Source organism: Thrips palmi, unplaced genomic scaffold, assembly GCF_012932325.1.
Source record: "Thrips palmi isolate BJ-2018 unplaced genomic scaffold, TpBJ-2018v1 HiC_scaffold_3, whole genome shotgun sequence".
NCBI classification, from domain to species: domain Eukaryota; kingdom Metazoa; phylum Arthropoda; class Insecta; order Thysanoptera; family Thripidae; genus Thrips; species Thrips palmi.
This window is the reverse complement of record NW_023144630.1, coordinates 3,752,567-4,022,779: the sequence shown is the minus strand read 5'-3', so window position 1 is coordinate 4,022,779 and position 270,213 is coordinate 3,752,567. Positions and strand designations below refer to the sequence as shown.

At 53.5% G+C, this 270,213-nt stretch overlaps 30 protein-coding genes and 4 non-coding genes across 53 annotated transcripts; 17 read left to right on the top strand and 17 right to left on the bottom strand.

The window, feature by feature from the left end:
• Nucleotides 1-7,588: 7,588 nt before the first annotated feature.
• On the bottom strand, nt 7,589-9,093 carry LOC117648427 (repetitive proline-rich cell wall protein 1-like). Its single transcript, XM_034390931.1, has 3 exons — nt 9,061-9,093; nt 8,107-8,553; nt 7,589-8,026 (listed from the first exon to the last, which is right to left on the bottom strand). Exons 1-3 carry the CDS (start codon nt 9,091-9,093, stop codon nt 7,790-7,792), a joined length of 717 nt encoding a protein of 238 aa, XP_034246822.1. The 3' UTR covers nt 7,589-7,789.
• Nucleotides 8,905-9,710, top strand: LOC117648105. The gene is made up of 2 exons (XM_034390327.1): nt 8,905-9,124; nt 9,268-9,710. Exons 1-2 carry the CDS (start codon nt 9,092-9,094, stop codon nt 9,574-9,576), a joined length of 342 nt encoding a protein of 113 aa, XP_034246218.1. The 5' UTR covers nt 8,905-9,091; the 3' UTR covers nt 9,577-9,710.
• A 3,361-nt stretch (nt 9,711-13,071) lies between these two features.
• LOC117648426 (calcium-independent phospholipase A2-gamma-like) lies at nt 13,072-17,404 on the top strand. Its single transcript, XM_034390929.1, has 10 exons — nt 13,072-13,098; nt 13,950-13,978; nt 14,043-14,577; nt 14,662-14,799; nt 14,892-15,046; nt 15,148-15,266; nt 15,350-15,555; nt 15,651-15,842; nt 15,981-16,191; nt 16,984-17,404. The coding sequence occupies exons 1-10, from the start codon at nt 13,072-13,074 to the stop codon at nt 17,247-17,249; spliced, it is 1,878 nt and encodes a 625-aa protein (XP_034246820.1). The 3' UTR covers nt 17,250-17,404.
• Nucleotides 17,405-18,047: 643 nt separating this feature from the next.
• Nucleotides 18,048-20,700, top strand: LOC117648104 (7-methylguanosine phosphate-specific 5'-nucleotidase). 3 transcript variants are annotated; one of them, XM_034390326.1, is made up of 8 exons: nt 18,048-18,362; nt 18,705-18,769; nt 18,852-18,950; nt 19,034-19,103; nt 19,190-19,412; nt 19,485-19,728; nt 19,805-19,921; nt 20,002-20,700. In XM_034390326.1, exons 2-8 carry the CDS (start codon nt 18,749-18,751, stop codon nt 20,107-20,109), a joined length of 882 nt encoding a protein of 293 aa, XP_034246217.1. In that variant the 5' UTR covers nt 18,048-18,362; nt 18,705-18,748; the 3' UTR covers nt 20,110-20,700. The 3 variants fall into 3 exon arrangements, with proteins under 3 accessions (XP_034246217.1, XP_034246216.1, XP_034246215.1); XM_034390325.1 differs by having other exon boundaries at nt 18,051-18,251; XM_034390324.1 differs by having other exon boundaries at nt 18,357-18,387.
• Nucleotides 20,701-21,030: 330 nt separating this feature from the next.
• On the top strand, nt 21,031-28,670 carry LOC117648425. The gene is made up of 12 exons (XM_034390928.1): nt 21,031-21,483; nt 21,872-22,068; nt 22,150-22,276; nt 22,354-22,549; nt 22,632-22,764; nt 22,843-23,018; nt 23,102-23,258; nt 25,414-25,526; nt 25,605-25,673; nt 25,761-26,174; nt 26,449-27,926; nt 28,586-28,670. Exons 2-12 carry the CDS (start codon nt 21,918-21,920, stop codon nt 28,668-28,670), a joined length of 3,099 nt encoding a protein of 1,032 aa, XP_034246819.1. The 5' UTR covers nt 21,031-21,483; nt 21,872-21,917.
• Nucleotides 28,671-32,544: 3,874 nt separating this feature from the next.
• Nucleotides 32,545-36,328, bottom strand: LOC117647939 (kielin/chordin-like protein). The gene is made up of 9 exons (XM_034389939.1): nt 36,225-36,328; nt 35,184-35,300; nt 34,572-34,710; nt 33,780-33,895; nt 33,562-33,687; nt 33,312-33,440; nt 33,190-33,237; nt 32,800-33,059; nt 32,545-32,699 (listed from the first exon to the last, which is right to left on the bottom strand). The coding sequence occupies exons 1-9, from the start codon at nt 36,307-36,309 to the stop codon at nt 32,634-32,636; spliced, it is 1,086 nt and encodes a 361-aa protein (XP_034245830.1). The 5' UTR covers nt 36,310-36,328; the 3' UTR covers nt 32,545-32,633.
• Nucleotides 36,329-39,211: 2,883 nt separating this feature from the next.
• On the top strand, nt 39,212-39,283 carry Trnaw-cca. The gene has a single exon. It is a non-coding gene; the product is annotated as a tRNA-Trp (tRNA).
• Nucleotides 39,284-39,292: 9 nt separating this feature from the next.
• Nucleotides 39,293-40,907, top strand: LOC117648571. Its single transcript, XM_034391113.1, has 6 exons — nt 39,293-39,644; nt 39,877-39,967; nt 40,041-40,193; nt 40,267-40,377; nt 40,473-40,603; nt 40,685-40,907. Exons 1-6 carry the CDS (start codon nt 39,583-39,585, stop codon nt 40,869-40,871), a joined length of 735 nt encoding a protein of 244 aa, XP_034247004.1. The 5' UTR covers nt 39,293-39,582; the 3' UTR covers nt 40,872-40,907.
• An 890-nt stretch (nt 40,908-41,797) lies between these two features.
• On the bottom strand, nt 41,798-46,021 carry LOC117648424 (uncharacterized protein K02A2.6-like). Its single transcript, XM_034390927.1, has one exon. It carries the CDS (start codon nt 46,019-46,021, stop codon nt 41,798-41,800), a length of 4,224 nt encoding a protein of 1,407 aa, XP_034246818.1.
• A 380-nt stretch (nt 46,022-46,401) lies between these two features.
• LOC117648570 (sesquipedalian-1-like) lies at nt 46,402-48,912 on the bottom strand. Its single transcript, XM_034391112.1, has 5 exons — nt 48,552-48,912; nt 48,386-48,471; nt 48,130-48,299; nt 47,958-48,021; nt 46,402-47,873 (listed from the first exon to the last, which is right to left on the bottom strand). Exons 1-5 carry the CDS (start codon nt 48,655-48,657, stop codon nt 47,463-47,465), a joined length of 837 nt encoding a protein of 278 aa, XP_034247003.1. The 5' UTR covers nt 48,658-48,912; the 3' UTR covers nt 46,402-47,462.
• Nucleotides 48,913-53,566: 4,654 nt separating this feature from the next.
• LOC117648569 (CCR4-NOT transcription complex subunit 7) lies at nt 53,567-57,189 on the bottom strand. Of its 4 annotated transcripts, XR_004587911.1 has the most exons (9): nt 57,042-57,189; nt 56,222-56,315; nt 55,985-56,130; nt 55,706-55,902; nt 55,464-55,625; nt 55,239-55,353; nt 54,998-55,138; nt 54,732-54,915; nt 53,567-53,858 (listed from the first exon to the last, which is right to left on the bottom strand). XR_004587911.1 is itself a non-coding variant. In XM_034391108.1 (8 exons), exons 2-8 carry the CDS (start codon nt 56,235-56,237, stop codon nt 54,790-54,792), a joined length of 903 nt encoding a protein of 300 aa, XP_034246999.1. In that variant the 5' UTR covers nt 56,238-56,315; nt 57,042-57,189; the 3' UTR covers nt 53,990-54,789. The 4 variants fall into 4 exon arrangements, 3 of the variants coding, with proteins under 3 accessions (XP_034246999.1, XP_034247001.1, XP_034247000.1); XM_034391108.1 differs by lacking the exon at nt 53,567-53,858 and having other exon boundaries at nt 53,990-54,915; XM_034391110.1 differs by lacking the exons at nt 53,567-53,858; nt 57,042-57,189 and adding an exon at nt 56,955-56,974 and having other exon boundaries at nt 53,990-54,915.
• A 5,433-nt stretch (nt 57,190-62,622) lies between these two features.
• Trnaw-cca lies at nt 62,623-62,694 on the top strand. Its single transcript has one exon. It is a non-coding gene; the product is annotated as a tRNA-Trp (tRNA).
• Nucleotides 62,695-70,139: 7,445 nt separating this feature from the next.
• On the top strand, nt 70,140-77,388 carry LOC117648568 (eukaryotic translation initiation factor 4 gamma 2). Of its 4 annotated transcripts, none has more exons than XM_034391104.1 (12): nt 70,140-70,244; nt 71,804-71,920; nt 72,224-72,325; nt 72,539-72,647; nt 72,730-72,840; nt 72,929-73,192; nt 73,273-74,434; nt 74,517-74,830; nt 74,912-75,163; nt 75,261-75,447; nt 75,521-75,642; nt 75,734-77,388. In XM_034391104.1, coding segments are annotated over exons 3-12 (2,589 nt in total). In that variant the 5' UTR covers nt 70,140-70,244; nt 71,804-71,920; nt 72,224-72,323; the 3' UTR covers nt 75,800-77,388. The 4 variants fall into 4 exon arrangements, with proteins under 4 accessions (XP_034246995.1, XP_034246996.1, XP_034246997.1 ...); XM_034391105.1 differs by lacking the exon at nt 70,140-70,244 and adding an exon at nt 70,305-70,441; XM_034391106.1 differs by lacking the exon at nt 70,140-70,244 and adding an exon at nt 70,615-70,635.
• Nucleotides 77,389-77,599: 211 nt separating this feature from the next.
• On the top strand, nt 77,600-88,581 carry LOC117648421. The gene is made up of 9 exons (XM_034390926.1): nt 77,600-78,091; nt 78,165-78,355; nt 78,424-78,609; nt 78,709-78,831; nt 78,911-79,056; nt 87,141-87,282; nt 87,739-87,811; nt 87,891-88,251; nt 88,320-88,581. Exons 1-9 carry the CDS (start codon nt 78,013-78,015, stop codon nt 88,579-88,581), a joined length of 1,563 nt encoding a protein of 520 aa, XP_034246817.1. The 5' UTR covers nt 77,600-78,012.
• On the bottom strand, nt 79,079-84,590 carry LOC117648261 (carbohydrate sulfotransferase 11). Of its 2 annotated transcripts, XM_034390680.1 has the most exons (7): nt 84,545-84,590; nt 83,031-83,162; nt 81,998-82,036; nt 81,248-81,535; nt 80,941-81,156; nt 80,657-80,854; nt 79,079-80,582 (listed from the first exon to the last, which is right to left on the bottom strand). In XM_034390680.1, exons 1-7 carry the CDS (start codon nt 84,575-84,577, stop codon nt 80,289-80,291), a joined length of 1,200 nt encoding a protein of 399 aa, XP_034246571.1. In that variant the 5' UTR covers nt 84,578-84,590; the 3' UTR covers nt 79,079-80,288. The 2 variants fall into 2 exon arrangements, with proteins under 2 accessions (XP_034246571.1, XP_034246572.1); XM_034390681.1 differs by lacking the exon at nt 81,998-82,036.
• Nucleotides 88,582-89,115: 534 nt separating the features above from the next.
• LOC117647996 (feline leukemia virus subgroup C receptor-related protein 2) lies at nt 89,116-136,223 on the bottom strand. 4 transcript variants are annotated; one of them, XM_034390042.1, is made up of 10 exons: nt 136,053-136,223; nt 103,819-104,197; nt 100,272-100,496; nt 95,221-95,365; nt 94,879-95,081; nt 94,513-94,613; nt 94,333-94,443; nt 93,400-93,709; nt 89,453-89,541; nt 89,116-89,229 (listed from the first exon to the last, which is right to left on the bottom strand). In XM_034390042.1, the coding sequence occupies exons 2-10, from the start codon at nt 104,068-104,070 to the stop codon at nt 89,202-89,204; spliced, it is 1,464 nt and encodes a 487-aa protein (XP_034245933.1). In that variant the 5' UTR covers nt 104,071-104,197; nt 136,053-136,223; the 3' UTR covers nt 89,116-89,201. The 4 variants fall into 4 exon arrangements, with proteins under 4 accessions (XP_034245933.1, XP_034245935.1, XP_034245934.1 ...); XM_034390044.1 differs by lacking the exon at nt 136,053-136,223 and adding an exon at nt 108,321-108,483; XM_034390043.1 differs by lacking the exon at nt 136,053-136,223 and adding an exon at nt 107,082-107,309.
• Trnai-uau lies at nt 120,551-120,642 on the top strand. Its single transcript is given in 2 exon segments — nt 120,551-120,588; nt 120,607-120,642. It is a non-coding gene; the product is annotated as a tRNA-Ile (tRNA).
• Nucleotides 121,601-121,692, bottom strand: Trnai-uau. The gene is given in 2 exon segments: nt 121,601-121,636; nt 121,655-121,692. It is a non-coding gene; the product is annotated as a tRNA-Ile (tRNA).
• A 1,319-nt stretch (nt 136,224-137,542) lies between the features above and the next one.
• On the bottom strand, nt 137,543-146,976 carry LOC117648535 (pneumococcal serine-rich repeat protein-like). Of its 2 annotated transcripts, none has more exons than XM_034391050.1 (9): nt 146,587-146,976; nt 145,815-145,934; nt 145,576-145,711; nt 145,379-145,470; nt 145,178-145,275; nt 145,002-145,086; nt 144,781-144,905; nt 144,501-144,707; nt 137,543-144,419 (listed from the first exon to the last, which is right to left on the bottom strand). In XM_034391050.1, exons 1-9 carry the CDS (start codon nt 146,671-146,673, stop codon nt 139,616-139,618), a joined length of 5,754 nt encoding a protein of 1,917 aa, XP_034246941.1. In that variant the 5' UTR covers nt 146,674-146,976; the 3' UTR covers nt 137,543-139,615. The 2 variants fall into 2 exon arrangements, with proteins under 2 accessions (XP_034246941.1, XP_034246942.1); XM_034391051.1 differs by having other exon boundaries at nt 144,501-144,698.
• Nucleotides 146,977-149,009: 2,033 nt separating this feature from the next.
• Nucleotides 149,010-154,544, bottom strand: LOC117648536 (cytochrome P450 4g15). 2 transcript variants are annotated; one of them, XM_034391052.1, is made up of 5 exons: nt 154,514-154,544; nt 151,234-151,431; nt 150,035-151,156; nt 149,784-149,969; nt 149,010-149,443 (listed from the first exon to the last, which is right to left on the bottom strand). In XM_034391052.1, exons 1-5 carry the CDS (start codon nt 154,527-154,529, stop codon nt 149,235-149,237), a joined length of 1,731 nt encoding a protein of 576 aa, XP_034246943.1. In that variant the 5' UTR covers nt 154,530-154,544; the 3' UTR covers nt 149,010-149,234. The 2 variants fall into 2 exon arrangements, with proteins under 2 accessions (XP_034246943.1, XP_034246944.1); XM_034391053.1 differs by lacking the exon at nt 154,514-154,544 and adding an exon at nt 152,891-153,043.
• Nucleotides 154,545-155,819: 1,275 nt separating this feature from the next.
• On the bottom strand, nt 155,820-158,183 carry LOC117648538 (perilipin-1-like). The gene is made up of 4 exons (XM_034391054.1): nt 158,000-158,183; nt 157,112-157,232; nt 156,698-156,998; nt 155,820-156,172 (listed from the first exon to the last, which is right to left on the bottom strand). Exons 2-4 carry the CDS (start codon nt 157,229-157,231, stop codon nt 156,078-156,080), a joined length of 516 nt encoding a protein of 171 aa, XP_034246945.1. The 5' UTR covers nt 157,232; nt 158,000-158,183; the 3' UTR covers nt 155,820-156,077.
• A 1,139-nt stretch (nt 158,184-159,322) lies between these two features.
• LOC117648420 (zinc finger protein 394-like) lies at nt 159,323-162,261 on the bottom strand. Its single transcript, XM_034390925.1, has 6 exons — nt 162,093-162,261; nt 161,811-162,008; nt 161,448-161,701; nt 161,172-161,399; nt 160,891-161,096; nt 159,323-160,649 (listed from the first exon to the last, which is right to left on the bottom strand). Exons 1-6 carry the CDS (start codon nt 162,259-162,261, stop codon nt 160,445-160,447), a joined length of 1,260 nt encoding a protein of 419 aa, XP_034246816.1. The 3' UTR covers nt 159,323-160,444.
• A 1,068-nt stretch (nt 162,262-163,329) lies between these two features.
• On the top strand, nt 163,330-167,874 carry LOC117648240 (beta-alanine-activating enzyme). Its single transcript, XM_034390639.1, has 11 exons — nt 163,330-163,937; nt 164,021-164,338; nt 164,428-164,765; nt 164,849-165,073; nt 165,178-165,266; nt 165,343-165,637; nt 165,735-166,296; nt 166,376-166,524; nt 166,608-166,771; nt 166,853-167,134; nt 167,218-167,874. Exons 1-11 carry the CDS (start codon nt 163,669-163,671, stop codon nt 167,626-167,628), a joined length of 3,102 nt encoding a protein of 1,033 aa, XP_034246530.1. The 5' UTR covers nt 163,330-163,668; the 3' UTR covers nt 167,629-167,874.
• Nucleotides 167,625-171,549, bottom strand: LOC117648241 (rab GDP dissociation inhibitor alpha). 2 transcript variants are annotated; one of them, XM_034390641.1, is made up of 6 exons: nt 171,409-171,549; nt 171,038-171,152; nt 169,908-170,938; nt 169,722-169,826; nt 169,403-169,618; nt 167,625-169,320 (listed from the first exon to the last, which is right to left on the bottom strand). In XM_034390641.1, the coding sequence occupies exons 3-6, from the start codon at nt 170,772-170,774 to the stop codon at nt 169,180-169,182; spliced, it is 1,329 nt and encodes a 442-aa protein (XP_034246532.1). In that variant the 5' UTR covers nt 170,775-170,938; nt 171,038-171,152; nt 171,409-171,549; the 3' UTR covers nt 167,625-169,179. The 2 variants fall into 2 exon arrangements, with proteins under 2 accessions (XP_034246532.1, XP_034246531.1); XM_034390640.1 differs by having other exon boundaries at nt 169,908-170,880.
• Nucleotides 171,516-177,700, top strand: LOC117648245 (cysteine and histidine-rich protein 1 homolog). 3 transcript variants are annotated; one of them, XR_004587882.1, is made up of 6 exons: nt 171,516-171,853; nt 172,498-172,736; nt 172,817-173,028; nt 173,112-173,272; nt 173,640-173,778; nt 175,468-175,603. XR_004587882.1 is itself a non-coding variant. In XM_034390645.1 (6 exons), the coding sequence occupies exons 1-6, from the start codon at nt 171,653-171,655 to the stop codon at nt 175,768-175,770; spliced, it is 1,044 nt and encodes a 347-aa protein (XP_034246536.1). In that variant the 3' UTR covers nt 175,771-177,700. The 3 variants fall into 3 exon arrangements, 1 of the variants encoding a protein (XP_034246536.1); XR_004587881.1 differs by having other exon boundaries at nt 173,640-173,786; XM_034390645.1 differs by lacking the exon at nt 173,640-173,778 and adding an exon at nt 175,743-177,700 and having other exon boundaries at nt 171,653-171,853; nt 175,468-175,670.
• On the bottom strand, nt 177,701-180,237 carry LOC117648242 (WD repeat-containing protein 89). The gene is made up of 11 exons (XM_034390642.1): nt 180,077-180,237; nt 179,544-179,769; nt 179,346-179,462; nt 179,173-179,276; nt 178,912-179,093; nt 178,703-178,834; nt 178,484-178,627; nt 178,311-178,399; nt 178,133-178,235; nt 177,965-178,051; nt 177,701-177,869 (listed from the first exon to the last, which is right to left on the bottom strand). Coding segments are annotated over exons 1-11 (1,227 nt in total). The 5' UTR covers nt 180,078-180,237; the 3' UTR covers nt 177,701-177,827.
• LOC117648249 (40S ribosomal protein S11) lies at nt 180,199-182,285 on the top strand. The gene is made up of 4 exons (XM_034390651.1): nt 180,199-180,350; nt 180,836-180,958; nt 181,049-181,254; nt 182,141-182,285. Exons 1-4 carry the CDS (start codon nt 180,339-180,341, stop codon nt 182,262-182,264), a joined length of 465 nt encoding a protein of 154 aa, XP_034246542.1. The 5' UTR covers nt 180,199-180,338; the 3' UTR covers nt 182,265-182,285.
• LOC117648248 (ejaculatory bulb-specific protein 3-like) lies at nt 182,271-187,333 on the bottom strand. Of its 3 annotated transcripts, none has more exons than XM_034390650.1 (3): nt 187,188-187,333; nt 182,852-183,087; nt 182,271-182,510 (listed from the first exon to the last, which is right to left on the bottom strand). In XM_034390650.1, exons 2-3 carry the CDS (start codon nt 183,054-183,056, stop codon nt 182,320-182,322), a joined length of 396 nt encoding a protein of 131 aa, XP_034246541.1. In that variant the 5' UTR covers nt 183,057-183,087; nt 187,188-187,333; the 3' UTR covers nt 182,271-182,319. The 3 variants fall into 3 exon arrangements, with proteins under 3 accessions (XP_034246541.1, XP_034246539.1, XP_034246538.1); XM_034390648.1 differs by lacking the exon at nt 187,188-187,333 and adding an exon at nt 183,179-183,494; XM_034390647.1 differs by lacking the exon at nt 187,188-187,333 and having other exon boundaries at nt 182,852-183,488.
• LOC117648247 (39S ribosomal protein L30, mitochondrial) lies at nt 183,978-188,424 on the top strand. The gene is made up of 5 exons (XM_034390646.1): nt 183,978-184,198; nt 184,419-184,548; nt 184,665-185,639; nt 187,269-187,377; nt 188,152-188,424. The coding sequence occupies exons 1-3, from the start codon at nt 184,011-184,013 to the stop codon at nt 184,959-184,961; spliced, it is 615 nt and encodes a 204-aa protein (XP_034246537.1). The 5' UTR covers nt 183,978-184,010; the 3' UTR covers nt 184,962-185,639; nt 187,269-187,377; nt 188,152-188,424.
• On the bottom strand, nt 188,356-191,189 carry LOC117648243 (stomatin-like protein 2, mitochondrial). The gene is made up of 9 exons (XM_034390643.1): nt 190,878-191,189; nt 190,412-190,531; nt 190,177-190,324; nt 189,958-190,078; nt 189,737-189,867; nt 189,500-189,655; nt 189,305-189,420; nt 189,089-189,217; nt 188,356-189,007 (listed from the first exon to the last, which is right to left on the bottom strand). Exons 1-9 carry the CDS (start codon nt 190,923-190,925, stop codon nt 188,828-188,830), a joined length of 1,149 nt encoding a protein of 382 aa, XP_034246534.1. The 5' UTR covers nt 190,926-191,189; the 3' UTR covers nt 188,356-188,827.
• Nucleotides 191,190-191,455: 266 nt separating this feature from the next.
• LOC117648244 (melanocortin receptor 5-like) lies at nt 191,456-194,783 on the top strand. Its single transcript, XM_034390644.1, has 6 exons — nt 191,456-191,765; nt 192,731-193,104; nt 193,423-193,556; nt 193,668-193,809; nt 194,079-194,282; nt 194,459-194,783. The coding sequence occupies exons 2-6, from the start codon at nt 192,733-192,735 to the stop codon at nt 194,702-194,704; spliced, it is 1,098 nt and encodes a 365-aa protein (XP_034246535.1). The 5' UTR covers nt 191,456-191,765; nt 192,731-192,732; the 3' UTR covers nt 194,705-194,783.
• A 1,039-nt stretch (nt 194,784-195,822) lies between these two features.
• LOC117648419 lies at nt 195,823-197,483 on the top strand. Its single transcript, XM_034390924.1, has 4 exons — nt 195,823-196,032; nt 196,242-196,352; nt 196,650-196,781; nt 197,238-197,483. The coding sequence occupies exons 1-4, from the start codon at nt 195,940-195,942 to the stop codon at nt 197,481-197,483; spliced, it is 582 nt and encodes a 193-aa protein (XP_034246815.1). The 5' UTR covers nt 195,823-195,939.
• Nucleotides 197,484-197,714: 231 nt separating this feature from the next.
• On the top strand, nt 197,715-200,693 carry LOC117648320. Its single transcript, XM_034390785.1, has 7 exons — nt 197,715-197,848; nt 198,400-198,725; nt 198,817-199,522; nt 199,601-199,718; nt 199,799-199,908; nt 200,007-200,384; nt 200,475-200,693. Exons 2-7 carry the CDS (start codon nt 198,406-198,408, stop codon nt 200,562-200,564), a joined length of 1,722 nt encoding a protein of 573 aa, XP_034246676.1. The 5' UTR covers nt 197,715-197,848; nt 198,400-198,405; the 3' UTR covers nt 200,565-200,693.
• A 1,695-nt stretch (nt 200,694-202,388) lies between these two features.
• Nucleotides 202,389-241,732, bottom strand: LOC117648418. Its single transcript, XM_034390923.1, has 8 exons — nt 241,556-241,732; nt 219,968-220,040; nt 208,571-208,754; nt 206,015-206,154; nt 205,766-205,873; nt 204,969-205,070; nt 204,150-204,731; nt 202,389-204,067 (listed from the first exon to the last, which is right to left on the bottom strand). The coding sequence occupies exons 1-8, from the start codon at nt 241,730-241,732 to the stop codon at nt 203,949-203,951; spliced, it is 1,485 nt and encodes a 494-aa protein (XP_034246814.1). The 3' UTR covers nt 202,389-203,948.
• Nucleotides 241,733-270,213: the final 28,481 nt, after the last annotated feature.

The window sequence follows — 270,213 nt, the reverse complement described above, 5'->3', positions numbered from 1 at the left end:
ATCCAAAACGCACTAAAAAAGCAAATTTCTAAACCCGTGGGTGCGAGGGCCCGCCGCCGCACACTCGCAAGCCTTCCCAACTCTTTTCATGCTTATCTTTCCCTCGTCATGCCTAAACGCGCTCTCGCTGGACTCGCATCAACTTTTTGTCTTAGAATGAATAATTGTCTGCATATGTTGCTGCACGCCGCTGGGAAGGGAAACGCAGCCGCAGCGCGAGGGAGATAGCAGGCTGGCAGTTTGTTATTGTTATTGTTGTCCTATTTTTGTTTCTTCTTCTCCTCCTCCTCCTCCTCCTTCTGGCGATGCAAGACGGCGGCGATGACCCGATGCGTGCAAGAACTGGACGTTTTGCCCGCTGCTTACTGCTAATCTTGTACCGGCCACTAACACAATCTCGCCACCATTAGGACAATGGAGAGCAATCCATTGGTGGGGTCACACGTTCGGCTCGAGTCCCACTTAGCGACTCTGGAGCTCAGAACGCGTGCGGGACTTTGGCCGCCTCCTCCGGTCCTCTCGTCGTGCGACGGAGCGCCTGCGGTTCGCCGGGTAGGCAACCCGCGGCCTCCGCTGCGCGGCGGGCCGGGCCACCCGGCGAACCATTACCATTAAGGGCCAGACCACGGCGCGCCCTTCCGCGTTTCTCGCAGAGTCCTCTCTCGGCTCGGCCCCTGGGATCGCATCGCCCTGCGGACTGTGGGTGCGGGAGTAGTTTGCTCGTGCCCTGCCCGGCCGGAGTAAACCGAGTAAACCGCTTAGTGTTAATTGAGAGTGTTAGTTGCAGTGCAGTGTCATTGGCCGTGGGGCCTTCGGTCCTTCGCCAGGCAACACGTAGCCTGCAAATCACTGGCCGTTCCCGGGCACACAGTGGGCCAGAAGACCGGCGGAGGCGGCCAAAACTCGAGACGCGTTTTGAGCTCCAGCGTCGCTAAATGGGCCTCGAACCGAACGTGTGACCCCACCAATGGATTGCTCTCCGAACGAGGAGTCCATTGGTGGGGTCACACGTTCGGTTCGAGCCCTGATAAGTGACTCTGGAGCTCAAACCTCGTCTAGAGTTTCGGCCGCCTCCACCGGTCTTCCGGCCCACTGTGGGGCGGGCCCCCGCAGGCCAACTTTCACCTTTTGTGGGCCGGCCTCTTTCATGCCACGCGCGGAGCCAAGGAGCCGCGGACAAGGGCGGGTGCCGTCCGCACCGTCGCCGAAATTAGCGGTCGGTAACTCAACCTCCGGTCACGTCCCGTCCCGTCCGACCCAAAAATTGAAAGAGAAATCAGAAGTGGTTGTTCCCTTGCCGCCCCCGACCGGACGAGTCCCTCTGGGGGAGGGGGAGGGTGCAAGGGAGAGGCACAATGGAACGGCCGCGTCATTGGTCGGCCACAAAGGCCTCCATTTGTAACGCTACATCTTGGCGGGCATAAGCAGGGCGAGCAGGGCGAGCAGGGCGTGGGTGGAGCGCCGGATCGTCCCGTCACGCTTCCAGGAACCCGCCGGGGACCTCCCAGGAACCTCCCAGGAACCTCCCAGGGCCTGCGTGGAGCGCCAGTTAGCGCACTGATTACTCGAACCGAACGTGTGACCCCACCAATGGATTCCTCGTCCGGAGAGCAATCCATTGGTGGGGTCACACGTTCGGTTCGAGTCCCATTCAGCGACTCTGGAGCTCAAAACGCGCCCGGGGTTTTGACCGCCGCCGCCGGTCTTCTGGCCCACTGTGTTTGCTACAGTGACCCCAACGCCCGGCCGCACCGTCTGCTTGGGGCCGCCAGTGTGCGCTGCGACTTTGCCTCGGATTTGCAGATGGGGCTCCACGCCCTCGCAGCCTGCAGCCACACTGACTCCACTCGCTCTGTCTCTCTCGCACCTGTGCGGGACGCTCCATGAGTGCGAGAGAGACAGAGCGAGGCAGCAGCGCTGCGCTGGGAGGGCCAATCCTATCTCAACGCATGCCGGGTTTTCCACTGCACGCTCCAACAAGATCGCGAGGCCTCTCGAGCGTGAGGTTACGTTCCAATGGACTTTTTTTTACGAGTGGCGTGGCGAATTCGCAGTGGTAGACCGCGCTTCAAGTCTGCCTCTTCGTCGCTCTGTCTTTCTCACACGCAAGGGGCGCCCCGTACGGGTGCGAGAGAGACAGAGCGACGAGAACGACCTCTGTGTGCAGCCCTCGCCGTCTACAGGTGGAGGCGCACCGGATGTGAGGGGGCGGCCGGGGCGGCGCGCCGAACACGCGCTTCCGCCACATGACGGCCGCAGGCTTGTCCGCAGGCCCCGCAGGCCATCGGGGACGTCGCGGTGCCGCGGCCTGGGCGTGGCAACAATGCCGACCCAACTGTTCGCGCAGGATATTGTTTGTGTTTCTTTTTTTTCAGGAGGATTTTGAGCCTGAACTGTTGTTGTTGATGGGGGTGATGTTGGCAGGTGCGATGGCGCGCGCTGCGCTGCTGGTCGCGGCCTGCGTCCTGGTCCTCGCCATGTGCTTCAGCCCGGCAAGAACGACGCCCGCCTCCAGGAAGTCCCTCCGCTCCGTGGACTGCAGGTACGCTGCCAAACAGGCTCGGACTGGCCCCCAAAAGGCCCCAGCGGATAAGACCGCAAAAGGCCCCCGATCATCATTATGTTTTTACCCTTCATGACCAACTTTGTGAGGCTACCGCTCCCAAACTAGTTGCGGTCAATAGCCTTCCCGATACAGGGCATGAAAGAGTAGGGTCTTAAGAATACTAGGACGTCGAGGGAGGCCTTTTACGGCGACTAGATTAGACACAGTGGCCATCCAAAATCAGCAAATTTCCGAGATTCGACCACTTTTTGACCAACTTAGTCGGAAAATCGTTGCGGTCAAAGCCAAAATCGTTGTGGTCAACGTCTTCCCGATGCAGGGCATGAAAGAGTAGGGTCTTAAGAATACTAGAGCGTCGAGGGAGGCCGTTGACCGCAATTAGATCGGACGCAGTGGCCATCCAAAGTCAGCAAAATCAGCAAATTTCCGAGATTCGACCACTTTTTGACCAACTTAGTCGGAAAATCGTTGCGGTCAAAGCCAAAATCGTTGTGGTCAACGTCTTCCCGATGCAGGGCATGAAAGAGTAGGGTCTTAAGAATACTAGAGCGTCGAGGGAGGCCGTTGACCGCAATTAGATCGGACGCAGTGGCCATCCAAAGTCAGCAAAATCAGCAAATTTCCGAGATTCGACCACTTTTTGACCAACTTAGTCGGAAAATCGTTGCGGTCAAAGCCAAAATCGTTGTGGTCAACGTCTTCCCGATGCAGGGCATGAAAGAGTAGGGTCTTAAGAATACTAGAGCGTCGAGGGAGGCCGTTGACCGCAATTAGATCGGACGCAGTGGCCATCCAAAGTCAGCGAAAACGGCTACTTTCGTCCTATATATACTAGGACTCTTTGACCAACTTTGTGACGTTACTGGTCCCAAACCCGAAAGGCCCCGGCAGATTTTTCTGCCTGTCTGCCCTGGCCAGTCCGAGCCTGCTGCCAAAAAGGACTCTTTCAAGGACTCGAACCGAACGTGTGACCCCACCAATGGATTCCTCGTGCGGAGAGCAATCCATTGGTGGGGTCACACGTTCGGTTCGAGCCCCATTTAGCGACTCTGGAGCTCAAAACGCGTCCAGAGTTCTGACCTCCTCCGTCGGCAAATCCACCGTGCGGCGCCACAGGTTGCAGTGTGCGTTCGCTATCTCTGCGCGGTCGGCATGTCGACGACTTCCCCGCCAAATTATTCATTCCACGACACTGGGAACTAGAACGGTGCAGCATAAAGCACTTTATCGCCGTCTTTACGGTGCGATACGAGAGTGCGAGAGAGAGTGGGGCATTGCGAGGCGCGGCCTTGCGCGCTCCTTTTAACGTGCCGAGAGAGTTCGCAGGCAGTATATCGCAGCAGCGGCTGGCTGTGTGGGCGCACAGTGGGCCAGAAGACCGGTGGAGGCGGCCGAAACTCCAGACGCGTTTTGAGCTCCAGAGTCGCTAAATGGGACTCGAACCGAGCGTGTGACCCCACCAATGGATTCCTCGTTCGGAGAGCAATCCATTGTTGGGGTCACACGCTCGGTTCGAGTCTTATTTAGCGACTCTGCAGCTCAAAACGCGTCCAGAGTTTCGGGCGCCTCCACCGGTCTTCTTACCCACTGTGGGGCGGGGCGACGACGAGGATGTGGTTCCGCCACACTGTTCAAGCCGTTCCTGGGAATATTTGTCGTTTCGCGTGGCAGTGCTGGAACGTGTGTCGCCTTGCTCCCCCTTCCCGGCCCCTCCCAGGGACCCGCGCCAGCCCGTCCTCTGTTTTCTTCATTTTAAATGCTGTCTGGAGCGGCGCGCGGCCGAGCGTGGCGCGGCACCTCGTGGACGGCCTCGTGGAGTCGGAAGAATGTGCACGAGGGCACGTCCCGCGCTGCACGAGTCGCCACACAGTGGGCCAGAAGACCGGCGGGGCGGCCAAAGCCCGGACGCGTTTGGAGCTCAGAGTCGCTAAATGGGACTCGAACCGAACGTGTGACCCCACCAATGCGTTGCTCTCCGAACGAGGAATCCATTGGTGGGACCACACGGTCAGTTCGAGCCCTGCTAAGCGACTCTGGAGCTCAAAACGCGTCTAGGGTTTTGACCGCCTCCGCTGGTCTTCCGGCCCACTGTGAGGGTCACACTTCCGTGACCGCCGCCCCACTGTCGATGCTGGAGTCGACCCCTACTGCTGGCAATGGCCGGCGAGACTGCGCTAAGAACGCGGCAGACGTGGGCGAGCGCGTCTGGAGGCAATGCGGGCAATGGCAGGCTGCAAGAAACGATCCGCAAGAAGCCTGTCAACCGAATGAGGCGCCGGCACCGCCAGCAAGCACTCGTTCTTGCCAGTGTGTTTGTTTGCCGCCGCGGAATCGGCTTGGAGTCCCGGGGCCAAGGTCGTCGGGGCAGGACGCGTCAACGCAACAAAAAAATATGTATTAGCTAGTTCCATGTCAAACGTCTGTATCTCGCCGCGTCGCGCGCCACCAGACTCAAACTTGTTGTGCAATGTGAGTAATGTCTCTCTCTCTCTCTCTCTCTCTCCCTCTCCCTCTCTCTCCCCCCTACAGGCGGCTAGTGTTCCACCCGTACTGCCGCGGGGTGGCTGCCAAGCGGTCCATGCCCAGCGCGGAGTCCCGGTTCCTGGACGCGGTGGACCTGGACGCCGCGCCGCCACCGCCGCCACCGCCGTCCGCGCGCGGCTCGCTGGGTTCGCTGGCGTCCGAGCTCCGCGCCGACCCCCTGCTCGTCGGCATCCTGGGCCGGCTGGCGGAGGAGGGGCGCGAGCAGCAGCGCGAGCAGCGCGACCGGCCGAGGCTGGTGGTCGCCGACGTGGCCGCGGACAGCGCCGACAGCGCCGACAGCCAGGCCAGCGACGCCGACGCGCCGTGGAGCGGCGAGCCGGTGAGCAGAACGTTCACGTTGAAACCGCGGGTCCGGGGTTCGAATCCCCGTGTCAAAGTAACTTTTTTTTCTGTTTGAATTTTTTTTTAATTTTTCAATTACATTTGTAATTGAACGGATTGCTCTCTGTTGCAGAGCGGGGCGAAGGCCCCGGACTACGGCCGCTTCGAGTGGCAGTCGGCCCGCAAGCGCATGAAGGAGCAGGAAATCACGTACGACTACTGAACTCCGCGCGGCCCCGTCGACGAACGCAACCCTCCGTGAGACTTTCCGTCGTGTCGACTCCAACGGGTCTCCCTCGACGTTCCGTGCCCTAGTTCTCTTCTGTCGGGAAGCCGTGACGTAGATTCGTGTTTGTACTAGGTTTCAGAAATAATGCCGGTTCAAAACCGGCCAAAAATTGTGTAAAAAAAGGGAAAACACCACAAGAGACAGCAAAAGGGGGAAACGATTTTGTGCTGGCCGGGCCACGCCGGGCTGGGCCGTGGCTGCGTTGCCCTGCCGTTGGACTGCCAACCTGTGGCTGGGTTGTCATGCCGACGCCGCGATATTTAAAGGGCAGCAGAGCACGACGATTACATCCCGCATTATCCGCAGTAAGCCTGCCTCCGGGCCCTGGACCCCGTCGTTATTCGCAGGGCGCTCGGTGGCATTGGGGCCCGTCACTGTATTAAATGGCCCCCCAGTCGAGACGTTCTGGACACAGCTTAATTAATTATTTCGACCACCCGTCATCTCAAAAGTGGAACGCGCCCATAGTGCGTCTGTGTGCGTCGCTGTGTGCGTGTGGCTGTGTGGGTGGGTCGGTGTGGGGAAAGACTTAGATTGTTTGGACGCAATGCATGGCGTAAGAGGCTTTGCGCCACCCCGTTTCGACCCCAGAACGCGTTGTGTCTCCCCCCTCTCTCTTTCTCTCTCTGTCTGTCTCTCTCTATCTCTCTATGTCCGCGTGTGGGTTCCGGGTGGCTGTCGCAGCCAGGATGTCTCTAGGTTCTCTCTGGGCAAAAATAAAAGAAAGTCTTTTTTTGTGACGCCAACCTCGGACCTATCATCCCCATCCCACCGTTTGCCCTCAAAGTTTGCCTGTTTCCTTCTGAATTTATTGAAAATTTTGTGAAAACTTTGTAGCCTTGTGGGCAGTGACCTCTCCGGACGTCTTCTAGGACTGGGCCCCACAAGTAAGATTTTGGATGCCACCGCCTGCATGTGCAATGAGGTCTCACTGTTGTTATTATATTTCTGCTCCATCATGTAAACGCCTAGAAAAAAAAAAACATGCAAGCCAATCGGGCGGGTTTAAAATAAGAGAAACAGAATTCAATTTTACATGTTTACGGGGGCAAATTTTCAAACTGCATTATACCGTCAATGTTTCTGTTTCATTGTCTCATTTAATTACTGATTCATTTGATCAGTATAATTTTTGTAGTAGGGAAGGACTGATGACTAGACTGAGGCTTAAGTTTTTTGTTTTAGTGACCAGCCTTTAACTTCAATAACATCAAATTTTGAGCGTTTCTGGCTTTTTACCGGCATGATCCTTGCTCGAGAAACACTTTTCGATGCGTTTCTCACAGCCTTTGCATTAGGCCTGGGCGATTAATCGATTAATCGAAAATAATCGCGATTATTTTGTTAATCGTCCGATTATTTCAAATCCCCGATTGGTGGTTCGGTAATCGAAGTATTGACCGATTATTTAACGATGATCGATTATCGATTAATCGTCTCTTTATCGGATATTCTATCCATCACCTGATCAAATTCTGAGCGGAAACGTCTTAAAAAGTTTTCAGTTAAGGCACAAAAGCTGTCACAGACACTCGACGTTGCGCCAATGGTTTCCCTAACCTCTTATTACATGCTATTTTCACAATAGTACGAGTATTTACCTTTATTTGTCAATTTCCAAATAATCGATTTCTCCCGATTAATCGTTGATTTTCGATTAATCGTTGATTTTCGATTAATCGTGTACGTTTTCGATTACCGATTACCGAACTGCTAATCGACACCAATCGCGATTATTTTATTCATCGGCCGATTACGATTACAACCAATAATCGCCCAGGCCTACTTTGCATGAAATCAGTGACACCACCTGTCGTCGAGTGGGTAATAAAAGTAATAATGTTAATAATTATGAATATCGCAAACCGTAGCTTCTCTGTAACTTAAAATATCTGTATATTATAAGTAATAACACGCAATTACAAATTTTATTATTGTACTGATTGTGTCTGATTGCCCTGAAGATCCCTCCGCACTGCCATGCGGCCTCCCTGTCTCTCTGACGTGGTCGTGTCTCCGCCGGAAAAGCCCCGTCGCTGTCTTCGGGGCGCGGACTAGCAGACACGGCGCTAGGACTCCCTGTAGGCGCGGCCGCGCGGCACGGCCGGCACGGGCACGAACACGTAGTCCCCCGGGTGGTACAGGTGGTCGCCGCGGTCGAGGGCCGGCTCTCCGGCGGGCAGGTACGCTCCCCAGTCCCCCCTGTCGTAGCCGGGCGGGCCGGGAGGGGCCACCGCGCGCTCCAAGAGCATCCTGGGCTGCACCGGCAGCATCGGCTGCACCGGCTGCATGCGCTCGTACATCACCTGATTCGGATTCGCGTTCAAAATGCGGTTCACAGTGTGCCGGTCCTCTGGCTCACTGTTTGTCAGTGTGCGGAGCTCACCTGGCGCTCGGCGTGGACGTCATCCGGGATCACGCGCTCGAACAGCGTGGCGCGGCCGTCGCGAGACGTCACCAGCACCCTGTCGACGGCGTCCCTCACGACGGAGTCCCTCAGGACGGGGTCCCTGAAGCCGGGGTCCCTCAGGACGGGGTCCCTCAGGACGGGGTCCCTGAAGCCGGGGTCCCTGAAGCCGGGGTCCCTGAAGCCCGGGTCCCTGAAGCCGGGGTCCCTGATGACAGGGTCCCTGAAGCCGGGGTCCCTGATGACGGGTTCCCGGAGGCCGCCCCTGTCCCTCACGAGGGGGCCGTCGTAGTCGTCGAAGTCCCGCGCGAGGCCGGCGGGCGGGCCGGGCGGGGCCGGGTAGGCCCTCGCCACGGACACGGGCTGCAATGGCTCCCACACGCGCGGCTCGGCCAGGGCCTCAGCCAGGGCCGTCAGCAGCAGCACCTGGTATGAGAAATCGCGTTGCTACGACGAGAAGTCGAGCACAGTGGGCCAGAAGACCAGTGAAGGCGGCCAAAACTCTCGACGCGTTTTATGCCCGAACCGAACGTGTGACCCCTCTTCGAACGAGGAATCCATTGGTGGGGTCACACGCTCGGTTCGGGCAGGCTCACCGGCAGGGCGGCGTTAACGGCGTGGCCGAGGGGCGCCGCCGGCGTGGCCATGACGGGCCGCAGCAGCAGCACCACGCACACGGCCTCCACGTCGAGCGCCAGGCACTCTCGCCTCTCGCCGGGCCTGGCCATGGCGCGCACCGCGCACACACAGGGCGGGGCGGGGCGGGGCGGGGCCGGGGGCCGCGGTCCCGCAGCCGCCAGGCATTGCAGCAGTACAGCGAAAACGGTCGAGGCAATTGTTCGCGGTGTCAACGGGCCCGTTTCTTCTTCCTCGTCCTGACTCGGCGGCTGTCCGCTGGTGGTGAGGTGGCGATGGCGGCGCTGCAGGCAGGGCCTTCTCGGAGGCGGTGAGCGTCACGGCCAGCATGGAGGCACCAGTCTCGCTGCTGCTGCTGGCGGTGAGTCCTGGCTCTGCCTTTCGCAAAGGGCGCCAGAAATCAACCAGGACAATTCCGAGCGATCTAAGACGATCCCTGTTCTGATCGGGCGTTCGAGATCTCGAAGTGGGACCTCGTTGATGGGCGGCCCTGTGCTCCGTCAGGTCGGCGCGTCCCTGGCGGCGCCGCAGTTCTTCGAGGCGGCCACGCAGCCCTACATGCAGGACCTCCAGGACCTCCGGGACCTCGAGCCGGCCACGCCGCCGGCCTTGGGGGACGACGACGCCGACCTGGAGCTGGCGGTGGAGGCGGAGGACGCCGCCGAGTACGGCTGGGAGGAGCTCAAGGGCTCGGTGGACGTCGTGGACGTGCCGCTGGCCGACGTGCAGTGGTCGCTGGACCAGCTGCCACCCTCCATGAGGAAGGTGCTGAGGCTGGTGCTGTTCGACAAGTACAAGGTCAACTTCACGTAGCGCCCCGCCACGCCGCGCAGAGGCAAAGTAGCACTTTTTAGCCAAGGCACTCCCTTGGAGACCGATGGAACACTGTTCGTTCCTCTTTTGTTTATTTTCTGTACGGAAAACATTTTTTGTGAATGTTGCTGGAAGGGTTGCTGTTCAACTTACCGTGCCCCCCCCCCCTTCTCTCTCTCTCTCTGTCTCTCTCTCTGCGGCAATACCCCGCGTCCGTCGGGTTGCGCGCGCGATACTCCGCGCGGCAGCACAGGGTCCCTGCAGGCACGGAGTATTGCCGCCGCGATGCGATGCGGCACAGTGTACAGTACAGCTGCTCGGCTCGGCCTGGCGGTCAACTTGGACTTCCGTGCCGTGGGACCGAGGTCGTCTCACTTCTACTCTCACCCGAGAGCGTTGCGCCGACATCACTTGGCTTGCAGAGCGCCGTGACGACAGGCAGTCCCGGTGCACGCCCCTGCCTGCTGGTTGCCTACGCGCTGCACCGCAGGCGCTCCGAGCTCTCCTCCAGACATATTTCCTCTTTATCAAAAGCTGTCCGATTTGTTTATTTCGGTAGTCCAGCCTGGACAACAACTAAACCCACGTGGTTGTGAAGGCTGGACTTCAATGACTTCATTCACATCAGCCAAAGGAGAGGCAAACGGTGAAAGCTTGCAACGCGTCGACCAGGAGACCGGTGCAGGCGGTCAGAATTCTAGACGCGTGTTGAGCTCCAGAGTCGCTAAATGGGACTCGAACCGACCGTGTGACCCCACCAATGGATTGCTCTCCGAACAGAGTAGCACGGCCACGCGCCGACACCCGCCGACACGCGCAGGGACGCAAGACGAGGAGTACCTCGCAAACACTCGGGCCTAACATGAGCGGGGACTCTAGCGGGACATGTTTTGCAGCGCCAGCCGCCCGGCCGCGTCGCGTCGCGGAGTCTGCGTAGTTCCTGACTTGCCTCCGCCGACACACACACACACACACACACACACACACAGCGACTGTGTTTTGATAGGCGCGGCCCTACCGGCGCGTGGCGCTACGGACAGCGTAGTATTGGCACCCACGTGGCCGCGCTGGCCGCGCGACGCCGCGCGAAAACACTCCCCCCTCCACCGCCCGCCCCTGCCCCTCGTCCGGCCGGTGACGTCACGCCGTGGGCTCGGTCCGCGGCCGGGCCGCCATTGGTCCGCGCCCGGCGGCGGGATCGCTCCTCGCGCTGCGATTGGCCGCGCGGCGCCGCTCACGCCACCAGAAGTCCTGGCTCTGGCCGTCCTGCGACCGCAGGACCATTCTCGGCCTGCCTCTCTCGCACCCACACGGAGCCCGCCGCGCGCCTGTAGGGCCGCCGCGAGTGCGAGAGAGACAGCGCACCGTTCGGAATTCGTCTGCTGGCTGCTCGAGAATAGCCCGGGGTCGGCCCGACGGCTGCACGACGGCCCGTCAACGAAAGTAGCGTCGCGGAAGAGAGCGGCGTCTCGTGCGGGACGGGGCACCTCTCTCTCTGGGGCCGAACGTGTGACCCCACCAATGGACTCCTCGTTCGGAGAGCAATCCATTGGTGGGGTCACACGTTCGGTTCGAGTCCCATTTAGCGACTCTGGGGCTCAGGACGCAGGTCCTTTGGCTCTCTTTGACTCACACCGTCTCGTCAGAATAACATTGCGACAAAGCCAAAACCCGCACGCGCCGAACGCTCACGCCACTGGGGCCTTGGCAAACCCCCCTCCCGCCCTCCTCTGCGCCACTGCGTTGTCATAGGTAAGGAACGGCCGCGCCACAGAGAGGAGAGAGAGAGAGAGAGAGAGAGAGAGAGAGAGAGAGAGAGAGAGAGAGAGAGAGAGAGAGAGAGAGAGAGAGAGAGAGAGAGAGAGAGAGAGAGAGACGTCACTTTGGGACAGATAAAACGGCCCACGCGATGCAGCGCCTCCTCGACATTACTCAATCTGGGAACACGTTTCGTGCGTAATAAATAATCCGCGGACGAGAAGGGAGGTGGCGTTTGTCATCGACTTCTCAACTTTACAGTACACATTCGGTGTTCCTCCTCGTTTAACCGCCTCGGGGGCTTTGCCTGCCGTGTCGCCGCCAAGCGCGAGTTGCCACTTACAGTGCTGTTGAGCAGGCTCAGCGATCAGCTGGGCCTTGGTGACAGACGCCGAGCGTGCGCGCGCATGAAGTGCTGCATAGGCTGAGTCCCAGCACTGCTCTCATCGCTCTGTCTCTCTCGCACTCGTGGGGCGTGCCGTCAGGGAGCGAGAGAGACAGCGGACGCGGAGCGAAGCGAGCAAACCCAACCCCAGTTCGTTGAGCAAGCCCACCTGAACGCGTGCGATATGGGCGGCGCAGATCGCAGGCCGACTGTCGTTGAAAACAGGATGTCCCAGCGCAAGGCGCACTCTCACACGCGCGAGAGCGGCGAGAGCCCTCTGTTGTGTTGTTGTTGCATCTCGAGCCTCGCACGTGGAGTGCGGCCTGCGGTCTGCTCTAGCCGGCGGGAAATGTCAATGCAGGCAAACAAGCCGTTGGTTATTACCGGGCCGACGCCTCACTTTCCCTCGGCCTCGCCGGCCTCGCCGGCCTCGCCTGCTGGGCCTGGATAGCGGCCAAGGCCTCGCCAAGGCTGGCCAAGGCCCCGACGCGCTCGCACAAGGCCGCCGGACAGACAGGCAGGGCAGACAGACAGACAGGCAGACAGACAGGCAGGCAGACGGACAGACAGACGGGCTGGGAAGAGGAAACAACAACAACGAAAGACTACGCACGTGCCGGTCTGAGGCCAGTCAGTGACTCACAGCAATCCAAGAAGTGAAATGAAACGATATAGCGGAAAGTGTAACTTGTCAGCTGGCACTTTTTGAGAGGGTATTAGTGCAGGTTCCCCTTTTGTTACAGGATGTCCAATTAGATGGTAGGCAAGCTGGGTGCGAGCCTTGTATAAGTGCATAGAAAAAGAGTTTTCAACCCGAGAGCATTTCGCCTCACATTGACACGGGGTAGTTTGGGCGCGAAATCATTGGCTCCAATTTGTGCATGCGAATTTAAAGCAATTTGATATAGGCGGCGGAGGCGGCGCGAAGTCGTGACACAACGCTCGTGACACAACAAAAACAACAACAAGTGCATGGCGGTGCACCAACCCCCTTCCCCTGGACACCTGTACCGCCACACTTTGTAGCAGTAAACACTGCGCCACCGTAGAAACCGCCCCGCCCCGCCCCGCCTCACCGCGGCGAGGCGATAAAAAGAATGACGGTAAACAAGCGGGCAGTCAGTCGAGAGCCAGCCTCCGAGCAGTTCGCAGCGCCCAGAAGCCCCGCGACAAAGAGGATACAGTGATACAGTGTGGTGCAGTGAATCGACGTGAATCGGTGGAACAAGTGTCGCCCACTTTCTCTCTCTCCCTCTCTGAAGCCGGTCTGTGGACGCCCCCACCCCCACCCCCTCCGCCGGGCGGCCCAGCCCTGGCTGGAGCCATGTCGTTCAGCAAGAACAGTACCAGCGATGCGTCTGCTGCCTCACACCAAACAGGTAAAAGTTTGAAAACAATACCGCAGTCTCTCTCGCACTCATGAGCGAGGGAGGTGGGAGGTGTGATCGACGAAAACCTAGAGCGAAATCAACCAGCTGGAGTTGGCGGGGGAATGCCATTCAGTCACGGACCACCCAGCAGAGCAGGGAGGTGCACACGACGGAGACTGATAGTCTCTCGAGTCGTTTATAAAAAACTGATACGTCTGAGGTCGTTTTAAAAAGGGAAAAAAAGAGGGAACGAGATACGGAGAGTGACAGCTCCACCGTTTGGAAACTGTTGGCGCGTTGGCTGGGGTGAGTTGGCAAACGTAGGAGTCCGCTTTAGCCCACAGGCAGTGTGGCTAGACTGGCACGCGTGTCGGTCTGTTCTAGAACTCTGTTTGGACAGCCCGCGGACTAGCTTAGTTGGCCGAACGGCCACTGGCGCGCTAGAGTAGCCGACGCTCTTTTGTCGTTTGGACTAGCAAGCATTCGTCTGCTAGGCGTCGGACAATGTTTTCGTACATTTACTCCAAAACAGCAGCTTGGCATTTTCGTGACGTATGATCAAAGTGACCTACGGGTTTTCCCCCTGTTCTAAGCTGAAGCCAATAGTTGCATTGAATCTCGCTTTACGCCGAGCCCTGAACCAAGGTAACGGAGTGACAGTTGCTCGCTGCTACCCTTTGTGACATCAGAGGGTACGCAACAGCTGACCGAAAATGCCAGAATTTTCTTGCCTTCCCTCAATTTTAGCCCTTTTTGGGAAAAATTAATCTGTATGACTACATTAAAACACCTCACTTCAGTTTCCACCTTTCCTTACTGGTTTCAAAAATCTAAATTTTAATATCAAACTCAAGAATTAGGAGGAAGTAACAGACCTTTCTGATAATAGGTTAGGTGATCTCGTATATGACTTCCAATTTTCCTATTTTGATTTTTGTATTCTTTCCCCGCAGGCAGTTGAATATTCAAAGTGCAAATCCCTTGCCGCCCACACGAGCTCAAAGTGACAAAATGTCTGTGGCACAGCTACGTGCCCTTTCTGCTACGCAATGGAAAATATTATCTCATCTTCGTGATTACTTGACAAAACCCTCAGACAATGGATATATCTTTAACCTCACCAAAGAATGGATGGCTCTACTTCAAAAATTGCCATCACTGCAACCATTCAGAGCTGCAGAGAAGACACTAAAAAGCGAAAGCATCAACTCAATGTCGACAACTTCAACCTTGTCTGCGTCTGCAACTGTCGACCAAGTGGATGCTGCTGGGATGGCATCCAGTACGCTAAATGCCAACGCTAAGCCTCCTGCAGATTCTCCACCACCAGCCTCCTCAGCGGCAGCTGCAGACACTTCATCTTCAAAGTACTCTCAGGTCTTCGCCAATCTCAAACTCTTTGGAGGGAATGGTGACAACGGCAAAGGCAATGGAGAAGTGGTTCAAGAGAAATCCAAGTGGCGCACTCAGAAGGAGGTTATATCTAAGGTGAGTAGATAACCGAAAACTTGACATTCCATTCCAAACTTTTGAATTAGTTTTGAATAAATCAATGGGTTTTTTTCTTTGTAGCACACTGTGCATTCTCGCACTCAGCATGTGATCAGTGCAGTGGCTTCATCAACAAACACTGCATCGAGGCTGAGGCGTTTGGAAGATTTACTTCAGCATTTTTACCAATTTCCAGAGTCCAAAATGTATGCAGGAAAAGTAAGTACAATGCTAGCTTTTGGTTTGGTTTGTTCCTTTTAGTTATCTTTGAATCAAACCATTTAACTTTATGTTCATTGTTAACATGACAGGAAGGAGCTGTAAACGTTCTTTTAAGAGTGCGTAATGAGGCAAGTGATGAAACAACCATAGCTTTAACACGAGAAATACTGACCACCCTTGGCTACATAGATCCTGTACCTGGTCCAGGCATTCGTGTTCTGTCTATTGATGGAGGCGGTATTAGGTATGGCTTCTTTTTCATTTCCATTTTTGTGTTATCTGCTTTAAGAGTAATATTTTTATATTATTCTTGGAACATTAATTGGGATGTTTTGAACTTTACAGAGGAGTTCTTGTCATTGAAATGTTAAAGAAGCTCGAAGAGTTGACTGGGAAACGGGTTTATGAATTATTTGACTACATTTGTGGTGTCAGTACTGGAGCCATTTTGGCATGTGTCTTAGGTATGTTAAGTTACTACCAGTCTAACTACTTTCATGCAATTTTAAATGTTCTCTGCTTGACTGTTATATTTCTATTGTTTTAGCACCTCAAAGAATTTCACTTGATGAAGTTTCTCATCGTTACAAAGAACTGAGCACAAAAATCTTTACTCAAAATCCTATTTGGGGCACGAGTAATTTGGTCTGGAGCCATGCCTACTATGATACAACAATGTGGGAAGATATGCTCCGTACTTACGTAGGAGACACTAAACTTATCCACACCAGCCGAGACCCCGTTTGTCCAAAGGTATTATTTCTTGAAGTCATGCATGACCTCTTGACCATCTTGACTTTTCTCCGTGTAACAAATAAATTAAAAATCATGTACTTTGTGTGTTTCAGTTCAGTGCTGTGTCAACTGTAGTGAACCGTGAGCGAGTATCAGCTTTTGTGTTTAGAAATTATGAACTCCAGCACCGCATTCAGTCTCAGTACCTTGGAAGCAGCCAGCATGCAACATGGGAAGCAGTTAGAGCTTCATCCTCTGCACCTACTTATTTCGAAGAGTTTCAGCTCGGGGATCTTCTTCATCAGGTAAGGCATTTGTCAAGATATTATCTTTATGTAATGGCACCCATAATCTTTGATTTGGATAGGGTGCTGAATCTTGCAAATAACTGCAAATTCAAGAAAAAAAAAATTTCTTATAACTTTTCTGTTGTGCTCATTCAGGATGGTGGAATCATGGTAAATAACCCAACTGCAGTGGCCATTCATGAAGCTCGCCTTCTGTGGCCTGGCGTTCCCATTCAGTGTGTTGTGTCGTTTGGAACTGGGAGGTGTAACCCAGTGACTCAAAGAACTGAAGTTGCTGAAGTGGCAAAAGGGTCATCTTGGAGGAACAAATTCAACAAAATTCTTGACAGTGCGACTGATACAGAAGGTATGTATTGCTACTTTTTCTTTGATATAAATTTACTAAGCATTTTTCAATGGCATTTTAAGGTGAGGTGTGGGTGAAAATTTGCACCAAAATTGATTAAAATGATATATTTAATCTACTTGTTATTTTAATGTAAAATACTCTTCTATTACAAACAGCATGGCCTAAAGGTCTTTGTTATGAACCCCTAAGTGAGTGGTTCATCTAACATGGACTGATATATGCATGCGCCTTTTCTGGTCACCCAACTCTTACGACAAGTGTCGAAGAAATTTTTTTTCTACTCCGTCAATTAGCCACGCATACAGTTTTGTTTTATACTGACCATACTTCCTGGAGTAGTTCTTTGTGGTCCATGTGACAATGTAACAGAGAGATATTTCAAATGTCTATCCACTTTCTTAAATCGTTTACCTTAAAGTGGTAAAAAATGGAGAAAAAAACTTATTTTTTCAAATTAAAAAATTGTGAAGTTTGCTCAGTCAAAACCAAAAAATAAAATTCAAATATCTCTCTGTTACGTTGAAGTATTGGGGTTTAGGTAACGCCAAAACAAATTTCAGACCATTCCGTCAAAAAACTTTGCGTGGCTGATTTTTCTACTAAACGCTTAATTTCAATGAAAAAAGCCTACTGTGGCTAAATGGGTGGGTAGATTTGGATGAAATTTGGAGTGTAATAGTTTCCTACCTAGTACTTTAACGCCCTAAAGTTTCAACCAGCACAGCCAAGTGGTATAGAAATTTCCATTTTCACCCACACCTCACCTTAACACTTTGAATCTTTTTTCAGCTGTCCACACCCTTTTAAATGACCTTTTGCCGGGCAATGTGTACTACCGGTTCAATCCCTATCTTACTGAGATGGTATCCATGGTGGAAATTCGCCCAGAGAAGATTTCTCAGCTTGAAATGGATGCAGAAATGTACTACAGACGAAATGAAGAAAAATTCAAGGAGGCAGCTCAAGTTTTAGTCCAAAAGAAAAATGCTGCTCAGAGAACCATGGATTGGGTCAGCCTGCAAACTAAACTAATTGGACTGAAGTCGAACTTATAGGTCAGGGTAATGTTGTTGAGAGTTGTGTTTCATCTTTTTGTTCATGCTGATGAAGTGCGTTCAGGCAATCCTCTTCGAAGCCCTTTTCCATGGCTTGTTCGGATGGACAGTTTACTGTTGATCTGTCAGTCGTTCAGGAAGCTATTTGTCTTATACTAATGATTTGATAATATCTACCTGTACAAATGGAGCTGTACTGTGATAGCTGATATTTCAGTCACTCGCCCAGTCATAGGTTTAATTTGAGCAATACCAATGAAACATTTTAGAGCTTTATTTATCTGTAGACTCTGCTGAATTTTTCAGTCATTTAAAATTTTCACAAACTGCACACCTTAGCATATGTTATTTCAAAACTACCATTGTTGACAAAGATTTGTTCCAAACATACATACATATAGGTGGAAATTTCCTGTTTGTTCCCCAAACCACATGTATTCTGTGTGCAAGGTGTAATATAATTAAGTTGAATTGTAATGTAAGGAAAAATCAATATGTGACTCTTCATGTACTTTACCTGTGATATTTAATTGTTCAACTATAGATTCAATGTATGGTGTTTGTACAAATGTGTTTTAAATAAATTATTTAAAAAAAAACTTCTCTTTATAAAACCCTTATTCATACCAATTAAAATTTGTCAGAGAATTATACATCAAAGGCTGCGGATATTCAATCCCTTACCCGTTCGGGGGCTAAAACAAGAGATCATTCGTGGCTGGTTCAAAAATTGCCGCCAAAGGTGTGACCAACTTAATCTCATTGAACAACAAAGTCAGGAGAGTTAAACAGCCGTTGGCTCATGGGCATCCACACTAATGAAACAATGTATTCGTCACATTTGTAATCTGTCACTATCCCTTGATCCCTCATTTGACGATCGTTTCTAGGTGTCAAGAGTCGTCCAGCATGAACAGTACCAACCTTTGTTTGTTTGACGTTTGTTGTGCTTTGTTGCAAAGACGACCAAAATAAGTTCCAGGACAGAACCCGGCTTAAGCTGTAAGTCTTCACATAATCTCAGTTGTGTTCTTGATGAAACCCTTCCTCAAACTCTCTTCTGCCTGCTATCTTTATTTCGGTCTCCCAGAAGTTGACATAGCTTCGTTGAGGGTGAGAGATATGTTATATGTGAGAGGTTAGGTTTATTTAGTTAGTGTGTTGCATATGCATTTTGTTCTGTTTTATGTAACAACAATAGTTTACGTGATGACTATAGCGGTCTGCGCCTCCCTGTTGCCTAATTTGTTTAACTTTTCAGTGGAACACCTGTATGCAACTGATATATTAGCTTTGAAGAGTTTGGCTATGACTGTTGACCATCTTTCTGGTTGTGTAGCAAGAATTTTAAATAAACATGAGTCATGTTACTCGATGATCTAGATCCGTGCTCATTAAAGGGATGTCCTACAAACTAGCTGTTTTATGAATTAATCCAATTTGTTTTGATTTCAGTTCCTTGTTTTGGTTCTTCAAATTCTGAAAAGAAGACCGCTAGTATGGATACCTTGATAAAGCTTGTAAGTTGCTTAAGGATTTTCTTTAACTACACTGCATTTTTCCTACAGATTTAATTACTTTCTGTGTTTCATTTTGTTCCAGATTCCTGAATTAGGGCGGGAGTATGTTCACATAAAGTGTCCAAGCAAAGTTGTGTCAATTTTGGGCAAATTTGCAGCAGGTGGTGTAAATGCCTTACAGGTGAATATAAATACAGTATATCTCAGTTTTGATAATTATCTTCCCGCTGCCAGCTTTAACTATTACCATGTTCTATTTCTTAGGTGATCGCTGACTTTGACCATACTGTAACGAAACAACATATTCATGGTGAACGACATGTGTCAAGTTTTTGTGGGTGCCTTTTTGATCTAGATACTCTTTCAATTATTGATCCATGTCTATTTTTCACAATTTATTAACTTAATTTGTTCAATCAGGTGTAGTTAACAAGTGCACTGTTCTGCCAGAAGATTTTCGGGACAAAGATCGCAAGTTGTTGGAGAAATATTTACCTATTGAAAGGGATCCAAATTTATCCAAGGAAGAGAAGATACCCTATATGGTTGAGTGGTACACCACCACTAGTGAATTGTTAAATGGATTCCCTCTCGGATCCGATGAGATAGCAAGTGCTGTCAAAAAGTCTGACACTCAACTCAGGTAAATTTTTATCAATGTGTCAATAACTTAAGCTTATTCAATCCCCTGGCATGATCTGTTTTCATCCTTCAGAACAGGAACAGCTGAGCTAGTCAATGCTCTCGATGAAGAAGATGTACCTATGCTAATATTTTCTGCTGGTCTTGGTGATGTTGTAGATGCAATTTTAAAATGTCATGGTGTTGTTAACAAAAATATCCATGTGATTTCTAATTTTCTGAAGTATAAGGATGGACATGTTAATGGATTTACCAATGACATTGTGCATCCATTCAATAAGAATGGCAAAGCTGCAGAACACACAAAATACTTTGAGGTAGGAGTTGAATTTTGAATTTTGTAGCAGAAAGCCGTGTTGTCTTTTTTTTCTCATGATCTGGAAATTTTCTTAGTTAATGTCAAGTCGGCACAATGTGATTCTCATGGGTGACAATTTGGGTGATGCTGAAATGGCTGATGGTGTACCAAACACTGATGCTGTTTTGAAGATAGGATTCCTGTATGGTGCTGTGAGTGATGTCTCCTTTACTGGCAGACTTTCATCCTTCCTAAAAGTCTTGTATTGACTAGTTTTTATTTTTATTTTCAGGTTTCTACACTTCTGCCTTCATACATGGATCATTTTGATATCGTCCTTGTCGATGATCAGACAATGGTCATTCCAAACTCTATTTTCAATCATGTTAAGAAAAACTAGCTGAATCCAATGAGTAGACCATTATACCTGTGGCCCAGTGAAGAGACAGACATAAGCAATCAAAAGGACTAAAATATGGAAACCTTTAAATCCTTCAAAGGATTTTTCCTTTAAAACATAAAATCCTTTAACTTGCTTAAAGTTTACATTTTCCTGTTTTCTTTTAGTCAATCATAAATACACCAATGATTCCATCTTTTCCTATAATTCAAAACCACTTGATCTGTGTAGGGAATCTCTTGTTGGGGATCTCTTGGGAATACTGTTACAGACATAAATCAATGGCTTGTCTGATATTCTCCCTTGCTTTTGATTTCTCTTCTTCATTTGACTACAGCACAAATGGTTTCTGCTAAGCCAATCTAGGTGGGCACTCAGATTTATGATTTTCGGCTCCATGTATGCCTTCCTGGTTAAAGATTATTTATTTGATCTGGATATTGACACCGCTTTTGTTCCTGTGTTTTCAAAATAATTAATGTGTGGTGTGTGAACTTGTGTTGTGTATTCTCACCTTTTGTTCTTTGTTTGTTGAAGTGAGCAGTTACATTTTATTAAAACGTTCTCATTTAAATAAAAACCAGCTGTGTACATCGAAACGTTATTTGCACCTAACTTCCTTGCATGTAGAGGCAGAGATATGCACAGTGTGTTGTCTGTTGCAGAAGGCACCCAAGCCCCTGTCGGAGTTGACACATAACTATTTGAAATTTTCGTGAAGAGACTTTGCCTCACCAGACCGACCTCGCAAAGCGCAAAGCACTCTCTCGCGCACGCTTCGGCGGGCCCTAGTGACCGGGTCACTAGCAGTCACTACACTAGCGGGCCCTAGTGACCGGGTCACTAGCAGTCACTACACTAGCCGGCCCTTCCCTGGCGAGCACCGCCTCCTAGAGTCGCGTGCCCACGGAACAGGACTGCGACGCAGCGGCAGGACTTCAATTAATGCAACAAACCGAATACAACAGTTAAATAGTCGGTCGCAGAGGCGACCGACACTTCTCCACAACCTAAAGGGAGGCACATGACATTTCGTGTTTTTGAACACAGCCGGCTTGATCTTGATAGGGAAAAGGACGGGACGGCAACACCGCACGCAGACGCAGTTTCCTTCGAGTAAAACATGGTGGATGTTTGTATGAATTTTGTAAATTGTGTTCGGCGTCCCAAGTTCCATGAAACGTTGGCCGTTTGAATTATACTTGGAAGAGTGGTTTTTATGTGGTTTGAGTGGAGGCGTCCACGGTTGTGGCTTGTGCACTCTTTGAGTGAACTCTTTTCCGTGCACCACTTGATTTTCTTCATAAACCAGCTAGCGCCAATGAATATTTTCTGCAACTTTTCTATCACAAATGTGAACGCCCTATCTTCTGAGTAAGTCCTTCCTTGATGTTGCACATTACTCTACAGTTTTATCTGTTCTTTCCTCAGTTTTAAGAATGTTACTGAAAAAAGAGACACTGCTTGTTCGTGGGGGCCGGTTCCCAATGCTCTGTCCTCTCCTCGGACAATAACATTTCGCCGATCTAAAGTTATTGCAGACATTTGAACAATATACCTTTAACTATGATAATCAATGTTCCCAAGTTATACTTCTGTTTTACATGATATGTAATTTCTGTATTTCGGTTTGGTCAGAGAGTGTTGAGGTTATGGATGTCATCAGCTTGAACCTCATCTCTGTTACAGAGGCTTCAGTTGATTCTTTATCTGTTTTCGTCGATCAATTTTTACCAATACTTCAGCTCAATTTCTTTTTCAGGAACTTGTACCGAACTACACTTTTGTGATGATCTAGTAGCGGAATCATGTCCACCTTCAACGACCAGGGATTTGAGAAAAAGCTTCTAGGGCTGAAAGACTCACAAGAGAGTATATCTACCTTATCTGACTGGTGCCTTCAAAATAGACAACATCACAAAAAAATAGTTGCTACATGGTTAAGTGTTTTAAAAAAAGGTACAGGAGATAGAAGAGTAACCTTGCTCAACACTGTGTTATTGGTACTTCTGTATCTAATATTATTTTTTATGTTTTCAGTTCGAGTTGAAAATCGTCTCACTTTGTTTTACCTTGCTAATGATGTCGTCCAGTACAGCAAGAGAAAAAACTATGACTTTGTGGAGAGTTGGGGTACTGCATTACAAAAAGCTACAACCATGGTTCGGTGTGTATCTCTTTTGCTTTTTAATATTGTCTGTACTAAGCTTCTGATTTATCAATAATGTGTTTCTACTTTTGCAGGCATGATAAAGTTATTGACCGAATCATGCGCATCTTCAAAATTTGGGGTGAACGGAATGTATACAGTGAAGAGTTTCTTACTGATCTTCGTGGCCTACTAACTGCAAAGAAAGCGACTCCTGCTACTCCTCAAGCAGCAGCGAAGCAGCCTGAGCAGCAAACAGCTTCAACATCCACAACATCAGGAGAATTTCATGTAACTGTCTTTACAACTTTATTCTCATCACTCATATTTTGCCACAAGTTGTTGACCTATCCTATCCTCTTGTTTGTTCCAGCAATCCATTCTTTTTACAAGGATCAACAAATGCAAAGAGTTGGAGGATGACACTGATCTCAAACTTAAAGTAGTAAATGACTGCAAATTAATAAACTTAAATGATTTGGATGCCTTTCGGGCCATGCTTAAAGGTATAAATTTTGTTTACTCTCACCTCAATTTATGTTTATAATTTTTGTTTCTCAACCTTCCTACATCTGCTATTTCAGATCGAAAACATGCGGATGGGGTGGCTGGAGATCTAGACCAGGCAGTTAAGCAGGTGGAAAATTATACTAAAGCCTTGGAAGTTGAAATTCTAGAAAGGAAGGCTGTAATTGATCTTCTTCAGCAAGCCACAAAATTTTATGAAAATGAAAAAGCGGATGCCAAAACCGTATTTAATGTTAGTATATTTTAACTAAACATTGTACTTAGTATTGTGTCAATTATTGTGCTTACGAACCTTGTGACTGTTTTAATTTTCAGGCATATAGAAATTTTGGCAGCCGTGTTAAGTCTTTGAAAAGAAAACTAGATGAACTCATTCCAACTCTATCAAGTCCGGTTCCATCTCCTGATGTGAATGCTCCATCACCATCCCCAGATCTGGATCTTGATCTTCCCAACGATGAGGATCTATCAGGTATTGTCGAGCTTCTGGAGGATATTGAAGAAGCACCTGCCGAAAACGACTCTGACACTGATGATTTGATGAGTATCATATCGTATCATAGTTCAGATGAGGAAAACCCTAAATTTTCATACTTTGAGTTATTACGCATGCCAATTCATTTGCGAAGGCGCCAGCTTCCTTTGCCAAATCCTACGTTTTCCGACTCTGATCTAACAGAGCTTGATGATAGTTTTGAGGATGTTGATGATTCTAATAATTCATTTAGAGATTTCAAACGCACTTGTTCTCATGTTCAGACTCCCATTAGAGCCTCAGGAATTTCTATGCATCTTGGTCAGGATTTACAAGGTACCATTAAGCCATCAAACAGTGTAATTAGCAATCAGTCCTCATTAACACAGCCCTCAAAGTCAATGAAGCAAGTTATCAGTGAGTCTGGTATTACTGAAAGCTCCACAGCCAATGTCTTTAAAGAACCGGTGCTAAAGAAACTTCCTAATTCAGCAGACAAGCCTTTGAAAAATATTGCTGAAGCCAACTGTCCGCTTGTGAACGATGCATTAAGACTATCGCACGAGCAAAATTCTCTATTACCAGGAGATGTCTCAGAAAGCAGTTCAATGTCTCTTGTGTTATCCAATGATGAAATAAAATCAAATAGCAACTTAGAGAATTCCATCTCAAATGGAACATTTCTTGATTTGGATAGTGATTTTCTTCCCTCGGATGAAGACTTGACAGGTCTACTAGAGTGTTTAGTAGATGACCCAATAAACACTGATGCTCTCGGGCCAGCTGAATGTAGCAGCCCTGTATCTGAAGCAAATGAGGCTAATGACTAACTCTTCTTTTAATTGACTGAAGCTTGTTGTGAAAAATTCAAGGCTTTTGTCTAGATGTGGGACTTGTTAACGCTTTGAATCTCAACTAAGCGGTCACAAGAAAAACAAAACTTATGCATGCAATTTTTAGTTTTGACATGCACTTAAAAATGTACCTGATTTGATTTGATTTTTACTACTAGGGTGTTTGATATTCCTGTCTTTTCAATAATATTTGTTTTTCTCATTTCTTCTGCCTAAGAGACCAGAACAATTTTTTTTTATGTGATCTTCCTTAATTGGGGCTGTTAAATTGCTAAAAGTCAACCTCATCAAGAAGTGCCAATTTAACTTTACCTTTCTGTTACACTACTCCTCTTCAATAATCTTCCAACTGATATTAATCCATGTAGCACAACTCTCACTTTCTAAATGTAGTTTTTATATTGAATTATCTGTCAGGTTTTGTTTCCATCTAGAAGCTATTTCAACCAATTATGATTTGTGTATTGTGTGAAATATTAACCATTTGATCAAACTCTCTCATGAATCGAGAATCTTTTGCAAGTAACTTGATGTGATCATTATGCTAGAATTACTTTTCTAGCCTAATTCTAAAAAAAAAAAAAAAATAATTGTCCTCTTGTTGTTAACTTTTGCTTGTTATATGTTCCTTGAGGAGCAAAGGTAACAGGGTTACTCAAAGTACAAAATTATATTCTTTTTAAGTAGTTCCCAATGACCATGGGATTTTTGCTACATTATAGTCATTACGATTCGGTGTGTATTTGCATCGCGTTGACGCTCTAAGTGCCATTTATTTATTTGTTTCAAGGCATCTTTTAGACTCGTATTAGACTGATTAAGACTTCTTGGAGCACAGAATATAATCTTCTGGTTTCAATTGCTGTGTTCACTCAGTAAGAATGTACTTAATTAAATATGATTGTTTAGCCCATATGCTGTGGCTAATTTGTGACAGTGTTTTATTTTAATGATATTAGAGATAGTTACAATGTACCTTTTTAATAGATATTTCTATTGGTGAATAAATTTAATTAGTTAAGCACTAGTTTTGTCTTTTTTTTCTTCAGTTCCCTTGATAATCCTATGTCAATACTAAAGTGTCAAAACAGCACTTTTAAAACGCTGTCATAAGGAAATAACTATGTTTGTAGTTAAACAGTATCAGAACCGTTTTGATGAAGGGAATTGAAGAAATAAAGATCTAAACATCTCAATCTAATTTTTATCCATTTCTTCTTATCTATCTTGTGCATTATTTGCATTCATTGAAATTAGTTGGCATTCAAATTTATATCATTTTTACTCTATCTGTGCAGCAAAACCAGCTCCGAATACGAAAAGAGGACCCAGCTTTAATCAAAGTGCTGATATGGAGAATATGCCGTTTTCAAGCTTTATGGGAAGTGGTAGCCTTCCCTTTGACATTCAGGTACGTTTTTTTTATAAACACTTTGTTATAATTTGTGAGTGACAATATTTTGAAGTAATGTCTCTTTTTTTCTTGTAGAGTAATCTATTCAGTGATGATGGGGGCAACCGTGCTAACGTTTCTATTACTTCTGAAGGAGAACCTGAGGTAGGCCAAATTACTGTTAAATTAACATTCATTTTCTGCAAAACTGTCGGGCGGTAACATTTTGTACAGAAATCCCTTTATTCACAGGGCAAACCTATTGAAGTTATTGGCCGAAGGAAAGGGGAAGATAACTTTGACATAACAAATTTCTTAAAGACCTTGGCGCAAGGATCACCCAGCACTCAAAAGCCAAACGCCAATGCCCCTGCCTCTGCTTTGATTCCTGGACTTGGAGATCCCCTGCCTGTGCCCCCGCCAACCATTCCTAGCGACTATCCTTTGCCCTCGTCTTCTCCCTCTTCTGTACCTGTGCCTCCTCCGCCCATGCCACCAATGTTTGACACTTACTCGCAAGACAGTCGAGACAGAGAGGATGCATGGAATACATCGTTGCCTGCCAAGTTTCCAACATGGCGAGATGCCCAAAATGCTAACTGGGCCAGAGGTGATTCTGATGCCCAAGATGGTGGGGAGTGGATGCCTGCACTACCTGTACCCAAGGTACCACCGCCTCCCCTTCCTCAAAACCTTGAAACACCGGTAGGACTCGACTCTCCATTGAGGATTTTTCTGTTTTAGTTTTGGCTTGTGTGTGTTTGTGAAATTTTTAGATTTCATGTGTATTGTTTGAGTTGAATATTTGGGAATAACAATTGTAGGGTAGAAAAACCTGAAGCTAGTAGTAGTCCCTGTAGTGGCCAGCATTTAAACTGAATCATTCAAGTGTGGTCTAATGGTATTTTGTTTTAATTTTTTGTCTTTTGTATTTTTTCAGGAATCACCTCCTAATTTTGAAAAAGAATCATTCCGGGAACCTGTTGAATACGATGATACAGGTACTTCTAGAAAGTCCTCCGTTAGCTCCGATGTTGACCACCGATCGTATTTGAGCCATTCTACGTCACCCAAAGATGTCGATCATCGAGTTTTAAACAACCGCTTCAAAAAGGATGTGGATCATCGCAATCTCATCAGTCTGACTGGCTCTCCAAGAGAACTTCAACCTCCTCCCTTACCACCAAACTTGTGGGGTGATGTGGACCAGGACTACCGCTTGCCAAGGCAGCAGCCTCGGCCCGGGGACAACGTAGAAAGTGTTGACATGGAAATGAGTGATGAGGAGGAAATAGAGCGGCAACAAGAGAAGGGTAGATCAAGGGAGGAGTCTCCAACTAAACGGACAAGTGTGGAGTCTCCTTTGAAGGACAGAGAAGACACAGCAAAGCCCAAGAGCCCTCATCCTTTGGCTGGTTCCAAGATCATTTCTCAGCGTTTCAATGTGCCTCCTCCCATGTCAAGGCCGCCATTTCCACCGCCACCACGTCCTCTCTTTCCTGAAGGACAATTACCGCCCAACAGGTTTGACTCGCCTGGTTTGAGTTCTGATTTTGGTAACTTCAATAATGTAAACAGATTTTCTATGCCACCTATTCCTCCTCCCCCAGCCCTGCCTCTCACAGGCCCTCCTCCTGGGATGCCTATGAGAATGCGCCACCCCAGCATGAATTTGTTACCGAATATCCTTCCGCCTGCCCCTTTATTAGCAATTCAGACCAGGTCTCCAGGGCCAGTGTCCTTGGCACACAGGTCGCTGGAAATGTCTCCCCCTACAGCAATGCCCGCTTCAAACACTCAAGCTACTCCTGTTGGACTGCACTCCTCCGGACCAGAAGAATCTGACACTGATTCAATTGGTCAGTACCTCAACATGGGGCTGTCGGACGATGAAGAAATAAAAGAAATGGTTGAAAGTATGGACCCTCAACTGTTGCAAGAAGTGGTTGATGGAATCAACATTGGCAACGGCTCGGACAAGATAGATCTCAGTTCATTTATACCGAACAATGGTGACTCGGAAGACAATGAAAATGACTGGAATGGCCAGAGTGACTTTGAGCCGAGCATGCGGGGAGTCGCTATGCCGGCCGGCATCCGACCGTGGAAGCCGCGGCAGGTCGGCCAAGGCGTTCCCGGCCAAGGCGTTCCCGGCACCCCGCCCGGGCCGCCCGCCTTGGCGCTGGGCCTGGTGCACGCGGTGCACACCCCCCCTCCCATGTCCCCCGCAGCCGCAGCCGGTCGCTTGAGGGGCCACCCGGGCCATCCGGGCCATCCGGGCCACCCGCCCAACTGGCGGTCGCCCCCGATGCACGACAGGGCGCATGCAGGCGGCATGTCCAGAGGGAGAGTCTGGAACTACAGACAGCTCCGAGGCAGAGGGTCCCCTGGTCCCAGACAGCCATTTGGCGGCAACTGGTGAGGCTGCTGCTGCTGAGGCGTGCCCGTGCGCAGGTGTCTTAGCAACGTTGCCTTCCTTTGATGATGAACTGTTCCTCTATTTTGTAAATCAGGGTCCCAAATATGACCCTCCTGCACTACTGATAGTATTCTGTTTTCAAGGGTGCACTAGTGAGTAGATTTCCCCCTTGTGTTGAGTGATCAGTGTGATAATTTGTAAATTTCTTAAAGAAATGTTGCGTTGGAGGGGTTTATTCATTTTGAGGTGGAAGGAAACGTTGGTTTATTTCTGTTTCTGAAGTAACTGATGTGGGTTTCTACCATCCTGTCTGCTTTTCCTTTAAAAGCGCAGTACTAGTCTGAGGTCGAGTTCAACTCAACCTTTGAAGATGATAGTCCAATCATTCATTTGTTATTGTTGTTTGTGTGGATGTTGTTCCTGGGTGAGGGTTTGCCTTAAGCATGAATTATAAATACTGGGCCAGGGCCAGAAGCACTCATTTGTTGTATCTGATATATAAATGTTTTATGTTAATTTTCTCTACACTTTGGGGAATGTTTAGTGTGCTGTGCTTTCAGTCAGAAGTTAATTGAGGGCAAATAATATGTTTCTTAAAAATATATATCTACCTATATATATATATATATCTATATGCATAATTTATTTTTGTCACTAGGAAAAATTATATGGCAGGCTGCAATAGTGATTATTTTGATTTAGACACCAGCATCACAGCTTGCTTTAAGCAAGCTTTGTTATGATCATACCTGAACCAATGTGATGCCCCTTTCCTGCATTTAGGCGTGTCACATATTTACGTGATTCTGTGCATGCATTGCTAGTGATAATGTTATCACATATTAGCTCAAAAACAAAAGGATGGAAGGCTATCTGGTTTCTTAACAAGGGCAGCATTGTTTCCAATAGTTTTAAGATATAGAACTCGGAGATGCATTTTACCACCAATACTTTTTACTGTGTGCAATCTTGTCAATATGCTAAATGCCTCAATAGGATTTCTTTGCTTGGTTTTTCACCCAGCAGTCTATGATAAGTTATTTGCTGTCACTGCTTTTTCATGAATCTTAGATTTTTGTCTAGTATTAACTTTCTGGGTGGACACATTTTTCAGAAAGCAATCTCTTGAGTTGTACACAAATAACTTATCTTGAGTCCCTCCGTGCCATTCATGTCTTATATTTCCTTTGACTGAACTTGTGAGGTTTGTGTATGTTGTAAAGAAATTGCATATTATGTTGTAAATGTTCTTCGGTTCATGTAACCATCATGCACTACATCGCTTATAATTGTTTGTGATGTCCATCATGTGTCCAAACCTTCCGCTGTATGGTAATTGAAACATTCTGAAGTTTCAAAACGGTTGTGTAATTTTTGATTCAAGCTAATTTTTATGTTGGTTTATTGACAACATGGAGAAGGAAGACTGATCATAAATTTAACTTCTCATTGGACTGTTAATACATTAATCAACTTTCAAAAGAGTAATTCTCTGAATATGTGACTTACCTATGAGCCAAAGCCATCATTTTGTTCAAGTTAAACCATACTGTTAATCATTTGGTTAGATTTCATTGTAACATTTTGTGATGAGCCTTGTTTTGCCCTAATTCGTAGGGCACAAAATACAGTGAATGATGATGTAGTTGGCTTAGCAAACGGATAAAATCAAAGCTACAAACAGTAGAAGTTATACTGTCTAAATTTTTAAGTTGTTTTTTGTTTTTGTTTTTTTGTCCAAGTCTCCACCCTTAGTACAAATTGGAATATCTGATACTGATAAAACTTCTGGCCCTTTCAACAAGCGTCCAGTGAGTGTATGTCCTGTGGATTTTGTAACAACAATTGTTGTAAATAATGCTTTTGTTATCTTCTTCTTGTTTTCCCCCTCTTTTTTTAGATGTTTGCTCACATTCATTTAAGCTGTCCTTGAAAATTTTTAATCAGAAGTGTTTCTCTATTGTGACTGTTTTTACCATTTTATGGGAAGACTCTAATTGTCTTTGTAAACGTAGAGTTTGTTCCGAAATTCAATCATCTTCTAGGTTTTTTGGATCTGACAAATCGATTATCAGAGAGAAATATGTTGAAATTTTAATGGAGTCTTGTCTCAAAGTGCTCTAGTTTTCTTTTCCATTTGCTGAAAAACTGTGTACGTTCGCCATTCTCATCATCACCACCATCTATCCTTTCAACCCCTCCCTACATATGCGTGATTAATAGGGGACTTACAAGTTTCTCAGCATACATCCTTCCGCATGCTTCTTTTCATTTATTCCTTACATTGTCTTTTTCTACTCATCAATTTTTCTTTGACAGTTCTGTTTCTTGATTTGGACATAAATGAAGTTGTTCCCAATCAAATGATTATATGTTGATGCCAGCTTTTGCCAAACAGCAGTACAAATTAATTTCACTCTATTTTCCATGCCTGTGATTTGGACTATATCTTTTCACAGTAGCTCAAAGTTTTCTGCATTTCCTCTTTGTTTTATTATTATTTCTCTCATTTCCATTTCATGCCAAGCAAGCTCATCTGTTAAAAAAGCAGATTGAAATTTACCTCTCCATCTGTTGATGACATGAAGTCTTAGACAGTTGGGTGTTCTTCTTTTCTTGCAGATTTTAGAACCAAAGTACACAAAACTAGCCTCTTCAAACAAACGAGCCATACCAACAGAAATAAAAAAAAAACAATGTATCTTGATCACACACTTTTGACACTCTTGGAATCTGGATAAATTCTGCAGGATCAACACAATTATGTTCACATTTCTCTGGAAAGCAAATAAAAAAGCTTGGTGGGAAGACTATATTCCAAATTATGTGAGTTGATGTCACATAAATTTATACAACACTTTTATTTTTAACAGTTCTTTTTGTTTTTTGGTCAGTTTTAACTCCTTTTGACAATTGTGGTTTCAATGTGATCTGACTGGGAAGAGTGTGTTAAACAAGAGAAACCTTCCGATGGTTACGTCTCCCTATATTTTCACTTGCCACAGTACATGAACAGCTTGTTTATTGTAGGCGGTTATCATCAAATATATGCCAAAGAAAGAATCCTTTCCCAATACAAATTACATTTCCATGCTTACAATATCCTACCGGCCAACATGAATGACTTTAAACATCCATCACATCACCTCAAGGAAAAAATTACAATTTTCTTGTTTTTGAAAATTGGGTAGGTTTTTATCTGTTTGAAAACGTTGCGCGGCATCAGGAAGACCGTTGCCAGTATTGTATAAAAAATAGTGTTAGGTTTTATAATTTTAAAAGAAAATTCTGATTTGATAACCACAAATATTGACGAATAACACCTCCCTAGTCACTTCATATTAGAAAGTGTCAAAGTTTATGTTCTACATGGACAGGACACATACAATATCCAGAAAAAGCCATTTAGTTAAGTACTCTTTTAAGATTGATTTTCTCACTCTGTAAACTTGCAGCAGTGGCAGGGTGGATTTTCCATTTGTTTCTGTGACGCCATTTCATATACAAACCCAGGAGATTTTTCCTTAGCAAAATGGTAGGTTTGAATTTGACTTTTTATGACACTTTCTGGTTTTGTCTTATTTCACTGTAATCATGTTATAGAGGTCCCTCTTTTGACAAAAGTTTATCTGCAGTCCATCAACCCTTTCATCTCATCTTCCATTTATTTATTTATTTATGTGTTCATGTTGAAAAATGAACAATCCAGGATTCTCCATTCACTGTTACGCTTCCCTGTTTGAAATCACTTCACATTTTGTGTATCGTTTTCTATTATGTTGTGTTAGCTGTATGATCCATTGGTCATTCCCTGAATTGTTATTTTTCCTTTGTTGTAATTTTTCCTGTCATGACAACTTTTTTGTAGTTGTTGTTGATCATACTCATCTTTGTTTGTCGTTTGTTATGGTTTTCTCATTTTATTTTATTTCTCTAACTCTTTAGAGACCACTAATGATTGACTGAATAATGCACATTATGTACCTGTGATTCTGTTAGTGCCTTTACTGTATCTTGTAGATCGATTGTCAAGTGTAGGTATTGTACTGTGATATAAAATGCCGATCTAAATGTATTTCCAGGTTGCTGTATTTCAACCCTGCCCCCCTTTTTCTTGAATGCACGTGCACTTGTGCTCTTGTCAACATTTTGAGCAAGCAGTGTTCTGCGTGCTAGAGGAAACAAATATAAGTTACTAAATTGCGTTTTGGAGTTTATTTTGTGCTGGCGCTGGAGCAAAGCGGTCAGGAGCGCATGCTTTCAAAAAAAAAAAACACTCGCTCGACAATACTCCGTGCCCAAGTGACATTTGACTGTGGCCCCACGGACGATTTTTGTTCGTGGGGTATTGACGTTGGCAACTTCTTTTGCCACTGATGGCACAACTATACTATTTATAGTGTTTTTCCGACTCCCGGTGCGTTGTCATTTTGATTTTGCACGTGTTATGTGAAGCTCAAGTTTGTTTGTACTTTATCGTTGAATAAACGAGTATTTTGTTGACAAAGTGCGATGCTCTTTGTTACTTAAAGACCCAACATCCTTTTGCTTGGACATTCAGCGACAAAGCAGTTTCGGCCGTGGGTTTGGGAATTGGGAAAATCGTTGAAAACGATACTATGAAAACCTCGTATAATTTTTACAATGATGAAAAGGAATTTGTTTTTACAGTGTGATGCGATGGATGCGCGGCAGTTCTTCTCCAGTTACTCTTTGCCGACGCAGTGAGGGTGGCCGTCCTTCATGACGCACTTGGAGACGCAGCGCACGTTCTGGGGGCACAAAAGACACGGGTTCGAATACCGACAGCAGACTGGTTACGCGTCATTTGTCGCTGTTCTCTCGCACTCGTGGGTGCGACGGAGCACTCACAGCACAGGTGTAGCTGCGCGCGGTCCTGGTGCTGCCAGTGGCCGCGTCGACGGGGACCCCCTCGGAGGCGGCGGCGGCCTCGGGGGCGGCCACCTCGGGGGCGGCGCAGGGCTCGCCGCCGCGGTTGCAAGTGACGTGGGGCGGCACGTCGCAGCGGCACGTCTCGCAGGCGCCGCCGCTCTTCGGGGCGCTGAGCCCGTCGCCCCGCCGCAGCGTCAGGGAGCCCCACTTGCACGACGCGGCGTCGGCCTCGGCCGGGGCTGGAGAAGAGGCAAGGAGTGAGTCACGTGGTCACCGTGGGCAACGCCAAGTGCGCGGGAAAGAGAGTCGACGGCAAATGCGGTGAGGTTAGGTGAGGTTAGCCGGTCCGCGCTGACCCGAGAGACCTACCGGGGTTCTTGGTCGTGACCGCGGCCACTACGACGTCGTCCTCGGCGGCTGCAACGGGAGAAACAAAGTGAGTGGGCAGTTGTCCCGCTTTCGGCTCTCTCGCGCGACTGTACTGTACTCACGGCACCGCCACTCGATGGGGCAGCAGGTGGACTTCCAGAAGACGGGCGCGCAGCCCCTCGCCAGGTCCCTGGTGTGGTGCAGCTCCAGCCCGCACGTCGCCTCCTTGCACCAGGGACCGTTAAGCGTGCCTGGGGCAGAGGCAGGTTAGGTTAGGTTAGGTGGGGGTCCCGTGAAGCCAACCCAAGGCTGCGAGTTGGAACCCCTGACTCGAACCTTGCCCCCCACTGCATACGGCCAAAGCAAGCTCACCGTCAAAGCCTCGCTTGCAGATGCAGGTCTTGCAGGGCTCCTCGTCGGGGTAGAACTTCTGGCCCTCCAGGTACGTCTCGCCCTTCCACTCGCACTTGGCCGTCTCGGCGGTCGTGTTTTGCTGGCCTGGAGAAGCAGCGCGCCAAAATGAAAAAACGCCCATTCAGAAAACACAAAGTGGATGGGTATTTGAACCCCGGCCCCCCAGCAGATCTTACATAGGACGCCGTCAGAGCAGCATTTGTCCATGGAGTAGGTGGCGACGCAGCCCTCCGGGATGAGCGAGGGGTTGAACAGCGACGGGCACTCGATTTGGGCGCAAGTCAGGGACGCCCTGGGGAAGGACATGCAGGCAGTGAGCGTGGATGCAGCGCTCCGGCATCCTGGAAGGTGGGCAACAGGCCGCACTTTTGCCCTTGTGGTCGATGAAATGTGCCCCTTTGCCGCCCCCCTCAGCCGACTCTGGATCCACGGGCGTGCACAAGGGGGGGCGGAGGGGGCGATCGCCCCCCCCGAAGGACCCCAAAAGGTATACTTTTGAGGCAGGTTTTGGCGTCTAACTCCTGGAAGTTAGGCAAAGTTCCTCAAAAAAAGGTTCCACCGCCCCTCCCGAGGAGGCGAGCTGTGCACGCCCCTGTCTGGATCCGCCACTGCTCGCAGTACAGTTTACAGTGCACAAGCGCCTGCGAACGCCGGGCTGGGCCGCCCTGTCGAACTAGGCTGTCGGGCGGATTGCCTACCCCCAGCTATGCAGGCGCTCGCTCCGGCCTTGCAACAACAAAAATATCTCGTTTTTTTTTTTTCGAGAAAACTGGTTCCACTAATTACGGTAACAAACAACGAGATAAGAGACGACTGCCTGAATGTCTTCTCGAAGATCGATAGTGTCGACCGTCGCATCGGTTTGGCGTGGCAAGGTCGGGCTCGAGGTCGAGAGTGCAAAAAGAGATGACCTTTCTTGTCTCCAGACGGGCGGGCGGACAGTCAGACAGACAGTCAGACGAACTCACACTGCGTTGGCCTCCTTGGTCTGTCTGCAGAAGCAGCCGGCCAGACAGACGGATGGGTCCAGCAGCTCGAAGTCCGGCCTCACGTCCAAGGCGGCACCCTTGAAGTAGCAGCGAGACTTGTCCCGCGTCGCCATGTGTCCTGCCAAACACGTTGCGAAACACGCTGCAAAACTGCAGACCGTCGCTCTGTCTCTCTCGCACTCATGGGGCGTCCTCTATAGGGGTGAGAGGGACAGAGCGACGAAAACGGCTCTCGGAATCGGTTTGCTGCAAAACACTTCGGGTATCGTGTCCCCGTTTCGCGATAGCATCCACGGGTCCAATTGTACACTCCCACGCAGCCAGAACGTGGGCAAAAAAATTTCGGTTGTTATTGTTTTTATTTAAATGATTAGGTCTGAAGCGTACTTCTGAGCTCCAGAGTCGCTAAATGGGACTCGAACCGAACGTGTGACCACACCAATGGATTGCTCTCCGCACGAGGAATCCATGGGTGGGGTCATACGTTCGGTTCGGGTCCCATTTAGCGACTCTGGAGCTCAAAACGCGTCCAGAGTTTCGGCCGCCGGCATGATGCCGGTCTTCTGGCCCACCGCGTCGTCCCTGTCTTACCACAGTCGTAGCTGCTGGGGCAGCACTCGCCCTCCTTGGTGATGGGGGTGCAGCCCAGCTCCTCGTAGTAGTGGTGCAGGTGTCGCAGCCCGCTGCAGGCACCCTCGCCGCATTTCGCTGCAACGAAGCGTCTCAGTGAGAGAGATTTGGGGGGGGGGCCTGTGTGTGTCTGTTTTGTTTTGTTTTCGTGCCTATGCCGCACAGAGTGTGGTGCATCGTGGCCATCGCCTTGGCAAGCCGAGGCGACTTGGCTGGAAGTTGGAGCCGAGCCAGACTCCAGCCGCTCCAGGCCCAAGTCCAGGCCGGCGACCTGGAGCGTCTGGAGGCCCCACTGGAAGGCTGGCCGGCGCTGGAGCGCGCTGGAGTCGAGTCGCACCGTGTCAAGGCCTTGTCGCGCTTCTTGATTTTACACCGAGGTGTTGTTCCTGTTTTCGTGGCGGGCGCACAGTGGGCCAGAAGACCGGTGGAGGCGGCCAAGACGCGTTTTGAGCTCCAGCGTCGCTGAATGGGACTCGAATCGAACGTGTGACACCACCAATGGATTGCTTTCCGAACGAGGAATCCATTGGTGGGGTCACACGTTCGGTTCGAGTCCTGCTTAGCGACTCTGGAGCTCAAAACGCGTCTTTGGCCGCCTCCACCGGTCTTCTGGCCCACTGCGGGGCGTGCCGGCCTCGCCGTCGTTACACAACACGCTGTCTCTCTCGTACTGGAAGGGACGCCAGAAAGACGGGTGCGTTCCTTCTCTTTGTGCCTCGTATTTGTTCGTTGGGACAAAAGGCTGAGTCCAGTGCAGGCGACAGAGAGAGACAGACTGGGTGGGGAATCCCGACGGGAGTCTCTCTCTGGGTTGAGTGACGTCACATCTGCCAAGACCAGTTCGGACCTGGAAGCTTGCGCACTGGACTAATACAGCCGCACGGCAATCATGCATGATTCCCAAAGTGCATTTTATGAAACTTCTTCTGATCTGCCTCTTCAAGGAGTCGCCGCACCCCAGGGGATGCCCCGTGAGAGCGACAGAGATAGAGCGCTGCTTACCGGTGCTGGCGGCGCGCGCGCCGGTCGGGGCGCCGGTCAGGGCCAGGAGTGCCAGGGGCAGCAGGACCACCAACTTGCCGGCCATCCTGTCGCGTTGGCGTCGCGTCGCCGACTGCCGTGTCCTGCCCTGGCCTGCCGCGGGTGCTGCCGGTCCTACCCGGTGCCGTGTGTGTGTTGGTGTGTGTGTGTGTGTGTGTGTGTGCGTCCGGCCGGCCGCTGCTTCCGCGGCCTCGCTTGCGGCTTGCGGACCCCCAGCGAGCCAAGCTTGGCTGCTAGCAGTGCAGGCGCCGCTGCTCTGTCTCTCTCGCACGCGTGTGAGAGAGACAGCGCCGTAATGAGTCTGCTGTCGCGGTGCCATCACCCACGCGAATGAAATCGCATCGCATGGATGCTCGCAGTGTCGAATGCTTTCTCGTGTCTGGAAGGACAAAACTGCCCACCTTCCATATTCTGTGAGGGGGGACTGAGATGGGGGTTTTACGCATTGAAGGGTCCAAAGTAAAATGCGAACATGATATAGCGTTTTTAATGGTCAGCAAGAAATCAACATATCAAAAAAGTGAAAAAAAAAAGTAAAATGAGTCGAAGCTCAAATGAAGGTGATGTGGGTTGCCGTGGCAGCAAGCGAAACGCGGAGGGAAGGCCGAGCGCTCTGCAATACAGAAACAGAAACGTTCGTCAGTTTTGGAAATGGAAAAAGAAACCATCGCGAAACGAAAACTGGAACGTATGTATCCGTAAGGGAAACGAAACAAAATTCATCGTGGGGTACATCCACCGCACGATGGCTGTACCCCTAGGACTTAGGTTCATTATCGGCACCAAAAAAACGATTTTGTGGCTCTCACCGAGTCTAGAGACACTTGTACACTCCGGCCTCCTTGACGCAGGCAGTCACACACAGCTTGTCCTGTGAACGAGAAAAGGGCGTTAGAAGCGGTGCTCCTGAGAGTCTATAGACACTAAGACCGGCGCTGGCGACCGATATTCTAGACGTGTTTTGAGCTCCAGAGACACAGGACTCGAACCCCACCAACGGATTCCTCTTTCGGAGAGCAATCCATTGGTGGGGTCACACGTTCGGTTCGAGTCCCATTTAGCGACTCTGGAGCTCAAAATGAGTCCGGGGTTTTGGCCGTCCAAATCCACTGTGCAGGCATACTCACGCCACACTTCTTGGGGGCGTTGTCGGGGCTGCGGGCGGCGCGGCTCAGGGTGGACTCGCCGGGCAGGGGCAGGGTCAGGGGAGCGATTTTCATCATGTTGTCATACGGCGATGACTGTAAGGCAAAGGCACGCAGTAGTGGCCGCGCGTTCCAAAAGGCACTCAGTGGCGGCACTGCGTTCTCAAAGGCACGCAGTTTGCCGCCCGCGATCCAAAGAGGCGCTCAGTTTGTCCCACGCGATCCAAAAGACACGCAGTTTGCCGGCCGCCAGCCATAAACTGCGTGTCTTTTGTGTCGCACGAGGCGAACCCTTACAGGTCCAGTATCCTCGCCTGCACAAACAACAACATTGCGTTGGGGAACTTCTTGAACCAAGTACTTACACCGTGATCTTCCTGACCATTGGCAGGGACCAGGGCGCACAGCATGGCCAGGGCGAAGAAGGCAACCAGCATGCGAGCCATGTTGATGTTGAGGGTGTAGAGGGCGTCGAGCAAGGCGTCGAGGGCGTGTGGAGGGTTTGGCGTCCTGAAGCAGACTGTAGCCCCCAGTCCAGCCGGCGCAGCCAGCTCGTCTCGGTGCGCGGCGTCCGCAGCCCCGAGCCGCCCTTCGCGAGATAAGCCGCTAGGAAGTCGAGACAAAAAGGCGCTCCGGGGGTCGCGACCCGGCCGGGATTCGAACCCCCGCCCCGGCGCTGCTGTTGTTGACCACCGCGGGGCCGAAGTTCGCGCGGCCTCGCATTCGCGGCTCGGGAACGGACGACATCCGATACGGAGGGCGAGCGCCACCCGCACCACCCGCGCCGCCCGACGCAACGCAAAATGGGCGTATCTCTCACGCGGTCTGCGGCCACATACGCGGTTTCGAGCGCCTCTGGTGACCCGACCGGCCCGACCCAGTGCGTCTCCCCGATCTAGTTCTGGATCGCGGTCAAGGAGCAACTTGTTGTTGTATCGAAGTTAAGTTGGGGGAGACTGGCAGCCGCCACTTCCGAAAAAAGAGCCGTGTCGCCGCTCTGTCTTTGTCGCACTCATGGGGCTCTCCGTAACGGTGCGAGAGAGACAGAGCGATGGATTGCCCGTCTGGGGACGCGACGGGCGCGTGCACACACAAAGTACTCTCCGAAGAGAGCGCTATCCGCGAAGGCAAGGACTTGTCCTCAGCGAGATTGATGGCTCGTCTGTTTATCTACCGGAAGAACGACGAACCAAGTGCCAAACAAAGCAAAACAAACGTTTAAAAACAACAAAAACCGCTGAGATAGTATGAGGAGGGGCCGGCCAAGAGTGGACCGCGCGTGCAGCTTCCCGTTCGCACTTTCCTAACAGCGGGCTGCCTCCGAACGTCTCTGTCGCACTCACGCGGCGCCCCGTAGAGGTGCGAGAGAGAGAGAGCGACAGCCTGCAGGTGAGCAGCCCGCCGGGCAGCCGCGTCGTAGGGGTTGCCTACCCCTCGATCCGCAGGCGCTAGCTCCGAGTCCTGCCCCCACTCCCTGCCGCCCCAGCCGCTTTCGTCGCTCTGTCTCTCTCGCACCTAGACGGGGCGCCCCACGAGTGCGAGAGAGACAGAGCGAAGAGTCTGCTGGCGCGACAGCAGGGCCACGTCGACGGGGTCCGCGACTCGCCTCTCGCCTGTATTCCTGGCCGTTAGACAGAGACGGACTCTGCGCCAAGTGCCAAGTAGCCTAATTCTCGTCGTCCGCGGCGTCTGCGGCCAGCCGGTGGGGCGCGGACTAGGGCGGACCTATCGCAGAGCGGCACACCAGCGCGCGCTCACAGACACTTGAGTGTGAACAGCAATGAGTGCACCCAGTCACAAGTCGACTCCGTGGCGCAACGGTAGCGCGTCTGACTCCAGATCAGAAGGTTGCGTGTTCAAATCACGTCGGGGTCAGTGACGTCAACTTTTTTGTTCGGAATTTTCTAGTTCGTTTCTTTTTTAAAGCACAATTTTGAATGGCCGTGAAAGAAAATGAAACGCAACACTCAAAGTGCACAGGAACCACCAGTGAGCCACTTCAAAGTGGGCATTCACCATTGTTTCCCGAGCAACAATGGTGGGCGGGACTGATGGACTGATGTAGCGGTCTAGAAATATTTTCAGAAAAAGTAAAAAACAAAACAAAAAAATTCAAAAGTGAATTTAAAATCAGAGCAAAATTTTGTGTCCCGAAATATTCTTGTCTTAAAAATATGGCGGAGGAAGAGGAACTTGTGAACAAATTGAGCGGCCTGGTTCGGGAGCTGGACTACTGGTGAGCGCCAAATTCAATTGGCGCCAAAAATGGCTTTTCCCGTCCCGCTGGGGATGATGTTTACGATACGTGGCCCATTTGACCGGCGCGATGGCTTTTCCGCGACCCCAGTTGAGCTCTGATTGGCTCTGATGCCGCGACGAGGCTGCGTACGATGGGTTGCCCACCTCTCCGGCGCAGGCGCCAAGTTTTCCGGTTCTTCGTGAACGGGCTTTGGCTTTTTTCGTTGCAGCTGCCACTGCGACCAGAAGCAAGCGTGCCCGGACCATGCGGGGAAGACCAGGAGGCAGTGGCGCGACATACCCCCGCCCCGACAGAGGAAGGTACGGCCGACGGTGGAGGTTTTTTTAGTGCCACAACGCATCTTTTGAACCCGACCCAACCCAACCCACCCAGGTGCCGTTCGAGGTGGACTGGCAGACGTACCCGCTGGTGACGGGGCTGCCCGTCTTGGAGACGCGCTACAAGGCCAACATGCGCGAGGTGGCGTCCGAGCCGCCGAGGGTGTCGGTGCAGTACGAGCCGCGGACGTGGCTGCCCAAGCCGGTGGTCAGTGGACAAAATTTTAAAAAATTAATTAATATTCCATATTAAAATTAATGTTTGCATGTTTTTGCTTCAGGATCTCGGTGGAGATGGGACTCCGTGGGATTTAAGGCGTTACCGCAGCAGGGAGTTGATCGCAAGCCAGCTCCACTTCGGATGTGTGTGTCCAAAGCGAAACGGTCTACAGGTATGAGCTCAGTCCCTACAAGTTCCAGTAACTTTTCCCACAATAATACTTAACTTTTTTTTAAATATTTGTTGGTCTGATCTTAATGATTTTAGGATGAGTGCCGCAGACTGGATTGCAAGGGCAAAGATTGCTGCACATCTCAGCCTGTGGCCAAATGCAGGCCAAGCGGAGGACCTGGGGTGTGTGAGCTTCCCATCAGAAGGACCCACAAAAGCAACTGCTGGTTAGATTTTGATTTTCAGTTTCTGAGAAGTTTAAAATACTGATCCGACGGTAAACATTAATCAAAATTTTGGATGCACAGGTGTGACATGTGCCGGCCCCCCTGCTGCGCTACAGGTCGCATGACCCCACGGACGCCAAAGCCAGAGGGGGTGTGTCCGGAGTGTCTCTGTCTTCAGTCAGTCCAGTGCGGATCTACCTGTGCACACTACTGCGACAAGCACATGCTGGGAGCGACTGCCAAGCCCTGTCCTCCAATTCTGTACTAAGATGTTCTGGTTGCAAAATTAAATAAGGAAAAGCAAGATTATTGTCCTTTATTGTTTCCCAATACTCTTTTGCCACACAAAAGCACATATGAATATGACTATGTCATAGGTACAACGCCTCAAATTTAAGGCATAAAAGTAAAATTGATGCAAGTCAAATTGAAAATAAAACTAAAACTATGAGAAAAGGGGGAAAAAAGCTACCTGAAGAGCTACTTGTGACTTCCTTCTGTTTCAGTAAACACTATCCGTGTTTCTGTTTCCAACCTACTGGAACTTCAAAGTTTCTACCACAATAACAACAAACAAATGGAATGCCACAACGAATAGAACAGCCAATCACAGACATAGTGCCTAAGCAATAGGAAACTAGGCACAGCACTATAAAACAGAAATATTCACAATGTGAGTGATTGTGAATGACAAACTCAAATTAGTAGCTGAGGATAAAAGGCACATGTGACATAAACAATATGTAATGTAACCAATAAGAACATAACAGGGGTTTGGATTAATTGATTCTCATCCAATCGTGTTTCCAATCAAAATCATTCCATCCTTAAGATGTGTTCTATTCTTGAACAGAATAGTTGTTCTCGAATATTTGGGATCACAGGAACAAAGACTCAGACTCAATGACCAAAGGGAACACTCCAGAGAGAGATTTATTATTCATAGGTTAGTTGCATAGTATGGACACCAGGGTTACAAGGCAGTGACACGAATAGTTCTCATACCCGACTTCTGGGCGGTACTGCCAACGTAATCTCATACCACTACAACACCTCCCCCTTCGAGACACTAAAGTATTCAGTTGGCAACACTTTCTACGTTGAAAGTAAACAAACACATAGCAGAATACAAAAGTTGATTATATTTGATATAAAAATACAGAGTAATATATTTGATTACATGAATAATATTTATTAACAGCTCCCATCATAACGATGTGGTTTTAGGATCTTCCGACCAAATCTTGTTGTTTGTCGTGACTCAAATGTCATCAATCCTTGAGCTGCTGGAACAGAAACAGCACGAACAGTAGGGTTAGGGTTAATGGTCACTTTCTTTTCACCAGCTCTAATATTGGCGAGAATTGCATCAGCATCAATTTCTTTATTTTCTCTAGCATCAACTCTGTCCGGTTTGGTACTAGAATGTTTCAAATGCCATGTATTTCTGCGTAACTGACCTCCCCCTAATAGTTCAACTACGTAACTTCTGTTACCAGAAAGTTTACGAACTATATTCCCTTTCTGCCATTTCTTTCCTCGTCTGACAACCACACTGTCACCTTGTGAAAAGTTTACAGGTTTACGGTTAGCATGCAAGTCATGTTGAGATTTTACTTTATCTTGCAATCTTTCCAGCACTTGCTTAACCTTTACAACTTTTGGTTCGAGATTTTTGTTTAGTATTGGGAGTAAAGTACGACACTTTCTACTCATAAGTATTTCAGCTGGAGACACATTCATACCCGTTAAAGGTGTGTTATTATACTCCTTGAGAGCATCCAGAATATGCGTACCAGAATCACTGCATTTTTTAAGCATTTGTTTAGCAATATGAACTCCTTTTTCAGCCAGTCCATTGCTTCTAGCATATTCAGGTGAACTGGTTTTAATCACACTCCCCATGCTTTTTGCAAACTCATGACACTCATGTGAATTGAGTGGATTATTATCACCAAATATTATTTGTGGATTACCATGAGTAGAGAAAATAGATCTCAGTGCATCTATTACAGCTTTACTACTTTTACTTGACAGTGGTTTTATTTCTAACCATTTTGACAAGTAGTCCTCAACAACCAAAAAATCTTTGGAATTAAAATGTAATATATCAATTCCTATTTTCTGGAACCTCAATTGCGGAATGTCATGTGGAATTAGTGGCTCATGTTTATTTTTGGCACTATGTCTTTCACATGTCCGACATTCTTTTATAAATGTGGTTATGTCATTTGACATACCTGGCCAATACACAGATTGCCTGGCTCTACTTTTGGTTTTCTCAACACCCAAGTGAGCGGTATGTAAATTTTTCAAAACTTTTTTCCTGAGCGATACCGGAATGATTATTCTATCTTCCAGAATTACCAATTTATCTTCTACAAAGATATCCATTCTCAGTTTCCAATATGGTTTTACCTCATTAACAATAACTTTGTTATTTTTAGGCCAACCTTCCTGGTAATATCGCATCACAGCTGACAAACCTGGGTCGTTTGCTGTTTCTCTCACCAGATCAGCCTTGACATTGAGTGACATGTCAATATATTTTGTCACCTCATGTACAACCTCAACCATTTCTGGATCATCCTCTACAGGATCTTCCAGGCAATTTCTAGACAGTAAATCAGCTATATGCATATATTTACCCGGTAAATACTCAACTTTAGGTTGGAATCTGAGTAATTTGAGTCTCATTTTTTTCAACCTGTTGTTGGTTATTTTGTAAATAGGTTTTTTGAAAATATGAATCAAAGGTTGGTGATCAGTTTGGAACAATACATCAGGCATACCCCAAATGTATTTTTCAAACTTATGGGCAGCATAGCACAAAGCCAGCATTTCTTTCTCAATCTGAGCATAATTCTTTTCTGTTTCAGTGAGAATTCTGGAATCTAAAACTACAGGTTTTTTATCTTGCAAGAGACAGCAGCCCAGTCCATACTGGCTGGCATCCGCTTGAATTATAATTGGCTTTTTGCTATCAAATGTAGCCAAGACAGGGGCCTTTGAAATACTTTCTTTTAGAGTTTGAAGAGCTTTTGCATGTGTAGGCATCCATTTATAAAGAACAGCATTAGACAGCAATTCATAGAGTGGAGCAGCAATTGTAGCCATCTGAGGAATAAATTTTCTCAGATAGTTAAAAATACCCAAACATTTTTGGAGTTGTGTTTTTGTTTTTGGTTCTTTAATTGCTTCTATTGCTCGAACTCTTTCTGGATCCACTTTGGTTTTATTTTTTGACCACAAGTGTCCCAGGAATTTTACTTCTTTTTGTCTGTACTGAATTTTACCAGGATTAAACCTAACATTCTGCTCTTTGGCCTTCTCCATTACTTTTTGAAGTTTTAGATCATGATCCTCATAGTCTTTACCTGCTATAAGACAATCATCAAAATATACTATTGCGCCTGTACCCTGAAATGCTGTTTCAGTCATAAACTGGAATATTTCAGGTGCACACTTCAACCCAAATGGCATTTTTAAGAATCTGTAAATTCCATGAGGGGTAGCAAATGCACACAGAAGACTTGACTCATCATCCAATGTAGCATGCCAAAACCCTTCTTTCAGGTCTAACACTGTGAAAACCTCCATGTCTTTAACCTGACATGACAAGTTATCAACATCTGGAATTACATATTTTTGTCTGACTATTGCCTGATTCAGCAACTCCGGGTCAAGACAAATTCTTAAATCACCATCACTTTTTTCTCTAATTACCAAATTACTAACAAATTTTGGAATTTCATCAGTAACTTTGGCCACAATACCTCTTTGTACTAAACTTTCCAGTTTAGTTTTAAGTCTATCATTCACTGAAAAATGATACCTTCTAGGAGGGCACATTCCAGGTGTAACATTGGGATCAACAGTAATTTTTACTTTATTTTTGAACTCACCCAGACCTGTGAATAGTTCCTTATATTTTTCTAGGAACACAATTTTAGACTCTGGCAGTAACTGAGACATCACTTTGACAGTTTTCACATCTTTAGACTGATGTTCAACTCTTTTTACCAGATTTAAAATTTCACATGCTTCTATACCAAGAATTGGTCTAGGATCAATTGTAGAGAGTAGGAACTCACAAATCATTTTGCCACCATATTTTGTTTCAACACTCAACCTTACTGTACCTTTAGGTGAGCTTAAAACATTCCCATAAGCCTTCAGCACGGTGTTAGTGGGATTGACAGTATACCCTTTGTCAATTATTTGGAAAACATGAAATGGCAGAATATTTACTTCAGACCCAGGATCCAACTTAAATTTTACAAAGTGAACCCCCTGAAGTTTTAATACCTCAGTGTATTCTTTTCTAGGTCTTTTACTCTCCCCACTGACAATAATTTCATTTTTTCTTTTAACAGCAGTTAACATATGTACATACCTGGTACTCGCACCATCATCTGTCCACGAGCTAAGCAAGCAATCTTGAAGTTGATTAGTCACAGTAGCAAGACTGTCAACCTTACTTTGCTTTTTAAAATTGCCAGCATTTTGTTGTCCTTTGTTACGGCACACAACTTCCCAGTGATTTTTTCCATTACAAGCAGAGCAAATTTGGCCATAAGCCGGACAGTTGCCCGCCTCATGCACTCTATTACATTTTCTGCACTTGTATTTAAACAACTGTTTGTTGTCTCCCTGTTGTGAACCATTCCTCTTTGATTTATAGCCTGGACCGGGTCGGTTGTGGTACTGTGAATTTTTCATCTTTCCTCCACCTTTGTTCTTTTGGTAGGGTTGAGAGGGAATGCCATTCTTGCTACGGTTTTTGTTGAATGACTGGATAGCCTCGACATTTTGGGCATTATCGTTATCACCATTCAACTTCGGATATCGTGCCGTAGCTTCAACTGCCTTGCACAGATCAATAATATCAGATAAACTCTGATTTGACTTGGATCTCAGAGTGTCTCTTAACCTCTTGTCCCAGACACCCCATATAATTCTGTCCTTCAGCATACTATCAACAATAGTTGCGTACTCACAGTCTTTCACCAAGTTTCGCAAATCTGTTAGCCAGTTGGAAAACGTTTCCTCCTTTTTTTGATTTCGCGCATTAAACAGTTCTCGACAACCCGTAATGCATTTTTTCTCCGCCGCATAGAGGTCAAACTGCTCAACAACCTTGTCATAGTTGTTTGTATAGTCATGTTCAATGACCTCCTCTCCTTGATCGTTGGTTGTTTTGGATATCAGCTTATCTTTAAAGGCATTATAAACCTCCAAAGCTTCATCCCCGGCCTCTCCCATCAGGAGTGCGCATCGAACATCCGACGCCGCTTTAGCCTTTCCAATTGCGGTTAAGAAGAATCCAAACTTCTGCTTGAAAGTTTCCCATGACTTCTGAATATTACCTGACTTTAAATTGACAGGCCCAGGGCTTTTTAGATGATTATCACCCATTTTCAGCAGAATTCACCACCACCAAGCCACAAAGCAAGTAGCGAGACCAGACCACCGGTTTAACCAGACTGATTTTTTCACTTTTCTCAATCTCCCGATCAAGAATTTATTACTCACAATGACAGAGCACTTGTTAAGATTCGATTACGACTGCGCCATGTTCTATTCTTGAACAGAATAGTTGTTCTCGAATATTTGGGATCACAGGAACAAAGACTCAGACTCAATGACCAAAGGGAACACTCCAGAGAGAGATTTATTATTCATAGGTTAGTTGCATAGTATGGACACCAGGGTTACAAGGCAGTGACACGAATAGTTCTCATACCCGACTTCTGGGCGGTACTGCCAACGTAATCTCATACCACTACAACAAGATGTATAATAGAATTCAATCTTTTCAACACAACCCTGCTTTAACCTTAAGCCTAGGAGTCTTTATCACATACATTTGCAACATATCTAGAAAACATAGCATTCTTCTTGACTAATTCTGAAAATATACTTCATTCATTACAAAGGCAGGTAACTACTTGTTATTACAAAATACTATGGCAGAAGGTTCTTCAAGTGAGGAGACACAAAAAGTGGGTAATATTTCTCAAAATATTAAGAACAAATTCACACATGGTACACTTGGATGCAGTACTGATATGATAAAAACTACGTATATCCTGCTGTTGCCATTGCATACATTCACATTCAAGTCTAAGTAGAAACTCTTTTTCCTCAAACCTAGACATAAAAATTAATACAGCTCGCCGATCCTACTTAACTACACTTTAAGGGCATCCACTTAGACAAGCACAATGAGGAACTGAAATGAGGAGAACATTTGTTAAATCCACTCCTCTGTTGCCTATTACATTTTAAAAATACTGTATACCTAACAACAAATAATCAATTAAAAAAATAAATTTTTAAAAGCAGATCAACATTTACAACAAGTAACTAGTCACTAGTCAAAAGACCAATTATAATCATATGAGGCATGGCAAGGTGGACTTGAGGCCAGATTTAGAAAATTCACAGAGTGATTTTATCATAAATGAATAAAATGGTGCCATACCTCACTTCAGTCTTGGCTTAATAGTAATAATCAAACCCGAATCTTGATTATTTAACTGAGTATTTTCAGATTACTTAAAATAATGACTTCCAACACACAGCTCATGGACACACAGCTCAAGGATAGATAAACCAGGCTTGAAAATTTTAGATAGGTTTGAGATTCATATAGAAGTAAGGACCAATGACGAGCTTAGGCAAGCAAAGCAATAATTGTGAATACACTCTATAAGCTCACACTGGGAGGAAAACAGAGTTCGGGAATAATATAACAAAACAAACTGCAGATAGCTACAATGAACACAAACAATATATAGACAGAAATGATCAAAGAGATCCATTGAAAAAATTCTTCTTTCATGAATTGAAAAGATTACAGATCTATAAGATTTGGGCTATCATCTTCAAGACACCCATTGCTTGCTGGAGAGGGTTTTGTGGGAGGTAGTGCTTGGGCTAGAGGTGAAATAGGTCGATGAAATTGAGATCTTGACGGTCTTAACGGGGGTGAAAGTGATCTGTTTGCCTGGGAAGAGCTTGCACTTCTTGATAAAGCATTTGTACGAGGAGGGGGAACAATTGAGCGCAGCACTGCACTAGTGCTGCTGGCACTTCTTGCTAATGGGGTGGGCGTTGGAGCAGAGTTAATAGCAACTGCTGCGGTAGATGCAACAAGCACATGGCTCACAAAACTTGTCTCTCGTTGTCCAATATGCCCATTTTCAGTATTTTCTTGAAAATTGCGCACTGTGCCCATGTTGCGAGGATACAACAGCAAAGGATCCTGAAAGTGGAAAATAAATGGTCAAGGACAAATCTCAAATAATATTTCCCGTATCAAAGTTGATGCAGTCAATATTTCACATACCTTTCCAGTCATGAAGCAAATTTTGGATTGAAGAAGAATCATCTGTTGTCGCCAATACTCATACCTGCAAGCGGAAAAGAAAATATTATTCTCCAAAATTATGATTTCATTTCCACACAGTCTGGGTATACCATAAAAACCAACATACAGACAGGATTTGCAAGTCACTTACGATGACTGCTTCAATGCGTTGATCCATTGCTGAACATGATCCTCTGATCGACCGGCAAATATTATTTTCTTGTCTGGCTCATCTCCAAAAGAAAGAGAGAAAGCAAATGGAACACCAGAATTTCCTTCAGGCTGAACACTACAGTTTTCCAGAACTATTAACCCACTGGGCTGCCAAATCAAACAAGAAGAAATAAAAGTTACTCGCAGGACTTGTGGAGACACTACACCAATGTTGAAAAGCTGTTACACTGTACCTGCTTGGTTTCTACCCTTCCCATCTCGTTGATGCGGAAGTAGAAAAGAAGGTTGCCTTTCAGTTTGAACCAGCGCTCTTTGAAAGCTGCAAAAACAAAAGCAACAGTGATGTCACTCCGTGGCTAAAGTGGGACAGTTAACGACAAATAGTGGACCAAGCGTTACCTGGCTGGCTGTAGCTGCCAGGACACAGCTTCCGGAAATTAAGGCGTCCCTCTAAATCTATGGGTCCATTTAGCACCTCAGCTGCTTCTCTCTCATTGAACCTCATATTGAATAGTTTAGAGACTTGAGAGGCATAAAGGTTAGAATCTTACATAATTCTTCAGAACAGACCTCAGACAGTCACAACCAAGCATGAAGACCCCTTGAAATTACCAGGTCAGCGGATTAACCCAAACGAATCACCAATAACTGCCAATAGCGTGACACTTCGACAAATCTTGTGTCAAGGCTTCTTCGAGTCATCACAAAAACATCACTTGTTGTTGTTGCTACTTGTTGTTTTTTTCTCGATTATTTTTAGTGAGCGGTCACACCAACCTAACAGCAGAAGTCTATATCCAGCTCAAGCGAAGAAAACACGAATCAAAGAATAGTTTTAGAGAAAAAGTATGTAAATAAGGTTTATTGCCTCTTAAACTCGGGCAGAAGAAACGCGACGCCAGTGCTCTGTAGTCAGTGCAGTGTAGGCTAGTCTGTCACGTTGGTCCCCTGCTGGGAGCCGCGCGGCGGGATCGCGGTAAGATTTGGTTGCAGGCGGCGAAGTGTCCAAATTCCAAACCACGGCCCGGCGCTTCAGAGGTGGAGAAGTACCGACCACACGCCAGTTGCGTTCACAAACGCAATGCCTCGCGGTTGGGCCAAGTGCACAGAAAGTGCACAGAATGGACCCCTGGCTTTTACAGTGAGGCCACTCCTTGACGGTCCCGGCGGATGTTGGATCAATAAGAGGATCGCCCAGGCGACATAACCCCGTGCTTCCACACAAACAATGAGCCCAGCCCGGCGCGGCGCGGCGCGGCTGGCTGACGCGTCAGGTCGTGAGCAACGCGAGTCGAACATGGCATTCGCGTTCTCCTCGGCGAGGAGCCTCAGCGACGTGGACAGCTTCGGCGACCATGACCTCCTGGCGGACGGCGACGGCGACGGCCTCGAGGATGGCGACGTGGGGAGTGGCGACGGCGGCGACGGCGATGGCCTCCGACTGCGCAGAGACACCGCCGTCCGACTGGGCAATGGCCATTACATGGGTAGACACGACTACACTGTGATTCCCCGCGAGGTTGGTGGCTGCGTCGCTCTCTCTCTAAACCGCCTCTCCCTCCAGACACGTCCGCCCTCCTCAAGTGCCTCGGCGAACTGGACGACGAACTGCCCTCCAAGCCGCAGTGGCGGCCGCTGCAGGAAACGCCGCAGCTGGTGCGACCGCCACACTGCAGAGTAGGGCGTGTTCCACGAGTGTCGCGCTGTCTCTCTCGCACCCCGCGAGCCCTTCGTGGCGCCCCGGGGGTGCGACAGAGACAGAGATGGATGGTGTTCCGTGCAGCGCGAGGCGGTGGTGTGCGTGGTGTCCTTGAGGACGGCCTCCACGTTCTGCTACGCCGTCATCTCCCGCCTGGGCCGCGTGGGGGTGTACGACGCGGGGCTGGCGCTGCTGGACTCGTACACGCTGGAGCTGGGCTTCGCGCACCCGCACGCCAAGGTACGCAGTGGACTTGCCAGAAGGCCGGTGGAGGCGGACAAAACTCGAGACGCGTGCAGAGCTCCAGAGTCGCTAAACTGGACTCGAACCGAGCGTATGACCCCATCAATGGGTTCCTCGTTCGGAGAGCGATCCATTGGTGGGGGTCACACGTTCGGTTAGAGTCCTGGCTACGACTCTGGAGCTCTGGCCCACTGTGCAGCACCTTGCCACACTCCGGTTCACTCTGTCTCTCTCGCACCCCCACGAGTGCGACAGAGCGGCCTGCCTGACGGCCTCGTTCTAGCCAGATCGGCATCGGCCGGGAGGGCGACACGCGGGAGCCGCGGCAGCACACGACCTGGGTCAACGACGCCGTGTTCCTGCCCGACGTGCAGATGCTGGTGGTGGCCGCGTCGGACAGGTGAGCGTGGCGAGCGTGCCTCTGCCTCCGTCGCCCCCACAAGGCTGAAGGCGTGAGTGCGACAGGTCGCTGACGATGCTGGACGCGTCGCGGCTGCTGCACTGCCGTCGCTGCGAGGTGCGCAGCATGCCCGCGTCGCCGCGCTGCCTGGCCTACGCGCCCGGCTCGGCCTCGGCCCCCGAGTCGCGCCTCTTCATCGGCGACGACGTGGGCACCATCACGACGCTCACGTTCCGCAACCCGCGGCGCGCGCTGCTGCGGCCGCCCGACGCCGAGAACAAGAGCACGTCCTTCTTCTGGCCCGAGCTGCGCCTGCAGCAGGCCTGGGTGGCCGTGGCGCAGGACGTGCGCGTGCACGCGGACGCCGTGTGCAGGCTGCGCTTCGAGGCGCACAACGACACGCTGCTGTCCTGCAGCCGCGACCCGCGGCGCACCGTGCTCGTCAGGCACCTGGCGCGCCGCAGGGAGCCCTACGTCTTCAGCCTGCCGCGGGTAAGCGCCGCGAAGCGCGATGCTGTCTCTCTCGCACTCATGGAGTACGCCACCAGACTCTCTCTCCGTCTCCCTCTCCCAGGGCGCCGCCTGCTTCGTGCTGGACCGGCCCCTGCAGCTGCTGGTGACGGCCGGCCGCGACGCCGTGGTGCGCCTGTGGAACCCCCTGGTGCCCAGCCAGCCGCAGGCCGTGCTGCTCGGCCACAAGCACCCCGTCCTGGACGTGGCCGTGCTGTCGCGCAGCCAGCTCGTCGTCAGCATGGACCTGCGCGGCGTAAGTGCCTTCGGGGCGTACAGTGGGCTGGAGGCGGCCAAAATCCCGGACGCGTTTTGAGCTCCAGAGTCGCTAAATGGGACTCGAACCGAACGTGTGACCCCACCAATGGACTGCTCTCCGAACGAGCAATCCATTGGTGGGGTCATACGCTCGGTTCGAGCCCTGTTTAGCGACTCTGGAGCTCAAAACGCGTCTTGGCCGCCGAGACAGAGTGACAGCCTGGCTTTGCAGACGCTCAAGGTGTGGCACGCCACGGAGCACGTGCTGCTGCAGACGGTGGCGCTGCCCTTCTCGTGCCTGCAGGTGCCGGGGCGGCGCATCGAGCACGGCGCCAGGGCCTTGTACCCGGGGCCGCCCGTCAGGTCCAAGAGGTAAGCTCCAACTTGGCGCCGCGCGCCGCCTCCAAAAACACCTTCAAGCCCCCTTGGCGTTCCGCTCCTTGCAGCGATGACGGTGAGGTGCTGATAGCCGCCCTGTGCGGCGAGCTGGTCATCGTCAGGGTCGCCCCGCCTCCCCCGGGGGGCGTGGCCCCGGCCAGGAAGGCCTCCGCCAGCTCGGCCACCTCGTCGTCCACCGTGGCGCTGGCGCCGCCGCGCAGGGACCAGTCCCCCGCCGTCCCGGAATCGTGGTCGCCCTCGCTCTTGTCCGCCAGCAGCTCCACCGCGCCGTCGTGAGTCCGAGTCCGCGGGGTGCTCTGGTGCTGTTCTCGCTGGCCGTCTTCGCATACGCTTGCACTGTGTCGACAGGCCGCGCGGACAGCGACGAGGCTCGGTGGCACCCCATCACGACCTCCGCGAGGCGGAGGGGCTGCACTCCGACGAGGACGACGACGAGGAGGACGATGACAGCGACGCGGACGACGAGGACGTGCAGTGCGGCGTGCTCCCCAAGTCGTCGTCGCCGCTGCCGGACTCCATCGAAGACTGGCCGCTGCCCGACGACCGCCTGTTCAAGGACGAGGAGCCCCAGCTGCTGGCGGGCCGGCCCGCCGCGGCCGCCTTGGCCGCCACGCCCAGGACGCCGACGTCCGGCCCGCCGGGGTCGTCGGCGCCGCCGCAGCCGGTGTCGCACCGGCCGGTGCCCGACGAGGACGGCCTGTACCCGGAGGAGATCGCCTCCCTGCGCGCGCTGGGGCTGCGCCCGCTCGACCTGGAGGCCATCGGCATCAACCTGGGGTCCGCGTCCGCGCCCGGCGGCGGCGGCGGCGTGCTCGCGCTGCTGCCCACGGACGCCCTGGCCGCGGTGCGGCAGGCCCACGCCGCGCAGAAGAAGACCCACAAGCAGGTTAGCGCCGCGAGGGTAGGCAACCGGCCGGCTGCTCTAGACACAGCTGCGTGGCGGGCTTGCCTACGGGCGATTGCTAGGCGCTTGGCGCTTGGCGGCGCGGCGGCCATTCTCAGGCTGTGCTCTCCTGCCCGCAGATGCGGACGCTGGCGTGGCACTGCGCGCCGCACCTCGCCCTCAAGCTGCCCGAGGAGTCGCCCCTCACCTTCTCCAGGGCGCTGCCCGTGTCCTCCAGGATGCGGGCGAGGGGCCTGGACGTCTCGGACCCGGCCCGCCTGGTGCAGGCCAAGCTGGGCCGCCTGGGCGCCGCGGCGCGACGGAGAACGTCTCCGAGGACGTCGCCGCGGACGTCGCCGCACCCCACGGCGTCCACGTCGACGCACACGGCGGGGGCGGGCCGCGCGGGCAGCGCGTCTTCGGGGAGGTCCGGCAGGCGGAGCAGTGTCGGGGAGAAGGCGAGCGGGACAAGCGGCCCCCGCAGCCTTCTCAACACTTAGACCCGAGACGCTGGGAGGCAAATCTCACCTCACGCCTCTTCATTTTTATCAAAAGATATTTTTTTAAAAATGCCTTTGTACGACCTAACGGTTTTTCCTGTTTTCATTGCCTTTTTTGAAACTACTCTATGTCTTGATAGTTTGTTGTGTTTGACTGAATTGGTTAGCCCAAACAAAAATGTGTACTAATGTGACTAACACTTTTCTTTTAGCAGTGTGAGTAAGATCTTAGTGAGATGGTATGTGTGCAAGCTGGATATGAGTGGACACTTATACTTGTATCAGTTGCTGCAAGATCTGTATTCTCACAGAGACCAAATGGTAACAAAAAAAATTGAATACACAAAAGCTATAGTCACAAAGAGCTTACAAAATTCATTTCTTAGAGGAAAGTTTTATACAACAATTTTTTTCATGCCGGTTTATGTACAAAGTTACTTAATAAAATATAGAAAGATGCAAGTGATAACCAGCAATGTGTTTTTGACTGTTGCCGTGTCAATCAGAATGTAAGAGAAAATATTTTTTCTGTTACAGAGGCCTGCATTGCAAGCATACTTTTTTTATTTAATTTTTCAATTTTTTGTAAAAACTCTTGCATATTTTAAAATCACAGTCATAACATAACCAGTTTGGAATAAACTAGTTAAAAGGAGTTTTGTTTTAAAAGAAGAAAAGTTTACATTAGAGGATGAAATCTTGCAGTTTTCTGCCCACAGATGTTGATTGTTATGCCAAGTATATGATGGAGCCTCAGTACCGCTGCCTGCAACAGCACTGGTGTCACCATCTTCTTCAGTAACAAACTTTTCTCCTGTGAACAGTCCAGTCAGAGCCCAAGTGTTAGTCAAAGTTTGAGAAGTGCTTTCTTTTTAGTCCCGGTGAATCTAATTTTGAGAATAATGAATGCATTTTGAAAAGGGTTGATAAAGAAAGTGAGCAGTGTAAATATGAGGTGGTTTTAATGATAAAAATGACATGCTTACAGAGGTTAAGTTCTGCACATGTTCTATTGTACAACACAAAAATAGCAATCAACTTTTTTGTTCCTATTTGAAATCAAGGACAAAAAAAGAGGGTCCAAATCATATGAATGGTTGAGGTAATTAGCCATTTACAGCACCAGTGGCACAGTGCTGTACAATCTCTTTACACTTTCAGAAAATAGATGGCAAATCAGAACTTATGACAAAATGACAATGTACAATGATAATGTTCTCTCATGAATATTAAAATGAAAATTTGATAAAGAGATGGTATGAAAGAGAGAGAGAGAGAGATCTCTCGCAAAAAAAGTTCATGGAATGACAGCATTTGTGCCCATGCACAAATATAAAACTGGCTTATATACACTACAGTGAGAATCATAAAAAAATCTGTCCAAGAGGCAATTGCTAAAAAAACAAACAACTGGCCTTTTCACAGATCCCACATCATAGAAACTTCATTGAAAAATGGATGATGTTTACAGTCCTGTGACTAATCAACAGTTCATGACTTCAACAAAAGAAAAACAATGCTAAAACAAGTTAGAGACAATAACCATAAAGTTAATTCATTATAATGTTTGTCTCAATGGATCAAAGTCAGGTTTCTCATAAAATCTGACAAGATCTACAGGGTTGTTGCTTATCACTTGTAGCTTATTCTTTTTTGGTTCTTACACAATGATGAGGAGTTAAATCACCTTTTTGACTTCGTAATAGCCTTGGCTTGAAATCTCCGAAATAGTAACAGGGCTTTCATTACTGAGACCCATTGTGGTTGTCACCATTATCGATGAAACTGTTGCCATTAATGACAAACGTTGTACCAAGGCCATATAGGTGTCCGCAGTATTTGGCATCATCAATGTTGTCCTCGAAAAACATCTAGAAAATAAATAGCAAAGTAACAAAAATGCTAAGAGGGAGGCTCGAAGCTCCTTGCTAGAAGTGAGCTGAAGTAACAAACCTCTCTCATTTTGAAGAAGGCATTCCCCGTTAGCAACGAATCACTCCCCGCTTGGTGCTGAGGGCCCACCCTCATCAACTCCAGTTGGTCAGCCACTTCTTGCAGGCCACCCTTGAGGTTTTTACAGCTCTTCATCAGGTACTAAAATACCAAAAGAAACAAGTCATGCATGAGGCCATGAATTATCAGAGTTCACCTAAGAAAACAAGGACAATGGAAAAAGAGAGAGCAAACTACAAACCTTCACATCATAAATGATTGGGAAGTAAATCCTCAAAAGCTCAAAAAACTCACTTTCTGAATCAGGTAAATTCTGATCAGTGAGTAATTTTAAAAGGTAGCAGAAATCATAACCACTGAAAGATAAAATATAATTAGTAGTATAGTTCAGGATTTTTGTGGACAAGAACGAAAAGGGTTTAGACATCTACAAAAATTGAGGAAATAATAGCAGCACTGCAATTACCTGTGAAATGAAAGCCACTTGATATTGTCCATTAGAACAATACCGGATGTCATAAGAAGCTCTGCAAAATACAGTGGTTCTATACCATCTTCTTCATGTTTCTTGAATTGGATCCCTGAATTAGTGAGAAGTTCAATGCTGTCTTGCGCATACATGTCCTCCCTGCAACAAACCAGAGATCAATAATGACTCCTCCCTGTCTCTCAAATTTGTTGACTCAAGATGAAGGAAAGGACACTTACGATAGATTGAACTTGAAATTGAACTGCCAGGTGGTGTATGGCCCTCTGGGTGTTTTCCCTTGCTCATCCAGGAATGTTAACCCGAGCTGAATAATCCGCAGGAGGTCTACATTACACCGTAACAGTTGGTATTGATAGTCTGCCGTGCTTCTGAATTCTCCTATGGGCCGTGCGACCACCCCGGGGAATTCAGTATCCTAAGACATCAAAATGGGAATATATTGAAGTGCTGCATAAGGCATTCAGTGTATGGGTTCAATTTCCTTCCTATTCACTCACCATGGCTACATAGTTATACTTCTGGACAATTTGCCTTATTGTGCGGAACTCCTTGTCTAGGTTGTGTGCCCACACATCGCAAATGCCACATTCTTCATTGTTCATTGACATATTATTGTGGTGTACATTATTCACTGTAGTGTTGCCTATGAAAAAAAATTTGTGTAGTCAAGATACAACATTAGCTCACAGAAGAAAACAGTTTGTATCTGTCTAACATTCAAACATTCGCCATACCTGTGGCACTGGGCATCTTCGACGCCCACTATCTTGGTGGGAGGGACCCCAGGGCCAGCTGATGGATATCCACGGTAACAATGGTTCTACTGACCTTCATAAACAAACAGAAAGAAATCGGAAATGCATTACGGACGCGATGAATTTCATTTTGAAGAAGTTTTCATTGATAAACTGAACAACAAAGATTACTGGTGACAAAACATAGACTTTAGAGCGCTCCACAGAGGAGAGAAGGCTATGTCGAATACAAAGCAAAGGGATGTCTAGGTGTTGAATGAAACTAAGCAACTGACAGCTTCCTGCATCGATACAGTTCGTAAATCCAAATGTTTTGATTACACTTGCTACTCCACTTAACCTCAAACTCGACAGTGTATACAAGCTCATGACAAATCAGAACATCTGACATACTGGTAGCATTTACCAAATCAACAAGACACCGAGAGCCACGGCTGTAATTCCTGAGGTAAGCAGTTCTTCTGAAAGGAACGGGGGCAAAAAGGCAGACGTTTACAGCGATACACGCCTGAAAATGATATGTTCATCGTTCACCTTGTCTGCAACCTAACCTCCAAAGCAGGAGATGCCATGAGAACGTATCGCTATTCGACGGCCAAAGAATGGCAGGAGTGAAAGGGATTTGGAAATTTTTGGATTTATCAACAAAATTTAGCCGAAAACACTCAGCAATAGGGGTTAAAATGCCAAGGAGAGACGACTGAGAGTTTACCAATATCGACACACTTCTTACAAGTCTTCTGCTAGTTTTTCAGTTGAATAAGTTCAGCTCAACACGTTGGTTTGAAAATTAACTGACCTGTCCCAGGATTGCTGAAGCTTTAAACACAGTAGTTAATAAATCCCAGGGATTATTTAGGTGCCAAATTGTGTTGTGGTACTACGCTCGTACGAACGGCTGTCTTGATTTACCTTTACTACTCTCATTTGTTGGCCATGAGAGACATCCAGATGCGAATTCTATGCCCAGTGTTTCCTCGCGTTTCCGAGTGAAACAATCGGTGATTAAAGTCCTTTATCTCAAAAGGTTTTCAAGGGTTAAAAAAATATTTTCTGCAATAAATCCGTGATTGGATAAATGCATTTCTCAACTTAAATCGAAATTAGTACAGTCGCAAAAAAGGAGGTCCCTGCCCGCGAGTTTTTGAAACACTGCGCGTAACAGTTCAACGTTCAATACCAACCATACGTCCCTCTGAGGTTGACAGCAAACGGAAGGCTGGCCGCTGCCTGTGTGCCTGTACTCGACGACTTTGTCGATGACGTAACTTAGCGACAGTCCCTCGGAAGTAAGTTGGCACTGCTTGCTGCTGATGGCATGAGCTTATTCTCGGCTTGACGTCATGGCGTGGTCATGGCGGGCTCGCTGCCATGGTCATGGGCGTGCCATGGGCGTACCATGGTACCGTAACGACCAACGACATGCGATGCAAAGATTTGCTACAACGAAACGGACTTAGCGAGTACCAACGTGAAGGTGGTTGAGGTAACTATTCCGTTTAGTTTCGGTGGCGCGTCTTACTTGAGTTGCGCTCTTCCTGCGGCGGATCCCTGCGCATCCAAAACTCGAATCCATAAAAAACGTAACACGAGGGAAGTGGACAATCAGCGAAGGGGATTTGTTTGCTTGAGTCCTGCAGGACGTGCAGCAATGACGCAGGGACTTAGGCTCAGACTTTGGCGCGAAGGGGAAGCTCAGACTGCATGACGCGGGGAGGCTGTGACTCTGTCTCACTCACTCTCCGAGCGCTCCGCACTGGTGCGAGGGAGAAGAGCATTCCATCTTCCTCCCCCACCCTCCTCGAAACGTTGCCAAGCGCTGCTAGCTCTTGCCACCCGCCAACTGCAAAGCTAGCACAGAGCCATCCTCCCAGGCAGGCTGGACGGTGGTTGTTTCCCTCCCTCTCCGGCCCCCTTTCTCTCTCCATCTCTCTCGCTCATGACGCGGGGGGAGGAGAAGCGACCGGAGGAGGACCGCTGCATGTCTGTGGCCACGCCGAGCCACGCCGAGCCACGCCGCGAACGGTATGACGGGTATGACGCACGAGGATGCGGTGTGCCTCGGTATGGTGCTGCGGCTAAAGGGGCAACTACACTCCAAAATAAATGCACGCGGGGAGAAAAGGTGCCCGTTGCCACAGATGCGCAGTCCGCCCGCGCGCGGCGGGGTAGGCAGACCCGCAACGCGGCCCGGCCCGGGTGGCTTGCCTACCCCGTCGTCCGCAGGCGCTTCCCGCTCCCCGCCGACCCGGCTGGAGGCACACAGTGGGCCAGAAGTCCGGTGGAGGCGGCCAAAACCCCGGACGCGTTTTGAGCTCCAGAGTCGCTGAATGGGACTCGAACCGACCGTGTGACCCCACCAATGGATTGCTCTCCGAACGAGGAATCCATTGGTGGGGTCTCACGCTCTGGAGCTCAAAACCTTTAGACGCCGGCGCCGGTCTTCCGGAGCACTGTCTGCTGGAGGCTGGTAACTTCGGTCCGGCCGCCCGGCCGAGACCCCCGAGACCCCAAGATCAGGGTCTGCGGGGCGGCGCGCGGCGCGCGGCGCGGCAGAAATAGACGTGGAAATAGCAGCGACGCGCGCGGACCGCGATGACAACAAGCAGCGGACCCTTGCGTGCGCGCGAGAGAGACAGGCGACGAGGGTCAGCGAACGTCCTTGGCTAGAAGGAGCGCGCTGCGCCAAGAGCAGCCAAGAGCCAAAGGACTACTGCACGGCTCCATGCGTCCATACCCCGCGTCGGCTGCACGCCGGGGGTATCGACGCGGGCTGGAGGGACGTCGCCGTGGTTTGGAGCTGCCCCGAGCAGACGCGTTGCTTGGAGACGTCCTTCTTCCTCTTCTGGCCCTTCTTCTTGTTGAGGATGCAAATCCGAGGCGAAAGCGCGTAAGCCAAGCAGTCGGCCTTTATGTTGACATTCCCGCCAAGCGAAGCGACAAGCTGCGCGTCCGTCGTGTGTGTGTGTGTGCATGCGCGTTCTATTCTCGCGGCACCCACTCCACCCACGCAGAGTGTGTGTGCGTGTGCATGGGCGTGTGTTGTGTCACATGCGCCACTGCACTCGTCGGTGCATACGCAGCACGAAACGCGCAGCGCACAGCTCCCAGCTTCCGGGGCTAGGAATACCGATTTGCCAATGGTGGTGAACGACTGGTTTGTCGAGCGAGCCGTTTTCGCGAGGCAGCAGCCTCGTTCCCAGAGTCATTTTCGTCGCCCTAGGACGACGACAGCCTTCTTTTCGGCGTGTGACGTCGCGGCTTTGATCCCGGAGTGCCGCCAAATTGCTCGCCGAGGGGGGCAGTTCGCTGCGGGACATGGAGGCCCTTGTAGACGAGGCCCTTGATGGAGGGGAGGGGGAGCTCGGCTCGCAGGGCTGGCAGGGCTGCGCGGGGTTGGCGCCGCGGAGGTTCAGGTCAGAGCCGCCAGGGAGCGCTGGGGGGCGTCAGAGGGGTTCACGTTCACGGTTGTTGCAGCCGGAGCCGCCCGAGGGTGGCGGCTCAGGGCGCAGGGCGGCGAGGGCGGCGAGGGCGCAGCTAGGGCGCAAGGGCGGCGCGCCGCGGGAGGGGTGGCCGGGCACGAATTGAGGTCGCGCGGCGTGGCGGGGCGTGGCGGGGCGGGGCGGGGCGGGGCGGGGCGAGGGTTAGCCGAGATCACCTCGTCTGGCCGACCTCATCGAGGGCATGGGCTGCTTGCCCTGCTTGCCCTGCTTGCCTGGTGGCGGCCTGGACTGGTTCCGCGCACAGGGCGGTTGGTCTGTCTATGGAGCGGCCTATGAGTGCGAGAGAGAGAGACCTCCCACTGGGAGTCAGTCTACTAGTGGTGGCCTGGTGGTCCAATCCGGGGCCCTGACCTTGGCCAGACCTTGCTCTGCTTGGAGGAGCCCGGCGCTGTGCGCTGTGCAGCATCAGCGGCGCGACAAAGTCGACAAAGTGGCCAAGGACGCGTCGCGACGCGTCGGGAATCCGCCGTCCACGACTCTGGCACTCTGTCTCTTTCTCCGTCTCTCTCTGGTCCACGCGGTGGGGGCGTGGCGCGGGGCGCAAGCCTACAGTGCCTCCACAAAGGCCGGGGAGAAAAAGCCCCGCCATTCGTGGCAGCCTCCAACTGCTGCGGTACGGTAAAGTCAAGATAACCAAAAGTCTGGCTCTTTTTTCCGCCTGGGGGTTCCGAAAAGACGCTCCTGCTTCAATCATTTTTGACAGTGCAGTGCACCGCGTCTTTTCCCCGGCAGTGCCTCGCTGCTCCGTCCCTCTCGCACCCCTTCGGAACATTCCACGAGTGCGAGAGAGACAGACGACCACCTAGAGGGCGGTGTCATTGATTGATCCCGAGTGATTGGCTCTCACTCTCCCTGGCGCCGGCCAGGCGGCCGGCCCGGCGGCCAGCCACGCACCGCCATGGCTGCGTGCGCCAGCCGCTGCCCCAAAGTGACATCCAAGTGACATCCAAGTGACAGCGACGCGTCACTTGGCGAAGGGAAAAGCAAACGCCCGCGGCGTTGATAGCGCGGCTTTGAAGACGGACCAATTTCCGGCTCTGGGGATCGCACATCGCCCCGCGACGCCCCGCGAGCGTGCGAACGGCGTGCGAGTGAGAGCGAGCACTCCAGATTCCAGGCAGTGCAGTGCCTGGTTTCTCGCCGCCCGCGTCTCTCCGTTGCTGAGCGTCTGCTGTCTCTCGTTGGCCCGCTGTCCGTCTGCTCGTTGTCTGTTATGCCTACGCTGTATTCCCCCAGTGTGTCTGCCTGTCTGTCTGTCCGTGCCTGCTGCTCGTCGTGCGGTACCGTCACACGGGAAAGTGTCGCCCCATCTGCTCACCGGACCAAACCCAGCACGCAGTCCACGCGGTACACTGCATGTCGCGCCCCTGTTCGTGCAAGTCGTGTTCCCGCCGGTTCCCGCCCACTCGCGCCGAGTCTGTCCGGCCGGGGTCGGCGCACCGACCAGTTTTCCAGTGGCTCCACTTCCAGCGACTCCAGTCGGCCAACTCGAATCCAAGCTCAAGTTGACGGCCAAGGCCAGGGCCATGGCAGAGGGCGTTTTCTGTGGGATTCTACTTTCCACGTTTTTTGGGCTTTGGATTCGGGTCGCGCCGACAACAAGCCCCCTTAGCCCCTTTGGTACAGTGGCGTCGACGACCTCGCGGCAAGGACGCAGCGAGGCACTTCGGCAAGGTCATCTACCCCTCCTCCTATCTCCTGCCTCGCTCTCCCCGCAAGGTCACCTACCCCCGGCCTACCCGTCTCTCTTGCACTCGCACGGCGCCCCGCCCCGCCTTGAGGCCAGCGCCCCGCCAAGCCCCGGCCGGGGCCGCCAGGGCCTCGGCCGGCCGGGCCCCGAAGGGGGCACAAAGCACTCCGCGGCGGCGGGGCGGGGCGGGGCGGGGCGGGGCGTGGCGGCGGGAGGAACGAACTCGCGGAGTACCACAGCGCGTCGCGGCGTGCCCGCGCCATCGTACGGAAATCGCGGACCTTTATGGCGCTCTGTCTGTCTGCCCGTTCGTCCGTCCGTCCGTCCGAGCGCAAGGCGGCCATGACAGCAGTGAGCCGATTCCAAGCGTCGCTGTACGGCGCGCCGCACGGGTGCGAGAGAGACAGAGCGACGACAATGACTCTCTGCAGGGCGGTGCCAATCGCGCGGTGACGTCACAGACAGCCAACCAGCCAGCACTGCACCGCGGAAGAGTATTGACTGGGGCGTCGCCGGCGTCGCTGACTCCCCTGCTTTGCGTTCGTGCGTGCCGTCTGGCCTCATACACTGTCAGGGGCTCGCAGCACACCGGGAAAAAGGCTTTGTTGTGGAGATCGACTCTGACAAACGGACGCCGGCAGACGGACAGACACACAGACGGGCAAGCAGACGGACGGCCGGCCGGACGGACGCGCGGTGTGCAAGGCCAAGGCGCCAAGGCAGTGAGGTGGCCGCTCCTCCGCCGCCGCCGTGGCCTGCGCTACGCGGTGCTGCGCGGTCGTACTCGGCGCTACGTCGCGCTAGGCCCCGCTGAGGCCATTGCTCCCAAGGCCTCGCCGCGGCCCGGGTTCGAATCCCCCCGCGCGAACCTGCGCCGAAAAACAGTGAGCGGGGCGGTGCAGGGCCCCCGAGGGGTCGGCGACCGCGGGCAGCGCGGCAGCACGGCCGCAGCGCCGCCCAACAGGCTGACGGCACAGAGGGCCTTCCCCGCGTCGCGCCGCGCCGAGCCGCGCCGAGCCGCGCCGCGCTAATTCGAGAGCCCCAAGTGCTTCGGCTCGGCTCGGCTCGGCTCGGCTCGGCTCGGCTCGGTATCTAGGCCTAACGGCTGTGTGCTCGGCTCGGCCCCCCCATCGCCGACGTCATGCCCCTGACACTACAACGGTCACGGACGCGCCGCAGGACGGAGGGACTCCGTGGCGCAACGGTAGCGCGTCTGACTCCAGATCAGAAGGTTGCGTGTTCAAATCACGTCGGGGTCACGATCCGGTTTATTTTTTGTTTTACTGCCGTCTTTGAAGCGCGTCCTTGGCTGCGACTGTGACGCGAGTCACGTCGCCTGGCTTCGTTTCGCATTTTTTACCGGACTCGGAGTGAAGCTCACTCCAGCACAGCTATTTTAAAGCAGACGATTTGCGCTCGAAGGAGCATCCAAATGAGAAGGACTTTGTTGAGGGTTCATTTAAATCCCACTCTTGTGTCTGCAGTGTGCCGGCTGTGCCGGCTGCACCGCTGGCATGCGATGCCGTGCGATGCACATGCTCGCTGCAGCCGCTCTGCGTCGCTCTGCGCCAAGGTCTCTTCCGATGGGGCGTTAGTCTCTGCGGCAGTCGGCGCGTCGCGGCGCGTGCAGCAGCCAGCATTAGCCTGCGCTGCGTTTTGAGCGCGCCGCACGGTGGATTTGCCAGTGGAGGCGGACAAAATCCCAGACGCGTTTTGAGCTCCAGAGTCGCTGAATGGGACTCGAAACGAACGTGTGACCCCACCAATGGATTGCTCTCCGAAAGAGGAATCCATTGGTGGGGTCACACGTTCGGTTCTAGTCCCGTTCAGCGACTCTGGAGCTCAAAAGGCGTCCGGGATTTTGACCGCCTCGGTGGCACACCATAAAGTGGTGGACAGCCCGAACTGCCATACAGCGCACGGCCGCTGCAGCGGCGCCACCGACGCAGTTCAAGTAAACACGTTGCGTCCACTGGGAAAACAGGCAAAGGCGAAAACCATAACAAAAACAAGCCGCGCTGGGAACGTGCGTCTAGGGGGAGCCAGCCACCCTGCACTGTACAGCGTGAGCAGGGCCACGGGCGCCACGGGCGGGCGGACTCACGTGGAGGCTGCCCTTGCCGAGGGGGAGCCAGAGCACTGCAGGCAGTGGCGGAGCATGGCGGAGCGGCTTGACGAAAGCCACAGCGCCAGGTGTCCGCATCCCGCAGCCGCTCGCGACACGAGAGCAGTCCTCGAAATTAACCAAGTCCCGGAACTGAATTATGCCGAACCTGTTTGAACGCCGGCCGCCAACGAGACATCGGTTTCTGAAGGAGTATTTGTCGAGTTGGGAACGCTCTGTTCGCGGGGTGCGGGCGGGCCTGCTCGCCGTGCTGGGTAGGCAGGCCCGCCGCGCTCCACCGCGCCGCTCCCGCACTGGTTGCCTACCGGGCACGGCGTCCTGCCAGGCCCAGGCCCTGCCAGGACAGAGGCTGCTTCCCTTTGCGAAGGCCACGGTGTTAGCTTAGCGCCTGACAGCCGGGAAAGCGGCGCGCCGAGTGTCGCTCTGTCTCTGTCAGGCAGTCGGGCGTCGCATGCCGGTGCGAGAGAGACAGGGCGACCATTCGGTACCCTTCGGGCCTTCGGGCCTTTGGGCCTTCGGGCCTTTGGGCCTTCGGGCCTTCGGCACCGCTCGGCCGAGGCGGGCTTCCCTTCCCGGCCCTTTGCTATGGAAATGGCCGAAAGGCCGAAACCGCAGGCTGGGTCGCCATGGCAACCTGAAACTGGCGGGCTTGGCCTGGGCTTGGCGAGGCGGTGGCGGCGGTGGCGGCTTTTGGCGACGCGGCTGGAAGTCGCCTTCCCCCACCGGCCGGGCCGCCGGGCCGCCACCTTGACAGGGTCGACTTGGTCGACTAGGTACTGTATAGTACACGGCCTGTTGCCTGGCTGCCTGGCCCTGTCTAAGGACGCCGCACTGGCCGGGGCTATTTCGAGTGGCGGTTCAAGTCGGACCGACAGAGACGGGCAGAACCAACTGCCGTGCAGAGCAGTGCGGAGCGCAGCACTAGACAGGGAGAGAGCATGAGGGCAGGGCGGTGAGCGAGAAGGACACCACAGTGCGCCAGAAGACTGCTCGCGGCCAAAACCCAGGGCGCGTTTTGAGCTCCAGTGTCGCTAAATGGAACCAGAACCGAACGTGTGACCCCACCAATGTACTGCTCTCCGAACGAGGAATCCATTGGTAAGGTCACACGCTCGGTTCGAGTCCCATTTAGCGACTCTGGAGCTCGAAACGCGTCTCGAGTTTTGGCCGCCTCCACTGGCCTTCTGGCCCACTGTGCAGCGCGAGGCGGCCTTATCAGTGTGGTTTGACCCAAATCACGGCCAGGAACACCTGATGCGCCGCGCGGTGCGGCCGCGGCGCGGCGTGGCGAGGAGAAGGAGGGCAGGGCTCGCCAGTATTTACCCTGCGGACTGATTCCGGGAGTCGATTTCGTCGCTGTCTCTCTCGCACTCATGGCGCGTCCCCCAGCGTCCCCCTGAGGATACGAGGGGGACAGCGACGGCTCTCGGAGGCAGTCCACTGTCAGCAGGACGTCTTGTTGACGCTGTCCGACGCGCGGCCAGCGTGAGGGCCTCCACGGCGTCCACGATGACGTCCTCGCTGAACCTCGGCGGGTGACGTTTTTGTATGGCGGAAGAATAAAACATTATTTTATCAACATTCACAGTTTGCTCAGCCGTTCTCATTCAAGTTGAATGCGACAGACGCTCTTCGGAATCAGTGTGCCGGCAAGGCGCGGCAAGGCGGCGGCGGGAGATAAGGACCAGGAAAAGTTTCGCGCTGGGGCACCCCAAAAAGTAGGGTCAGGAGGCGTTTTGCTCGTTTTGAGAGAAACTGCTTTTCGGGGAGCTGTTCGTGAGAGACTGGGCCCTACAAACCCAACATTATTTCATGTGCAAATTTTGCAAGGAAAAGGACATGCCTCTGCGGTCGGCCTGCACCCCGGTTCCGAGAGTCATTTTCGCCGCACCTAGACGCCGCGTGAGTGCGAGAGAGACAGAGTGCCCACGTGGCCGCATCGCCGCATCCCGGCGCGCGCTCTGGCTGCCTCTGGCTGCTCTGACGCACGGAGCAGCCCCCCCCCTCCCTCCACGTGCGAACGCGGGCCCTTAGCGACACGTGGCACACTGTAGGGACGCGAAGCGCGAAACGCGACGCGCGAACTCCATCCATCATGCTCCTTTCACCCGCCACTTTCACCGCGCGGCGGCCTTCACCAGCTCCGTCTTCACCAGGTCGTCTGGTCAAACAGTGGCGCAGAGAGCAAGCTGCGCTTTTGCCGCCTTTGCCCCTTTGATCGATACGCCGCGTGTTTAACTAACACCCCCTCGCTTTCCTCAAAACATTCCTTCCCCCTCCCTCCCTCCTTCCCGTGTGCCGTCTAGCAGCTGGGGGTGTATCCCACTTGCCCCGATTTCCGGCTGCAGTGACGATCGATGCCGGGGCACCCCCCCCCCTCCACCCTCGGGGGTGGGGGCGGGATGGCTCGGTGACTCACAGCAGGCCTTCCTGGAAAAGAAGCCCGGCCGGCCGGCCGCCCGGCGCAGCGCAGCAAGGGTGCACGCCGGCCAGGGAAGCCCAGGGAAGCCCGCGCGACACACGCCAGCCAGCCAGCCAGCCAGCCCCCCACTGCGGAGTGGCAAGCAAGCGGCAGTGGATTTGCCAGAAGACCGGCGCAGGCGGCCGAAACACTAGACGCGTTTTGAGCTCCAGAGTCGCAGAACAGGACTCGAACCGAACGTGTGACCCCACCAATGGATTGCTCTCCGAACAGGGATTGGTGGGGCCACACGCACTCTGTCCAGCTTAGCTCTGCTCATGAACCCCCCGCCTCACGCGCGCAGCCACGGCACAGCCACGGCACAGCCCTGCCTCGCCCCTGCCTGAGTTCTCGCCTCTCGGTTTGTAGGTCACCTGCAGGGGTGGCTCTGGCCCCGCTGGCCCCGCTGGCCCCGCAGGCACGGTCGTCCGACCCATCACAGTCCGCATCGCCCGCTCCGCTCCGGGTGAGGTGAGCTCCATCTCTCTCTCCCTCTCTTTCCCCCGCGGCGGAAAACCGCCGGAGTGGAAAACCTCAGAATAAACCGCGGCGCGTTTGGAAGTTTGAAAACACGGACACACTTTGAGCGGAACAAGAGGACGCCGCCGTCGGGCGGGCCAGGCCGTCGGACCGTCTCGTTGGAGATGGGCGTCCCATTCCAGCGGAGGACTCTCGCGGCCCGCCCCGCCCCGCCCCGCCCCGCCACTCGCGGAATGTAGGTCACTGGCTGCACTAGGCCAGGAGGCTAGCCAGACCCACCAGCCCGTAGAGGAGCCGCGCGGAGGGGCCCTCGCCGGGGAAGGGGGAAGGGGGAGGGGCACTGCGGATCGGCGCGTCCTGTCCGCAGAACGAGCGAGACAGAGAGAGACGCTCGCCCGGCCCGGCCGGCCTAAAAGGCAGAGGGGGCGAGGACGGGCGAGGAGGTGTGACATGGCGTGCTGGAGCAGACCGATTCAGTCTCCCTCGCACCTGAACGGACCGCCACGTTCGCGAGAGGGAGAGAGCGAGACAGAGAAAGCGCCGTTCGGATTGGCTCTGCAGAGTGGAGACTGCCTCCTCGAGCGCTCTCGGCTGGACAGGCTGGACCAGAGATGCTCGAGACGGGGACTCATCGCTGGGATGAGAATGAGACCCCAAGTAAAACTTGCAAAATGGCGCTGCCGCCGCCCTGCCGCCCGCGAGGCCGCCTTCGGTGTGTCGGGGGCGGCACAGCAGTGCGGGGGCGGCGCGGGGGCGGGGTGGCGGCTGACCTATATTCCAGTAAGTACGCAGCGGGGGCGGCGTGGGGCGGCTCCAACCCTCCGCCCCTTGGTCTCCTTTGCTCTCTGCAGCGCTCAAACAACGCGCAACATTGCTTGGATCTGGGTCGCGGGGCGGCGCGCGGCGGGGCGGGGCGCTGGGGTTGAACCCGGCCAGATTACATTATGGCCAGCCCCTGCTAGGTAGGCAAGCCGAGGCAAGCGGACAGGCAGGCACCGGGGACGGGCTGTGTGTCCGATCACCCCACGGGGCTAGCGGACGAGACTCCGGTGCACTCCGGTGCGCCCCGGAGAGTTTGTCCGACACCCCCATTATATACACACACGGACACTGAGTGAGAGAACGGCGAGAGAGAGCGCGGCGGAGGGGGTAGCCGCCCCTACTGCCGCCAGTGCAGTAGTACAGGGCCCTATCGACCAGGCGGCCGCGGGGGGCTGTGGGGGCTGTGGGGGCTGGACCCGCTAGCGCTGCCGGCCCGGTGGGGGTGGGTGGAGCCCTCGGTGGAGCCGGCCGGTGCGGCGCGTACTCGCTCGCGCCATGCTCCTCACGTGCTCGCGCCCCTCGCGCCCCTCGCGGGGCCCGCAGGCCGGCAGGCCGTGGGGCCTACACCGCAAAACGACGGTGGCAGTGCAGGCGCTGCGCCACTGTTGCGCGCGGAGCAAGGTGCAGCGCATCCAGCACGGAAACGTGTGACCCCACCAATGGATTCCTCGTTCGGAGAGCAGTCCATTGGTGGGGTCACACGTTCGGTTCGAGTCCCATTCAGCGACTCTGGAGCTCAAAACGCGTCCAGAGTTTTGGCCTGGCCGCCTCCACCGGTCTTCTGGCCCAGTGCGTCCCCCTGTTTGCATTTTACAGTGAAGCCATCCCGCCTTATCGAGACACCTTTTATTTTGCCCGTGGCCGAGCCTGGCTGTGGCCGTGCCTGGCTGTGCCTGGCCGCGCCGCACCGCTGCGTCATGCGAGGCCCGTCTCCGCCAGATAAGCTCGCTGCATTGCCCAGCGTTGCCTCCGGACCGCCGCGCTGTCTCCCTCGCGCCTCAGCGGGAAGCCCCACGAGTGCGAGAGAGCCGGCGACCGACTGCAGCAGCGAATCGCCAGCGGCTCAGCAAAACTTTCTGACGAAAGCGTGCTTTCGTTTTCCTGCTGCGCGACCATTCCAATGCGGCCGTCATCGGGTGGGCCGAGAGTGCGGCAGAGACAGATTGCGACAAATTGGATACGTAGTCTCACCTGACCCAACCTAACCCAACCCACCCTTTGCAGTGTGGCGACTCTTTGTTTCTTGCGGACGCAGCGCGCGCGTGCCTGTAGCGTTTTGCACGGGCGGATAGGAACCCGACTCGATAGCGCAGTGTGTACACTTGGTATCTGCCAATCGGGAGGCCCCGGGTTCAATTCCGACCGAGGGGCCGTTCCTCTGGTGCTCCGATGTCGACCTCATTTAACTTCCGAATCCAGAATATGATGCTGCGAACGATGATGTTGAATAACCACGACTCGGCCAGTCGTTCCAATCGCCAAGGGTTTTCTTTTCGTTGTTTTCTGCTTCGTTTTCGCGCCGAGTGAGTACACGGAATTGCCGGTGACGTGTCCGCCAACTCATTTGCCTGGGGCTCCGTTTCTCTCGCACTGCCCGCACCCATGGGGCGTCCCTTGCGGGTGCGACAGAGACAGGCTCTGTGGCTGTACCGGTGGCCGCGTCGTCACCGCGTGGTCCGCGTGCCGCTGGAGGCGCAGATTCCGCTGCACAGTGGGCCGGAAGACCGGTGGAGGCGGCAAAAACTCGAGATCTCCAGAGTCGCTGAATGGGACTCGAACTGAACGTGTGACCCCACCAATGGACTGCTCTCCGAACGAGGAATCCATCGGTGGGGTCACACGTTCGGTTCGAGTCCCATTCAGCGACTCTGGAGCTCAAAACGCGTCTGGAGTTTTGGCCGCCTCCACCGGTCTTCTGGCCCACTGTGCAAAGTTCCTCACTGACAACGGGTCCGCACCGTTCTGTCTCTGTCGCACTCGGGGTGCGAGAGAGACAGAGAACGCCGCAGAGGCGCGAAACAGTCGCGGAACGCAACGCGGCGTTAACCTCACAATCAGAGAAAGCGAGACGAGGCGATTCGATGCATGAATGAACGCGGCGACGCGGCGACGCGGCGCGGGGAGAGAGAGACAGAGCGAGCCGCCATGCCGCCATTCACCGAGGCCGCCCCGCCGCCCCGCCGCACCCACATGGTGGACACGCGGAGCTACGCGGAGCGCGGCGCTCGGAGGAGAGGAGGGGCAGGATGGCGTCGGCAGGATGCAGCGATGCACCGGCAGCGGCGGCAGCAGACGCCCCCGAGCTGCAGGGACTGCACCGACTGCACCGCGGCGCGGGAGGGGAGGGGGAAGCAGTACTTGGCAGGGCTTGGCTCTAGGCTTGGCGGGGTCCCGCGGGATGACGGGGACCGGGATTCCAGGAGGGCCGCCGTGCACAGCGCTACGCCGCTACGCTCTCCCCTCCGTCGCCGCCCCTCCGCCCGCTCCGCCCCGCCCCGCCGGCGTCCGGGGAACGGATGCGACCTCTCCGACCTCTCCGTCGCACTCGTTGGGGGCGACAAGGACGCGGCGCGCTTCCGAGTCCATCCGCGGCCCGCCGCCGTCTGCCCGTCTACAGTGGCGTGGAGGGGGTGCACGTGCTGCCGCCGCCGCTTCGCTGGGTCCCCAGTGCGGTGTGGGGCTGGGGCAGGCTGGGGCAGGCTGGGGCCGCGGGGTTCACAAGGCCGCGTGCACGGGCTCACAGGCTGCTGCTGCTGCCGCCGCTGCTGCTGCGCCAGGGCGAGGGGGAGGGCGGGGCGGTGGAGGGGGGCGGAGACGCGGTGGAGGGGGCAACGGGCGGCGGCGGGGCGGCTGCCAGCAGGCCGTGGCCGTAGGCAACCCGTACGAGTCAGTGATCTGAGCTCCGCGAGCCAAGCTCCTCGGTACGTTCTGTTCTACGTTCGAGTGGCGTTGTGAGGCAGTGTACTATTTGCAGTTCTTCTAGTTTCCCTGAATGCGTTCCGTGTGATCGGTGCTGCCGGTGTGATCGTCCGTGTGTTGTGGTCGCTGTGCCGTCGGCGTCGTCCGGGATTAGCGGCGTCGCTCGAGACAGCCGCCGGACCCTCGGCCTGGAGGCTTGGTGCCGTACCGTTACCATTGTCTACGTGGTTTCCTCGTCGTGGACGTGGGTCCGGAGCGTTCCCGGCGTTCGGCGAGCGCCCTGGAGCCCTGGCCGACGAGCCGCGGGACGGCGAGGCACGCCCGGACGCCCGGCCTCGGCTTTCCTCACGTTTCGACACTTTTGTTCAAAGTCCGAAAGTGGCCCGGTGCGGTGTGAGTGTGAGGCTCTGCGCTGGAAAGCTGCATAATGGGACCAGAGCGTGGATTGCAGCCCCCAGATCTGGGTCGGGCCGACCGGGGCGACCTGGCTGAGCCGCGGGATGCACGCTGCATGTGTGACTGTGACGTGCCCCCCTGCCCTGACTCGGAGGACACCGTCGCGTCATGTGAAGCTTGGCATTTTCCTGGCCGACCTAACCCTAAAATTTTTGCCCGCGGCGCGGGGTATCGACTGCTATCGGGATAGCCAGAGATTCCCAGTGCGGTGCCTTGCCCGGCGGGGTGCGTGGTCCTGTCTGAAATTGCTGCGTCGTTTCGCCCCGCTGAATGGAAACCCTCGCGGCTTGAAGGAGCTCGCTCTGTTCATCCAAGATGGCGGCGGTCTGTTTCCAAAGCCCGATCCCCGCCTCGCCTTCGCGCTCGCAGCTATCTGTCTGGAAATGGGCTGGCTCCGTTGATGCGGCGTTCTGTCTGCGTTTTCTCCTTTGCCAGTGACTTTGTGAATCCCGCCAACAGCTGCCTCGCCTCGCGAAGTCCGCAGTCGAGGGGGTACCCATTTCACGACCAAGGCTTGGTACAGATTTTTGAGGGTATTGACCTTCGCGGTATCAGAGTGGTTTTAACGGTGCTTCTCCTCCGGGCCTGCCTCTCTGCGCTCCGGTCTGCCTTTGCTGTTCGCTCTTCTGTTTGCATCGGTCAATCTGAAGCTGAAATCCACGTTTGTCAGTGTGGGAGCTAGTTTTCCCCGGGGCTCGCATCCAGCCCGGCAACGGCCGAGGTGCATTGTGGAATGTCGGGGCCGTCGGGGCGTAGAGGTCCAAGGCTACAGTTTTCAGTGTCATTGTCGCGGCACTTCGCAGCCTGGCGCAGCCCGAGAGAGTCATTGTTGTCATCACTTTTGTTGTTGTTCTTTTGTCACACTTGCTCTTCAGTTGTTGGTTCATATTTACTTCTACTTAATTAATGTACCTAAATTTTTTGATATGGTGATAATTTCTATTAATGCATAAACTCATACATTGTCAGTTTTTCCCATGTATGTATGATTTGTACTCACTTGCTCGAAGGCTGATCTCTTCAGGCGCATGCCTTTCATCATAGTGCGTAATACTGCATGAGCTTTCCAATACTTTGTAGCACTTACAGTGAGTTTCTGTTTCAGCTCCCACACCCTTGAGTAGGAGAGGAGATAGCAGTTTATCGTGGTGGGGGCACACAAACTCTCAACAACGGACGGCCCCAGGGGACCGGGGGGCGCTTCACGTGTCTCAGGAGGAAGGTAGGTTGTCACAATCTTTCCTTTTGTTAGAAGCATGCTCATGTGCAAATCGCACTTGTCAAGTTTTTCTTTTTATTGTGTTGCCTGGGTATGCCCTCTGCTGTGAAATCCACTCCTGAACTGACTTTGGCCTTTAGTAGCCTATTGTCAATTGTAGTAATGTATGCTCCCTTTGTTTAAACTTGAATTAACACAACTTGAGCTTTGTAGTTTGGCTACAGAGAGCTTCTTCTTTGTTGCTCACTAGATAATGCTGAATGTCATTTCACTCTTTTGAATCCTTTGTTTGGCTGTTGTTGGCAGTATTGTTCAGAAAATCGCTGTGGAAGTAGGATTCGTTCTGCTGTGGGAGGCGTGAGTTTTAATCATTGATTTCAACAACTTGATCCTCAATAGAAGTTGGATGTAAGTTCTCTATTGGTGACAGCCTCAGGCTGTTAGGTCTCCCAATCTGACAGAACACCTTGCACAGGCTGTGAATGCTTTGTGTTGCTAGATTTATTTTTTAATATGCTATCATTGTAGTATCTTATGTTAGTGCATCTTCATTTTAAGTTACTATAAAACATTCTTTGTCAAATATGGCTGTGCTTAACTTGCTCCTTTGTATTGTTTCAGGGACGACACTCGCTCCCTGATCACAAAGCGACGCTGGATCCCCCCTTCTACAATCAGACGCGATGATGCACTCACCCAGGAAACAAAGAATGACCTCCTATTCAGGAAGGTTAGTTTGAAGGAAACGTTCGTCCTGACAGGCTAGTTAGTATTTTTTCTTTACTCTAACTGATCTCTATTTGAACTTCTAGGTCCGAGGAATACTCAACAAACTCACACCGGAAAAATTCCAGAAGTTGAGTGATGATCTCTTAGCGATACAGCTTGACACCAATACCATCTTAAAAGGTGTTATTCTGCTGGTGAGTGTTGGCTTTGTTCTCGTTCATTACCCTATTTCATTCAATTTGTTTCTTAATTCATTATTACCTGATTATCTCTATCTTACAGATCTTCGAGAAAGCACTCGATGAACCGAAGTACAGTTCTATGTATGCACAGCTGTGCAAGCGGCTAACAGAAGAAGCTCCAAACTTTGAACCTGTTGGCAAGCCTTGCACATTTAAACTACTTCTGCTAAACAAGTGTCGTACTGAGTTTGAAAATCGTGCCCAAGCTACCAAAGCCTTTGAGAAAAATGACGGGATACCACTTACCACAGATGAGGAGGAGAAGCGCCAGTTGGCGAAGCGCAAAATGCTGGGAAACATCAAAGTAAGTGTCTGGGTTACTTGTTGATCTAATGTTTGTCATTGGTTATGACTTTGTGCTTATTTTGTGTCCCTCTGTTTCAGTTCATTGGAGAATTGGGCAAACTTAATATCTTGGCGGAGAGGGTCCTCCACGAGTGCATTCAACAACTTTTACTGGACAGCAAGAAGAAAGTCGTCCATGAGGCGGCCGAGGATTTGGAATGCCTCAGTCAGATAATGTGCACTTGTGGGAGACTTCTGGATTCTGATATGGCTAGGGGGCTGATGGATCAGTACTTTAGCCGTATGAAAGTACTAGCTGAGAACCCGGACTTGCCGCGCCGAATTCGCTTCATGCTACGTGATGTGATTGAGCTGCGGGGCAACAACTGGGTACCCCGGAAGGCTGCTACTGTGGAGGGTCCAATGCCCATGCATCAAATCCGTGATGACTCAGACCCACCTTCGCGCAGCTACACTCCCCCAAGTCGCGGGGGTGACGGGGTTGGTCGCAGTGGTGGAGGCGGTGGCCTAGTGTCAAGTATGGGAATGATGGACCAGTTCCGTCCTCCCAATAAGATGCGCCAAGGTGGCTTTGACGACTTAGGCTATGGCTACCCGTCGGTCGGCGGGCCAAATCAACCCATGATCTCTTCAAGGTACGGAAACGGTTATTCTGGAAGAGATGGTGGGAGGGATGGACACCACAACAACAACCGCGGCAACTTCAGAGGGCAGAATTTCCAAAACCATGGGAAGAATTACAACCATCACAACAATCATAACAATTTCAACAACAACTCTGTGAAGGAACTTGGTCCTCGTTTGAAGAAGATGATGAATGAAACTGAAAACACCAACATTGAAGAGGTTCAACTTCGTCCAAGTGCCAACTCCATGTTTTTCAAACAGGCGGCTACCAAGCCGATGCTCAATCCCCGCTCTGGTCTGGGTCCACCACCAGGCCGAGGCATCAATTTGAGTGATCAGATCAATGCACCCAAACCCCATACTCCTTTGCAGTTGCAAAAAGAACAACCCATCCTCATCAAGCAAGCTTCTCAAGATAAGAACAAGAATGCCAAGAAAGACAAGGGTCCAAACAAGGAAGAAGTTCTGAAGAAAGTCAACACCATGGTGGAAGAATTCTTGAAAAACAACAATTTGGATGAGGCCCTCAGTGCCTACAGAGAGCATAAGATACCTGACAAATTTGTCGTTGCTGTTCTTCATACTATTCTTGCCCATGAAGTGGACAAATCTGGTGAGTTATCGTACTTATATTATCCTGTTTCAGTCAAGTGATAATTTTCTTGTTGATTTCTAATGGATTAATTTGATTTCAGACAAGGAAAGGGAGCAAGTGTTGAGTCTTGTTCAGTCCCTTCGGAAGGAGAGCTTAGTAACATTACATCAATTTAACGAGGCTTTCAAGGAGCTTGTTACTCAGATGTCTGAAAAGGAGCAAGAAATTCCTCGCATTTTCTCACACCTGGCTAACTATGCAGCAAGATCGGTTATCCTGGAGCTCATGACACTCTCAGATGTAGCAGAGGTGACTGAAGGAGGGTCAAATTACCCTCTCTTCATGCTTACCCTGCAAACATTAAACAAGGAAATGGGAAAGGCGGAACTCACTAAATTTTTCAATGACAGCAAGGTAAGGACTACTGATATGCATATTTTTTTTCACCTTTGTGTACCTTTTGGACGCTATTTTAATGGATAACATTGATTTCAGATCAACTTGATGTCTACATTGCCGGAAGTGGACCGTACTAAGGAGCGCATGTCTGAAATTTTGGAAGAAAGGGGTCTGACTTTCCTGTTCCCTCTGCTGCGCATTCAATCTGCACTTTGGAAACAAATTGAAGCTGATCCTAATCCAACACAGTTCTATAAGTGGATCAAAGAGACTCTGGACCCTTCCCATCAGTCCGATTCTGGTTTCATCAATGCACTCATGACTGTTCTCCTGAAATACATCTCTCAGGTTGGTGTAGGATTATTCCTTCAAGATATGTGGGAAGAGGCCATTTATTTTGGGCACTCGTATAGTTTATGTGACTTAAAAATTGTGTCTGTTTCAGGAGTCTACCCTTGCTGAGGGTTGTGATCCAAATGTAGTGCCGGACAAAGTCTTACAAGAGAAAGAGAAAGCTTTGTTGGAAAAGTACAAACTGGTCCTGAAAGCTTTCTTGCATGATCATTTGGACTTGCAGGTCACTGCTGTCTACTCCCTGCAAGTCTTCTGCTATTCCAACAACTTCCCTAAAGGTACGCAATTAATTTTTAACACTATGGAACAATTTATCATTTGGTTTTACAATGCATAATGTCCTTTGTGCAGGTATGCTGCTACGTTGGTTCGTGAATCTGTATGATCTGGAGGTCATTGAGGAGGAAGCATTTTTCAAGTGGAAGGAGAATGTTTCTGATGATTATCCTGGCAAGGGGAAGGCGCTCTTCCAGGTTTGTGTCTCTTAAGTTCTGTTATGTTATAATAAATTCTTTTTCCAATATTCTGATGCAATGGTAACATGTAATTGGTATCTGTTTTCAGGTCAACCAGTGGCTGATGTGGCTGGCGGAGGCGGAGTCTGAAGAGGAGGAGGAGGGCGATGCCTAGGCTGTGCAGTATTAAACGTGTTACTGGGTAACAAAAGTTCTAAAAAATAGTAAAATTTGCAGTTAAGTAAATGCTATCTGCATCAAAATTGAGTGGGGTGTGTGTTCCACTCCAGAAAAAAAGAGGAAAAGTGTTTAAAAATGTGGTTAGCGTTCATTTAGTACTCACATCATTTTATCTTTCTTTCAATGAAGCTACCTGCACATAGTTTCCGGACGCGGGCTTCTTCAACTGGTAGAGCAGCAAATTTTAAATTAGAATTGAATTCTTTTGAAGCATTTGCTCTGGAAGGGCAAAAGCAAATTATTGTATCTTAATTCTTAATTCTGCAGTTTTCCATTTGAGGGATTTCTTTATTTATTCAATGAATTTTTCTTATTGTAACAAATTTTATCTAAGGAACAGAGGAGACTTGTACTGTGTACAAACTTTTTCATACCAATAAATAGTGAGAAGTCATTGGTTTAATTCTTTATCCCTTTCCTCAGTGGGTTAATTAATTTTCAATTAATTTATTTCTGCCAGTTAAGAAGTGAGTGTCTTCTAGGGCAATAATAGAAAGAATGTAACGGTGTTAGCGGTCAGATGGAGTAATGCAAGGTTATTCTTGTTGTGTGCATCAATTTTATTTGTCATGTGATTGATTTGTGTCGTACAGTTTTAGTTCTAGGCAACTGTTCCTTTCTTTCATATTCAATTTTACGGCACGGGGTGCTGATAATTTTATGTTGCGTTGACTATTTGACATATTTTTGATTGTTTTTTTTAAACCTTTTATTGAGTGCAAATCTCTTTTGAAAAAAAAATTATTATTCTAGGTTAGGCGTAAACCCTTTACCTTTTTAGAACCATTTCCATTTATTTATCCTGTAGTGTTCTAGATTTTTATTACTCTCGATTCTGTCATAACATTGTTGAGTACATCTTGAATCGGATTGTGTGGTTGTTTTTAATGTAAGGGGACTTCAACATCTCAAACCCAGGTAGCTGTTCTTTTTTAATTAAATCTGCCTGATAGCTGGTTTTGTTCATGTTTTGTTCGTCCTCATGTTGATTTTGTGATTTGGTTGAAATGAAATGTGGAAATGGTTTGAAAGGAATATCCGTGGAACTGAGTAGTCTTCTCACAGTGAAATGAGTGAAGAAATGTTAGTGAGCCTCTATCTGGTTCTTGGAGGGAACACTAACTCGACTAGTCATTTAAGCAACTGTGTCAAGACCATTACTATTATTTATTGCCCATACAAAAAAATAATAATACTCACTTCCCTTACTCTCCTGAATGATATGTTAATTTAGTGGAAGTAAGGTATGGGACCAAGATGGAATATTCAGGATGTACATTTTGTCATTTTTGTTTTAATCCTGCCATCCTTTATATTATTCCACTTGCATTCTTTATATGAAGAGAGTGGATTTTGCTACTGTTATGAAATTTGTTAACTACCTCATGAGTCTATATGTTTTGTCCCTTAATATTGCTTGTCCACAGAAATCTGTACTTGTTTGCATTGCATTGTTCTTATCCCATCTAAAATTGTTGGATCTTTGTGTACCTAACACCAAATAAAGTATTACTGACCACATCATATCTGCCTTTCAATATTTTTCCATTATCAACATACACTCCATTTTTGGCTTCGCCAACTGAAATGGGATGACATTACATGGGAGTCATGACCCTCGCTAAACTGGCAGGTCAATATTTGGAAATAGTCGAAATTTAATCTTCCCGCCAGCTTGACTTCGCGGAATGAAATATTTTCATACATTCACTCATGCTCAGTTTCTCATATCCGGACGGTGTGTTTACCGGCGGGGCGGGGCGGGGTGTCAAATTTGAAACTCGAACCGCTGGTTGCTGCAGGTTGGGTCGGCGAGCGGCGAGCAGTCTTGATTGTTTTATGTTCATTTATTATGCTATTACCGTCACAAAGCACATGACATTGTTTGGATACTTCTGAAACACTGTTTCTGATAATTTCCGTTCGGAAAAGTTCGACGCCCATAAAAGTTGAGGTTAATGTCATTGTCGGTAACACTTATTTAGAACTTGCATAAGTAGAAAGACCAGTCATTCTCTATAGTTTGTATTTTCTTGAGACATATCGTCATTTGATCGTGACAAATCAGGCATTAAAGAGGTATCTATCTCACAGTGGTCGGTAATCATGTATGTAAACTGTCAATAGTCAATCAGTTTTCTATCTGTCATGAGTCGAGAACTCTCTGGGTCATTTATTCCTTCTGAATCTACTTGTCATGTAATAGATTATTCTTCCGAACATGCAGGTAAATTTATCTCTTTGTTATATCAGAAATTTATTTTTCCATCTCCTCTCTGTTGATTTTTGTTTGTTTTAAGATGTTGCAGCATGTGTGCAGGAAGAAGGGCTCATTATTTTACGAGAAGGTCGAGTCATTGGCTGGTGTGACATAGGTGAAGGGCTTGTTCATCGAATATCAATATTCTTTACATATCAACCATTTTGCAAGAATTATGTGCTTCAGTTGGAATCATGTGTTAAAGTTGTTTCACATGCATCTTGTTTGAAGGTGAGTATTCATTTATTCTCTACATGAAAACTTTATGAAGATTTAGTAATGTCAATCTTTTTGTTCAGGTGACACACACCTTCGACAATGTTACACGGTTTGAAATTGGAGACTTTAGCCAAAAAGGGTTCCCCCAGTTGGGTCTCTGGAGTGAAGACCATGAGGATATGCGTATAACCGACCTCACAGCGTCAAGCTCTTCTTCCTTGATCAATCCTAATCCTGTTGAGACTGTCCTTAGTGCCAAACTCAGGGTATGTTCATCTTTACATGGTACCAAAAATAAAGCATAAAGGTCCCCAAAAATCATCTTTAAATGTTTCATAGTCTTACATTATCATTCTTTCCCTAAGGGTTTAAAAGTGAGTGTTGAGAGGGTTCATAAGCAATTAGAAGAAAAGAGAAAGCTGCGCCGGCATTGTATGTTCCACATTGTTGGTGTTAATCACACTGAACATTCTCCATCACTAGACAAGGTATAGATCCAATATTTACTTCCCAAATGTACCTATTGTTGTGTGAGCTATATTAGACTTTCATTAATTTTTTTTTCAGTTGGTCCCTTTGATAGGAAGTTTTTCAAACTCAATTGAAGTTAAGAAGACAACATCTAGACGCCACCTTGTCATCAAGAACTCTTGGCAAAAACTACTTGACAGGAAATGGGTCCTTGGTTGCGACGTGCAGAATAACAGCTCTGGGTGAGTCTTTACAAACACACGATTGGAAAGAAAAAAACATTTATTTCAATTTTTGAGTTAAGGGTATGAACACAAGACTTTGCCCGATCAATTCTCAGAAGTGCTTAGTATCTATGTAGATGAAAATGGAAGAGGTGCAGCTGTACAACAAAGCTACAATTTTTTTATTTGTATTTACACAAGTTTTACAAAGATCTTGAACCTTGAATGGAATGACAACATGAATCCTCATTAAAAAACCATCGTCAAATGATTTTTTGATATGCATCTTAAGTTTTAACATTTCAAAAATAGGAAGTGTGTCTTATTCAAACGGACCCAGTGTTAAGAAAATTGTTGATGATTGAAAACGCATCACTCTTTCATTGAGTGGGACTAGTTCAAATTCCATAAACTGCATCCCACACTTTATATTTTCCTCCTTTTCCAGCACATGTGCAGTCATTCATTGCACTTTTATCACTCTTTTAAATCACCTTAAACCATTGAATAATGACATTTTATTCAGATTTGCAAATTTGGTCCCAATCTTTCGTCACCAATCAGTTAGTGTACATCAAATGGATACACTCTCCATGATCTTTTTTAAACCATTATCCCCTACTCTAAAAAAACGGGGGTACTCTAAATTACTGAAAAGAACAACTTAAGTTTTTCAAGACAACAAGAGTAAAAACATGCCAATCTGTCCATTCGCTTGAATAGTATACATGAAGATCAAAAGAAATTATTTTACTTGAGCTTGGAGTTTTTTGTTTTCATTATTTTCTGTTTTTGCAATATCTATTTGATTGTACAAACTACACACACTAAGATCAAATTTATTTATGGTCAAATTTGGAAGCCCTTCAGCACTGACGTTCCTTCTATTCACATCCACCAGTGGGAATATGAGAGGTGTCAAATTTAAGCACCATTGCATAATCACAATTTCATCAACTCGCTTTGTTTTATTTCCCTTTCTACTTAATTATCCTAGTAAAAATGTGGTTTTCTATCTCTATATTTTGTGGCTCCTTAACAGAATTATACTCTTCACTTGAAAGTTAGAACCCATAACTAATTTACAGTATGACTAAATTTCAAAGGGGAAGTAGTTTAATTGAACACATGTCCTTTGGAAATTTGACCTGTCGTTAATTTGACATTGAAGTTGCGTACACTCAACTGGCATTTGTTTTGAGCAAGGCATTCCCTGTAGAAGACAAATGAAAAATGAAAACTAACACACTTTAAGTTGGAGGGGACTTTGTTACTTGGTGTTTGTTGAAGTGATGCCTTGAGGCACTCGGTGGAGAGGTGGGGTCCTCCTCCCCTTGTTCTAAATAACCGTCTAATGTATATCCAAACAGCTCAAAGTCATATCTATAAATCTCATAGAGGCTTAAGATTTCTTTTTTTGTGAGCTGTGTGTAGTAGGAACTTATGAGGTTTGTAGTCGCTGTCCTGCCCTTTGCTGGGTTTTTCCACTCTGGATGTATATAGTCTTGAAGACGTGCTCTATATATTAAGTAGTTCTGGTCCTCCTGTAAAGAAGGTTTTGACCTGTTAAGTCTAACAATTTCCAAAATTTGAAAAATTCCAGTGAATTTTAACTTACCTCTAATGTTTCAAATTTAGCTATGACCTCAAAATGCAAATGACAGGGTGTGCAAAACTCGGCAATAGGTGCCCAGTGCATATCAAATTCTCTGCCTTCTCTGAATTCGTCCAGTAAGTACTGAACAAACTCCGAAAAGGTGGGCCACTTGGGGGATAGGCGCTTTCTTTTCGTGGGGTCACGGCTCCCGATTGTGCTCTGGAATCATAGTAAATCGAGTTCTTATTTCGGAGTTTTTGAACCACATTTATAAATCAAGAGAATTTAAAATGTTTGATGCTTACCCTGCTTTTTGTTCTATATTTTTGTATTATACGTATGCCTAGTCTTTGATGCAGAGTATGAGGGAGAGAATACTGAATTTTGTCTCTGTATGCTGACAAAAGTCGCTCTAAAGGATGCCTGACTATTAAAAATGAAATTGATGAATTCAAAGCATCTCTCAAGGTTTCCAATGATGGTCGAGGATATCTTTGTCTTGCAAGCTGAAGGGGGACCACCTACGGGGTAGAAGAAATACATTTTATCAGAACTTGAATTCACATTGATGTTGGTCCCTGGAAGCTGAAGGGGGCCTTTGACTCTCCTCACCTTACTCTGCTTCAAGAAATGAGGTGTGTAACCTGCTAAAATGTTGAAGTTGTACATCCAAGAAGTTGAAGCAGCCTTAAAAACATTACACCATACTAGATGATGCTGTGTATTGATTAGGTATTCCCAGGGATTGGGCTGGTGTAGGGAGTCATTGCTAGGTACGTCCAAGCCTGTTCGAATGCAGGCATCACGTAGCTCTGCTCTTCTGGCTGCCATTCTAATAGCCATTCTGGACATCCAACCCGGATCAGGGCCTGGGCCCCAAGTGCCGTAGAAGCCATCGATCTGAAACGAAGACCAAGACGAAAATAGACATATTAGTGACGTCAGAGTCAGAGTGCAGCACAACTCGATAAATTTCATCAACTGTTAATTGCATGCAAGAATCAAAAGAAAAATGATCTATCAAAATAATTTTATGTACATTAGATTTTGATCAATATTCACTACTTCTAACAGCTATCTTAATCTAATTTCAAAAATTAAAAGCAGAAAACCAAGCAACACATTGTTGTTACGCTCATTATTAGTAATTGCCAAATGCTTTTGATGAGATTTAGACCTGGCAACAAACACAGTGATTTTTGCTTCCATTCAGATTTAGTCAAACACGAGTCACAAGAAACCAGAAAACAGTCAAGCATAGAGCAGGGAAGCAATTTACTTTTGTGCCTTGGCATTCCAGTTGTGATTTCTTTGCCTTACTTCCCAGCTAAAAGCAAACACATAAATATAGCAGCCTCTTACCCCTTCCACTGCCACTTTTTGTCCTGTGAATTGTACATCCTGGAAGCAAAATCAAATTTCTTTTTTCTTTTGTAAAACAACTTAGCCTAAAATGTTAATTTTTTTGCTAACTTTCCAGTGCATTTATTTTATCACTATATTCATTTTTAAAAGAGCCATAAAACAAACTTACAAGTCCTCTGTGTTATTCTGTGATTTTGTACATTGCACTTTAAGTTCTAATTACTACCCTAGATTATGCCAAGATGAGAAAATCTGCCTTGTTTGCTGAGTCTAATCTACCTAAGCTAAAAACTCTAATGCACGCAATGAATTAATGAAAGCATGAATGACGATAAGTTAGTGATCACCGCCTCTGTCGACGTTGACAGTGGCAAAGTAGTTTGAGGGTGGGGGGCTTGCGTGGGGTCTGGGGGGCGAACCCCCGTGTGGGCGTCGGGAAGGCAACCCGCAAATGAGTCGCCATGGCCGAAAGTGGGCTAAAAGATGCCAAGCCCTTAAAGATGCCGTGCCCCTTTCCCGCCTTATCATCGGTGCTGACACTAGCATGGTCGAAACTGCTCAGAGCTTATTACAATGTCTGGTTCTAAGGTGAAATCTAACTCTAAGTTACTCAATGTAAGGAAAGATAAAACTGGTCTCTGTGCACTTCTCTACGGCCTGCCTGGCGAGCGACCCGGAAGAGCGGTCAGTCGCTCTGTCTCTCCCGCTCCCTGACGGAGGGCCCGTGAGTGCGACAGAGACAGAGCGACGAAGCGACTCTCCTGAGTCGCTCGCACGGTGGACTGGAAGACCGTTGGAGGGGTCCAAAGTTCAGGACGCGACAGAGTCGCTAAATGGGACTCGAACCGAACGTGTGACCCCAGTGGATTGCTCTCCGAACGAGGAATCCATTGGTGGGGTCACACGATCAGTTCGAGTCCCATTTAGCGACTCTAGGGCTCAAAACGCGACTAGAGTTCTGGCCGCCTCCACCGGTCTGCTGGCCCACTGTGGCTCGTCCCGGCGGTCCGGCCCGGCGGGCCCGGCCTACCTGGTAGCGGTGCCTAGTGACGCTGGAGCCGATGAGCAGCAGCACGGCGGGGATGAGCGCCACGGCCGAGACGAGCACCAGGACGCGCCTCACGGCCACGCGCAGGACGCCGCATCGCATGCTGGAGCATCGCTGGGGACAACGAAAAACGACTTCTTGGTCCGACCGGGGGAACTCGCGTCCTCAGGCCAATGGGCCAGAAGACCGGTGGGGGTGGCCAAGAATCAAGACGCGTTTTGAGCTCCAGAGTCGCTACACAGGACACGAACGGAGCGAGTGACCCCACCAACGGATTCCTCGTTCCGAGAGCAATGCATTGGTGGGGTCACACGTTCGGTTCGAGTCCCGTTTAGCGACTCTGGAGCTCAAAACGCGTCTAGTATTTTGTCCGCCCCCCATCGGTCTTCTGGCAAATACCACTGTGCCCTGGCAAGTACTAGTACTCCATGCAATCTACCCGGAGGTCAGAAGGCAGATTGCAAGCGAGTTTTCCGTTCCGGTCTGGCGGGCTTAGTGTTCTGTGCGCAGCCCCGCCGTGAGCGACGCGAGCACGACGTGAAGCACGACGTGAAGCGCCGCAAGGCAGGAAGCCGTCCAAGTCGGCTTGGCGGGTAGTAGGCCCTGTTGGTCCCTTTGCCCCACGCGAGCCACGCGACTAAGCCTTTTCATGCAGACGGGCACGGAAAAATGAATTAGTCTGCTTCAAGAAGACCTGAGTTTGGTTGGGTCGAGACTTGGGACAGAAAGTTGGTGCATTCGTCTGTGGCCAGCTGGGCCAGCTGCGCAGATGTGCATGGGTCCGTGCGTAGTTGACGCGACCCCAGCTTCCTGCTGGTGCACCTCCAGGGGCTGCAGAGCACCTTTTCAGCACTCCCCCGTGCGATGCCCCCGATACCACTAGAATTTACATGCAGCCATGCCACTTGCCCCCGTCAGCGCGCGACGGGAGAGCAATCCATTGGTGGGGTCACACGTTCGGTTCGAGTCCCATTTAGTGACTCTGGAGCTCTTAACTCGTCGAGAATTTTGTCTGCCTCCACCGGTCTTCTGGCCCACTGTGCAGTGAGTGCGAGAGAGACAGAGGGGCCCCTGGTGCGCGAGGTGCGGCTGCTGAATTTACTCCTCTGTTTGCCAAATGCCGGGAGCGCTCACCGATTAAAGCGAGCGCCAGAGCGAGTGCAACAACAGGAGTTGCCGACGTAAATGTTGGCTACACTGTGATGAATGACGGGCTCATTGAATTTGTGAGGCCAATGCTTGAGGGAAATTGACTTATCAATTGAGCAATTTGCATTGGGAGCACTGAGTGAAATAAACTGAACTCTAAGTCACACGTACAAGGGCTTGTGATTGTGAAAAAAAAAATTACAAACAAAAACAAAACACTGGAGACCAGATGGGGCACGATTGAAACCACACAGAACGATTTAGTGGTGAGGAGAGCAGGTTCGTGAACATCCCTGGGGCGGCGAGGCGAACCGTTCCCCGAAGGCCGAAAATGACAGTGGTCTTACAAGTCGCTGACGGTCTACAGACGTTTGCCCCATCTTGCGCTTCGTAAACACACTCGCTGAGGACTGGCGTGGCCTGGCCCGCTTTGCCTCACCTGGTGCTGCGACGCGCCGGCGGGGAGGTGGCGGCTTGTGTCCTGGCGGAGGCCCTGACGGAGGCCCTGACGGAGGCGGTGCTCGGCGTGATGAGCCCGACCGACCTGGCGGCAGTGGCGGCGGTGCAGTGGCAGGCAACCGCCCTGCGGCTTGGGCCTGCGCGAGCCGAGCCGGAGCGGTGCGGGGCCGAGCCGAGCCCAGCCGCTAGTGACTCGCAGTGGCGCGGCGCGGCCCGCAAGGACCGGTCCCGGTCGCCCTGGAGGGCGGGGGGCACCGGGGGGTGGTCTGGGGGCGGCAGGGGGGCCGGGGTACACGGGGAGCTATCGATTGAGCCGCCCTCCCCGGACCGGGCGTGGGAGGAGGAAGAGGGAAGGGTGGCGGCGCGTGGTCGGCAGGTGGAGCGGCGTGTGTCTCTCTCGCACCCGCGGCCGCCCCGTGAGTGAGAGAGACAGAGCCCTGTTTGGCATGAGCCGACTGGCCGGGCTGGGGCTGGCCCTCGGGCTGGCCCGCAGATGAATGGCGACCGGAATGCTTTGGAAATGATAAGTACAAAGTGGGGAATCGACCCGCGTCCTGCACACTGCACTCCGACTCCTTCACGACGAGGACGCCCCGTTTCCCGCCGCCGGCGCAAACATCTTCCTCCCCGTCATTTTGGATTCATGGAATTTTTATGCGGGGGCCGTTGCGTGTGCCAGCAGGCCGTCCTCGTCCAGGCCTCGTCCTCGTGGAAGGCGGCAGTTTGCACTCCACTGCCGTCGGGCGGGCGGGCTCCCCTCGGAGACCCTCGGCGTCCCCCGGCGTCCCTTCGACCCCCTCGACGGGCGATGAAGCGGGGCCATCAGACAAATTACCAACCGGCCAGGCGGACGCCCCGCCCCCGCCGCCCCGCCCCTGACCAGACGCCGGCCAGTCCTTGCTCTCCGAACGACCAATCCATTGGTGGGGTCACACGCTCGGTTCGAGTCCTGCTTAGCGACTCTGGAGCTCAAAACGCGTCTAGAGTTTCTGCCGCCTCCACCGGTCTTCTGGCGCACTGTGGGACGGAAGCTGATTCCTAGTCGTTCTCTCTCGCACACATGGGGCGTCCCGCGTGGGTGCGAGAGAGACAGAGCGACGACTCCGTCTGCTGGAGGCGCTCTCGCTTTCCTTCGGCGTGTCGCGTGCGCGTGGCGGTCACGCTGTGCTCAAACGGCGCACGCGTGCCGAGCGTGAGCGTGACACCGAGGCGCGACGCGGCGCGAGGCGGCACGGCACGGCACGGCCAGTGTGTTTAGAGTACATTAGTGCCCCTGTCCCCCCCCCCTCCCCGGCCGTTCCAAACACCTGCACGCCCGCATCGCAGCCATCTAGATGGACGGGACGGCACCGCGACGGCACCGCGCTGTCCATGGCGCTGTCGCCGACTGTCGGGTCGGGTCGCGGCGTCGCGGTATCGCGATGACTGTCTCGCCGGACTCGCTACTCGTTGTGTACCTGTCTCTCTCGCTCTCGTAGCACGTCAGGGGCAGAGAGAGAGAGAGAGAGAGAGAGAGAGAGAGAGAGAGAGAGAGAGAGAGAGAGCTGTCTCTCTCTCCCGCGGTCGCCCCGTCCGGCCCGGCCCCGTCGCTTCCAGATAGGAATGAATAGAGGAGGCGTGTCACTACACTGCACTGCTGCGCCAGGCTGCGCCATGGCGTCACTGCGCGGGGGTGGCGATGTCATCGGCGTGCGGACACGCTCGGCCGATTCTCTGTCTCTGTCGCACTCATGGGGCCCTCCATAAGGGTGCGAGCGAGACGGTGACAATCTACTGGGAGGCCTTCGCACCCTGGCCTTGATGCTTTGGCCTTGCGGCCCTGTCCCTGGCACCGGACAGGCTACTGCTGTCTAGTCAACACTGGCATGTTCGAAACGAATGTGTGCACTGCACTAACGGGGGCGTTTTGGCGTTTTTCGACGCTTTCTGTCTGTTTGCCCGTCTGTCTGTCTGTCTGTCTGTCTGTCTGTCTGTCTGTCTGTCTGTCTGCCTTTCCGTCCACCTGCCAGCTCCTCAACAGTCCCTCTGTTTGTCCATCGTCTCGACTTGCATCGACCGCGCGAGGTTAAGACACACACGCCATCCCCGCTCACGCCGTACTATTGTACTCCTCCGCTATTTTTAACCGCTTTGAGCTGCCGTCCCTTTGTGCCGAGCCGCCTCTCGGCCTCGCATTCAGCAGTGGAGGAGAGATCAGCCTGGCGGGTAGGCAACCCTGCGGCAGGGCTGCGTGGCGGGCCGGCATCCCTGCCGTTGACAGGGGCTCCGCCGGGCGCGCCGCCGATCTTCGAACCGCTTTACGCTTCCAATGCGTTTCGTAAACATTTAACTTTTTGTTTGTATGTCCTGCCTTGTAAAACGCCCGAGATTTTTTAAAACCTTTTTTTTTGACTGTTTGGTTATGTTGGTGCTCCGCGACGCGCTTCGTGCGCGGGCTTTTCATCCAGCCGGTCTTTAGCGCCGCCCGACTTTTCCCTGTCGCAGGCCGCTGCGCTCACTCTCGCTGTGCGTCTCGGGCGGCGTCCACGGCGTCGCCGACGTCGTCGAGTGGCGGGTCATGGTGCAGCAGCCCCGCCGGAGGGGGAGGGGGGCCGACAGTGTGTACGCCGCCGTGCCGCCCCGCCCCGAGCTGCAGCCCTGGCCGCCCTGGACCGTCCTGGCGGCCGACGGGGTCCTGGAAGTCGGCCAGCACGCCGTCATCGTAGGTCGGTAACCGCCAGCCAGCCAGCGCCCCGCAGTCTTACGACATCCGCAGTGCGCCATCCCGTGCTGCCGATCCAGAGACGGCCGTCACAGTGGGCCAGAAGACCGGTGGGGGCGGCCGAAACCCTAGACGCGTTTTGAGCTCCAGGGTCACTGAGCAGGACTCGAACCGAACGTGTGACCCCACCAATGGACTCCTCGTTCGGAGAGCAAATCCATTGGTGGGGTCACACGTTCGGTTCGAGTCACGCTCAGCGTCTCTGGAGCTCAAAACGCGTCCGGGCTTTCGACCGCCTCCACCGGTCTTCTGGCCCACCGTACGCTCGAAACGAAGTGAGTGAGCTCGTGTTGTTTGGGGTTGGCAGCCACGGTCCCGGAGCCCGCTTTCTCGGGCCGCAGCGCCGTCGTGGAGGTCCTCGGGCTGGTGAGCGCGGTGCTGCCGAACGGCCGAGGTGAGTGTCCGACTCAAAGACAAGACATCAGCTCCACGAGGGCGTCCTTTCGAACGCGGCTGGCTGTTCGCTGTTCCAGAGACGTGGACGGGGCTGCCGGCGTGGCGGCTGTCCGTCGACGAGGTGCTTCGCGGCGACCTGGTGCCGTTCGGCGTCCGGGAGGGCCTCCGCGACGCCGAGCACGAGGACGTCCTGGCCAGCGCGGCGTGCTGCCCCGTGCCGGTGGAGCTCCGCGTCGACGGCCGCGAGGGCCTGGCCGACCGCGTCGTCGGCCTGCTGCGCGACGCCAACCTGCGCGCCCCGGACGGCGGCCCGGACGGCCCGCTCGTCGACCACACCCTGCTGGTGGGGACCGGGCCCCCTGAGACGCCCCTGCACGGCGCGCTGGTGCTGCTGCACGTGCACGCCACCAACGCCTGCTCGCTCCACGTCCGCGCCAGGTCAGTCAGAAACATTTTTAATTTTTCAAAAACTTCGGAGTCGTGACTCGTCGCCTCTTGGTCCGCAGGGACGCTCGCCACGTGTTGCTGCTCGCGCACCGCCTGCTGGCCGGCCTGCCGCAGCACACCAGGCTGCGCGCGGTGGGCCGGCGGCGCCACGACGCCGACCTGGGCACGCCGGCGTTGGCGCGCGCCCTCATCAAGGCCCTGAGCGCGGAGCTGCGCGCCGTCACGGCCCGGGACCGGCGCCTCCCCCGCGACGCGCTGCACGCCCTGGAGGTGGCCACGGACCTGGCGGCGCAGGCGCTGTCGGCCAGGTCCTGCCGTTGAAGGTGGGTGTTTGTGTCGCCGGCTCCTCGCAGGAGAAGAATGCAATGAAACGGGTATGCCGGCCAACTTGCCCCTTTACTTTGTTTCTCCCTGGAGCATTCCGACCTAGTCGTCCGCGACGCCAAACTAGCTGTTGGGCCAACTCTATGGCCGTGTCGCCCCTTTCGCGTTTCGCGGGCCGTTGCGTCCGAGCCCCGCCTGGCCGCGCTGTCTCTCTCGCACCCTTACGGGACGCGCAAGGAGTGCGACAGAGACAGAAGGCCCTGGCCTTAACCTGGCCTAGAGCCTGGCCCTGCGGCGTGGAGTATGTCCCGCTGCTACCGCTGCCGCCCCTCGTGGCCGCACTGGTAACTAGAAGGCGCCAACTTTGAATCGCACAGTGCGCCAGTCGGCGATAGTGCGACGAGATGGCTAGTACCAACCTACCCGTTCTCGTTTATGCTCTGTCAGATGTTGAGGATTGAATAATATTTTTCCGTGTCACAAATTTTGTTTTCAACACATTTTATTAGGATCAGCCCAGCAAAAACGTTAAAGCAAAAAACAAATGCTGATTTTAATTTGAGGAAAAACGAATCACAACAGTAAAAAATATTTTTAATAGTATTCAAATGCTGCGTTTAATTCCTCGAGTAAACTGGCGGCACACTGAAACAAACGTAACATATGTTTTTGTTAATGAAAAAACTTGTACCTGACTTCCACAATGTATCTTATGAATATGAACTTTCCATTCTGTTGCCCAGTGAATTTATTTGTTTATTCCAACAACCCAACGTGCACCCTGTGCATGCTAAAAACCATGCAAAATAAGAGGGTTTACTCTAAAACATTGAAAAAACAGTTAAGGACCGATTCTTTTATACCATACCTTGACCGGAGACTTTGCTGTCTAGCTGTCTCACGCTGCCGCTCTAGTTGAGCTAAAATCTCAGCAACAACGTCGCCATCATCCAACATCTAAAACCAAAGAAGCTTTAAAGCAGGGTAGTCATTCGCCAAAGCGTCTCCCCACCTAGAGCCTTTGCAGTGCAGGGGCATATAGGCCATGGTCTGTGAGACTGTGAGTGTCATTGAGTGGACAGACTAAGAAATTCTTTCAAAAGGTGATAGTTTCAAAATAAAATCATATGGCCCTCCCAACCTAAAAGCATCACGTATCATGAAATTTTAGAACATATACAGTAGCAACATGTAATAATGCGTGCAGAAGCCAAGCGGATGGGTCCACAAAAACATTTTTCACTCGTCTCGTAGCCTGTTGAGTTGTTGTGTTGTGAGTCTAGTCTTGCTTTGAAAAAAACAATAAATGAATTTTAACAAGTAACATCTACCAATATTTATTCATCTCGAAATAACTCACAACTACGCTTTAACATTTTAAAATTAGTTCATCTAACTCTAACAATCTTTGAACCAGAAAATAAGCATATGTACAGACATGAAAATGTGCAACACCTGGAAAGTATATCCTTGGCACAGAACGTACAAGGCACAAATTATAACCAGTGAGGTTTGAAGGGTAAAGAACCCACCAGAAAGAAGATAAGGTCTTGGAGATCTTCTCATGCTGTGTAAAAAATTCACTGGAGGCAAAGGAACGGGACCGTTTTCATGCCAAGATAATTCTTTATGACATATTTTTTGTGCCTTTTTCTGCAAAGGATCAGACTGGTATTTGGAAGTGTACAAATATTTTGTCTTGATGATTTGTACTTCAGTATTTTCTTCCTTACATTTATGCCATACACACATAACATTGAACTCAAACAACACATTTTTCTCCCAGATAATATTTTATAGTATCCATACACCACTGTTTTTATTAATAAAATGGAATTTTAGATGTGAACTAAGGAATGAACTGCCTAAAATGTTGTCAATAGTACTCACTACAGCTCTAAACAACCCACTACAATTTTAAAGCATTGTCAAAAATTTCATCATAGCCTGTTGCTAACATAAGGCAAAATTTGCTGCACAATGCTTTTGTAAAACGATCATATATGTGTCTTTTCTGGACCAAAACAACCATGTTGGTTTAGAATCTTTCTTTAGATTCTTCAACAAGAAACAGAAAGGAACAAAAATACAGTGAACAACATTAATACTGCCTGTTAAGCATTTTCTCAGATCAGAAAAACAACAATGAAACACAAAATATCAGATTCGGATTTAGTAACTTTCTTGAGGGTATCACAACTTCAGGTACATGCTTCCTCATCAACAATGTGCCAGTGTTGTGCTGCCAGATTATCGTACAATGCTTATTAATTTCTCAAAAATAGTTTAAAAAATAGAAAAAGTGCAATGCAAAACCCACATTGTATTTCATAGTGTCTTTGGTAAAATCATACACTTTTATGGCACCAAGGAAATCTGTTTTTTTTTTTCTGTGTGAACTTGGCTTTAAAAAGCATATCTGAGAAAATGAATCTAAAATAAATATAAACACAGCCTTAAAGAATGGAATGTAATCCATGAGAGCGACTCAAAATCCATGGAAGGTCTCAAGCATGGCAAGTAAAGAAAAGGCATTAGTTTACTTGCACTCAGGTATTCAAGTAAACACAAAGAAAAGACTTCAAAGTTACAGTGGGAGTTTAAAATAAAGGAAGAAAAAGACCCACTCTGCTAAAAAAATCACTAGATACTATCACTGTTTGAAAATCTTCTATGAAGTAGTAGCAGAGAATATTTCATCAATGTATCAAACACTAAACGTCCTACACACACTTAGCATTAGCAGATATTGAAAGTAGCATTTCCAATCAGGTATATCATTAAATTTAGTGGGAATGCTATTCCCTCAGTAGAAGTTCTTTTAGATGAGGAAAATATGAAGCCAAAACAGTGTGGTAAAGTTTTCATTTTGAGCACTTGCTGTAACAAATCCATCATTATTATTGAAATTCATATACTTCCTAAAAATTTAGTATTGTCTATGTTCACGGATTTTGTTAAGAACTACACACAACAACAAATGAAAATATGTTTTTCTCTTTGCTTGTAACATCACATAGTAAAAATATTCACTCTTCGGACAAACCATTGCAGCACTTTTGGCTCATACTCAAATTTGGCTAACCTGCAACATTTCTCTTAAAACACAACTGACTATAAAAACTATGTTCTTAATAAAAATCTGAAATTTAAATATCACTAATCTATAATTGAATGAGCAAGCTGAAGATGCCCAAAAGTGGGTCAAACAGCAACTAAGTATATTGTCAAATGACTAAATTATTGTCAATATTATTGTCAATATAAGTTGAAATCTTATTGTCAAGAAAAAGACTACAAGATGAAGTTAATTTATGCATTTGAGACATCACTTTCCCATCAACTGGGAGCTCAAGATGCCTGTATCAAGCATAAAATCGTTTAATTTTGGCCACTGAAACATTTAATGAAATTATGAAAAATAAATAGAAGGAAACAATGAAAAAATCACATGTGGGAAAAAGGTAGTATGTGTGTGAGTCTTGTCTACCTGACCCAAAATTCAGCACTGAATCAGGCGCTGGCCGTTCCAAGTTTCAAGTATCAGACCTACTATGTCTTTTCCCATTCTGTCTCTTCAACAACGCAGACGCCTTTCAATCATCCTGGGGCACGCCAGTTTCCACCAGCACACGGGCATACCCTTCTAAGTAGTTACATATATTGTCAGCAAAATCACAGTCAGTCTACAGGTGCCCCAAGGCGCCCCATGGCGGCACGTTGCTTACTCCACTCGCGCGATGCGTGCCCAGCTCAACTTGCAACCCTCTTCGGCTGAAAAAGACTACTTGAGATTCGTCCCATCCCAAAACTGAAGGGCTTGTATTATTCACAGCACACTCAAAGAAAACTATCATAAAAGGGGAAGCATCAGGGGAGGACTCGCATGACTAGCCATTGACTGTTCTTGGTTTCTCTTCGTCCGCCGCCCCGATTCCCCCACTCCTTCATACGATTATCACACACGTTCGTATCCCCTAGCATGCACAATACGACAGTCTGACCAGTCTGAAATAAAAATAATTTCTGCAACTGAGCGTGTTGAAATGTCAGTAATATGGTTTAATTGAAGGACAGTTTTAAATATTTAAACCAAATAATTGACGATGTTGGAAATGAAATTCACACTGGTCAGGCTCGTCCAAGGCAGGGCGTGGAGGCACAAATACAACCCTCACAATGATGTTTCACAGTGTACGATACGACCCAGACGTCACAACGTGTAGTAGGAACCAAACAAAGACAGTTCGAGCATGGCACTGGACTGTGCACTTCCCTGCTGCGCAATGTAACAACACACTTGCCGCGACGGACGCCACACCGAAAACTGACGCACACACAGACAGACAGAGAGACAGTCCCCAAGCCCCGCGGGGCCCCGGGGCAGCAGCAAGCTGGACCAGCGAGGAGCGCTGCTGATTGGTCGGCCTACACACAGTGGATTAGCCAGAAGACCGGCGCCGACGGACGAAATTCTAGACGCGTTTTAAGCTCCAGGGTCGGTAAACAGGACTCGAACCGAACGTGTGACCCCACCAATGGATCCCTCGTTCGGAGAGCAATCCATTGGTGGGGTCACACGTTCGGTCCGAGTCCCATTTAGCGACTCTGGAGCTCAAAACGCGTCTAGAGTTTTGGCCGCCTCCACCGGTCTTTAGTGCGTCGCCTCCCGGACCAATGTGAGCGCGGCCCGCCGCTCCCTCTTGCCCGAGGCGGCCGAGGCGGTTGGCGGTTCCGGCTCGTTTCCACGACATGCGCTGCGCCATGGCTGCGCGCTGCTCGCGCTGCTCAAGCCTTGATGACGTCATCGCCCACCTGCTCGGCGCCGCCGATGGTGCTGACGGTGATGGCGCGCTCCATGGGGCACTTCTGCGCGGCCTGGCGCCGCAGGTCGTTCTTGATGAGGGCCGTCATGATGGTGCCCACGAGCAGCGCCAGGCACATGGCCACGTTGGCGTACAGGTGGCCGGAGCGCTCGAACACCCAGCCGTAGAACATGGTGAACAGGATGCCGAAGAGCTGCACGGCCGCGTTGAGCAGCCCCGCCGACGTGCCCTCCGGCTCGGGGTAGGTCAGCTCGGCCGCGAACTCGAAGCCCACCGGCAGGTAGCCCGTCATGAAGAACCTGGCAGGGCAAGACAGACACTTCTTAGAGCCGCCAACTTTGGGGAAAGTTCCCCCTGTAGGCCGATGCAGCGGCAGTGGGGCATTCCCCGGCCGGCACTACCCCACGCCACAGCGGGGGCCCTCTCGGCGGGGGGTATCGGCGCTCGGCGACGCGGACTTCCCTCCGCCGCCTTTCTCCTTTCTCTCTCCCTCGCCCCCGTCCTCGGCGCCGCGCTTCATCTGCCCCGCTCCAAGCATGCTCCAAGGGTCCGGGGCGGGGTTCTCGTCGCGGCGTCGCGGCGTCGCGGCGTCGCGCAGTTTGGCGGTCGGGGACCGTGGCCTAGCCGTGGCCTAGCCGTCAGCCGAAGGGATCCGATCTTATCGGAGTCACAAGTCAGCGGACTTGGAGGCCAAGAGCAGCCGAGACGAGCAGGCTAACAAGGTCAGCCCCTTTATTGGGTCCCCGGGCCCCGAAAAGTCCTGCGGCACGGCATGTCCATTTCTCCCCCCCCCCCCCACTCTCCCAGCGCCCCACCATCCTTTGATTGCAGATTAACATTGGTGCCGAACGGGGCCATCGCTTCTAATGGGTATGCGTGCGGGAAGGTCGCCGCAGAGAAATTCAATTGTGGCACTACTCACCCGAGGACGGCGCTCGCCAGGTACACCACCCAGATCAACCCCGTGAAGAAGGAGTACGTGTAGACCACCATGCCGATCAGCGACAGCGCGTACACGGCCAGGGTCGTCTCCCTGGAGCGCGAAATGAAAAGAATTAAAACCGAAATAAAGTGGAGATTTGACGACAAGATTTGTACTCACTTGAATTTTCCGGTCGAGTCCAGGACGACGCCGCACACGACGGAGCCCATCATGCCGGCCAGCACGATGACTAGCCCGATGTTGCCGGCGTCGTGGCTGCTCTGCGGGCCGAGAGGGAACCACTCAGCGACGACAACAACAAAACCCCGGACGCGTTTTGAGCTCCAGAGTCGCTAAATGGGACTCGAACAGAACGTGTGACCCCACCAATGGATTGCTCTCCGAACGAGGAATCCATTGGTGGGGTCACACAGTCGGTTCGAGTCCTGCTGAGCGACTCTGGAGCTCAAAACGCGTCTAGAGGTTTGGCGGCCTCCACCGGTCTTCTGGCCCACTGTGCGCGGCCACGCAAGGGGGTTTGCTTACCGGGAACACTTTGAGGACGACCTGGTTGAGCAGCGTGCTGATGGCGTAGAAGACGGCGATGTTGACGCCGTACGAGACGAGCAGCAAGATGTAGGCTGGGTTGGTGGATAGCCGCTTGACGGAGATGAAGAAGCCCTCGTTCTCGGTGGCCTTGATGGTGGCTTGCGCGGGGCTGGGTGGCAGCGGCGGGCCTGCCTGGAAGGCTGCGTCGGAAACAGTCGGAAAGTTGGCATCAAACGGGGGGACAGTCAAAACCACGGGCATCAAGACATTGTGCGTTTTACGCAGAGCGCATAGTGGGTCTTCTGGACCACTGGGTGGAGGCACTGGACGGCTACTCACTGACTAGGATGAGCACCAGCAAGACGGACGTGGTGATGGCCACGATGTAGAACAGGACGCGCAGCTGGTCGCCGATCAACTCGGGGTTCGTCGTGTTGTTCTGGACGAGCATGGGCGGCACCACGAAACCAAGCGCCACGCCGAGCTGCGGCAAACCCAAAGCAGTCTGTCACGCCACTGGAAAACACTATTTTCGTACGAGAATGTGGGATGGGGCCGAGCTCCAGAGTCACTAGGTGGGACTCGAACCGAACGTGTGACCCCACCAATGGACTGCTCTCCGAACGAGGAATCCGTTGTTGGGGTCACACGTTCGGTTCGAGTCCTATTTAGTGACTCTGGAGCTCAAAACGCATCTAGAGTTTTGGCCGCCTCCACCGGTCTTCTGGCCCTCTGTGGGGCGGGGGCGGTTTATTCTGGTCACCAACTGGCACACTGGCCGCGGCAGCCACGGCCAGGCACTTGGTGGGCGCGGCGTGGCCGAGGACATGGCAACATCATCTTCCTCTTCCCGGACGGCCAGCCCATCGCCCAGCTCATCCGTCCCCGTCAGATGCCAAGCAGGCGGCAGCCTCTGGCCGAGCTTAGCCACAGGCAGCCACAGGCTTAGCCGCAGCCACTGGACCGGCCGGGGCGGCGGGGCGGGCGGGCTGGGCCGGGCGGGGCGGGCGGGCGGGGCGGGGCCGGGCGGGGCGGGGCGGGGGGGCGGGGCGGGGCGGGGCGGGCGGGGGTCCCGAGGGTGGAGGCCGCGTCCCGGAGCGGGTGCGTCGCTGTCTCTCTCGCACCCAGGGGGTGTCCCGCGGGGGTGCGAGAGAGACGCGTACCGCCGCGGCCACCGAAGGCAAGCAAATTGGGCCAAATCATCGACGCCCCCGTTCCGCCCACGGAGAGGACTCTCTCTCTCTCTCCCTCTCATTAGGCCGGAGAGGAAGGGGAGGGGGCTATAAATATATCTTGTTGGCAACTCGAACGCGGAGCGGCCAACAACCGCCTCTCCAGTGCAGCTGTACGGAGAGAGAGAGAGAGAGCGCCGCAATCAGCCAATTGAGAGCCGCGGATCGCGCGAGGGGAGCCGCGGTCGCACGGCAGTCACGTCGTTTGAGAAGGAAAGGGGGGGGGGCAGTCACATCCAGACTCACAGAACCGAGAGAGAAAGACCGGATATTGCTGGGTAGTCAGGCTGTGGTTGGCAATCCTGCCGACACGGTTGGGCCTCTTTGTGTGGCAGCACTGCGCGCCGCGGCGCCGCGGCACACATGGAAATGGCGGGTCGGGGCGGCGCGATGCGAGATAGAGGTGGCGAGGAAATGAAGACACGGAATGGCTGTAGAGGGGCGGGGTAATAAAGACAAGATCGATTGGCGGAGAGACAGAGAGAGGGAGAGAGAGAGAGACGGGGACGAGAAAAAGGACGGAGTGAGTCGGACAAGAAGTAACCGAAGTCGTCGGGGCCGCCGATTTCATTTAGAAGATGGAGTCGCAGTCAAAGGACCGGAGGAGCGAAGGGCGGACGAGCCAAAGGCCTCCAAAGACCACCGAAGGCCGGGCAGGGCTCGGGGCGACAGCGCGGCGACGGAGACGGATCGCGGCGCGGAGGAAGCGGCGACAAGAGTGAGAAGGAAGAGGGCGAGAGTGGCGGCAGAGAGGAGGCAGGAGGGACCGCTTCTGGACCACGGCACCTGTGCACAGTGGATTTGCTAGAAGACCGGTGGAGGCGGTCAAAATCCCGGACGCGTTTTGAGCTCCAGAGTCGCTGAATGAGACTCGGACCGACCGTGTTACCCCACCTATAGATCGCTCTCCGAACGAGCAATCCATTGGTGGGGTCACACGTTCGGTTCGAGTCCTGTTTAGCGACTCTGGAGCTCAAAACGCGCCTAGAGTTTTGTCCGCCTCCACCGGTCTTGTGGCCCACTGCGCTGCGGAGCTGTGGACCCGGACGCAGGGAGCGCCTGGCGGGTAGGCTGTGCTGTTACACGGGCGTGCCGGGCGGGACTGCCTACCCTGCACTTCACAGGGGCTGAGGGGGAGACCACACCAGCCGCTCTGCCGACGTTTTTAACGGTGCGGCGGCGGAGAGAGAGAGGGGAGGACGAAAGAGCCACACTGGCCGGCGATACAGCGCGGATCGGGCCTGCGCCGTCAATCTTTACTGCCGGTTCACTGACTGTCTGACTGTTTACCTCCTCTTTGTGGTTCCTTTCCGTTATTTCCCCGGACCGGCGTTCCGGCGGGGATGAAAAAAGGGAGCGCGAAACGCAGTAAAGTGGGCTTTATTTTGCGCGAGTTATTGTCTCGGAAGAGTCCGGGAAGGACCAGTGGTGTCCCAATGGGTGTCCCCCAAGCCGGGCCGGACCAAGTTTTCCGCCGCCGGCTCCGAGAACGCCGCTGCGCCGCTGGCTGTTGTTTTTCTACAGTTTGTTCGGTTCAAAGGCGACTCCGGTCGGAGACGCAGTTGTAATGCTTCGATTGGGAACGAAATGTTGAGTCTCTCTTGCAGAGAACTTTTCCCGGGGCGGTAAGGAGAAACTCTCCCGCGCGTGCGGGCGTGCGCTCAAAAAGTGCGTGTAAAAGCAATATGAACTTCATTATGGTACTTGGGAGACTGGTTTTGTTCTTCGGAACAGATCCGTTCTGTCTTCGTAAACCAGATTTAAAAAAGATTTTATAAGTATTCCATAGTGAAGCAAAACCGCTGGCGAAAATGCAAGCGGTTCCAAAAGCACCCTTGGCAGTTTTTCAAGCGGATGACGGCTCCTCGGATGTTTCCGCGTTGGAAACGATCCATTTCTCTCCTCCCCGTAACGACGAAGACGCTTCGCCCCAAGGCGGGCCCCGAGGCGGGGCCAGCCGTGTTTATCAGTCTCTGTCTCTCTCGCACCGATGACGGGCCGCCCCTCGAGTGCGAGAGAGACGGAGCAAGGGGGGCTGACTCCTATAATACTTCGTACACAGCCCTATAATACTTGAATAATACTATAATCCATAATACCAAAAAATGCCGCACATTTTGTGCAGTTTTGGTTTTAAAATGAGAAAGTTGTGTAAAATTGTGGTGAACAAGCGTTCAGAGATTTCTAGACGGAACGTTAGAGTAAGAAAATGGCGCTGAGAGAAATGACTTGGTGCTGAGGCTCTTAAAGATGCGCTGTATAATAATTTGAGGCCCAGGAGCGCGAGCCGGAATCCTTGTTTTCAACTTGCTTGCGTATTTTGGAAACCTTTGGTATACGGAAAACCACTTACAACGACACAATTATCTGGATATAATATTTGGAATAATACCTGTAATACTCTATAATACCTATAATATATAATACTTCGTACACGGTTCGGGAGAGTCAGCCCCCCTTGAGACGGAGCGATGGGGCGGGCCCGCTCAGCCGCGCCGGGCTATCGGGATGGAGGATGAAGGCATTATCCTTAATGACACACCTTCACCTTGGCCCCGCCCCGCGCCGCCACTCCCTCCATACAATGCTCGGCCGCCATAAAGCCGAACACAGCTTGTCGCGCTGTCTCTCTCGCACCCCGCCGAGACACCGCAAGTGCGAGAGAGCGAGAGAGAGAGAGAGAGAGAGAGAGAGAGAGAGAGAGAGAGAGAGAGAGAGAGAGAGAGAGAAACGCGCCTGTTTCGGAGCGCAGTCACCACCGCGGTGCACCGGCCTCGCGCGCCGTCAGTGTCAACACGGGCGGTGAAGAGCGAAACGAGACGAGAGAGAGAGAGAGAGAGAGAGAGAGAGAGAGAGAGGGAGAGAGAGAGAGAGAGAGAGAGAGAGAGGGAGAGAGAGAAGGACGCTCTGTTGGTTCCGTAAACGTGCCGCGCCGTGCGCTCCAATAAGGCAGTGTAGTGGCGCCCCGACGTGAGCTGACCAGAAAGAGGCGCCAGCGGGGCAGCGGCGCGTGGTCGCCGAGAAGGTCGCGTCGCGTCACGTCGCGGTGACGGGGACGACCGCCGCGCCACGCCGGGGCCGTTCAACCCGCCCGGCCCAAACTAGCCGCCGCTTGTGTTGGCGCGCGGTCCTGCCCGTCTTTTTCCGCGGTCCTTGGCGAGGGAGGCCGGGCAGGACGTGGCCGACGTGAGGCTGACGTCGCGCAGTGGATTGGCCAGAAGACCGGTGGGGGCGGCCCAAACTCTAGACGCCACGGCCACGGGTTCGAACCCGGTCAAGTCCAGGTAACTCTTTTTTAAAACGCGCTCAGCTCGGGCAACTTTTAATAGCCGTCACGTGAACTGCTGACATCCATTTAGCCTACACACACCTTATGCCGAGAGGCAGACACACAGCCAGGACACACACACACACACAAAATAATTATTCGGCCGCGGTGGCCGCTCTGACGGCAACGGCAAGTTAGTAAAGGACCCTCGTTGGACGCAAATACCGCACTCAGTGAGCCGCGCCTCGCCTCGCCGCGCCACCGGCTGATGGAGGAAACTTTTGTGCATAATCAAGTCCTTCTCATTTTCCTGACAAAGCAAAGCCAAGCGGGAACGGCGCTGCCAGGGGCAGCCAGCCGAGCGCCAAATGCGCGCCGGGACACACACACACACACTCACACACAACACACACACACACACACACACACACACTAACACACACACACACACACACTCACACACTCACACACTCACACACTCACGCGCTCACACACTCACACGCTCACACACACACGAGCACGCCTCGGTGACATCGAGGCAGGCTGGATTCAGCCGGAGGCGGGCGTTTCCTAGAAGCAGTTCCGTTCCTTTCCTCACAGCAGCTGCGTCCTCGATGAGGCCCCTTGCAGCGCACAGTGTGCCGGAAGACCGGTGGAGGAGGCCAGAGCTCTAAACACGTTTGGGCCCCAGAGTCGCTAAATGGGACTCGAACCGAACGTGTGACCCCACCAATGGATTCCTCGTTCGGAGAGCAATCCATTGGTGGGGTCACACGTTCGGTTCGACTCCCATTTAGCGACTCTGCTGCTCAAAACGCGTGCGGGGTTTTGACCGCCTCCACGGGTCTTCCGGCCCGCTGTGCAGCCAGGGCGCCGTCGGCGGTGCTTACCTGGTTGCCGAAGACGCCGATGGAGCACGCCGACGACACCTGCCCGGGGCCGAACCACACGGCGGCCAGGCGGGCGGGCACGTTGAGGATGAAGACCTGGGACACGGCCACGACGGTCTGGCCTAGGAAGGTGACCCAGTAGCGGTCGCGCGCCACGGAGAACACCTTGATCCAGGAGCCGGCGCAAGTTCCCAGCGCCGCGAGCACCAGCGCCCAGCGCAGGCCCTGCGGGAAGGACAACAGAACCAGTGTTACAGTGCTGTGAGCGTCGGTGCGACCGGGATGTGGGCCGCCTCCACCGGTCTTCTGGCCCACGGTGCGCCGCGCCCCTTTGGGGTCGGTGGCCGCGGGGCGGGGCGGGGCGGGGCGGGGCGGGCGGGCGGGTGCCCCGAGTGCCCCCGAGGGAGCCGTGACCTAGGCCACGGCCGGGGCGCGCGCCTCCCCACCACCGCGCCCAGACCGGCGGCCTTGACCCAGTGACCTTGACCCCGTCCCGCGCCGCGCTCGCTGCCAGCGTGCCGCCAGTGTGCTGCCAGTGTGCCGCCAGAACCCCGTTCCTCGTTCCTTGTTTCGGAGCTGTCTGCCCGGTTATTAAAGCGGCCCCGAACTCTTCCTTAATCCGAGCACTGCGGGCCCTGCGGGGACGGGGCGGGGACGGGGTGGGGGAACCGTGGTCGTTTTGGCGGCACGAATGCACGAATGGCCGCCATGATTGAACCGGCGCCAAAACCGGGCCAAAGCGATGGTCCACTAGTAACTCATGCTGCTGGGCGCGCGGGGGCGGGGCGGGGTGGGGTGGGGCGGGGCGGGGCGGGGCGGGGCGGGGCGTGATGCATAGGGACCTGCGAGCCGGTTCATGGCTCATGGTTCGTAATGAAATCCAACTAGGGCGGCAGCGGGGGCTGCGAGATTGAACCGTCGGCTTGAACCTGATAATGAAAAACGGCTGCCATGTCCATGTGGAAACGGGAGGGGAGGGGAGGGGGAGGGCTAACCGCGCACGTGCGTAAATCAAACGGGGCCACTCAATGCAGGGGCTGCTGGCTGGTGGCATGCTGCCCCGTGCTGCCCCGCCACCTTGTCTGCCAGCCCCGTCCGTCCGGCCTGGCGCTGCACAGTGGGCCAGAAGACCGGTGGAGGCGGCCAAAATCCCGGACGCGTTTTGAGCTGCAGAGTCGCTAAATGAGGCTCGAACCGAACGTGTGACGCCACTAATGGATTGCTCTCTAAACGAGGAATCCATTGGTGGGGTCACACGTTCGGTTCGAGTCCCATTTAGCGACTCTGGAGCTCAAAACGCGTCTGGAGTTTTGGCCGCCTCCACCGGTCTTCTGGCCCACCGTACGGCAGTAAGCCCTGCCGTGCAGCGCTTCCACGGCACTGCCACGGCTTGCCATGCGTAAACCCCGCGCCGGCGGGCTAATTCCCTTTCATCCAGCCGGGCCGTGTCATCCCACTGTAAAAGCAGTAAAAGGACGACCCTCCCCCACCCCTTGCCCATTTCACAGTGCGGTTCTCCTCCGAGCGATTTGTCACGCGGTGCCGCACCGCCCCTGGCGGCCCCTGGACCTCGTGGACTCCCAGCAGACTGACTTCGCCGCTCTGTCTCTCTCGCGCTCATACAGGGCGCCGCGTGTGGGCGCGAGAGAGACAGAGGACTCTGGGAATGAGTCTGCTGGACCTCCACCAAGCGCGTGTCTTTGTCGGGAAGACCGCCGCCGCCGCCTCCGCACCCACAGCCGGCCCGACGGTGTATGCCAGGTTCAGGTTGAGGGGGAGGGGGGGGGGGGGGGGGGGATCGCGAAGGGGCGTGCCCTGGCTGCGCCGTGGCTCTGCCGTGGTTCTGCCGTGCCGCGGGACTGCAGGCTTAGCTCGGCCATCCATTCCGCGGCCCAGAGATATGGACCCCGCGGCGCTCTGTCTGCTGGCGGTCTGTCTGGCTGAAAATCCACCTGTCTGCCACACCCAAAAAAAGTCGTTTCATGAACCAAGAAAAAGAAATTGCACCTGCAGCAAGAGAGAGAGAGAGTACTTGGAACGTCTTGAAGCGACTTTTGGGGTCCTTGTGCTTTGCAGTGCCCCCACCCCTTCGATTGGGAACGGGGGGGGGGGGGTGCGGCCGCCACGCCGACCCCAAAGACGAGGGGTTCCGCCCCGCCCCGCCCCGCCCCGCTCGTTTGGGGTGCATACCCCTGCAAGGGCACTGGCGGGACATTAAGGGGCCAGCTCATTGAATTTCAAGCATTGAATGTGGGCGGGGCCGTGGGGCCCAACGACCGAAAGGGGGGGGGGGGGCACCGTGCAGATAGCGGAAACGATGAAAAAGAGTGTCGACGCGGTCCGAATGAGCCGCGAGGTGCACTCGTCGAGGACCTTTCGGGCTATCAGGCGGACACCGCGTGGCGAGCCTCTGTCTCTCTCGCACCCACGCGCCGCGCGCCGCGAATGCAGCCTGAGGGGACGGGGGCACTGTAAGGCGAGGCGATAGCAGACGACAAAGACGACCACCTGACGCACAGGCTGACGCTCTGTCTCTCTCGCACCCGTGCGGGACGCCCCGCCCCGCCCCGCCCCGCCCCGCCCCGCCCCGCCCCGCCCCGCCCCGCCCCGCCCCGCCCCGCCCCGCCCCGCCCGCCGCCCCCCCCGCCCCGCCCCGCCCGCCCCGCCCCGCCCCGCCCCACCCCGCCCCGCCCCGCCCCGCCCCGCCCCGCCCCGCCCCGCCCCGCCCCGCCCCGCCCCGCGCGTGTGACAGAGACAGAGCGACGCTGCAGCGCGCAGGGCGGCCGGGCAGCCGGATTCACCCTCGGGCGGCAACAAGGGTGGCGGCGTCCGAAGGGGGGGGGGGGGCAGGTGTGCAGGACGGAGACAATGGGCCGAGTAAATGGGCACATTCTCCGCGAGAACGTGTCCTGTCCTGTCCTGTCCTGTCACTAAAAGGGCACGTCTGTCTTCCCTTCAAGGGCGCAGGGCAGCGCAGGGTGGACGCAGCACAGTGGGCCAGAAGACCGGCGGAGGCGGCCAAAACCCTAGACGCGTTTTGAGCTCCAGAGTCGCTAAATGGGACTCGAACCGAACGTGTGACCCCACCAATGGATTGCTCTCTGAACGAGCAATCCATTGATGGGGTCACACGTTCGGTTCGAGTCCTGTACAGCGACTCTGGAGCTCAAAACGCGTCTAGGGTTTCGGCCGCCTCCACCGGTCTTCTGGCCCACTGTGCGGAGGGCGCGGGAGGCTTGGGGCAGGTGGCCCTCCCTGCCGGTCCGACGACAGGATTTTGTTTCCTCACAGTGCACGCCAGGATCCGCGGAGGAAATGCAGAGAAGCTCGCGGAGAAGGATTCAGGAAAGGAGCGGGCTTACGGAGCTGGAGCTCCGAGCAAGAGGAAGATTCGGGAAGCAGGGAAACAAATTTGTGAGTTTGCAGGAATTTGCAAGTCAGCTGTTCCGCGCTCCGCTGCACGCCGGCCAATCGTCGCGCACTCCGTCTCACAGTGGGCCAGAAAACCGGTGGCAAATTCTGGCAAATCCACTGGGCCGAGACCCACCTTTTTGTCCAGGAGCCAGGAGCCGGGCAGGATGAGCGGGATGTAGGTGACCATGTAGATCATGGACGTCCAGTCCACGGCGAAGGCCTCCACGTTGTAGTAGCCCATGATGGCGTCGGAGATGATGGAGTACATGATCCACTGGAAGGCGGAAGTCATGGAGAGGGTGACGAACATGGCCAGCATGAGCCACCGCCGGCCGTAGACCTTGGTCTCCGACCCGGGCAGCGGGGTCAGCGTGTCATCCACCATCTTGGGGTGCTTGGGCCGGGGCCTTTCAGCTAGTGTAGTGGTTGACGCGCTGCGGACTCCTCAGGACTCCTCAGCAGGACGACGCGGGCGGCCGGGCCATGGCGATGTCTTGGAGCTCGCCCGCCACCTGCAGAACACACAACACAAAGCGGTTCATGTCCAGGCTCTCCGAACGGGGAATCGATTCCTCGCTATTCACCTCCAGCGAGAGCTAAAAATAAACGCGCCAAGTCTTAGAAAGTACACTGATTTCGGTCTCGGGTTCTCCGAAAAAATTAAATTCTCCGACGCCTCAACGCCCTCCACCGCCATTTCCGTAGATTATCAATTTCGACTTGAGTTTGTTTTCCCGTCTGCTAAAAATGCCGATTTATTGGAGTTGTTGTTGTTGCCCGGGAGATCGCTGGAATCGGGGCGAGCGATCAGATTTCGCACACGATTAAAGCGATACGCGCAGTGCCCTATGCGGGCTGCTGGGGAGAGAGGGAGGGAGGGAGAGAGAGAGAGAGAGACGAGGGAAGCCCCTTGGCGAGGCTGCCGCTCAAAGAAGGAATCGGGATGCGGCATGGTAACCTTGGCAGGGAAGTTGGTGCCGCCGCTCCAGTCATGGCACAGTGGGCCAGAAGACCCAAAATCCCGGACGCGTTTTGAGCTCCCGAGTCGCTAAACAAGGATTTGGGAGCTGAAAATGCATCTCGAATTTTGGCGCCTCCACCGGCGCTCGCAGGCAGTGCCTTCCACCTCTCTGCCCCCGGAGTGACGTAATTTATGAACGGGCTCAAGACTGGGCTGGGCGCGGCGGACGTGAGGCCAACATCTCGTACACACTCGGGCTGACACGCCGGGGCGGGGCGGGGCGGGGCGGGGCGGGGCGGGGCGGGGCAGCGCATCCACCCCTAGTTAGGCCGGGCCCGCCCCTTCGCTTTAATGAAAGCGATTCCCGCAGCGTGGGGCTGCGTCTCAAGGTCTGAGCCGCGGCCTGGCCCGCCCCAGCCTCAGTGGGCCAGAGGACCGCCGACGGCGGCCAAAACTCTAGACGCGTTTTGAGCGCCAGCGTCGCTTAACATGACTCGAACCGAACGTGTGACCCCACCAATGGCTTCCTCGTTCGGAGAGCAATCCATTGGTGGGGTCACACGTCCGGCTCGAGTTCCATTTAGCGACTCTGGGGCTCAAAACTCGTCCGGGGCTGAGACCGCCTTCTGGTCCACTGTGCTTGCTCCTCGTCGCGCCACCGGAGTGCGAGCGAGTGCGACAGAGACATACTGCTCCAGCCGCGCCGCGCGCAATGAGCTAAAAGGGTTATTCGTTAGCTCCCTCGCGCGGCCGCTGGCCCACTGCGACTGCACTGCCGGATGCATGCTGCACTACTGACCGGTGATAGTCTCACCACTATTCTGCCCTGTGTGTGTATGTGTTGGTGTGTGTGGGTGGGTGGGGCTAACCGCTCTCTCGCTCTGCGGACGGACGGTTGGAAAAAGAGCGAAGGAAAAAAAGGGCGCCACTGTGGCGGGATTCGAACCCGGGTCAGCCGCATTTGGACACGTTCCAGCACACGCCTGCCAGCCGAGCGGGACGGCGGGACGACGCGGGACAGCGGTTCAGTAGCTCACAGGGTTGCGCATGCCGCGAGCCGAGCCACCCTGGACCACCATCGAGCTAATTCACTCAGATCACTGACGGTCTCGGGTTCGAATACCCGATCGCGACATGCGTTTTTCTTCTTTTTTTCTCTCGTCGTCAACTGAGGTAACTCGCTTCGGAGTCACGTGGCCCCGTCCGAAATTTGGAAAGATTGAGATTCCTTGGCCGTTCCGCCAGATGGCGCTGCTGGCCGCCACGCCACTGCCAAAGCGTGGCCCCGCCTCGCCCCGCCTCGCCTTGCCCTGGCTATGGCACTCATATATTATCCCAAACTTCCACGCTTCCGCCTTGCAGGGCCTTGCAGGGCCTTCCAGGGCCTTGCAGGGCCCTGCAGGGGCCACCAATTCTTTTCTGCTATTTTTGGGCCGCGGCGTGCAGCGGGGTAGAAATGCCCGGGCGGTGTCCGAAGGGGGGGGGGGAGGTACACTGTGGCTTGTTGATTAAGGGTGACACCGAGTCGGCCTGAATATTCATCTTAACGGGGCCGCGGTCGTTGGCGGACCACTGTATGCTCTGCTCCGAGTCAGGCGCGTCTCTCTCTCTCTCTCTCTCTCTCTCTCTCTCTCTCTCTCTCTCTCTCTCTCTCTCTCTCTCTCTCTCCCCACTAAGTGCTCGATCACGCGGCACAGACCATGCAGAGCAGGGAGAGCAGGGAGGTGCTTCCAATTAGGAGAGCTACACTGTGGGAGAGCACGACGAGGAGTTTCGGTGCAGAGGCTGCCGTGAGCAGGGGTGGAAAATTTAAAAAAGACTGTCAATTTTAAATATTTAAAAAAAATTGGATTTAAAAAAATGTGGCACTCTGGCACTCTCTCTCGCTAAACTCTCCCCACACTCCAGCACTCCCAGTCACACTCCAGCACTCCAGCCACACTCCAGCCACACTCCAGCCACACTCCAGCCACACTCCAGCGCCCCAGCCGCCAGACCGGCGCACCGAACCGTGAGTTACGGCTTGCTTTAAAATGCACGCGCTGTCTCTGTCTGGCACCCTCGCACAATGCGTGTGCAGCCACAATGGGGCAGGGCGAAGCAAGCGAAGCAAGCACCGCCATTGTCCCAAAACACACGCGGAAGGAGGGCGGCAAGGAGAGGTGAGAGAGAGAGAGAGAGAGAGAGAGAGAGAGAGAGGAAAGCGAGGGTGGTTGAGTAGTTTGGGCGCCCTCGGGGACTCGGTGCACAGGTGCTGCCGTGGGCTGATTCCAGACAGTCGCTCTCTCTCTCTCTCTCTCTCTCTCTCTCTCTCTCTCTCTCTCTCTCTCTCTCTCTCTCTCTCTCTCTCTCTCTCTCTCTCTCTCTCTCTCCCTCTCGCTACCCCCACGGGCTGCCCCACGAGTGCGAGAGAGACGGACGAATGTTATTACTACCTTTGTGGAGACATTCAAATTTATCGCATCGAGACGTATCGCCGTGCGAGCGAGAGAGATGGATGCGGCGATTCGGGGCGGCGTCTTGCGAGCGGGAAAGAGGGAGGAGACTAAAGTTGCGAGGAATTGCAACACGCCGGTTCGCCGTCAAAACTGTGCCGTTAAACGGAAAAACAAAAATACGTCAAGCAACCGACTTGTCGAAGAGTCAGACCAAAAGAAGTGGCAATACCAGCGCCGTGCAGCACACTGTGCGCCGATCGTCGAGACTCCCTGATTGGCGCATGTCATTGCACGTGTTGCACACGACGGCCGAAAAAAAAACGTGTCGCTATCTAGCCTCACACATGCCTAGATAACCCGACTTTGTCACCACGGCCTGTCTCTCTTGCACTGCGACGCCCCCTGCGAGTGCGACGAGGACAGAGACAGTCCGCTTCGCCAAGATGGATCGCCGGCCGGCTCCAGTTTCCGTGTGGCGAGGCAGGCGAAGGCGCGCTCTAATGGCAACACCAAATGACCACCCCCAACCCGCTCGGTCCCTGCAGCCTCATGATAAGCAACGTGCGAAATAAGGAACTACCAACTTACACTATCACACAACGGCAGGCGGAGCAGGCGACACCGGAGGAGAACTAATCCTCCCCGGGAAGGGGCGCTGCTCCCCGGACTCGGGAATTTCGATCGAAAGTTGCAAGGGCACTCCGCCGACATTGCATCGTCAACTCGACACACTTTCGGTCGACCGCTATAAAATCGTGGACGCGTTTCGAGCTCCAGAGTCGCTGAATGGGACTCGAACCGAACGTGTGACCCCACCAATGGATTGCTCTCCGAACGAGCAATCCATTGGTGGGGTCACACGCTCGGTTCTAGCCCTGTTTAGCGACTCTGGAGCTCAAAACGCGGCTAGAGTTTTGGCCGCCTCCACCGGTCTTCCCGCCCACTGTACCACTGGTACCACTGCCGCCATCGGCGCACTGACTCGGCACGTATATTGCGCCAACTTTGGCGGCACTGGGCTGCGCCGTGGCCGCGCGCTGCGGCTATATTGCTCCAACTCGGCGTGCCAACCCAACCCTCCGCGCTGTAACCGCTTCACACCCGACGGCATTGTCACCCACTTCGGATAGTTTGCGAATTAAAAGAAAAAAAAAGGAACTTGGAAGGGAAATGGCAACAGCACGACCACTCGGGGGTCTTCACAGAAGTGTGCCGACCGGAAGTCAGCTGACGTACCTTCGGGGATGCTTGGTGATGCGGTCAGCACAAAATATATATATATCTCTCTCACACGCGGAGTCGCACACACACCGGTTCACTCCGCGCTCGAACGCGAACCCTCGCGACGCGGCGCACACTTTGTCGCTGGAGTGGCTCTGGAGTCAGTTACTCTGGAGTCAGTCACTCTGCACTGACCGGGCCGTACCGGGCCGCCGACGGGCCTATCTCTCCTCCCGATTCCTCCCTCTGGGGACCCTCTGGGGAGGGAGGGTCCTCAGGGAGGGGGTCGGTCAAGGTGGCGGAGGGGAGGGGGACCTCCACACCACGTGTTCGCGATGACACAGTCGGCCCCGCACGCCCGCAGCCGGCGGCCTCTCTGTCTCTCTCGCACCTACACGGCACGCCGCGTGAGTGCGAGAGAGACAGAGCGACGAAAACGACCCTCGGAATCAGTCCGCAGCGGGCCGCGGGCGCATCCGGTGCCTCATTGGCTAGAGCCTCGGGCGGAGCGGACAGCGGATCGGAGAGAGGATCAAAGGGAGGGGAACGGTGGGCAATCAAAGGAGAGGATCGCAAATAGAAAGTTACTGCACCGTAAAAAAAAAAACTAAAGAAAAAAAGTGCCTCCAATCTGCCGAAAAATTCCGAGCCCTCCGATGTTTCTATTTTGTATACCGCTGGGCAATGATGCACCATTCCCGCAGTGCGTTTCATGGAAAAAATTGACGACAAAAAGTGGCAATACGAAAGTCTCAAGGAGACCCGCCGATCAGCTTCGGTGTTCTTATGGGAACCGGGCCTTCATCCGACGCTCCCTGCCGCGCAATTCGACAGATTAGTGGGTTCGTATTGGGCTGGCCCACCCGAAGTGCGCGCGGTTTCTGTGGTACAGTGAGAGTCCAGATTCAGAGGCCTTACCTCAGAGGGGTCACATTGGGTATTTGAACCCGCGACCCCGAGTGCCGACTCTAGTCAACTCCTCTACCCTGACCGCTCAGCCACCGAACCAGCTTGTCAGCGGCGATGTCGCAACTCCTCTTGAGCTGCCGGGCGAGAAATCTGGTCCCGAAAAAATGGTACTTAGAGCGGTCTCGAACCCGGGACCTGCCGCTTCCCACACCTTGCTCTTAACCACTGAGCCACCGGGACGGCATGGCACCTGCCCTGCCTGCGCTGGTACTCAATCTTCTCTGGATATACCTCCCCTAGCAATTGGTCGCCGAAAAAATTGTGGATACTACCGGTCCCGAACCCGGGATCTGCCGCTTCCCACATCTTGCTCTTAACCACTGAGCCACCGGGACGCCGTGGCACCCGCCTTGCCTGCGCTGGTACTCAATCTTCTCTGGATGTACCTCCCCAAGAAATTGGTCGCCGAAAAAATTGTGTATACTACCGGTCCCGAACCCGAGACCTGCCGCTTCCCACATCATGCTCTTGACCACTGAGCCACCGGGACGCCATGGCACCCGCCCTGCCTGCGCTGGTACCCAATCATCTCTGGATATACCTACCAGCCCACTGTGCGGCCAGTCGTCGCTCCGTCTCTCTCGCACTGGCGTGGCGCTCCGCAGGGCGCGGTGCGAGAGAGACAGAGCGAGTCCAGGCCAGCGACCCCAATCAAGGCTACGGAACAGAACCTCCATTTGACGGAAGTCCGCCGTTCTGACGGCGGAGCGACAGCGAAGCTAGCCGAGATGGGACGGCCGGACCAGGCGATGCTACTGTTGCCAAGTTGTTCCAAAGTGTCCTCGACCGGCCATCGACTCGACTAGACTCGCAGTGCAGTGCCGCCTGGAGTGTGGCTGGAGCGGGCTGGAGCGCGCTGGAGTGGGAGGCAGTCAACTGGACCTGGGATAGATACTGCTGGAAAGAAGGGCTGGCAAGGGTCGGTGCGGCCCGAGGTCGGTCCGGCCGGGTCGGGGGCGGTGTCATGGTATACTGCCCCAAGTTGGACGAGCGGCGGAGCCGGTCCCGAGCCAAGCGGGGCCAAGCGGGGCCAAGCGGGGCCAAGCGCTATCTGGGCGGTCAGCGTCCACAGTCCGGCACTCCGCAAACGGACTGTACGGCGCCACCCCGGCACGGGCGCACAGTGGGCCAGAAGACCGGCGGACGCGGTCGAAAACCCGGACGCGTTTCGAGCTCCAGACTCGCTAAATGGGACGCGAACCGAACGTGTGACCCCACCAATGGATTCCTCGTTCCGAGAGCAATCCATTGGTGGGGTCACACGTTCGGTGAGTCCCATCCAGCGACTGTGGAGCTCAAAACGCGTCCGGGGTTTTGGCCGCCTCCACCGGTCTTCTGGCCCACTGTGGGGCGGTACGTACGGGCGGTGCGCGGTACAGGCCGTACACTCGAGAAGTATATATCAGCGCGCGAAGAATGGAGCGCGCAGTCGCCTATCTCCGTTCCGGTCACCCTCCCCACCACTTCCAGCAGCGCCCCCGGCGCCGTCCTGGCCCGTGTGTGAGTGCGTGTGCATGTGTGTGTGTGTGCGTGCGTGTGTGGCAGCAGCCGGCCCATCTACATAGGGATGACTTTCATATGAGGAGGGCGTCGTCGGCGAGCGGCGCGCGCTGCCACTGGGAGGCGCCGTACGGTGCTGGGTCGCCGCTTCGCCGCCACACTGATGGATTCTTGCCTCCGAAACCCCGAAGCCCGAAGCCCGCAACCTATTTCACTCGCAATCCGCCACGTCCCTCGGCCCCCTCAATCTCGTGTCGCACGCCCGATCCAACCAATTTCCATTTCCACTCTTTTCTCCGCGTCTCTCCATTTTTTCCGTCTCTCCTTTTCCATTGCGAGACCTTGGAAAGGCAAAGGCGATGTAGCCAACGCCGGTGTTGTTCAACTGATCTCGTTGTTCGACGGACCGGTTTTAAAGCTTTTCAAAATCATTGGACTCGAAGCGAACGTGTGACCCCACCAATGGACTGCTCTCCGAACGAGGAATCCATTGGTGGGGTCACACGTTCGGTTCGAGTCCCATTCAGCGACACTGAAGCTCAAAACGCGTCTGGAGTTTTGGCCGCCCCCACCGGTCTTCTGGTCCACTGTGGCTGGGGTTGGCAGCCCTTCCGACAGTGGTGCGCCGCGGGAGTTTTCGCCTACTCGTGTGGCAGCACTGGCGCACCGCAGGGCGCGCGAGTCGCGTCAAGTTGGCAGCCCTGCGCGCCGCGCCCCTCGCCTACGCCAACGGCGACCAATGGCAACTTGACGACAAGCAGATGGGGCTTCGTTTGCTCCAGTTCGCAAAGTCCGGCGAGTCCGCAAAAAAAAAACAAAAACTGGAAAACCAAAAGCGCTTTTCCGTTCTCCGAGATCCCAATCGTCATCGTGCGCGTCGCGCCGCTTTCGCGTCCTCCGCCGCAGCACTGCCGGGCAGCCCCAGTAGGCTCAGCCGGCCAGCGCGGAGTTCAGCCCACTTAACCTAAGCCGAGTTAGCGGCTCGGGGCTTGCGAGCGAGACAGAGAGAGACGACACACTGCAGGGCCAGCCGGGCCCGGAGAGCGCCTGGAGGATAGGCAGTCCCGTTGAACGGGCGCGCCCCGCGCCGCATGTGTTGCCTACCTCGCAGGCTGTCTCGCTCTCCCCCGCCCGAAACACTACTCACTCAGGGGGAGAGAGAGAGAGAGAGAGAGAGAGAGAGAGAGAGAGAGAGAGAGAGAGAGAGAGAGAGAGAGAGAGAGAGAGAGATGGGGCTGGCATTGGAGCCGCCCCCTTCATCAACGTTTCCTGTCATAAATCCAGTATCTGTCTGTCCTTGTCCCTCTCCCCGGCCAGGCCGGCCAGGCCCCGCTTCTCACGCCGATTAGGGCGAGGGCCCCGACCCCCCCCCCCCCCCCCCCCACCGGGTCAGGTCGTCAGGTCAGTGTGTGAGCGGGGGAGGGGCGACCCAGGACCAAGGCCAGCTGATAAACCAAGACAGAGAGAGAAAAAGGAAAAAAGCGGCCCGGAAGGGACACGAACCCCGGGCCGGTACGCCGCGACAGATTCACCTGCATCTCGCAGGTCAGGCATCGTCGCTCCGTCTCTCTCGCACCCCGCGGGACGCCCCACGGGTGCGACAGAGACGGGGAGAGTGACGGGGCCACAAAAGGTGAGGAGGCACGCCTCCAGCAGCAGGAAGGCGACTTTCGGTTTTTATTATGGTAATAAACGGGTAGGGCCTGCACTGGGAAGGGAGGCATGGGGTAGTCTCGCTGGGGGTGGGGGGTGGCTGGAGCGAGGGCTGGAGGCTCCAGCTGGAGGGGGAGGGGCTGGCTGGAGCCTCCAGCCGGAGAGGAGGAGAAGGTGGTCCAACACACTGCGGCCGGAGTGGGTCAGGCACGGACAGGCACGGAGGGTAGGAAGAAGAAGGAGAAGAGGAAGAAGAAGCGGAAGATGAAGCAAGGGAGGGGGAAAAGTGCGTCTGAGGTCGGAGATCCAAAAACACTTTGAACCGTGGCCAGATTCCGCCGAGTTTGCGACCCCATTACTTGACGTGCCGAGTCCAGAGTCCACGAGCAGAACGGCTCGCGACACTGCGAACGAACGCACAGCGGATTTGCCAGTGGAGGCGGCCAAAGACGCTGAATGGGACTCGAACCGAACGTGTGACCCCACCAATGGACTGCTCTCCGAACGAGGAATCCATTGGTGGGGTCACACGCTCGGTTCGAGTCCTGCTTAGCGACTCTGGAGCTCAAAACGCGTCTAGAGTTTTGGCCGCCTCCACCGGTCTTCTGGCCCACTGAGCAACGCGGCGAACGGCGGAAAAAGAGTAGGTCCTGGTTTTCTTCCCCGAGAGAGTGTCGGTACATGTGTGCGGTGTGGTCGACCGAGCAGGAACACCGCGACGACGCCGCGAGGGATGGCGGGGCGGGGCGGGGCGGGGCGGGGTGGGGGGGGGGGGGGGGCAAGCGGCGCCGCCGGCCAGACTCAGGACGCGGTGTCTCGTGACAAAAAGGAGCGGGCGTCGCCGCCCTTGAGAAACGCCACACATGTGTGTACTGTTCACCAAATCTACAAAGTCCTTCCAGACAGGCGCGCGCAGACACAAACACACACAGACCGCCCCCAACACACACACACACACTTCAGAGGGCCTCGTCACGCGCGGGCGCGTCCGGTTCGAAGTCGCGTCTTTCATCAAGGAATGGGTCCGCCCCACTGTCGGAAACTGTCGCAAGAAAATGACAAGTTCACCGAACTAATCCGGATACCTGTTTCACCTGTTGCAGGATGGACCGATGCCCGCCTCGTAATCTCCGCGAGCAGATAACAGTGTGCTTTGTCACGATGAATCAACACCTTCAGCTTGAAGCACGGTTGCAGTTTGCCGCATCTTGCCGCTCATTTCCCTTCCGTGTTTTCGAGTTTCTTTTCCAGTTTTTTGTCACTCTTTTTTTTTTTTACGAGCTGGCCCTGTTTTCCCACAGCCGCGGCATGCACCAACTTTTACAGTGCGGACCTGTCGCGCCACACGCTGGGGCTACAGTGTAGCCGTCGCATAAAAGAGTCGTTTTGGCTTTCGAGTGTGAAGAGAGGGGGGGAAAGGGGTGGAAACCAGTGACGCTGCGCAGATGGCTGCCAAAGCCAACTGGAGGAGTAAAAATGTGTCCGATCGGACTCACCATCAATCTCTCATCACATCTCTTTCCCTTCTCTCTCTCTCTCTCTCTCTCTCTCTCTCTCTCTCTCTCTCTCTCTCTCTCTCTCTCTCTCTCTCTCTCTCTCTCTCTCACACAGCACCGCGATCCGCATTCCGATCGTAACTTTAATTTCCGTAATTCGAATTCGTTTTCAATGCGCGCGCGGCTTTGGATGCGATTTGCGAGTTTGGCCACGGAAGCGCAGCGCGCCTCGTCCTGCACCACCACACCGTATTTCGCGGGGTGGACAGCGGCGGACAGGACAGATGCTCTGCCGCCCCGCTGCAGCGCTGCCCATAAAGACAGGCCGGCAATAGCGGCGGTGGCGGTGACAGTGGCGCGACGTGGCACTAACGGTCAATCCACGCATCGGCCACACAGCCAGACCGGCCAAGCCAGCGCCCATTATCCCCGATTGTGTCGGATAGTGTGTGTGTGTATGTATGTGTGTGTGCTGTAAAACCAAAAGCGGGCAGTGCGAAAAGCATAAGCCGTAAACAACGGGCGACCCTCGTAAAACGAACAAATTAAAACTTGTATATTTTTTATAAGTTTTTTAGTAAGTTTTGTTATATTTTAAAAATTGAGTTAAAGTTGACTAAATACTGCGAAAGGAAATTCTGGAAGGCTTTGGGTTTTGGATGGGTGCCCGTATCATTCTAAAAAAAAATTACAATCATTTTTTTTTATGGCCTGTCGCTAGATGTTGCCTCAGGAGTGTTTCCTAAAGGGGTTGCTGAAAGGTTTTCCATTGGCATAAAATGGTCTTTACGTAAAACTTCAACAACACCCTTACCCTTTCACGAATTCTGGGACGCCGCTCTCAGCGCTTCTCTCTCTCTCTCTCTCTCTCTCTCTCTCTCTCTCTCTCTCTCTCTCTCTCTCTCTCTCTCTCCCTCTCCTCACGTCCTCGCTGCATCCCGAAGTGCCGAGCGCACCGAGGCGTGCTGGCACACCGTCACGGCCCAGCGACAACAAAAACAAAAACACGGCCGACTTGGAATCGAAGCAGGAGGGTCCTTCCTCCACGTGGCAGCGCGCGCGGCGCCTCGGTGAAGCCGAGCGCATCATGCAGTTGTTGCTCCGGGTTCAAATCCCGCCCTATTTTTTTTTTTTTTTGAAGGTGGTACGACGAGTCGAGGGGGTAAACGCTTCAAGAAATCGTGTACAGACTACTCGGTATTACGCTGTATTACGGTGTATTACACGTGTATTACGGCCTTAAAATGCCAAAATTTGGCACATTTGACCCAAAAATGGTATTACGATCACGTGTATTACGCGTAATACACGGTTTTGGTGTACAGGGTATTACGCGAGTGGTTACCCCCTCGCGACGAGTGGCACTGTGAAAATTTTGGAGGCTAACTTTCCTTTCAAGAGTGTCGTCAAATCAACCCATGCAGTAATCAGTGGAGATTTGATGAAAACGTCATCAGTTTGTGATGTGGTTTGTGACGACAAGCTTAGAATCCTGTCCGACCGGGGAGAAAAAGCGTGGCATTCAAACCGCGCACGGCTCTCCGACCGACGGCGCGGCTTTCTCGCTGTCGCCGGCAGACTTCGGACAAAGCGTTCTTCAATGAGTTGGCAGCCCCGAACAGACCGGAGCAGGCCGACGAGGCGGTAGGTGTGCCGAACAAACAGGCCACAATCAGGCCCGACCCACAGTGGGCCAGAAGACCGGTGGAGGCGGCCAAGACTCTAGACACGTTTTGAGCTCCAGAGTCGCTAAACGGGACTCGAACCGAACGTGTGACCCCACCAATGGATTCCTCGTTCGGAGAGCAATCCATTGGTGGGGGTCACACGTTCGGTTCGAGTGCCATTTAGCGACTCTGGAGCTCAAAACGCGTTTTGGACGCCCCCACCGGTTTGCTGGCCCACTGTGCGACCCTTTCTCGCACTCGTCCCGCTCCGGCCTTCGTTCCTCCTTCTTCGCCTCCCCCTCCGCACAGCATGGTTGCCTACCCACACAGTGTGCCTGCCCGACTACCATTGGCTCAAGTTCAAGGTTTACGGTTGGCGATAAGGATGCAACACAGCAAATAAATTCCACTGGCATTATATTTTGGCGAGCCCTCGGCTAGTTCGCGGCCAGCGGACTGTCTCTCTCGCACCCGTGCGGCACGCCCCGTGAGTGCGAGAGAGACGGAGCGCCCTTTGTACGGCCACTTCTTTCCCCTCATAACTCCTGCACTGCATGAAGGCCCCGAAGGCCGTGGACGTGAGGGGCCGCCCGTTCATGAGAACAACTGAGGCGAGAAATAGGCGGGCCCGATGGCCGGAACGCTGGACCGCTGGAGCGGGGCTCCCTGCACTGGAAGGGTCGTGAAGGTGGCCCCATGCTAATCCCTACAGTGGAGCGGCCCGATGGCCGCCTTCCAAGCTCTTTTCCACTAATTGCCGCCCTCGGTGCACTTATCACGTAACGCAGCCAAATATGCACCACAAAACGGTCACCCCACAGTGGGCCAGAAGACCGGTGGAGGCGGACAAAATTCTTGACTCGTTTTGAGCTCCAGAGTCGCTAAATGGGACTCGAACCGAACGTGTGACCCCACCAATGGATTGCTCTCCGAACGAGGAATCCATTGATGGGGCCACCCGAGTCCCGTTAGGCGACTCTCTGGCCCACTGTGCGACCGGCCGTGCTACTGGAAACATTCAAGAAAACCCACTTGTCCCGAGTAACGATCAAGGCCGAAATGAAGCGAGGGTTTGGAGGTGAGAGTGTTCCCTGGTTGGGCCCGAGGCGTTTCGGTCCGAATTGGAAGCGGAGGGGTGGCGGGTAGACCGGACTGGTTGGTGTGGCAGCGGGTCGGGTCGGGGAGGGAAGGCTCCGGCCGGTGGACGCCATGGGACGCCATGCGTTTTACACGGGGCTGACAGGCACGGCGACAAGCCCCAATCCCATTCCATGAAACTAAAGCGTCGTCCTCGGCCAGCGGGGCCCGCGGGGGGGGGGCTCGCTGGACACAATCCAAATCCAGCGGCACAAAGGTCTGCTCGTATTTATCGCCGCGATTCGAACAGCAGCATGACGGGCAGTTACTTCCAGTGTGGGGGGCGGGGCGGACGGACGGACTGGCAGGCAGTCAGGCAGACAGACAGACAAGAGGAGCGGCAGTTTCGCTGCCTGTTCGTGCCCTCACGTACCCGGCCCAAGCATGAGTGCGTCCCTTGCAGAAGCAGGCAGCAAAAGCCCAGCGGGCCGGAAAACCGGGAACCGGAAAACCGGAAAACCGGAAAAACGCTACATTCGGCATTCCGGCGGCCCTTCACTTTCGCCTGTCCCTTCCAGAGCGCCTCCACTGGAGGCTGTGGAGGCTGGAGCGGGCTGGAGGCTCCGGCCGATGCACGGCCAAAAGTTTTTCCTAGTTGTTGTTGTTGTTGTTTTTGTTGTTGTTTGTTGATGAAACATGCAGGCTGACGAGCGACAAGTCAGACCGAGGATGTACAAGCAGCACCGGAAACGAATAACAAGCAAACAAACAGCCGACAACGGCGACAGCAACAACAGCGGGACGGCCTCCAAATTGCTTTCGCGTTTAACTTTTTGGACTCATGCGTGAAATGACGCCGTCCAGTGACACGCGATCCGTTGTCTTGTTGTATCTTCATTCCACTTTTCCACCCGCTGTCATCTTCATTTTTCTTCTCTCCTTTTCTTTTGCCTCGCTCGTTCCCCTTCCTTTTTGTCTTCCTTTTGGACGTGAAAACGCCACGCGTCCTGGCCCGGGCAATTACAGTGGCCTTCCTTTAAGGGAAAACAAAACCATACTTTGCATTTTCGCGTCTCACATTTCATTTTAATGTGCTTTTTTTCTTTTATACGGAAAAAAGGGTTTATTCTTAATGGTCATCACTGTGTCAGATGGCGTGCGTGATGACAGCGCAGAAGAAACAGCGGCAGCACCGACCGCGGTATAATGGGGTAAATCAACAACAACAACAACAACAACATGGCTACGCACGTTATCGAAGCCACGTTTTGATTTCGCCCTCGTTATTTCCTTTGCGCTCGTACGGCCTCGCAGGGGGACAAAAAAGGGCAAGAGAAGAATAAAAACAAAAAAAGCCTTTTCCAGCGGACGATGCCCTTTTGTGGAAAAAGTTGGAGAGGCGGCAAAAGTCACGACGAAAACACGGTAAATCACTCGGGCACACCCACACAGACACACAGACACACACACACAGGGTCGTGGAGCCCGAGGCACACCTGTTAGGATTTCAATCTCGTAACAACACAAAGCGGGTTGTTTTAATTTCGCCAAAAGACCGCGCCTCTGGAGTCGTCATTGAAATCCGCAGGATCAACGCCTAGTTCGGGGACATCTAATCCTCTGGTTTCTTTGCGAACACGAGGGCCAAATAATCTGGCTCCAACCCGACGGGCGGGCAAACCCTAAAAAGAGTAAAACTCAAAGTGGGGTAGAACGTTGGGGACTCGAACGCCGGACCCTGGGTTTGTGCGAAGCAACGCCTTAGCGCTCTCGGCTACACGCCCCGCCAGTGGAACGTTGCGTACTTTCCGCACTAGTAGTCCAGGGTATCGACCACTTAGCCTATATTTAGCCGATTTTACTATATTTGGAATCCAGTCTGCGCAGCCCTACCACAGTAGTTGTGCAGAGAGGACTACAATTATATGGTTAAACCAGTCAAACATGCGGAAAATTCCCAATGCCCTGGACGAGATCGGGTTGGACAAACGGACTGGAACGTGGTTGCCAATGCAAAAGAGCCCCTCGCTGAGCGCTCGCGGCTCGGCCTGGCTCGGCCCACGTGGCGGGGAAGTCCCAGTCCCTCACGCTGAGCTACAGCGCAGCATCCCTCAGAGAAAAAAAAACATCGTTTTTATCGCAGCATTCGCACAGTCGCAGATTAAAATCTTAGCCAGATTTTTTTAAAAAAATCGTTTTTTTTTTTCAGATTTGGTTCTTTTTTGTCGTAAAAATTTTTGTTGTTCTTGCTTTGATTTTTTTTTAAATTCGGTTTTGACGCGGTGTAAAAGACAACAACGTGAAAAACAAACGGGAGGAGTAAAATGGGTGTCCGAGGGGCGGGAGGAGAGGGGGAGGGGGCTGCGTGCCGCAGGGGGCTGCTGCGCTACGTACCGAGATCGCAGCCAGGCCTGGGTCGGGCGCGCCTGGGTCGGGGTGGCGCCGGTGGCGCTTGTGCCTCAGCCGCTGGGGAGCTACTGGCGTCGCGACGCTCTGGGCGGCAGAGGCACGCCCCCTCCCTCTCGCGCCCACCCCCACCCCCACCCTCTCTCTCTCTCTCTCTCTCTCTCTCTCTCTCTCTCTCTCCCCCACCGATCACTCCACTCACTCACACCCTGAAGCCAGCGAGGCGGACAACATCTGTTGCTGGGAATCAGTCAAGAATCGCCCCCTGAGCGAGCGGGGCATGATTCCCTTGCAAGACACGTTCGCCGACGGCCCGAGGGCAGCCCGAAGGCAGCCCGAAGGCAGCCCGAAGGCAGCCCGAAGGCAGCCCGAAGGCAGCCCGAAGGCAGCCCAAGGGGAGGCTGCCCTGGCCGGCGTTGCCTTGGTGACCGCCGGCATCTGCGCCACCACCACCGACAGCAAGTCTAGACCGCACGAAACGACGGGGGAAATCCAGGTCGGAGCAGATGGACCACATGCACCGCTGCGTGATCCAATCGTTCGCCAGAAAAGAAAGAACGCCCGTGTCCGTCTCTGTCCAGCTCGTTGGTGGCGTCCTCCTTGGGGGCGGGCAGAGGGATGGCACCCTAACCCACCCGGACCGTGACTTACTGCGAGTGACAAGGACGGAGCGTGCCGACAGAGTCGTCTCCCTCGCAATGCGGGACGCCCCATGAGTGCGAGAGAGACAGAGCGGCTCGAGCATCACACGCTTCCACACTGTAACCCCTTTTCAAGGGAGTACACTACAAGCGTGTCAGCCAGAACAGACCTCCTGGCCCACCGAGCACTGCATCGCTAATTCACTTATTCGTGTCAAATCGCTTTTTTATCTTTTCCATTCTGGCGAAGCTCCAAATTGCGCTCACAGCGACATGGCGCGGGGAAAGAGTGCACGGTGTACCGAGAGCCGGGCACCCCGCCCACCCTTGGATTTGAAACGCCACCGCAAAAAAAGGCGCTCCAGTGTCACTGAGCAGGACTCGAACCAAGCGTGTGACCCCACCAATGGATTCCTCGTTCGGAGAGCAATCCATTGGTGGGGTCACACATTCGGCTCGAGTGCCATTCAGCGACTCTGGAGCTCAAAACGCGTCCGGGATTTGGGCCGCCTCGGCCCACTGGTCCACTGTGCGGCGTCGTTCTTGGGCGAAGCGTTCGGCATGCAAACAAGTGGGCTGGGCTAATCCCAGCTCGGCTCGGTACAAACCGTGTCCCGCGCCCAGCCGGCCCAGCCATTGGCGGCCATTGGGGGGATTTGGGGAGCATTCAGGCCGAAATGCCCTCCCCCCCTCCACCTGCGCCATCGCCGCGCAGAGAGCCCTGGGGGAGACTCTGTGGCACGCGATCGAACTAACGATGGGTATGGTTCACGGCCGAGGAATGCCGTTAGATCAGAAAGCCATGTACCACTTTTAGAGCAAGTGCAGTTACAACTGCCCCAGTGGCGCAATCGGTTAGCGCACGGTACTTATAGGACAGCCTCCGTGAGCGATGCCGGGGTTGTGAGTTCGAGCCTCACCTGGGGCACATTTTTTTTTCTATTTAAATTCTGTTCCCGAGTCCAGAAGTCCCAGCCGAGCCGGCGCCGCACGCGTCCGCCTCGGCAATCATGCGCAGCAGCCGACGTCGCTCCGTTTTTGTTTTGTTTTTGTTTCGCACGCACCCTCGACGTACGCCCTCAAGGCCTCGCGGACGTCCCCGCCGTCCTCGCCGTCCTTGGCCACGATTTAGGGCCGTCCATAAGAACAAACAGCACGCTGCAAGCACGGCGCGCGCATTCGCGATGCGGGGGGGGGGGGGGGGGGGGGGGGCTGCTACGCCTCGCGTTACAACGTTTACCTAGGCGTCGCCACGCCACCGCAAAGTCAAACCCCCAAGCGGACCGCACTCCGCAGGCGACTCGTCCCGAAGAGCGTCGCTCTGTCTCTGTCGCACTCGCGGGCCGCCCCATGGCGGTGCGAGAGAGACGGCGCGGCGAAAGCGGTCCAAGGCGAGAAAGAAGAGGGGGGGGGGGCGCACCGCAGATGCAGCGGGAAAAAAGCAGGGCGTGAAAGAACGCTAAGGAAGCGGGGGAAGTGAAGCGAGGCGGGGGGGGGGGGGGGGCAGACAGGGCGACAACAACTAATGCACCCCCTCCCTGCGCCCCTATTCCGCACCCCGTGACGTAAGATTCTGGCAAAATAAATTCCGCCCCACTCCTTTGCGGCGGCGCCCGGTTGAATCGACCGATGAATCAAAGAGAATTGCTCTAAGCAAGAACAATGAGATGGCGTGGGCCTTTGTAGAGGATATCCCCCTCGATTTGGGTCAAGTGGACTCAGTGGCCCGGGCGGCACGGAACCGCCAGACAGCCGCAAAGCCTCCGCCAAAAGCGCAGCCAGGTCCGTCAGATATTTTGGTCAGATATCCCGGACTATCGGTTCAGGAGATGAAAAGCTAGCCCCCGCAAGACAAGCGAGGCGGGACTGAGAAAAAAAAAAAAAGCTGCCCCAGGTGAGGCTCGAACTCACAACCCCGGCATCGCTCACGGGCACTGCCCTATAAGTACCGTGCGCTAACCGATTGCGCCACTGGGGCAGGTACGCTGAGCCGAGTGCGCACTAGAACTGCCGAAACAATCCCAAAACGAACAAAAAAAAAAAATTATCGCCGGAGGCGAGGCTCGAACCCAGAACCCGAGTGGACGAGAAGAACGAGGCGGTAGTCGAAGCGGCGCCGAAGTGCCTGGGGGACAAAAAAGGGGTCCGAATGGACCGACGGCCGTAACGTGGCGGCGCGGCTTACACTGTGTGAAACACGCTTTGTTGGTTCCCAGGAGAATTACCATCACCCTTCGCGAGATACGTACTCACCCCATTTTTTCCTCCAAACGCCGACACGGCGAATTTTCACGAGGGCATCCCCCCACCCCTTTGAAATCCAGCGGAACCAGTGTGTGAGCTTCCACTGCACTGCTGTCTGGCCGCGGGCTTAGTGGAGTGCAACAGAAATCCGCCCCCTCAGCATCACGGCCCACACGCCTCCACGTGCTGCCACCATGGTGCCACCCCACTGGGAACGCGTCCGCGTCATTTGGCAGTGGCGCAGCGGCGCGGCGGCGCGGCACGGCGGGGACGTCTGGCCGCGACGTGTCTGTCTGTTCGACGAGTGTGGCGGAGTATGCTCGCGGCGCGGCGCGGCGGAGTAGTCGTCAGGTGAATGGGCACTTACTTTCTACGGCGACTTTTCCGGGTCACTCGCAAAACGCGTACCACCACTCGGGTGCGCCCCTTCCCTTCATATCTCCTCTCTCTCTCTCTCTCTCTCTCTCTCTCTCTCTCTCTCTCTCTCTCTCTCTCTCTCTCTCCTACCCCCTGGTGAGAACACCTTCCCGATTCCAATCAGCCGCCCACGGCCCAGTCATTTCCCCCTCCCCCTCCGCCTGGACGCTTTGATAGAATGGCTGGACCGGGTTTCCGCTGCCGTCGCTGCGATTGTTGTTGTTGTCGGTGCGATACACTGACTGGCGTGCACGGCTCGCACCCCATTTGCTGCAGGACGCGGGCCGTCCAGGTGGCAGACCTGCAGTCGATGCGGTTGGCACAGCGGCGCCGCACACGGTCGACTTGACGCGGCGTGGCGCGGGTCGCGGGTTCGATCCCCGGCCGCTGCTTCGCTTCGCTGCGCGCTTTTTACGCCGTCTCTTTGCCCCCCGATTCTAATTCATGGCCTTGCGAGAGCTTCCACCTCCGCGCTCCGCCCCCGCGAATAATCGTAAAAAACAATCCGCAGTAAAAACGGACCGAGGGTCTTGCCCGCCGTCGCCGGCGTTCTGTTCGCAAGCCCGCCCCGTCCACACCGTCCCTGTCTCCGGCCTGTCTGGGAAGCCACCGCCCTCCAAGCGCCGCGCCGCCTTAAATTCCATTTTTCCGCTCATCAAATACGCCCGCTATAAATCAAAAGAGGGCCCTCGCCGCGGCATGGCGTGGCATGGCGGCGGGGCAGGCACTCACCCCAGGCACCAACGACGCGGCGAGCAGCGCGGCGCCGGCGCCCCGCCAGGGCTGGCAGGCAGGCGGCCGGCCGGCAGCCCCGCCAGGGCTGGCAGGCAGCGCAGCCAGCAGCGCTCCCAAGCGCTCCAGATCATGCGTCGCCGACGGACGCAGCCGCGCCGTGCCACGCCGAGCCGTGCCGCGCCGGCCCAGCAGCGCCCCCGTACTGCCGCCGCGCTCTCCTCCCCGGACCCCCGGACCCTCGGCCGCCACGCCGCGCCACGCCGCGCCACGCCGCGCCACCCCGTCCGCAGGCTCCGCAGGCCCTCCCCGCCGGATCGAACGTGCCGGTGGCACGCCGCGCCGCACCGGCCACCCCCAGCCACCCTCATCAAGTACCAGTCAAAGTACCCGCCGGCCCGCCGGCCTCCAGGACGCCGCCGTCGAGGGCCTCCTTGTAAGGGGCCGTTACGACCCGCCGACGGCATCCTGGAGGCCGGGAATCGCGCCAGGAAGCGCGCGGGAAACGGCCGGGGACGCACAGTGGATTTGCCAACACCGGCGGAGGCGGCCAAAACTCTGGACGCTTTTTGAGCTCTAGAGTCGCTAAACAGGACTCGAACCGAACGTGTGACCCTACCAATGGATAACTCGTTCGGAGAGCAGTCCATTGGTAGGGTCAGACGTTCGGTTCGAGTCCCATTTAGCGACTCTGGAGCTCAAAACGCGTCCGGGATTTTGGCCGCCTCCACCGGTCTTCTGGCCCACTGTGTGCGGTGTTTCTCGCGCACCTTCCACCTTCCGACACCTTCGACAACAGCCCCCCCTCCTCCCCGACCGCCATCATTAACAGACTGTCGCTCCGTCAACGCCAACGAGCACGGCACGCTCAAGTACGGGCGGCAGGGGGTGGGGGAGTTTGAACGGAACTTGCTGTGCGGTGAAGAAGTGAGAAGGAAACGCTTTCAGCAATGCGACGAATTCGCTGGTTCGGCGGCCTTGGCCCTGAAACACGGACACACACACACACACGCACACACACACGCACAGACAGACTCACACACACGCGCGCGCGCCCTCGCCCACACACAGACAAAGTACACACAAACACACACAGTCTCATCACGGGGGTTCTTCTCGTGGCAGTGTGCTCTCCCTCCCCCCTCCCCTTTTTTTCGCCCGGGCTGCACTGGGAGATGCAAGACTATATCCGCCCGCGCACGCCGCCCCGCCCCGCCCCGCCCCGGATACAGCCGGCTTCGTCTTTCGAAACAATCTGCGCGGGAAAATCAATGACGAAACCAACCCGAGTTCCCTCGGCGCAGCCCCGCTTCTGCTAGCCGTACCCACCACTGCGGGCTTGTCGCCCTCCCCCCCTCCTTGCCAGCCAGGGTGACAGATGTAAAAGCCAAGAGAACGTGTCTGACCACGTTCGGTCTCGCGTCTGGCTAAGAGGTCGCATGCATCACGCTGCAGAGAGGGTTCCATCGCCCCGACCGGCCCGACGCCCGAAACTTGATCCAAACTCCGCCCAAACTACTCGCGCCTATTTGTCTTCTCTCTTTTTTTTCGGGAGACGGCTGAATTGAAAGTTCCGCTTCTTCTCAAGGAGTTGGTATAACAGTGTGCAGGGCGGTGACCGCGACCGCGGCTGGGTTGGGTGAGGTTAGGTGAGGACCAAGTTTAGGTAGGAACCAAGGTTAGGTTAGGTCCGGCAGGGTTTCAACCATTCCCGAGAAGCAAGCGACCTAAGTGAGCGAGGCACAGAGCATCCCAGCCAATCCCAGCCCGGGGTGCGGGAGGAGGACCGAAGCGCCCGCAGACACCAGTGTAGGCCGCCCTGCCAGGCGAGGGGCGCGGCGTGTGGCCTACCCCGCGACCCGCAGGCGCTAAGGGAGGAAGCAGCCCTGCGCTGTCTTAAAGTCGTGTTTTGGGCCGACTTTAAGCAGCCACTGCGTCTGATCCGAGGCGGGCCTTCGTGCTTTCTCAACGGGCATTTGGTCTTTGGACCTTCCTTTAGCATGCCTTTGTTGCGGAGTGCGATTATCCGCCTTAGTTTGGGAGCAGTACTGGCTCAAAGTTGATGAAAACAGTCAAAACTGCCTTTGAAAAATCGTGTTTTGGGCCGACTTTAAGCAAACACTGCGTCTGATCCGAGGCGGTATCTCCTACTCCCTCAACGGGCAATTGGTCTTTGGACTTTCCTTTAGCATGCCTTTGTTGCGGAGTGCGATTATCCGCCTTAGTTTGGGAGCAGTACTGGCTCAAAGTTGATCAAAACGGTCAAAAAGCATTTTTCAAAGGTTTCAAAGGCCGTTTTGATCAACTTTGAGACAATACTGCTCCCAAACTAAGGAGGATAATCGCACTCCGTAACAAAGGCATGCTAAAAGAAGGTCCAAAGACCAATTGCCCGTTGAGGGAGGACGACATACCGCCTCGGATCAGACGCAGTGGATGCTTAAAGTCGGCTCAAAACACGATTCCGCGTTCAGAGAGCAATCCATTGGTGGGGTCACACGTTCGGTTCGAGTCCCATTTAACGACTCTGCGGAGCTGAAAACGCGTCCAGAGTTTTGGGCGCCCCCACTGTGGGGCTGGGGCATGCTGAGGCAGCCGAAGCGACGAAAACGGCTCTGGGAATGAGTCCGCCGGCTGATGAGGCTGTGTGACGGTGGCGCGATATGATCGAATCTACTTAAGCTGACGGCGTGGTGACGGCGCGGCGAGGCGCCAGGCACGGCCAGGCACGGCCAGGCACGGCCAGGCACGCTAATCAGCGTGGCTATTTCCCATCGCCTCCCTCGCTCCCTTGTTTCCCTTGTTCTCGAGGCTGCCGGGGCTGGCGAGTCATCGAAGGTCCGTGATTGGTCGGGAAGGAACGGGGATGGAAAAGAGGGGGGGGGGAGGCAGTAGATCCACTCTCCTTGCCGCGCGGGGCGCGGAGGTCTCCTCCATAAACCTTGAGCAGGATAATAGACCACGGGAGATTTCGCGCGCCGTAACCTGGAAGAATCCCGAGTCCCGCGGGATTGCGGGGCGCGGCGGGGCGCGGCAAGCGCCTTGACAATTTCTTTACAAACCAGAGGCCCCCGGGAATGCGGGGAATCCAACCCGGCCTGGGCCCACCCCATCAATGGACTGCTCTCCGAACGAGGAATCTATTGGTGGGGTCACACGCTCGTTTCGAGTCCCATTTAGCGACTCTGGAGCTCAAAACGCGTCTAGAGTTTTGGCCCACTGTGAGACCGACCCGGCGGCGTAGCAGCGAGTCAGCGAGGCAGGGCACACGCGCGCGCCGGAGTTGCTCAAAGTATTTCCCGCTGTCTTGTTTGGCCAACAGCTCCCATATTGGCCGCACAACGCGACCTAGACTATGAAGCAGCCCCTCCCCCTCCCCCTCGGTGTGATGCTGGCCCGGATGCAGTGACGGGGCGCCCCCCGGATGCAAGAAGGCGCTGTGCGGTCCGACAAAGCGGCAAGTCCGCCCGCCGGACTCCAGCGAGACTCCAGCTTGCTCTGGCTGGAGGGCGCACAGTGGGCCAGAAGACCGGCGGAGGCGGCCAAAATCACGAACGCGTTTTGAGCTCCAGAGTCGTTAAGTGGGATTCGAACCGAACGTGTGACCCCACCAATGGATTGCTCTCCGAACGAGGAGTCCATTGGTGGGGTCACACGTCCGGTTCGAGTCCCGTTTAGCGACTCTGGAGCTCGAAACGCGTCTGGAGGTTTTGGCCGCCCCCACCGGCCTTCTGGCCCACTGTGCGTAGGGCGGCGTAGAGGCGCGAGAGAGACAGAGCGACGAAGCTGTTCTGCCGGAGCGAGGCTCCGGAAAGGGGTGGCTCGAGTGTGTCGGAGAAACCGACACATTTCAGTTTTCATTTCTTCGCAGCTCGCCCTTCTCTCTCTCTTGGTCTTCGCCCGTCGCCTCGGCGCTGGCTAGCGTTCCACCGATTTCCCGCCCCTCTTCCTCGCCTCCCCGTTTTCCCCATTTTCTCCCCGCCGTATTTTCGGCTGGAAAAGTGGCCCGATGAGAGTAATGGAAAAAGGAGCTCTGGCCTTCCCCTCCTCGGCGCAGTCGGCCCAGTCGGGCCGGCCGGGCCTCTCTTCCTGGCGCTTCTGCCGGCCGCTCAAGGAGCTAGACGTGGGGAGAAGTCAGACGATTCGAGGAGAAGTAAGAAGAATTAAGAAAAAGTAAGGAGAAGTACGAAGAATTAAGAAAAAGTAAGGAGAATTAAGTCTGCTTTTCATTGCACTCTGTCCAAACTTACAGCGTCGTTTCCTCACTGGGGAAAGCGTGCCACCGGTCCTCTGCCGCGTGCTTCGGACACGTGCCGCGCATTTCAACGAGAGGGAAAGAAACAGGGATATTAATTGTAACGACGCGCGCTGGCGCGTGCGTCCAGCCTGGGCTTACCGCCCCACCTGCCGCTGCGTCGCTCTGTCTCTCTCGCACTCGTGGGCCTCGTGGGCCGTGCCGCAGAGGTGCGAGAGAGACGGAACGACGCAGGGCACTGGTTGCCGCACTGGTTGGCGCGCGTGCTGTCTATCGGCCATCTCGGCCACGTGGCAGCGCGGCGCCACAGTGGGCCAGAAGACCGGCGGAGGCGGCCGAAACTCCAGACGCGTTTTGAGCTCCGGAGTCGCTAAGCAGGACTCAAACCGAACGTGTGACCCCACCAATGGATTGCTCTCCGAACGAGGAATCCATTGGTGGGGTCACACGTTCGGTTCGAGTCCCGGTTAGAGACTCTGGAGCTCGAAACGCGTCTTGGCCGCCTCCGCCGGTCTTCTGGCCCACTGCGAGTCGCTCTGGCCCCTGGCCGGCCAGGCAATAAGCGGCCACTTCCAGGCCGGATACTCTCTGATCGCGGTCGACGCTGAGCCTGTGGCTTTGGCGGTCTTGGCGGGTTTGGCAGGGACCCCACTGCTTCCGAGGGGCCGGCCCGTCGCTCCGTCTTCGTCGCACTCGTGGGCCGAGCCGTGGGTGCGACAGAGACAGAGTGACTCGAGGTGGCGAAGTGGATGGATGGCACTGTGATCGGGTTGGCTGCGCCCTGCCCTTGCCCTGCCTGCGCCTTGGCCTCTCCGTTATGAAAATGCCCGCGCCCCGCGCCAAAGTTTTTCGTCGCGTCGCCGGGGCCGGGGATCGAACCACCGCCAGCGAGCCACGCGCAGGGCTCAGGATATCGGAGGGGATAAATTTGGGTCTCGAACCGCGTACCAGTGTAGCAGCGAAGCCAGCGGGGCGAAGCGGGAGAGGCGAGCGAAGCGGATTGGAGGTGAACGACTGTGTGCACAGGGCGGCACGGCACAGGGGGCTCTGGCTGTCGGCGCCTCCTCTCTCTCCGAGTCCCTCTCCCTCCAGGCCGTCCACGTCCACGTCGTCCACGCCGTCCACGGGGAGACCGTCTCTACATGTCGCTCTCGTTCAAGCTGCGTTTATCCGCTACTAAGCCCAAAAAACAACACCAAAAAACAAAAAAAAAAACAGTGTGACGAGGTGGCCCGCATGCAGCCCCCTGATTGCACTGGCTTGCCCCCCCCCCCTCGCCACTTGCAAATATTGGCTCGGCAAGGGAGGCTGACCGCTCGCCGTCCGCTGTGGACACTGTCAGGACGAGTCGGACGAACGGAAAAGCCACTGTTTAGTTGGGTGCAAAAAATCTCCTTGCTCTGGAAAAAAATGTGCAGACGGCATGAAGAATATAAAGCGTCACAGATTTCGATCGGCCTTGGCTTCCAGGCTCCCCGGCTGCTCTTCTCTATCACGCACAGTGGGCCGGACGACCGGTGAGGCGGCCAAAACTCTAGACGCGTTTTGAGCTCCAGAGTCGCTAAGTGGGACTCGAACCGCACGTGTGACCCCACCAATGGATTGCTCTCCGAACGAGGAATCCATTGGTGGGGTCACACGTTCGGTTCGAGTCCCATTCAGCGACTCTGGAGCTCAAAACGCGTCTGGAGTTTCGGCCGCCTCCACCGGTCTTCTGGCCCACTGTGGGGCCGGCTGCTCTGCGCTGCGCCCCGCGGCCCTGACGGACACTCGTACACCCCGAGCGAGCCGCGCCGCCTGATGGGGATTGATGAACCGGCATCCACAAACACTGGGCCCAGAATTTCCCGCCCGCGAACTTGATCGCAGCAATTAAACGCGACGAAAAGCCAATTCGGACGAGCCTGCGCCGCGCCGCGCCGGGCCGGCCGGACCTCTGGCTGCTTGTCAGCGCGTCGATCGTCCGCACCTGTGACTCTCTTGTTGGTTCCGAGGCGACACTGTTGGGTTGGGACTGGGTTGCCAGTGTGCCAGTGCTCTCGCTAAAACGGCCGCCACTTGCCGGGCGGTCCTCAGCAGCCTGTAAGTCTCCGGCAGGCCCTTGGCCGGGCCCTCCGGGTCCTTTGCGCCCTTTGCGCCTTGCCGGGAAGTGAATTGGCCGGTGGACCGCCCCGCCGCTCGTCCCTAAGCCCTTTGTCAGTACGCGGACAATATGCATAGTTTATCCAGGGGACCACGAGTGTCGTGCCGGTGCCCTTGGCTTCCTTGGCGGCCCTTCGGGTCCAGCCAGCAGCCCTGCGGCCCAGCGGCCCTTCTGCTTCGGCTTGGCACTGCTTGCCCCGCACAGTGGGCCAGAAGACCGGCCCAGCGGCCGAAACGCCAGACGCGTTTTGAGCTCCAGAGTCCCTGAACAGGACTCGAACCGAACGTGTGACCCCACCAATGGATTCCTCGTTCGGAGAGCAATCCATTGGTGGGGTCACACGTTCGGTTCGAGTCCAGTTTAGCGACTCTGGAGCTCAAAACGCGTCCGGGGTTTTGGCCGCCTCCGCCGGTCTTCTGGCCCACTGTGGGCCGCCCCGCCCTCTCGGAATTAACGCGATGAAGCTTTTACGGTGGGGGCGTGGGTGTGCATGTCGCGCTTATCGAAGCCAAGGTCGCGGTGGGGGCGGGCCGGGCGGAGAACTCCGTGGCGGGCTACGGCTGTTACGACCGGGTGGGGCGGAAAATCCAACTGACTTACACACACACAGGCCCAGAAATTGAAAAAAAAAATATGACATCCCTTTGTCACTACACTGCCCTATGCGGTTTGAACCGCAGAGCGTTTTCTGCCGTCCATTTGGCCGTCCTTGTCGCGGACCCGAAGCTACGCGAAGCTAAACCCCAAAATAAGAAAACTTCCGTAAAGTATCCGAAATATCGACAGGGCCCGCGCAGGCTCCAATGGCTGTCTCTCTCTCGTTCGCACTCCCAGCGCGCGCGATAGAGAGAGACAGCCTGCCGGCCCCCCGGCCATCAATCGGCGCACAAGTTTGCGGGGGCGAAAAGAAAAAATAAAGTAAAATAAAGAATGGAAGGGAAAAATGGGCTTTTGGGGTTGACTGTCTGGGCGCCATCCCGCTACGCGGGCTACGCGGCGCGGAGCGCGGCCAAGACAGGGTCGTCGCTCTGTCTCTCTCGCACTCGCGGGGCCGCCAGGCGACGCCAGGCCGCAGGGGTGCGAGAGAGACAGCGCTGGTCGGAAGCGGACTACAGGCCAAGGCCCTCGAGCCGGCGGCGGGGCGGGGCGTCGCCAAGTCTGGCCCCGAAGCCGAAGTCGCGGCGCCATCCACGCCGTGCCTCTGCCGCCATCCTGCAGGGACCCAGGGACCCTCTATCTCCGCGCTGTTCTCGTCCATGTAGGGATTATTCACCTCGAGTGCTATCGGGAGATACGCGGTGTCTCGAGCGGCCAAAGGCAAAGCGGCAAAGCCTCGCGGAATCCACTTGACGGCAGGACAGCGCCACTCCCTGCCCACAGTGGGCCAGACGACCGGCGGGGGCGGCCGAAATTCCGGACGCGTTTCGAGCTCCAGAGTCGCTAAGTGGGACTCGAATCGAGCGTGTGACCCCACCAATGGACTCCTCGTTCGGAGAGCAATCCATTGGTGGGGTCACACGTTCGGTTCGAGAAAGATTGGCGCCGTGAAGTTGGTCAAAACGCAGACGACGTGTTCGCTGATTACAACGTCTGGCAATAACTTGCTCTATCTCGCCCTTGCTTGCCCGCACCTTGCCCGCACATGCCGCCTAGGCCGTCTTACACTTGTTGAAGCCGCTCGCTCGCTCTGCTCGTCGAGGGAGCTTTGCGCTCTCCGATTTCGGCGCGGTTTCGCGACTTGGGGAGTCGAGGCTTGCTGGCTGCGCGCCCGATGGGTATCACTTGATGGGATTCCTGTTTCAGAGACAGAAACTACTGTCGCTCCGCTCTGGCGGCTCTGGCGGGGCTCCGCGCTAGTTGCTCTCGTTACTCCCCGTCCCGCGACTCCCAGCGCCTCCATGATCCCTTCTAAAATTCGCTCCTCTGTCTGTCTGTCTGTCTGTCTGTCTGTCTGTCTGTCTCCCCATGGCACCGCATCCTCTTCCTGCATTTCTCCTCCTCCCCCCCCCCCCCCACGACGTCTCCAGCCGCCAGGCAGAAGATCAGGGCTTGATGGCGCGCGCGAGACGCGAGTCGGTGGTTCGAGGACCCCGATTTGGGTGCAGGGCGGCACGGAGGGTGCAAAGGCGTGGGGAGGGGTGAGAAAAAAGGGGGAGAATACGTATACATATCTGTGGCGACAATGGCGCGCAGGGCACTGCCAGGCAGGCAATGCCAGGCAATGCCGCGCAAGCGCCGTTTCTTTGGGATATGGATTGCCGAGGCCACTTGGCACATATCGCCACATCGTCCCAGCTCTCCTTTTTGCTTCCTTCTCTCTCTCTCTCTCTCTCTCTCTCTCTCTCTCTCTCTCTCTCTCTCTCTCCCTCTCCTGGTCCTCTCTCCTCTGTCCTTCGCCCTTCCTTCCTGGTGACGCTAACCACCCGGGCGTTCCCCACCCCTTGCTGCACAGTGGGCCAAAACCCCGGACGCGTTTTGAGCTCCAGAGTCGCTAAATGGGACTCGAACCGAACGTGTGACCCCACCAATGGATTGCTCTCCGAACGAGGAATCCATTGGTGGGGTCACACGTTCGGTTCGCGTCCCATTTAGCGACTCTGGAGCTCAAAACGCGTCTAGAGGTTTGGGCCGCCCCACCGGTCGCTGGCCCACTGCGACGAGGGACTTAGCAACCAGGTCCGGGGTTGCTCCTCGCTGACACGGACGGACAGCACACGTCAGAGCGTCCCCCGGCGGGGCCGCGGCGGACGAGTAGAGTGAGGTGTCCCCCGCAAGGTCGTCGCGTGTTCCGATTGGCGGTCACGCGACGCCGTGACGTCACAGTTATGAATGGACGCTGATTTGCAAGACTCGTCTCATTTGGGTCCGGCCCTTTTCGGCCTTTCGGCGTCCAATCACAACGCGCCGCTGACGTCACTTCCACCACACTGGGCCTCTAATCAGGGCGCGCATTAACACGTTGGGAGAATCAAGCCTCGTTATGCCGCCGGTGCATCGAACGGTCTCTCTCGCACCTCTCCGGCACGACCCGTGAGTGCGAGAGAGGCAGCCTGCAGTGTGTCGATGCGACTGACGGCCTGTGAGAAATAGGCCAGACCAAACCAGGACGGCAACACTAGCCAAGTCTCGACAGCGAAGTCCGGCCGAAGTCCGGGGAAGTCCCTGCGTCTCTGCTCTGCCAGGCCTGGCCAGGTCCGGCAGGACGTCAATGCTGGCGGGGCTGCCAGGCTCGGCATCTGGAGCCAGCCCAGCTCGGCGCCGCCCCGGGCGGGAACCGTCCAATCCCCGCCAACTTCTTTCCCGCCTCCACCAGTCTTCTGGCCCACTGTGCGCCGCGCCACAACACTGTGTAGCGCCTTTCACGGTTTGACAGGCAATGCCGCGATTTTTCAACTCGCCGGTCCTCGGTCCTTGGCCTCGGTTCCTTCCGCCTGGACAGGCGTGGCCGCGCGAGCGTGGCGAACGTGGCGGGCCTGTCGTGCGTGGTGACGTCACGCACAGTGGGCCGGAAGACCGGCGGAGGCGGCCGAAATCCCGGACGCGTTTTGAGCTCCAGAGTCGCTAAGTGGGACTGGAACCGAACGTGTGACCCCACCAATGGATTCCTCGTTCGGCGAGCAATTCAACGGCGGGGTCACACGTTCGATCCGAGTCCCATTTAGCGACTCTGGAGCTCAAAACGCGTCCGGGATTTTGGCCGCCTCCGCCGGTCTTCCGGCCCCTGACGTGGCGATGGTGACGTTGACGTCGCGAGCTGAACCGAGGCCGAACCATGCACCTGCCACACGTGATGGCATGCTTTCGTTAACGAGATTCAACGTACGGCGCCTCTGCTTGTCTTGGCTGGCCGGCTCACGACACGCCGGGCTAGCCGGGCAAGCCGGGCACCACGCTAGCCAACACTGTACCACCACGACTCGACAGCGCAGCACAAGCGCAGCCAGTACGTCATTTTTGTTTTACGCGTCTAGTGGAAAATTCTCCCCTCGCGCGTCAAAACACACGTCCGCACTGTGGGCTAGAAGCCCGGTGGAGGCGGTCGAAATCCCGGACGCGTTTTGAGCTCCAGAGTCGCTAAATGGGACTCGAACCGAACGTGTGACCCCACCAACGGACTGCTCTCCGAACGAGGAATCCATTGGTGGGGTCACTCGCTCCATGGTGGACTGTGGACCACACACGCCCTACACCCTCTCGCTGCGCGGCGGCCAAGGGGCCGCAGGGCCACAAGGACCAGAAGGACGGCCCGGCAAAACGGAGAGGACGCGAAGAAATAGTGTTTCAAGCAACGCACACACACACACACAACCACACACGAAGCGCGGCCTCGGCGCCCCGCACAGCGGATTGCTTCCGAACGGAGCTTCTGTCGCTCTGTCTCTCTCGCTCTCGTCGGGGGCCCTGTAGTGGTGCGAGAGAGACAGAGCGACGCGAGGCAAGTAATTGGCTCCCTGGAGGAAAATGTGTCTCTTTTTTTTTTTAGCGAGTCCAGTCGGACAGCGAGGGCCGTGTATCATATGGTTGCTTGGTCGAGCGGGACGGGGCAGGGCGGGGCGGGGCAGGGCGGGGCGGGGCGGGGCGGGGCGGGGCTGCCTTGTTGAGAGTTCAATATTCCGAAGCACGGCGCCTCACTCAAGTCAGACCCACAGCGAGCCACCACAGAGTCTTCTTTCCACGCAAATGAAAGTCCCGGTCGCACGCAGAATGAGTGGCCAACCTTTCACCCCGGAATCCTCTTGTTTGTTGACGAGCGGAAAAATACACTGGTTTAGTTCCACCCCAGCAGCAAGGGTGCATGGCGACGAATGCAGTGGTGTACGTTTGCAGCGGAAGAGTGGAAAAAAATGCGTGATGTTAAAAATACAGTCGTTCTTGAATTGAGTCGGTCGGGGGCAACTAATAACGCCACGAATCGAGTGGAAAGTATTCACAATGGTTGCCAAAAGCGCGCGCAAAAAAAGCGCACACACAGACTGAAACAGGACAGTGCAGCAGCCAGCGCCGCCACCCTTCCGCAGCCAAAAAGCGAGGCGATCATTTTCCCGCCAAGGCAGGCCGCTATTCGGCCGCACAGTGGGCCAGAAGACCGGTGGGGGCGGCCGAAACTCCAGACGCGTTTCGAGCCCCAGAGTCGCTAAATGGGACTCGGACCGAACGTGTGACCCCACCAATGGACTCCTCGTTCGGAGAGCAATCCATTGGTGGGGTCACACGCTCGGTTCGAGTCCCGTTCATAGACTCTGGAGCTCAAAACGCGTCTAGAGTTTCTGCCGCCGACGCCGGTCTTGTGGCCCGCTGAGTCGGCAGTGGTTCGAAGTGGAGCCCCAAGCCTCGATGCATGATTAGTTTGAAGGATGGCGCTAAGTTGGAGAGGGGCGCCATTCGCCGCGTGGCCGCGTCGTGCCGCCGGGCCCTTGGCTGCCGGGCCACGCAGCGTAGCAGCGCGCGCGCCAAATTAGAATCGCTGAGTGAACAGATTCCACGCCGCGGCGGTCTAGCCAGTCTAGCCCTATGACTAGACTGCCCAGACGAGTCTAAACAACGACCGCGGACTGACTGGCTGACTGGCCGGGGTGACTGAACTGACTGAACCACTGCATGGCCACTGCCATCGGAGACGCGGAACCACGGCGTGGTATCGACGACTCGAGCGCCTGGCCGGCCAAGGTGCGCACTGCGTGGCACAGCGTGGCACAGCGTGGCACTGCGTAGCGAGTTCGATGGTTCGCCTCCACCCGGGTCCCAAGGACCTTTCGTCGCTCCTCTGTCTCTGTCACACTCGTGGGGCGTCCCGAGAGCCAGAACGACGAAACGAGCCTTCGGCAAGGGTCCGTTCATAATCCGGCCCCCGTTTCCAGCGGTCGGACTAACGACCCTCACCCAAGGCCCCTAAATCGGCAGCCTGCTAATGATTCGGTGAACGGCGGGGACGGCGGGGACGACCCGCACCGTGTGCAAACTAGATTGCGGACATGTTTGCCGGCCTTGGGTCCGCCCCTGCTTGCCCCTGGCCCGCCCTGCCCGTGCCGTCCTTCGCGCGAGCCCCACGGCTGTGCCCTTGCTTCCCCAGGTAGCCCCGCCGCAAAAGTACACCCGAAACGTGACCTGAACCAAGAGACTAGAGGTAGCTTAGGTTAGGTTGGGTTAAAATAGGTTAGGATAGGTTATGATAAACTGACAGCCTAGTGTGTACTCAGTACACTTCTATCGTAGTCTAAGGGGTGCACTCAGTACACAGTAAGTGCTCGGTACACACTCGAGTTTTCAGTGCGGGGAAATTGAAGGTTTGGCACCGTTAATTCTGAAATCACCCTGTTGCTCTCTCGCGATCGGTTCACAAGCTTTTCGTCCTGTGCCTTACACAGGCGCGTTTTAAGGGAGGGGGGGAGGGATTCTTAAAACGCCTGATAGTTGGCAACCAGCATCACATGCCCCAGTAGGTAGGCAAAATGTACACAATCCCCCCCCCCCCTGTCGGAGGCTCCTTGAACCGCGCCCGGCCTGACATGGAGGCGATGATGCGCTCTTAAATTTGACGTGCGCTTACCTCACTCTGCAACGGTATCCATCACGGTGGCCAGCTAACACACTGACAGCGCCACGGGCTGCACTTGCGGCGACACGCACTCACGTTATAAACAACAACAAACCACCCCGTTCGGGGCCGCGGCGGCAGTGGGGCGCCTTTGGGTCTTCCGCGGCCGAGCCGGGCCGAGCCGCGCGGGCCCCGAAAGAGGCGCGAACGGGCTGGCGGGGCGGGGCGGCGCGGCGCGGGGCGGCACTAGGACAGCGGCGACTCCTCGTGGCGACCGAGGCGACGGCCCTCGAGAGCCTGGCAGCCTGGCCCCGCGGCCCTAGAGGCCCGGCCCGATGCTGGCGATGCGATGCGACCGGCCCGCGGTCCCCGGTTCCCGATACCACGATACGACGGCCTAGGCACGGCGACGCGGGGGCGCGGGGCCGCCAGTCGATTGAGCAGGCGGAGCGCGCGGAGAGTGGCGCCGCGGCGCCCTGCGTCGCGACGACGCCGACCAACCTCGCCGACGACGGCACGACGGCGGCCTCTGGGGCCTCTTGCTGCCCGGGCGGGGCCCTTCGGTTCGGTCCCCTCGCTTCTGTCCCCACGGTCCGGCGATGGACGAACGAACACTAGGCTAGTGTGACAACCTCTCCTCAACTTCGCGCTGCTTCGCGCGCAATCGGGTTGACGCGGTGCTGTACAGGCGCCCCTCCCCCTCCTTGCCGGCACCCCCCCCCCCTTTCTCCGCAAGCGGTACTTCCCTCCGGCCGACTCACAATCGTCGCGTCGGCAGCGGCCATGCCATGGGCCATGCGGCAGCAGTGGCCAGCACGGCCAGCACGGCCAGCATGCAGTGCAGCGCGGAGATCAGCTGATTCGGAGGGGCGGCGTCAGTGTGAATGACGCGAGAGAGACAGAGCGACGAAAACGACTCTCGGGTTCAGTTCGCAGGCCAACTATCATCGCTGACCGTTTGCGACCTCTCGGCCCGCGGGCCAGTCACCCACGGCCACCCGCGGACGAAGCGAGACTTCGGACGGAATCGGTCCGCAGTGTCTCGAGCCACCAGCCACCCCGCCGTGCTCGCGTTGGTCGTTTGGTCACGCGGCACGGCTCTGTGACATCACTTGGCCAACTTTGTGCGGAAACGTGAGCGATGGCCGACAGGGACAGGCCGACGGCACACTCATTCCGAGTCGTTCTCGTCGCTCTGTCTCTCTCGCACCTATCCGGAACGCCCCGTGAGTGCGAGAGAGACAGAGCGACGAGAACGACTCTCGGAATCAGTCTGCAGGCCGATAGGGCGCTAATGGCGCGTGGCGCAGCCAGGAGGGGGGGGGGGGGGCGGCTTAGAAGGCGACTTTCGTTGGCCCGTCTCCCACATTTTTCTACCTTTCGTCTTTTGTGGTTTTTCTTCCCGTTTTTGCCGTGCCATCTGCAACTGCGTCCTCTGCATGCCAGCCCCAGCCCGAGAAGAGCGTTGCCGCCAAGGGGGATTCGCAAATAAAGGACATGTGTTAGTTTGGAAGATATACTTTTTATTTCAAAGCAAAGTGACTGACTGACAAACTCAACCACATCAAGATACATGTTGCAAGTAATATCACAGTTTTTAGTAGAAGCATGTCCAGGCTCAATGATTGAAGTATCAGCTAGGTTGGACAGAGAAAACGTAGGACTATTATCTGTGCCAAATCAATGATAGTTTTTTTTTTTTAAAAAGAAAAAAAAAAGACTGACTGCTTATGTTTGACAATTAAAATTACAGCTGATACTTATGGATTCCCACAACACAAAGAAGGAATTCCAACTGTCAAGGTGAAGCCCAAAACACCAGCTATAATGACATCTGTATAAGAAACACGCACTTCTGACACAATATGCTTCAACAAGACAATGGATTTATTGAAGCGACCTTGATGGAGTTCTAACATACAGTTAAATAATAAATAAAATAATATTGTAAACATTTTTTACACAGTAGCCTCAGTGCTATAGAAGAATTACTTAATTCGCCTGCTAATAAATCAAATAATTCCTTGCATTAAAGTACCTATACCTTAAATTTAATCAGTCTACACTAACACTGTACAAGGGAAGGTAGGGAAGCCTTTTAATCCAAATCAATCATGATTTGAATCCACATGACTTTCGGTCTTTTCTGCCACAATTTCAGATAAAGCAACTAGGTAAAGCAAGTGACAACAGATAAAAACTCCAATGAGAAAACACACAGAAGAGGGATTCAGAATGCAAGCAGGTTATACAAGACAGCACACTTCTGAAATTTTTAAATTTTATTTTGCATGCAATTGATAAACAAGGTGTGTGGTCTGTCGAGGTACTGCCTGTTGCAAAAGAATCTTACACTCCGGCCGGGATTTTCGACCCCATCGTCTTGGCCCATTCAATTTTGAGGGGTATTGTAAGTGAGCTGATTGTAGATGTCTATTCAAGGTAAAATCAACTCGCTTACTATACCCTTTTAAAATGAACGGTTTGGACGCTGGGGGCGAAAAACCAGGCTGGATTGTCAGAGTCTTTTCCACCCAGTTCAGTACAAAATTTATCACAAAGAGACAGGTATTTACCCTTGAATATTCAGACTATTATATCCAATCTACAACAGCTCCTGTCAGCTGAAGAGTTCCACATTACATACAGCCTTTCCAATTTTATAAATATGAATTCACAGAATGTGAAACAGTCAAAGTACCAAAAGTACATAAATAAGAACAAACAAATTAATAATCAAACTGCAGCATGTAAAGCTCAAGTCAAATAATTAGACAACTGTGAAAAACAAAGTTTCAACTAGCCAGATTTGTCTTTTCCTACAGATTAAAAAATGATAAGTTGCACACCTTTTCAAGACAAACATCTCACAAAACAAATAAATTACAATTGTTAAAACAGAACACTGAAAATCTGGCATCCTGGTCCACTGATATTGCAAGACAAGCCTATCTGAATGAACAATATGTAAAAAGTGAATTCCAGTTAATTTTACCTGACACACATATACACCTTTTGGAAAGGTGAATTAAAGTTTCTTTTGAGATAAGAAATAGAGTATAACTTCCAAAGGGAGGTACAACCAACCAATCAACCGTCTATCTACAAATAGAACAAATATTTACAGAGCAATCACAAAAGAGGTATTGCAATATGTTCAGTGAATAGAAGTTTTTCTCAGCACATTTTTAAGTACAGGACGATACTTCTAAAATATTTTTAACTCTTTCTTTTTTTTTGTTCTTAAGAACTTACCCAATAGGTAAACAATATGATTATTTATATTATACATGCAAATTCCAAGATCCACCATAATAAAAAAAAACAAAGGAAAGAAGAAAAATAGACATTAAACAACCATCTCTCACATTCTTGAAAGAATTGGTCAATGGTGCAGTCTTATGATAAAATGACCTAATGGTTTCTTTGATTTTTTTTTAAAGAAATGCAACTTGGAATAATGCAACAACAGATTACATTTAATTTAAAAGAAAAAGAACTTTTAACAATCACATTCTACAAAAATATTCCTTTGCAATTAACAAACTTGAAAGTGAATCATAACAATAGGTACCTTAAGAGCGACTTGAATTTGAGGTTTTGACTCTTCGGTCACTACGCAATTTCTGACGGGTCATGAGATGATCCAATGATCTGCGGACTGATACTCGATACCTTCTGTTGGCATTGTTCTTGCCAATATCAGACAAGCGATCAAGTTCATTGCACCTTGGTTTTTTAGTTTCAGGGGACTCTGATCCACTTGACGATGTATTCACTTTGTGCTTTTTCTCTTTGGGGTCATTAGAGGCGTTGGGTGCATTTAATTTCCTTTTTGATGTTGTTGGTTTCACTTTGGGTGGAGGAGGGGCTGCTGGTGACTGTGATTGCTTTGATGACCTTGGTCTTGAAGCAGAATTAGAGGAAGACGTGCTTTGAGATGATGTTCTTCTAGAGGGCAGAGATTTTCGTTCAGATTCTTTCTTTGACTTCTCATCATTATAGGCTATAATTTTCTTTTCGATTTCTTTCAAACAGCTTGCAGGCTTTTTCTTGGGTTCCTCTGTTTGTTTCGACTTCGGCACAGGTTTAAATGCTTTTGTCTGACTGGAAGTAGCAGCCTGTTTCTTAACTTGAGTCTGCTGTTGAGGGCGCTGAGAAGCAGCAGAAGAGGAAGCAGTGGCAGCAGCAGAAGAGGAAGCAGTGGCAGCAGCAGAAGAAGAAGCAGCGGCAGCAGCAGGTGCTTGTTTCACACTCTGAGTGGTTGGTTTGGCTGATGCTAGAGACAAGACACGGCGCACAGGCTGGGCAGTCTGAGGTGCCGGCTGCACCTCGGCGCTCTTAGAATTTTCAGAGGCAGACAGTGACTTAGTCCGCCTTTGTTTCAAGTCACTGAGGGTGGGTAGGATGTCTTCATAAGATTGGAAAAATTCATCTCTATCCTCAGGATCTTCAAAGCATGATTCAATCCAGCCCCTGCCCAAAGCTAGCATGGCACCAGACTCTTCAAAGTCTTCCGGACTGAGTGGAACTTCATACAAACAGTCTGCGTCCTCTTCAATCAGGTTCCTCATGGTGCCCATACAGGTTCCCTGACGCAACGCAGCTCCGCAAGTGCAGTGCACAGGACAGTGGGGGACTTTTTGCGGGTCCTCCTGGGTCTGGATATCGATTATAACATTATCACTAGTCTGCGTGCTGCTACGTTTCTCTTTCCAGACTGCTTGCGGAGGAGGCAAAATTTCAGACTTGGTTAATTGAGGCCACCTTGTTCTACCTTGAGCCGAAAATCTAGGACCAGGGGCCATCGGAAGAGAGTGTATTGTGGATTGAGTCCCACCAACCTCCGATTCAGGGGGATCTGATGCTAAGTCGATTACTTCTGGAGAAATAGTTACAGTGGGTGGAGAAGGTCCTTTCCTCGGAGCGACATCGACTTCATCACTATCTGGTATAATCTCAATACTGAGTGACTTGGGAATAGCATTTCTAATTGATAGCCCTCCAGAAGATGGATTTTGAGGCAGTTTCTGAGATTTGCTTGAAGCACCATCAACACGAGTGATTTGAACACCCCAGTCAGTAGAGTTTCTATCTTTGGGTGGACGAATGGAAACAGGCGCTTTGCTAGAAACTAGTTGGATACTAAGTGATGGAGAAACTCTCGTTGCCTCATCAAGCTTCTTAAAATTTTCAGCCATTGAGCATAAAATGTTGGCAGTTGAAGGTGCTTCTGAAGAAACTGGGCTATTCTTGAAGGCGTCTGCCATTAAACTGAGGATGTTGGGACTCTTCTGTGCAGTTTCCGTGCCTTTGCTCGACATCATTTTAGATTTTTCAGACAGTCTGTCTGAAAACCTAACAACAGGACTTCCTGCACTAGAACCTCCTGTGTTATCTAATGGTGATGTACCAGTTCTCTTTTGAGGAGGGTTGATTTCAGCTCTAGTACCCTTACTATTTGCTTTGGAGTTCTCCTGCTTAGAATTTTGTTTTGGCAAAGACTTTACAGGTCTGCTTGGAACTTGGAAGCAGTTCAAATCTTCTTTTGAAAGGCGTGAGCTTCTTCTCACTTCATTCAAAATGCCCACTTTAGAATCTTCTGAAGCTGAACTGTCATTAAGGGTACTTTGATGGCTTGATCGAGTCTGCCTTTGTTCTGTGGGAACAGAGGATGGCTGAGTAGATTCAGCTTGGGTAGCCCCTTCATGATCTGCCATGTACCCAGAATTCTCCCGTGTGTCTGAAATAGGCTGAGACAATTCGGTGCAGTCTTCCACATCACCCTGATATCCTTGAGAACTACCTAAATTCCGTCCACTTCTTAGAATGGATGCTAGAGTTCTTTTAGCATTTTCGCGAAGCTTGTTAGGCGACTTGAATCTGTAGCGTCTCTGAGGAGACTTCCGTAACCGTAATGAAATCTTCTTCTTCCAGTCTTGCACCTTGTCTTTGCTTTGCAATGCTGACTCCTGTCTTGGTGAATTTGAAAAATCTTTCCTCAGGAATGACAGTCTCGAGGGCAGTGAGAGTCGCTTCGGTCCTTTCCGAGACATAGCAAAATCCATTTTTAATTTCATGAGGTTAACATTGACCTCAGTTTGTCTCTTGTAATATGTCCTTCGGGGTTGTTTGAACTCCTTCTTGCTTGAGGACGATGCTGTTGCTAAAGTTTCATCAGTCAAGAACAATCCTTGGTTTAAGGTATCGTCCGACTCATTTGAAACAACAGCGCTCATATGAGGCTTCACAGGTGTAGTGCTGGATTGCTGCCTGATTGCCTCTACAGAGTCATTATTAACAAAACTTTCAGCTTTTGCTAATAAAACTGGTTCAGTACTGCCTACAAGAGAAATAGAACTTGGCAGGCCTTCACTATCAGCATTCTGTGAAACTACGACATCAGTATCAATGGTATCCTCAATCTTCACTACACTGCTGAGGTTAGTACTTTGACCTGCAGTAACTGATTCTGGATAAAGATGTGGTACTTTCCCTTTTGAAGGTCCTGGGCTTTTCTTGCTGCTTCCCATCTTCGCAGGGCTCCCAGCTTTTGCTTTCCTGGGAGATCGGGTCTCTTTATCAGGTAAAATGGGGCTGATTCCTTGCACACAGTGTGCTGGCTGACTTGGAGTGGTGGCTTCTTTTTCTTTTGTCGCAGGCTGCTGGCTGAAGGTGCTGGCCATAGAGCTTAAAATACTAGCAGTTCTCCGTCGCATCCCAGGAGATGCAGGTTTATTTGTAGCGGGCTTAGGAATATTATCTGCTGACAGTCTCCTTTGAGCAGCTGGGCCAGACCGGTTCCTCGTCTTAAATCCTTTCATTTGATTTAAACATTCAAGTGCCTTCAGAGCTTGTTCAGTTTCCTTTTTGACAATCTCTTGGGCAGCATCCCAATCACACGAAAGAGGAACCCTCTTGCGACCTGGGCTGTTGATATGAATGCCATTGAAATTACTCAGGAACAAATTTCCATTGACAGTCTTCTTGGATGCAGCAACTGTGACATTGCAATTCTCAGTAGAGCTGCCAGTTGGTATGGCAGATGCATTGCTTGATGTTCCAACAGCTTGAACTCCAGAAACCACATTACTGCTGCCTACAGGAACTGAATTGGTAGCTTCAACAATGCTCATGCTGGAGGAGTCATTCTGCACATGGTTTGCCTCCTCAACATTTATGGTTTCCAAAACAGGCACCCTCTTCACTTGGGGCACATTTTCGGTAGGAGATGGTATTCGTTCAGCTGTTTTACACGCATTGTTCCTGCTATCATTGGTAACTTTGGTGCCCTTCTTACTTGGGGAGCCTGGACTCAAGAAAATATCTGCATCTTTGACTTCTTTTGACGCTTTTTTCAGCTCTTTACTTGTGGATTTTGTTGGCAAGCTTTCTAAGCTGACTGATTTTCTACCCAAGCCATTCTTTGCTGATTTGGGGCTGACAGGCGAGAGGCCCTGAGCATTGGGACTATTTCTCAAACTCTTTCTAACCACCACCTGCGCTTTTCTTGGGGACTCATTATTTAAATGGCTATCTATATCAGAGCCATGAGAGAGACGCGTCCTGGGACGGCTGAAGACAGGTACCGATGTGACAGAAGCCTTGCTTCTCGTAGTCCGTTTGGATGAGGAAATGTCAGAGACAGAGTCCTTAGAATCATTGACACCCTTAGTTGGACTCTCACATTTAGATCTGTTTCTAGTCATCCGTACATTGCCAGTATCTTCAAAGAGATCTGTTATCACACTAGAGCATTCAGACTTACGGTCCTCGCAACCAACTCCATTCACAGACTCACTTGCAGAGAGGTTCAATTGTCGAATAAGTTCACTTGCTGAGCTAGGCATGTCATAATCATCATCTGACAAAGGCAATTCCACTAATACTCCGTCATTTTCAATCACTGAGTTTTCTTTCACACTAGGATCACAGGGAAGGTCACCCTTGTTACTCAAAGGTCCTAAAATGTCAGATGAGCTTTTATCCATTGCTTTAGCCACTAGAGGAGAGCCCTCAGGGTTCTTCTCTGGACTCTCAAATTTGACACCTTTGGAAGTTAACAGCTTTGGAGCCAGTCTTGTCCAAGATGCTTTGATGTGTTTCCTTGCTTTGTTGTTATTTGTTAGATGAGATCCTAGAGAATCGAAAGGCACAAAGTTCATGCCTTCGTCGATGTAGGTGACACTTGAGGATTTCTTCTCAACACTGACAGGCTTGGGAGTTGGGTGGTACTTGATTTGCAGCAGGGGTAAGTCAATTACAGGAGGCGCAGAAGGAGCACCATTCTCAGAGGCGGGACCACAAAGCTGCAATATTTCTTCAGGTACCACACAGTTGACAGCAGACATCCTATGCCATGGTCCTGGAACAGCAGTTCTGGAAGGAAGAAAAAAAAATTTCAACAAATTAAAGGTGTGATACATTAGTAAATAAAAAGGACTGAACTTAATTTCTTACCCTTTGGGAATTTTGGGTATTGAAATAGGATATAATTTCAAGGGGCGTAAATGATCCACAAATTCCTTAAGCTCATCATGACTGCTGTGATCACTGTAAGGTACAACATAAATATTGCCGCGTTGTTTCTCCACATTTCCACATTCGTACATAGAAGTCAACTTGATTGAAACAGTTTTAGTTGATTCCTGGCAGTGTCTGAAAAAACTAAAAATCAGCAAAAGTTAGAAAGAAAGAAGAAACAGAGTAGAAGATGAAAAATGTATTAAACCGAATCCACCTTTGAGTAATTGTGTGCAATTCAACAGCATGGATTCTGCTTTGAGTTGTATCAGTTGTAAAAACATCCTCATACTCAAGCTTTGATAAGATTTGAAATCTTTGATTCGAAACACAAACTTTTTCCTGTCAACAAAACAAAGCAAATCAAATCAATTTCATTAACATGTTTCAAAAGTTATTACTGTATCTAACATGTAAAGTAAGGTAGAGCTAACTTACATTAATGTGTAGAGCAATGGCTCTTAGAACTTCCTCTTTACCCAGTTGTCGCATTCCAATCAGAATATTTGCATCCGGGTTTTCACTAAAAATAATATCAAAATAACAAATGTAATAGCAGGGCCAGATTAAAACAATTATGATTTAAGCTAATTTTATTGCAGTAATGTACATACTCAATAATCTTCAGAACCTGTTGCAAAGCCTTCTCTCGGGAGGGAAATTTGCAGGTTGGGGCAGCATAAGTATTATCAAGATAGAGAACACTTAACTCCTGAAAGAATATCATCAAAGTAAAGAAACAGTTTAGCCATACATATACACATTTTTTTTTTCTCTCTTGAAATTTTAATGGTCAAGATGACAAAGTTGACTACCTTATTTCTGATAATTGGAGAAAGCACAGGATTCTCTAAAATTTTATGAGTGTACCTAAAATCACCAGTGTACAAGATATTTCCAAATTTGCCTGCAACCAAAAATTTGATTATCATCAGTAAAATGGAACAAAAATCTACCCTTATCACCAGGATGACAATTGTTGCCAGTGGGGAAGGAGTCAAGATGTGCCTACCTTGAAAGAGAAACATAACAGCACCAGGACAGTGATTTGCATCAATAAGTGTGACTTGGAAAGCAATGTCATTATTTGCTTTTCTTATGGTATGAGTGACATTTAGTTCCACTTCTTTTAATAAAATTTGTTTCACCTGCAGGTAGAAAAATGCATTAACAACTAGGAAACAAATTAAATGCACAATTGAAAAACACAACAGACAACCAGAAAAGTACTCGACTTTCTTCCACACTTACATTCCGTCGCATAGGAAGAAGCCAAGCATTGAAAGGTGATGTGTAAATAGTGCGGCTCCAAGTAGATGTTAATCCTGATATGTGATCAGCATGAAGATGAGTGAGGAAAAAGTAGTGTGGCTGAAAAAAATATTTCAAAAACTCAATCAATAAAAGTCAATGGGAGCAAATTTTTTGAGAGCACTCAGGATTGAATTTCAGTGAGGCACAAGGCAAGGGGGATCCTTTATTGTCTCTAGGAGACACAAAAGTAATAAATGAGTGAGAGCAGCCCAATACAAAAGTAAGAACAACTTTCCCCTGGCAACACAGGACTCTCAGGCCCACAAGGCTACTTCTTTCACACACATTAATTTCCTTGAAAGTCAACAAATGCCATAAAGTGACACACGGACGTTGGGACAAGAAACCCCTGGCGAAATGCACAGCCCGGAGCAAGTGGCAGCGACGCCAGATGCCCGATCGGTTCCGCGACCCAGTAAGGGGTGCTAGTCGCGACCGCGACAGCGCTGGGCCTGGCTGGGGCTGGGGTTGCCTTGGGGTTGACGCTGCGCGCAGCGGGTGGGTCTCCGGGGTGCAAATTTCAACGGCGTCAACCGGATCGCCCCGACAGCGCGGCGACGGCCTGCCTCGACAGCAGCATGCCCTTGTCGACCAGGAAAACGCAACGACACAGTCGCCCCTGGCGTCAGGGCCTGGACGATAACCAAGCCAAGCACAACATAACCTCTCCCTCTGGCCCTGGACGGGACGGTCTGGGCTCTCCGCTCACCTTGCAGCCAGGACGTCGCAGGAACGAACCGTCCCACTTGTCCACCACGATCACGAAGTCCTCACTCTCAATGCAGTGGCCGCCCATTTCGGGGCCGTTTGTTGGTGTAGGGCCAAGGGGCCAAACCACGTAGGCCTTAGGCGCTAGGCCTCTCGCTGCGGCACAGAGTCCCTCTCCCGCGACTCGGGCGATTTTTCATGATTTCCAGCGACGGCGGGCTGTCCTCTTCTTGCCTCAGCACTCGATGACCATGACAAGCGCCGTGGCCGTTATCACAGCATGAAAACAGCTTGGTCCGTGTCCGTGCCTTCGTCCCGTCGAGCAATGGCCTCAACTCCCCAGCGCCGAGCTCGCCCGCTGTAGAGCGCCGCGCCAAGCGGAGCCAAGCTTCGTCGCCCAGGCTCGGCCGCGGGGCGCGGGGCCGCGCGCCAAAGCCGCTGCTGCCGCCGCCACCGCTGCAGTGGTTGCGGGTTGCGGGGTTGCAGAGATGCAGAAGGATGCGCTGCGGCTGCAGCACTGTGCGGCCCGGTGCAGCCAGCGTCTCTGTGTGTGTGCGGGCAGCGCAAGTGAGTGCAACCCCCGCGGTACCGCGGTCTGCGGGCCACCCTAGGCCGCCCTCGTCTCGTCCCCTCGCGGTGTCGCGGTGCAAGGGCGGTTTCGGCCTTCGGCTCGCTGGGCCCCCCAGCCCTCTGGGTCCTCGCTGGTCCTTGCCGCCCTTGAAGGACCGCCCTGGCCCTGGCAGGGCCGCGGCGAGTATCTAGGTCTCCTCGCGCGTGACCGCCTTCGGCTCTCTCTCTCGCTGTCTCTCTCGCACTCCTACGGCACGCCCCGTGGGCGCGAGAGAGACATTGTTGCAATGTTCGGCCGGAGGTGGCGGCGTGGGCGGGCTTGGCACGCGGAGCGTTCCGGGTGAACTGGCGTGGGCCCGGGTACCGGAATGCGTACCGGAATGCGTACCGGAATGCATAAACCGAACCGGATCGTCTCGGGTTTCCGGTCCCAGAGGCCAGAGGGCCTGCGCAATAAATGACTTGCCGGGGAGCGGCGAGGCTGGTGCAGCGATTCCCCCCTCCCCCTTTCCTGCACACCTTAATTACGTCAGGTGGGTTTGGGGATTTGGCGCTCAAGTACATACATGATGTGCTTAATTAGCTTACGTCACACCGCAGCCCCCGGACGTACAAAGGTAGGCAAAAGGTCACGCTGTGCCACCAAGTGGCTAAAAAAGGGCTACTTTGCCCGTCTAAGGTCGGATCGGGACCCGCCACCTCGCACGGCTCTGGGTGCGTTAAACTCCAAGGCGTGGATCTAAGACAGCCGCGAGACAAGCGAGCTGGCCGGGGTGGAAATGTTGTCCCATTCGCACGCTGCATATCGATAAGCATCTCGGGGGCAAGGGGGAGGAGGGGCACAACATCGGGCTGGGGCTGCCCGCCAGTCCAGTCGGTGGCCGGCGGGGCGCACAGTGGGCCAGAAGACCGGTGGAGGCGGACAAAACTCAAGACGCGTTTTGAGCTCCAGAGTCGCTAAATGGGACTCGAACCCGCGGGAAGTAACGCCTTCGCACGACGTGGTCGCGGTGCCGCGGTCCGCGCCCGCCTGTCTGGCCATGCGAAACGGCTCTGCGGGCCCACGCCGCTCCGTCTCTCTCGCACTGGCGGAGCGTTCCGTAGGGTGCGAGAGAGACGGAGCAGACGCGACGCCCAGCGCCGCTCAAGCTCGACGTCGGCGTCCGCCTGGTTGCCTAACTCGGCCGTTGCAGGCGCTCCTCCTCCGTCGCGCTACACTCTCAGGCTTCAGAGTGAGAGGGAGAGAGAGAGAGAGAGAGAGAGAGAGAGAGAGAGAGAGACGCCAAAAGAACGCGAACCGAGGCGGGCGCAAACAGGATTACCCAGAGAAAGTGCGGAGATTTTTGGTTTCGTTTCTCGGTATAGGCAGAGGCGCGCTCTCTCTCTCTCTCTCCCTTTTGTACCTTCACCGGACAGGTCGTGACTTGTTCGTAGCAACCTTTCCGTCGCAAGGGTCTCTCCCTTCCCCGACACCCCCCCCCCCTTCCCCCTTCCTTTTTGTCTCCTCGAAAAGGGTTGGTGATGACCGTTCGTTGACGTCGCATGTCTGATGACTCATTCCACAATAAATTACGACCAATCATCTACATCCATAGAAAGATCATGTAGGACTAATTAAAATTCAATTACTGGTGGATAATGTGCTTCTTAAAATTTGCAAGTGTCGTCAAAATAACGGGGATGATCTGGACATTGTGTTGACTTGGAATGGTTTTTAGAGTCATTCGAAGGATTTCGTCACAGCAATGCTTGAGGCGTACTGCCTGCTGCCCAAGCTGATTGAGCTGCTTTACCAATATTTAGTTGGATGTGATGTTGGACAGGGGCTCCTGGCCGATGAACGTCGCCCACGACTTCCATTCTTTATCGTTTATTCGTTTCATTTGTTCCTCTGAATGTACATTGGTAGGTAAGTCTCGCCGTGCGACAGGGAAGACAAGAGGAGGAGGGGAGACGTAGCGAGAAAGACAGAGACAGACATAGGAGACGGACAGAAAGGCACAGACGGATAGTACAAAATATACATAAAGAGACTAATTAAAATAAATAGAAGCTAATTACAACGTTGACTACACCGCGTTAGACGCGCACGCCGGGGGCCACTGGGGAGGTGATGTTGAGGCCGGACTTCTTGCGGGGCTCCAGGGAGATCTTGAAGCCGTCCGCCCGCTTCAGGATGATGTCGGCGGTGAGCTTGAAGTCCTTCTCGGGGATGGTGGCCTTGATGCGGTAGTTGCGCAGGATGGTGGAGAGGAGGATCTTGAGCTTGAGCATGGCGTACTTGCGACCTGCGGGACAAAAAGAAGCGCGTCAGGCATTTTGAACGGGATTCTGCGCTGGCGCGGCTGGCGCCGCGGGTAGGCGGTAGGCGACCGCGCGTAGGCGATAGACGACCCCGGGTAGGCGTTGGGTTGCCTACCCCGCCGGGCGTGAGCCGAGCGGCAAGCCCGACGGGGCGGAGACCCAGGCGGAGACCCAGGCGACCCGGACAACAGAAAGGGGTGGGGATCGATCGAGCTACGGCGATACAGCTGTGTGCGAGCGAGAGGGAGAGAGCACGCGCTGGTCCGGGTCGTCCGGGTTGCCTGGGTCACGGGGGCAGCCCGGCAGGCGTGTGTTGGGACGTACCGACGCAGCTCCTGGGGCCGGCGCTGAAGGGCACGAAGGCGTAGTAGTGGCGGTTGGCGGACTTCTCGGGCAGGAAGTTGTCGGGGTTGAAGACGGTGGGGTTGGGGTAGATCTCCTCGTTGCGGTGCAGCTTGACGGTGGCCACGACCACGGTGCAGCCCGCGGGGATGGTGACGCCGGTGGAGGCTGCAAACACCGAGCAGGTCAGCGACGGCCAAAAGGAAAAGGGGAAATGAGCCGCGACTACTCACCCATCTTGACTTCCTCACGCAGCTGGCGGGCGATGATGGGCACGGGCGGGTACATGCGGAGAGTCTCCAGCATGCAGCGCTCGAGGTACTTCATCTCCAGGGTGTCCTGGAAGGTGGCGGGCCTGTCGGAGTCGCCGAAGATCTGGTCCAGCTCCTCCACGACCTTGTCCTGGATGTCCTGGTGCAGACCCATCATGCACAGGAAGAAGGAGCTTCCGGCGGCGGTGGTGTCGTGGCCCTCGAACATGATGGTGTCGACCTCCTCCTTGATGTCCTGGTCGGTGAGGACCACGCCGTTCTGGGCGGACTCGATGAGCAGGTCCAGGAAGGCCAGACGCTTCTTCTCGCCGACGTCGTTGTCGTCGACGTCCAAGTCGTCCTTGAGGCCGGCGCTCTGTCCGTAGGACATGCCGCTGTCCTCGACCTTGGTGGTCTTGGCGGTGGAGGTCTCGGCCTTGGCGGTCTCGGCCTTCATGCCGGGGTAGCTGGCGAGGGAGCCGCGGACGCCCTTGTTGAACTCGAGCTTCTTGTTCTTGATGACGCGCTTGGTGAGGCCGTGGATGATGCCCAGCAGCTTGGTCTGCTCGCTGAAGTAGCTGGTCATGCGGAAGATGGTCTCGGGGCGCAGCCAGAACTTGGTGTGGCGCAGATGCAGGATGTCGCACATCTTCATGACGGCCATGGCGTACTCGAAGCCGGACTGCTGCTCCTTCTTGCTCACGCCCATGGCGGTCTCCAGCAGGATCTCCACGGTGGCCTCGCTCATGTACTCGTGGGCGTCGAACTCGTGGCCGACCTCCTTGCGCAGCTTCTCGACGACGCCGCGGCTGTTGTGGTTGAACAGGTCGATGAAGGACTTGAGGACGTTCAAGTGGAAGGTGGGGGCGATGAGCTTGCGGTGGCTGCGCCAGTGGTCGCCGGTGGAGATGAGCAGGCCGTTGCCGAACCAGGGCTGGAAGTAGCGGTACTCGGTCGACTTGTCCAGGTGCACGTTGCTGCTGAGGATCACCTCCACGTCGCGGGGGTCCTGCAGGAACACCATCAGACGGGGGCCGATCCACACCTTGACGGGGGTCTCCGAGGAGTACTCCAGGGAGCGGTTCCACATGTTGATGTAGATGTCTGGAAGGAAGGCGGGGTGTCAGTGCCTCACAGTGCCGTTTCAGAAGGGCGACCAAGTCCTGCACCACTGCACTCACCGTTGGCGGAGCCCATGAATTCGAGGGCCGAACCGATGAGCGGCAGCCCCTCGGGTCCGGGGATCTTGGCGGCGAGCTCATAGAGGCGCCTGCGCTGGTACCGGAAGTAGGCGTACCACAGGATGACCGTGGGCACCAGGAGGTAGTAGAAGAGGCCCGTGGGCGTGAGCAGGTCTGTCACCGCCATTTTGTTGGGATCTGCAACAACAAGTGTGCCAGGTGAGCAGGTCTGTCGGCGCCATTTTGGCGGGATGTGCGAAAAACAAGTGTGCCAAGTGCGCGGCCGAGCCCCAGGCCGCCCCGGGCCGCCCAGGTCAACACGGGGACACCGTCCCGACAACTTGAGTTCGGCCCGGAATTGTTTTTCTAGCGCGACCCCGCGGTCACTTCCGGTCGGATCCCTTGTATGCAAAACCGAACGCGGCGCCGCGGCGCGGTGGCTCCCCGGGCCTCTTCATTACAATGGCGGGTCGATTCAAATGCAGCGCCGGGCAGCGCGGCGAACGAGGCCCGGGACGACCACCAACCCAACGAACACTTGTCCGTACTTATCTCCGCTCAACGACCGTTAGCATGCCTTCATTCTAAAATTCGATTTCCGAAATTTCTCGTCGCGCGCGTGCAGCTCTCGAGAGGCGCTGCATTGCCGTCCGGTTGCCGCGGGCTAATTCGATGTATCGAACTCGAGTTCGAGTTGGCGGCGGCTAATGGAATCGCCCCGTCGTAATTAATGCAGCCGGCTGTTTTGTTTTCACGAATTGCCGCCAACGAATTTCAAATCAGGCCTGTGTCTCTGTCCCTCTCCGCCGCCCGTCGCCGCCACTCGGACTGCACGAATCAACGCACGTGGAGTCACGTAAGGCTACGAAAAGCAATGTAACAGGGGGAAGTCCCCCCGGCCCTTTTCACCAAGTACTGTCCAGTTAGTAACTTCAAAGCATACAGTACTTTAGATTATCAGAACCTCTTCAAAATAGATTACGAGTTACGATAAAACAATATTGCGTCAATTGTAATTGTGCATGAAAACCGTCGGGCCCTTTGAGCTAATCCGGCCCTGATCTAACCTGACCAAATCTCGTCTACCCTAACTTTTACCAATTGGACTGACCAGAAAAAATTTTGCTCGTAACGGAGACTGTCCAGGGAAAGTGGAAGTTACTGAGGGAGTTAAAAGCGGCAACGAGCCAATCAATTTTGCAGGAAATTCTGAGCTACTTCGACGAAATTTAGTTTACAACAACACGTTTAGCGGAAACACTACAGACCGTGGCGTCTGAAACTCTGTTGAAGCGAGAGACACAAGCTTTCGGCCTGGTAGGGCTGAACGAGACGAGATAATTCACTCTGGAGAATGGCTCGCAACAAGCAAAAATGACATGTACCTGGTCTGGTTCCGCTCTGAATCTACCGAAACCAAACAAAACGTTTTCATTCGAAAATCCGGACACTGCTTTTAAGAATAGATCAACAAGTCACAGAACGTGTGACCAAAAAAATAAATAAATCAAATATGAATCAAAGAAGTTAAAACTAGAACTCGGCACTCCAGCGGGATTTGAACTCGCGGCCGTTGATTTGTTGAGCTCGGAGCACTTTCACGATCACACACACACACATACGCACACACGGCGGCACACTGCACAACGACAAGTACCTTATGTACTAGAGTGGATGTCTTGAGTTCTCGACGGGTTCCCTGTAAGCCCACAGGCTGAACTGACCCTCCGGAGGTGGAGCCCCACTTTTTAATGGTTCAGGTACCCCCGGCTCGGGGCGGGGTGGCGGGCAGGGAGGCGCGGGGCGGCGCGGGGCGACGCGAGGGTCACGGGGCTCGCTGAGGGGTACCGGGGCACCGAGGGGCTGGCCGAATGTTAAGGAGTAGCGTCACGGCTGTTCCCCGCCACGCCGCGCCACGCCGCCGGTTGGTTTGTTCGTTTCCACTCGATGTCACCTATTTACCGCAGGAACGCCATTAAAACAACAAAAAACGATTTAAAAACGGGAAGGCGTCTTAGATGACCGTCTTTTGCCAACCAGTCGTCCAAACACACCCGCCCCTTTCTAAAGTACGAGTGATTGGTGGGCAGCAGTAAACTCCCATAAAAAAATTGCCATTTAAAAACTTATTTTTAAACAAATAAGTGTTTTATCTGAGGCCAGAAGAATTTTTTTTCTGAGTTAGAATGTGTGCGTAAAGCGCCCGGCTGCGCTTGTTGTGCAGACGAGAGTGCACTCGTAGCACAAAATTGGTGAGAATGAAAGAGTTCTCCGACCCCATTTTCTGAAATCGGGCTGGGGGAACGAGAGCGTGGGGGACTGTGTCTCACTAACTACCTGCTTTCCGCGGCCCCGATCGAATCGATGCCGTGCCGTGCCGTGCCGTGCCGTGCCTGACGTCAAATGGATGTCCCCACAATTAGCTGACGTCCACGAGTGTCGCTTCAGACTTCAGAGCCACGCCGGCCGCGACGCGCGGTGCACGGTGCGTGCCACCTCCCTGCCCTGCCGGCCCTGCCGGCCGCAATGCTGCTTATCTTCCAGATTCTCAGATTCTCGGCCGCCTCGCCACCCTTCGTCCGCCGCAGCGGCTGTCTCTGTCGCACTTGTGGGGCGTGCGAGGGGTGCCAGAGAGACAGGGCGACGCGGCACCTGTGGGGAACCGGCCACCGGCCAGGTGCTCTCCATGGGCTTGGAGGGCGACTCGTGGCGCGCGGCCGACTAGACTGTGCGGCCCACAGTGGATTTGCCAGAAGACCGGTGGAGGCGGCCGAAACTCGAGACGCGTTTTGAGCTCCAGAGTCGCTAAATGGGACTCGAATCGAGCGTGTGACCCCACCAATGGATTGCACTCTGAACGCGGAATCCATTGTTCCACACGTTCGTTTCGAGTCCCATTTAGCGACTCTGGAGCTCAAAACGCGTCTGGAGTTTTGGCCGCCTCCACCGGTCCTCTGGCCCACTGTGCGGCCGCGGCCGGCGTAGCGCGTAGCCAGGCGGGCCGGGCCGGCGGCAGGGCCCCGCGGCAGTAGGCAACGCCGGCTCCACGACGCACAGGTGTGGAGCGGGCTGCCTGCCGCCCTCCTGCAGGGGCCCGGCTGGGCGGCTGGCAGACTCGGCAGGGAAGCACAGGACGTGAAACGGTCGGACTGAAGCACCCCAGAGTCTAAAATTCTACACGCGGTCTGAGCTCCAGAGTCGCTAAATGGGGCTCGAACCGAACGTGTGACCCCCACCAATGGATTGCTCTCCGGACGAGGAATGTGCGAACTCTACTTACTGACGAGGCTGTCCATCGCGGACTGTCGCGGACTGTCGCGGACTGTCGCGGACCTGGACCGGGACGCGAGTGTCGCCGCGGCGTGCCGGACAAGCCTTTATAATTTCGGATCGGCTTTTGTTGCTGCTCTTGTTGGATGCGGTGATTGGGGTCCGCGCGACACCGGCGACCACGGCTCCGCTGCGGCTGCGGCCGCCGCCAGATAGACCGATAGCTGGAGCGCTGGAGCGGAGCGCGGAGCCGGGAGGGGCACCACCCCGCACAGTACAGTGGGCCAGAAGACCGGTGGAGGCGGTCAAAATCCCGGACGCCTTTTGAGCTCCAGAGTCGCTAAATGGGACTCGAGCCGAACGTGTGACCCCACCAACGGATTGCTCTCCGAACGAGGAACCCATTGGTGGGGTCACACGCTCGGTTTGAGTCCTGGTTAGTGGCGGTGGCGGCCCGGTCGCTTGACGCCTTGCCGCCCCCGCAGGCCCCATAGGCCGCAGCCCGGCGGGTGGGCCACCCGTTCGACTGCGGTCACTGGCACACTGGCACTTGATCGGCGCGTCATTGCCTAGCGGTTCCAAGCCCGCCACTCGTGGTTGTGCAGTTTGGAACGGCCCCCGCCCCGACTCACGCAATGTCGGTGATGGCCAACGCCCTACGTGACGCCTCTGTCCGTGACTCAGTTTGGCCCAAAATTTCCCCTTTTGCCGTTCGGTGCCCTCGAAGGCTCTCGCCTCATCTGTCACCGCGGCCGCTCGCGAGCACAGCGTCCCTTCAACCGCAACGCCGCTCTGTGATAAAAATCCGTGAAACTTGAGTTGGAATTTCAGTAACATTTCTGCTGCATCACGGATCGTTCTGCGGTTACAACTATTCCACCGGATGGAGTGAAAACAATTCTTCCGCGGAAAAACCTCGCGCTAGACTTTTTCAGCCGCCCGTGGATTGACAAAGTTGTGTGTAAATTGACCCGACCGAAGCACTGTCTCGCCGGTCAGCCAATTAGTCATGTATTTTTTGTGACAGTGTAGGCAAGTTGATGAAGAGCGGCGCGGCCAGTGTGTCGCACATCAGCCAGCGTTCTAGCGTCGCTTCGCTTGCTATTGATAGAAGTTTCCGAAAGCATCCCAGACGATCTCAGCTCCGGAGCCGCGTCCGGAAGATGGCGTCAGAGCGTGGAACGTTTCCAAGCAAGTCTAAATAACCCGCCCTCCGTCAAGATTTCCAATCATGGTTCGCGACAAAAAGCAGCAGACACGGCGAATCGTTTTGGCTCATGTGAGTGTTCAGGTAAAGGCGAAAAAAAAACGAGGAATAGCATTAAAATTCATATATTTAAATAACTTACAAACATGGCACCTCTATCATAATCACTAACGACTGGGAAACATACAAGGGCTTCAGAAACTCAAGTAAAAAAATAATCCTTAAAATCTAGCAAAGTGGCCACTGCTGCAGCTCCACACAGTGGAGCCGCTCGTAATGATAAACCTTAACAATAAAATTATGTACAATCTCAGTGCGGGTGGCGGCGCGGCTTCGCCAAGGGCTTGGCCTCGACGTCCTGGGCGCTTCAGTCCACCTTGACGGGGACGATCCTCTTCTCGCGTTCGGCCTGCGCCTGCGCGCACTGGGGGCACTGCGCGCGCGCCGTGCCGTCACCGCCGGCTGCAACAAAAGCAAAACAAGTTCAAGCACCTTCAGGATTTAGGCATTCCGCAGCCGAAGTGGTTCACAATGCCGCAGCCAATGGGACGCGGGCATACGGGCGCACAGTGGCGGCCAACGGCCTCCGCGGCCGTCATGCGGGCACTCTGTCTCTGTCGCACTCGTGGGGCGTCCCGAGTCGGGGCGAGAGAGACAGAGCGACGAAAGCACTGTTCGGCATCAGGCCGCAGATGAAGTGATGTCCGAGTGTACCACCAACCGGCCGCACAGTGGATTTGCCAGAAGACCGGTGGAGGCGGCAAAAACTCTAGGAGCGTTTTGAGCTCCAGATTCGTCAAATGAGACTAACCGTACTTGTGACCCCACCAATGGGTTGCTCTCTGAACGAGGAATCCATTGGTGGGGTCACACGTTCGGTTCAAGTCCCATTTAGCGACTCTGCAGCTCAAAACGCGTCTGGAGTTTCGGCCGCCTCCACCGGTCTTCTGGCCCACTAGTCACCTCACAACAAAACAATCCACTTACTGGCTGCGGACGCGGTCTTGCCGATGAGCTGGCCGACCTCGTTGATCTTCTGCATGCCGTAGCCGCACACTGAGCACACGGCCCCCATGACGCGGTCGTACATCTCCTTGGGCGGCAGCTTGACGGCGGGCACCTTGCTCTCCACGAAGTCGATGCCGGTGCAGAGCGCCGAGTCCACGCGCTGGATAGGGCCCTGCAGGCGCGCCGCCACGGGCCGCCCCACTTCCACGGCCTTGTTCACCGCGCTCTGGGCAGTGCTCTCGGCCGCGCCGAGCGCCGCGGACACCACGGAGTTGGAGTCCTGCGAGCAGTTAGACAAAGTTAGCGATTTCAAACCCATACGCGTCGAGTGAATGACGTGGTTCAACATTCATTACCAAACCAAAACAACCCTCCAGCCTCGCAGACGCTCACCTTGACCTTCTTGTACATGTCCGAGGCCAGCCCGATGGTGCTCTCCACGACGGGCAGCTGCGTGATCTTGTTGACGGACTCCAGGCCCATGCCTCCGGCGGGTGCTGGTACGGCGGCCATTCTGCAACAACAACAAACAATTTAGCGCCTCTGGAGCCCAAAACAGTTCTTCTGGCCCACTGTGACGGGGGCTGAGGGCGGGATGGGCGGGTGGATCCATTCAATGACAACAGAGCCGGGCCGGCCGGCCGCGTGGCGTGCCCGGCGGGCCGACGCAGACCCTTGGACTCCATTCGACCGTTGCGGCGTTGCGTCATCGCCACCAGGACGAGAAGGCGGCCCGGCTAAAGGCCCGGCCGGCCGGGCGACATGCTAAGCGGCGGCCACACCGCCGTCACGTTGCCTTCCAACGAGGAAAACAAGCAGGGCGTCGAGCAGGCCGACAAGGCGGTCCCAGTGGACTGCGCGGCACTCTGGGCGATAGAGACGCGGTGCGGCGGGCCGGCGGGGCGGCGCCGCCGTGCCGTGCGTCCAAGTCCCGGGGGCGGCGGGTTATCGAGGACGTCGCCGTGCCCGGCCGGCGGGCCCACACGTGCACGGCGGCTGCGCGGTGCCGCCCCTCATCCAGCCGATAATACAATCAGGCAACGTCACATGACGGCGGCACCCTGGGCGCGGCACGACGGCACACTTTCGCCTCGAGGACGTACGAACCGGCACGACACCGCCGAGGTGCACGCGCCGCGACGCAAATGCGGCACCGGCCGGCCGGCGAGGCGGACAGGCGAAGCACTAATCAAACGACTCGCTAATCGGCCGCCCCATTATGCATTCCGCGGACGGGACAGGTCAGGGCGAGGCGCAGCGAGGCGTCGACGGCGTGCTCACCTGGTGTTGTTGGAGTCGAAGGGGTTGTCCGTCACGGAGTGCAGGGCAGCAAACAGGACGCCGGCACGGTGATGCTGGGGCTGTCAGGCTGTGAGACGCGACTGAACTGCAGTGGCGGTGGCGGTCGCTCGGATGCGTGCTGTGGCTGTGCTCTGGCTCTGCGTTGCGTGCCGTCGACACCGCCGTCCGCCGGCACCGCCAGGGCGCCGAGAGGGGGAACGGGCTGCGTGCGGGGCGCGCCGCGTCCTGGTCCCTCCTTGCCGCTCGGCAGGCCCGGCCCGGCAGCGCGACGGAGACGCGCGGCGTCGTCTCGGACGCGGCCGTCGATCAAGCAAAGGGTGGGGGGCCGGACGGCCGGACGGGGGGCGGAGGCTGGTGGAGGCGGCGGAGGGGAGGGGTCCCTCGTCGCCCTCTCCTCTCCCGGCGACGCGATTTCGGGTTCGGGTGCCGGCGTCGACGCGGCTCGCCACGGCGCGGCCGCGTCGTCGGCGTCGTCTGCTGCAGCGCAGGGGCGCGTCGCCAGCATCCGCGTCCGAGGCTTGGGTGTCAACAGGGTCCTGTACAGTGCACGTGCACAGGACACGTGGACTTTGGAATCCTCGCACGCCTTGACATTGCGCCATGCTGGGTGCTGGTACTTCCCTGTAGGGCCTAGCAGTGCCGCAGCGTTGACGAGACACACTGCCAGCGCTGGCCTGGTGGAACCTCGAGGTTGAGATGCACTAGAGAGGGGCCCTCGCGAACGCGCGGCCCGCGCAGGGGCCTGCCTGCCTTGGCGCACGTAGCGCCGCGACGACCCCCCCCCCCTCCCTTTTCTAGTGCAGCGTGCAGCGCGCTCGTCGCCGAGTGCATCCGCGTGTAGCCGTTGAATGATTTCATTGAGCGTGCTGGTGCCACTCGGCGAGTCCATTCCGCACAGCGTTTCGTCGCTCCGTCTCTCTCGGCGAGAGGGAGAGGGTGTCCGGAACCAGGTAGCGGTGGGTCCGCGACCCGCCGATCCACATCGCGGTCCGAAGTCCGACTTCGTACCCACCAAGACGGCGGCGTGACTCACCGGGGGCCTAAGGCAGCCCAGGCGGCCTTTGGACCCTGGAGCGCCGCGACGCCTCGTCACGTATGACGTGTCTGTGACGTGGCCGTCGTGTCCGCCGCGCTACCGCGCTGACGAAACGAGCGTCCTGGTTGCGGCACGGCCGGCACAGTCGAGCCGATGACAGGCGGTGCAAGTTGCAGGCGCAATGCCTCGGGTAAAAATGCAAAGACAAATTTTTGAAACTGTCTCACACCTGCTCGGAGAAAGGATCACCCCCACAAAATCATAGGTAAAAATCTTAATCGGCTTTTATTGAAAACAATTGACATACAAGGGCACCTAGGTGCAGTCTTACATGCGTGTAGGACGCCATAGGGGCGGGGCCAAATTTAACATTAAAAAAAAATCAACATGTCACAACACATGACTGCAACCAGTGCAGGGGGGATTGCTGGCGCGACAATTTGGGCGGCTCTGCAATTGCGATAAGCACTATCGCGAGGATGGCGAAAACATGCGTAGTTGCGCCGTTTGGCGGGAAAACCGCGAGTAAACCAGTGAAATAAAAAAAAGTAAAAAAAAAGTAAAATAAAAACAAACGACTTAAAAATACTAGCAACATGAATACTGAGGCGGCGTTTTAAAATGCACGTCAGTCGTGCGACCGTACACTATCAGTGGCGGCGCGTCACAGAGTGGCCGCGGCTCGGAGTGACCTGATCCTATTTTCTCGCCTTCGCCAATCCCACGCGAGCTTTGTTCCACACTGATAAACCAAGCGGGGGCTTTTAAACGCCGCGTCGGACTTTTTTTTTACAAACAAAAAAATTCGTGAAACATTTCAAAACAGTCAAAGCCCCAGCCTAACAGATATAAATTCAAGCTCTGTAAACTGGGTGCTTGTTGAGCACTCTAGTGGGGCAGGCAGGACAACTTCGCCCGACAGAAATGAAATTCTAGTTCGATAAATTGGGCGCTTTTTGAGCACTCTTGTGGGGTAGGCATTCGCTATCGGGAGCGGCCAGGTACGCCTCGCCGGCACAGGCCCGACTGACCTTTGGCCCTGCAGGCAGGCCGTTCCCTGTCCCTCTCGCGCTCGCGGGGGCAGCCCCAGGGCAGCCCCAGGGCAGCCCGGCAGCGAGCGAGGGAGACAGGACGACGAGTCACCGTGGGTGACACGCGGGGCCACGTGAACCACGCTGGCGAAATGACGGCACCGAGCGATTCAGTAGAGCAGTCGAGCCGTGCTCTGTCTCTGTCGCACTCGAGGGGCTCCGCGTGAAGGTGCGAGAGAGACAGAGCAACGGGCCGCGCTTCTGAATCGCTCGGCGGCCGGGCCGCTACCTGCCGCGCCGCCGCGCCCGAGTGCAGCTGATTAGGCGAGGACGCCGACGGTGGTGGACGCCTTGGAGCTACAGGTGGTCCTGCTGGTGTAGCAGCTCGTTGATGAGCGACGAGTGGCTGGCGCGGTTGAGCTGCTTGAGGCGGTGCTTGCTGCACGCGTCCGGGCCGTGGCGCTCCATGTAGCGCTGCTGCGAGAAGGCCTTGTAGCACTTGGGGCAGTGCCACGACCAGTCGTGGTGCGCTCGCGTGCGCTGGTGGGCGCGGAGGTTGGACCTGGGGCAGCACAAGGGCCGTGCAGGCGGTCAAAATCCCGGAACCGAGCGTGTGACCCCACCAATGGATTGCTCTCCGAACGAGGAATCCATTGGTGGGGCCACATGCTCGATTCGAGTCCTGTCTCGCGACTCTGGAGCTAAAAACGCGTCCGGGATTTTGGCCGCCTCCACCCGTCTTCTGGCCCACTGTACAGCGATAAAAACAGGGATCGGCGTGGGGATTCGAACCCGGGACTCACCTGTCCGCGAAGCGCTTCTGGCAGAAGGGGCAGGCGAAGGGCCGCTCGCCCGTGTGCAGTCGCAGGTGGCCCTTGAGCACCCAGGGCCGGTCGAACTCCTTGCCGCAGTGGCCGCACTTGTGCAGCTGCCTCGAGGACCCCGACGACGACGACACCACCGCGACGTCCGCCTCCAGCGCCTCCGCGCCGTGCGTCTCATCCACCGCCTGCAAGCAGAACGCGGTTGGAGGGCGCGGGGGTGGTGACAGACACGCGCCACTCCGCGCGAAATGGCACAGTACCTGGTTGCCCTGCTCTGCCTGGCCGTCGTACAAGCGCTCGCCCTTCGGCCCCTTGCCCAGGGCCAGTCTGGCGGCGCTCGGTGCCGCGAGGCCGAACATGGCGGCGGGGCCCTGCAGGCCGTGACCTTGCAGGCCGTGACCTTGGAGTCCTTGGAGCCCCTGCGCGGCCAAGGCCAGCGTACGCTCCTTCTCCATCCTGGCCGCGTTCCTGGTCGAGTTCCTGGTGGGCCTGGCGCGCGCCTCCATTGCCGCTGCCGCTGCCGCTGCCGCCGCTGCCCTGCACGTCCTGCGGTCCGCCCGGTCCGCACCGCCGCCGCCCAAACTCCGCAACAATGCGCCGTCCAACAAGGCCTTGTTGTTGTTGCTGCAGTCGTTGTTGTTGAGCTCCATCAGTGCCTGCTCCACGGCCTCGCTGACCGCTTGGGACAGCAGCGCGCTCTGGTGGGGGCGCCGCGGGGGCGGCGAGGGCCGCGAACTGCGAGCGTCCTTCGACGCGGTGCTCGTGCCGACCCTCACGACCAGGCAGCCGCCTGGGGAAGGGGAGGGGGGTTGTGTCTGAGCGATTCTGTCTCTCTCGCACTCGAGAGACTCCCCGTCGGCGGGAGAGAGACGGAGCAACGCTGTGACTGCTTCTCCTACCTGGAGGCTGTGTCGCTGCCTGGAGCGCTGGGGGCTGCACCTTCCCGACGACGCCCACCACACTGTCCACCGCCTCGACGAGGACGTCCGGGCAGTCTGAGCAGCAGTTCCGCACGGCGCACTCCTGGACAACATCCCGGTTAAGACCCTGGCAGAAAACAACCCCCAACGCGCGGTGTTCGAACCCCAGCCCCTCACCTGCGCGTTGGTTCCGGACCGGTGATGCTCGGCCTCGGCGCTCCGCTCCACGCCGTCCACGCCGTGCGCGTCGTCGCCCAGCACCGTGGTCGCCATGTGGCTGCCGGTGATGAACCTGCACGCGGAGAACACCATTAGGGGCGCCTGGCTGGCGGCGGCTGGCGGCCACCAAATCCGAACGGCATGCCCGCTCCAACCTGGTGACGATGGACAGGTTGGGGTCCAGGAGCCAGTCCTCCTGGTCGCCCTCCATGGCGGCGGGCGCGGTGGGCGCGGTGCCGAGCCGAGGACGCCGCCTGAGCTGCGACAGGTAGCCGCCGGCCGGCGGGCAGACTTGTCGGCAGCCTTGGCGGCTCACCGTCCAGGCCACCCCCGCGTCGTCCGAGTCCGAGTCCAGCGTCTTGCGGGGCGGCCGCACGAGGCGCACGGGCCGGGGCCGCGGTGGCGGCGGGGGGCGGGCTTGGCGGGGCCGGGGGCAGCGCGGCCTACAGCACCCTGAGGACAGCACGCCGATTTACACGCAATTATTTTCGCGGTTTTAGTACAAAGTTGGGGCGATTCTCTGGACAAGGGCATTCGATCAAAGTCCGAGCGCCCGCCTCACCCCTGTAGGCGAGGCAACCCGCACCGAGTGCCGGCAAGCTTGGTTGCCTACCCTGGCCGGCGCTTAAGACCCCTATCCCATAACGACGGGGCACGCATCTGTCAGTTTGTGACTCAATTTCACCTCGTGATCACACAGTCGTGCCCGACAAAATGAAAGTCCGAGTGGTGTGGGGGCCTACCCCACGACAGTGTTTCCGGTGGAGCGGGTGGACTGGCGTCCGGATCGTGACCAAATTGCCCACACGGGCTGGGCCCTTGGCAAAAGCCTTTACGAACGATGGCGCCACCGAGGAAACGGCTCCCGGTGTGCTGGAACGCCCTGGCGGCCAGGCACCCTCGAACAAGTAGAAGGAGAGGACGTACCTTGGTGTTGGTCGCCCGGCGCCGCGTCCTGGCTGCAGCTTGACTCCGATCGCTGGCCCAGGCCGACGGACCTCAAGAAACACTTGGGCATGACCCAACTCGACTTGGGTCGGAAGAACTGAGCGGAAAACACGAAAACACTGGACACCTGACGAGCAGCCGGCACCTTCTGCCTCCGGTACCTCCGCGAGGCATTGTTGCATCAGGCTGTGCCTGGGCACCGCCCACCTCACCTACGTCCGAACGACCCAAGCCGACCGAGCAAAAGAGCCTGGATAACCCTCTTGGCTTGTGGAAAATCAATTAAAGCCGCAGTTTTTGTCGCACACGCTGTGGTGCCTTAATTTCGACGAATCTGAATCTGGATTCTACTTTCAGTCTCGCCTCTCTCGCGCGCCGTGATCTTCGGCTCCGCTTCGGCTCTGCTTCGGGTTCGGGTCTCCTTCGGCTGTCTGTTTGTTTACATTGCTTACAAGTGGAAGCAGACGACGGACTGGCATGGAATGTTTCCTTGCAGTGTTGTTCCCGGTATCGTTCCTGCCGTGAAATGTTGAAGTCTGTGACTTTGTCGGTGAAGTGTCCTCTACATTCGGACTCATGTTGGCCTGAGTCGATACCGCTTGCCGCCATGGCCTAAAACCGAAAGCTTTGTCCAGATCCTGGGCTCTGCACTCTACCCTGGCTCACCACAATGACTTCTTGCTTGTTTTCCTTCACCGCGGGTGAAGAAACTTTGGATGAACTATTTAGTAAATCTTTGCACCTTCATCAAGACAGAATAGCGGTCATAGAAAACAATGGACTAACTAAATGCAGTTTGACGTACAAGGAGTTGTGGGATGCCAGTTGTATTGTATCCGAAGCCATCGCCAACTTTTTAAAAAGCTCTAGTCAACGACCATCTCAGTTTGTTGCTGTATGCATGGACCAGTGTCTTATTTACCCTGCAGTATTATTAGGGTATGTCTATCCTAACCTCTTTTTTTTCCTTTGCGCCGTTCCTTTGTCAAAGAAATAATCCTTTCACATCCATTTGGTTTCAGCATTCTTAACCAGGGCTTTGGTTTCGCTTGTTGCGATCCTTCCTGGACATCTGAAAAACAGATTCAATATCTTGGCAAGCTTGGAACTTCGTTGCTAGTCCATAAAAGTGAGGAGCGCTTCAGTAGTTCAGGAAATCAACAATGCCGAGTCCAAGTACGAGACACTTTTATGTATTTTGAAAGATTAAATTCTGGTAATGACTCAAGAAAATGCCCGCACCAAATGGCATATGCAGTTCTCACATCAGGAAGTACGGGTCAGCCTAAAATCGTTCGAGTACCCCATTCTAGTATAGTTCCAAATATTATGGACATCATGTAAGTGTGAAGGCATTTGTCATATTTATTTGTATTTTGAATGTGTATCTATTTTCCAAAGTAACAAGATGTTTTTTTCCGTATTTTAGGGATATGTGCAATGTTACATCTACAGATCTTGTCTTCCTTTCTTCACCTTCGACGTTTGATCCCAGTGTAGTTGATGTTTTTGTGGCATTTGCTGCTGGCGCATCATTGCTAGTCACATCAAAGTCCATAAAAGCCTCTGCGGGACGCCTCCTTGAAATTTTATTTCCATGTGATGCATCACAAGGTGTTTCTGTCTTACAAATGACTCCCTCAGTCTTCAATCGATGGTCAGAAAAAGAATTACAAGAAGTTGTTTTATCCTCAAAATCTTCTTTAAGAGTTCTTTTATTTGGAGGTGAACCATTCCCATCAGAATCAAAGCTTACTCGATGCAAAGGTTTGTTAATTAAACAAATATTCAATATCTCAATATTCCTTGGTGTATCAAATGTTGGCTCTTAACAAGTATTATTGTTGCAGGTATTGGGAATAATACTCACATCTACAACATTTATGGTATCACTGAAGTCTCAGCATGGGCCAGTATTCATCAGGTAATACCTTCCAAAGAAGCACATATTCTTGACCCCACTGAAGACAAAACTTCTGTACCTCTTGGCAAGCCATTGTCAGAAACACTGTTTGAAGTTAGAGATGTCTTAACTGGCCTTGCCATTGACAGCGGGTGCGGAGAAATGTTTATTGGTATGCATGAAAATCACAATTTCATGGTGGCTTTTTGACACTAATGGATTTTCTGGAGGAATGCAACCTGTATTCACCCTTTCATCTTGATTTTGAATTAACAGGCAGCTCTAAAAGGATCTGTGAAATTGACGATGAAAATTGTTTAGATTATTCCTATCCTGTGTACCGTGGTACAGGTGATATTGTGCAGGTATTCAAGCTTTCAAAAATAGAGTTTGTTTTAATTTTTGCTGAAGGTTTTTATTTATGATGATTTCTATGTGCAGGTTCATTCCAATAAAAAAATGTATTACCTAGGTAGAAAAGACAATCATATAAAGAGATGGGGACATCGTATTAATCTAGAAAATGTAGAGCATATTGCCCTAAACCACGCTTCCGTAAAGTATGCCTGCAGTGTGTGGGATGAGGAAAGACACAAACTCTTGCTAATGGTATGCTTAAGAGAACCTTTGCCAATTTTAACTTTGAGAAGGCACTTTTTGACTAGCGAGTTGTCTCAAAGTTTTCTGGTACCAGATGAAATAATCCCTGTTGAGGAAATGCCACTGACAGTACATGGTAATTACAAGCATGAAAAGCAGGATGGTTCCATGATACACATTTTTGTTGCAGTAATTTGATTCCTATAAATATAAAATATAACTGTTCCTTACAGGGAAAGTGAATCGTCAGTCTGCTGCTCTTGCATCAACCAACCAAAAACCACCTGCGTCTAAACTTCTAGTCAAAGAACTATTTACAAAGCTGTGGTGTGAAGTGCTGGGGCTGCAGTCTCTGGAAGGAGGTTCTTTCCTGTTAGCTGGAGGAAACTCACTTTTAGCTGTGATATTGATGACAGAGTTGGAGGAATACCTTGGAGAAATTCCAAAAGATCTTGGCGACTTACTCCTTTCTGGCAACAGTTTTTCCTTTATCTGTGAACATTTGTGCCAGTTTCACCATACGAATACCAAGACCTGCAACCAGCCATTTGAGAAGGAAGGAGATGAAACCACTCTCAAAGTGGACGAAATGGCTGAGCTTGAAGACACCAAACAAGAACCACAGTATGCTGATGAACTTGAATCATTCAGTCTTAGAGGAACATCATCCAGCGAGAGCATGTCAGTGTTTGACATACCCCAATCTGTCTTGCGGACAATACAATTAGATCTTGTGTGGAAAGTTGACCTCAACAAGTGCATAGACGCCTCACCTTTATGCTTAATTTATAGAAGGTGAGATCATATTTTCTGGTGATGATGCTTTCAATTTTTTTATTTGCATGTACTCATTACTATCTTAAATTTTACACAGCGGCCATATTGGTGTTGTGGTTGGGTCTCATTCTGGAAAGCTGACTTATGTGGATGGGAAAGAAGGGGATGTCCGATGGATGGTCACATTACCAGATCGTATTGAATCTTCAGCTTGCCCATCTGTCTGTGGCCAGTTCATTTTTGTGGGCAAGTTACTCTTGTATTCCCCTATGTTTGTGAGAAAGCCAACTATCTATGACATTTTGATAATTTAAATTTTTGTTTGGTAGGGTGCTATGATGGGGCCCTCTACTGCATCAATTCAGTGAGTGGGAAAATAAACTGGTCTTTCAAAACTGGGGGGGAAGTTAAATGCCCCCCCGCTCTTTGCAATGGAGGCAGCAGTGTACTATTTGGCTCATATGACAAACTTGTATACTGTGTTAATGCTCAAGTAAGTAAATCTTTTATTTTTCATCTTATGAAAAATGAACTCTTTTGTTCAATGAACATTTTATTTGTTTATCAACTGCAGCAAGGTTTATTGGAGTGGTATGCATCACTGGCCAGTTCTGCTGATTGCAAAGGAAACTGGTTGGCTGCCCCACTCATTCTTGGAAAAATAGCCATTCTGTGCAATTTAGGAAAGCTAGTATCTGCTGTACACACTATGGATGGAAAAGTAATATGGTCAACTAGTTTGAGCAATCCTGTATTTTCAACGCCATCACATTTTTCTACCTCTTTGGGAGATTATGTGGTTGCTGCAGAAGTGAAAGGGACCCTGCATTGCCTCAATGTCGCTACTGGGGAAGTGGTAAGTTCTTCTCAGTGAGTAACGCAGTAACCAAATGGCAACACTGACTGTAGGTTCTCAAATTGTTTTACTTTTCCTTACAGGTGTGGACTTGGAAAGCTGGTGGATTTATATTTGCTCCATTGGTAATTGTTCCTGACTTTTCATGTACTGATACCCACTACATTTTAGTGGGTTGTTATGATTTCTGTCTATACTGTTTATTTATTAACCCACAAAATGAAATTTCACTGAAATGGAAAATATCTTTAGGTGCCAGAATAGGTGCAGCGCCTTTCCCGTTTAATATTAGAACTTGTGATGGCGTCAATAATTTATGTGCAACAGTTTGCAACTCCGCAGGAGAAGTTTTTATTGTAAATCTTAATGACGGTGGTATACATTGCTACCACAATATTGATTCTGAAGTGTTTTCATCGCCTGTTGTATACAATGACAAAATTTATTTCGGATGTAGAGATAACTCAATGTATTGTTTGAGAATGCAAAGTTAAGATTCTGACGTAATTTAATGAGCCGTAATATAAGAGTTTACATGCAACAGACCCTTGATAGTCCTTTAAAATTAATTAAGAAAAAGAAACACAGCCAAGCATAAAGGTGAAGAGGGGAAAGATTTGTTTCCTTTAGAAAATAAGAGAAACAGTTGGAACTTCAATCAAAAACAGAGCTATTATAATAGAACAATTATCAATCTTCCTGCCACTGCATAAAATTATAAATATAAATTGTATGGACAATGTTTTTAACTTGCCTCATCCGCATTCTTGCCAAATGGATACAAAGCCTAAACAAGCACCATGAGTGACATTACATTTATATCACTGAAATTAGAAGATCTAAGGTATTTCATGTGGAAACCTTTCCCCTACCCAGTACTTGCACTTCAAGAGTACAACATATAAACAATGACAATAATTCACATCAATTTGAAATAAAATCACATTTTAGAAATGGCTCTAACAGTTCCACATTCATACATACATACACAAGTGAATCGGTAAATACAGCAGAGTACAAACAATCTACTACAAACTACATAAAAAGCAGACAAGATTGAGTAATTTAGAGTGAAAGGGTGATAATGCTCTTTATTTCATTTTCAAACATTTTTATTTTGTGCAATAGATGTCTTCTGGGGGATGGGTACTTCAGTACACAATCCCCAATAAAATGTCCAACCCAATTTAAAACATGACAATTATCAACATTGTCTGAAATATAATCCATACACCAATTTCACATGAAACCCTGAGAGCAAGTTTGAGTTACCACAAATCCAGTCAAAACTTCTTTACTTTTGAGTAAAAAAAATGAAATGAGGTAGTCATACTCTAAACTTGATCAGGAATGCCAATAGCCTCAAAGCACAACATACTATACACAGAATAAAATGAGCTTCCCACAAGAACCCTGAAATGACATACAAATTTCATTAGGTAGAGAATTCTTGATCGTACCTCATATAAAAATAATAAACAATTTTCAAATATTCTGGAAGCAAAATCTGCACTTAAAATTACTAGGATACCACTCCAGCATAGCTACTTGACTGGGAGAAACAATACTATAAATGAGGACTCGAATATTCACACACACGATTTAGGCAAGCTAGACAAATGGAAATAAAAATGATAGGAATGATTATCATTCAGAACAATTTCTTCACATCCATCTTGAACAACCTGTCTATCCAAGCTGTGCATTTCATCCTATATTTATTAAGCGAGTGAAATTTCAAAAAGCACATACCAGTTAATTCAATGCCAACTGCAAGAACTGCTGTCTCATGAGCCAAAACCATAGCCCTCCAGATTTCACATTTGAGCCAGGAATAACATTCCTTAAGAAATTGACAATAAAACTTGCTGCCAATTTTAACCATCAAAACTTGAAATTCCATTAGTTTGGAGGAGAGCACAATACATTTAGGGACCAAAACGACATAACAGTAGATTGTACTGGCAGCTATCAAGGTATATATTTCACATATTAAATGCACAACATTAAATCCAATCAGCTCAAGATAAAACTTGGCAAACTGTTTACTGGTCCTCCTCACCCAAATTCTGTTTTACAGCTGAGAAGTCGAAGTCTGTACCCGTTCCTCGTCTGAAGATGTCCAAGACATCCAGGCATGTAGTTTCAAAATGTGTTGTGGCATCATAAGACTTGGACACAAGCACCTGAAAACAATAAGGTGTAAAAAACCAACCAACCCTAGCAAAGAAAATTTGATCGCAAAAATAATAATCAAATACTTCATACCTGACTTTCTAGCCCGTCATCAGTAGGCTCATAATAGTCACTAACTGTGACAAACTTTTGCCTGATTGGGCCAAGAAGTTCAAGACCAGGCTTGATTTCAGCCTCAGGGTTGTCAGTTTCAACAGTGGTTGAGACCATACCAATGAACCAGCCCTTTGAGGCCACTTGGTGAGTGTAGCTTACAAGTGATACATAAATGTCAGATTTGCGATTCACCTAAAACAAAGAAAAACACAAAACATAAAATTTGGAAATATGACTAGAATTTCTATTTGCACAAATGATATCCAAACAGAAAAGAAAATAAACAAATATGTACCTGCTTCTGAGGAATGATAATCTGGGTGGAGAGAGCATCTCGAGTATTAGGAATGGTGTGATCCAAAAGGCAGATGCACCGAATCACCTGACCAGTCTTCTTGACCTACAACACAAATAAATCCAGACATGACAAAAACAGATCAAATATTTAGCACAACAAAATATGAAGCAGCATAACACATACCTTTTCAGGAACATAAGAAGGATCACAATAGACTTGCTTGCATCTGGCTATTTCACTTCCAGAACGAACTCCTACTGCCTTTCCATTCTCGTAAACAATCTCATCAATGGGCTTGTCTAACATGTAGGTACCTCCGTAGATGGCAGACAGACGAGCAAAACCTTGAGGTAGTTCTCCCAGTCCATACATTGGGTAAAGGTAAGGGGACTTGCCGTATCGAGCCAGAGAATCACTGTACAACTTTATCCGACGAACAGTCTGGATAGCACTTTGAGCTAGGTAATCATCATCTCGGTACAAGGCAAGAGCGTGGCCAGTGAAATCTTGAGTGTTCTTATCCAAACCGAACTTCTCATACAGCTGCTGCATGGTGCATACATTAGGATCCAGATCTTTCCAGGTTTTCGGGTCATCTTCCTGCAAATCTTGCACGTAGACCAGGAAATTGCGGAAGCGTCGCTTCTCAAACATTCCCATCAAGTCAGAAGCGAGGGCCTCCTTCTGATCCACAGGGACTTTGGAAATCTTGCCCTGCTTGTACACATAGCTACCCTCCACACACTTGAACTCCAGGTACTTGGTAACCCCAGTATGAATGAGCAGTTTCACCAGAGACCCATTGGCCATCAGGAACTTGGGGATGAGGTCCACGTTCCAGTCCCGGCCGCGGCCGTAGCTCTGGTCGGGGGCGGGGGCCCCATAGCGCGAGAATAACTCTTCCAAGGGAGTAATTGACGCGGACTCGCCCCCGTAGTACTTGTTGCGGTCGACGTGGAGCACCTTCTTGCCAGACACCGAGAGCATTCCACTCAGGATGCACTCCTTGAGGCCGGTGCCGAGCACAATCGCGTCGTACTCTTCATCCATGGCGGCGACTTGCAGTGGACTTTCGCAAAAACAGACGAGCCAAAAGAGCCTCTTCTCTTCAGGGTTCGAGAACCTCAAATTGCTCAGTACCTCCCGTTTCCTGTGCCTGTGCGGAACGCCAAACGTAGGTCAATTTTCAAGGCGCAATGCTGCCAACACAAAGCCTGGAAGCCAAAGTTGCAGGACAGGAGAGAGGTGGCCTCTCAACTATTCTGTCGCAAGTAATATGAAAGGACGAATCAAAAAACGTGTTAAGCACGCACCTTACAACCAGAGAGTCAGGAGAGGAGAAATGAAACTCGACTTGAAGACTGGGAAGTTGAAAGGGTTAAAACTATTTTGACGTTTCGCTGTCAGATGTCGTTGCCTGCGCTTTTCCTACATGAAAAACATACATGCAAAGAAAAGGATTAGACCATTGCCAATGAATTAATGGGAAACTGGAGCGGATGATCGGTCAACAAGAGTTGTTATTAAATTTAAAATAAATAAACAGGTTGGGATTGGATTTTGCGCGACCCGAACATGAAACAGCCCAACGGAGAGTTGTCAAAAAGTACGCTTCCGGCAAGGTGGGGACAGTTTACCAACAAAACTAGGCAGTCTGGGCATTGGAAAAGAATTGAAAGTTAACCTGTCGATGAAACCGGCTCAGGGAGAGCGTCCTCAGCAGAACAGCGGGTGAAAAGGCGAGTCACAGTTCCAGAAATCGCAGTACCACATTAACCCTTCTTCGGAAAAAGTGATGCCAACCTGCCGGCAGCTCTGTCCCTGTCCCGCCCCGCCTCCAGAGAGACTCTTCCCGTTTCGGTTGGCAACAATAGCGCTGGTTTTCTTGGTACCCGTGTTTTCGTTATTATGCAATCAAAACAAAGAAGATGGCGGACGTAGAAGTTGCCTCGTCCAGTGGAGATCACCAAGAAGTTGTAGAAAAGGCTGACGAATTCCCTGAGCAGGACAAGAAACGCAGGAAAATCTGCAAATCCTCCGATGGAAAGAGCATCAAGCTAGAGCAGCGGCTCGGGGGGATTCTGTGCTGCGCAGTGTGCCTGGACCTTCCTCGGTCAGCTGTCTACCAGGCAAGTCGCCCTCAGCCTTCACCTACATTTCGCCTATTTTGTCGCTTGCGTGACCCCAATCTTGCGCCCGCGCACCGTCCCTTTGCTCTTTATCGTACTTTATAACTGTTTCTGCTAAGCGCGCTTTGTATTTCTCCATGCAGACGCGAGAATGGTCCAAATTCTCTGTGGTCCCATTGTCTTTTGTCCTAGCAGAACACCATTGTTGTCGTAGTACACCTTTGTTTACGTCGACGCCCCTCCCCCATCCTTCACCGTTTCGATTCGATTACTGTATTAATTCAGCTGATTTCGTCTCGCGAATTCGTTTTTGCCTCCGAATCATTCTTGCTCGTGGTTTCTTTTGAAAGTGGTAAACAGCAGTAGCCTTGACAAGAAAATTTGGAATACAACAGCTGCTTGCCATCTTTGTGTCACACTTACTTCATTGGCCTCGGAACCTCAGAATCAGCTGATGACCAAACAAACTTATCCCAGTTTTGTTATATTTTTCATGAATCTTGTTTGATTGGAGATGAAATATTTTTTTAACTTTTTATGTTATTTAATGGATACATTTTTTATTGTTATTTTATTTTTTGGTGTTTTTGTCAGTTTTGCATTTGCCAGACTTCCCATTGCTATGTTACTTTTTTCTTTTTCAGTGCACCAATGGACATCTTATGTGCGCTGGGTGTTTCACCCATCTCCTGGCCGATGCTCGCCTTCGTGATGAAGTGGCCACGTGCCCCAATTGCCGCATTGAGATTAGCAAGGGTGTGGCTTCCCGGAACCTTGCTGTCGAAAAGGCAGTCAGTGAATTGCCTGCTGAGTGCCAATTTTGCAACAAAGAGTTTTCTAGAAATTCCCTTGATCGTCATGAGGAGCTTCTGTGTGAAGAACGGTAGGTTGCAATGTTCTTAAAGGGCAATCAACTTATTTCCAAGGTTGCCACTCAAAATGATTCCTGCACATCTTTTGTAGTTTGACCAGCTGCCGATTCAGTCGAATTGGTTGCCCCTGGCGTGGACCTTTCCATGAGGGGAAAGAACATGAGAATGTTTGCACCCATCCTCACAAGTCTGGTGCAGAGGTCATGGAAACTTTACTGTCTATGGATAACAAGCTTGAACAGGAAAAAAGACTTTATGACCATATTTTTGAAATGCTTAATTATGAGAAGGTCATCTTTAACGGTGAGACCCAAAAATCTGAAAGAGACTTCATAAAATCAACGTGGGGCTGCACACTATTTATTCATTTACTATTTTCTTAACAGACTTGCAAATGAAACCTTACCGCACTGATGAGTTTATGCATAAACTATTCTATGAGACAAGCCGCTTCTCAGCATTTAACCATCAGTGGGTGGTAAAGGCAAGAATCAACAACAGTCAGCGAGACCCCTCTCTGAGCTCAGAACGGGAGATGACATACCAGGTAAAGCTTGACATTGTTACTTTGGTAAGTTTCAGATGATGTGTTTTTCTGGTCCTGGATGTTTGCTGTTGTGCCTGTGAATGAGGGGTTTCTCTCTGTGCTCTATGTGTTGGTTGTTTGCTGGTTGTACTTCTTAAGGAAGGATTTGTCGTGCTGTTTTGCTCTGTTGTTTTTTTGTTTTTCCTCATTGTATCCTAGAACTTACTTGTAACAGTGTTATTTTCTCTTGATAAATACAACTTTGCAGCAAGGTCATCCTCAACTGATAAAACCTAACTTTTGGTTTAGTGTTAGTGCCAAATGTCTATTTAACTTTCAGAGTTTGATTTGTATTTTGTTTTTCTCATGTTATTTGATAATATCTAAGAGGTCTACAAAAGCAGCACTGATTCAACTTTGAAGATTCCAACATAAGAGTCATTATGAACAGGCTTTGAGGTAGTGTTCATTTTGAAAGCCATGGGGAATGCATCAAATTGGCCACCAGCTACTAAGCTGCACAGCAGGTATGAAGGTATAGTATTAAATCTTAACAATTTCTCAAGACTTGCTCATTTAAGTTCATAAGCTTCATAAAAAAAATAATCTGCCCACTTACAATTTTAAAACTTCATCCAAAGTCCAAGCATTTGTTTTTGTCTTGATTTAATGATTTAAATTAAGTAATTGTTTTGTCCTTTTCATTCATGCTGTCATGTGTTCAAGAGCCCCTCCATTCTCACTGGTAGACAGTAGGTGAACCTAAGGGTTAATAAATTCTGAGAGCTAATTCCTTTTCAACATACTTGTATTATGAGCAGTCTTGAAAAAGAAAGAAAAGAGTCCTTGAAAGGAAAGTCCTTTTTCTTCCGTGTCCTTATCACTGTGTTCTCTTCAGCCAGTTTAGTATGGCTGCTTTTGGTAACATTTAGGTAGTGTTAATGCTGTTGTACTTGAGCATACTAAAGTGTAGCTAATCTTTTCCCTGAACATTTTTGGGAAAAAATACAAAACAAAAAAAGATGTCAACAGAATAAGACAGATTTTCATGGGTGAAAGTCAAATAGATAGATCTGATGGAAACTATTTTTTACTTACACAATTCGTAATCACTATTGTAGTGTGTCCCTATGGGCTCACAGAATATCACTGGATTACTGATTACTGGATATTTACTCTTATAACACCTTGAAGTTGCACCTCTGTCTTGTCTGCACTACAGCATTGTATTCAATGAACAATTTGTTAGGGTTTTGAGTGATACTAGGAAGAGCACTGACATTGCACTGATTGAATCATGACTCTTCCTCATATTTTATCTTGTTTACAGGTGTATGTGTATGTGTGTGTGTGATTTGATTGTACTGCCCTGTTTTAAATTTGTAAGAGGAAGAGTCAAGATTTTCATCATGGCTTTGCGCTAGTGCACCCTTTACAAAATCTAATTGAATAGTTAGGCCTTTTTGTGCAAAAAAAGATTTTTGTTCAGTTTAAATAATTGCTGCAGTACAACTGCTTAAAGTTTGATTTTAAATGCAACACAAGGGACAAAATATTCGCAAGTTTCATAAAGCAATTTCAGATATCTTGCTGTGCAGAAGATTTGAAGACCCGCAAGAGGATTCATTTTTCATGAATTAATAAAAGTTTGCTTGTGCTTTTTAGGTTTAATAATGGAAGAAAAAGAGCTATCCCAGCTATCTTAAATTCATCATAATCTTAAATATTTTTAACACATTGTTTTTCCCCATATATTTTTTGCCTATTTTTGTGAAAGTCAAATTAGAGAAACCACTAGACTCTTACTCTTGGTAATTGTCTTATAATAATTAGCGCTTTTATGTTCTTATAATTATAAGAAACATAAGTTTCCAACAATAGGTGACAGGTTCATTGGCGTTTCATTGATGTAAAATGAAGCTTAAATTCTCTTTCGGGTTCAACTCAAATTCCAGGAATTCATGCATTATATTCTTTACGATCTTGTTGAGAATCATAGTATTTCCTTTTAAAAAAAAACTGTGTTTAAATTTTGATGCTACTCCTGGTATTTGATGTAACCCTTGTGTTTACATGTGATCAGCTCTCAAGAGGAATCAAATTTTCAGACTTGATTAAATTGAAATACTTATCACTTTTTTCTATTATTTTTTTCTATGAATGTTTCTTTTTTCTCACTCTGACCATGTGCTTCCATTGTGTTTGCTGCATCTTAGCTTATTCTGAAGACGAAGACAACATGCCCACTCTCCATGTCATTCCTTGTGATCCGTGGACCTTTTGGAGACATGAAGGCTACTCCCAAAGTGGACAAGTTTGACTTCACCGATCAAGAGAATGAAAGTCCCTATGTCCGCCTTGCTTTACAAGATACTGCTGAGTGCAATCGTTTACTCTCATGCAAGGCCATTAACTTCAGGTATGTCTAATGTTGTAGATAAATTAAATCTGAAAATATTAACATTATTCATTGAGTGTTTTCTACTTTCAGGCTCATCATGTTCCTTGTCAGTAAGTGAGGGTTGATATCTGAGGAGCGAGCGGAAAGCCGAGCGTCAAGTGTCGACTTTGAACCTGAAGCAGATGCAGGCTCTTCTGCTGCAGCCCCTCAAGGCAGTGCGCAGCCTGGCCAGCAATTACTCCAGGAAATGTTGGACGGCTAGTGTCGCTGCTCAAAGACTTGGAACATCTTACCAAATCATCATGTATCCTAACCCATATACATATACATTTTATACAAATAAATTATAAAGTTTTGTTTTTGCTTTTCTGGCAAGTTGGCCTTGTTTTATGTTCAAAGAGACAAAATGCTTATGTGTGTCATAAAATTAACCTTCATTCAGATAAATTTGTTGATGTGTGAGTTACAGGGATCTTTATTGTGTTCCATTTTCATTATTCAACTTACTATTAATTTTCTCTTTGAAAACTTTGTGTTTTTTTTAGAGTACGTTTAGTCAAGCACTTTTATCTCTGCAGAGTACCCAGATGATTTTACATATGCTGAGGCATTACTTGTTCTTTGTATAGCAAAATTTGTACCAAAAATATTCTTTGTAAACTTAATTTTTATTTTTAAGAAATTTCTTTATCAATACAGAGGTATAAAAATATAAAATAAATTATGTTATATGTAAAGCAAAGAGACATTCTGTTAGATGTTGAAAAGTTTTGGTATTCCTTAATTCTTTGAAACCACACGCAAGGTGTAAGTGTGTAGTGAGAGGGAATTGTACATTTTTTTCATTGTCAAAGCTTTATTTTTTATCAAACAAATATATTTCCTTTCTGTGATAATTTAACGCCATAGCTATGTGATCAGTACTGTTTGGGGATTCACTCTTTGAGCTTAAATATTTATACAATCATCACAAAGTGCTAAAACTGCAGCATCATTGAAAGAAAAATATAGCATTTGATTACATTCACTCCATTTATTTAAATACTGACTGTTGTGAATTTTCTTTTCAGTAATGTGATGCATATAATGGTGCACGGTGTACTTTGTGTTGAGATGAAGCAGGATATGTCCAATAATGTCACTAATGGGAACACTTTCCTGTTCATGGAGTATAGATGAGACTCGTGAACCAGAACTAATGTTGCTTGTTTTACTCTCCTTGTCTTAATAAGAACTTCCTGGACAAAATAACAGTTATCTTATCTCGTAAGATATTTGAAGATCGAGGTAATGTGTGTGATTGGAGATGAGCTCTCTCAAGAGTAGTGCTTGAAGTGTAGTTGCCACTGGGCCCATGGAGTACCCATGGTGACAGGTCTTCCTTTTATACTTGGGCTATGGTTCTACATTGTTTAACTCAGCTGTTGTTTTATTTTTTTTCTCCTTTTATAAGTATAATTATTAGTACTATTATTATCATTATTCACACCCAATAGTTGTTTTCATTTTATGGTTTGATGGAGGCTTTGTAATTGTGTTATATTTTTCCCTGTAGTGTAAAGCAATGCAGGTAGGGAACTTAACTTAGGTTTAGCTGGGTCATTTGCCCACAGCTCCTTTGAACTAATCTCTCACCGATTCAACCTTCCCAAAGCACTGTAGTGGAGTTACACAGACAATCAGTAGTTGGCTGAAGGCTGCACTAAAGTTTCCACAGAGAAATACTTCTGTGTCAGATTTCATGTGTCCATTGAGTGTTTCTTTAGTTTTCCTAATAATTGTTAAGAATTTTTAGTGGCATACCCACAGATAATTTGGCATGTTTTTAAAAATTTTACTTGGGTTATGTACGTAAAATTTGATCTAGTGAAGGGGAAAAAAGTGCTGTGCTGCCATATGTTACAGAAAACCAAGTCATTACTTTAACAGAAGAAAGAAAAATGTTTCCCCCCTCCTCATGGTGTGTTATGTGTATTCTCAAAACGTAAGCAAATATTATATTGTTAACTTCACAAATAAATGACTATAGGTTTTAAAATGTACAAGAATGTGTGCTATCTTCATTTATTAAATCCAGTATCACATCAGTGCAATAGCACTTTGCATTGCTACAGTAAATGGCTCCAGCAGGAATTCCTCCTGCAAAGGTGTTAGTTGGTATCTTCGCTAAAAACTTCAGTATGGTTTCAATCGTGTAGATGTTGTCTTTGCTAAAACCTGGAACAAAATGGAGCAAGATCAAAATACAAGTTGCTGAGCTGGGTAGATTTCCTCCAGTTAACATTAATGATTGGCTCGAGTCTAGTACTCACCTTTGGGGCCTTGTCGGTCACAGGTTCTGCTCCAGGTCGCCAATGAGATATTATTCCATTCTCCCCAGCAGTTACCAAACTTCCACTCTGAATGGAATATGATGTGAAGACAAAGTTAGAAGTACATACTCAAACAGTCGTAGAAAATGACAATTTTATGGCACCAACCTCTGGATGAAACCAACTGCATCGGACTCTCTGCTTATTCCCAGGCAACTCTGATTCCACAAGTAGGTCTTTATCTTTGACTTGCAAAAGAGCCAAGCGGTCACTGATAAATTAGGTAGAATTACTCATCGGCAAGGAAAGATCATTAATGAATGAATGGTGTGTAAGGGATACAAACCTTTCTTTTACGGAGCCTCCAGCCAGGAATAGTAAATCTTCTGACGAAGTTTGATGAATATTAATAATGTTACTCTTACTGGCTTTCCACTGAAATGTGACAATATCATTCATTAGAGTTAAACTTTTATTAAGATAAAAATAAATAAAAAGATAGTTGAGAAGTAGTTTTACCCCAGTGCTGTTTGCAACATGTTTTCTAGAAAATGTTGAAATGGGTGCTGCACCATCCTGTGTCCAAAGTTGAACATCCATAGTATCTAGAATGCATGCAATGCCTTTGTGGGTTCCGTTTAAGAGATACCAGGTAAGCTTGTCCTGTAACATGCATGAAAACAAGTTCAAATACAGGGTGTGTCTTTCAAGTTGAAATTGTGTTTGAACAATACATACAACAGTAGATTCTGTGTTGAGACTGTCGACCAATGCATCGTCTTCTGTGTCTTTTTTGAGGTCATAAATGTTAATCAACCCATCACTGGAGCCTGATGCTACATTATCAGGAATCAGCGGATGAAATGAAACCTACAAACAGAATCAACATTTTAAAATTTAATACAAGGATGATTGAATGGAAAATGAATTTTGAATATATACCGTACTTGAGTAATGTCGTCACTATGGGACTCCCAATATCCACCCAGGACTTTACACGAACGGGCATCACCAAAAACCAAGAATGCATCTCCATCGAAAACCTCAGTCCCAGCACAAAGAAAATGCCCAGATTTGGAAATGTCAAAGCTTAAAAATGGTTTCAGCTTCCCTGATCCTGCTGTGTCATCTGCAAACAGTTTTGGGAGGTATTGAATATTAAGTCACAAGAATTAAGTAGCAATCTAGAGGTGGCATTTTCCACCTACCTTTGAAAGTCAGTACACTTTTTCCTGATTTTCTTGTATCCCAAAATCTGATTGTTCCATCAGTAGATGATGATATTAGCTGATTTGGATCATTTGGATGAAATCTGGAGCAAAAGAAATGTTAAGTTGATCACACTTTGAGGGTCATAAGGATTTTCATATGAATGTCATACCTCAGGTTTGTGATTGGGCTGGTATGTTCCTCAAATACAGCAAGAGATTGAAGGCTCTCCAGATCATAGAGAGATGATGAAAAATTAGAAGACGCAGTAGCAATTCGGCCAGAAGAACTGGAAAATGAATGAATCCATGATTATAGCATCCTGTGTTAAGAGAGCAGACTCTGATGAAAATGAAATGGGAATCCTCACCTAGAACCGCACATATGGCAGATGTAATTCTTTTGCAATGAGACAGCCTTTTCATGAGTCAGGTGGTATGTAACTTTCAGTACGACATTTACATCTTCGTCAGAAGATTCACTGCTATCGCTTCCACTGCCACTGCCACTACTGTCACTACTGTCACTTTCATCGTCTTCACTGTCCGACACGGAAACGTCCATTTGGATTTTCTCTTTCTCTGGAGATTCTTTCACTGAAACAAAAATAGTAGAAGCTCTTGTAAACAAAATAGAAGTCAAATGCAGAAATTGCCAGTAAATTGTAGAACCATTAAGGTAACAATCAAACTTGGCCATCCACTTTTACTAAGAATGTAATGGGCAACTTCAGGTTTATTTACTTCACTCGGTACAATTTTCATTAAATCTACGAATAGTCGAAAATGACATCTCCTCCCCAACGTGAGAGTATAGGTTACCTCAAACAGTATACAATAATTAAATGCTCAAGGAAACAAAATAGCTCCATATTTACCACAAGCAAACCGATTGGACACTTACTTGTGCAACGAAATTCCAAACAATAACAGTCCGAGAGGGTTTCGAAAAACTGAAAAGAATGAATGTTTACTAGCACGCGAAGGAAAACTTATGGGAGGGAGCAGAACAGTTGGGTTCGTTCCAGATCTGCTAAGCAGCCCAGCACTGCCTGGTCTCACAAGGTCATTTTGAGTTATACTGCAGTAGAACACACCCATTGTACATAGATCCGTATCCGGTCCCACAGTTGGGGTTCTTTCGTTGCCTCCTCTCGTACAGCAAAATGGCGGATCAGGTTCGTTCTGAGTATTTTTTGTTGAAGTTTATGCTAATATTTGAGCAATTTCTCGTCAAAATCACATGAAAGTCATGGAGTTTCGTTTGAAGAACCGTTTGGGTTGATCGTAATGAACAACTTTTCTCTCCTTGGCTTCCACAACACGCAATATTTACTTCACACGTGGGATGCGTATGTTGCGATCATCCACGTTTTGTTTCTCCGCTGTACGGTTCCTGTAGATCTTTGCATTTGCCGTGTCGATCCGAAGGATTCGTTCTGGTCCGACTCTGTAGACATCGACCGTAAAGTTCGTGCGTTCCGTTCGGTTGTCACAAATTTGATTGAGCGAGTAGGAGTGATTACCGGTCGGACCATAACCTATCTCAGCCAATCGGCTTTGGTTAGGTGGTTTACCGAGGCGGCATACACGGTGACACGGCCTACGTGTATTTTTGATTTTTGTGGTATGTTTCCTGATTGTTGTCTTTTTGTGCTTGCAGACAGAGCGTGCTTTCCAAAAGCAGCCAACCATCTTCCTCAACAGGAAGAAGGGTGTTGGTGGCAAGAAGAAGAGTCTTCGCTACACCCGTGATGTCGGTCTAGGATTCAAAACTCCTCGTGAAGTAAGTTGGTTGCTCTCCTCATAGGGCTAAGTAAGGCCCTGACTGATTTTTTTTGCTAATTAATTTGCTCTATTCCATTGACTTTTTCAGGCCATTGAAGGAACTTACATTGACAAGAAGTGCCCCTTCACTGGCAACATCTCTATCCGAGGACGTATCTTGACTGGAGTTGTCCAAAAGATGAAGATGCAGAGGACCATTGTCATCCGGAGAGATTACCTGCACTATGTTCGCAAATATAACAGATTCGAGAAGAGGCACAAGAACATGTCAGTTCACCTATCGCCCTGCTTCAGGTGAGTTCATCTGGTGTTGCTTGATTATTTATGCTGTTAATTTTATGAGTAGAAATGCAATGGTTTCCTTAAGTTTAGTGAGTGTCAAGTGGTTCCTCTTGTGTTGTGGATTCATGAAGCCTCTTTTGTGTATTTTCTCCCCTTTGGCATAGATCCAACGTTTTGATGGTTGTATTTGTGATATTTGAACTGAAAAGCTTTTGTTAAACACTATGATTGACATGCTGTCAGTTAGTTCAAAGATGTGAGTCCCTTCTCCGCCACAGACTGCAGAATTATTTTTGATCAGTCTTTCAGGTCGAGGGCAGATTATTGCCCACTTAGGAACCAGCGGTGCATTTATTGCAACCCTTGGGCCGAAAAGATGGGTACACTGGATTTTTGTTTACCTCCTAGCTTGATTATGATCTTCTGTGCATGTCCCTTCTCCGCCACAGACTTCAGAATTGTTTCTGGTCAGTCTTTCAGGTCAAGGGCAGATTATTGTCCACTTAGGAACCAGTGGTGCATCCATTGCAACCCTTGGGCCGATAAGTTGGAAACACTTGATTACTCAAAACTCAAGTCACCAGAGTCATGACTGTCATGTGCAAAGGTCTGGTTCTAAGACCGTGCAAGGCCCTTCTCCGCCACAGACTGCAGAATTATTTTTGATCAGTCTTTCAGGTCTAGGGCAGATTATTGTCCGCTTAGGAACCAGCGGTGCACTTATTGCAACCCCTGGGCCGATAAGTTGGGTACACTGGATTACTCTTGATCTTTTATCTGATAATGCTTTGGAATTGTCAGTTTATTTGTCTTAAGAAGGCCAGCTGTTTGTTAAAACTGTCTAAATGGTGTAATTGTTTTGTGTTCCCTGGTTTCATATTGGTTTTTATTTTTCCAGGGACGTGTCGATTGGCGATGTTGTCACCGTTGGAGAGTGCCGTCCTCTCAGCAAGACCGTGCGTTTCAACGTCCTGAAGGTGTCCAAGGGTGCTGGTTCCAAGAAGAGTTTCCAGAAGTTCTAAAATAAATCTTTGATTATCAAACTGTTTTATTTTCCTTGACGTTGGAAGCCCCTGGTTATGCACTGGCTTTGATGAGGAAGTCGTCGAGATCTGCAGACTTTGAATGGTCGGGGTCGTACTTGTTGACCAGCTCTTCCCACTCCTTCGGGTAGTGCTCTTTCACATGCTTCACTGCTTGTGCCATCATCTTCTTCTGCCTGTCGGTGCACTTTGCACACCGCGTGTCGAGCACGTCGGGCAGGAGCTCTGAAATAGAATTGGAACTTAGCACAACATGGCTTCTGCAGAGGTCTCTGTGGGACATGGTCAGTGCAATCCGGGATTGGCAACCGCGCTGATGACACTCATTGTCTCCTTGATGGGGGCGGTGCGCGGCACGCACCTGTCCGTGCCTGTGCTCAGCACGCGAGCAGCGCCAGCCTGCGCCAGCCCGTCCGTGTAAACATGCCCACTCCCCCTCCCCCACTGTCCAGCCAGCGGAACGATTCACCGACGGCCGCAATGTGACCCCAACTAGCTGAAATACGACGCCCGGGACAATTGATTTCAGTTCCCCAGTCCAACCGGCGATGTGATTAAAAACTCACTTTTCATGTCCTTGGAGTCGGCCGTGCACGGGCCCTGGTCCAGGAAGCACTTGATGAAGGCGACGAGGATGCGCTGGTTGCCCAGGACCTCGTCCACGTTGATGTGCGCGAAGCGGCCCTCGTCGTAGGTCTCGGCCTCGGCGACGTACGCCAGGGAGAGGAGCGCCAGGCCCGCCAGCAGGCACGTCCTGACGGTCCTGTCCATGCTGAGACTGAGAGGGAAGTCCCGGTGTCTCCTGCGGCGCCAACAGAGAGGTTCAAGTGTGGATCGGAGAGGAGCGCCGAGCGGGGCGCTGGGATAGGAGGCTCTGCCCACGGGGTTCTCACTTGCTGGCCACAGGGCAGCAACTTGCATGCGCGCCAGCGAGCCGAGGCTTTATACCGCCGTGCTTCGGCGCGGCCTTCTCCGCCCGGTCCGCCTACTGCCCGGTCAGCGCACGTGACTCCCCTCGCACTTCGCTTCACTTCGTGACGCGAACACTGTCGTTCCCTGGAGACGAAATGACCGGCCTCAGCCTGGACCGAACCGAACCGCAAAACGAGGCGAGGGCACAGAACAGCCAGGCTCCTGATTGGCACAGTGCTAATTGAGTGTCACGCGTGGCCGCTTGCATGGCACCGCCTAGAAGAGAGATTCTTTTTCATGGCCTGAGGCACCACCAGGTGGAGGGAGACTGCAAGGGCGCCGGGTGTGGTAAAAGGGTAGAACAGGCAGAGATGCAAGACTGGATTCCATTCAAGAGGCACCTGTTGGATTCGAGCTCGAATGTCTCGCAACGCGTCCCGACCTATGTTCTCCATCAAGCGGGGGTTGTCACGGAGCAGAGGCAATAGAGGCGGAATTCTAAAAAAAAAAAAAAAAAAAAAAAAACGTTTCAGCAGTTACAAAAGACTGATGTCGGGCCTGCGGATGCAGTTGAGTTTTGGCGCCACGGTATCCCTGCCGCCAACGCGACAGAGTGACAAGACTGCAGGGTGTAGCAGCAACAAATGACTCTTCGCAGAGTAGAAAAGGACACCTTTACCATTCTAAGGCGCGTAAATAAAACTTTAAAACTGTTTCCGCTTTAGTGGTCACGGCATCCCCCCTAAAATTGCAGGGCAGTGGGTCATCTCGAGGGTGGCGCACCTGTCTAGCAGACGGAGGCAGACAACAAACATGGCGACGGTGCTCAGGATCTCCACTTCTGTGTTTTCAAAATTGCCGAAAGTTTCGTACCAGCCGGTGCGGGGTAAAAAAATAAAGAACCCCAACCAAAGGAAACACGAATACGAGTTTTTAACCAACAAGAATCCGTACCCTGACGCCCCGAGCGTGGCGACTGGCGCTCTCAGATACTACCCACGGTGAGCCTAACCTCGCTACCCGCCTCTGGTGCCTCCTAGTCTTGTGGTTGCCGCTTGGCTGGTGGTGAATCTGAGAGTTGGAACGGAGACCTCACCACCTCGCTGTCACGCGACACCCAAGAATCTTGTGCCGATCATTGAATTTGACAGCGCCATGCGACAGTTACTTGGTGTTTTCTGTCTATGCAACATTGTGATGTTTCATTGTCCTTGTGTGCAGGGACCCGGACACCTATCAAGATCCCCCTTATGAGCCAACTAAGTTGTTAATGGTGCAGAGAGTCAAGCCAATGAAGGGTCAGCCACATTGGGACAGGAAGGTGTTGACTCGATTGGGGCTGGACGCAATTGTAAGTAAACTCAACTTTGTGAAAATGTAGGAGAAAACGCACTTGCCACACTCATTCTTTGAAAGTTTTGTACATGTTAAATGAATGTGTCCAAATTAAATTTTTGCTTGTTACAGGATGATGATCACATTGTTATTCTGAAGAACACTGAGTATATTTGTGAAGATTTGTGGAAGGTTAAACATTTGGTTAAAGTAACTCCTATCACTTTTCCTAATGGGGAACCAACAGAAGAGGACATTGAAAGAACAGTGCTGACACCTCAGGGAGAGATGATTGTAGGAGACGCAGTGAGACCTGATCCTCAGCGAGTAGAAGCCCAAGAAAAATTCCTGAAGGACCCTCTCCGGCTAGATGGAAAAACCAAGAGGGAGCGTTTCCGGGATAGATGGAACTCTGGCTGGTTTATGTAGAGAAAGATTGTTTAATCAATTTAATATTTGTGGACTGTAAATAATTTGGATCTTAAAAGTTTGTAACATGTACATTTAGATCAGAAAGTTGTAGCTGTATTACAGATTTGTAAAATTTCTTGTTAAACCACAAAAATGATTTTTTTTTCAAAACTCTGTTAAGTTACTGCTCTCCCACACAATGGCAAGAACTTTGATGGAGGAAAGGGGAGACTTTCTAGCTAAAACAAAAATTTAATGACACTCAAAAGTGATTCATCCCCGGGGACAGTGAACCTCGGGGCGATGGGGGTGGGGCTGCCCCATCAGCAGACCACACGCATAATGTACACTAACAAACTTTTTGCTTTGGCCGGGCGCCTTGGGAGTGCGACAGAGACGGACGGACCGTCGTATTGTCCACCGGGCAGGTCTCTTCACTCGATTTATTTTGGTTGTGTGTGTGTGTGTGTGTGTGTGCGGCTGGCCTTGCCATCCTCGTCGCACTCGCGGGGCGCGCGGTCCAACAAGTGGCGGTGCCGCACTGAGCCGAAAAGGGAGGGGAGGGGGGGGGGATTAAAGTGTACCCTTGGTACCCCTACCCCCAGCAGCCCCCGGCGGAGTGGCGGGCTGGGCCGGCCTGCCTGGGCAGTTCTCTGCGCGCCGTCGCCCCAGCCACATCACCCCAACCGCATCAAGGTACGTTCCACAGACAGCCTGGGCTGTGCAGTGAGTGAGAGAGAGAGAGGAAGCCGGAACAACCGGGGTTCACCATGATCCAGTCCCTGTTGCTTCCTTGCGGCAGTTCGCGGAGAAGTTGCAGCCCTTTTCGAACGCGGCGTTCGCCAGCACTGTTCCGTGGTTTTGAAAAGCCCCGTGCACCTCGGTGGCGACGTGGCGAGGCGAGGCGACGCCGCGGAGCGGGAAGCGCACGCCTTGCGCAATGACTGCAAATCCTCGCCAGCCGGCTATAAAAGAAATGTACAGGGTTTCAAGTTGCCGCCGTTCCGCCAACGGGGACGGGGAGGGGCAGGTCGGGGTGGCTAGGTGGGGCCATGCGGCAGGTGGAGCACGGGGCCTTCAGGCGCCTCTAGGCCTGCCGGGCCTGCCGAGCGATGCAGAAGAGGAGTCTGCTCTGTCACTGCTGCACTCTGCGCTCCGTGAGGGCCCGAGAGAGACAGAGCGCCTGCGGGGTAGGCAGGCGGGCGGCATGCAAGGCACGGCGGTGCGGCGGGCTTGCCTATCCTCGGCTGGTTGGGCGTACACCGTGAAATGCATCATTTATTTTTTGTTGCTAAAAATGAGTGGTCGGTATTCGAACCCTGAGCCGCGGTGCGATACATTCGATACATCGACGAGGCATTGGCTCGACCGGCCCCGAGGCGACAGCACTTTGGCGCCGCTTCGGTCTGGCCCTCGTTTTATTGCTCTGGTCGTTTTAATTGCTGGCATCATGCGCTGTCTCCGTCACACTCGCACGGGGTGTCCCGCATGGGATGTCACCCTGTCTCTCTCCCACTCACTGCGGCAGCGGAGCGAAGTAAAGCATCCGAGAGGCATGCGGGTTTCTGAGCTGAGGACGACTTTTGGCCGGCTTTGACGCCCCGGCGTGTCGACCACTTGTCCCCGTCGCCACACTGAGCGACTTTGTCATCGTCCTCTCGTTAGCGCGAAATCCGATATCCGATTCGCGATAAAGTGGACTCGCTCTGGCTCTCTTGCACCCCTGCGGGCCCTGCGGGCAGGCCCGTGAGTGCGAGAGAGACGGCGGGTGCGCAGCGCGTTCGCACGCGGCCAGACGACGCGGCGGCCAGCCTGGGCCTAGAGGCCTGGGCAGCCCTTCTGGCGCCTTCTGGCCCGCCGCCCAGAGGCCCAGCCAGGCCGCCAGGCCCGGGCGTCTCCCTCGCACCCCGTGGCTGCCCTTGGGGACGCCTAGGGACGCCCGGGAGTGCGACAGGGACGCAGCGACCAAACGACTCTCCGCTCGGAACCAGCCTATGCAGAGGCCCAGCCGGGCCCAGCGGGGGTCACGTGGGAAAAGGGGTGCGGTCCCCGAAATAGCAGGTGTACGTCATTTGCGGACCGTCCCTCAAAAAAAGGAAAAGGAAGTGTCTCGATGAACGATGGCGGCCTCGGAGGCCCATGGGGTTGTTCACCCCAACGCCACAAACCCGCCTCCACAGTCTTCAAATAGGACTCGAAGCAAGCACGTGCCATTGGTACCACCATGCGTTAGATTCAAGTCACCTCCGGGTGTTCGCAGCGCTAAAACGTCTGTCTCGCTGCGTGGCTGCTGAGGCGCCAGCTCATGCTTGTTCCTTGCTCCAGATGAGGCCGTGGCTCGCCCTGCTGCTCGTGGTGCTGGTCGCCCTCAACATCGTCTGCATCCAGGCCGTGGACGTGGACCACGACGGCAAGGACGACGGCCCGGACAGCGGTAGGTTGCAACTGCCCTGGCTAGGGAGGGTGCCGCGAGCCAGAGCCGCTCGAATCGAGGAGGCGGTGGCAGTTAGCGGGGACGTTGGCCACGTTATTGTGTAAACCGGCCAGCAAGCCCCGCACCCTCTGCTTCACTCGAAGACAGCGAAACAAATTGACGATGGAGTAAGTGAGGTGGCCCAAAGGGCTCGGCCGGTCGGAAATAGAGCCAAAGGGTTCGGCCGCAGCACCAAGGCACTAGGAAATGGGAAACGGTCCACGCTCTCCTACATGACGCGCGCAAGCCAGCAAGCGGGGCAAGCACCGCGTCGCCGCAGGGCAGGGGTCCAACAGGCTCCCCCGCAAAAACGCACAAACAAAACTAAACGACAACCAGGCCGCGGCGCGCCACCCCCTATTTTCGAACGAGGATTCACTGTCCTAGACGCGGGCAAAGTGCTGGGCTGGGGGGCGTGGACCGTGTGAAGTGAAGGCAGCCTGGCCCGCAGCCCAGCGCGTTGGGTTGCTTCCGGCGCCACAGCACAGTGGGCCAGAAGACCGGCGGAGGCGGCCAAAACTCTAGACGCGTTTTGAGCTCCAGAGTCGCTAAACAGGTCTCGAACCGAACGTGTGACCCCACCAATGGATTGCTCTCCTTCGGATCCAATCCATTGGTGGGGTCACACGGTCGGTTCGAGTCCCATTTAGCGACTCTGGAGCTCAAAACGCGTCTAGAGTGTTGGCCGCCCACTGTGCAGAGGGGCGTCGCTACAGCGTTACGGTGGTGTTGCAGATGGAGACGGCATCCCCGACAGCGAGGAGAACGGCGCCGGCTTCGCGGTGCCCTCCCTCCCACTCCTGCTCCTCTCCGTGGTGCCCGTCTTCGCCCTCAGACTCTTCGGCTCATCATGAACACCGACAAGTTACCAACTTGTGACATGCTACCAAAAATTGTCATTTCCCCATGTGATACAATTGAAATAACATGAAAACAGTACTCTTTAAGCACAATTTATTCCGTTCACACTAAAAGAAAAAAAATAAAATCAGAATTCGAAATTGAAAATTGGTTTTCTCTTTTCTCCCCAAAGACCCTCCGGGTACATGATGACACCCAGTAAGAGTAAAAAACTTCCGTACCAGACGATGGTTAAGAAAGATTTGATGACAATGTATACAAAAACAATCCAGAAAAATTACTTTGGAGCAACTACAGGCATATTCAAAAAATTGTATATCTCTCTTTATATATCTACGGTAGCACAGTGGTATGGCTAAAAATATGGTTACAATGAAGGAATGGCGCCCAATCTGCTATAATTAATCAGATGTGATGGAGAAATACTCTGCTATAACAAGATCTTCAATGGATATGAAGTAAATCATTGAATTCATTGAAGGTATCAAGTTTTGGATGATGTCAGGCAACAACAAATTCACACAAGTGAAATTATTAAACATTCTTACAATCAGGTAGATGTTGTTGGTGGAGGCGGATGTGATGTAGATTTTGAATCACATCTGTCCTCAGTGTTTTCGTGATCACTGAAGTATTCTTCAATATCGGAACCTTTGTAAGGGAGACTCTGACTGATCTGGTTATCTTCAGAGAGTTGATTTCTAGTAATTGTGCTATAAATAGACATAGCCTGAAAAAGACAAGACAGATATGGTTACATGGAACAGACAATCACAAACATTTAATACAAGAGAACTACTACCCGTATTACCTGTCCTACAGCATTTGATATATCTCCAGCATTGCTTGGTAAAATAAGAGTATTATTGGTGCGGGCCAATTTTTCAAAGGCATTCACATACTGCTCAGCAACAACTAATGATGCTGCACTTTTTCCATTCTAAAAAATACAAAAACGAGAGAGAACATAATAAACTTCTGTCAAGCTGGAGGAATCCTTTGATAGCCAGGAATGAATGACACTTACAGATTTCCTTAGAGAGTCCGCAACAGCATCCAAACCTGTGGCTCTAGCCTTGGCTACTGTGAGAAGAGCTTCAGCTTCACCCTTTGCTCGGTTAATTTTCTCCAACTGAGCAGCCTCTAGAATAACAACGATATTTCAGAAATTAATGGAGAGATCCTATGGAGAAATACCTGGGTTGAAAGAACATAGCAGTACCTGAAGCTAAGATCCTTGCTTTCTTCTGTCCCTCCGCAACATTAATTGCAGCCTCTTTTTGCCCTTCTGACTCGAGAATTGCAGCTCGCTTTTTTCGTTCTGCCTCCACCTGCATCTGCATAGCTTCAGTGATTCGTGCAGGCAGCGTAATGTCACCTGCAAAATTTTGTTCAGCTCACTATCTCATTGTTTCAAACATAAGCAATAAAACATTAAGAAAGAAACTTAAGTACTTACGGATTTCATATCTTAAACAGGAGATGCCCCATGGCTCAAAACTAGCCTTGTTTATGGCTTCAACTATAGTCACATTTAATGATTCTCGTTCTTGGAAAATCTGCTCTAAACTCATTTTACCTAATTCAGCTCTGCAATGTAAAATAAAATAAAATAAAAGCATACAACAAACAAATACATAGTTGAAGAGTCTTATGGAGTGCATTTGAATCTGTACATACCTCATAGTAGTTTGTGCAAGTTGACTGATTGCAAATTCAGGGTCCTCTATACCATAACTAGTTTTTTTAGGGTCAGTTATTTTTAAATACAAGACGCCATCAATATTTAAATTCACATTGTCTAAAGAAACGAAAAAGAAGGAGGAATCATATTCACAGATTTATTTTTTAACTACATACTGTGCATTGATCACCTCAAATGGTTGCTCCCATTATTACCTGCAGTGATGGCACTTTGCTTTGGAATATCAATAGTTATTTCTTTGAGACTCTGTACATATTTCACTTTGTCTAAAAATGGGATAAGAAAATTAAGGCCAGGCTGCAAAAGTCTGTTAAATCTTCCCATTCGCTCGACAATCCATGCCTGCAAAGAAATCAAGAAACTCGTCAAGAAAAGATTGTGAATGTGAAGGAATGACAGTCAGATTTACTGTACACAGAAAACACCTACCTCTTGCTCAGGAACAAACATAACAATAGTGTTTATTGGAGTTGAAGCATTTCTGGAGGGCTGACTCCATAATACTCTATGGCTTGCAATTCCCAATCGCTCTGCGTCCATACATCCATTCTGGAAAACGAAAATTAGCAATTACCAGGTTAAAGTGAATGACACGAAAAATTATGATAGAAATACATGTCATAAAATTTCTATAATGACACTGGATGGACATTAAAGGATTAAAAATAAAACTGACAAAATATGCCACAATATTGTCAACAGCATGAACCCTTCGAACTGAGCTCAGGAAGAAACCAAAAATCAATGAGAAAATTGAAATTCTTTTAAGGGGACAGAAAGGCTAACCTTCTAGTGTTTGTCAACATTCTTCAAAGTTGACAAATGTTTCTAGAAAACTGTATGAATGGACTGTAACCTATACCGAAACTTGCGTCATGTCCAACTAAAAGCTTACCTTCAACGCGTGTAGCGTCCTCGCACTGCAAGCAGCTCTGGACAACATAATTAGTGGCTTGTTACGCGAATCCTGGCCGAATTTCAACACAGATCAACAATAAACAGAACACGTTGACCAGAATATTCAGAATACCGGCCGTGGTGGCGGTGGCGCCCCCAGTCCTCAGCGGCAGAAGGTGGAACTGTCCACACGGACCGCCGCACAGTGGCGGCCCCCAGCGGCGGTTTCGGGAACTCTCAGAGAAAGGGGCGGCGCGTTTGAACGGGAGCGCTGGGCAGACATCCCGGATGCACCTGCGGCCCTGCGCCTAGCCTGCGACACACACAATGCACCCCGAGTTTGGTCACCAGCCCACCCTCTGCCGAGACTCCTGGAACCTGGAACCTGGAACCTGGAACCTGGAGCCTCGTCCCGGCGACGTCAGAGCCTACGTCTACAGCGACCACCAAAGAAGCACAACCACCGGCGTATCTCGATCACAGCCCCCTCCCCCTCCCCCACCTGACGGCCACTATCTAAGTGACGGACGCCACAATCTGCTCCGCGTGCTGGTCATCTGAGCAGAGGCAGCTCGCCAGAGGCATGCCAGAGGCTGCCCGGCGCAGTGGCCATGGCCGTGCGCGGCTCTGTGAGCGAGTATCCTGATTACGGCCCTTAAGTGCCACCGCTACCCATCGCTACCCGTCGCCCGGCTGCCTGGCGGGCGGACAGTCCGGCAGTCAAACCTCGCGCGCCGGGGCAGTCTGCAGCAGCCTGCAGCAGCGCGACCACCCTCCCGACCACGCCACCGGAAATGCATCCACCCGCCCCGCGCCCGGAGCTGACTCGCTGGAACTGAAAGCACAGCCGGCACGGCCCCCGTGTGACTACGCCACGCTGTCTGTGGTACGTGTCAGTGGTGTCAGTGGGCGGCAGCGAAGAAACTGGAGTGAAACCAGCGAGAGTAGCCGCGACTCGTCCCGCACCGCGGCCATCGCCAGGCTGTCGGCTGTTTTACGGTGGATGGTGAAAGAGTTCGAGGACTGCTATCAGGGAATGTGGACTTATCGAAAGCCCCAACTTCAGGTGTCTGTATCTGTTAAACGGCGAGTGGCTCGGGCGCTTCGCGCATCGGCGTGTGACCCCACCAATGGAATGGATTCCTCGTTCGGAGAGCAATCCATTGGTGGGGTCACACGTTCGCTTCGAGTACCATTCAGCGACTCTGGAGCTCAAAACGCGTCTGGAGTTTTGGCCGCCTCCACCGGTCTTCTGTGCGGCGCCGCTCTCGCCGCTCGCCTCAGTGCATATTGTTTTGGCTGCTAATCTGGCGTCGAGTGGGCGCCTGACAGCGCCTGGCGTCGCCGTCTATCGTGCAATCACGTCGCGCTCACCGGCGCTGTCTCTCTCGCATCCCCGAGGGACGCCCCCGAGGGCGAGAGAGACAGAGTGTAGTCGAAAGCTTGCTCACCGCGGCGGGCTAGGCGCCGTCAGCGGGCGGTCAGCGGGCCGCCCCGTGAGTGCGAGAGAGACGGCACGTAGGCGCTCGCGTATCAGTGCGTCAGCCAGGATGACGCGCAAAGTTTACGTCGAAACGTCTGGTTCGTCCCGCGTTTTGAAGTTGTTTCGCGTCCAATTCGTTTCATTTCGACACGGGGTGAGCGGTCACGCACGGTCGCGGCCCAAGGCCAAAATCACTGAGTTATTCGATGATGAATTACGCAACTTGGGCATTGGTTAATACGAGACGTGTATCAAGCTCCTCCAGAATTGACTATGTGATTGGAGGCAGCAACACGCCTCGTTGGTACGGATCGATTGGAAAATGCCTGTCGGTTTGTGAGCCGCCCCTCCGGTTCCTCCGGTTGCAGCGATGCAGGTGGACACAATGGGCGGCCCGCGGGGCGGCCCGCGGGGCATGCTGCCGCCCATCGTGGTGCTGCACCGCAACTCGTCGACGTGGCCGACCGATTCCGTGTGCATCCTGGACGACCCGGCCTTCGCCACGTCCAGCGCGCTGCTGCGCGCCGTGCTGTCGGTGCAGGGCATCACGGCGCTCACCATCATGCTCGTGAACGCCTACACCATGGCCGCCATCTGGCCGCGCCGCCACCGCCGCTCCACCCAGTCCACGCTCTTCGTGCTGCACCTCGCCCTGGCCGACGCGCTCGTCGGCGTCTCCATGTTCGTCCACATCATCTTCTCCACGAGCTGCTTCATGGCCAACCTGGCCGCCACCCATGAGGTACCGTCGGTACCGCCCTCGGTACCGTCCGCTAGGTGCGTCGAGCGTGCGGGGCCACAACGCGCCAAAAGTCAGGGTCCGCGGTACACCAGTGTCGAAAGGGTTGCCAACCCCAGGCTGCCTCACAGGCAATGTCAGGGCTGTGGTCTCGAGAAGTTGTCCAGCTAGCAGGCTAGGGTTGGCAACCATTTCGACTAAGATGTCTTTTCCCCTGCGTCATGCACACCCCAAATCGTGTTTGCACATTCCCCTCGAGTGCGTCTTGTGGTTGATGACATCTCTTGCCTGTCGCGGCTGCGCGGTGGTTCCCCTCCCCAGTCGGCCTGCCTCATCCCCGTGGTCCTCGGCATGTTCACGTGGACGCTGTCGGCCACCACACTGGCAGCCATCGCCGTGGACCGCTACGTCTGCATCATGCACAGCCTGCGCTACTACGAGTTCATGAACACGAGGTGAGGCTATCTCCCTTGCGCACAGTGGCGGCCGGAAGACCGGTCTTCTGGCAAATCTACTGTGAAGCGCTAGGCTTTCACGTCCAACCAGTGCACTGACCTTTCCTCCAGGCGAGTGACGACCATCCTCTGCAGCCTGTGGGTCTTCTCCATCTTCTGCGCGTGCCTCTACCTGCCGACGTGGGAGTGGCAGGAGGGCCGCCTCTGCCAGGAGCAGAACATCGTCCCGGTCTGGCACCTGGTCGCCGTGCAGGTGGGTCAGGCTGCACTCCTAGCTGCCGACTCTGCGCTCATCTCACAGTGGGCCAGAAGACCGGTGGAGGCGGCCAAAACTCCAGACGCGTTGTGAGCTCCAGAGTCGCTAAACGGGACTCGAACCGAACGTGTGACCCCACCAATGGATTGCTCTCCGGACGAGGAATCCATTGGTGGGGTCGCACGTTCGTTTCGAGGCCTGGTTAGCGACTCTGGAGCTCAAAACGCGTCTTAGGGACAGAAGCTCACCCTGGCCGCTGCCTGCAGATGCCGCTGAGCGTGCTGGTGCTGGGCGTGGTGGCCGTGACGCACATCAGCATCAGGCAGGAGGCGAGACGCAGCCACGCCCGCGCCAAGGCGGCGCACGGCGCGCCCTGGCTGGTGCAGAGCCACTCCAGCGCCTCCATCCGCTCCGCCAGGATCGTCATCCTGGTGGTGGGCGGCTTCATCATGGGGGACTTGCCCATGAAGGTGAGCACGCCGTCCTGTCCGAGCCGCCAAGCCCACGGCGTCGTCCGGGTGGCGGGGAACCGCGTCCACTGCGCACAAGACACCCTGTTGAAAACAGTTTCATCGAACTGTCCTACCTTCGTGATGCCTGGCAAACATGTGTCCTCGGACGGGACTTTACGAGTGTGGTGCCCCAGGTGTTCCAGGTGCTGCTGATCGTGGAGGACGGCTCCGACAACTGCAGCTACTGGGCGTTCGTGGCGCTGCAGATCTTCTCCTCGCTGTGGTACCTGGTGAACCCCTTCATCTACGCGTGGAAGAACGCCTCCATCCGCGAGGACATGACGGTGCTGTGGACGCGGCTCACGGCCAGGTGCAAGTGCTCCACGGTGGACCAGTGCATGGCGGGGTCGCGGACGCCCGTCGGGGCGCGTCGCTTCTAGACGGACACTGTCTCTCTCTTTTCGACTTACTTTCGACAACGGGAATGAAAGAAAGCTTTTTAAACCTTTTTTTTTGAAACTCTGCAATTTGATTTTCGACACAAGACACCGAGCACTACACGCCCAGTCGGGCCAGAAAAGCAGACAATTTGCGATCCAGTCGTCAACAGCAGCAGGGAAGTGCAACACCGTAAGGGTGCATCCCCGTCTCTCTCGCACCTACACGGGACGCCCCATGAGTGCGAGAGAGACGGAGCGGCACTCTCCAGCCTGCTGCCCCGAGGAAGCGGCGCGGCGTGGGCGACTCGAAGGAGACCGTCGTGGCAGTGCGGCGCGAGTACCTCAGCGAGTACCTCGGCGAGACCCTCGGCCGCCTCCCTGGCGTGTGTACACTGTGCGACCGCCCCCATGAGTCTTGCATGCGTCTCCCCGCGCGGCGCTACGCGGCGCTCAAGCATTCATGAGACACGCGAGCTGATGGCGGGGCGGGGCGGGGCGGGCCGGAGGGTGCGGCGGCCAGACGCTGGCACTCCTCTTCCTGTTGGCGGTGGAGGCACCGGCGATGGTTGGTTCCGGTAGGTAGCGGGTAGCGGGTGAGCCGAGTCACACTGCGGGCAACGTGATGTAAACGCTGTTGAAGCCTCGCGGGGGCCGTCCCGGCCGTTCTCCGGGCTGCTGCTGCGGTGCGCGCAGGACCTCGGCGCCGACGTCCCCGGCCAGTCCCGGCGCCAGGCCCTGCAGAGGGCTTTCGTGTTCTGGGCCAGGAGCAGCAAGGTGAGGGGAAGAAACAAGCCCCGCTCATTCCGAGAGGCGTTGTCGTCGGTCTGTCTCTCTCGCACTCATGGAGCGTCCCGTTTGGGTGCGAGAGAGACAGAGCGACGAGAGCGGCTCTCGGTCTGCAGAGCAAGCAGCTCTCGAGCACTCTCGAGTCGCCGCCTGCGGCCCCAGGATAGGCACCCCGCCGGCCCGCCGCGCACGGATGTCGAGCGCGTGGCCGATGCGACACTTCGCAGGCGCTAGCTCGCCCCGCTCGAACCCGCGACCAGTGACTCGGCAGGCCAGCACGCTACCGACTGCGCCACGGCGCCACTGCCCTGCAGGTGGCCGTGGCGTGCGCCCTGGTGTGGATCGGCTGCCTGTGCGTGGACGTGGCGTTGGCGGACAACGCCGAGGCGCGACGCGTGCCGGTGCGCCACTGCGGCATCTACTCCCTGCTCTGGTCCTTGCTGTTCTACATGTGGCGCGCGCGCGCCGCCACGGCCACGCTGCAGGACTGCTTCCTGCCCGTGTCCAGCCAGCTGGAGGACTGGGGCTGCCCCGAGGGGAAGGTCGGTCCAACGGTGTCGAAACGGGTGCCGACCTCAACTTAGGCTGAGGTTGGCAACCCTTTCAACACATCGTGAGAACGGTGGCGACACTGTAGTCTGGCCTGCGACGCACGGCAACGCTCTTGGACTCGTTGAAGGCGCTGCTGGCCCGCGGCGCGCGCAAGTCGCGGCGCATCGCGCTGTTCTACAACATGTGGGGCCTGACCCAGGTGGCGGGCGTCACGCAGACCATCTTCACGACCAAGGACTCGGCCGTCAGCGCGCTGCTGGAGAGGTGGACGCTCGGGCCGTCCCTCTTGCTGGGCCTGCACGTGTCACACGTATACCCTCTTTCTTTCTGCTCCTCTTTCGTGCCCGACGACGCACAGTGGGCCAGAAGAACGGTGGAGGCGGCCAAAATTCGCGACGCGTTTTGAGCTCCAGAGTCGCTAAATGGGGCTCGATCCGAACGTGTGACCCCACCAATCGATTCCTCGTTCGGAGAGCAATCCATTAGTGGGGTCACACGTTCGGTTCGAGCCCCATTTAGCGACTCTGAGCTCAAAATGCGTTCGGGATTTTGACCGCCTCCACCGGCCTTCTGGGCAATCCACTGTGTTTTGGCGACGTGCCCCCAGACCGTGGCCCTGCTGTGCGGGCTGCTGGCGTTCTACACCCTGGTGCCCGTGCTGTTCGTCATGTTCCGCGCCTCGTCGTGCCTGTCCCGCGCGCTGGCCCTGGAGTGCGAGCGGTGGCGCGGCGAGGGCGCGGTGCGCAGCCTCGCCGCGCTGCACGCCCTGCTCACGGACGGCGCGCGCCGCACGCGCCTCCTCTTCGTCGACATGCTGGCGCACCTCATGTCCGCCATCCTCATCCTGCCGCTCATCGGCACCGTCGAGATCCTGGCCAAGCCCAACGACGTGGACAGCCTGACCATCGCCACGTTCGCGTGCATCCCCATCATCTTCATGCCCGTGTGCCTCACAGGCAAGCCGCCTTGGCACGCGCACTCCAGACGCGTTTTGAGCTCCAGAGTCGCTGAATGGGACTCGAACCGAACGTGTGGCCCCACCAATGGACTGCTCTTCGAACGGGGAATCGATTGGTGGGGTCACACGTTCGGTGAGGCCTGTTTAGCGACTCTGGAGCTCAAAACGCGTCTAGAGTTTTGACCACCTCCACTGGTCTTTTGGCAAGTCCACGGTGCGGCGCGCTCGCTCGTACAGCGTGTGTGTGCCCCAGGCCAGGAGGTGGAGGACGCGAGCACGGCGCTGCCCGGGCACCTGTACGCCGGGCCGTGGCTGGAGGAGGACGTCCCGGCGCGCCGGCTGCGCCTCAAGCTCATGCTGGGCGGCAGCTGCACCAAGGCCCACGTGGCCGTCGGCGGACTCGGCGACCTCAACGCGCAGTCCTGCATGCACGTCGTGCAGCGCTGGTTCAGCTACCTCAACGTCTTCATGAACATCCAGTAGCTCTGCCGTCCCGCCACACTCACAAATGAAATGCCGCCGACCACGTATTGGCCGCTCTTACTGTTGCGTGAAAAACGGAAAATTAGAACGGCTGGTGGTGTTTCCCGTTTTCCCCCGCTCCTGTCTTTACTCCACTACACTGGCAACTGCGATGGCAGGGCCACGGGGGAAGGGGGGCGGAGGCACACTTGAAACCTTGAAACTTAAGCGAGCTGCCGGGTGGCGCACTCTAGCGGCAGAAAGGCGTACTGCTTGGCGGCAGGCAAACACACTATTCGCAGCACAGAGTAGACAGAGTCGTCTGCATCTCGGCGAGCTCTCACCACGCACAGGCAACAGGGCAACACTTGTGTTTATTTTGAAAGGTATATACATTTTTCGACCCCACATATTTTATCCGGAGCTGATCAATCAATCAACAGTTCTCTCAGACTAGTCATTTTAGTACTTTCAAGTCAGTTTCCGACACAAGTTTACCTTGTGGCGTTTGTCCCACGTGCCGAACGAGTTTATCTACTTTTCGGGTCTTTGCGCTTTAGTTTCTCGTCACCCTATCCTGTTTTATTCGTGCCAAACTCCCATGGTCATACTGTCAACACGCGTGGAGTTAGTTTTGTCTACGACCGTCTGCGGCTGGTTGCATTTGACAGCAGAAGGGATATCTCATAACCCCACTCTGCACGTTGCCTCTGGCACTGCCAGTCTTCTCCTTACCTCCTTGCTTCTGCGTTAACTCCTGCGCATTTGAAATAATCGAATTTCTAAATTATCACAGTTTCAAGTTTAGCAGAGAACATAGTGGCTTAAATTTTTTGAGTCTTAGCACATCGGTTGATAAGATGGTCGCTTTCAAACTTTCCCTTAATTCTGTCACACTTCTTTAACCACTTGTTTTCCATGTTGTTCCCTTTTCCAGTTAAATATGGAAGGTGCCCCAGCCAATGGTTTCAGAGGTGGGAAAGGCCCGCCTAGGGGACGGGGCTCCGGTCCACCTGGTGGTCGTGGATTTGGACGTGGTCGGGGTGGCTCTCCTGGAGGTCGTGGATTTGGACGTGGACGAGGAGGCCCTCCTAGAGGACGTGGATTTGGAGGTGGACGAGGAGGTCCTGGAGGACGAGGATTCCGAGGTGGACAAGGAGGTCCACCTGGAGGGCGAGGATTTCGAGGTGGACGAGGTCGTCTTCCTAACGGACAAGGACGACAAAATCTAGTGTTTTCTGAAGTCCTCACTGAACCTGTTGAGTATGTACCCTTTGGATGGATTTTATCTCAATTCCAGTGTGAATGTTGGTTGTTTCGACCCTAACTGTATTTGTTCTCTTTTGAAATCTAGGTTGCTTCTAATGCGGCATGAAACTGTAACGCCTTCACGTCTTACGCCATCAATTAGAATAACAAATCTGCCATTCACTAAGCTTGAGGATTTCATAGAGCTTAGACCTTTTCTTTTCCAATTGTTGCATAGTCGTTGCACAATAACTTATGAATCAGATATAATATTGTTTTACCAAAAGAACCTTCGTGGGTTTTGGGATGTAATTTGTGCATTTGGTTCCCATCAAGGGAAAGCGACAGCTGTGAAGGCTGTATCCATAATCCATGGACAAGTGTTTAAAGATCACCACTTGATTGCCGAAAGGTATGATAGTTTGGCGGAAGATGATCACCTTGTCACTGAAAATTGTGTTAGGGTCTCAAACCTGTCAACAGCAACAACAGAAGAAATGTTATGGAAATTCTTTGGGAAGATTTGTGGGAAACTTGGAATGATTTATTTAGATCTCACACAGAAAGGCTCACCGGAAGCCTTGATTAATTTTGAGGAACCAGATTCTGTTGCTGAAGCCCTGAAATTAGATGGTGCGAAGTTAGACAATTCTAGTATTGAAGTGACTCATTTGGATTGGAATCAGAGTATTAGAGTTTCTATGCCTGCGGAAATGACACAAAAACAACTGGAAGAAAAGTTACAGGATTTCAAGCCAACTTTCACCAGAATTATCTCATCAAAAAATAAGATTGCATTTGTTTATTTCTCTGTAAGTCTCAGTTCTTATATTTTTTGAGTTTTTCAACATGTTTGTTTGTTTTATTAATTGATTGATGTCGGGTTTCAGAGTAAGAAAAGATATTCCAAAGCTTTAACAACACTGAATGAAACAGAGTTACTTGGAAGCAAAAATTGTGCAACTCCAGCTGTTGAGCACAGAGTGTTTACTCGTTTGTTTGAGTCTGGTAAGATGCCTTTGCCAGATTGTCATTCAATCTTGTTCTCCAATTACTTTTTTATCCATAACTATTTTGATCTTTTCCAGGTCTTTTTGTGTCTCCTGGAAAGCTTGTATCATCTTTCCAGTCGTTTGGTGCTGTTATAAAACATTACCTGCATCCAAGAATTCATGGCGTTTATGTCATTGTTTTTGATGTATGTTACCAGAAATCTCACTTGTTTTTGCGAGTTTAAAAGTTGTATCCCAATTCTTTTTTAATATTAATTTTACGTTAAAATATCTTATGTTGCAGTCTAAGCACGCAGTTGATGCTGCCATCAAAGCCTCTCCTGTTTTAGTCGATGGCACATCATGTACTGTTTGTGACGCAGCGAACAAGCTTCCACCACCAGAAAAGAAAAAGAAAAAAAAGGGAGAGAAGGTCGTAGACTCAAAAGTGGAGGATGAAGAGGATGACAATGTTGCTGATGATAATAACGAACAGGGGCAGCAGGAAGAGGGAGAGGATGAGGATGATGATGATGACGATTCCGTTGATGAAGAAGAGGGGGAGGATGATGACGATTCGGAAGATGAAGGAGAAGAGGAGGAGGATGAAGAAGGTGATGAAGATGATGATGAATCTGAAGAAAGTATGGATGGGTTGGTTAAACCATCCAATGGAGTGAAAGTAAGTATGATTTCATTATTTTCCATTGGTAGTGCGTTTTATGCATGCTGATTTCTTTACTTAATTTTCTTTGTTATACTCTTGTTTTAGGTAACAAAACAACCACCGCCTCAAATCAATCTGAAAAGAAAAGGAACTCAAGAAAACAGAGGCCAAAACAAGATGGCCAAGTCTAATTAATTCTTGTATTGTGTGATCAGTAAGCTTTTTTGTTTTAATTTGTTTTTGGTAAGCGAACTCGTGACCAACTTTGTTCTATCAAAGGGAACCAATACAGTTTCTTCGAATAAAATTGTCAGTCAAACAAGCCAATGCTACTCTTTCATTACCTACTCTCAATATTAATATACAGAGGTATTGGCTAGTCCTCTCTTTGCTAAGAAGCAACGTGGTGACAAATTTTAACCCTTTGAAGCGGACGGGTCCTCGCTGACGCCACTGCCGCCGCCACGCACCGCTAGATGGCGCCTCGGCTGCTCTGGCGCTGTGGATGGCGATACTCCGCGTGCAGGGGCCCGGGCCCCGGCCGCAGTCCAAGACCCAGGGGGAAGTCCGAAGTGGCCGCCGACGCCGCCCCGCCCCGCCCCACCCCACTCCTCTCTGAGCATTCGCATGGTTCAACCTGCTCCGAATCACATCAGTCTTGTTCAACAGACCGACTTTTCGACCCTTCTGCAGCGAATTGTCTGTCTCTGCGAAGAACGCCTCCGAAACGGGGCAGAGAGCGGGCCGGGGAGGTGGCCTGGAGGCCCGGAGCGGTGAGTAGGCAGGTACATCATTAATCTTCCACGTCTGGTAATTGCTCGCAATGGCGCCAAAACCAACACCAAAAGGGGGGGGGGGTCTGGAAAGGGTTCGGGGGAGGCCATCTGTTGGGAATCAATGACAGTACTTGGGCCCCAGCCCGGAAATCCGAACGCCACTGTAAGCAGCCTTGCACCGGGAGCGCTCGCACCCTCTGGAAACGTGTTCGCTTCGCTTGCATCCAAGTGCGCTCGGACCTGACTCACGAGGGCGCTGACGACAGAAATCTTTGCTTTATCGTGTTTGCTTGGGTTCCTTTTCTAGCGCGGTTGGCACGTGCCGTGACCGCGCCTCTGGCTTCCCGAGTCTGCTTGATATTCCGAGCCTTCATGTTGGCAACATTTAACACGCCACCAACAACAACATGCAACAACATCAATCAAGCGCGCAATAAATTGAGTTCGGAAGGAAGTGGCGGACTGCGGGCTGCTTTCGTCTCTGTCGCACTCACGGGCGTCCCTCGGGGGTGCGAGAGAGAGCGACTGTTCGGCATGGCTCGGCTGGAGAGGAGCGACGCGCGAGGCGATTAGTGTCAGAGGGGAATGTGCACCCTCACCCCCTTGGCCCTTCACGGGTTGGCGTGGTGGGGGTGGGGGACGCAGGTCTACGGGGTGTACAGCGCGGCCGCAGAAAGCACTTACAAGCCACCCCGAGCGAAAAGCGCGAAAAGCGAACAACGAGGAGCCACGCGCGGTACAGCCGCAATCCTTGGATGGCGGTGCAGGAGTCAAGAGGGAGTGCTCCCGCCCAACATACTCCAATTTGGGCCGTTTAAAATTTTTGACCGAAAACGGTAAAAAACCTTGACATTTTTTTTCGAATGGTCGACCCTCTCTCACTTGTCCGAAATGATATGGAAGGTTGCTATGGGGCTAAAAAACAGATGCCCGGTGCCCAAAGGTCGTAGATGGATTTAAGTTGGCGCGATAATGACTTTCCCCGTGACGCATGTAGAGCTCTGGTGCGTAGAAGAGGCAGTGAACGATGGGTAGTCCACCTTTGTGGCGCTAACTGAAGCCCCTGTCAACTTACGGGTAGGCAGCACACCGTACACGGGTGGCGGCCACGTGCCTAGCTTCGCACCCGTCAGGCGCTATCAGTCCTGTCAGTTGGATTTTGCCGATAAGATCGGCCTGTCTCTGTCCATTCCCCACTCGCCCTGCCAAGTCCAGATGAAAGGAATAGGAAAACTTCAGCATCTTCAATAAAATGGTTTATTTACATCATTGGCTGAGTCCGTCAGACGTGTCTGCTATATATAAGTATACATAGAATAATATAAAAATATACACAAGTTGCACTAAAACACAAAAAAGAAAATGACTCTATATGCCAACGTAATTAATAAAAACAGTTTAATGGAGAAACACACAATATGGAGCCAGCAGCAATCAACAATTTCTGTACATCAAATAATCACAATGCATACCCCTGGAAGGAAGTGAACATTGCAATCTCGAAATAATGAACACAATAATAATAATAAATCAGGTCTATAATTCATGAACATAAAATAACTATAATATTATTATTAATAATAATAATTACTGTATAATATATATCTACATATACAGCAATAAGGATTTGGTTTGTTTGGGCTGCACTTCTAGATGAAAATTTGTTCATTAAACAAAAAAACAAAACAAAAAATAATTTTATGTCAAGTAAATAGCATGTGTTTACAAATAAATACTGGACATGTACATCCACTTATTCATGCTAAAAGACAAGAAAATGATCACATGATTTTTCTATTTAAAAAGTAAGAAGGCCAGAGCCTTTAGACTTAGCGTGGAGAAACAGCAGGGAAATTCCCCTGCCTGCAATCAAAGTGAGGACATGCATTTTCATCTTCTCCTGCGACCCGCGTGACTAAGCTAAGGAATGTCATCACCACGTGCAAACGGAGCCATAAGCTGAGATCATCCTCTTCAACAAAACCTCGAAAACAATTAAATAATACAAACTCCATGACATGACCTTGGAGCCAGTGCTTAAAGTAAAATAGGGCAAGGCCAATCCATTTCACCACCAATTGGTGGAGTCAGCTAGAGAATAATGGAACTATTTGGCTATAACAATGTTTTGTCTACATAATTTACTATTTTTCACTAGTTTAGAATATTTAGAGGAAAATGGAGAGAGAACTAGGGCAAAGCAGAATAATGTCATTTTACTTCCATCTTTCGGTCCTCATGGCAAGGGGAGCCAAGTCTTTCATGACATTCAATACTTTCCCAGCTACTTAAAAAATGGAGACATCTCATAATCCATGGCAAAAAGATACCCACCCAAGCTATTTTGAAAATTCACACTTGCAAGAAACTTACACTACTCTTTGAAAACATCATGGCATTCGCCTGATGAATGTAACAAAATTAAAAGGTGGGGTTCTAAAGCGAAGTATTTACAATCAATTGCACTGTTCAACCAACATACATTCACTCATCCATTCATTCATACATACATACACACATACAATCTCACAAACACACAGACACAAACATGAATTTTCTAATTAACGAAACAACATTGCATTTTGTAGTCCGGTTTCAAAGTTCAACAGTAAAAGTGGACTTGTAAAGACCAACCAACAAAACACTATGTACAGCCCATCACATATTCTACGCCACACTGCTTTGAGTGTGGCAGCGCGTCAGGAGTCTACCAATCTGAAGCCAAGATAAATATAAACGAAGGATGAATGAAATTTGAAGCCGGACTACTGGCCTTGGGCCGTCGCGTAAAGCAGCTTTGGATCTAGGAGACTCTGGACGTGCGCGCCGCGGCCTGCTGGGCGAACAGCACCCCCTGGTACATGATGCCGTTGATGTCCATGCTGACCACGAGGGAGTTGTCCTGGCCGGGCCGGCCGTCGCCTGCGAACAGGGAGAACAGAGGGGTAAGCATCGGGAGCAGACTGTGGCGGACAGGCAGGGCAGGCAGGGCTAGAGTACGCACCTCTACTGTTGATCTTGATGTGGGTGCCCAGGCCGGTGGCGAGGCCGCTGGCGAGGCTGGCCACCTTGACGGGGCTGGGGGACTCGTCGCGCTCCACATGCGGCCTCTTGGCCACGGGCTGGAAGGCCTCCTCGGGCTCTCGCTTGATGGTGGCCTCGCGCTCCCGTTCGCGCTCCCGCTCCCTCTCTCGCTCCCGTTCCCGCTCCCGTTCGCGTTCGCGCTCCCGTTCCCGCTCCCGGCTCTCGCGCTCGCGCTGTGCCCGGAGGAGGTCGCGCTGCTGCTGGCGCTGCACGCCGAGGTTGAGCGCCTCGCGCTGGGGCTCCGCGTTGGCGGGGTGCGCGGGGTGCTCGGGGTGGTCGGCGTCGAGGTTGGCGGTGGCGTTGCCGTGCCCGCCCAGCCCCGGGCCCGCGAGGCCGCCGCCGAGGGAGCCGAGGGAACCCAGCGACCCCAGCGCGCCCGCGGCGCCCAGGCCGGCGCCCAGCCCCGCGCCCAGGCTGTTGTTGCTGTACAGGTTCCACAGCGTGAGCCGCGACATCTCCAGCGCCGACATGGCCGCCTCGCGCGGCGACGTGGGTGGCGAACCTGCGGCAAGGGGCACAAAGTCAGACGAGGTTCGACACCGGCGGGCCAGAAGACCGGTGGAGGCGGCCAAAACTCTAGACGCGTTTTGAGCTCCAGAGTCGCTAAATGGGACTCGAACCGAACGTGTGACCCCACCAATGGATTCCTCGTTCGGAGAGCAATCCATTGGTGGGGTCACCCGTTCAGCGACTCTGGAGCTCTGCACGCGTCCAGGACTTTGACCTGGACGTTACCTACCTTGCCGGGACAGCGGCGGCGTGCCCGCGTTGCTGCGCAGCTCCTTGCTGATGAGCTTCATGTACTCCGCCATCCTGGTCTCCAGCTCGGCGGGGGTGGGGCCTGCAAGCACGTCAGGCACGTTCACGTCACGCGACACTCGGCATACATTATCGCCATTGCGACAAGCGGCCTGCCCCGGGCCTGCCGCCCCCGCGCTCGGCTCGGCTCGGCACCGCTCGACTCGGTGTCCCGGCCGAGGCGGGGCGGGGCGGGGCGGGGCGGCCCGTTAGGCCCGTCGCGTCCGTCTCGCATTATCCACCTGTCGCTGCTTCGCTGCTTCGCCGCTGTCGCTTTGACCACCGCGGGTCGCGCCTTGAATAATTAGACAGGCCGACGGACGTAGCGATGGCGATGCCTGGCTGGCCCGCCTGGCGTTCATTGATATGATGATTACAGTGACGTGCCGGCCGAGGCGAGGCGGAGCGAAGCACGGCCGGCACGTCTCGAGTCTGGCCCAGGCTGGCCCAGCGTTGCCAAATAAGTAGGCGACAGTGGGCCAGAGGACTGGCAGAGGCGGGGAAAAAAATTCGAGACGCGTTTTGAGCTCTAGAGTCGCTGAATGGGACTCGAACCGAGCGTGTGACCCCAACAATGGATTCCTCGTTCGGAGAGCAATCCATTGGTGGGGTCACAAGCTCGGTTGGAATCCTGTTTAGCGGCTCTGGAGCTCAAAAGCGCCCAGGTTTTTTGGCCCACTGTGCCATGCTCACCGAGAACGCCAAGCGGCCGATTGGAAGACCTCGAACGACACTCACCTGAGCCAGGGGGCGGCAGGAGCTGGTGGTTGTGGTTGTAGTGGCCGTTGCCGTTGAGGAGGCGGCCGCCCTGCGTCACCAGGCTGAGCGGCGACATCTGCGAGGGGTGGGCGGGGTGCGCGGGGTGGGCGGGGTGCGACGGGTGGGCGGACATCTGCACGCCGCCGGGGAGGCCGCCGCCGAGCCCCGAGCCCACCAGGCCGCCGCCGCCGCCGCCGCCACCGCCACCGCCACCGCCACCCGAGGGCGTCCGCTGCACCATCTCGGCGTACGTGCCGTACGACGACCTGCGCCCTTCCCTCCGGTTGCCGTCGATGGCGGCCTGCAGCTCGGCCGGCGTCGACAGGTGCATCTTCTGGCACTCGTAGGGGTAGAGGTACTTCATGTACCTGCGGACAGAGACATTGTTCGTTAGGATCGGAGGGGCGAGGCGCACAGTGGGCCAGAAGACCGGTGGAGGCGGCCAAAACTCTTGACGCGTTTTGAGCTCCAGAGTCGCTAAATGGGCCTCGAACCGAACGTGTGACCCCACCAATGGATTCCTCGTTCTTAGAGCAATCCATTGGTGGGGTCACACGTTCGGTTCGAGTCCTGTTTAGCGACTCTGGAGCTCAAAACGCGTCTAGAGTCTTCTGGCCCACTGTCCGGCGCTATCCCCGTCCAGGATCCTCCATCACCAACACACACACACGCCCAGGGGCCTTTCTCGGAGAGTGGGGCGTGGCGGCACCGGTACTAAGGACCTACTCAAATTCACACCCGCGTCCAGGGTATTTGTTTCACACATTCGTCGTCTGTCTTTCAAACAGACCGGCCCAGGTGTATGCGCTCAGGTGCCGTACGTGTGTATGTGTGAGTGAGAGAGAGAGCGTGCGTGCGCGAGCGGGTGCGCGCCGCAGACAAGGAATGGAAAATTCGAGAAAAGTGTGTCGCCGTACGAACCGAGAATCAATGAATGAATCAACGAATCCTGAATCAATGAACGAACGCGTCAATCAATAATCAATGAATGAAAACGAATGCATGAAAATGAATGAATGAATGTGACTGGAGGGGCTCGCAGGCTGTCGCGCCGCGCTGGCGGGGCTGGCGGGCTGGCAGCCTACATCAGTCACCGCGACTCATGCCGCGGTGGCTCCTTTAATGTGGGCCGGGGAGTTGCAAAGGAGCGAGAACAACAACAACAAGGAAGGGAACAACAACAATAATAAAGCGAGACAAGTGTCGGCGCGACCCTGCGACAGGTGAGATGAGTCGGTTTGAGTTGGCAGCCCTGAGGCAGCCCGCTGCCGGCCAGGCGGCCGCACCACAGTGGGCCAGAAGGCCGGTGGAGACGGCCAAAACTCTAGACGCGTTTTGAGCTCCAGAGTCGCTGAAGAGGACTCGAACTGAGCGTGTGACCCCACCAATGGATTGCTCTCTGAACGAGGAATCCATTGGTGGGGTCACACGTTCGGTTCGAGTCCTGATTAGCGACTCTGGCGCTCAAAACGCGTCAAGAGTTTTGGCCGCCTCCACCGGTCTTCTGGCCCACTGTGCGCGCTGCGCCGCAGGGCCCGGGGGCTCTTCGCTGTCTCTCTCGCGCTCGCGGGGCGCGCCGAAGGGGCCCAAGGGGCGCGAGAGAGACAGCGGACCGAAGCACGGTACGGGATGGCCCCGAGCTTTGTTCATTGCACCGATGACGAGATCCAAACGTCGCGGTGGCCGGGGAGGGGGAGGGCTGGGGGAAAGGGGAGGAGGTCGAAAGCAGAGCATCAGCACCGAATCAATCACCCGACGGCCGGCCACGGCCAGCCAGCCACACCTCGGAGCTGTCCGGGGCCCCGCGGGGGGTCGCCGGGGTCGGCGCTGTCGGCCAGGCAGGACACGTCGCACAGTGGACTTGCCACAAGACCGGTGGAGGCGGTCCAAATCCCGCACGCGTTTCGAGCTCCAGAGTCGCTGAATGGGACTCGAACCGAACGTGTGACCCCACCAATGGATTCCTCGTTCGAAGAGCAATCCATTGGTGGGGTCACACGCTTGGTTCGAGTCCCATTCAGCGACTCTGGGACTCAAAGCGCGTCCGCGGTTCGGACCGCCCCTCCAAATCAGGCGAATCGCGATTTAAGGCGCCGACCCAATCAGCACGCGCCGCGACGCGCGGCCGTGCCGTGACAGTGTCGTGACGGCCTCGCGACGGCGCCGTGACGGTGCCGTGACGCGGGGCGCGACATTAAAAAACAAAGACTGCATCCCTGGCTGGCGGGGAGTGTCACAGGACTGGTTCGTTCCGTCAGGGCGACGGAGAGAGAGGGGGAGAGAGAGGAAGAGGGAGGAGAGAGAGAGAGGAAGGGGAACGGGAAGGCGGGACGGCAATGGTAGAGGAATGCAAACCGAAAGATCATTATTGGCGGAAGCGAAAATAAATTAGTTTGCGCGCAACGCGCCGCGCTACGCGCTCCTAACTACATCGAACCTCGCCGTCCTAGGGCCGGAAGAGAGCGCGCGAGAGAGAGAGGGAGAGAAAGAGAGGGGGGCTGTCTGTCTTGGCACCTCGATGAGTTATAAATAATGATCCGAGACGCGACCCATATTGCGGGCGTGGCGGCGGGAGAGAGACAGAGAGAGATAGTGAGTGTGTGAGAGAGGCAAACAGTGTGGGGGAGGGGAATCGCGAAGTCATTTGGCACGTCGCGAGAACTGGTCGAGGCGAAGGCGCGCGTCGATGCGGACACACGCCAAACCGAATCAAACAAGAAAAAGAAGCAAAACTAACTTTGTCACCGAATGCAAATCCGTTTTTAATTGAGAGGGTGTACTCACTGCGTCCGGAGCGTGAAGGCGGCCGACGTGATGGAGGAGGGCAGGTGGAGGCCCTTGATGATCTCCTGCCAGAGCTTCTTGTTGATCACGTCCACCAGGCCGCCCCGGGCAATCACCAGCTTGTACAGCTCGTACAGGTCCAGCACGCTCTTGGCCATGATGGGCAACCGGTTGATCGGCGTGTCTGCGGCATACGAAAATCGCCAAAGATAAAAACTTCAATCATTTCAGTCAACTTTTTTTTTTTTTTGTTGGTCGGCCTGCGCGCTTCCCGCCACCGCAACAGGGCTGTCCGCCCGGTGTGCATGTCGCCGCACTTTATATACACTCGGGGCGTCGCCGAGTAGCAACAGACAAAGCAACATTACGACATTTACACCCCGTGCGGCGCGGCGCGGCCCGTACCCACTCAAACCGCCCGCCACGCCGCGCCACGCCGCATCGACACATGCACGTGTATTATTAGCACCGCCATTTTACACCGCCGGATTCCGTTCCTCTCTCTCTTTTCGCCGAATTGAAGAGGCAGAACCAAAAGCCCCACGGGCAGACAGACAAAACTCTAGACGCGTTTTGAGCTCCAGAGTCGGTGAACAGGACTCGAACCGATCGTGTGACCCCACCAATGGATTGCTCTCCGAACGAGGAATCCATTGGTGGGGTCACACGTTCGCTTCGAGTCCCGTTTAGCGACTCTGGAGCTCAAATCGCGTCGATAGTTTTGTCCACCTCCACCGGTCTTCCGGCCCACTGTGCAACGTCCCAGTGCGATATTGAGTGAAACGGCTGAGGCTGGAGGGGGGGGGACAGCGTGGGGGGCCCGGAGACCACCCCCTTCTGCTTGGCTTCGCGCGCTTCGCGCTTCGCGGTCAGGAGCCCCGCTTTCCAACTTGTCTCGAAAGGGGTCGGGGTAATGGGACACTGTGGGACAGTCTGGGACACGGTGGGACACGGCGGCGGGACACTGGAAGGCAGGGCGCGGCGCAGCGCTACAGAGGGCGCGCCAGTCAGTCGCTACCGTCAATTGCATGGCCGGCCTGGCCGCACCGCAAACGTTTAGAGGCTGCTGCCGCTGCAGCGAGAGGCGCGGTTTAGCGATACGTATTGGGTACCGTTCGCAGCGGCACCAAAAACTGCGGTCACCCTTTCCTGCCCCCAAATAAAATAAAATAAATTTAAAAAAAAAAATGGCGGGAAAGGAAGTGAGCTGGCGAGTCTGCCTTCCTCTAATTCCCGCTTATTACAAACCGCCGCCATCTCCGCCTCGGCGCCACTACGGCGATACTTCCGTTTGGCAACCGACATTATTTACGAGTTTACTGTTAAAAAGAAAACGATTCGGACCTGTTTGGCGTTTCAGAAGGGCAGAGGCGAGCAAGATGTACTTTCAGATGTCGGAAGATCTGAGATTAGTTTCAGATATGGAGACTTCCAGCCAGAGGCAAAGCTTCAAGCCAGAGGCAAAGCTCCAAGCCAGAGGCAAAGCTCCAGCCAGAGGCAAAGCTCCTCCAGCCAGAGGCAAGCTCCAGGCGAGAGTAGCACCAGGCTCCGCGGAAACTCGTAATGGTCCCATTGATAGAGGATGGTCCCGGGCTGGGGACTCCCAGGGGGGAGGGCCGTGGCAAGGGCCGTGGGGCCGAAGCGGCCGAAGCCATTGAACAGTGCCGCTGCGCCGTCCGAGCGTACCGCTGGAGCCACTACCGCTGTCCACGGTGAAAGAACAAGACTACGGCCGGGCCGGGCCGAGCCGAGCCGGCGGAACGATGAATGAGGCCAGGAAATGAACAGAACATCACCTCGCCGCAAAAAGGAACGACGCGCCGCCCAGCGACACTTCAGCTTCATTCATATTGTAGGTGCAGTCTGCGGTGAGCGCGGCCGGGCCGTGCCGAGCCGAGCCCGGCCGCGCCTAGAGCCGCGCAACGGCCGTGGAAATTAAAACTCCCGTCCCGACGCGCGCTTTACTATCACATTCGGGTTTTATTTGGGAGGGCGGCTGTGATACACACGTCATATCGGGCCCAGATTTACGGCGGCAGTGACTGACTGGGTGTCGCCATAAGCTGGGTCCTGGACGTCCTGGACGGACGGACACCGCCATTTGCATAACAAAACGGACACTATTAATCGTCCGGGCTTAACGTCCTCCCCCGACGGCCCCGAAGGCCGAAAGGCATAGAGGCCGCCAGGGCGCTCGGTTCGACAAGCGTCCTGGCGCGTTCAGGCGCCCCAATCCGTCCGACTCAACGCGACGTCGTTTCGCCGCGTTTCGCCAGTCGAGCAAACCCCCCTTTTGGGTTATTAAGTCCGCGGGGCCGCAAGAAGCCGCGAGGCACAAATAAACTATTTAAAACGGCCGTAAAAAGGGCGCCATCTTGATCGTTAACGCCCCTTCAAGCACCACGTACGCGCAGGGCACCGCAGTGGCGCGACCCGGCGTGTCTGGCGGGGGGATTTCCCGTCAGCGGGACGGTTTCCACGTCAGCGGCGGGAATTTTCCCGTCAGAGACGGGAAATTTCCCGTCAACCCAAGGGCCGTGTCCCGCAAGCGGCGAGAAGTTTCCCGTCGGCCGCTGCGCCGCAGGGAGGTCCTGACGGTGTCCTGACGGTCGTCAGCAGGGTTGTCAGTCCCCTGTCAGTCCCCGCCGTCGGCCGGGCCGTGCCGCGCCGCGGTGAGGCGGGTGACGACAGACGACGGCGGCGCTCAAAGGAAGACCACTGCGTCGGCCGGCCCGGCCAGGCCCAGCCAATCAGAGAGTCCCTTTTCCCTTTCATGGTCGTTCCGAGAACGGAGTGAACCAGTGAACGCGGCGGTGGCGTCGATCCACTGCCAATCGCAATCATTTCCAGGGCGCCGCGAGGCAAGCCAACGGCTTTCAGGAAAGGCCTCAAAGGAGCGGAGGCCAGGAATAGAAGCACGATTGTCCAAAACAATCCCCGCTACTTGGCCAAAGGGGCAGACAAGGCGGACCAACAGGCGGGGGTCTAGTATTTATTTACCTAGCATATCGGTGTGAACGCCTTGCCACCGGCAATGAGGATATATAGTCTTCCCCGAACGCGGACAAACACACACACACACACACACACACACACATGCAGCACAAAGCTCGCGCGTAAACTGATATAAAAGGGTTGACCGCCTCATAGCCGCGCCGCGTAGCCCGCCACACTGTTGGTTGCTTTTCGAGGAAATATCGCACTTGCCCCCCCCCCCCCCCAACTCGCGGCCGAATGTGAACCAAGCAGACACGCGGCCCAAGACCGCCCGGGCACCACCACCACCTTCAGCAGACTGAGAGAGAGAGAGAGGCCTAAGTTTGAGTCGAAGGAGCTAAAGTTAATTAGTTGTACACAGTGTTCTGAATTTGCCTGCGAGTTAAGTGCAAAATTTTACATCTTGACACTTCGACATCTTGACTTCTTTCTCAGCGGTGTCCGCAAACGGAAACAATTTTTTTCCCGATATTTTTAGTTTCAAAGCAGCAGTCCAACAGAATTAAAACCCAATTAATAAGAATGAAACAAAAACAAGCACTCGTTTTTTTCCCCTCCCAGGTGTGAAATTTATGCCTTCGAATTCCAATCGTGACTAAGAGCGCGGGTCGGCACGCGCCGCAATGCCGAGGTGATGCCCACCTACGCACCGCCTCGCCGCTCTCTCTCTCTCTCTCTCTCTCTCTCTCTCTCTCTCTCTCTCTCTCTCTCTCTCTCTCTCCTCCCAGAGTGCGACAGGGACGGAGCGACGCCCCTCGGAACCAGCCGCTAGGCCTGCCACCTGTGGAGCCACTTTATTGGAGCGGTAAATCTGTCGAATCTAGTGGCGCTTTCCTCGCCTCGGAGGTTAATTGGTGCGAGAGAGAGGGAGAGAGGGAGGGAGAGAGAGAGAGAGAGAGAGAGAGAGAGAGAGAGAGAGAGAGAGAGAGAGAGAGAGAGAGAGAGAGAGAGAGAGAGAGAGAGAGAGAGAGAGAGAGAGAAGGTGACGCACAGGGCGGAGGGATGCACACCTTCGATTCTGTATCAAGACGGCAGTTCTTTCTTCTCGAAACAGCAGACCACACTGCGGCGCGTTTCGAGCTCCAGAGTCGCTAAACGGGACTCGAACCGAACGTGTGACCCCACCAATGGATTGCTCGTCCGGAGAGCAGTACATTGGTGGGGTCACACGTTCGGTTCGAGTCCCATTTAGCGACTGTGGAGCTCGAAACGCGTCCGGGCCCTCGACCGCCTCCACCGGTTACAGTGGCGGCGCGGCGCGCAGCGAGGCGGGGCGGCGGGGCGGCCGGGCCCGCACTCGGGGCCACCCGTCCGGTCCAATCTCAATATTTAAATCGGCCGGCGTCGTAAAGCAAAAAGTCAAGGGGGCCGCAACAGCGGCGCCGCGTCCTTAGAGGCAACGAGGCAACGCGGACTGCAGCACTCGCACCGCACTACTGCACTGCCAAAGTCACGGCCTTCCTCGGCCACATTTTTCTCACATTTGCGCCCGTTTACTCTCTCTGATTGATCGTTTCCGGGGAGGGGGTAGCGTGTGTGTGTGTGTGTGTGTGTGTGTGTGTGTGTGTGCAGGGACGTTGGCGGCCCGATCAGCCGCGCGGCCCCACTGGACTGGACCCACGGGACCCCCCGCTGCCAGCGTAATTGTATGCCCAATAGAGCGATTATAGCCCCCCCCTCTCTCTCTCTCTCTCTCACACACACATACACACGTCGTAACTTGTGACACTATAAACAAAGGCGGACGTGTTATAATGAGAGTTTTCGGGCCGTAGTGCCATTTGACGGCTTGCATCAACGGGTTCCGCGCGCGCCATCAGACGGCAATCGATTAATTTGCTCCGACACACACACACACACACACACACACACAGAGAGAGAGAGAGAGAGAGAGAGAGAGAGAGAGAGAGAGAGAGAGAGAGAGAGAGAGAGAGAGAGAGGCTGAAATCAAAGCTGCGACTTGAAAGTGCCGATGCGTCCGCCCACGCACACACACACACACACACTCGGTGCGATCGAAGGCATATAACACGCGGCGCGACCAGACAGCGTGGTGCCGCGCGCGGTCCCGAGGTGCATTCTCATTTGAATTCCCATCAGAATTATGGCGAGAGAGAGAGAGAGAGAGAGAGAGACGCCGTGGCCAGTAAATCACCATCTATTACATATCGAAAGGTGCGAGGTTTCATTCTGATTCCGTCACCTACCTCTTTCCTACAAGCACGTCCCTCTCTCTCTGTATACACGCGCGCCGACAGCGTCTCTCTCGCACCCGCAGGAACCGACAACATAACCCGGCGTTTAATTTCCCTAAAGGTCATTGGAACACTCGGGCCCGGCCGGCTGGCTCCGGGCTGCAGTGTGCCTCGCATCGCCTCGCCGTCTCCGAGTCCCCGCCACACTGTACCACACCCACGCCACTGCAATAGCTCACGCCGAACCCAGTCGCCAGGAATACCAGCCACGAATTAAAATAATTAAAAATCGTGCCGACGCTTGTTCATCGCTCGCCATTCCGAGAGCCCCCCACCCCCTCTCCCTCGCAGGACTGTCCCGTCGCGGAGCGAGAGAGACAGACCAACCGGCCGATCACTTCGGTTCACACCGTCTCTCTCTCTCTCTCTCTGCCTTCTTTATCGGGACACGTTTCAGTATCGCTTCGCGCGCGATCAACTTTTATTTTATGGATTAATTATAAATAAATAACGCACTTTGACGCCTCGTAGCGACCCAGGGGCGGCTTCGGGCCTGAGAGACGTGGGGGGGGGGGGGGCAAATCGAACCGGGCGGCAGGCTCGGCAGGCACAGGCGGGCACAGGCGGGCACAGGCGTACCAGGCACAGGTGGTGGATTAATGTTGCTTATGGGATTCCGATGCAAATGCCGGGCGGTGCCGGGCCATGCCGGGCGGTGCCGGGCCCCGGCGCGCTTACAGGTGGGCTTGAGACAAAACCACCCGGCTCTCTCGGCCGGGACACACACCGACAAGCACGTGTGACAAGTCACGTTCCTTTCACTGTTCAGAAATCACGGACGATATAAATTTCCAAGTCCTCTTTTTTTTCCCCTCTCTGACGCGAAACAAAAGAGTGAGGAAGCATGCACTCTTCCGGCAGCGCGTGCGAAAATGCCGCCAGGAGCCCCTCTTGACCGCCCACGCCAACGGGCCGTGACCTGAACGCGTGCTTCACACACACACACACACACACACACAGATTTCTCTCTCGCTCCTGGAGCGGCCGTCCCTTCCAGCGGTAGCTCCTCCCCGCGCCGGGCCGGCCGGGCCCCGCCCTCCCCCCTCCCCTCCAGGCGGGGGGTCCGACCGGGACCGACCGGGGCCGACCCCGCGAATCAGCGCGGCGGCGGTCACCCCCTCCCCTCCCCCTCCCCTCCAGCGCGCCGCGACTAGCGACGCTAGCGACGCCTGGCGGTGGCGCCGGCAAGCAGGCATCAAGCGCCATTCATCCCGGGCCCATTCATTCGCTGAGACGCGTTTTGAGCGCCGGAGTCGCTAAGCGGGACTCGAATCCATCGTGTGACCCCACCAATGGATTGCTCGTTCGGAGAGCAATCCATTGGTGGGGTCACACGCTCGGTTCGAGTCCCATTTACCGACTGGGATTTTGATCGCCTCCACTGATCTCTTGGCCTACAGTGCGGCCACTGTTCATTCGTCCAGTGGCCTTTCATCCACTTCATACGGTTATGCTACCTCATTTATCATTCATTCTCATTCATTCATTCATTCATTCATTCATTCATTCATTCATTCATTCATTCATTCACCTCCCATCGCCATCCGTCCATCGACTCGACGCGAGCAGCCTAACCTAAAAGTAAGTTCCCATTTCGGCCGCGACCGCGCCACTTTCTACCTTCCCGTTTTGGTTGGCGGGCCGCGACGCAAACACGCCGAACAAATAATTCGATGGACAAACAGCCCGGTCCGGGCTCCGGCCTGCTCCGGCCGGGCTTCGGGGTATTGGAGACGAGACGCGCCGAGCGCCAGCGATTAAAAAAAATGGAAACGAAAAATAAAATGAAGAAACAAGAATGAGAAAATAACTGTGACTAACTATCCAATTTTTGAGAAGAAAAGGATGGATTTCAAATTTTAAATAAATTGACTTTTAAAAACAGAGAAACGGCGGATAATTTTTTTCAAAAATTAATTAGATTGGCTGGGACTGACGTAAAGTGCCACTCAAACTAAAATTTGGCAAAAAAAAAAAACATAAATCGAAACAAACGGCAAAAGTACTCTCTGGGCGCTGCGGGCGCCGCGGCCCCACACAAAGGCCCAGCTCGTTTATATAAACTTTTGTCCGGAAAGATGGGAAAACAAGAGACGGACGGAAGACAAATAGAGGCCGACGCTTTCAGGCCGTACCCGCTTGACAAACACCTCCGATACCGGGTACGCGCGGCGCGGTGCGCGCAGACAGGTATCTGTCAATACCCACCGCGATGGAGATGCAACGTCCCATTATTTAGAGGCGATTCAAAATGCACAGGGGAAAAAATATCGATAAAAACGACGGCCTCGAGACGCACGCGCGGCAGCACGATGACGAAATGCCGAAAAAAAGAGGAGAGAAATTTCAATCATTTGAATAAAATTATATCGCAGTCGGCTTTATTGGCGTGCCATTTGAATAATTGTCGAGCAGTGACACGGCAAAGACACGGCACCCCATCCGTCCACGCTCGGGCACGCTCGCGTGCGATAAGTACACTGTCAAATGGAGTTCGGTTCGGAAACCGCTCGCCAGCGACCCGCTGCCAGTGTAGCCACACAAGGCAGCCGAAATTCCAACAATCTGCCGAAAGGGTTGCCAACCCCAGCGTGTCTATGGGAAACTCCCCGATATCCAAGCGGCCAAAACGCGTCCAGAGTTTTGCGGGGTGAGGTTGGCAATCCTTCACTCCCAAATTCGCCAGAGGCCGATTCTTCCAAACAGTGCCCCGTCGCTGCGTCTCTCTCGCACCGCTTCGGGGCGCCCCGCCAGTGCGAGAGAGACGGCGCAGCGCTTTGTCCGACAGTCAATGGCGGCGTGGCGCCCCATTCACGGCGACGCCGAGGAGCGCGGGTTCGACGCCCGCCAGCGCGCCGCCGCAGCGTTTCTTTTTGCCTCCACGTCCGCGCTCGGCACGGCACGGCACGCCACGCCACGACACCGCAGACCGCTCATCAGGCGCTTTTATAGCGTATCAGTTCCAATTATTAACAAGGCGTTCCACTGCACGCCGTCTCGCTCGCACTCGGGGGCCGGCGGCCCGTCGGAGGGAGACGGAGCGAACGGCTTCGCGGTAAAAGCAAGTTGCAGGACGGCGCTCATTAATTCCTAGAATCATTTTCATCCGCGATACTCTCGATTCGCCGCGCCGCCGCCAGAGCGCGCCACCACAGTGGGCCAGAAGACCGGTGGAGGCGGCCCAAACTCTGGTCGCTAAACGGGACTCAAACTGAACGTGTGACCCCACCAACGGATTCCTTGTTCGGAGAGCAGTCCATTAGTGGGGTCACACGTTCGGTTCGAGTCCCTTTTAGTGACTCTGGAGCTTAAAACGCGTCCTGGATTTCGGCCGCCTCCACCGGTCTTCTGGCCCACTGTGTCGCCAGCCACCCCCAGCAGCGACGATAAATCGAACTCGATAATCGAACCGGCTTCCGCAGGACGCCATCTGATAACGCCGCCCGGCGGGAGGGCGGCTATCGAGGCGCACGACTTGGATCGCCCAACAACAACAGCAAGGCAAACAGAACAACAACAAAAACAAGAGCGGCAATGCGGGGGCAGCGACCTCCACGGATTTGACCCGCAGCGATCCGCCAACATCAATACGCAGGGGCGTTTTCTCGCACGAACAGGCCGAGAACACGACATGTATCCAAAGGCCGTGTCATTAACGCCTCTACACACAGGCTCTCTCTCTCTCTCTCTCTCTCTCTCTCTCTCTCTCTCGCACACACAACTGGGCCGGACGTCCGGACGCGAAGGACAATACGAATGAATGGAAATGACGAATGAATCGGATAATGCCTCGTAATTGGAAGACACCTCTCTCTCTCTCTCTCAGAGACACAGCGGCGGGCCTCACTTAGATATTTATATATTACGACAGCTGACGAGGCGAGGAGCCATGGGAAAAAAATAGAGAGACGCGCCGCCTGCGCCGCCTTTGGCGCGAGCGTGGCTTCGGTGCCCACGCTCGATCCGTCCACGTTGCTTTCAATCCGCCGCGGCGAGCGTGGCGAGCGTGGCGTCCGGTGCGGGTAGCTACATTGTCAGCACGTAGTTTGCGCTTGCGGCCGACGGAGAGAAGGGGGGGGGGAGGTGGCGGCCGGGTTTTATAGCCAGCGTTTAGCCAAGTCAGTTACGTCCCGTGCTATATGCTGCTGGTTAGCTACGCTCGGTACCTTGCCTCCCCCCCTCCACCTTCAGTCCTTTAAAGACCCGAGCCGTATGCCAACCTGCTACAATGATAGGGGCGATGAGAGAGTCAGCATCGGCGCGGGAAAGAGCACTCGCAGAGAGAGAGAGAGAGAGAGAGAGAGAGAGAGAGAGAGAGAGAGAGGCGAGGTTAGGCAACCCGGCGGCATGCGCGTGTGGCGGGCTGGCCGTCGCCACGGGGCTCCGCACGCTCGCAGTGCCCGCCTGTCTCTCTCGCACCCTCACGGCACTACCCTTCGAGTGCGAGAGAGACAGAGCGAGACCCTTTTTCACCGTCTCCAGTCACCACGTTCACCCCGGCAGTTCACCATCCGCCCTTCCGGCCGGCTCCATATCCGGTCCAGAATAGTCAACGCTCTGGCCGCGGTGGCCGAGAGCAGCGTAGTGCCAAGCCCCCCCCCCCCCCCCCCCCCCCCCCGGGCCACGGCGGCAACACGGAACCCCAGCAGGCACTAGCCTTTCGCATCAAGGTGGACAACGGGCTGACCAACGCCCCCGGCCACAACCACACACAGAGGGCGGCGAGCGAGCACGTGTGTGTGTGTGTGCGATTCATAAATGTCAATATCGCTCTCGCGATGGACTTTGTGATGCAAGTTTTACATTCCGGCCCTCCCTCCCCCCACTCCCCTCCTTTGCCGGCCTTTACGGCCGTCCAGAAAACACACACACACACACATGGCGGCCGGCTGCTTGATTTGTTGCAAACCTCCTTCGCAGAGGCCCCCCCCCCCCTCCCCCGACTCGGCCGTGTCTCGCCGTCCGCCCAACACATTCTAATCCGGCTTGAAATTGTTCCATCCGCGGCCGCGCACGCTCGGCGCGGCGCAAGCTGGGCGACTTTGACCGTGTGACTCACGCCGGAAGCGGAGCGCGCCAAAACGTCGATACCCCGCGACGGGCCGCCCTGGGCTGGCGATACCCCTCGCTTACTTCCCCACTCATTTCCCCGGGCATCGATCAAGGCCGTTAGGCGGACAGACGGACAGCAGGGCGATAATGCAGGTCCGGATTCCTAATTATCTCGGTGTACGTGTAGTGCATGATTCCACCTGAGTTATCGACACGGGTAACCTGCACCGACCCCGGACGGACTCCGGGTAACTCCAGTTACACCGCGGAGGGGATGCCCGATGGTTACCTCACCAACCCGCCGCTCCACACAGTCATCCGAATCACCCTGGTTGGTCCTCCAGTCACGGTTCGAGTCACTCAATATTCACTATAGTTGACAGTTTCTGAGACACCCATTGCCTGGGCACCTCACAACGATTTACCCCCTCTTGCACCGCTTTCAAGGTCTCATCGAACTCAATTATCCTGTTTTTCGTTCTGGTTTTAAAAAAGATTTTTTCAGACAGTCATTTACCCCATTTACCTCAGTTACCCGTCGAAAGTAATGTCTACGTGTTTATACACACGGCCCGCCAAAAATTTCCGAGAATCCCTCTCTGTCTCTCTGCAACATTGAAGCGAATCGAGCGGCGGTCTCGCCTTCGGCGACCGGAGGGGGAGGGGCGGCGGCGGGCCACACCGTAAAAACAAAAATACGGGCATAAAAATTGTCAAAAGCGATTGCGACACAACCGCAACGACAAAGGACCGAAAGGGTTATATCAAAAAAGCCGACGAGCACTCTCCAAAAAATATTTTCAAACGAATCGGCCAGAAACCGAAATTCGACATGACGGAGAGTTTTTTCCGACGTCCGTCTCAAGCGCGTGTGCGCATATCGAAGCAAGGAAAATGATACGCACCCACGCGTGATTTAAAGACCTTATTTTTCACCCGTCAAACTGTTTCAATTAAAGCAAGGCGGTGCCCCGGCGTTGCCGCGCAGGGCCGAGCCCGGCCGATTCATCACACCTCAACCCTCGGCCGGATCGTCACTCGCGGATCACTTTGTTTCTCCCGTTGATTTCTTTAAAAGAAAAGGGTGACTCACTTCGCTTCTGCATGTAGCTGAACAGGTCGTCCAGGAACTCCTTTCTCTTCGGGTCATCGTTGATTTCGTATAACTGCAACAAACAACAACAACACGCACGTTGAATACCGAAAAACAACAACAGTCCTCCCACACCCCCTAGGCCTCAGGTGCTGCTCTCCCACAGGCAAGGCGCTCTAAATGACCACCAATTCCAAATCAATTTTCTCTCCTCCCGTCGTCCTCATCACCTGCTCTCTCAAGTTCCGGGCGAATTTGTCTTCCTTCGGCTGCGGCTGCGCCGTGCGTCTCGGCCTATACCTAATCGCCTGCAGCCCGTACGGTTCAACTCGCCTCATCTCTGCTCAGCAACAACAAGAAGAGCAACAGCCGGAAACTCGATTTATCTAACTCACGGCCCACGCGGCCCCTAGACTAATTTCCTTGCCGTTCAACCAAATTAGAAAGCAAGCCACCTAAAACAAATGAATCCCAACACAGCCTCCGAAAATATCAACACAAAATGGCAGGTTACTAAAAAAACGACTATGCTAAAGGGAAATGTACAATAATGTACAATAATCAGCGATTTTTTGGACATAATCCCCTATTTTAGTGCAGAACCGCGCACTAACAGTTCATATGGTCTTAAAACAGTAACGCCTCGAACAAATTCTGCACAAAAACATTGAGTGTGCAGGAAATGGCGAACTGTCTCATCAGGGACAGGCTTGCGTCAGGTTGCATTGTCCCTCTGACCGCGTGTAAACTCAGCGAATGAGGAACTACCTCTCACCGCAAAGGCCCGCTATAAGACCCTTGATGGATCCCTGGCGGCCCTGGCACACCTCTTGCCAAATGGGAGGGCGAAGGGCTGAAGAAGCAGCGGGCGAACAAGGAAAAGGGGGCAAAGAAGAACGGAATCGGACGAGGATGGAGAGGACGAAGCAACGGCAGCTAGAGAGAGAAAGGAGCCTCTTCGATTTGCTCCCCTCCTTGCCCTAATGAAAACCGTTTACAGCAGAGGCGGCTCGGCGGCGCCGACCAGAATGTAAACTCCCCTTCACCTCGCCACCGCCTTTGCCTCTCCATTTGTTCTCCCTCCGTCTGCATTTCCCGAGGAGTATCATCATTTGTCGATCCTCGCTGGGGCAAAAAGAAAACCCCACAAATCGACAAGAAACGGCCCAAAATTGCACAGCGTATTCTCGCTGGCCCCGAAAGAAAGGGCCAGCCGAAACAAAGCTCCGAGCGGTCGATGTGTGCTATAAAACCGGCCGCGGGAGGCGGCGGGGAATATGCCACGGTTATTACCGATTATTAGGTGCTTATCAGGGCCTGTGATCGGCGCAAAGCTATTGGGTCGAGCTCGCCTCGGGGGAGGCACCAAATTACCTCCCCGTAGTCGAAAAATGGCCGCCTCGCGATGAAACATGCAAAGGAGCCGCCATGCTGTTTTTCTAACCGGCCCGAAACATTCCCGTCTTTTGCAACTCGACCCTCGTAGCATCCTGGTTTTACTGTGGACGGGGCACAGTCCAGAAGCGGCCACCTTGGAAACAGTATTGCTCGCACCCCGGGGAGTGTGTCCTCGTCACACGCGTTCTCTATTGTCATGATGAAACTACGCTGGTCTGAAGTTCGTTGGCTAGAGATTCTAATGAAAAGAATACACTTCTCTAGGCAACACTTCGTAGTCGCGTGGTGACGAAGTCTTGAAATTTCTTACAATAGGCTCGTTTTATATTGTTGAAACTTCAAATGAAAACCTCGGGTAAAATTTGAAGAGTCAGTAGTGTGTCCACTGGTTAGAGATGTCTTTGATGCCATGAACGGCCAGCGCGGATGGGGGGGGTCATCGACATTCGAAGCAGGCCACATGCCCTCATCCGTTCAGCCTAAAAACAACACATGACAACCGCGCGTCTTCGGAGAGGAGGGTGGCGGTGGTGAATCGGAGGTGCCCAGGCGTTTTTTAATGTCTCCATTCAAGTGGGATTACATCTTACCAATACGAGGCAGGGGGTTGCAGGGGGACGGATTCAAGGGGAGGGGGATGCTACGCAGCGGGGGGCATTCTGTGCTACACAAAGCCGCGGGATGTAGACCACACGCTCATGATATGCATAACGCTTCCATAAACAATATTTCCCTTTTCAATAGAGCAGATGAGACGATAGCCGCACACACACACACACACTCACAGAAACACACCCGGAAGGTAAACAGGGGCTGTCGGGTCATCTGTTGCTTCCTGACGCGTCCCTAAGCAGGGCGACGCAGGGTGGGGTGCATACACGATGCCTAGAGGTGCTGCAAGACAGCGCACGGAAACGTGACATCATTTACAGAGTTGGCGAATCGTTCCTCAAATCCAATCGCCGGGGGAAACGAGTTCCGTCCAAATCTCCTGCGCACGCCGATCGGCCGCAAAGCAAGTCGCGACGCTTCAGGGCCGCCAAAGACACGATTGCGAGCTTGCTAGCGGGGAGGGGCAAGGGGTGGGGGTATTCACAATTACACGGGGCTTGGCCACAAAGGGCCGGCAGTGTTCGCGACAAGGCACCGGGCAAGCCACCGGGCAAGCTACGGGGCAAGCCACCGGGCAAGCCACCGGGCAAGCACGGCAAGCCACCGGGCAAGCCACCGGGCAAGCCACCGGGCAAGCCACCGGCAAGGAGGCAGGACAAATCCCCTGCCAAATCCGCTGGGGCGCGCCCCTTCATCAGGACACTATCCTAGCGCATTCTGAAACGGACGTTTTCCTACACAAACTCGCACACACTTCACACACGAAAAAAAAAAAAACAAAGGAAAAAACTTGAGCAAAATTGCACAGTTATTTTCTCAACAATCGTTTCCGTCGCTAATCCTTTTCTTGTTGCGACACAGACCGGACACGGCAGGTCCGATTCCAAGATCTCGCTGTGCGCTAATCACTGGGAGAGAGAGGCGGGGAGGGGGAGGCGGTGCACGCGGATTCCCACACAGGTGGCCATTGGAGCGTGAACGTACGGCACACATGCGGGTTCTATCGCGGGCAATCCAGTCCGGGCGGACGAGTCGAGCACCGAGCCCAGCCGCGCCGACCGGCCCCGTCGTCCCCGTACAGGCCGTGCAGGCGGCGTGCGGTCACGCCAGCCACGCGTGAGCAGCGTCGCCACACTGTTAAAAGGTGTCAGAGTTGTTTTGACCTGAAAAATCTCCCCAGTCGTCAGCAACGTGATTCTTGCTTCCGAGGAGAAGTGAGTCCTGGGCGTGTTCGATGATCAGTCCACTGAAAAAGGGGCCGTCCAGATCGATTTGTCACCTCCGGAACCTCCAGGCCGCTTCGACACAATTTATTCCAGCCGATAAAAAGCCACCCAGGACAACCGGCGGCGGCCCCAAGCAGCCCCACCCGGACTCGTCGGCTGGCCACCCCGGCGACGACTGAGATAAATCGTTTTCTAATGTCAATATTAAACACACGACACGGGAGTCTGTCTGGACCACTTGACTACCTCGACGGCTCCATCCCGACGCCTCCATTGTGCGGGCCGGGCCCGGCACAGCCCGGCGGGGCGGCAGATTGCTTTATTTACCCACAAGGGTGGTGCGTGCGTGGCACTGCGTGCGAATAGACGGCCCACCTCACAAAGCGACACGCGCGGCTAATCCGACTTGTTCGGCTTGCCATGGCTTGCCAGCCATCGGCTCTCGCCTAGCTGAACACGCACAACAAACAGCATCTCCTCGGCAAACTGAATGCCCCTCGGGTTGGTTGGTAGCCGTGGCGGTGGCGTGGCAGTTAGCGCCCGAACGCTAATGCCCCCTCGACCCGCTTCGCCGTCCCTCTCCCTCCAATCATGTGTCACGCCAATCAAAAACAGCCACAAGCCTCATGGTCCTCGGAAGCGAGTTTGATCAGTCAGTCAGTGGGTTCCTTGTTCACGTGATCAGAGGACTTTGTTTGGGAGGAGCCAGAAAGGGTCTACCGGGAGGTCCCCCGTTGACATCAATGTTCGCCTGCTTACATCTGATGAGGTCACTGTCAAATTTGCCCTCTGGATCCGTGTCCTTCGTTGATGGCAAAACTTCACATGGCTCAGAGCTGCAGATGCCATTCAGAACCTTGTAAAGCAGTGCGGGAAAGCGCTTAGGCCTCACAGTGGAGCCAAAGGCGAGTCGGAGGCAAGCCAGAGGTGAATCAGGTGCGCTCATCCATGATTGATACTTCACAAACACATCAAGCGGGGTCCATCGGGACGGCATTCATCTACCTCAGCCGACACCCTCTCAACGGGGAAACAAATCGATAGGCGTGACAACCATCTGGCGCCGGGGCCGTAGCCATCGGCGCAGCCAGAGGATGACCAAATTCAACAAATGGCCGAGACGCGTTCCTTACACGTCGATTTCATCAAGGAGTTGATCCTTGCCGGACAGGCGCCTCATCAACTGTGCAGCTCGCTGTCTTCTTCGTTCCTCTTTCTCTTCTCGTCCTTCGCTTTGCTCTTTCGTCTCATTTTTCTTCTTTGCTCGAAGTCTCCAGCTTGCTCTGAATCTTCTCCTGGATCAAAATCTCCTAATGTGCTCCTTGTTCTTCCTCTTGCTCGGTCCTCTTCTTCCTCCTCCCCTCCTTCTCCCACGCTGAGGTCACTGCATCGGCTCGTGCCCGGTCCAGCAAATTGGACGCGTCGGGCCATTAGCCGACCACTACACCCGGATTAATTAATCCGCCTGTCAGCGCGGGAAATTTAAAAGAAACAAAACAATAAAAAGCCCGATCCACATTGTGGGGTCGTCGACGTGGCGAAGCATCACACTGGAATTCAGTTCAGCAGGTCCCCGGGCGATATTGGTCGTTAAGCGACCACATCCTTTACGCATCCGATCACTTTAAGGCACCTCGCCCCCCACGGGCCCCGCGGGCCCCACGGGCTCGCGGCACGCCGCGGCACGCGCGATCTTATCGTCGACATCATCAGGTTCTGGGCCGCGCCGCGCCAGGCCACGCCCTGACAAAGTACCAGCGCCGGGGGCGGCTAGCGACGCCCAATGGTTAATCTGTATTTGGCTTTGCGTGCAGTATAGGGCCGCCCTGGGTGAATATTAAGTTAGAATCGATCATTTATCACACCCGCGCACCTCTCAGTGCCTCTCAGGGCTGGCTGCTCGGTCCGACCGGCACAGCGGCCACTTTCTAGTACAGCGCATCGATCACGTGACCAAACTTCCGAAATTTCGGCTCTGCTTCTGGGAAACAACGCTGTTTACTGCAAACAATTAATTAAAAAAAAAAAACTTTTTGGTTCCAAATTTGAAGTGTCACGCACAACTATTTGGGTGAGAAAGCGAACTTGTTGATCGGACTAGCCGCGAGCCAAATGAGCAAAAATAGGGCCAGGCCAGGATAATCACCATAAACAAGCCTGGGCACGGCGGCCATAACTCTTGGCGAATCGCAATGCGATTCAGAGTGTGCCAGAGGTGTGGCGCAATGCGTAGCAATGCGGGGTCCATTCATGCCGGCCGCCTCGGCCGACTCGGCCGCCGCGCGCTCCAAAACGAACGCGGCGACAACTTCATCAACGCCTAATCGGACCTCCCATCCGATCGGAGCGCCCAGCCAGGCACAGCCAGTCACAGCCAGGCGAGCCGGATGTGATTCAATAACGAAACGGCGTAAAACTGTCGACGCGCTCGGAAAAGCGCGGCACGCAGGACTCAAAATCAAAGAAAACAATAATTACAATTTTCTACATAAGCATCCGTGCTTTTCCACCTTCTCGAAATTGCGTAAACACGGGCAAAATTGTAAACAAAACACTAAAAAATAAAAAAAACTTAATAAAAAAACAAAAAAAAACAAAAAAAAACGTAACATCAAAAGTCGGGCAAAGGCTTCCACTTACAGTGGGCACGGTGAAAAGTGAGGTGCTATCCCGGGTGAGTCACGCGCGAGAGGGAGGGAAAACGAAGAAGGGAAAAAAGGAGAGAGAGAATATCGGAAACGCGCGGACACTCACTCACACGAGAGTCTAATGACCGGGGAAAAAGGTGAGGGGAACAAATTGAACGCGCCTAGCGCGTTATTCGGAAACAAATTGTTTCCAACAAAAACAAACAACAAATGGGCGCGGATTGGCGGCAAATGAAATTTGGCGCGCGCCGCGCTCCGTTTCCGGTTCCCCCTCCACTTCCGGCCGCTCTCGCCGTCCCGCCATTATTGCAGAGGAGCCGCTCTGCCTTCGGCGAAAGGCTTCTCGGCGACAGATCCCCTGATTGCGCGTTCGTCGAGGTAATTTTACAATTAGTACGTCGCAATCGCAAAACTTGACCCCAATGTTTTCCATTTCTTTAATTCAGCTGGATTTCCCCCAAAAAATATCCTTTACCTGTGAGCTTTAAAATTTATTCCAACCTGAACGATTTCGCTGAGCAAGCCTAAAAAAAACTTTTCCGTGGTCGCAGCTCACGCCTGTAGATCGAGGGGTAACCCGCACTCTAGAGGTATTCGAGTCATGTACCGGGCGCGGTCGACCGGGCAGACGGCCGACACAGCCCTGGTAAATTTAGCTTTATATCAAAGAAAACGGGGCGAAATCGACCCGCAGTTACCGGCAGCGAGGGTTCGTCGCACAGAGGGCCCAAGACCGGCGCCGGCGGCTAAAACTCTAGACGCGTTTTGAGCTCCAGAGTCGCTAAACAGGCCTCGAACCGCACGTGTGACCCCACCAATGGATTCCTCTCGAGTCCTGTTTAGCGACTCTGGAGCACCGGAAGCGCTTTTGCCGAAGGAGTGACTTGCGTCGCTTGTTTCGGCCGCGCCGCCACCCAAAACAAGCTATTATTCTGGCACACGTACTATCTAACACTAGCGGGCCATTCATAGGAAAATGAATGGAGGTGTGTGCTCGTGAGAGTGTGTGCGCGCGTCTGTGAGAGGCATTCCTGCCAGCGGCGACAAAGGAATATTCCACAGCACACGCCGAACACACAGATTTAAATCGCCAGAAAAAGAAAAGAACCGAGGAGGGAAATCGCGTTGGTATTTGTTTTCTTGTTCGACTGTACCGCACTAACCGCGCGCTCACAGGTAAATAGAATGTGGCGCGCCGCGGTACCGACAGAGAGGGGGGGGGGGGGAGTCCGCGTACGAGGTGGTCTAGGAACGTGACAAGGAATGGGGCGGGCGGCGCCACACACACACACACACAATAAACCGGCGCGCCGCGCGTCGAGACGGGCGGACTTTCATGACGTGGTCCGTCATATCATGCTCGCACTTAGACGCGTTATTTTCGCCACCGCCACATGTGGAGGAGGGGGCAAGGGGGGGGGGGGGCAGTGAGCCGCTTGCATTCCGCCACGGGCAGAAGCGTAGCGGCGGCCGAACTTGAGGCCTTCTCGCTCGCTTCGTGAGCAGCTCGGTCGGACCGTGTTAGCAAGTGTTACTACGGCCCCCCGCGGAGCGCCCAGCGCCGCGCCCCACGGTGGGGCCCCCGCCCCGCCCCCCACGGCGCCGGGCAACGCCGCGCACGGCCACGATAACGCCCCAGAGTCACAACAGTGGCGACAACGAGGGGCTCTCCAGGTCACGGCGTCACGGCAGGCCACGCCACAGTGAGGGGAGGCGGCCAAAAAGCCCGGACGCGTTTTGAGCTCCAGAGTCGCTAAATGGGACTCGAACCGAGCGTGTGACCCCACCAATGGATTGCTCTCCGAACGAGGAATCCATTGGTGGGGTCACTCGTTCGAGTCGAGGCCTGTTTGGGGGCTCTGGAGCTCAAAACGCGTCTAGAGGTTCGGCCGCCTCCACCGGCCTTCTGGCCCACTGTGCGGCGACGCCCTGCCGACGCCTTGCCGGCCCGAGGACAGCCGGATAAAAGGGCCGTTGCCAATTAGCAGTAAAACTATACTCCCCGCCCCCACCGCCGAAATTCCGGGGCGGCGGGGCATTCAAACAGTTCGCGTCCAATCGGAGTAACGAGCGCGGAGCCGAAGTCGCCCCGTCTCCCTCGCACTCGCGAGGGCGACAGAGAGCGAAGATCGGCGGCGAATTTGCGTCCTAGGAAGCGAGACCGCCCCGTAACGTGACACCGCTCCATTTATTTTCTTTTCCCCGAGGGGCCGTCGCTAAGCGATTCAATAAACAGATTCATTAGCGCGGCGGCGGCGCGGCCTGCCTCCCCTCGGCTCGGCTGGTCCACCCCGAGGGTCCACCCCAAAGCCGCGACAAATCGGCGAATCGCCCCCACGAGCGGTAATCGCCCCCAGCACCAAGTGGACACCAGTCCGGCACTCGCAAAAAAAATCTTGATCAATAATGATGGAAAATTCCACTGTATCATACCAAAAATTAAAAAAAAATTATCACATTTTTTTAAAAACATTCAACAATGTTTGTCTTTTAATTTTCCACCAAAAATTTTAAAAAAATTTACAGGAAAATTTAAAAATACTTTGGCTTTACACTCGGTCAAATTTCACTTTAACTTAGTACCCTCCAAAAAGAAACCAGCGCAAAATTTCCTCAAAACTGCACCAAATTTCACCAAAAATTTGAAACAAACCTTGAGAGAAGTGCGTATTAATTCTATTTTCAACCGATTCACAAAAAAAAAATCCGCAAAACACGGCCGCGGACAGTGTGTCTGACAGAGACGGATCAGAGGGCTGCGAGTCGAAATGCTGGTTGCAGTGTACAGGCAGAAGGAACGGCCCAGAATGGAACCATTCAGACCCGAGCGAAGCGAGCGAAGCAGGCAGACGAGAGCGGGCGCCGGCATCTTGATGGAAAATAAAGCAAATGTCGAAAAATCGTAAAATCCCCTTGCCTTCCTCTCCGCTCTTTTTTTTCTTCTGGCGACGGTGGCGCCCCCATCGGCACCGCAAGCCGCAGGGCAACGCCGCCAAAGGCTATTAATGCTATTAATATTTCACTTCCTGTCCGGAACGGCTGCAGATTGCATTGCACTCTTTACGGCCCGCGATGCCCCTTTCCGATTGTTTCCGTCGGAAAACAAAAACAAAACCGCGCTGCACTTCTCAAATACGGGCTGACCCACATTCCGCCCGCGGCAACAACAACAACAACAACATGAGCGAACAAATCCGCACCGAGACGGACAACATTGTCCGTGGGCACTACGCCAAAAGACGGGAACGCAAAATCAAACGATTTTAATGCGAAAAGTCGTAAATGTGTCCGAAAAGGGCGAAATCGAGCGTTTCTGTGACTGTGGCTTCCCGGCCGAGTCAATCAAAGAAGGCGAGATTCCAACACGGCAGTGCCTGCCGCTCCAGACCTCCGGCCGTGTCATTGATAGTCCGTTAATCCGTATTTATATCATGTCGACACGACAGTCTGGCCGCGGGCAGCCCGGGCAGCCCGCCTCAGCGCGGCCGCACCGCCCCTACGGTGTAGCCACTGTCAACCGCGTTGACCGAAAACCGATTCCCTGCTGTAATTATCGGGCCCAAAACTTTCATCCAGACCGGAAAGCGAACACTGCGCAGTGGGCCAGCAGACCGGCGCAGGCGGCCAAAACTCCAGACGCGTGTTGAGCCCCAGAGTCGCTAAACAGGACTCGAACCGAACGAGTGACCCCACCAATGGATTCCTCGTTCGGAGAGCAATCCATTGGTGGGGTCACACGTTCGGTTCGAGTCCCATTTAGCGACTCTGGAGCTCAACACGCGTCCGGGGTTTAGACCGCCTCCATACCGGTCTTCTGGCCCACTGTGACGCTAGAGCCATTCCAACATTCAAACGGCCCAACGACTCACAGTGTGCTGGCGGGCCTGGCGGACCCATTCGCGCAGCTAAAAGGGCCCTCGGCGATGGAAAATGGAGCACGCGCTTCTATCCTTGTCGCTCTCTCTCTGAGTCTATCCGTCAGCACCAATCAATAACGATGGTAACGATGCGGCCGAGCCAGTGTCCACACAGAAATTACCTGTCCGTTACTGAGCGATAGGCACTCATCACGCGTGATGGATCTCGTGATACGGATCCAGCCGCCCACCTCCGTCGCCCCGTCTCTCTCGCGCGGGAGAGACAAGCCACCCCGACTACCGTTGGAGGGCCGATCTGTCCCCAACCCTTGCGTGACCTTCGATTCCAATCTCTTACCGAAATGATGTCAGCGCCGACGCGGGATTGAGGAGAGGAACCCACCTGCAACACGCCGAGAGACACGTTCAAATATCGCAGAGCACGCAGAGCGATGCTCTTCAAATCGCCCCGAGCCCCCGGCACATTAGCCGGGGCATCAGCCACACTGCCAAAAAGAGGCCTTATCTTTTATTTTCTTCAACGTAAAGTGCACACTCTGCGTTTTCCAGACTTTCTTTCAGTTTCATGCCACAGATCTTACCGTTTGCCGGGTCAAGAATTTGAGGGCCCAAACTTTACACCACTGTAAAACTTAGCAGGCCCGCGCGGCTCGAACGGCCTAAAACGCCCCCGCCCCCCTTTTTCCTCCGACGCCCCCGCGACCCCTCTCCGTGATGGAAGCACTGTCTGATATATGAGGTAATTAACGTGAGCATTAAGTTTCAAAACGATCATCCTCACAAACGAGCTCAAGCTCTTCGATCCGGAGGCGCGGGTTCGAATCCCGGCGGGAGCACGCCCACTATCATTTTTACCAGGCAGCGAGCTCCTAGATGAGCCTTCATGAGCGCAACCAATCTACGTACAGCGACTGCCCTCGCAGTGGTGACGTTCGGAACGTTTTGTAGAATCGCCTGCGCTCCGAACGAGGAATCCATTGGTGGAGTCACACGTTCGGTGCGAGTCCCGTTTAGCGACTCTGGAGCTCAAAACGCGTCTAGAAGTTTGGCCGCCTCCACCGGTCTTCTGGCCCACTGTGCTCCCTCCGCCTGGATCCGCCACTGCAAAGGCCACACATGTGATTCCTATCTCGGGTAAAAGCCGTCGGCCGAACTTGCAGGCAGAGACACAGATTTATTAATTTTCTACGACAGCCGAGGAGGGACTTCATCTGGATGTCACGTGAGCCCCGGTCCCTTCCGGCGGGGGCGGCACACACACTGTGAAAAAACGGGCAGGGAAGAGGAAAAGGAGTCCGGAGACTTGAAGTAGCGTCGGCATGCGAGAGCCACGACACCGTGATAAGGGGGCACGCGTCCTACACTGTCAAACGTTTATCAAATAAAAAAAAAATCTTAATTATTTGCCCCAAATAAAGGTCTGTCACCTTTGATAAGTTGGTCAAAAGAGAGCATAAGACTGAATTAATTTTCAGAGTAGTTTTCAATTATTCCTCTTCGACTCAGCCACCGGGCAAAAATTATAATTTTTGCAAATTTTTTTAAAAACAATTGAGGAATTTTGTCAGAGTGGCTGCGCATGTGTGCAACAACACACATCGCTCCGGCCATCCAGCATCCCAGGAAGTGAGATACAGTAAAACAAAAACGCGCCGACCCGGATTCCAGGATCGCAGCCAAGGCCCCCCGAAAAACACGATGCGTCGCACACAAAAACAAAAACAAAAGTAGAACACGCTCTATGGAGTCTTCAAAGGCGGTGCATTTCAAAAACGCATCGTTCTCATTACCGCCTTTGCGAAAATGAATTAGGGACACAGGGCGGGCTTCTGTTTCCCTCCCCCCTCCCCTTCCTGGACCGCCGCCAACATCTGCATACAAGTATCTCACATCATTAGGGGGTGGAGCCCCCTCCGTCTCCCTCGCACTCGCAGTGCATCAGTGCAGGGCGGCCCGTGTGAGCGACAAAGACGGAGAGTGCAGGGGTGGCGCGCCGAGGCAAGCAGCCCCCTGATTAATTATCTTTGTCCCACAAAAATCCGCCGGGTCTGCCCGCGCACAAATAACCTCTGGCGTTTCAATGTTCGGACCAGTCGTCGTAACTAACGAAAGTGTTCGCGAAGTTTGTGTCACGAACCGAACGTGTGACCCCACCAATGGATTCCTCGTTCGGAGAGCAATCCATTGGTGGGGTCACACGGTCCGTTCGAGTCCCGCTTAGCGACTCTGGAGCTCAAAACGCGTCTGGAGTTTGGTCCGCCTCCGCCGGTCTTCTGGCCCACTGTGCGGTGTGACCGACCCATCCAAAGCCCCCGCGGCCTGTATGGCGGCCTGTATGGCCCTGGCGGTGAATTCGTCTTGTCAGTGCCGGCGTCGCCGTCAGCGTCACCACACCGTCGCCACCGCGGCGCTCCCCGGTCCCATTCAGCCTTTGACACCTGCCGGGCCGCCGCGCCGCCCGTCAGCGCTCGCTTCGTCTCCCTCGCACTCGCGGGGCGTCCCGCAGTGTGCGAGCGAGACAGAGCGAGGCTTTATTAATGTGTGGGCTGGCCGGCAGTGCCGTGCCAGTGCCCCATACCGGAGCGGGTATCAGTCACCGCTTCCGGCGCGCTTGTCGTCGCGGTCCGCGGCCGAGGCGCGGGCCGTGGGTTCGACTCCCGGTCGGCCGGCCCTTTTCGGCCCACACTGCAAGCCACATAAGTCGTGGCTGCTTGAGGCAAATTAACTGGCGGGGAAAATAAACACTGCACCATATTTCGTCTTTCGTCCGCCTCCCGAACGCGTTCGCCCGTTCGGCCCTCAATGACGCGTTCAAACGGCCGGCCGTTCGGGGCCGTGCGGGCTGCTGGGGGTCCGGCCGGCCGCGCCCAAGCCGCGCTTCGCCGCTTAATAGACCCGCCAGGCACTTTGGTGATTTATACCAAGAGCGGTCGTGTCACTGACTAATTTGAATATTATGGCGCGTTATAATTTCATCAGTCCGGAACATTTAGGCCCGCGTCGCGCAGTCAGCCGTCAAGACACCTCCGATATCGGACGGAACGCCCCGGGCAGGGACCCGCGACACCACAGTGGGCCAGAAGACCGGTGGAGGCGGCCAAAACCCCGGACGCGTTTTGAGCTCCAGAGCCGCTAAATGACACTCGAACCGAACGTGTGACCCCACCAAAGGATTGCTCTCCGAACGAGGAATCCATTGGTGGGGTCACACGTTCGGTTCGAGTCCTGCTCAGCGACTCTGGAGCTCAAAACGCGTCTGGAGTTTCAGCCGCCTCCACCAATCTTCTGGCCCACTGTGCTCCAGCCCTTGAACACGCTGCCGACAACACCATTACTCCGCTCCTCATGAGGGTCGTTTCCGGGAGCGCGCGAGAAAAAGGAAAAGAATCTTATCAGTGTCGCGGCGCACCTGCCTATCACGAGGCCGGCATGGAAATCCGCTCATCGAAGTCGTCCACGTCCCTCCCGCATGGCCGCCTGGTTCCCACCGATACGACGCAATTGCGCCTGTGTGTGTGTGTGTGGCCGCAACACACCCACTGTTAAAAAAAATCTTGGAAATTCCTACAAAACTTGCAGGAAAAATAATTGCCAGATAATTTTAAAAAAAATTCAAATGATTGGTATTTAAATAAGTTCCCGGCAGGTAAATTTTAAACTTTAAGCTCCCCGTTAATTTCTCTCTTGGAACAGCGGGAGCCAGTCCAGTCCACCTGAAAAAATAAAATAAAAAATAGTGGCGCCAAAAATCAAATTCCGTGCCTCCGCGCGGCTGATTCTTTGAAACAAGTCGGACGGCGGCGCGTCTCCGACACACACACACACACACACACACACACTCACACACTCAGACACACAGACACACACAGGCGGGAAGTAGGGCGGTGATGGCGTGCAGAGTGGCCGGGCCGACACGCCATACGCGGCGCGGCCGGCTCACACTAATCAGACAAATAGTCCCTCCGTTTCGATTCCTCGGAATAACACCAAAACGAGCGCCTCTTACGCCCCCCTTATTAGTCATCGGCACACACACACACACACACACACACACACACACACACAGAGTCAAAAATAGAGCCAAGCGGAAACAATACTCGGCACGCCAACCGGTCGTATCCAACACCCAGTGATTTGGCGGCCCGACTCGCCATTCACACACACACACACACACATTCACACACACACACGCACACACACAGGCTGCGCAATAGTACCAGGTCTTCCCCGAACCGCATCCAAGCTGCACGGATATGCACCGATGCAGCCACTATACTCCACACTAACGAGGGTCCTAACGACTGCCTTGGATATGGGTGCGGATATCCCAGGAGGGGGAGAGAGAGAGAGAGAGAGAGAGAGAGAGAGAGAGAGAGAGAGAAGAGAGAGAGAGAGAGAAGGTGAAAGGAGACTGAGATTGTCGCGCGTATTGAGAAACCTATCCCCACCCTTCCGCATTCCCAAACGAGTGACTCGGAGAAAGCATTACGCCATGGCGGTCGATGGCGCCCCATGACGCCCCATGGCGCCGCACGCAGGGTTCCTATCCGGTGCGTGTACAGTGTACGATCCAACATCACAACTCGCACGCCATTTGGGTGGAATCATCGGCGCGGTTTGCCGCAACGCTCCGAATCGGCTAATGAACGGACCGAATCGCACCACGATATGCAGCGCACGCACACACACACACACACACACACTTACACACACACACACACACTCACACGGAGGGCCTATCACGACGTCACGAGACGTCGATCCCAGTTTATTCCGTTCCTAGAACAGATTACATCCGCCACGCCACCGGACAAACTCTCCAACAGTCCAGTCCGCGTGTCCCCCGCGCCCCCCCCCCCCTCTCTCTCTCTCTCTCTCCCTTTTCTTCTTTTCCTTTTTTAATGCCGGGCGGAGAGTATTTAGATTGGACCGCAATTATTCAAATTACAGATATTCTTCGGCGGCCGAGGAGCGGGCCCCCGTTTATTGTATCATGTGTGATTGCTGAATGCGAAATAATGACGGCTGCAAGCCAGTAGCACACACACACACACACAGAGGCTCAAAACACACACAAAACACCACACAAACTCGAGGAAGCGACAACCGAATCCGGATCCACAGAAGTGTCGTTCATTTAAAGTCAATCGAATGGAGTGCCAGTCATACACAGAGGGGCACAGTCAAATTGGACAGTGGGACATCAAAACACGGTCAAATGCAGTCGTGAGACAGTCAAATGCAGTGGAACAGTCAAATGCAGTGGGACAGTCAAATGCAGTGGGACAGTCAAATGCAGTGGGAAAAGTCCCAAAGGAAGGCAAAAGTCCCCCCAATAACAGCGGAACGGGGTAAAAAAACATCAAATGGGGGGGAAAAAGCGGGGGGAAAAAGGGGACAGTCGAATTGAAGCACATTGACAGGCATGCCGTTGTTGCAATCTGCCGAAGAGGCGAGGCATCGGATCATGCCGGCTCGAGCCCGGCCTGCTACTACTCGTGTCGTCACCATCTTTACTGCCTCATTGTCCGCCAGCAGAGCTCTCCGTCCATCGGTGCGTTTGAGCTCGTCAAATTCTGCCCCGTAAAAAGAGGACAGCGCACTGTCGCGAGCTGCTCGAGCCGAGCGAGCCACGCCATGGACAGGCAGGTGCGAAAAATGGCCACCTGCCCTTTTCCTATCCGAGCGGGCCTCATTTGGCGCAATCCATCGCGCCAGTGTAGGTGCGCAGAACGAGGGCCCCGGAGTTACGGCCAGAGCAGGAAGAGAGGGGGGAGCATGCAGATGCAGTGTACTGGCAAGCCGGCAGACGACGCGATCAAATTAAAAATTGGAACCCCACACCCACCTGCTTGCAGCCCGTGCCAAAATTTGCAAGCCCAGAAGCCGAACTTTAATAAACACCTAAAAGTTTACTCACGCAAAAAATTTAAAAAAGAATCTTTACCCCTTCCTCCAGACAAAAAAAAATCAATTTTTATTGAGTTGCAATTTTAATTTTGCTGTCATTACTAGCAGCAAGTAACAGTGCTCCCACAAAAATTCTTCAAGAGCCCCGACGGACTGGCGTTACGAGCAGAGAGGCAAACGCAGACAGACGGACACACACTTGGAGTGCCTTTCAAATCATTTCCGGCCACTACTCCAACGACGCTGCCCCATTTTTGCACAATGTTGTTTCTCATCACTCGGCATCCGGTCTTGGACTGTCTTCGACTCCCCAGTTCCTCATTTCGGCAGACAATGGCCGCAGCGTCTTTTTGCCGCCGATTTATTTGCATCTCCGGCCTGGGGGCCGCGCGGAAGCCACGAGGACTAGTTTCCTCTTTTTCCAGTGCCAGTGGAACAACAAAATTTGGTATCCATGAAAAAAAAAAAGAAAAATAGATTTTAAAAAAATAATCAACATGAAACAAACAAGGGATTTGCGACACGGGGCCATGGTGGCGAGAAACAACTACGCATGGGCACGCTCATTCTTCACCAGAAAACTTGGGTTTGTACACTACAGAGAAGCAGAGAGGCCGACACCGGTCCCGCTCAGGATTTCACAAACGGGGATAACGGACAAAGACCGCCCGCGGGGCCAAGCCAGGCATGCCGTTGCGACACCCGAAAAATCACAGCGATTGAGCGGTCGGATGGCGACGAGACGACACTTGTGGGGCAGGTCGAAACTTCGTCTCTCTCGCACCCCTACGGCCCGGCCCGGCCCCCCAGTGCGACAGAGACCGTTTCGGAAACGGTCCACCCCACCGTACGGAAGTCAACCCCTGCAGGGCGTGCCTCGCCAAGCCTCGGCCCCCGCCTCCAGGAGGGCGGGGGAGTTGTTCTCAGAATGCGGGGGAGGGGCAGAAGCCAACGACATTAATACTTTTGCATCCCAGGCTACAGCAATCTCCACTCCGCCCTTCCAGACGCGCGCACACACACACACGCACGCACACAAACATACAAAACACAGCGCCGCAAAAACAGCCACCAATGCGAACAAAAAAGTCCAGGCCTTTCCTCCGGAACGGCCGCCACCCGCAAAAAAGGAAATCAGAGAGAGAGAGAGAGAGAGAGAGAGAGAGAGAGAGAGAGAGAGAGAGAGAGAGAGAGAGAGAGAGAGCGCTAACAAGCAGCCAGGTTTCAACAACAGAACTTGAGGGGGGAAACAAGAACCACAAAAAGAGACGGAATTTGCGAATTTGCTGACGGCCGAAGCTGCAGACGATAATCAATAAAGACAGGCTGGGGTTAAAAAAACGCAGAGGAGAGAGCGGCGATTGCACTCACTGCGGATAGCGCCCAACGGCCAGGCCGACGGCGCCGCGCGGACGAGGGAAAAGAGCGAAAAAAAGAAAGAAACATATAAATACGCAAAAGGCAAAATTACGGTAAAGTCCGACGTCCTCGACCGACATCGCCTCTCTCTCTCTCCCTCTCTCTCTCTCTCTCTCTCTCTCTCTCTCTCTGCTTTCACGGGCCTGGGCGGCCCGTTTCGCATTTACCGCGTCGGGCCCCAAGGAGGCGGCAAGCCGTTTGATTCCGAACAGTGCTGTCTCTCTCGCACCCGCGGGGCGTCCCACCCAGCTGAGAGAGAGAGAGAGAGAGAGAGAGAGAGAGAGAGAGAGAGAGAGAGAGAGAGAGAGAGAGAGAGAGAGAGAGAGAGAGCGCACTCGGCGCGGGAATTTCAAATCACAATGCCTCGTAGTCGGCTTATCGGCAGGGCGACTGCCAATAGCGTTGTTGCACGCCTCGCTTCCCACGTAAGCGCGCTATGCGCAGGCCGAGGTAGGGGGGGGGGGGAGGGGACGATATGAGAAATGAATCCATACACCTCCGACTTTACGACGATCGGCCGATATGTATTTATCGAAATTACATGGTAGGAGGAGCGGCCGAGGGCTTGGCAGCGCTTCGCCAGGCTTCGCAGTGCAGCAGTGCGATGGCGGTGAGCAGACACTCTTAGGCCGTGCCTTGGCCTCGGGCGGCGGGCTCGTTCCGAACACCGTCTCTCCTCTCTCTCTCTCTCTCTCTCTCTCTCTCTCTCTCTCTCTCTCTCTCTCTCTCTCTCGCACGAGTGAGACAGAGAGAGACGGGGCGACGAAAGCACGCGTTCGGACGCAGCCCGCCGGCCGACCACTTTATTAAGTACAACAAAACCTCCATCCGCGAAAGGGGAGGGGGGGGGGGGGTGCCTCTGCATCGTGTTATTACATCCACCATGCAGAAATTTGTCGGCGAGTCTTGCAGAGCGAAGGGCGGGAGGGGAGGGGGGAAGGGCCGGGATGATTGGATCGTCGATTTTCTCCTTGAAGGAATCGGACGGGACGGACAGGTGGCGTCGGGAAGGCCAGACGGGCACCGGAGGGGAGGGAGGGGGAGGAGGATTACATCTGAGCCGCTTAGCCATTTTCAACATGACGAAATCAGTGAGGGGCGGAGCCGAGCGGCCGAGCGGGCGGACGGGCGCAACGTCCACCAGATTGGATCAAACGAGAGAGCGAGTTTTAGAGAGAGAGGGAGAGAGAGAGGCACCAGCATGGCGGCGCCCGCCCAATCAGATCAGCTCGCGAGCACCCGGCCCTCATCTGCATAATCAGGCCGGGCCGTGGCGAGCCGCACTGGGCCTGACTGCGAATAGTGGCCCACAGTGGGCCAACCGGCGGAGGCGGTCAAAAACCCGGACGCGTTTCGAGCGCCAGAGTCGCTAAATGGGACTCGGAACCGAACGTGTGACCCCACCAATGGATTCCTCGTTCGGAGAGCAATCCATCGGTGGGGTCACACGTTCGGTTCGAGTGCCATTCAGCGAGCGCGAAACGCGTCTAGCCCACTGGGCAGGGCCCACACTGCAAACGGCGCTCATTCTCCCAGTGTAGCACTCACTCACCGGGCCGGCGAATCGCACACGAGGCAACCAACAGCGGAAAGAAACTCACCTGCAATCAAACAGAACAAGACGGGTACGTTAGAAAAAGAGGGCCAATAAACGTGACGGCACACTGCAGCCACGGACGCATCCAGCCTCCGAGGCGACCGTCCCTGCAGCAAGTAGCAGGCACGGCACTGCAAAAAAATTAAAAATTGTTTCTTTTCCGCTTTTTTCCTCGTTTTATTTCGCACGCGAATCGCCGAAGGGGCCGAAGGAGGCGGTGCCGGCACACACACTGCAACATTAGGTCTTTATTTGAAAGGCAGCGAGCCCCGTACTGCCCCTGGCTTGCACACTGCACGAAAAGGGGAGGGGGGGGGGGCGTCGCCATGACGACGACGGGGCCCGGGGGCGAGAAGCCGTACTGTACGTATGTGTACACGCTCGTTCTCACGTTTCTCGTCTTGTTGTGCTCGCATGCACGCTTCCCTAACGGGCACAAAATACTAATTTTTTTTCCGCCGCGGCCGGGACGCGAACCAGCGCCCGGCACAGCGTGGACACGGAACACGGGGGGGCTCTATGGAACAACGAGCCAGAAACCATTCGATTTGGTAGGGCGCGCATTTCCATATCGGTCGATAGGCAAGGGGATTCGAAGGCGGCGGCGGACTCAGACACACACACACACACACACACACACACACACACACACACACACACACACACACACACACAGAGGGGCCCTGCTGTTTAATCGGAAAGCGGCGCGCAGAGAAAAAAAAAAACGAAAAAGGGGTTCACCATACCTGATGCCTTATGGAACGCGGCGGCGAGACGTCAACCCTATTAAATACCGTCATTAGTCAACACCTCCTCCGTCGATCCGTCCGTCTGTCTGTCTGTCTGTCCGTCCGTCCGATGGAGGAGCGTTACAAGGTCTCCGACCGAGAAGAACATCAGCGGCCAAGTCAAAACTTTCGGAAAGCGCAGCGCTCACGCTCAGAAGTAGCCGCCAACCCTTCCACCCCTTTTACGTAGAATTCGCGTCTCGATCCAAATTTCTCATACCGACACACTACTAAAAAGGTCGACCACCCGTGCGCGCCTTCGGGAGCCACCGGCGTGCCCAGACCGTCTAAACGGCACCCAAACCGTCTCTCTCTCTCTCTCTCTCTCTCTTCTCTCTCTCTCTCTCTCTCTCTAACAGGAGCCCCCGACCCGAACGCGTCGCTAACACACACACACACACACACACAACGAGTGTGTCTGCCCCGAATACAACCCCGTGCCCAAGCGGAGGCCCCACGAATAACCAGACGAGAAGTGACGATTAATAACCAAACAGAGCTCAGGTAGGTAGAACGGCACCTATACTGTACAGTCCGCCCGTCCGTCGCCTTCCCACACACACGCACACACACACACACGCATTACCATGCTAACCTTTCCTCTCATCGTCGTCTGGACAGGGTCTGTGATGAAATCAAATCACTCTCTTTGTCTCGGCCCTGGGAACTCTAAGCCCACGACGCCCGCGCAGTCTCAGAGAGAGAGAGAAGTGAGAGAAAGAAGAAGAGAGGAGGAGAATGCTATAATTGTGCATTTCCCCCGTAGGTAGACACCAATCAGGAAAGGAAACCAAGCTCCCAGACATGAGGCGAGAGCCACGCTCATTCCAAGTAACTTTCGAATGTCTTAAGCAACCCTCCGAGTGCCTAAGAAGAGGACTTAAGCGACCCCCGAGACTTAAGCGACCTGATGCAAGAATTGAGGGGCCTTCCCCCGAATGCCTAAGCAACCTACGAGTGCCTTAAGCAACCCTTCGAGTGCCTTAAGCGACCCTCCGAGTGCCTCAAGCAACCCTCCGAGTGCCTTAAGCAACCCTCCGAGTGCCTTAAGCAACCCTCCGAGTGCCTTAAGCGACCCTCCGAGTGCCTTAAGCAACCCTCCGAGTGCCTTAAGCAACCCTTCGAGTGCCTTAGCAACCCTCCGAGCGCCTAAACTACGCAAAGGCGCGTGGAAAAGTTTCGATACGAGACGGGCATCAGCCAGCACGCTCCTCGCAGGAGGATAGAAAGTAAATGACACAGGAAGAGCGAAATAGAAGCCCAGGCCGACCCGACCCGGCCGGCATGGTCCGAACCGGGCGCCCAAAACGAACGCCATTTATTCCCAAAGTATTCAAGACCGATTCCGAGAGGCGTCCCTCTCTCTCGCACCCGCACGGGACGCCCCGCGAGGGAGACGGAGCGACGACCCTCAGTCCGCGTGTATTAAAACGCTAACGGGGCCCGGCATCGACAGACCGCACGCGCGTTCGGCCGCCGAGGTTCGGCCGCTCCGAGGCGCCACGCCGTGTTCAGGGAAAAGAGCCAAGGAGGCCCACCCGTCGATAATTTAGACAATTTAGACAATTTTGGCATCGAAACCGGATCTATCGTTGCAACGGAGCGGATCGCGTCACGCGAGGCGGCGGGACAGACAGACAGACAGACAGACAGACAGACAGACAGACACACACACACACACTCACACAAAATGAAAATCGCCGGCCGTGAAATTATATTTGGAAAGCGGTGCACGTGGGTCAAAGCAAGGAGCAAAAAGGGAGAAACTGAAAAAACAGGTGTTTGAGGGAGGGGCGCACACAGAAAGGGGGGCGAAGGTTAGCGAGGGGGGACGCCCAGGGGGGACCCCGGCCGTCTCGTGTGCGAGCACAATGGGTTTATCGTCTTCAACGGGAAGGAATCAACACACACGGCGTTATCGAGGGCCGTCATTTTTCTGTTGGTACACGAATTTTGGTACTGGAATTTTTTTTTCGGCCTTTGATGATTTTTGCCCAATTTGACCAGTTTCTGGGGTTCCAAGTTTCACCAGGACTGTGCACACACGGGCTGGGGGCGGCGGGGGCGGGTCTGGGGGCGGGCCCTAGGGTAGGGGGTTGGAACGTCACTTGCCTGCCGCACCTGTTTAAACTGCTCCTCGAAGCTGTACGTCGGCAGCGACGACGTGGACGACTCGGACGAGTGCGAGGACGCCGACGACGCCGAGTGGCGGTGCTGCGCGTTGGCGGGGGCGGCCGTCGGCGTGCTGGGCGCATGGCTGGGCGGCAGGAAGGCGGCGGCCGCCGCCATGGACGCCGTCATGGACATGGAGGCGGCGGGGTGGGGGAAGGGGAAGGGCAGCGAGAAGGCGCCGCTGGTGGGCGTGAGGCCCGGCGGCGGCTGCGGGGCGCTGGGCGGCCGGCACAGCTCGCGCTCCAGCGAGGACCGCCCCGTCGCGCCGCCCGGCGTCGTCGTGTTGTTGTTGTTGTTGATAATGATGTTCTGCAACAAACGCACCAGCGAATCAGGCGGGGGCGGCGCAGCGGAAAAGGAAAACGCTCTCAACGAGGCCGCCTTATCAGCCGCGCCGGCAGCGCCAGCCACACACGCATTAGCACATAAAAGACAGGCAAGCATGCCCCACTCCATGCATACGCCATGCATACGCCACGGCGCGGCCAGCCTTAAGGGGTGATAAAATTATAAATTCAGACAGCCGGCGGCGTGGCGCGGCTACCGCGGGGACGCCGTCCGGGCGGCGCCCATGTTCACGAGAGAAACGCAAGGCGGGAAGCGTCGAGGCCTCACAGTGACCAATGGGCGAGGCCAAACTTTGACGCGTTTTGAGCTCCAGAGTCGCTAAATGGGACTCGAACCGAACGTGTGACCCCACCAATGGATTCCTCGTTCGGAGAGCAATCCATTGGTGGGGTCACACGTTCGATTCGAGACCCATTTAGCGACTCTGGAGCTCAAAACGCGTCTGGGGCCGCCTGTTGAACACACTCCCTCACCTGCTTGTGGTCCTGCTCGTCGTGGTCCGGCTCGCCCTCGCCGGACACGTCGCCGGCCTCCTCGGCGTCGCCGTTGGAGTGCGGGCTGCTGGCGTCCCCGGGCCGCTGGACGCGCCGCCGGCCGCGGCCGCACCCGCCAGCCCGCCGGCCAGCCCCGCCGCCAGCCCGCCCAGCACGGGCAGCCGCCGAAGGACGTCGTCGCTGTCGTCGTCGCCCAGCTCGGGGTCGCTGGCCTCCTCCTCGTTGTTGGACTGCAACACGACAACGGCGAATCAAGGCGGTGCTGCAGAGCCTCTAGCGGCGCAAGGAGCCCAACCATCCTTTCCCCCTCCATCAATAAAAGCATTTCCGAGTATTTCCGCCAAAACGCGCCTCCTTGGGGCCTCTCGCTCGGGCAAACAATGCCTACACACTCACGCGAGGGGAAAATCCCCGCCAAACACACTCGAGCCAAGAAGCCCCGCGTCGCGTCGAGGAATTTCGAGAGATCGATTTCAAAGTCGATTCCACCGACAATTTTCCATCCGGACCTCTCTCTCTATCGCACAGAGAAGCGAGACAGCCGCTCCGCCAATATTGTACTAACGGAAAAGGGTGCGGCATGTCGCTCCGTCTCTCTCGCACCCCTTGGCGGGCACCTTCGCGGGCCGCCAGTGCGACAGAGATGCAGAATGAGACAGACACGCCGCGCATGACGACTTTCTAATTCGGCCGCGAGGCGCCACACCGTGTGTGAGACAGAGGAGAGGGGAGCGGCGCGGCACGCGCGATGTCACCGTCCGTATCACGGCGACATTCTCCCGAGTCGCCCCGTCATCGCGACTCGGCGCTGCACTGTAAGGGCAAGGCACCGCCGGACAACAAACCGACGGAGAGCGATATAAAGACAATGTTGATAATTAAACGGGGCGTAAACAATGCAGTCGCCATTAGCGTAATCGCCCGGGGGTGATTATCGGAACGACGGGACTAAGTGGGCCTAAATGAAAACATTTAACGCATGGCGACACACCGCCAGGACGGCGACGAAGACCGCCAACAGGACGCCACCCAGGACGGCGATGACGACCGCCACCGGGACGCCGACGAAGACCACCACCAGGACGCCGACGACGCGGACGGCGCCGCATGTCGGAAACGGCGACACTTACAACCAACGCGTCCCGAAGGAAAAGGCGGCAAATTCAATTCTAAATCAAAGTCCCCTTGGGCAGCACTACAGAAACTCCAGCGGTTTCCGAAATAAAACACAAAGACAAGTTCGTCTCTGCAATTTTTCCCCCCGCCGTGCGTTCAACTCTCCGAGGACGGCTCGTCCATGCCGAGTCAACATCATTGTCCCCCTCCTCCCCCTCCTCCTCTTGGCCAATTGCCTCCCCCGGCAGCCATTTTGCTTTTTGCTGCATTAAAACCGTTTCCGGCCACCGTGCCCAGCCTGCCTGCCGGACGGCCGCTCGGTTTTGCCGGAGCGCTTTTGCCCGCCGGTCGCTGGCAGCCAATTGCAGACCACGACGCCAGTTTCATTGCGCAGAATTAATTGAACGCACCCCGCCACACTGTCGGCCGTTCCGGAAACGAGAAAAAAAACAAGAACAAAAGGGACAGGTTTAGTTTCTACACGAGTGTAATTATGCGGTGCGATATCAGGAGTCGCCGAGGCCGGGGAAAGCGTCGTGACGCCGCGATAGCGAGGCCGAGTCATTACCAGTGGCGCGGCAGCCCAGTCAGTCAAATGGGGCAGTCGAAAGGGGCAGTCGAAAGGGTCAGTCAAAAAGGCCAGTCAAAAGGGGCAGTCGAAGTGGGCAGTCGAAAGGGTCAGTCAAAAGGGGCAGTCGAAAGGGGCGGTCGAAAGGGGCGGTCAAAAGGGTCAGTCAAAAGGGGCAGTCAAAAGTGTCCGACGAAAAGGTCAGCCAAAAGGGTCAGTGTCTCGGTAAAAGGTCGGGCGATGTCGTCTAAAATCACCTCATCAACGCACAGTCATAACGTGGGCGCACCTTCTAGCAAAAACAAAAAACAAACGAAAAACTAATTCTTTTAAGAAATGGAAGAAGACGCATTGCACCTGAGCCCCTTACGTGGACGCGGTCGGCTCGGACAAACAGTCGACTCGACAATATTGGTTTAAGTTTTTATACCGCAGTGCCCATATAGCGGCCTAGCGTGCCAGAGAGTCTTCAAACACCGAGTCCGCCGTCTCCACGAGGGACTCGATTTGATACGAGCAGCACGACAGTCTCGTCATTTTTCATAAGTTGCCGAAGAAGTCACAAAACACATCAAACTTTTAAAACGAAAAAAAAAAATTAAGCGCTAAACTTTACGAAGAAATCAAAATTTTCAAGTGGTTCTGGAGATACTACTTCCAAAACGGCATGAAGCTGGCGAGTGATTGGCGGTGCCACTCGATTTGATAAAGTTAACGACTCGTTCGAGGTGAGACTTATCGTTACCAACGCCTCGGATGACGTCACCTCATTCCCCGAATCGCTACATTGTGGTCGTCGATTAAAAGAAGCGCCACGACGGCGCCGTAAACGGCGAGTCGATTCGATCCGGGATACATATTGCACGCGCCAAGGTGCCGCGGAAGAAAAAAAATTGACATTTTATGATTCTCCAGGCACCAAATCACGCCCGCCTCATTTGCATATAGACACTAGCAGTACTGGCCGATTTTTTCCCGCTCAATTCGCGGGGTGTACGAGCCTACAGCCTGCAGCACAAGTGCCACAAAACGCGGGGGTTGCTAACCGATACCAATTCACGTACGCAGATACCAATTTTCAAGAACGCGTACGTCAGTGCTTCAGTCGTTAGCATTGCGCCAAGGGGGCGAGAGAGATAAAAGAAGCGCATTGAGATCACGAGCCGAGAGAGATAGGTGTAATGAGAAGCTACCGGCAGTGCACCGCGGCACAGCTGCCAGACGCGCCACACATGAACACTAAACTTTAAGAAATCGGCCACGCGGCAGTAAAATCATAAATGCCATAAAATCTGACCAGGCAAGTAAAGGAGCCCGCCAGCCCGCCCCAGCACAGAGTGCACACGCCGCAAGTCTGTATTACACGGGGCATAGACGGACAGACACGTAGGCAGGACACGCGTGCGTTGCAGACCCACCCGGCGTTACACACACGCACAAAAAATTTATTTTAAACCAAGTTAACTTTACTTAAAGCATTATTAAATTAAAACTTGTCGAAAAAAATCACTTTTAGGGTGTATTTTGCCCTGCAATTGGGAATTGACCACGGCTAGCCAACGCTGAGCGGGGAACGACTCGGCAAAAACAAAAATGAGGAATCCCTTCCAGAAATGTGGCAAAAGAGCAATCGCGGCCTGCAAGTTTTACTCGACAGATACAACAAAACGGAAACTGTAAAACGTCCTCCGGTATCTTTATACCCGCGTATTCGCTTTCGCGTCCTATAAAGCCCGAGGAAGTGGACACGACAGGCGTGGGTTCAACGCCGCACAGACCCACTTTACAAGAAGAAGAGAGGATATCACAGCACTGAGTCACCACCGCAGCGCCTCTACACCGACAAAGTGACCGGCAGAACGGACACAGCTCGTCTCCTAATTAATTGCCAACGGGTTTACTTTACTGGCCGGCCGGCCGAAAGGCCCAAAAAGAGTCGTTCAGAGTAAATCCGCCCCCAAATCAAAACAAACCCAGCGACAAAGGGATCGGCCAACAATAACGACAAAAAAAAAAATAAATGAAGAGGATAAAACAAAAACCGCGGGACGAAAGTCCCCGACAAAGTAGGCGCTTCGTTTTTTTTTCTGCCGTCTGAGGCGGCGGCCCGCGTCTCAGAGGTGCCGTAAATGTCGTGTTAAAATCATAATTATTGCACTTTATTCGCGGCCTGTCAGCGCGAGAGCGAGACAGAGCGAGACCCTCGGCCCGCCAGGTGAGCGAGGGAGACAACAAAGTAGCATGTGTCGGTCGGCCGGCCAGCAGTTCCAAACGCCGCCACCCAAACAGTGGAGGCGCCACCGTCGGCGCGTCAAATGGGGCGGACATGACTCACCTCCAGATGCATTGACCCTATTTCTCAAAATTCCTTCTAAAAATTGTATCTTTTGATAAAACGAATGCTTCAAAATTTCTAAACGGAGCCAAAAAATTTGCCAACGACAAAATTGCAACAAGCTCTGCCAACAACAACAACAGTGGCATAGACACATGTCCAGGGCGACCACCGCGCGGCGAGTAAACATCGCCCGGCCTGTGATTTACCGCCCCTTTACGGCACTGTTACACCTGGCGGGATTTACGCCGCCATTACTATTTGATTTCGCTGCACTTCAACTTCGTAATTACGTTTACATTATCAATGAAGCGACGCCAGCGCGCACGGCGTGCCGTACAGGGGGGCGCTGCAACTCTGTCTCGTGTGTGTGTGTGTGTGTGTTTGTGTGTGAATGTATGGACGTGTGTGTGCTCCGTTCACCTCGAGACACTTTGCAACACAAATAGAATTTCATTTCGCGAACGTGCAAAGCCGAAGTACACCAGCAGCAGCAGCAACAACAACAACAAAACAGCGCGTCCACCTCCGACGCCGTAAAACTGGAGCGCAGCGAGAGAAAACAAAAACAACAAAAACGAGACAACGAAAAGTCGCACACGGGACTGACTGGCTGACGACGGCAGGGCTTTTCCTCGTTGTCGCAGTACGTCGATATATCGTTGATTTACTCGCAGCAGTTCGAGATTTATCTCAAGGTTGACGCGACGCGTCGCCAGCACGGGCATGGTGTGACCCGACGGGGGAGGGGGAAGGGGGCGGGAGTGGGGGGGGGGGCAGAGCGGGGAGACAAGAGCCAAGCGAGAGACGTCGAACACAAACGAACGCCAAAGTGTCATCTGAATCTAAGGGCACCGAGGCAGGAGAGGGGCGGATTGGAAATGGTCCCGAAATAGTGCCATGCGTCATGCTCCTTGTGACGGCGGGGCCGGGCGGGGCGACGCCAACAGATTTCACAGCTTGTAGTCGCGAGGCCGAATCGTGTGCCGCCTCGTCGCCGATCTAATGAACGTCGGCGACGCCTTAATTACAAACGACATTAGGTGGCATGTGACGTCACGTGGCGTCGTTAAACTCCGTCCACAGTGGGCCAGAAGACCGGCGGAGGCGGCCAAAACTCGAGACGCGTTTCGAGTTCTAAAGTCACTAAACAGGACGCGAATCGCACGTGTGACCCCACCAATGGATTCCTCGTTCGGAGAGCAGTCCATTGGTGGGGTCACACGTTCGGTTCGAGTCCCATTCCGCGACTCTGGAGCTCAAAACGCGTCCGGGGTTTCCACCGCCTGCACCGGTGGCCCACTGCGCGGTCACTGTCCTATCCACACTCTTGACACCGTTGTCTCCACGCCGGGTTCACGTTCAAGGGGTCGATCAACGCTTTTTGCCCACTCTCGCTCCGCGAATGCCTCATAGAGATCGAGGCCTGGAGAGACAGGAGACGCAGTCGGGTCGTCTGCAGAGGTCGCCATCGCATGCGATGCAGAGCCCAGAGGCCCCAGAGGCCCCAGAGGCCCCAGAGGCGCCAGAGGCCACAGGGGTGCAAATTGTTTTCCATCGCACTTCCGCCCTTCTTGCGCGTGGATGTGCCAACCGCATTAAGATGTGCATCATCATTGAGCCGTAATTGGCGGTCGCGACACCGCACCGTGCGTCAAGCAAGGCCTTCGATATCTCGAACCTCGATGGACCATCAGCGCTGCAAATGGAGGATTCAACTCCCAAAAACTTCGAAAAGCTATCCCGAATTCATCAAAATCTGACCTCAATTCGTCGACCAAACCTTCAGTTTTGAAAATACCCTCGAGGCGCTGTGCGCTGGAAACCTTCCGTTACTCTACTTTTTGTCATTAGTTTTTTCCAATCGTGTTTTGCATGTTGCAGCGCTTAGCCTCTAAATCCGCGCCGTGCCGTGCGATTGATATGCGGCATCACGCTGCATTCATCACCTCAAGGCTGCCTCATCCATCGTCGCGCAAACAAAAACAAAAACAAAAAGTGCCAGCATCTCAATCAGAAGACTGCCAAGTCCTGGGTTGGGTTCGAATGCCGGAGCGGTGTTTTCCGGATTTAAAATCAGATTTCTAAACCAAAAATCTTGGCGCAAACCCTACCGGATGGCGTCGAGTCTCACTCCACACACACACACGCACACACACACACACACAGAGGGCTCCGCGCCCCCTTCTCCCCCATTAAAATCCAGCTATAAAATATGAATCTGGTCCAGATCTCTCCATTACACTAAGCGCGGGCGGCGCGGCCTGTTGGATTGCGGCGCATCTTTTATGTTTAAAAATACCCCAGATCTGGATTCCGAGGCTCGGCTATAAAAGCGCCCATCTGCGCGATGCGCCCCTCGGTACTAAACCGCACGCCCCCCCCCCTTCCCCCGCCCACAGACATGGGGCTCTCATCACAGTCAACTGTCAACACAGACACCGGTAGGTCGTGCACCTCTGCCCTCACCGCGGCTCCCCGGTGCATTCTAGACAACGGTTTTGGCTCACTGACGTGCCTTCCAGCGACAACAGATTCGCTTCATCAAAATTCCCAAACACAACACAATATGACAAACGGTCTAATTTTTTTTTTTTTCGAAAAGAGAGGCGACAGACTCACCGAAGCGTCTTTCGGTCTGTCAAGACACAGCCGGAACGAGCCACTCACCTGAAACAACAGAAAGGAAACATATTGATTACACTCCATCGAGGAAGCAGACATGTGGGCGGCTCAGCACGGCCTCGGCCCGGAGCGATCGGTGTGCGGGGCACTGCGAGGCACAGCGGGGCGGGGGCAGGCAGGGACAGAAATAGCAAAACCATCACGTCAAGAGTCTTGACTAGTCTTGACTCGCCCCCGGCTCCACGAATTCCCGCTCTTTACGGCCAATCAAGCAATGTGTACAGGCATGCGGCTGGAACGTGCCAGAGTGCACTTGGGGTTAACTTTTGGGTGAACTTTTGGGTAAACTTTTGGGTGAACTTTTGGGGCAAACTTTTTGGGCAAACTTTTTGGGTGAACTTTTGGGCGGTCCGTATCAAAATTGAGGAAAGATACAATGCACTGTACCATTCGGACTTGAAAAATCGTCTCGTCGCTTCAGAGCATTCCCCCCCCCCACACACACACACACACTTTCCAAACTCTGCCGGCTGCCCAAAACATATGTATAACACCTCCTCTAATGCTTGCTGAAAGAAGAACGGGAGAAAAGGGGGGGGGGCTGCTGTCCAAAAGGGCTCACTGTTGCAGTGCTGCGACGCCAGTCCATCCAACGCCACGATGCCTTCACCACACACACACACACACACACACACAGAGACTCGCGAATGCATCTCTGGCTGCCATCTGCCCCAGCTGCCCCGCGCTGCGCATCCATTGGCCGGGTGTTGATAAGCAGCCGCGCCGTGTGCCACGCCCCCGCCCTGTTCGCTTCCGTCGGGCATATTAATGAATTCCGAGAAAGCCTCCAGATTCGAGGCTCGAGGGGGCGGGGCGGGGACAGCGACACCGCTGGCTTGCTTGCCGCGCCTCCTGCTTCCTGATTAGCGCCCCCAGCACGCCGCTAAGTGCCCGCCGGCCGCTCTCGCCGTCTCGCTCGCACCCCCAGGGGCCTTCCGGGACGCCGCACGGGTGCGACAGAGACAGAGCGCGGCCCGATCACTCCGATCGACTGTCCGATGGGGGCACTCGTGGAGGCACCCGGGGCCGTGGCGACGGACAGTGCAGGACGCCGCTATGACGACCAACGCCAGAAATACACACCGCAATGCAGAAACGAGAGAGAGAGAGAGAGAGAGAGAGAGAGAGAGAGAGAGAGAGAGAGAGAGAGAGAGAGAGAGAGAGAGAGAGAGAGAGGGGCCAAATGGGTTGCGGGTCATCAATCTCGGGGACTCCCTCCCAATCCGGTGGCTGGCGAGGCTGGCGAGGCCGGCGAGGGCATTTGATGGGCAACTATCGAGACAATACTGTGGTGCACGAGTCGCGCGTCCACACGACAAAATAAATAAGGCTGCGCTGCAGCGCCTTGTTTGGGCTCGCCTAACAACAGGTTGCCGTACACCGCCAAAAAAAATGAGCGAACTTGGCATTGTCTACGTGTGACCCCACCAATGAATTCCTCTTTCGGAGAGCAATCCATTGGTGGGGTCACACGTTCGGTTCGAGTCCCATTTAGCGACTCTGGAGCTCAAAACGCGTCTGGAGTTTTGGCCGCCTCCACCGTTCCTCTGGCCCACTGTGCGCAATCCGCTGCACCTTGCTGACAGTGCACCCTAGACGACGCGCTGCCAACACATTGTGCAAACCAGACGGGCGTTCGGTCCGTGCATTAAATACATTTAATGTTGCAAGCGCTGCGCTGCGCGGCCACAATGGTCTTGTTACTGCCGGAAGCTGTGCCCCGACCATAACCTCACTTTCTAGCGAGCAGGGACAGGATAAAGCACCCACTGACAGCGCGTCGCGGACGCGAGCCACACTTTTCAAAAATTTATTTTTAGAACGGGGCTCCATTTGTTGCGTCCTTCGGGGCATCGCACTCGCGGCTCGAGTATGCCCGGGAACGGATTCGCTTCACTTGCGAGACAGGAAAAACCGCCCAAGGCTCCAAAGCCACGGAGGGGTTCTTTGGAGGACGAGTCGAGAATGGGACGATTTCTATAAGTATCGACCCTTCCAACCCAAGATCGATCTTTTCGACCTAAGTATCGATCCTTCCAACCCAAGTATCGATCCTTTCGACATGAGTATCGATCCTTTCGTCTCAAGTATCGATCATTTCGACCCAAGTATCGATCCTGGTATTGACTCCTTCGACCCCAGTACTACCGGGATTTTTCAACCCAAGTATCGATCTTTTCGACCAAAGTATCGATTCTTTCGACCCTTTGGTATCGAGAGGTCGACTCGGTCCGCCACGTGGTTGCGGCTTAGGACGACTTCCTTCTTGAGGCCGTTTCCGGCGGCGACCGCGTCCGAAACGCCCTCCCGAACGGCGTGAGAGCGGACGCCTCCGCGGAGTGACATCTCGTCCCACGGCCGGTAATGAGCCGGGCATTTCCATACGAACAATCACACACACACACACACAGTGTCAAGCACAGGCGCCTTCGCAAACACACACGCACACACACACACGACATGCAACACAAGCGGCGCCCAAATCCCTTTGAGATCAGCATTTCCGTTTTAATGTCCGGCCGGGCCTAGCCCTGTGTGTGTGTGTGTGGTGTGTGTGTGTGTGTCAGCCGCCTTACACCTGGTAATTGCGACAATATAGAGGAGGCCTCGGCCGCGTGACACACACACATACACACACACACACACACACTTACATCTCATTACCCGCTCCTCAATTGTCATTGTCCTTCATTGAGATGCCTATGCTGGAATCGGAGGGGGCCCTGTCTGGCGACGGCGGCGGGCTGGCTGTACAGTGGAGGGGGGGTTACTTCCCTGCCCGAATCTCGGTGTGTGTGTGTGTGTGTGTGTGTGCGTGCGAGCATGTGCGCGTGCGAGGGAGCGCGGACCCACATGGCGCAACAAACGGGGCGTTAGCGGCACGTTAGGGGTGCGGCAGGGCAGGGCAGGGCAGGGCACGGTGCGGCTCCACTGGGTGGGTACACTCTGCGCCGAAAATAAAAGTCAATCTGGCGGTCACGATGACGCGGCCGTGCATGAGGCAGGGAGGGGCCCACACTATCAAACACGGTACGCAGAGGCGGCCAAAACCCTAGACGCGGTTTGAGCTCCAGAGTCGCTAATGGGACTCGAATCGAACGTGTGACCCCACCAATGGACTCCTCGTTCGGAGAGCAATCCATTGGTGGGGTCACACGCTCGATTGGAGTCCCATTTAGCGACTCTAGCTCAAAGCCCGTCCCGGCTTTGGACCGCCTCCACCGGTCCTCCGGCCCGAGGCTTACAATCAATGGCACGTGTGCCGGATCACACCTCTATCTGCGCCCCGAATGGAGACACTCCCCGTTCTATTAATAATGGCTCATCCCCTCGCTTCCTCCCCGAGGGTCGCCACTTCATTCTCGAGTTCATTTATCCAAACTTGCTTGGGGTGGCTCCGCGCGCGCGCGTGTGTGAGTGTGTACGCGCTGACGAGGGTGACGACGATGTTGCGGCAGGCCGTCTGGGGCGGGGGCGAGAGGAAGCGTGCCGAAGGGGAAGGGGAAGGGGAAGGGGGAGGGGGAGAGGGAGGATGAGGCAGGGCAAGGCTGCGCCCTTCCTACAGTGTCGGGGCCGCGGGCCGCGGGTCTCCACCACAGTCCGCCCCGCGGGCCAACCGGGCCAACCCCAACACGGTCATCACCAGGCTCGTCCAACAACAACACCACCGTAATCGCTGGTCCGACAACAACAACGCGGACCTCGGACAAATTGATTGAATTCGCGTCCGCTCTCTCCCTCTCTCTCTCTCTCTCTCTCTCTCTCTCTCTCGCTGCGCATCCGCCACCAGGAACGACCGACACGGGTCGGCCCGCTCCAAGAATCTTCCTCCCCCTTCCCCCGCGCACGTGGGCGAGGCAGGGGCGTAACGGAAGGCACCCCAGATATCCTATCCCGTCCCATCCTGGAACGGCGGCACGATCGGGGGGCGATAGCGCGGCGCCCGAGTTCACCAGCGAGTTCACCAGCGAGTTCACCACGACGAGCGACTTCACCAGCGAGTTCACCACGACGAGCGACTTCACCAGCGAGTTCACCACGACGAGCGACTTCACCAGTTCGCCACGAAGAGCGACTTCACCAGTTCACCACGAAGAGCGACTTCACCAGTTCACCACGAAGAGCGACTTCACCAGTTCACCACGAAGAGCGACTTCACCAGTTCGCCACGAAGAGCGACTTCACCAGTTCACCACGAAGACCGGCCCCAGTTCACCACGAATGAGGGGGGAGGGGGAAGCGCGGCCACCTGCACTGGCGGGCCGCGCTGGCGCGCGGTGCTGACCGTGCCAAAAAAATGCTAAGCGCGAAGGCGGCGGCGCGGCGGGGCGGGCAGGCCGGTCCAACACACGATCCATCAGCAGCCCAATTCATCAAAGATCTGGGCGGCAGAGTACCATTACCATGGGGATCAATCAAACCGACAAGGCGGCGAGGCGAGGCGCGGCGGGGCGGGGTGGCACCATGGTGGCACCAAGTAATAGCGTTTACAAAAGCGTGACAAGACCAAAATACACACCGAGTCCATCTCGACTCCCTGTCCGTCACCTTGGCCGCCCCGCCGCCGCCCCGCCGCAGCCCCATTACGCATGGATTCCCCCATTGGCCACGGCCTCTAATTGAAAAGCCTAAATTTAGAGCAGCACGTGCACCTAGATGCGGAAAGTGACTCGAAGTGACACGAAAGTGACGCCACAACAGCAAGAAAGAAACCCAATCCGCGGGCCGAGGCCCTTCTTCGCCGACTTCCTCGCTCGCATTCCGTCCGTCTCTCTCGCACCCCCACGGAACGCCCGGCGTGCCCCGCGAGTGCGAGAGAGACGCCGCATCAGACGCACTCGATTCACTACGCCACTGGCAAGGCCCGAGCGCCGGGCCGCCCCGCCGGCAGGGAAGCCCCACGGTGTCTTGAGGCTCTCTGGATGGGATCACACCCACCCCCTCGCCCTAATGCGCGAGCCGAGGCCAGGATATCGCCAAGATAATCCAATCAGGGCCCTGCAGGGACGACAAGGCCGAAGGTGGCCGAAGACGCGCGCACCTCGCCGTCGCACAGTGGACTAGCCAGAAGACCGGCGGAGGCGGCCAAAACCCTAGACGCGTTTTGAGCTCCAGAGTCGCTAAATGGGACTCGAACCGAACGTGTGACCCCACCAATGGATTCCTCGTTCGGAGAGCAATCCATTGGTGGGGTCACACGTTCGGTTCGAGTCCCATTTAGCGACTCTGGAGCTCAAAACGCGTCTAGGGTTTTGGCCCACGGGTCTACTTCCCTCCAGCGGCCCGCGGCACGGCGGCGGCCCTGCCCCTCCCCCTCCAATGACATCGGCAACAACAAACAGAGCCCCGCGCCGCCGAGCGCCGCCGAGCCGCCGAGGGGGAAGGGGCAGGCTGGGGCGTCAGCACACCGTCTTCAAGGGTCTTCCTAATACGGGCCGGCCGTCGTATGCTGACTGATATGCAAGGAGAAGCCCCGCTAAGGCCGGCCCTTCTAAACTTGGCCGTGCCTGCGCAGAGCCCCGCACACTCGCAAAATGAGATAAAGTTCAAAAAGAAGAAAGCTTGGTGTAGACTTACCGAGACGGATCCCGTCTTATTGGCCAGATCGATCCCGCCACTCACCTGCAAAAGAGGAAATAGGGGGTGAGAACAGTTTCATCAAGCAGTGCTACGCGTTTTGAGCTCCAGAGTCGCTAAATGTGACTCGAACCGAACGTGAGACCCCACCAATGGATTGCTCTTCGAACGAGGAATCCATTGGTGGGGTCACACGTCCGGTTCGAGTCCATTTAGCGACTCTGGAGCTCAAAACGCGTCTCGAGTTTTGGCCGCCTCCGCCGGTCTTCTGGCCCACTGTGCGAGAGGGGCGGCGCGCTGCAGGTGCGACGGCGCGCTGCAGGTGCGACGGCGTGTCGCTTGGCGCTTCGCGTGGCGGTTCGCGGTCCGTGCCAATCCGCCACTATTGTGGCCACCAGGCACGTCCGCCTGGCGTCGCCTCGCGTCTGTGACACGTCTGTGACACGACTGTGACACGTCTGTGACACGACTGTGACACGTCGCGCCGTCAAACAAGGCGGGGCGCGGCGTCGCTCTGTCTCTCTCTCTCGCACCTGCGCGGGACGCCCCACGAGTGCGAGAGAGACAGAGCGACGAAAACGACTCTCAAGCGTCGCGTCGCAAGTGTGCCGTATCTGCGCCGCCAGCTGGGTGCGTTCAATAGTTTTGCCTTCGGGCCTTCGGGGAAAACGGGCATCGTGGCGACGCACAGCCCGCACAGTGGGCCGGGGCAAGGGTTGCAAGGCGGGTTGCGAAGGGTTATTCATTGCAACGGGTAGCGAAGGGTCATTGCAAAGGGTCATTGCGACAGGGCGGCGCGGCGGCCAGGGACACGCACTGTGCGGCGCACACCCTCAGCCCCATGGCCCGACACCAGCGACGTGTGAATGAAAATATATGTGGGTTACTTTTGATTGCTGTCTGCCGGCAGTAAACGCCACTCGCGCCGTTAAATGTTACAATTTAGTTGCAATGGCCTCCTCTTGTTACCTTCCGCGCATGCCTCGTTTTCCCGCCTTTATAGCTTTCCGGAGTATATATAGACGCGAGATTCGAGTGGGGAAGTCCCAGCCAGTATCGCACACATGCATGCGTCTCGAAAATGATCCCCAGCCCCTGGGCCCACAGTGGGCCAGAAGACCGGTGGAGGCGTTCAAAATTCTAGACGCGTTTTGAGCTCCAGAGTCGCTGAATGAGACTCGAACCGAACGTGTGACCCCACCAATGGATTCCTCGTTCGGAGAGCAATCCATTGGTGGGGTCAAACGCTCGGTTCGAGTCCCATTCAGCGACACTGGAGCTCAAAACGCGCCTAGGATTTTGCGGCCGCCTCCGCGTGTCTTCTGGCCCACTGTGGGGCCTCGCTGACGAATTGCTCGATTCGCGCGAAGTCGTTGCCCGACTTATTTTCGCAACGCACACTCAGTGACATTCCGATCGCCCCCACCGCCGCCGCGCCGCCGTACATAAACCGACGCCCCTCGCCGCAATTTTCATGATCGAAATTTTTTTATTGCCGCGCCAGAATATCAAGCATAAAAATATGACGCGTCTCTCCCATACGCCAGCCCGTGAGACGCAACAAAAAAAAAGGACAAAAAGTGCTCCGTGTCCAAAAGTCAAAAAGCAGTATTTTAATTGAAGCCATAAACGCGGCCCCGGCGGACGGGGCCCCGATCATCCCGCTTTAACCGCGCATTTCAAAAACTAAAAAAAAAAAACACGCACATCTGATTCGCGCGCTGGGCCATGTATGAAGGTCATAAACACACTCGTCAAAATGGAACAGTTTTACGTCACATTTTTGGCTGATTTATTGAACCCTTGCACCGATGCGGCCATAAATCAAAAGGCCCAAACCATACAGCATTGCGATTCATTTTCTACTTATTGGCTAATTATTCCGAGACGGGCTGTCCGCGCAATAAGCACACACACACACAAAGGCAAAAAAAAGGGTTTTTAAAATTTATTTTTGCCGATGAATCAGCGAGGTACGGAGAAGAAGGCGCGTCTGTGTACTTGGCTTGACAGATTTACAGTGGCGTGGGTCGCCCTGTGTCATCCAGTCCCGAGAGAAAGCCATGTCAGCGGCCGCACAATCGACACTGGCCTTCATTCAAAACCCGAATTAATCGTCCCTTTTCTCTGCGTCTCTCTTTTTTTCTTGCACTTCCTCCGGACCTTCGCTAAATGGGACTCGAACCGAACCGTGTGACCCCACCAATGGATTCCTCGTTCGGAGAGCAATCCATTGGTGGGGTCACACGTTCGGTTCGAGACCTATTTAGCGACTCTGGAGCTCAAAACGCGTCACGGAGTTTCGCCACACCCGATTCGGCCAAACTTGGGCGCTTTCCGTCCACAGCTCCTTCGGCCCAACTTTTGACCCAAAACCCCCAAACCAAAATAAACGAGAGGCCGGCGCGATAAATCACAAAAAAGAAATAAGCAAGGGGCCTCCACTTTGGCGCCCATTTTACGACCATCAAATTATACGAGTATTTACGCGCTGGCCTAGCAGTGTGCCTAGCGCTGCAGCGCCACCAGATACGGCCGCAGTAAACACAGAGGCGCATATTAGTATCGCGAGCGGGGCAGTGTTTGGCTGCGGCCGGCGAACGCCAAAAGTTTGGAAGTCCGTTTCGTTCGGGTCCACTTCCGGAAGGCCCGCTCATACACCGGCTCCGATTTCCTCCAGTCCGTATTGACGAATTCTTGGCCCCCTTCGAGAACAATGTCGTTTAGGCTACCAAGAATTCGGCGCCACTTCACTGCTAGGACCGCGACAAAAACCGTCTCTCTCTCTCTCTCTCTCTCTCTCTCTCTCTCTCTCTCTCTCTCTCTCTCTCTCTCTCTCTCTCTCTCTCTCTCTCTCTCGCTAGGGCCGTGCCAGCCAGCCAGTCCATAAAGCAGCCGCGACCGTTAAAATGTTGCTGAACGTCAATCTCATCGTGTTCGCCTGTTTATAGCGGGTGTTCCGCCACTGAACTACGCGTCGAGCCGAGCCGAAACCGGACCGAGCCGAGCCGAGCCGAGCCGAGCCGAGCCGAGCCGAGCCGGACAGACGGAGGGGCCCCCGCGACCGCGAGCGCCACCGCGACCCTCCCCGAACAGTCCCGAACGCGACCCGAACACTCCCGAAGGCGTCATCGCTCTGTCACTCCCTCTCGCACTCTCTCTCGCACGGTGCGGGTGCGAGAGAGACAGGGCTCTCGGTGCGTGCGAACGGCACGGTCCCTCATTACACGGTGACCCGGTTGGAGAGGATGAAGAGGTCAGGCCGCCGAGCCGCAATCACGTGAGACCATCGGACCGTCGCCATCCAAATATTTGGCGGGGCAAAGACTCCACATCTCGCCGATGGCCACGCAGTGCCACGCACCTCGGAACGCGTTCCGCAGTGGGCCGGAAGACCGGTGGAGGCGGCCGAAACCCCTCACGCGTGTTGAGCTCCAGAGTCGCTAAATGGCACTCGAACCGAACGTGTGACCCCACCAATGGATTGCTCTCCGAACGAGGAATCCATTGGTGGGGTCACACGCACGGTTCGGGGCCTGCTTAGCGACTCTGGAGCTCAAAACGCGCCTGGAATTTTGGGCCGCCTCCACCGGTCTTCTGACCCACTGGATCAACACTCAAACGAACATGACGCCACACTGGTTGGGAAACGAGATGCAGCCAATATGCGACGGCCTTGGGGCGTGGCCTTGCCCGAATGACAACGACCCTGTTATACGGCACACTGTAAAGACATCTCTTTGTGCCGCGGCCTTGCCGCCCTCGACCTTGATTCCCGCCCGAATATATTATCGTTCATCCACGCAAGGCGGGTACACTGCCAGTTTTTCGGAAAAACTAGCAGCACTGAGGTGAAACTTCCGTAGGTACCACAGCGTCGTCCCTCTCGACCTTCCCGACAGTGTATCAGCCACTAATCAGCCATCCGACTGCCTGGCTGCAGTGGCGATAGTCTTTATGAAGGCCGACCTCTGGACCGCCACGCGTTATCGCAAGGGGTTGCAGCCGCGTCAATATTTGCAGCCAATCGCCGCATCCAGTGTCTCTCTCGCACTCGCAGGCGTGCCGCGTGGGTGCGAGAGAGACAGAGCGACGGCGCGCCGATCGGCAATGCGTGCAGTGCCAGGCGACAAGTTTCCGCCCTGATTCCGAAGGGAGGCAAACACAGCACGGGCCGAAGCCGAAGCGGCGATGACGAGGCCGACGTCTGGTCGTCTTCATCAACCCTCGGCACGGCTTTGCCTACACTGTAAAAAGTGATCGGAATTTTACCATGCAGTGGTCTAGCAAAATTCCTATACATGAATAGGGTGCGTGCCTGTCTGCCCTCCAAGGACGCCCCCCCCCCCCCCCCCAACCTGGAGCCATGCCCGGAACACCAACACGATCAAGGAGACGGGACGGTACTATGGATTTTTTTTTGCTTCATGTAGGAAAATGCGATAAAACGAAGGAGGGTCCGTTTCCCTTCTTCCCCGCGGGGGGCGGCAGATAGCACCACCACTCCTCACCCTTTTGCCCCCCCCCCCTCGGGCAATCGCATTGCATTGTGCTGTTTATATATATTGTTTCGGTCGGTCCGCTTTGGCCCGGCAATCCCATCGACATGTTTCCGAGAAGGAATCGACACGTCCCGGCACGAGTCCCAGGGGCACCCCCACAGCGTGCGTGTGTGTGTGTGTGTGTGTGTGTGAGCGCGTGTGTGTGTGTGCCGGAAGCTCACGTCACGATACAGCAGTTCAATCCAGAAAACTGCCCCCTGTTCAGTGCGGTTTGGCGCGAAGAACAGAAAATTTCGAGTTTTTACACTGTAGTCCCATGTCATTTTCACCCGAAGATTTTCCCCGATCGGTTCGGCTGCAGTCTGCAGTCCGCATTCTCGGAATCGCCCCCGAGCGAGGAGAGGAAAATAAAGTTTTCGATGCGGATAAAAGCGTTTTTTCCCCCGGAGGGAGGAACACACGCACTCATCACGAGGAATCCCTCAAAAAACAAGTGACATTTCCGCGAACGGTGACAGAGTAACGAGGCGAAGATTAATAGAAGCAACAACGCCTTGCAGGCTTGCCCCCCACCCCCGCCGGGGCACCGACACCTCGAGCAAGCCCCCCCCCCCTCGACGGACCAGCACCCGTCACTGCAAAGTCGACGACCGGATCAGCAGTAGTAGTGTTATTGCCACATCAGTAGGCAAAAACCGCCGCGGGTTTCCCGACCTCAGCTTGTGCTTGTGGCCTCAGTCGGAAAAAGGGAAATTCTGTCTGTACTTGAGTGGCAACACTGGATGGATTTCTCATTGCGACCAGCGTCGTCTCGTAGGTCCTGCCATAGCGATCTCTCTCTCTCTCTCTCTCTCTCTCTCTCTCTCTCTCTCTCTCTCTCTCTCTCTCTCTCTCTCTCTCTCCCTCTCCCTCTCATTCATCTTGAGGCGCTCCTGGCGCGGTCTCAACTCTAGCGGCGACGGCGCGCGACCACGGGGACGCCGGCGCCGCCCTCCAGGTCGAGGAGAGACGCCAGCGAGAGCGACGGAGACAGAAAATCGCGACTGGCGAGCATGGCGAGCACAGAGCTCGGCTAGGTGGGCCTCCGTCCACTCCGCTCTGGGTCACTGCCCTTCTCAAGTGAGTGACCCCACTACTGAGACAAGGAGAATGTTAATAAACGCCACACACACACACACACACACACACACACACACACAACACACACACACACACACACAGGCGCGCTCGCGCACGCACAGGGCTGCATTGACACCGTAGCATGCACAATCCCACTTTCTCGGAAGCCAAACCGATGCCCGTTCTCACGCGATGCCTCGTATATACGAAGGTACGGGCGGACAGACAGACGGGCGGGCGGACAGGCGCTCTAGTGGTCAGCGCGGCAAAAGCCCCTCCGGCGGCGGAACCTTTAACGATGTTCAGAGGGCGCCGCCGGCCGTCTGTGCGTCGCAGTGCGCGCGACGCGTCGCACGTGGGGGTTCAAAAGGGCGCGACACACGGAATGCTGCCTACCGCGACAGACAGACAGACAGACAGACAGACAGACAGACAGACAGACAGACAGACAGACAGACAGACGGGCAGACAGACAGACAGACAGACAGAGTTGAAACCGCTAGTAGCGCCACCTAGCGGCGAGTGTGTCATATCACCAGAGTCATATCCTTTACGGCCGAGTCAATGAGGAGGCCCCTTTCGGGTGCAGCCGGCAACAACAACAACAACAGCGACAAACGACAACAACAACAACAAGAGCCGCAACGCGGTAATGGAATTAGCACCGAGAGAGTGCGCGTCGCGGCGGGCGGGGGAAGTCGCACGATACACGTCGAACGCGGGGAAAAGCGCCAGGCCCGGCAAAACGGGCGGCCGAAGGCGCGTTTTGAGCTCCAGAGTCGCTAAATGGGACTCGAACCGAACGTGTGACCCCACCAATGGATTGCTCTCCGAACGAGGAATCCATTGGTGGGGGCACACGTTCGGTTCGAGTCCCATTTAGCGACTCTGGAGCTCAAAACGCGTCCGGGATTTCGACCGCCTCCACCGGTCCTCTGGCCCACTGTGGATCCGCCCCCGCCAAGATGGCGCCTCAGGGTAAACACCGGGCCAACCGATTACACGCACCGACACTACCGGGGACGATTCATCAAAGTCGACGGGGCGCCGTTTGATGCCTTGATTGATCGACGCCTTTGATTGATTAACGAGTGATTATCGCGTGATTAACAAGGAAATTATGAGCGCCCACTTTCATCGGGTTTAAACCCCGACTCAGGAAGACAGACAGACAGACAGACAGACAGACAGACAGACAGACAGACAGACAGACAGGCAGACAGACAGGCAGACAGAGTCGTGAATAAGTCGATACGTAGGGGCAGTATGGCGCCGAGCAGACCGACCGTGTCGGTTCGCAGACAGACAGGGCGAACAGACAGGTGAGCAGACAAACAGACAGGTGAGCAGGCAGACGCACGGACAGGCGGGCAGGGTGATAATATAGAGAGTCTGAGTACATAATGCAGCCGTTGATACCCGGCCCGGCCACGGTGGCCCAAGGCACGGCACGGCACGGCACGGCACGGCACGTAGGTGCGGTGTGCCCGTTCCCCTCGTTAGCAACGAGGTGTCAATTTTATACAAAGCAGCACCTCAGGCTCGCTGCCAGCGGTGTGCCAGCAGGCTCATTCCGGACTCTTCGTCTCTCTCGCACCCGCTTCGCCCCGCGAGTGCGAGAGAGACGGGGATTCCACTGACGTGGCCGTCAGGGGCTTCATTCCATCTAGAGCGATGTACACCCACGACGCTAATGCCAACACACGCGGCCACTACACTAAGAAACTACATTTACGGGCAAAAAGGAAAAAGCAACTCACCGTCCCTCCGCTGGCGTACATATCCCCTGACCACCATCGCCCCTCCGAGGCTTCTGAAGCTCGAAAGCTTACCTGGAACAGTCGGGAAGCAGGGTTACACTACACTCAAGACAGAGACACAAACACCACAGCAAATTTTCGACACTGATCATTGTGAACGAATCGACATGTCTGTCTATCCCCCTCTTTATTCGATTCTCCCGATCGGGGCGCGCAACAGGCAGCCAGCAAGGCCACGCCACATGTCAGACCCACTGCCCCCCTCCCCGGCCCCGCTACTTTCTTACAGAGGTAATCATCTCTGCAGTCCATAAACAGAGTGCGCATCAGCCTTCTGTCGGCCTGCTATCAAATCACTGGAATTCAAACCCCTCCAGTCAAATATCCAACAACAACAACAACAACAACTACAACAAAGGGGAGTGCAGCGCAATGCAATTACGAATCGGCGCCATCTTGGATCCGCAGACCGCAACCAAGGGACGCCATATGCAGACGCCTGTCTGTCTGTCCGTCCGTCCGTCCGTCCGTCTGTGAGAGAGTATGTGGGCGAGAGTGTGTCAGTGCACACGTGAGTGTCAGAGTGTGGACGCGGTGGACTTCCCTCGACGAAAAAGACCCTTTCGTTGGAACGGTCCGCAAAAAAAAAAAATTTTGGAAGGGAAAAAATCGCGCGGGAAAAAAAAGTGTCCGCTGTTGCGGTCTCTCTTGGTTTCGGTGTTCTCGCCTTTTATATCGTTCTGGCGACGCCACTTCGGTCCACTCGGTTTCGAAAAATGCCTCCCGCGCGACCCACCGCCGTAAAGGCCGGCGGGACTGGCGATCGCACTGCCACACTGCCATTTGGCATATCATAAAGACGACGGCATTAGTCGCCACAAACACGTGTCATTCTCTCTCTCTCTCTCTCTCTCTCTCTCTCTCTCTCTCTCTCTCTCTCTCTCTCTCTCTCTCTCTCTCTCTCCCCGGCCCTTCACGGTCCATCAGACGGGCCCTTTTTGGCGGGCGCGGCGGGCGCATTTAGGCCCAGGTAGTAATCTTGTGGTATTAATACCGATCGTAAACCGGGCAGCATTTGCACACGACAAAGGACCGGGTCGTTCTCGGAAACACCACCGCCGGGCCTTGCCTCAGCCCGCCTCGGCCCGCCGCCACACAGTCGCCAATTTTCGCAATTACATATTTCCCGCCGGGAAATATCGAAATCGAAGGGCGGGCGGGGCCGGGCGGGGCGCGCGAAGAGCCGTAAAAATCAGCAAAAATAAACTCCAAAATTAACAGACGCGTCGTCGCGAGTGTAATAAACGCTCGCCGACTTTTTCGGAACTTCTTCTTTTTTTTTCATCTTAAAGGTGACTCACGGTGAATCGAGCGAGGCTATCACCAACAACTAGCCGCCCCGCCTTCAAAACTACCTGGAAAGTAGGCCACACCTTGACTCCGCACCTAGGCAAAAAGAGCTACGCATGTAAGTACTTTGAGCCTCCCTCACTCTGGATCCGCCTCTACTGATCCGAGAGGGTCCGTCTTCGACTGTCGCGGCGGTGAACGGCTGGGGCCATCAACGGGAAACAAGGTCACACACACACACACACAGTAGCCACCCACCGCAACGCCATTGGGATCACCGCGTCGCGCCCACTGCACGACTTGCATGTAACGACAGCCATTTCCAGGCTCGCTCTTTTCACGAGCGACGACTGTGGTCGCGCTCCTTCGCGTCTCGTTCGGTTTCTGCTACATGCGTATCGCGGCAGCGGCGGGAACTACTAAAACGATCGGTGGCCGACTGCACGGCGTGAACGGGGCCGCCGAGAAACCGCAACAGCGTGGCTGGAACGGGGCTGGAGCCAGCCCGGAACGACGAGGCCGGAACAACGAAGGCGAGGCCGGAACGACGAAGGCGAGGCCGGAACGACGAAGGCGAGGCCGGAACGACTAAGGTGAGGCCGGAACGACGAAGACGAGTCCGGAACGACGAAGGCGCGGCCGGAACGACGAAGGCCAGTCCGGAACGACGAAGACGAGGCCGGAACGACGAGACACGCGCTGCAGATAATGGAGCAGTAACTCTTCCTTTACAGCCGCATAGACTACCTGCACGGGGGTTTATGAAGAGAGAAAGCCCCAGCCTCCGAGTGCGCGGCCGCCACTTATCTGTCAGCTCCAGTTATCAATGAGACAGACGCCACGTACATTTTATTAACATTTTTTCCTTTAAAAAATGTCGAAAAAATGCCTTAAAAATTTAAAGTCTTTTTAAAGAATTTTTGATAAAGGTACGGTTTTTTTTTCCGATTCCAGTTAGAGGCCAGCCGGGAGCTACGCAGTGCACGCGATCCCAAAGTTGCCAGTGTAATTGCCAGGGAGCCACTACAATGGCCTGCAAACAGTTTAGATTTATCGGTCCATTAAAACCGTGCCCGGGCGGCCGCACGCCATGTGAGGCAGCAGACGACACAGCGGCGCCATCTTGCAGCGAGCGAGCCCTGCACTGCAAGCTTTGCCGGAGATTGTTAGCTCGGGCGCCATTACGTTCCGCCCTATGAATGGAGGGGCATCGTACAAGGGCGGCCTCACAACGAGCACCGCGCCACTTTTTAGTTTCCCGCTTTAAAAATAAACTGCATCGAATCGCGGCACGGCGCGGCCATGGCGTCGCGCGCCATATCGCGGCCAGGGCGGCCAACGCTCCGGCGGCACTTGCTGCCAACCTGCCAAAACCAAACACGCCATCAAACTAAAAAAAAAATTAAAAAAAAAAACTCGACTACAAACGTAAAAAAGAAAAACAAAAACAAAATTTAACAATTTTAAAAAAAATTTCGAAGACGCGACCGAACACAGTTCAAATCAATAAAAGCTTGACTTTTTTACACAATCGCGACAACGCCACCAAATTAAGAGGTCTTTTTTTTTTGTTTCTTTTTTTTTTTAAGTCTAACATTTATTTTTGTTTCTGTTCCGATCGCGACGACGCCACCGGATCGAGGGGTCGATGTAGATCTGATCGATTATCGGGCGAGTGTCGCTCGAGACGGGGCGCTGGCGTGCCGCGCGCTAACAGACACGCTGGCGCTCGCCCAGAAGTATTAAATATAGGAACAATCAAACGCCACGCCGGGACGACGGGACAGCGGGGTGCTAGCACGTCCGCGGCCGGGGGGGGGGGGGGGGGGGCACAAGCAAGACGATAGACGCGCGGGGGGGCGCGAGCCTTTCTCCACCAGAAAAGTCAACCGACAAAAACCGACAAGAAAGAAAAAACAAAAAAACACGTAAAGGAGACATTTTCCCCCTACTAACAACGCCGATGCGCGGCAAGGCGAGAGAAAGGCCAGGTGGGGCGTGTGTGCACTGTGTGACCGACGATTCGCTGCGAAAACAAACGAGCAGACAGCGCGACACTTCCGCCCGACACGTGTTCTATATCACGAGGGGGGCCCCGCCGCGTGCCAACACTCGGGATAAATTGGCGTCAAATAGCCCGCCTTAGCCCGCCCTGTCTCTGCTCAGTCCCCATTCAAGATCCGGCCACGACCAATCAGGGCACCTGTAGTAGCAAACCCTGTCTGTCCGTCTGTCTGTCTATCTGTCTGTCTGTCTGTCCGCCTGTCTGTCGTGTGAGCCCCCCGTTCCGCGCGGCCCCAGTCGATATCTGCCTTCCGGCGCGCACGGCATGAATACAACCGACACAGCACGCGGGGTATCCCTTTACGCCAACAACATAAAAATGGGCGTTCCCCCTTTCGCGGCCCCGAGGGGGATGAGGGGGAGGGGGAGGGCCTGGGGGCGGCGGTCGGCCAATGTCAATTTGAAAAGCAAGAGGTTTTAAATGGAAAACTTTTGGGTGGAAAAATGAATAGGGGGACGAAATGTGTACGTGGGTAACTGAAGCACAGACAGACAGACAGACAGACAGACAGACAGACAGACCGACCGCGAAGAAGTAATGATCGGTAGGGCTGATTGGCTGTCGTAAAAGGGAATACGAGGGGGAGGGGGGAGGCCAAATTCGGGCCGTCCGCGCCGTCCGAGGGGAAGGCGCTGCAATTTCCAAACACCAAACCGCGCGGCAAGACGATCATTGAATCCGCTCCCCGTTTTCCGCCGTTTCGACGCAAAACGCTAAAAAGTAAAAACGGTTTGCATGGCGAAAGTGTTGGCGCTGATGAAAGGGCGCGGCCCTTCAGCCCAATCAGGCTAAAGGGCTCCAAGCAACAACAAGAGTCCTAATTTCGAGTGCCCCTCCGTGCAAACGCAGCACACGACTTCCGATGCATAGCGGGCCTCGGCCACAAAGCAACCCACAAGTGTGCTACACTGCAGGACTGCAGCCGGCACGCAGATGTGTGGCGTATGCATATTTGCGCGTGCTTGGACGCCGTATGAAAATGTTCCACAACTACACTATAAGGCAGCGCCGTAAAATGTTGTACCGAGGGATTGGCGCGGGGGAGTGGGGAGGGGGGAGGGGGGCAGGAAGGAACGGACTGGCAAAGGAGAAACGAAAACGAGACAAATACTCGCACGGGGTGCGATTTGCGCCCAGACGTGCCTCGCCATACATTTGCATGTTTTACATTACGGACTCGTGGGGAGGGGGGTGGCAGAGTGGGAAGTACACAAGAACAAGAGTGTTGAGAGTGTGGTGGAAGAGAGGATGGGGAGGGTAGCGGGGGGGGGGAGCAAGCGCCACACAGGGGTGGCTGGGTGGCGGCAGGCCTCGACAGCATGCATGGCGAGCGGCGGATGCGCGAGATATAAAAGTGGGCGCGGTCGCGCGGGTCGGATAGGCAGTGTGCTAGGCAGCACGCGAGCCAATCCGGCGCGTGGGTGTGGCGGAGGGGGCGTGGCCGCGGTCTGTCTCTCTCGCACCGCAACGCGACGCCCCACGAGTGCGACAGAGACGGCTAGGCTGCGCGGCCAGATTGATCCAAGCCACGCGGCGCTGTATTCCCGACAGGGTAGCGTCTGTCTCTCTCGCACTCACGCGGCGCCAGCGCAGCCACTGTTCGGATTCATCGCTCGCTCTGTCTCTCTCGCACTCACGGGGCGTCCCGCTGCAGTGCGAGAGAGACAGAGTGATGCGGAGCAGCGCGCGAGCAAAGGACCACACAGGCGGGGGGCAGGAAGGGCTCGAACCGCACCCAGCCCAGTCCCGTGCGAGAGAGACACTCCGTCGGCGCGCATAGTCCATTACGACAAATCCAGAACGACATATCACGAGGCAGGCCGTAAATCAAAGCCGGGCCGTATCGCTGGAGTGGCAGGCCAGGCAGGCCGACGACGGACGGCCGACGGATCGGCCCCGAATTTCCAGCGCCGCCTTTTACTGCCGAATAAAGAAATACCCGAAGGGCTGCCCGCCGCGGGAGGCGCACTGGAAAGTGGGTGGCAGCGCCTTCGATAGTATCGAACCGCGTCGACAGTGCACCGACAGGGCCGCCAACTCGAGGCGCCGAGAGCCCTTGGGGCCTTGGCGTCGGGGATTCCCCCAGCCAGGTAGTCACTCCTGATTTGTCACCTGTCGGCCTGTCGGGGCGTCGTTAGGGATCACGCTGCAGCTCAATCACTGCCAGGCCTTAGGGTGTGCGACGCCTCCCTCTGGATCCGCCACTGGCCCTGGAATAGCCATGCGCTGACCTGGCGATGCGCTTGGCCTTCCAGTGGCGCTGCAGTGGCCGCGTTAGCCACTGCGTTAGCCCCGACGTCAGCCCGGTGGATGCACCCAGTGGTGCGGCCCAGCGGCCCAGTGCACAGGCCGGCCAGAGTCGCTCGAACCGAACGTGTGACCCCACCAATGGACTCCTCGTTCAGAGAGCAATCCATTGGTGGGGTCACACGTTCGGTTCGAGTCCCATTTAGCGACTCTGGAGCTCAAAACGCGTCTAGAGGTTTTGGCCGCCCCCACCGGTCTTCTGGCCCACTGTGCGGCGCACGAAAGAGGCACACGCCCGCGCAAGCCCCCCAAGACACCTCGAGCTCTTCGTGACCCAGTATCGGGAAGTAAAAACACAACCACTGTTAAAAATAAAATTGGGTGGGAAAGTACTATACCAAGTGTGTCCCGAAGCTTGATCGAAAATTTTCAGAGGCCTCGTTTTCGAAAACGAGTTTTGTTTTTTGTACTCCATTAGCATTTTAAAAAAATGTAAAATTTAGGTTTTTTTTACAGTTTAAAAAAGATCAAAGGCAGCTTTTCTCACAACGAGTTCTTCGGGACTGAACAGTAGACTTGTTTTTCGGCGCGAAACGACATGCATGTCAGAAAATTGCAAATGACTAACACGATTGCATACTGTACAGTGGGGGGATTGGTCTATCGTGTTCACGTTATCGGGTGGACGGCGGCCGCCTGGTCACTGCTAGACAATCCTAGACGTCTCTAGGCGGTCACAGACGGCACGACCGACGTGAACGCGATAAAGCAATCCAATAAAGCCAGGGGACAAACAAATCCAACGGTGGCGTCATCGAAGCCCGAACTCAATTTTCTCAGCACTCCTATCCAATTTCATTCGACGAACAGGACTACTAATTCATTTTTCTCATTATTCTCATCCAATTTTATTGCGCAAGCACGGCGTCAACACCTGAAAATCAGCATAGCAGGGGGTACAAAAGAACTGCCATGTTTCAGCAATGAAAGGACCTCTTTCGTGTCAGCACAGGAAAGCAAAAGAATTCCTGTTTTCGTCAAAAGTCCGAATTGAGCCCCCGAGCGCAGCACGGCGCCCTTCCGCACCCTTGGACCGGAACACCGCCAGAACACGCGTCACGGGTTCGAATCCTCGCTCAAAAACAATCTCCTTTTTTCTTTTTTTTCTTTTACTCGCTGAAAAGGAGAAAAGGGCATGCAGCCGGCCCGCCCCCGCAGCCCTCGCTGCCCCCGCGGGCAGTCGGCTCGAAAATCGTATTCTGTTTCCTTTTTGGCGGACTACTTTTGGAACGCCGCTGGCTGGCTCGGCTGACTCGGCTGCTTCACGCAGGTGGACGGGCATACGAGCATACGCAGCAAGCCAAAACACACTACGCAAAAAAAGGTCCCAAGTCAATTTAATCAGCACTGAATCGATAAAAGCCTCACATACCTCATTACAAGCCGAGTCGTAACCCCCATACCGCTCGCAAAAACACCCACCACACGCGTAAGCACACACACAGACACGCACACACAGACACGCTCACACGCCCACACACACACCCACCACAAACACACAACGGTTAATTAAATCGATGCCAACTGTCTCAACGCAAAATCATTCCTCAAACTGCAGACACCATTTAACGATAATCCCATTTTTAAACACTGAAAGAAATTGATAAAAGGCACAAAAATAAAAATGGATGCAAACGTTTTGAGCTTTATCACTTGAGCTGACCACAAAACGGCCAGACAAAAAAAAATCGACATGCGGTGGAATATTTTCCACAGTGTAGCTGGCGCCATCTGCTAGTCTGGCCGCGAGAAAAACTGAATAAAATAACACCATCTCTCTCTCTCTCTCTCTCTCTCTCTCTCTCTCTCTCTCTCTCTCTCTCTCTCTCTCTCTCTCTCTCCGCATGCATGTAAAGCGAGGAGGGATGAAGGATGGGAGAGCTCGTAAAACAGGCCAATAATTAGGGGCTACTAAGCCAAGGCAGGAGGAGCCGATCCGAAAAGGGAATTGAAAAGAAGGTGGGAAACCCGCAGAAAAAGAGAAACGCATTGCAATTATTGGCGAAAATATAAAGTCCATTTTAACGGCCGGGCGCCAAGATCAATTAGTATTTGTAATGACGGAATGGTGATGATGGCGCCCCGGCCTCGTGTGGTGGAGACGATCACCATCACCACGCACAGTGCCATCGCCACTTTCACCAACGGCACAACGTGAATCCAAACAAATCGGCAGTCAAGATGGCCGCCGTGGCGCCACCGGGCCTTTCACCGCGCGCAAAACACACACACACACACACACACACACACAGACACTCACCAGGGAGAGGGGGTGACACGCGCCGGTCACGTGGGCGGTTCGTCTCCGTCTTGGGCGACACACACACTCACACACAGTCGGCGCGGCTTCTGGTGGCATCCAGATTCAGTGT

Coding starts and splice junctions, on each gene's coding strand:
- LOC117648105 (XM_034390327.1), top strand. CDS start 9,092: ATGGAGGCACCAGTCTCGCTGCTGCTGCTGGCG. Junction 9,125..9,267: donor TCTCGCTGCTGCTGCTGGCG/GTGAGTCCTGGC, acceptor GTGCTCCGTCAG/GTCGGCGCGTCCCTGGCGGC.
- LOC117648427 (XM_034390931.1), bottom strand. CDS start 9,093: ATGCTGGCCGTGACGCTCACCGCCTCCGAGAAG. Junction 8,554..9,060: donor CGCTCACCGCCTCCGAGAAG/GCCCTGCCTGCA, acceptor TTCTCATACCAG/GTGCTGCTGCTGACGGCCCT. Junction 8,027..8,106: donor ACGTCCACGCCGAGCGCCAG/GTGAGCTCCGCA, acceptor AATCCGAATCAG/GTGATGTACGAGCGCATGCA.
- LOC117648426 (XM_034390929.1), top strand. CDS start 13,072: ATGCGTCTGCTGCCTCACACCAAACAG. Junction 15,556..15,650: donor GAGACCCCGTTTGTCCAAAG/GTATTATTTCTT, acceptor TGTGTGTTTCAG/TTCAGTGCTGTGTCAACTGT. Junction 15,843..15,980: donor TCGGGGATCTTCTTCATCAG/GTAAGGCATTTG, acceptor GTGCTCATTCAG/GATGGTGGAATCATGGTAAA.
- LOC117648104 (XM_034390324.1), top strand. Junction 18,951..19,033: donor GTGGTGTAAATGCCTTACAG/GTGAATATAAAT, acceptor TCTATTTCTTAG/GTGATCGCTGACTTTGACCA. Junction 19,922..20,001: donor TAGGATTCCTGTATGGTGCT/GTGAGTGATGTC, acceptor TTTTATTTTCAG/GTTTCTACACTTCTGCCTTC.
- LOC117648425 (XM_034390928.1), top strand. CDS start 21,918: ATGTCCACCTTCAACGACCAGGGATTTGAGAAAAAGCTTCTAGGGCTG. Junction 22,069..22,149: donor GTTAAGTGTTTTAAAAAAAG/GTACAGGAGATA, acceptor TTATGTTTTCAG/TTCGAGTTGAAAATCGTCTC. Junction 23,019..23,101: donor ATGCCAAAACCGTATTTAAT/GTTAGTATATTT, acceptor TTTAATTTTCAG/GCATATAGAAATTTTGGCAG.
- LOC117647939 (XM_034389939.1), bottom strand. CDS start 36,309: ATGGCCGGCAAGTTGGTGGTCCTGCTGCCCCTGGCACTCCTGGCCCTG. Junction 35,301..36,224: donor CGCGCGCGCCGCCAGCACCG/GTAAGCAGCGCT, acceptor GCTTCGTTGCAG/CGAAATGCGGCGAGGGTGCC. Junction 33,896..34,571: donor ACCAAGGAGGCCAACGCAGT/GTGAGTTCGTCT, acceptor GTCCTTCCCCAG/GGCGTCCCTGACTTGCGCCC.
- LOC117648571 (XM_034391113.1), top strand. CDS start 39,583: ATGGCGGAGGAAGAGGAACTTGTGAACAAATTGAGCGGCCTGGTTCGG. Junction 40,378..40,472: donor CAAAGCGAAACGGTCTACAG/GTATGAGCTCAG, acceptor TAATGATTTTAG/GATGAGTGCCGCAGACTGGA. Junction 40,604..40,684: donor ACCCACAAAAGCAACTGCTG/GTTAGATTTTGA, acceptor TTGGATGCACAG/GTGTGACATGTGCCGGCCCC.
- LOC117648424 (XM_034390927.1), bottom strand. CDS start 46,021: ATGGGTGATAATCATCTAAAAAGCCCTGGGCCTGTCAATTTAAAGTCA.
- LOC117648570 (XM_034391112.1), bottom strand. CDS start 48,657: ATGAGGTTCAATGAGAGAGAAGCAGCTGAGGTGCTAAATGGACCCATA. Junction 48,472..48,551: donor TGGCAGCTACAGCCAGCCAG/GTAACGCTTGGT, acceptor TTGTTTTTGCAG/CTTTCAAAGAGCGCTGGTTC. Junction 48,300..48,385: donor GAAGGGTAGAAACCAAGCAG/GTACAGTGTAAC, acceptor TTGATTTGGCAG/CCCAGTGGGTTAATAGTTCT.
- LOC117648569 (XM_034391108.1), bottom strand. Junction 55,139..55,238: donor CAATCATTTATGATGTGAAG/GTTTGTAGTTTG, acceptor TTGGTATTTTAG/TACCTGATGAAGAGCTGTAA. Junction 54,916..54,997: donor CCTTCTTCAAAATGAGAGAG/GTTTGTTACTTC, acceptor TTTATTTTCTAG/ATGTTTTTCGAGGACAACAT.
- LOC117648568 (XM_034391104.1), top strand. Junction 73,193..73,272: donor AAATGCTGGGAAACATCAAA/GTAAGTGTCTGG, acceptor CCTCTGTTTCAG/TTCATTGGAGAATTGGGCAA. Junction 75,164..75,260: donor TCCTGAAATACATCTCTCAG/GTTGGTGTAGGA, acceptor TGTCTGTTTCAG/GAGTCTACCCTTGCTGAGGG.
- LOC117648421 (XM_034390926.1), top strand. CDS start 78,013: ATGAGTCGAGAACTCTCTGGGTCATTTATTCCTTCTGAATCTACTTGT. Junction 78,610..78,708: donor TCCTTAGTGCCAAACTCAGG/GTATGTTCATCT, acceptor TCTTTCCCTAAG/GGTTTAAAAGTGAGTGTTGA. Junction 88,252..88,319: donor TCGCTCCACGTCCGCGCCAG/GTCAGTCAGAAA, acceptor CTTGGTCCGCAG/GGACGCTCGCCACGTGTTGC.
- LOC117648261 (XM_034390680.1), bottom strand. CDS start 84,577: ATGGGGCAAACGTCTGTAGACCGTCAGCGACTT. Junction 81,157..81,247: donor ATTTCTTGAAGCAGAGTAAG/GTGAGGAGAGTC, acceptor TCTACCCCGTAG/GTGGTCCCCCTTCAGCTTGC. Junction 80,855..80,940: donor AATATAGAACAAAAAGCAGG/GTAAGCATCAAA, acceptor CTATGATTCCAG/AGCACAATCGGGAGCCGTGA.
- LOC117647996 (XM_034390042.1), bottom strand. CDS start 104,070: ATGGTGGATGACACGCTGACCCCGCTGCCCGGGTCGGAGACCAAGGTC. Junction 95,366..100,271: donor TCGGCGTCTTCGGCAACCAG/GTAAGCACCGCC, acceptor GGTTTGCCGCAG/CTCGGCGTGGCGCTTGGTTT. Junction 89,230..89,452: donor CAGCAAAGTCTCCGGTCAAG/GTATGGTATAAA, acceptor CGTTTGTTTCAG/TGTGCCGCCAGTTTACTCGA.
- LOC117648535 (XM_034391050.1), bottom strand. CDS start 146,673: ATGGGCGGCCACTGCATTGAGAGTGAGGACTTCGTGATCGTGGTGGAC. Junction 145,935..146,586: donor TGCGACGTCCTGGCTGCAAG/GTGAGCGGAGAG, acceptor TATTTTTTTCAG/CCACACTACTTTTTCCTCAC. Junction 145,276..145,378: donor CTCCAATTATCAGAAATAAG/GTAGTCAACTTT, acceptor ATATTCTTTCAG/GAGTTAAGTGTTCTCTATCT.
- LOC117648536 (XM_034391052.1), bottom strand. Junction 149,970..150,034: donor GCGTGAGGAAGTCAAGATGG/GTGAGTAGTCGC, acceptor CGGTGTTTGCAG/CCTCCACCGGCGTCACCATC. Junction 149,444..149,783: donor CGGCCCCAGGAGCTGCGTCG/GTACGTCCCAAC, acceptor TTTGTCCCGCAG/GTCGCAAGTACGCCATGCTC.
- LOC117648538 (XM_034391054.1), bottom strand. CDS start 157,231: ATGGCCGCCGTACCAGCACCCGCCGGAGGCATGGGCCTGGAGTCCGTC. Junction 156,999..157,111: donor ACATGTACAAGAAGGTCAAG/GTGAGCGTCTGC, acceptor AACTGCTCGCAG/GACTCCAACTCCGTGGTGTC. Junction 156,173..156,697: donor CAAGACCGCGTCCGCAGCCA/GTAAGTGGATTG, acceptor CTTTTGTTGCAG/CCGGCGGTGACGGCACGGCG.
- LOC117648420 (XM_034390925.1), bottom strand. CDS start 162,261: ATGGAGGGCGACCAGGAGGACTGGCTCCTGGACCCCAACCTGTCCATC. Junction 161,702..161,810: donor GGCAGCGACACAGCCTCCAG/GTAGGAGAAGCA, acceptor CCCCTTCCCCAG/GCGGCTGCCTGGTCGTGAGG. Junction 161,097..161,171: donor AGGCAGAGCAGGGCAACCAG/GTACTGTGCCAT, acceptor TTCTGCTTGCAG/GCGGTGGATGAGACGCACGG.
- LOC117648240 (XM_034390639.1), top strand. CDS start 163,669: ATGACTTCTTGCTTGTTTTCCTTCACCGCGGGTGAAGAAACTTTGGAT. Junction 165,638..165,734: donor AATGCCACTGACAGTACATG/GTAATTACAAGC, acceptor TGTTCCTTACAG/GGAAAGTGAATCGTCAGTCT. Junction 166,525..166,607: donor TGGCCAGTTCATTTTTGTGG/GCAAGTTACTCT, acceptor TTTGTTTGGTAG/GGTGCTATGATGGGGCCCTC.
- LOC117648241 (XM_034390641.1), bottom strand. CDS start 170,774: ATGGATGAAGAGTACGACGCGATTGTGCTCGGCACCGGCCTCAAGGAG. Junction 169,827..169,907: donor CTTCTTATGTTCCTGAAAAG/GTATGTGTTATG, acceptor TTTGTGTTGTAG/GTCAAGAAGACTGGTCAGGT. Junction 169,321..169,402: donor ATGACGGGCTAGAAAGTCAG/GTATGAAGTATT, acceptor TATTGTTTTCAG/GTGCTTGTGTCCAAGTCTTA.
- LOC117648245 (XM_034390645.1), top strand. CDS start 171,653: ATGGCGGACGTAGAAGTTGCCTCGTCCAGTGGAGATCACCAAGAAGTT. Junction 172,737..172,816: donor GAGCTTCTGTGTGAAGAACG/GTAGGTTGCAAT, acceptor CATCTTTTGTAG/TTTGACCAGCTGCCGATTCA. Junction 175,671..175,742: donor TGCAAGGCCATTAACTTCAG/GTATGTCTAATG, acceptor TTCTACTTTCAG/GCTCATCATGTTCCTTGTCA.
- LOC117648242 (XM_034390642.1), bottom strand. Junction 179,277..179,345: donor AGCCCAATCACAAACCTGAG/GTATGACATTCA, acceptor CTTTTGCTCCAG/ATTTCATCCAAATGATCCAA. Junction 177,870..177,964: donor TGACCGACAAGGCCCCAAAG/GTGAGTACTAGA, acceptor ATTTTGTTCCAG/GTTTTAGCAAAGACAACATC.
- LOC117648249 (XM_034390651.1), top strand. Junction 180,959..181,048: donor GATTCAAAACTCCTCGTGAA/GTAAGTTGGTTG, acceptor TGACTTTTTCAG/GCCATTGAAGGAACTTACAT. Junction 181,255..182,140: donor CACCTATCGCCCTGCTTCAG/GTGAGTTCATCT, acceptor TTATTTTTCCAG/GGACGTGTCGATTGGCGATG.
- LOC117648248 (XM_034390647.1), bottom strand. CDS start 183,206: ATGCAAGTTGCTGCCCTGTGGCCAGCAAGTGAGAACCCCGTGGGCAGA. Junction 182,511..182,851: donor CGACTCCAAGGACATGAAAA/GTGAGTTTTTAA, acceptor ATTCTATTTCAG/AGCTCCTGCCCGACGTGCTC.
- LOC117648247 (XM_034390646.1), top strand. CDS start 184,011: ATGGCGACGGTGCTCAGGATCTCCACTTCTGTGTTTTCAAAATTGCCG. Junction 184,199..184,418: donor GCTCTCAGATACTACCCACG/GTGAGCCTAACC, acceptor CCTTGTGTGCAG/GGACCCGGACACCTATCAAG. Junction 184,549..184,664: donor GATTGGGGCTGGACGCAATT/GTAAGTAAACTC, acceptor TGCTTGTTACAG/GATGATGATCACATTGTTAT.
- LOC117648243 (XM_034390643.1), bottom strand. CDS start 190,925: ATGTTGTCCAGAGCTGCTTGCAGTGCGAGGACGCTACACGCGTTGAAG. Junction 190,532..190,877: donor GGACGCTACACGCGTTGAAG/GTAAGCTTTTAG, acceptor TTCGTTTTCCAG/AATGGATGTATGGACGCAGA. Junction 190,325..190,411: donor TGTTTGTTCCTGAGCAAGAG/GTAGGTGTTTTC, acceptor ATTTCTTTGCAG/GCATGGATTGTCGAGCGAAT.
- LOC117648244 (XM_034390644.1), top strand. CDS start 192,733: ATGCAGGTGGACACAATGGGCGGCCCGCGGGGCGGCCCGCGGGGCATG. Junction 193,557..193,667: donor TACGAGTTCATGAACACGAG/GTGAGGCTATCT, acceptor CCTTTCCTCCAG/GCGAGTGACGACCATCCTCT. Junction 194,283..194,458: donor TGGGGGACTTGCCCATGAAG/GTGAGCACGCCG, acceptor GTGGTGCCCCAG/GTGTTCCAGGTGCTGCTGAT.
- LOC117648419 (XM_034390924.1), top strand. CDS start 195,940: ATGTGGCGCGCGCGCGCCGCCACGGCCACGCTGCAGGACTGCTTCCTG. Junction 196,353..196,649: donor TGGGCCTGCACGTGTCACAC/GTATACCCTCTT, acceptor ACGTGCCCCCAG/ACCGTGGCCCTGCTGTGCGG. Junction 196,782..197,237: donor GGTGGCGCGGCGAGGGCGCG/GTGCGCAGCCTC, acceptor TCGCTCGTACAG/CGTGTGTGTGCCCCAGGCCA.
- LOC117648320 (XM_034390785.1), top strand. CDS start 198,406: ATGGAAGGTGCCCCAGCCAATGGTTTCAGAGGTGGGAAAGGCCCGCCT. Junction 198,726..198,816: donor GTCCTCACTGAACCTGTTGA/GTATGTACCCTT, acceptor TTTGAAATCTAG/GTTGCTTCTAATGCGGCATG. Junction 200,385..200,474: donor AACCATCCAATGGAGTGAAA/GTAAGTATGATT, acceptor CTCTTGTTTTAG/GTAACAAAACAACCACCGCC.
- LOC117648418 (XM_034390923.1), bottom strand. CDS start 241,732: ATGGCGGCGGCCGCCGCCTTCCTGCCGCCCAGCCATGCGCCCAGCACG. Junction 208,755..219,967: donor CAGCTACATGCAGAAGCGAA/GTGAGTCACCCT, acceptor CGTATGCCGCAG/ACACGCCGATCAACCGGTTG. Junction 205,874..206,014: donor CGCCGAGATGGTGCAGCGGA/CGCCCTCGGGTG, acceptor CGCACCCCGCCC/ACCCCTCGCAGATGTCGCCG.